This window comes from Oryx dammah, unplaced genomic scaffold, assembly GCF_014754425.2.
Source record: "Oryx dammah isolate SB20612 unplaced genomic scaffold, SCBI_Odam_1.1 HiC_scaffold_19, whole genome shotgun sequence".
Lineage (NCBI taxonomy): Eukaryota > Metazoa > Chordata > Mammalia > Artiodactyla > Bovidae > Oryx > Oryx dammah.
Window position 1 is genome coordinate 41965408 of NW_024070203.1, and position 214493 is coordinate 42179900.

At 40.5% G+C, this 214493-nt stretch overlaps 3 protein-coding genes, 1 long non-coding RNA gene and 2 pseudogenes across 8 annotated transcripts in view; 2 read left to right on the top strand and 4 right to left on the bottom strand.

Annotated features, from left to right (window-relative positions):
• ARMC1 (armadillo repeat containing 1) overlaps positions 1–8729 on the bottom strand; it is a 23568-nt gene extending 14839 nt beyond the window's left edge. The window contains exons 1-3 of one of the 3 annotated variants that reach the window (XM_040261300.1): positions 8536–8729; positions 3581–3802; positions 1112–1203 (exon numbers count right to left, since the gene is read on the bottom strand). In XM_040261300.1, coding sequence (XP_040117234.1) covers positions 1112–1203; positions 3581–3763 — 275 coding nt within the window. In that variant the 5' untranslated portion in view covers positions 3764–3802; positions 8536–8729. Of the gene's footprint in view, positions 1–1111; positions 1204–3580; positions 3803–8224; positions 8244–8535 lie in introns of those variants that run through there. The other 2 variants (XM_040261301.1, XM_040261303.1) reach the window with 2 other exon arrangements.
• An 11745-nt stretch (positions 8730–20474) lies between these two features.
• On the top strand, positions 20475–81488 carry MTFR1 (mitochondrial fission regulator 1). 2 transcript variants are annotated; one of them, XR_005724595.1, is made up of 9 exons: positions 20475–20565; positions 34559–34698; positions 40488–40567; positions 41406–41504; positions 51247–51362; positions 75846–76081; positions 78068–78326; positions 78959–79127; positions 79900–81482. XR_005724595.1 is itself a non-coding variant. In XM_040261306.1 (8 exons), the coding sequence occupies exons 2-8, from the start codon at positions 34636–34638 to the stop codon at positions 79966–79968; spliced, it is 1011 nt and encodes a 336-aa protein (XP_040117240.1). In that variant the 5' UTR covers positions 20481–20565; positions 34559–34635; the 3' UTR covers positions 79969–81488. The 2 variants fall into 2 exon arrangements, 1 of the variants encoding a protein (XP_040117240.1); XM_040261306.1 differs by lacking the exon at positions 40488–40567 and having other exon boundaries at positions 20481–20565; positions 79900–81488.
• Positions 48717–48824, bottom strand: LOC120879137 (annotated as a pseudogene).
• LOC120878629 lies at positions 80278–86422 on the bottom strand. The gene is made up of 3 exons (XR_005724596.1): positions 82754–86422; positions 82160–82334; positions 80278–81880 (listed from the first exon to the last, which is right to left on the bottom strand). It is a non-coding gene; the product is annotated as an uncharacterized LOC120878629 (long non-coding RNA).
• A 1042-nt stretch (positions 86423–87464) lies between these two features.
• Positions 87465–193970, bottom strand: PDE7A (phosphodiesterase 7A). Of its 2 annotated transcripts, none has more exons than XM_040261304.1 (13): positions 193303–193970; positions 134564–134624; positions 130229–130312; positions 109588–109739; positions 107779–107842; positions 101707–101802; positions 99698–99798; positions 97561–97692; positions 97272–97363; positions 94828–94972; positions 93817–93913; positions 93031–93111; positions 87465–89308 (listed from the first exon to the last, which is right to left on the bottom strand). In XM_040261304.1, the coding sequence occupies exons 1-13, from the start codon at positions 193438–193440 to the stop codon at positions 89100–89102; spliced, it is 1452 nt and encodes a 483-aa protein (XP_040117238.1). In that variant the 5' UTR covers positions 193441–193970; the 3' UTR covers positions 87465–89099. The 2 variants fall into 2 exon arrangements, with proteins under 2 accessions (XP_040117238.1, XP_040117239.1); XM_040261305.1 differs by lacking the exon at positions 193303–193970 and adding an exon at positions 145260–145476.
• LOC120879103 lies at positions 150257–150433 on the top strand (annotated as a pseudogene).
• Positions 193971–214493: the final 20523 nt, after the last annotated feature.

Consider the following 214493-nt stretch of genomic DNA (forward strand, 5'->3'; position numbering starts at 1 on the left):
ATTACAGATATTTTGTGAGCATTACAGATATTTTGTGAGCATTACAGAGATTTCGTGAACACTCAAGCCAAAGAAATTGCAAATTTTAAAAGCCAGTAAATTAAATGGTTACCTATTATAGTCTTAAAGACAATCATGTCTTAGGTAAGATCAAGATACAAAGTAAACCAAGATAAAGCCTCAAAAAACATAGTTTTTTGCTTTCAGACACAATAGAAGTATCAAAACACTTCAATTTCTATCCTTTTACAAGGAAATCAGTGAGGCCTGAGAACTGGACATCCCCAGAGGCAACACAGCTGAAGGACTACAGATAAAAAACGACCTCTCTGTAATTTTCTTACCCATAAAATTTATCTAACACACTTCAAATAGCAAAATAAGATGATAAATATGAAAATCTTTGTAAGATGAAAGGTATACTTAAAAAACAGCCATTTGCTAAAATTCAAATTAAATGGCTCTGAGAATTCTCTGGAGGTCCAGTGGCTAAGACTCCACACCCCAATGCAGGGGGCCGGGGTTCAATCCCTAGTCAGGAAACTAGATCTCATATGCCGCAAATAAGAGCGTTCACATCACCACAACTAAAGAGTCTACATGCCACAATTAAGAACTGGTGCAGCCAAATCAGTTAAAAAAATTTTTTAATGGTTCTCAATCTCTGAGAGACCTCTCAATGATGCTAAAGAAAATCTCCGCCCCTTCAGTCACGATACAGATCAAGGTTCTTTTGAGTAAGACTTAAATGGAGTAACAAAAGAATTATGTACTGTAACACTGCATATTTTCAAATATCACTGTGTTGCCCTACTAGCAAATCAATAAATACTTCACAAAACCTCATACAAGGTAGGATTTTCTCTTCTTAGAAGAAATATTCATAAGCACAATGTGTTATCAACATTTTAAATGAAATCTGAGCATTTTCGTAAGGACTACTGTTAATATTAATGTTTAAGAATAATCAGAACACTGCCCATCAAAACAGTTTTGGACATATAACCCACATAACCTACAAAGCTATGCCTTCATTTTAGAATACCAATTTCAGTAAAATAACACGATCCACTTCTTTACTCCACTAGGAGACACTACCTACTGTACTTACTTCTGTATAACATTTTGCAAGCTTAACATCATTCCCAGCTCTCCTTTCATCTTTTCTCGGTTGGCACGGCACTCTGCCAAGTATCGAAGAGCCTACAGCAAAAACAGGAACAGGTTAATTCACATGTCCAGACAATTCAAAGTGAAACCTTCTGCTTACTGACTGCAAAAGGAAAGAAAGTGAAAAATGGGTTTTTGTTTTAGAATCAATTGGTTTTGAAGCATTTGGAAACTCTTCTTTATATGTGATCATCAGAGCAGTCCTCTAGGGGAAAAAAAATAATTCTGAGCTGATGCAGCTGAATCTGCTCTTAGAAACAAAGGTTCCCAACTTATCTGCAAGGTCAAAATCAGGATGTTCTGGTTTTATTTTCACTTCATCCTAACAAAGATACAAGGAACTAAATTCCATTAATTAATTTCAGAAAGCAGTCCCAGTAGCCATCATTTCCCTAGGTGCTTTTTACATATTAATTAAAAGCAACTACCAAGAGGGACAAAACATACAACCCCCTTTATGGAATGGGTGGTTTCTAGCTTTATAATTCACTTTTTAAATGTCTTTTTTTTTTCCTGCTTTTAACTGAAAAGCCAAACATGAACTCACTCTCACAGATTTCTATTTTGTGAATTTCACTTTTCTAGGATGCGTCTCTCTTAAGATTTGAAGTACATTTTTGCACGTTTCCTTCAAGTGCTGATTCTTGGGGGACTGGTTCTACAGATCTCCTCCTCTCTCATCATGTGCTGCAGAGTTCAGTACTTGAGTCACCGGGGAATACCTCTGTGGACTACACCATCCAAAAGGGCCCTGTCACCCCACTGACCTTCACATTTCCTACCGGTCCTCTCCACATCTCCAAAGTGCCTGGTCATCACCAGGAATGGTACCATCCGTGAAATCACAAGCCCAGCAACCTGGCTCTGACTGCAATCTCTATCTTTCCTATAACTCCTTTGACCTGGATTTTTACTTGCACTAGGAGAGGGGAGCCCAGTGAAGGCTGGTGGTCTTGCCCAGTTAGGCAGGCAGAGAGCAGAGTTGGGGAGGTTAGGATGAAACAATATAATTTTAAAATATACATTTGGTCTTCATCTAGTTCCTGGCACAGAGCTCCTAAAAGCCTTGGAATTTTCTGACAGGAGTTTGAGAAGGTCCTTTAGACCACACTTGGTTGAGTTTATGTGGAAGAAGTAAGGGAAGCTGGGGCCCCTTGATGGCCTCAAGCTGGGACTAGTCACGAGAAAGACCAAATGACTAGAGTGTGGCAACTTTTAGCCCCACCCACCAACCTGGGCTTCCCAGGTGGCACTAGTGGTAAAGAACCTGCCTGCCAATGCAGGAGACATAAGAGACACGGGTTTGATCCCTGGATCAGGAAGATCTCCTGGAGAAGGGCACGGCAACCCACTCCAGTATTCTTGCCTGGAGAATCCCATGGACAGAGGAGCCCGGTGGACTATAGTCTATGGGGCTGCAAAAAGTCAGACACAACTAAGGTGACTTAGCACACACACACTCATCTGGGAGGTAGGGGGAGGATGGAAATTGAGCTCTATAAAAAGTCCTGAAAAAGGAGATTCAGAGTTTCTGATTTGGTAAATACATCCACCCGGCAAGGTGGTGTGCCCCAACTCCACAGGGACAGCAGTTCTGACACTCCCCTCCAGATGTTGCTACTAGAGAGGAGCCCCCACCTGCTGCAACTAGAGAAAGTCCATGCACCGCAAAGAAAGACCAGTGCAGCCAAAAACTGATTTTAAAAAATGGAAAAACTTAAAAAAAAAATGAAGTATTGACACATAGTACAATGTGGATGAACCCTAAAAACATTATGCTCAGTGAAAGAAGCAAGTCACAAAGACCACATATTATATGATTCTATTTATATAGAAAATATATATGCACTTTTGCCAGAGACATTTGCAAATAGAAAACAATAGAAAGTCGTGGCTGTTCAGGGAAAGGGTGTGGGGGCTGAGGAGCAATAGAGAAAGAGTAGAGCTTCTTTTCGACAAGATAAAAACAATCTAAAATTAATTGTGGTGATGGCTGCAACTACGAATATATTAAAAGCCACCACACTGTACACTCTAAGTAGGTAAACTGCAAGGTCTGTGATTTAATCTTAAAGTTGTTACAAAACAAAAAAAAAACATAAGTGCCTTTTTGAGTATCTTTCTGTATTGATATAATCCTTAAGATTTCTTCCTCTTCCTTGAAAAAAGGAAGTTGCAGAACATTCCATGCAGGTACTATGCTACCTTTTGTGCCAAGAGTAAACACAATATTGTATCCTATTTGTATAAGAGGACTATATACATTCATATGTTTGCACATACAGAAATATAGTCACACTAGTATCCGCTCTACACTTTTAACTTCTTACCATGTCATCTTCTATTTTTCCAAATTTTCTTTAACTACAAAATTATAACACTGAGACTAAAATTACTGTAGGCAACTTACGAGCAAAGCTGAGTGGACGACAGGGGGGTTGGGATGGTCCATAAATAAAATAAGGCCGGGCAGACATCCCTGATCCTGGACAATGGCTCGTCGGTTTAAAGGATCTGCGGCTAGGTCTCGGAGCTGGTTAACTACAGAGAGAGCATCAGGTTCCTCATTCATGGTGGAGGACGACGAATTCATCTTCTATGCCATACACGTGGACAAAAATCTTCTTAAGTTCTGTAGAAATGGTTGGCAAAATTGTTTCTAGGCTACTGAGCTGTTTTACAGCATTTATTAAACCATCAGAATCACAACACCTTCCGAAAGAAATAGATGTATCTAAACCATACAAAAAACTTAACAACTAGAAATTCCACAGTTTGGGAACACAGTCAAATGAACATAAGAAAGGCTAACTTAAAAAAAGTTATTTATGTGTGCACAATGTTTAAAGAACATATATCATCTTCATGACTCCAATAAATTATTTTTTAGCAATACATATTTTAACACCAAAGTCACAATAAATAAGATCTTTACAGTTCAAGTTTATAACCCTTGCTACACTTCTCAAGGAGCACCGAAGAACTGATGCTTTCAAACTCTGGTGCTGGAGAAGACTCTTGAGAGTCCCTTGGACTGCTTGGAGATCAAACCAGTCAACCCTAAAGGAAATCAACCTGAACATTCACTGGAAGGACAGTTGCTGATGCTGAAGCTCCAATACTTTGGCCACCTGATGTGAAGAGCCAATTCATTGAAAAAGACCCTGATGCTGGCAAAGACTGAGAACAAGAGGAGAAGGGGACGGCAGAGGATGACTCGGTTGGATGGCATCGCCAGCTCAATGGACATGAATTTCAGCAAACTCAGGGAGATGGTTGCAGACATAGGAGCCTGGCATGCTGCAGTCCATGGGGTCACAAAGAGTCAGACAAAACAGCAACTGAAAACACTTCGCAAAGTTTAACACTGCCAGTGTTTTCTTCCTCTAGGATACTACTAGAGCCTAAGTGTCTCAGGGAAAAGCTGCTAGCTGACAGCTTGTTTTCTAATTCATCTGTGAACAAAACCAAGCTTACTGAGATTACAGCAGATAAAATCCTCTCAGGAAAGAAGAGAGTCAAAGAAGGTCATAAACACGGAAAGAAGGGTACCTTGCCCTATGCCTCAGAACAGTGGTGTTTGGGAGATCAGAGTGAAAGTGAAAGTCGCTCAGTCGTGTCCAGCTCTTTTCGACCCCATAGACTATAGCCTGCCAGGCTCCCCCGTCCATGTGATTCTCCAGCCAAGAATACTGGAGTGGGTTGCTATTTCCTTCTCCAGGGGATCTTCCCAGCCCAGGGATTGAACCCTGGTCTCCTGCCTTGCAGGCAGATTCTTTACCAGCTGAGCCCCAAGGGAAGCCCTGGGAAATCAGGGTGAATCTGAACCAAATCCAAGCTCATCAGTCCATCCCTGGGTGGACCATACTCAGAAGAATGAAGCAGAATCTGAGGTGAGCAGAATCTATTCATTTGATAGATAAGGAAACAGTCTCCGAGAATTTAAATAATTTGCCCCAGGGGACAAAAGCTACTTAGTATAGAACTGAGCTAAGATCTTATCTCGGCTTGATGAAAACTGAGCTGGAATCACGACTGCCTGGAGAAATATCAATAACCTCAGATAAGCAGATGGTACCATATTAATGGGAGAGAGCAAAGAGGAACTAAAAGAGCCTCTTGATGAAGGTGAAAGAGGAGTGAAAAAGCTGCCTTAAAACTTTCAAAAACTAAGATCATGCCATCCGGTCCTAACATTTCACGGCAAACAGATAGGGAAACAGTGGAAACAGAGACACATTTTATTTTGGGGGCTCCAAATTCACAGTGGATGGTGATTGCAGCCATGAAATTAAGACGCTTGCTCCTTGGGAGAAAAGCTATAACACACCAAGACAGCATATTAAAAAACAGAGACATCACTTTGTCAACAAAAGTACATCTAGTCAAAGCTATCGTTTTTCCAGTAGTCATGTATGGATGTGAGAACTGAACCATAAAGTAGGCTAAGCGCCAAAGAATTGATGCTTTCGAACTATGGCGCTGGAGAAGACTCTTGAGAGTCCCTTGGACAACACGGAGGTCAAACCAGTCGATCCTAAAAAAATCAATCCTGAATGTTCAATGGAAGGACTGATGCTGAAGCCAAAATTCCTATACTTTGGCCACCAAGAGCCAAATCACTACAAAAGTCCCTGATGCTGGGAAAGACTGAAGGCAGGAGGAGAAGGGGGTGACAGAGAATGAGATGATTGAATGGTATCACTGACTCAAAGGACATGAGTTTGAGCAAACTCTGGGAGACAGTGAAGGACAGGCAAGCCTGCAGTCCATGGGGTCAAAGTCGGACATAATTGAGCAACTTTACAATAACTATCTCCTAAACTGGTCAGGTCTTTCCACTTTCCATACCTTACTTTGAAACACAGCATACCTTTTTCTCCCACAAAAGTAAATAGATAATGTAACATGATAATGTAACATGATAAACATACAAGCCAAAATACAATGTATCAAGGAATAATCTTCACAGATCCAGAAAGTTAAAAATAGGAACTTCCATTAACCAAATTACACAGTGTATGTCTTATTAGGAGGAATATAAAGGTGTAAATACTTACCACAAATTAATGAGTTAGTTTAATGCTAATTCCAAAAACAAAGCCAAGTGGGGGAGGTGGGCTGGGAACAAAATTATTCTGTAACTCCAGAAAGCCTACTAAAGTTACTTGGGGACTGGCAGGGGTGGGTAGAGGGAAGGTAATAAACAGCAATAGCCTTCCAAAGTATTGAAATACACAAAGATATAAAGTTTACTTTATATCCACAGCAGGGGCTGGAGGGGCGGTGGTCAAGAGATACTGCTCCCAAGAAAGCTGTTTATACCCCCAGTCACAGGTTCTATGTGAGTTAATACCCAGGCTCTACCCATTGTTAAATGTGATTTTAGGCAGATAACTTGAACTCTTTGTCTCAGTTTCTTCATATGTAAAATGAAATTAGTCACAACAGCTCTTAAATGCTATATTGTCCAAATGAAATAATACACACTAAAAGGCTTAGAGTACTAAGCACACTCTAAATGCTCAACAAAAATAATGGTTTTAAGTTTCAATGAGTCAAAAATCAATCTTAAAAAATACAGTTATTCAAAAAATGGTACTGGCATAACTTCTAAGCAACTTTAAACCAGTGCTAAGGATCTTTAACTCTTAATAGATTTTAAAATATCATACCCCAGAAAAAAATTTGAGAAGTTAAATTTCTGAAGTTTCCAAGCAAATGCAAACTATAAGACTCAGAGAAAACAGGCCTTACAGGATAGTACTTGGCAGATAGTTATCTCAAAATGAAAATATAGTTACTTTGGCAATTTTAAAAATAATTTTTTTTAAGCTATAAACTGAATGCACATAAGATTAAAGAGTTTGCCTCTTAGGTGCTTCTATCATCAACAATACAAATCAGCTTACGAATGAGCTTTATGTGCTGTCGCCAGCACAAACCATATCCAAAAACCAAAACTGCAGAACCAACCATTGGACCAAAGGTCCAGGAACCACATTTAAGAACCAAATATGCTGGGTGATGGCCTTTGGTGTACAACACTAGCCTTGGAACCTGAACCCTCCGTTCTCATCTAAAGAGTACTTAGAGACCCACTCAGTGGGAATGATTCAGTTTCAGTGAGCCTCACCTGCTCCTTTGAGATGAACAAAAAAATCAGAAGAGTTAAGACTTTCAACTGTATCAGTCCACTGATAAAGAGATGGCACAAATTAGGATCTGCCCAGGAAAAGGTAGGAAACAACACAAGGCATACATTTTCCTTTCTCTCATTTAGTTCAATTCGGACAAACAAATCATCATAAGACAATGAATGCACCCCAAACTTGAACAAGTACTCTGATCCCCATGTTTAAAAAAGCCAATTCAGTAGGTGGGGTGAAGCCTGAGATATGTATTTCTCCCAGGTGAGTTCTATCCTGCTAGTCAGGGAACCACAAAAAACAGGAATTAGGTGATAAACGTGAAGCATCTGTAGCTAAGCAGCTGCCTGAAAGACTGTCTTTTCTTTCAGCCAAGATGTACCACTCAACTTGAAGATGTATTTAACTCTTATATGCAAAGTTAAATACAAATACACAGAACTGTGGAAGAAACACACCCACACCCTAAACCCACAATCAGCTAAGTTTGTTGTTGTTTTTAATAACCTCAGGCATTGACATCAGATCTGGCTTTCCCTCTACTACCACCTAACTGTAACTATTAGAGGGGCTGGGTTACTACCTTTGAGCCTCAGCTTCCTCTCATAATAATCCTGAGTGGTTGTCAGGTTCAAAGAAAATAAGAACTGGGCATGGTGATGAGTCCCAGCAATTACCAAACAAGAATAATATTTGATTCTGTGGGATTCTATACGGTCAAGTGTTAGGGTACACACACGAAAGGAGCTGCTTGTATGCACAAGTGCCCCCAAGAACAGCTTTTAAAATAAAGAGAAGTGAACGCTGGGCTCGCCTGAATGAAGCTGAACACAACCACCTCCTTCTTTCTGCCCCTAATAGACAAGTGTGGGCACAAAACTAACAGAAAGTTGCCAAAGAATTACCTGGAGAGATGAAGTGACGACAACATCCATTAATGCTGCTAGGGTCAAAATAGTCATAATAACTAAACTAGGGCTTGTAAAAACTGGCGTGCAGAGGACGGAGAGGAAGTGAACAAAGCTATCATTTTCACAGGACACGTGGGAACAGGACACTTTACAGAGCCTGAAGGGACGCAGTGCTGGGTCCTGACTGACCTGAAGGTGGGCAGAGAACCCCCGCCCAGGAAGATTTGCCGCCTGGGTGCAGGGGCCCGCATTCTGCGGCCTTCTCGGCCCCACCGCTTTGTCTGCCTTCCCCAGACACTACATACCACTCCAGCGCTCTAGGAATCCACGGCCTGCCGCACCATTAGAGCCACATCGGCGATGAGGTAGAGGAACCCAGAGGCGCGTGATAGGGTCAGCGACGACAAACGACCAAGCTGACTTCTGAAGCCTAGAAGCGAGGACGCTGGCGGGGAAAGGCTCTACGGACTCTCCCTCATGACCCAACCACCTCCGCCGGTTCTGCCCTCCCATTGGCTGAGACCATTCCAAAGCGAGGATAAGATATCCAATCAGAAACTGTCTTCTTAGACTAAAGTGTTCATTGGTGACCAAGGAACATACCCAAAGTGTTAAACCGGAGGATCCAATGAGAACCCGGAAAGAGTGATTTGGCCCAAACGACTCTCCGTCTATTAAGCGCTAAGCCCAGAAACATTACCCAGGAGATACCCTCGCAGTTTCCCGACTACAATTCCCAGAGTTCCGACTCTTGAGGAATTTCTCCGCCCCTTCCTTCAGCATTTCAAATTGAGCTTTACTTCTCAAATTACTGGTTCAGTTCCAATAAAGCAGTTTTGTAATACTTCATTCGCTTCTGTGGGTCTTAATTCAGAATCTTTTCAAATTTTTTTGTTTTTGCCTAAGAACATTTGCACTATCTTCTTAGCAGCGCGAGGGTTGCAAAGGACAGGGTTTTTTTGTTTTAAATGGAAGCTTCTTTTTGGAACGATTTTTGCCCGGAGGGTAGGGGTGTGGGGGGGCGGTAAGGAAAAAGAGACAAATGATGAGATAATTTTCTCCAATTCTTGAGGAAGTATTTTTTAAACATTTTTTTCCATTTAATCAAAGTAAGGATTTAAATACTTGTTTAATTCATGGCAATCACTGACATTTTTGTCTAGGTATAGATTTTATATTTTTAAATATTTCTCTAAGCATAATTTAAATCCCACAGGCCAGTCTGAGTATAATGATTGCATTGCATTCAATAACCTCATTGAATAATCCTTAATTCTCTTTCACAGTTTCATTCTGCCAAGTACTAAATATATTAAAGTTCAAAGGAATTTGACAGGCCGCTAATAGAGAAAGTATGAGTGAAAATAAATATCCCAAGCTGTAGTCTCTGCTAACGCCTCCAAAATTTGATTCGTCTAGACGTAAATTTAAAAGCAAAATAGATACTTCTGCTCAAATATTTTTGCCTTCTCTTATCTGGTTAGGGCCTCCCAGATGGCACTAGTGGTAAAGAACCTACCTGCCAATGCAGGAGACATAAGAGATGCAAGTTCAATCCCTGGGTGGGAAAGATATCCTGGAGGAGTGCATGGCAATCCACCCCAGTAGTCCTGCCTGGAGAATCCAATAGACAGAGGAGCCGGGTGGGCTACAGTCCATAGGATTCCAGAGAGCCAGATACAACTGAAGCGACTTAACATGCATGCACGCATCCTTGGTTATTCTTCTCTTCCTCCTAATTAATTTGAGCAAAAGGAGCAAGGTTGAATAGAAAAGGTCTCTTTCACACCATTTTACCTATATCAAAAATACAAAAACATGTTTGGCTGGTTTCTGCTTCCCAAAGTCACAAGAGGGAGTGGTGATGGTAAGCAAATGTTGTGTTGTTGTGCTCAGTGGTGTCTGACTCTTTGCGGCCCCATGGACTGTACCCTGCCAGGCATCTCTACCCACAGAATTTTCCAGGCGAGAATATTGGAATGGGTTGCCATTTCCTACTCCAGGGGATCTTCCCAACCAGGGATTGAACCCAAGTCTCTCATGTCTCCTGCACTGGCAGCAGGCTCTTTACCACTAGCACCACCTGGGAAGCCCCAGTAAGTGAATACTGAATCTAAAATTAAAAAGAAACAGAAAATGATGTATAATGTCCGGTTGTAGAAGCACCTGGCAACCCACTCCAGTGCTCTTGCCTGGAAAATCCCATGGACAGAGAAGCCTGGTAGGCGGCAGTCCATGGGGTCGCGCAGAGTCGGACACGACTGAAGCGACTTAGCAGCAGCAGCAGCAGAAGCACCAGCCTTATTTGTAACAATCAGCCAGACCAATCAACAGCTAGAATGGAAAAAGAAAGAAACAGGGGGGAAATGGAATTGTAAATGTTGAAAGATGTGAGAAACATATGTCCAAACAGCAGTCAGATTAAACAGTCCATTGATTGAATAGATGAAATTTCATTCAGTATTGTTATTAAAAACAATAACCCAGGAAAATAAACTTGCTATTTTTGCTAGATTAATTTGCATATTTGAAAGGGAAAAGACATCTGGGGTATTCCCAACTAGTAATTGATAACATAGGTTTTTAGCACCATCCAGAATAAAATGTTTAATAGAGTCTTTAACTTAATTTAAATCATACTTCTGATTTCATAGTATTGAAAAGACCAATTCTTCCTAGCAAACTGCCATTATGGAGAGTAGGTGACTGACGTTAAAAGGCAGGGAATATATTCACAAAAAAAATTACTGATTTCATAAGCACCTATAATCCTATAAGCCACAGAAATGTCTTTTGAGATTTTAAGAATTTATGTTCCCATGCTAAAAATGAACTAAACACCAGTGAAGTTATAATATCTGCCATTGTGAGTCATAGCTTGTGTTTAACTTCAGATGTCTTGCCACAGGACACAGCTGGAATGTCAGGTTTCTCAATGGCTGTGTTGCTTAAGAAATGAATCACACAATGGCAGTTTTATTCATTCGATTCATTAACAACCATTTTGGAACACATACAACGTGCCAGAGACAATCTGAGCAATGGATTAAAAAATGAGGACAATCACTCCTCTCAAAGAGCTCAAGGTCGAATGCAGTGGTTTCTAAAACGTTTTGATCAAGCACTATTTTTTTGAGCACATAGCTCTGATATATGTATATGATTTAATCATAAATTCTATACACACATTATCAAACTACTATGTAAGACTTAAAAACATGTCAAAGTAGAAAAGTTTAAAGGATGAGAAATAAATAGAAGCACTGAAATATAAAATTGTATGAACATAAAAGAGTTAGCCATACATCATTTACCAAAGAATTAAATTCCAGATGGATTAAAAACTCAAATGTAGAAAATGAAATATTAAAAATCCTTTAGGAAAATCTTGGAGACTACAGTGAACAAGTAGGGGGAGACCTTAAACAAGAATGGAAATCAAGAAGTTCACAAGAAGAATAAAAAATGGACATATTTGACTTGTTTTTAAAAACTTTTTTGTATGGAAAAAAGATACATAAGCAAGGTCAATAGGTAAGAGATTTGGGAGGAACTTGGTGAGCAAATAGAGAGTAACATTCAAAAATTGATTACCAATTGTCAAGAAAGGCATTAACAACCCTATTGAAATTGGGTGTCAGGGAGGGATAAATTGGAAGATTGGGATTGACACATAAACACTACTATATATAAAATAGATAACTAATAATGTATAGCACAGGAAACTACTCAATACTTTGTAATGACCTACCTGGGCAAAGAATCTAAAAAAGAAGGGATATATGTATAACCGATTTGTTCTGCTGTACACCTAAAACTAACACATTGTAAATCAACTATCCTCCAATAAAAAAAATTTTTTTAAGAAATTGGGTAAAGAATGTAAATTGGTATTTAATCAGAAAATCTATGGCCAATAAACATAAAAAGACATTGAAATCCACTTTTAATAAGGGAAAGGAAATTAATTTAACAATGATAATAATCACTTGATGCTGATCAGACTAGCAAAAATCAAAATGACACAAAGTTGCTGATGGAGATAATGGATAAGAAGAGGACTCTCAGATATTGCTGTGAAAATGTAAGTTATCACAGCCTTTTAGAACTCAATCTAGAAAAATCTGTTATAAAAAATAATACATATTTTCAGAATTCCCTGGCAGTCCAGTGGTAAGGACTCTGCGTTTACACTGCAGCAGGGCCTGGGTTTGATCCCTGGTCAGGAAATTTGCATCCCACAAACCGCATGGTACAGCCAAAAATAATAATATAGTAACTTTACTGGGGGCAGGTGTTAAGTATAGTTTTATATATAATGTGACAAATTTGCAGTAAGTAAAATCATATTGTAATAAAGTGGAGGAGAAGGGAGCAACAGAGCATGGGATGGTTGAACGGCATCACCAACTCAATGGACGTGAGTTTGAGCAAACCTCAGGAGATGGTGAAGGACCCGGAAGCCTGGCATGCTGCAGTCCTTGGGGTCATAAAGAGTCGGACACGACTGAGCAACTGAACAACCACAAAGAAAAGTCTATGTGTTGGACTGTACACGTGAACATAACACAACATTGTAAATCAACTATACTCCAATAAAAGTTTTTGAAACATAAAAATCAGTTTAAGTTCCTGGAAAAAAAAAAATCTATGTGTTAGGTTAAAAGGCAGAGGGGTATTTAGCAGTTCCAGGGAACTACTTTTTTAAGTATGAGAGTGACAAACTGGAGGTCACCGAACTCTCTGAGGACATACAAGAGGCCGGAGGCTGGTGGGGCAACCAATGAGCCCCACTGAGTGGCTCGGTGTCTGTACAACCTCACTCAAAAAAGCTACAGGATGCCAAGTGGTTCAGACAAATCTGAGTTTGACCACGTGCTGGCTGTATGATTTTGTACTCCTCACCTTGCTGCTGAGAGCCTCAGTCTCTTCTAAAAAACAGAGGTCATGGCAGCTGCCTTCCAAGATTGCCATGGAAATCAGATAAAATAGTATAAGTGAATGAATCAGTGCATATAGACCAGTATCTAGAAGACATTCCATAAATGTACATTTAGTCCCATGTCTCTCTTAAAATATATACTACCTAGAAAAGATCTGATAAAAGCTAATTTATGGTCAAAAAATTCAGGGGTGCTTGTTTTGAGGGGGAGGTTGGTTTCTTGTTTTTGTTTTGTTTTGGCTATGGCCTGTGGCATGCAGGTTCCCCATTGGATCAGGAATCAAATCCATGTCCCCAGCCCTGGAAGCACAGAGTAAGCCACTGTACCACCAGAGAAGTCCCAGGAGTACTTGAATACTGGGGAGAACAAACAAAAAGAAACATCATCAGTCACTTTTGGAGAATTTGAAGAAACCAAATCATTTTTCTGAAAACTACATTATATAGAGAATTAAAACAAGCATTAAATCAAGCCAAGCATTAAACCTGCCTTTCTGAAACGTGCTACATTTCAGGGTAACAAAATAGCTGATGTGAGATAATTAGTCTGAAAACTGGTAGATATTAAGAAACAAGCATCAATCTGCCTTTCTTTAGAAATATGCCTCAAGGTAACCAATTAGTTAATAAATGAAACGGGATGACAACACATCATCATTGTTGTTTAGCCACTAAGTTGTGTCCAACTCTTTTGCAGCCCCATAGACTGTCACCTGTCAGGTTCTTCTGTCCACCAGATTTCCCAAGCAAGAATACTGCAATGAGGTGACATTTTCTTCTCCAGGTGATCTTCACGACCCGGGAATCAAACCCATGGTTCCTAGGCTCCTAGGCTCCTATGTTACAGGTGGATTCTTTACCACTGAGCCATGTGGGAAGCAGTCATCACTCTTTTGCAAACTATAATGAGATCATGGATCTAGGCAGTGATAATCAATAGCTGTTAATGTTTCAAAAAAGAAGCACATGAACATTACGTAGCTTCTGATGCAAGTGTACATGGCCACAGATGAAGTATTCTGGCCAAAAAAATGAACCTGAATCAGATCAAGCCTTTGTATCTAATCAGCAGTTTACAGAAAATAAAAGGAGATAGATGTGTGTGTTAGTTGCTTAGTCATGTCCAATTCTTTTTGACTCCATGGACTGTAGCCCTCCAGGCTCCTCTGCTCACAGGGTTTTCCAGGCAAGAATACTAGAGTGGGTTGCCATTTCCTTCTCTAGGGCTTCTTCCTGATCCAGTCATTGAACCAGTGTCTTCTCCATTGCAGGCAGACTCTTTACCATTGAGCCACTTGGGAAGCCTCAATAATAGTATAGATATGTTTTTAAAAAGACACTTCCCCAGTGCTTTCAATGCCAGGGGCCTGGCTCTATCCCTTTTCAGGGAACTAAGATTCCATAAGCCACATGGTGTGACCAAAAATATAAACAAATGACAAAAATAAATAAAAATAAAATAAAGACTCCTTATCTTTTTGTGATATTCACAGAAATATTTATGGTTGAAATGACATGGCTGAGATTAGCTTCAAAAGAATCAAAGAGTTTGCTTGTATCAGGCCTTGTGATTCATTCTCTGGCATCACCTCCAAAAAAAAATCAAAGAGGCCAGGAAAGAGTATAAATGAAACCAATAGGAGTGGGAAGCTGTGTGGTAAATATTTGAGGATTCATTGTACTATGCTTTTTACTTTTGTACACGTTCAACATTTTCCATAATTACAACTTTTAAAACAAAGCATGATTTAAATACATAAAAAAAAAGAGCTCTGTGGGTCAGTGTCTATCCCAAATCTGGTTTAGAGAAAGAAATATCACAATCACAGTCTCTGGAAGGCAGTGACTTTTTGATCTATTTGGATATACATCTTTTAGGACATACCATACATCAGACGGGTTTGTACACTGATCTGAGAAAAATAAAATAGTTTCAAGGCTCAGAACAACCAAATATATCCAAAAATATATGATTAAATCAGAATAGCTTAGTAATTCTTCCTTGGGCACCATGGTAAAATGCATTCATTTGTACTGAGATTTACATGATGGAAGCTGTTGTAAACATTATTCTCTATTAACAATATCTGCCTTTCATAGTGACCAGAGCCTTGAAGCTAAGAGTACTGAACCATCTGGCATTAACCTGCAGCTTTCAACTCTTCCCTCTTGTGAGATGATGCTATCTCATCAATTATCCTTAAGCAGCTGTCCTGTAGCTGCACCTCTCGTAAACACATCCAGCTGCGCTTTATCTTTTAAGTGTCCCTATCATGGGTACTTCACTGCCTTACCCAGTGGTCTTTTACCAGCTAGATTTTCTTCGATTCTAAAGTCAGGAACTCTTGAGGCCCAATTCAGTGTGATATATTTCTTTATAGACAGGCAATCAGAGCTGTCAAAAAAGCAAAACTAGAGAAAGGGTCTTGTTTATTTATTTCTGTATTTTTGGCTGCACAGGGTATTCGTTGCTGCATGAAGCCTTTTTCTAATTGCAGTAAGTGAAGGCTACTCTCTAGCTGCAGCACGTGGGCTTCTCATGTCGGTGGCTTAGTTGGTCGCAGAGTGAGGGCTCCAGGCATGCAGGCTCTGTAGTTGTGACACATGGGTTTAGTTGCTCCACAGCAAGTGAGATCTTCCCAGATCAGGGATCCAACCAGTGTTCCTGGCATTGCAAGGTGGATTCTTCATCCCTAGACCACCAGAGAAGCCCTGCCCTTAGTATTGTACAAACATTACACAATTAGTCCTCAGGACTACCCTTTGAAGGTGACTCTTTTCCCCACTGTCAAGAAATTGAGACCCACTGAGGCTGGCTGGCTTGCCCAACACTGCATAGCTGGTAGTGGCAGGAGCATATTTCAATATAGGTCTGTCTGACTTAGAAGCCCATAGTCTTTCTATCAATACAACAGAATTCTGCCTTACCATCAACTAATATGAATACATAGGAACCTAACTTCTTGTTAAATCTCTACATGGAAACTGGCCCACAACTGGCCTTGGTCATCTTTTTATTCCCTAATATACACTTAATAAGGATAAATCTCCTTGCCTTAATAATGGCATTATAATCCTTTAATTTCCTGTTAAGAATCTGGAGGCATGTAAAGGTCAAGGTATTTTTTCAAGGCTGCATACTGAGTAAGAATGAACCCTTTTCTTTTTTTCTCCTCTATTCAATAAATACTTCATCTAGCAGATGAAATTTCAGTTATTCTGGATTCTGCCAAGAAAGCAAAGCCATTTGTTTGGGTCAAGAAATCTAGGATCAGATATACTAAAAAGAGAAGTCTATTTTCTTCTAAAATCCCCAAATGGATTGCCCTGTAACCTTCTACAGTTTTAAACTTAGCTCTACAGAGCAATCACATAAGAATCTGGAAAGGAGCTTGGGTATATGTATTTTTAAACAAATTCCTGGGAATTCCCTGGCAGTCCGGTATTACTAACTGTCCAAACTTCCACTGAGGGTGGCATGGGTTTGATGTCTGGTCTGAGAACTAAAATCCCATTTGCCAAAAAAAAAAAAAAAATTCCACAGTGAAATTTAAGAACCACTTGATCTTACAGAAGAGTCAGAAATTGTATTAGTTATCTATTGCTTTCTAACAAATTACTCAAAACATAGCAACTTAACACAATAATCATTTATCTCATAGTTTCTATGCATGAAGAATCCATGTGTGGCTGAGCTGGATGTTTCTGGCTCAGGGTTTCTCATGAAGCTGCAATCAAGGTGTCAGTGGGGCTGCAGTCATATCAAGGCTCAAGGTGGAGAGGATCTTTTTCCACGTTCTCTCACATGGCTGTTAGAGGATTCAGTTTCTTACAGGCTGATGTACAGGTGGTCAGAGGCCTCCCTCAGTTTCTTGCCACATGGACCTCTTCATAGAGCAGCTCACATTATGGCAGCTAGTTTCTCAGTGATCAAGAGAGAGCAAGCAAGTCACAGTCCTTTTGTAACCTAATCTTGGAAGGAACATCACATCACTCTTGCTGTAGTCTATTCATTAGAAGGAAGTCATTAGGTCCAACCCCACCCTAAAGGAGAGGAAATGACACAACAGCATAAATACCAGGCAGGGATCTTTGGGGGCCAACTTAGAGGTTGCCTATCACAGAGAGCTAAACAAAGAATTAAGAAACAAGGCAGTAATATATGTCCACTAAGAGAGGCTAGTATCAGTGATACCTCGGGGCAGCAAGTATACCCAGTATCTAGATTTTGGTTCCTAAATACCATTCCAGGACTCCTTGAAGAAAGGGAGAAATGGCGACTCTAATCCTGGGGCAGGAAAAATACAAGATCAGCCTGGAGCTTCTTGTAGTTCAAGAAAAAAGATGATAATCAAAAAACAAAAAGGACGCATGAGCCAACCTCAAAGGTTCAATAGTCAAGATGAAAAAATTTGAACAACAAAATTAAAATAATAAAGTATAAACTGAAGTATAAAATAAATATATATATGCATATTTATAATAAATGATTGGATATAAATAAGTGGGGGGAGGAGGAAGAGATGAATCTTTACAGAAAAATTCCTGATAATATGCATAAATATTCTACTCCAGGAGGTGAAGCTTAATCTCCCACTCTCCTTCAGTGTGGGCTGGATTTTGTGACTTACTTCCAGACAATATGGAAAGAGGGGGAAAATGCTATTTTACAGTGTTGACAGTAGCAAATACTACCATGGTCTAGGTGGTCAGGGTTAATTTAACATCAGCATAATTAAGTCCTCATATGATATGATGTGAAGAGCATCTAATCCATATAATATTTTCCCCGAAGCCTATAATCCCAGTCTAATCACGAGGTAAAAAAAAAAAAAGAAACAATCAACAAATTCAAATAGAGGAACATTTTTTAAAATATCTGACCAGATTCTTCAAAACTGTCATGGTCATAGCAAGGTTTGCGGCTGACTCGCGGGGATGACCCAGAGAGATGTTGTGGGGAGGGGGGTGGGAGGGGGGTTCATGTTTGGGAACGCATGTACACCTGTGGTGGATTCATGTCAATCTATGCCAAAACCAATACAGAATTGTAAAGTAAAAATTAAAAATAAATTAATTAATTAAAAAAAAATAATAAAAAAATAATAAAATTAACTTGGCAAACAAAAAAAAAAAAAAAAAGAAAAACAAGGAAAGATTGAGAAACAGACCAGGGAGCCTAAAAAGACATGATGACTAAATGCAATGTGGCACCTTGGATTGAATTCTGAGACAGAAAAAGAGTTAGTAAAATCTGAAATAATTCTGGAATTTGTACCAGTGCTGGCTCCTCAGTTTTATAAATATTTTATGATAATGTAAGATGTTAGCCTTAGGAAAAACTCAGTGAGGAGCACACAGAAACTTTTTGTACTATCTGTGTAACCTTTTCTGTAAATCTAAAGTTATTCCAAAATAAAGTTGATTCAAAACAGAAAATAAAGCACTCTGCTTATAATTTTGGAAACGTGATGACTGCAGAATTTCCCCCTAGAATTAGCTTCTGGCTGAGCACACTTCAAACCCTCTTTGTCTTCCATCAGTTACATACTTCTAATGGCAGTTCCCACAGGACACATCCATTTATGAGACAGATAAAGAATGGTTAGGAGCTTTCCTGGAAGCCATTCCAACACTGGGAGAGTCAGCAATAACTTATCAGGGAAGTGACTCAAATTCATCTTTTCCCCTCACCCAGATTCCCTAAATGCCCAGAGCCACTGCAGTGCAGCTAGGATGAAGCCAAGTGTGAATGAAAAGAACTTGGAATTGATAAAAATCTTAACCAATCCCCGTTGAGGTCTTTAAGACATCTTCCTTTTAAAGAGTTGAAAGTACATATGATCATGTGAACTCAGTGCTAGATGCCCTCCTTGGGCCTTGGAAAGAGCCAGTACAAGTAACGGGGTTTTGGCAGAAGCTTCATTTGTCATTGTTGTTTAGTCGCTAAGTCACGTCCAACTCTTTCACAACCCTGTGGACTGTATGTAGCCTGTAAGGCTCCTCTGTCCTTAGGATTTTCCAGGCAAGAATACTGGAGTGGGTTGCCATTCCTGTCTACAGGGGAACTTCCCTACTCAGGAATCGAACCGAATCTCCTGCATTGGCAGGTGGATGCTTTACAACTGGGCCACCAGGGAAACCCTCAAAATTTATTAGCTTAGCACTAAATTCACCCTGGAAAGATCTCAGAGGAAACAGGTGAACGCTGTCAGAAATGGTGCAAAGCTTGCCCCCTGCCCCTTTAGCTCAGGAGCTCCTGCTCTTTCATCAGGTCAGGTCCCAGCTCAAGCATTCAGTCCTCTCTGTTGGGCTCTCTGAGAACCCAGGGCAGGTTTAGGAAGGTCTTCCAGGCCCCCTCCATGCCTCCATTATAACATTTGGTTACATAAGTTAAATGTGTAGTTAGCCTATAGGCTCACTGAGGGTGTGGTTCAAAGCTTTTAAAAATATTTGTACTGTCACAGTGGGCCCCCAACAACCCCTTGTTGAGTAAGTGAATTGATGCTCTTGTTGAAGGAGGGAAGCCCTCGCCAGCGAGACTCGGGCACCCGTGATAAGAACATCAAAGCTCTGATGACTGACCTCTGGGGTCAATTACAATGGAAGGGTAAGAAAAACAGCTAATCACCAACAGCCTCTTGAAAGTTCATACAGAAATAGACAGCTTTCTCATTCTACAAATGAATCTTTTACCAGTCCTACACAGGTTATCAAGCTTAATATATTGTTAGCTATCAATATAATGTTATTTTCATGACAATGATTTGAAATCCAGTGTTCTAGGATACTCAACTATTGAAAAAAACACCTGTTCCAATGAATCAAGACTAAGATGCTGGAACTGAAGACAATAAAATCCTCATCCATCAGGCACTTTGTATAACCCCACACCCTCACTTCCCCTAAAGACAAACACACTCGAGATATGAAGGCACAACATAGGCTGGGTGAGGACATGTCCCTGCAGCCCAATAAGAGCGAGCTCAACATCTGTTAGCTTAATAAGGGCTTAAGATTCACAGCTTCTTTCAAGGTCATCCATATTTGTGGCCACAATCAAAATGTGGGTCTTCCTACACACCTAAAGCTTGAAGTTTACAAACCACTTCGCAGCGCAAGAAGTGAAGACAAAAAGCCAGGTTCACGAGAAAGCGCACACGCGGGTCGAGCCCCGCGCATGCGCACTCTGCGAAAGGCCGCCCCAGGCGCGTCCCGCCGTCACCTCGCCTTCCGCTGCCGGCTCTCAGTGCCCGCCTTCGGGTTAGGCGCTGATTGGTCAGGCTGGCCGGTGCTCGGGGCGGAGACTGGGGTGATCGTCAGCAACGCCAGGGGACAGCCTAGCTTCAAGCCTGAGTTGCCGGAGCAGGCTCCTGCCTGCCGCGCGGCCGAGGTAAAGTGGGGCTAGCGGCTCTGGAGAGCGGTTGGCTTGGGGATCGAGGAGGTGCCCCCGGGTCTGATGGTGGTGGGGAGCCCTGGTGACTGTCAGCGTGGGAGCTGAAGGAGCGCGGTTCGGAGTTGCCGGGAGGAGGGCTGGTTCCACCGGCCGGTTGGGTGCCTGCGCCGCGGCTGATGGGAGAGGTTCTGGGGCCGCCGGGTGGCTGAGGGCTTGGGTGGGGCTGGAGCTTCGGCGGAGCGGAGGGACTTCGGCCGATTAGCCCCGAGGGCTGGGGCTCGCCCCCCCTCAACCCGCCCAGTCACCCCACGGCTGCCCCCTGCCTTCCTCCGTCTTCGGTCCGGTGTCCGGAAGGCCCTTGGCGGCGGTTCCCGTGGATGTTGCGCGTCCCCCGGGATCGGCGGGCGCACCTCCCCACCAGGCCTCGGGCGTCCGGAGAGGGCAGCACACCTCCCGAGCGGCCCGGGGGCTTAACCAACTCAGCTGGCCGGCTTTTTATTGTTTCCACTTTTCGCCTCCTTGGACTTTCCCCACTGTGTGTTCTTGACCAGGACCTGCATTAGTCCCAAAGATGGGGGTGGAAGGGAAAGAATCGACCTTTTAACATTTAAAAACACGTTATATTATGGAAACCTGGTCGAGAGACTAGCATAAAGAACTCAGTACCCATCACCCAGTTTCAACAAGTATCAATAAATGGCTAGGCTTGTTCCTCTCCTCCAGATTATTTTGACGTGTATCTGAGACATATCATTGTATCTCTCTTACTTATTTCTTAGGATCAATAGTCATCCTTTTCCAAGCATTTGCTTCCCAGAGAGATTGAGCAAAATAAGGCACGCTTTAAGGCGTAGACGGCGCTAATGCATTTTGCATTAGGAGATTGTGGGCAATTTTCCAACGGTGCCGTCTCATTACCTGGTGCTCAGGCTTTCGAAATCACTGAAAACAAAGGTGCCAAATAATCTCCTTTTGTCTGTAGCTTTACTGCATTTGAGTGGTAATAATATTTTATTTTTATTTAATACATTTTGTTTTAGTATTGATAATTTTATATTTACCGAGTCCTTGATGTGTATGAAGCATTGTGAAAGTGTTTTCACCTGTTAGTTCATTTAACTTTTACAACAGCTGTATGAATTATTGATGGGTATTATCCCATTTTACAGGTGAGTGGGAAAAGAGATTTAGAGAGGTTAAGCAGTTTGCCTGAGGTCAGGCTGATGTAAGGGGCTTGTTGTTGTTGTTTAGTCCCTAAGTTGTGTCCAACTCTTTCTCGACCCCATGGACTGTATGTAGCCAGCCAGACTCTTCTATGAGTTTTCACAGGTAAGGATACTGGAGTGGGTTGCTATTTCCTTCTCCTGGGATGGAACCCAGGAGGATTCTTTACTGCTGAGCCACCTGGGAAGCTCTATGTAAGAAGCAGGGCTCTGTAATTAGCTTGCTGATCCAGGTCACTGCAAAATTCTTGCTCTTTTAACCATAATTGAATGTCCTAAGAATTGTGGAGTAAACTTAACTGCTGTGGAGATTTCTGTTGGGCTACAAATCCATAATGGGAAAAAAAAACCATACCTGGATATTTTGAATACAATAGTAAGATAGGTATTTTTGTCCCTTTGAAACAATAAAAGGTTAACACAGTTGGTTTTGAGAGTCCCTTGGACTGCAGGGAGATCCAACCAGTCCATTCTAAAGGAGATCTGTCCTGGGTGTTCATTGGAGGGACTGATGCTAAAGCTGAAACTCCAATGCTTTGGCTACCTCATGAGAAGAGTTGACTCATTGGAAAAGACCCTGATGCTGGGAGGGATTGAGGGCAGGAGGAGAAGGGGACAACAGAGGATGAGATGGCTGGATGGCATCACCGACTCGATGGACGTGAGTCTGAGTGAACTCCGGGAGTTGGTGATGGACAGGGAGGCCTAGCGTGCTGCGATTCATGGGGTTGCAGAGTCTCACACGATTGAGCGACTGAACTAAACAGTTGGTTTTAAAGTTATGAGCAAAGTATGTAAGTGTAGTTCAATAAATAAAATTAAAATTTTTTTCTATAGATATGGCCAGTTAAAGGGGAAATGAAAAGGAAAAAAATCAAGGAATAGTCTCTACCTCTTTTGGCAGTTAGCATATACTGGCTATACTGTATACTGGATACTTTAGTATGTGTCCCTCATCTTCTCAATTTTACACTATTTCTTATCCTCATCCAAGTATTGAGTTGGCTGAAAACTTTGTTCTGGGTTTTTCTGTAACAGCCTTTGGAATAGCCCAAACGAACTTTTTGGCCAACCCAATAGTTTTAGAGTAAGGACTAGAGAGAGAGAGAGAGAGAGAGAGAGACAGCTGGGCTTACTCAGAGGACAGTAGAGAAGACTTGCTGAGTTGGAGTTTAGGATTCCTACTGTAGAGGAGTAGTTCAAAAGTCTAAAAGTAGGGTTAAATTCACACATGAAGGGACTTGAGTGCCAAATTTAAGAAATGTGAATTTTGAGCAAAGAATTGACATGATCACAGTCTCCTAGGAATATAATGAGCTGGCTCTGTCAAAAATGGCTTCATCTAAGACATGGAAGCAATTAGTGATTTGACCTGATGAATATAAAAGAAATGGGCTTTCCAGGTCTCTCTAGTGGCAAAGAATCCGCCTGGCAATGAAAGAGACGTGGGTTCGATGTCTGGGTTGGGAGGATCCCCTAGAGTAGGAAGTGGTAACCCACTTCAGTATTCTTGCCTGGAAAACTGAAGGACAAAGAAGTTTGGTGGGCTACAGATCCTGGGGTTGCAAAGAGTTGGACAAGTCTTAAAGGAACTCAACAACAACAAATATCCATGAGCCCTGTTCAATTTCAGGAAGAAGGAACTCAAGGCAATACAAAATGGCACAGGGAAGGCTGATATACATTCTGTCTAGTGCTGTGCAGGGTAGGGGAGGTCATGCTCTAAGTGAGTCTGGCAATGAAGCAAGACTCACAGTGTATTAATTTTCCCAGGCTGCCGTGATATGTTGAGTGACTAAGCACACACATATAAAGGAAATAGATTTTGGTTTAACTGGTGAATTTATGGACATAAGGAAAGAACTGGAGGAAAAAAATAGTCTGTAAAAGAGTAAGAGACAGTGTGGTGCAGTGGTGCAGTAGGTTCTAAAGTCCAGGTAAACTTCAGTTTCTACTCCTTTGTTTTCTTGGATAATCTTGGTGATGAGTTATTATTAGTGTATAGCTGCTTTTTGAATCGTTGACAACTCAACTGTTCATCTGTTCTTTTATATGTTTATTATATACTGTTGATACAAATTGCACCACTTAGTTTAAGCAACGAAATGGGGCACTATAATCTCACTATGTCATGATACAAAAGAAAGGTGGAGAATTCCATCACCTCGCCTCAGACACAGGCCATGTTAAGCTTTGGTATCTTTTCAGATCTTTTCTTCTGTGTATGCATATGCATAAAATATTTATTTCACCACCATTTTTATGCTTTATTTTTTAAAACAGAATCACATATATGTTAGTCATTTAGATGTTTATCAGATATCCTTTCTTTCTGTTTTAATGGCCATAAACTTAGAATGGGTATGTTGAATTTAACTATTTCCTTATTGATGGACATTTAGTTTGCTTCTAGAGTTTCTCTTCTACAACGAATACCTCAGTAACTAGGCTTCCCTTATGGTGCAGTGGTAAAGAATCTGCCTGCAAGGCAGGAGACTTGGGTTTAATCCCTGGAGAAGGGAATGGCAACCCACTCCAGTATTCTTGCCTAGAGAATTCCATAGACAGAGGAGCCTGGCGAGCTACAGTCTATGGGGTCGCAACTACCCTTACTAGCTTTTAAAACCCAACATTTTTTTTTTAAACTGACACAACATTGTAAATGAACTATATTTCAATAAAAAGTTTAAAAGTATTGTTAATTTGAAAAGAAAAAAACTAAACACCTTTAAAAAGTATGATTTATTGACTTTTACCATAAGGTAATTTTATATATACATAATATGTAGAGGACAGTAATTGTTACACAGCTTATCAATTTGCTTGGCCCAAGGAAGCAGTTTTAATTAGTGAAAAATATTATTGACTTCCAAGTAATGTGTGTGTTTCTACTGGTGTCCAGGACCACTTAAGATACTTGAGCAGTCTTTTCAAAAGATTGTTTTAAAACTGATGCCAGAATACTTAATTCATTTGCATGGGAATGCTTAAAATAACACTTCAAGGAAATTCCTGTGTCATTCACAATAGGGTTATATCTCAGAGTTAAATGAAAATGACACATCTTTAATTCAAATGGAAACATACAATTACCTCTAACCTCTTTTATAACATAAGGAGAGAAAGTCCTCCTCTAAAAATGTTAGTGAAAATGTCCCTCAAAAGTTTAGTTTCATATCTAAAGCTCTTTTAATTTGAAAGGACTTTGATCAAGTTTTAATTAGGTAATGTTCTTAGGCTTCTCATCTAAATAGTTTGTTGTTGAGAGATGCAGTACAGGTCATGAGATTTATTCATTTGTGGACTGAAAAAAGTTAAACTTATATGTCAGATTCTGTGTTGCGTACTGAGAATGTAGCAGTATATTTAATTTTGTATGACTAGTATAGAATATTAGTTCTAAAATACTGCCAGTAAATTCCATACCCATAGGTCGAATACTATGTCATTACTTAATAGTGTGGTAAAGTGTTCTGATTTAAAGTCTCAGCCCAGACTCATGTGGAATCTATAGCTGTGGTCACTAGACTTGAATTTCAAGTTTAATTTCTAAAAAGTAGGGTAGGGTGTTGACAGATGGTAGACAGCTTTTTATTACGGTAAATAAACATTTGGGGGGACGTTGGGGGGGGCTTCCCAGGTGGCTCTAGTGGTAAAGAACCCTCCTGTAAATGCAGGAGACAAGAGATACAGGTTTGATCCCGGAGTTGGGAATATCCCCTGGAGGAGGGCGTGGCAACCCACTCCAGTGTTCTTGCCTGGAGAATTCCATGGACAGAGGAGCCTGGAAGGCTGCAGTCCATAGGATTGCAGAGAGTCAGACATGACTGAAGTGAATTAACATGCACACGTAAGCATTTTATATTATATATTTTTTAATTTAAAAATATTTAGTTGTTTAACTTTGGCTGTGCTGGGTCTTCATTGCTGGACATGCTTTTCTCTCATTGCAGCAAGCAGAAGAGGGCTGCTCTTCATTGTGGCGCTCGGGCTTCTCATTGCGGTGGCTTCTCTTGCTGCAGAGCGCAGGCTCTAGGGTACATAGGCTTCAGTGGCTGTGGCTCCTGGGCGCTCAAGTGCTGGCTTAGTAGTTGTGGTGCACAGGCTTAGTTGCTCTGCAGTATTGTGGGATCTTCCCAAACCAGAGATCGAACCTTTGTCTCCTGCACTGGCAGGTGATTCTTTACCTCTGAGCCGCCAGGGAAGCTCAATAAACATTAAAAAAAAAAATAAATGAATAACATTCACCTACTGTCCCCATATCCTAAAAGAAACAGCATTTTCACACTAGAAACGTAAGAAGGGTATGTTCTCAAAGGACAGTAACTTTTGGGGGCACGGGGTGGTGCCCTGCATAACTTGCGGGATCCTAGTTCCCCAACCAGGGATTGAACCCAGGGCACGACAGTGAAAACAGAGTTCTAACCTTTGGACTGCCAAGGAATTCCCATCAAAATAAAGAACAGTAATTTTAAATTGATTAAGTTTTTGTTTTTTACTTCATGGCCCTTGTTTTTCTTTTGCATCATTGTTTGCACCCAGAATGTAGATTGTCCTTTGGGGCGCACAGATTTAGTTTACCTGACTTCTTAGTTTTCTGAAAACAGGAAACATTATTCCAGTAATTTAGCCAATAGAATAACTAAGAATGTTCTGTTAATCTTTTTAGACTCGCAGTATAAAGTGGTCACACTCTTCTGTTACATTGTAAAGATAATTAAGTGGCCATTTCTGTGAATAGTTTACAAAGATCTTATAAAAGTAAGCTCCATGTACTATTGTAGCTTTTAAAGTTTGTAGCATTTTAAATTTACTGACAACTTTGTTATCCCTGCTAGCAGGTTTCTTGTGAAGCTATTGCTAATAACTTTTTAAAAGTCACAACTATCTCAAAAACATACACTGCATTAGTTGAAACAATTTGATTTGATTGTGGGCTTCCCTAATAGCTCAGTTGGTAAAGAATCTCCCTGCAATGGCAGGAGACCGTGGTTCCATTCCTGAGTCGGGAAGATTCGCTAGGGATCTAGAGAAGGGATAGTTTACCCACCTGGGCTTCCCTTGTGGCTCAGCTGGTAAAGAATCCACCTGCAGTGTGGGAGACCTGGGTTTGATCCCTGGGTTGGGAAGATCCCCTGGATAAGGGAAAAGCTACCCACTCCAGTATTCTGGCCTGGAGAATTCCATCACTTCATGGGAAATAGGTGGGGAAACAGTGGCTGACTTTATTTTTCTGGACTCCAGAATCACTGCACATGGTGATTGCAGCCATGAAATTAAAAGACACTTACTCCTTGGAAGGAAAGTTATGATCAACCTAGACAGCATATTAAAAAGAAGAGATATTACTTTGACAACAAAGGTCCGTCTAGTCAAGCCTATGGTTTTTCCAGTCAAGCCTATGGTTTTTCCAGTTGTCATGTATGGATGTGAGAGTTGGACTATAAAGAAAGCTGAGCACCAAAGAATTGATGTTTTTGAACTGTGGTGTTGGAGAAGACTCTTGAGAGTCCCTTTGACTGCAAGGAGATCCAACCAGTCCATCCTAAAGGAGATCAGTCCTGGGTGTTCATTGGAAGGACTGATGTTGAAGCTGAAACTCCAATACTTTGGCCACCTTATGCGAAGAGCTGACTCATTGGAAAATACCCTGATGCTGGGAAGGATTGAGGGCAGGAGGAGAAGGGGACGACAGAGGATGAGATGGTTGGATGGCATCACTGACTCAATGGACATGGGTTTGGGTAAACTCCAGGAGTTGATGATGGACAGGGAGGTCTGGCGTGCTTCGGTTCATGGGGTTGCAGAGAGTCGGACAAGACTGAGCGATTTTCATTTTCACTTCACTTTTAATTGATCTACCTGTGTGCTATTATATGTTTTTGTAGTATTTGTGGAGGGAAAAGAAAGTCTGTTTTCAGTGTTTATCTAATTTTCATTCAGTTTTGATTTTCTCTCCTACCAGCTCTCATCCTCCCCCCAACCCTGCTATAGTACTGCATTGTATTTCTATGTCTAGTCTAGCCAGATTAGATTATAAGACTATGCTATCATCATATAATTCTAGAAGTCAAATTTTATACACGCAGAACCAAACAATCAAAACAAAGTGCAGCCTGATTCTTAGCCATCTTTTTTAAACCTTTTTTTATTGTGAAGTGTAACACCCAGTGTAACACAGGAAGATGGATAAACATAAATAATACAGCTCAATATATGATCACAAAGCAAACACCCATGCAGTGACCACCCAGATTAAGAACTAGAAAGTTGCCCGCCCTCTGGAAAACTCCTTTTGCTGCCTTGCACCTGTTACCCATCCCATGCAAAGGTAACCATCATGGTTAACACCTTACACTATGGGTTTGTTTTGCCTTTTATGATTTTCTGCATGCCTTTAAGAGCTATAGTGATGTCCCCTTTTTCATTCCTGTTACTGGTAATGTGTGCCTTTTCTCTCCTCAGTAAATCTCATTTAGAGGTCAATTCTTTTTACTACTCTTATCAAAGCACCAACTGTTGGCTTGGTGATATTTCTCTGCCATGATAGTTCTCCAATGCTTTCAAATAGTTAATTTTAAAAAAAAATTTTTTTTTTTTGGTTCCACTAGTTTACTTGTTCTCAGCAGCAGGGGAGTTTGTCTGAAATTAACCTAGTTCACATATAAATAGAAGTAAAATTCCTCTTAAGATATCTGTTTACAATTGAGAGAGTATAGAAAAGACACTGGCTTGGGGCTTAGATGCCTTTTGTTTAACCTTCGAGTATTAACTGAGCAACTGTTGTATTCTATATAGTTTGCTGAGCGCTGGGGTCTTCAGATGAGTAAGCTAGGTGATGAAAGTGCTGTGGAAGAGAGAGGCAGTTTAGATGCGTTGTTTTAATGTGCTATGTAGGAGAATATTCACAGGAGGGCCCTAATACTGGTTGGTCAGGAGGTGAAAGCTAAACTGAAACAAAAGATTGGTAGAAGCTAACATAGTGCTTCAGCAGACTAGAGGTAGTACACTTGTAGCAACTTCAAGATGTGAGATTTAGTCATTTTCCTACAGCCCAATTTTCGTAAGTGAAGGCTGGTGTACTTAGCAAGTTCTGGCTTGTTGAAGAAACAAAACAGTAGAAAAGGGGACTGAAAATACTAGAAAGCAGTGGTTCAGATGTGGGGCTGCATGAGGCAGAAGAAAGTGAAGGTGGGAAGGGATTGACTAGAAAGTTCAAGGGAGGGAGACTGAAGGTTTCCATATGGTGCAAGGAGTGTCTAAGTGAAAGCTGTGATATTTGGATTTTGTAACTTCTAGATTTTGTTTTAAAATGAAAAGTAAAACATGCTTTGTAGCATTGTTCTAAGCAGCACAAACCATACAAACAAAAAATTACTTCTCCCTGCTCTGGCCAATTTTAATAGTCTGATGTAAAGCTGGTTGGGTGGTGCTGAATTCTCTTTACTTTTGCCTGTGTGTGAACCTTTTGATTTCTTCATCAAATCGGAATGAGTCTTGCTGGATAGAGTATTCTTGGTTGTAGTTTCTTCCCTTTCATCATTTTAAATATACTGTGCCATTCCCTTCTGGCTTGTAGAGTTTTTGCTGACAAATCAGCTGATAACCTTGGGGGAGTTCCTTTGTATTAATATGTTGTCATTTTTTCCTTGTTCCTTCTAATATTCTATCTTTGTCTTTAGTTTTTGTCAGTTTAATTACTATGTGTCTTGGTATGTTTCTCCTTGGTGATTATCCTGCCTGGGACTCTCAGTAAAACTTGAATCCAATTGTCTGCTGAAGGGCGGGGCTGCACTCCCTCCCTGTTAGTTTGGCCTGAAGCAACCCAGCCCCAGAGTCTATAGGCTCTGTGATAGGGCTAATGGCGACCACAAGAGGGCTCATGCCAGTGGGCATGTCCCAGAACTGCTCCTGCCAGTGCCTCTGTCCCTGCTGTGGGCCGCTGCCACCTCACATTTCTGCAGGAGACCCTTCAGCACTAGCAGGTGGGTCTGGTTCGGTCTCCTGTGGGTCACTGCTCCTTTCCCCTGGGTCCTGGTACATACAAGATTTTGTGTGTGCCCTCCAAGAGTGGAGTCTCTGTTTCCCCCAGTCGTGTAGAAGTCCCACAGTCAAATCCTGCTGGCCTTCAAGGTCAGATACCCCGGGGATATCCAATCCCTTTGTCAGATCTCCTGGCTAGGAAGCCTGATGTGAGGCTCAGAATCTTCACATCAGGGGGAGAACTTCTTTGGTATTATGGTTCCCTACTTTTGTGAGTTACCCACCTGGTGGGTATGGGATTTGATTTTATCATGATTGTGCCCCTCCTCCTGCCTTGTTGCACCTTTTCCTTTGTCTTTGTGGGGGATCCTTTCTTCGGTTGGTTCCAGCTCCTCTGTCGATAGTTGTTCAACAGCAATATCTGTGCTTTTGTAGGAGATGAGTGCACGTCCTTCTACTCTGCCATCTTGAACCAATCTCTCTCAATTGATGTTTATCTTTCTATAAATGAAAAGGTTGAAGATTTTTGTCTTTTACAGAATGAAATCATAGTATATTACTCTCCTGTATCATACTATCAAGTCATTACATAGACTGTAACTCACTTTTAATAGATGCCTAAAGCTTTGTAATATGCATATACTGTAATTAACAGGTGTTTATTGATGAACATTTAAAATTGATCCTAGTTTTGTGACTAGAAGAAGCACTGCAGAAAATATCTTTATATATGTTCTCTATGTGTAATGCTTTTATTTCTGCAAAAAATTCCTGAAAGTTACATAATTTAATCAAAAGCTATATGTGTTTTTAAAACTTATTTGAGGAAATGGCAACCCACTTCAGTATTCTTGCCTGGAAAATCCCATGGATGGAGCCTGGTAGGCTACAGTCCATGGGGTCGCAGAGTCGGACACGACTGAGCAACTTCACTTCACTTCACTTCACTGAGGCATAACTTACGTTATGAAAAGTATGTAAGTGTGCAGCATCTTGATAAGCATTCCCAGAGTAAACACATCCAACTGTCTGTCTGTCAAGAAATACAACTTGGCCAGCATCCACTGAAATCCCTCAGTCAGGCCTACTATCAGTCACTACCTCTGTCTCCACAACAGTTAGGAAAAAAACTTTGAAAAAGAATTCATAATGTGTGATTAGCTTGCTTTTAGTTTTACCTGTCTTAGATCTTTATGTAAATAGACTCAAACAGTGCTGTATTGGACGCATTATTGTAAACATTATAACTACTCAGCACAGCAAGAATATGTGTTTATGATGTACTAGTGCTGATGAGTCCAGAGTGCACAATTCCATTTAGGGAAGGACTTGGAGAAAAGTTGAATGATGGGGAATGCTCAAGCGCTCTTAAGTCAGTCCTCATGAGGAACAGAGGGTGGCCAAGCAGTGCTTCCTAAGGAGAGCTGCTTTTGCTTGTTTCTTAAATGAAGGTACAGTTTGCACACAGCAAAATTCACTCCTTTTGGTAGATTTCTTTGAACACAGTCATGTAACCACCACCACAATCAAAATATAGACTATGTCCATTTTTCCAAAACTTGCCTTGTGCTCTGTTATAGTTGTTACTGTCAGTTGTTCCTCCACTGACAGTCCGTGGTGACCCCTGATCTGTTCTGTTGTCTCTTTAGTTTTGCCTTTGAGGGAGAGTTTTGAAAAGAACTTAACAGCAGTAATTCGGAGATGGTTGGATAGCATCACCGACTCAATGGACATGAGTTTGAACAAACTCTGGGAGATGGTGAAGGACAGGGAAACCTGGCGTGCTGCAGTCCTTGGGGGTCGCAAAGAGTTAGACATGACTGAGCAACTAAACCACTACCACCACCACCACCACCACCACAAAGAGCAGTGATTGATTGGAAACAGCCTGGATATAAAGTGAGCGAGAATAAGCAAGCACTAGACACTTTGACACAGCATGCTACAGGGAGAGCCAAGTTTCAGTTCGGTGAGGGAGGAAACACTTACCTCCATTCAGACAGGCTTCCAGAGAGCACAGTGGAGGGGTCTGGAGTAAAGGGTAGCTGTAGGAGGCCCCCAGCTATGTGACCTCTCTTCCCTGTTTTCTGTTTAACATCCTTGATGAACATTCCCCTTATTGAAAACTCCTTTAATTTTTTTGGTGACAATATCTCTCACATTTTTGTTACCTCTTTTGAATATTTTTTCCCACTGACCTTTGCTTGATCTTCAGTTATTTCCTGAGATTTCTATCCTGGCTTCATTTCTTACTCTCTATAAGTTAGCCCATTCACTCTTATGTTGCATTTTCTAAGCCATGCTTCCTAATCTTTTTCTCTAGTGCAGACTCTTTTCCTCACAAGAATAATTTAAAATACTTTAAAAATAATTTAAAAAACTTTTCACTTAAAAAATGAGCAAAAAAACTTCTTAATGGAAGGTATCAAAATATGCCCCCCAAACCTGTGAAGAACCCCCTACTAAAATTAAAAAGACTGACAGTACCAAGTATTGACCATTGACAATACCAGGAATTATTGAACAGCTAGAGCTCTTTTATTTATCTGCTTTTGAGAGTGTAATTGGTAACCTCAGAAAAGTTAGTTTCTATTAAAGATTTAGCTATGTATCTGTATATGTGATGATCTAACAGTCTTACTCCTGGGTATAAACTCAAGAGGAATTAGTTCTTATGTGTACCTTGCTATGTTATGTGCATGAATTGTTTCAGCAACTTTATTTGTAACAGCTAAAAATGGAAACAACCCAAATATTCACAAACAGTAAATCGTGTAACAGAACATTGTAAGTTAACTATATACTTCAACAAAATGAAACAAGAAACAAAAACCCCTAGTAAATTGGGTAAGTAAATTGTGGTAGAGTATCATAGCAAAATACTGCACATCAGTGAAAAAGAACTGTGATTCCCAAATCATGGAAATAAATCTCGCAGGCAGTGTTGAGTGAAAGAAGTCAAACCCAAAAGAGTACATACAGCCTGCCAATGTGATAGACTGCAAAAATTAGAGCACTGTTTAGATGGGTGAAGCGTGGATATTGACTGGGTGGAGGCTCACAGGAGCTCTTGGCATTCTTTTAAGTGTTTTATATTTTGGTTTGGATGGAGGTTCTACAGGTTTGTACCTGGATACACTTAAAATTTTTGCACTTTTCTGTATAGGTTATACCTCAGTTTCTAAAAAAGCGGTAAGGGGAATTCCCTGGGCATCCAGTGGTTAGGACTTGGCACTTCACTGTTGAGGACTCAAGTTCAGTGCCTGATTAGGGAACTAAGATCCCACAAGCCTCGAGGCATGGCCAAAAAAAACCCCCCCAAAAACAGAAAATGGTGATAGGTTTTCAAATCCTACATAAAACTCTGATCAGCTTTTTTTTTTTTTTTGGCCAGCCATCTTCAGCTTATTTTGGCCCTCTGTACTTTTCATTCCCATTACCTCTCAGAGTATTCATTCTTATAAGTAATTATAGATGCTGGTAATATTAAAATATATTAATATCTCACCACTGTTATAGTTGTGACTGTTTCTTAGTTACCAGAAAATTATATGTTCCTGTTAGTGCTTTCTCTTTCATTACATACTTTGATCTGTCATTAGAGCTGGTCTCTTTCTAGTTCATGTTTCACCCAGTGTCTGCCATCTTTATTCTACCCCACCCCTCTCCATTCTTTGTGATTGTTCATCAAGTTCTTCTCAAAGTGTAGTCCACAAACTTTATTTCTGGTCCACAAGAGGATAAACTATCAGAATGTGAATCAAATATATCACAAAGTACATTTTTTTTAAAGGCTTCCTTGAGAAGAAAGCAGCACATTGCTTTATAGTCTGGTGTACAGTCCTTGTCACTTTGGAGACCAGCTCTTCCAGTCAGTTGGTTTATGCCATGTGAGTTCATAATTGTGTCAGATATACAGTATATTGATGGGGAAAGGAGGATGAGTGGCAGGGTCATAGAGCCAGTGAGTGTGGAAGAATTTTGTCTTTTTTTTTTTTGACCTTCTGGCATCTGAAGTCCTGCCTTATCTTTATGGAATTCCTTTATGATTTTGGTGGAAGGTAGAAGCTGCTTCTCACTATAGCCAGGTGCGTGCTCAGGCTCTCAGTCATGTCCGACTCTGTGACCTCATGGATTGTAGCCTGCCAGGCTCCTCTGTCCATGGAATTTCCCAGGCAAGATAGAATACTAGAGTGGGTTGCCATTTCCTACTCCAGGGGATCTTCCTGACCCAGGGATCGAACCCACGTCTCCTGCCAGGCAGATTCTTTACCACTGTACCACCTGGGAAACCCTGTAGCCAGGTAGATTTGACCAAACAAATGCCACGAGTAGGACAGCAACTCAGGAGCCAGTGAGACAGAGAAGTGGGACCTAGTAGATTCTGTTCCATCAGTAGTCACAGTAGCAACTGCAGACATGTCTCCCAAGACAGTTTTGCTGTAATTTTGGATGTCTTTCCTGGTTGTGTAGCCTCTAAGTTTCTTCTAAGATTGTTATCTACTGGGTGTCTTTCCATAAATATATTTTCTGCTTAAGTCAGCCACAGTAGGTTTTCATCACTTTCAACATAGAACCCTGACTGGAAAAGTTAAAAAATAGTTAGAAAAACAATTGTAATACTAGTTTATATAAAGCTGATCTCAAGCAAAAAATTTTTCTAATTTACACACACAAAGATTTAAGATGTTGTAGACTAGACTGACTTTGTGAAACGTGTTGTAGACAGTAAAGATTCTAAATAATAATAATTTCACTTTAGTATTTGCATTTTCAAATTCCAGTGTGCTTTATGGACCATGTGCTGCTATGTATGCCTGAAGTACTTGAAATGCAAATTTGGAGAGACTTTGCCATCTAAATGCTTGGCTGGATTAAACGCCTAATTAGGATGATTTTTCAACAGGTTGGAAGCATGCAATCGGTGAGTGCTCAAAATTCATTTTTAAAATCCAGACGTTGATAATTTTTTTCTGGGAAAAGTGAATCTATGTATAGCCAACATATGTACTGTTTAATTTGCTTGCTATTTAAATCATGGAAGTGAATCTTTATCCAGCATCCTAAGGGATGGGTTACATCGAAAATTTACCCAATCCAATATTCATGTGACTGTTAAAAGCAATGAAATTTGTTATTAGTGAGGAAAAGGCTTAAACATATATATATAAACCACTGAATAAAATATGTTTGACTAATGCTTGACAACTCAGTGTTGTAGAACTGTTAATATTGAGATATTGAATGCTTTTATAATGTGGTTTATCACACAACTGTTTACAATAAAAGTCATGTGTGCTAAAATACAACTACCAGATACAAAGAAAAAAATTAGTGTAATATGGTTATTCTATGCCAAAGATGCTCTAATCTTAACATTTAAAAAATATATTCTACTGACACATAATTTTTTTTTCAGACCCATTGTAAAGTTATTAGAACAATAGGTACCAAGCATATTTTGTGGGACATATATTATTTTCAAATTTGGTGTTATTGGTGACATGGAATTAAGCTATTTTCTTAAAAGATATAGGCAAGTTACATAATTTAAGTATACTTTTAATTGCACTGCTTTTATGTTTTGGTTTTATTTTGTGTCTCTTCATGTTAGAAGGTTGAACTTTTATTTCCCCCAAGCTCTCAAAGTTAACATCAATTTTCTTTGGAGATAAAAAGCTAAGAACCAAATAAAATTACCCTTTTTTATAGTTGCATAATTTTGAGATTATCATCTTGAGGATAAGCAATGGGAAAATGGTTTGTAAAGTGAATACTGTCGTCTTTCACTTGCATCTTCTCACGTTTCCAGCTTCACATAGTGCGTCTATACCACCTTTTTTGTCTGCCGCTTACCACTATTTGGGTACCTGGGGCAGATGAATTCAGTACTGACAGCAAGAGAATTTCTTTTCCATTCGGAAAGTCAGGAAGCTTTTGTTGCTAATGAGTCCCCCAAAGTGAAGCTTTACAGTTTGTGATTCCTTTTCATTTGCAGTTTTAGTAAGAAGTGTAGTTTAGTGGAAAGATGATATATAGGTCTTGGATGCACACACACCTCGATCTGAAATTTATTGTTGCCAGTTACTTTCTTCATCTGCAGAGTACAGATGGGAAGAACTGCTGCTGCACAGTGAGCCTGTGGATTAAATGGCAGGGTTTGTACAGTGCCTATCAGTGGCTTGTATGTAGCGTAGGTATAGTCAGTGATGGGGAACTTCCTACGATTTTGCTCTGTCATTCTCCTGCCCCCTCCCGAAATCAGGCAATGTGACCAGGGCTGATTGAGGCCAAAGTGCAGAATTTTGTTTCAGAAACAGATAACACGCTTTACTTAGTTTAATTTGCTTATTTAGCTTTATTCATTTTGAACTCTAAAGCAGGTGCCTTTCATCAAAGAATGGACCAGGTAAGAGAGCATTCATTTGCTCCCAATATTGTGATAAAAACTGACAGCCCTTTTTACTAATGGCAGGTGGAAATACCTTTTTTTTTTAATGTAACATATGATCATCACCTTTAACCAGTTAACTGAGTCTATATAAAAATAAATTTTCTCCTAACATGAAGCAGTATGACCCTTTGGAGTTATTTTCTATCTTTGTTTCCTGGATCTCTCAGCCTGCTACCTAGGAGTAATCTGAAAATTAAAAAAACAAAACAACAACCACTTTTTAGTTCCATTTTTCAATGATAAAATACATATTTCTCACTGTTTTGATATACAAATGAACTCAGTACTGTGTGTGAATGTATTCAAGAACAAAAACTGCTTTCATCCTTTACGTATTTTTATCTGCCTAAAAAAAAGTGCAAGTCTGAGATCAGAATTTTGTTTTTGGTGATGATAACCTATTTGTATTTTATCACACATCAGCGCCATCATAATAAATATCATTCATTGGCTTAGTATACCCAGTTCTTCTAGGCATATTATCTGTGTTCACTAGGACAATGATTTGTTTTTAAAGATGAGGAACCTGAAGTTCAAGAGTGTTTACCTGAGTTGTCTAAAGTTACCTGACTAATAAGTGGCTGAGCTATAATATGAATCCAATTCCGATTCCAAAAACCTCTTTTTTTAGTGTACTTTGTTACCTCTTATAATAGGGGAAGATGACAGTATTTATTAAATAATACATACTTAAAGCTTTTAATTCATTTAATGCTCATAGGCATGAGGTCCCCATTTTGTAGATGAGGAAAGGGAAATATAAAGGGATCAATGACTTGCCAGCTTTATACAGACAATAAGTGGTAGTGCCTACTTTTATTTTTTTATTTATTTTAATCTTGGCTTTTAAAGCCAGTCCTACATGCTGCTGAGGCCTCTCTGTTTTCTCTTCATTGCCTTCCATTTGGCCTCAACATTTGTTTGACTTTAAAACTATATACAGCTGACCCTTGAACAGTGTGGATTTGAACTGCTCACATCCACTGATATACAGATGGTTTTCAGTGGTAAATACTACAGTACTCCAGGATCCATGGTTGGTTGAATCCAGGGATGTGAAACTGCGGATATGGGGGCAACTGTAAAGTTACTTGTGGATTTTGTTGGGAAAGTGGGGCAGTGCTTGGTGCCCCCAACCTCAGTGTTGTTCAGGGGTCTGCTGTACTCACATTTGTCCAGACTTTCTCCTCAGTGTATTACTACTATATTTTCGCCCTTAAGTAAAAATGTTTTTAAACTAGAGAAAGCAAGCTATGAATCTAATGTGATTCTGGTTAATCTCAGTATTTTACGTTGAAAAGTTATAGCAAATATCTAATTTGAGTTAGTAATATATTTCCAGTAATACTTAAGAATTGTACCCTTGTTTTCCTCTTATGCTTTGGAGGAAGCGTGTGAATGTGGCTAGGAGTTTAGATAAGGAGGAAGAGAACTGAGGCAACGGTTATCTTCAGTTGGGGAGTTCAAAATTGTTACCGAATTTCATCTTCATATCTTTACTCCTTTCTCCCTAATACACACTCTGATTCCCTTGGAATTAAGAATTTATACCTTGTTGGGTCCTAGACTCCCTAAAAATTTGATTAATAGTATGGCCCTTCTTCCCAGAAAAATGTTGTGTATGCACACAATTTTGCATATAATTTCAGGGATATGTGACCTCAGAATAAGAACCTTGGGTTAGTATTACATAGTTTTTCTAGAGAAAAAAAAAATTTTATTTAGAATTAAGTTTATACTTTCTCTTGCTAAGTGGTGACTCTTAAATAGAAATACAGATTAAACTAGTCTATAACAAACGAATTAACATATAAAGCTTGAGAGCAGCCGTCACAATGAGACAGATGACAGCTTCGGATTCCAGCCTCACACTTCAGCACTGTGACAATAGCATGGCACATTGTGAAAAAAGAACAAGTAGCTTTCCTGTTGTCATCCTCCTGCCTTGCTGTCATCACTTTCAGACTCTGTTGCTAAATGTTATGGACTGTCATTACTAGACTCAGATGGACAAACACCCCCACTCCCGATTCATTATTACATTATTTATCAGTAATTCTTAGGAATAAAGCAAAACAGTTTTTTTTAATTTAATAATTACATTCATTTAATTATTCCTTAATGGAATTGAATTCTTGTTTCTTAATGAAATGGAATTGTCTAGTAATGACAGTTTTCTTCCTGACCTCTCTCTAACATCTGAAAATATTAATGACAGCTTATCTTTAGAAGAAGCCTTTCCTTCTCCAAACAAGTATCCTGACAAGCCAGTTCAGCCACCAGTAAGGACAGGAGATGCGCTTGGGCCGTGCAGCCTCCCATCGTGCGCAGATGGTGACTTTCCATACCATCTGTTCATTATTTCTTCACAGCCATTTACGACTTCGCCCCCTCCATGAGGACTGAATAGAAAAAAATAGAGTCAGACCTAGTTTTAGAGTTCCTGGAAGTTAGCTGCTCCTTCCTCTAACTTTTTCTTCAATCCAGTGAAGTTTACGGCTCCTCTTTCTGAATATCCCAGTCACTAGCTCATTTAGACCCTTGCTTCATATCTTTTGGTGCTAAATGCTGTGCAGTTCACAAGTAACAGAAGAACCACATTATGTTAGCCCACTATGTATACTTAAAAAAATAATCATGTAAAGCAATCTGTTCTTTTACGTTCCTTAACTTTGTACAAAAATCCTAAATGGTCTACTTATTCCTTGCAAGTAAAAACTGTCTCTGGCCACCTTCTTTTGTGGAAGGCACCTGCCAGGTCTTTCCTTCTGATATTAAGCAGATGGGAGGATAGTAGTTGAAACTTAGTCCTGAAGCATGCATAGCAAGGAAAGCTACAAGCTGGCAGAAATCTTAGTTCCTGACCTTGGCAAGTCCTTTCTGAACTTTTCTTTGTGAGCTTTTTTGTCCTCTCCATCTGCAGTTAAGATCTTTGCTTATTGGAGGGACGAAAGGTTTCCCATTAGGCTGTGTAACTGTCACATTATGACGCATAAATAGTGTTCTACTTGTACATCATAGAAGAGTTTTCACTTGTGGCTAAATAGACACCAGAAATGGTTGACTGGTGTAGTTACTATTGCCCTATGGATTTTTTTTTTTTTTCTTTAAAGATCCATGTCTACTAACATGTATAAGGTAAAGAGTTTGCTTGAATACTGTCCTTAGTTTGTCCTTAGTTTGCTTAGAATCACTTGTCCTTATTTTCTCTTGGCCTCTTAGGTTGAGTTTGTCAGTCTGTGATTCTTCCCTTTGTCCTCTGGTCAGGTGATTTTCTTGCTCTTAGTTCTCGTGTGTTATTAATACTGTTCATGTGGTGATCCTTGTATGATCACTGGTGTGGATAATTTCCTTTCCTCAACTCCACGTAATTCTCTTCTAAGCTTCATGTAGCTTCCTCTCTTGTATCCTTTGTTTAATGTTCTTATTTCAGTATTGATGTCTTTCCACTGACCAATTTTCCAATCTGTATCATCCTTTTCTATTTCTTAAAAAATATTTGTGTCTCTAAAGCAGAAGTTAATATAATTTTTGTTGGTTGAAATGTTAGGCTATTAGTACTTTCTGGAACTCTTCCAGGTAAAATCATCAGTGAAATGTTGAACATTGTTTTTAATGCATTAAAAAAAACAATGAGGTATAGTTAATCTGCAGTGTTGTGTGAGCTTTACATGTACAGCAGGGTGATTCAGTTAAACATATATAGGAAAATATCTGTTCTTTTTCAGGTTCTTTTTCATTATAGGTTATTGCAAGATGTTGAATATAATTCCCTGTGCTGCACACAGGGTCCTTGTTATTTTTCTGAAACTTTGAACATATTGATGATGACAATTACATGAGCTGGGGCAGATGCCAGAGGTATATATACCCCATGATGCTCACATTGACTCATACTGTTAACCTTAAATCGGATTTGATTGCTAAAATATAAGAGATCAGACTGCTTCTCTGTTCATTTTACAAGTTATGCATGCTTTTAGAATGGTCTAGAGGTCTGGTTAGGATTATGTGTGGAAGCCGTGGCTCTTTATACGAACACTGCTTGGTCAAACTGTAATTCCATTCTTCAGATTAGAATGGGCATGGAGTAACTTTAAAAAGGGGTCAGTGTCCATGGCTCAGAATACTTATTTATGTTAGGATATAACTGAATATTTAAGTTGAATGAATTAAGTAAATAGTCACATCATTCTCCCTTTTGTCTTTTAAAATTGCTTTTTAATAGCATACTACCTCTCTCTACCTCTTCTGTCCAGGCTTTCAGGTATAGCACTGAAAACAGATGGATAGTTTTTCTCTTTAAGGAAAGAGCATTTACTTGGGGCGAAGTTTCAAGGTACATGTCGTAATGATTTAACATTTAACATGCATTTTTTGTTTGCTTTTTGCTTTGGAGGTTTATGTTTGTTTTTGCTTTAAGCATAGCATAATGTCCTCTGTATTATGATTTCATCTGAAAAGTTCTGCTCATTAGGGTTATCACTAGCCTATTTAGTACCTTTGTATAAATTAGGAAAAGGTCCTTTCCCCCTAGACAGGGCCTCATGAGAAAATGTAGTACAACTGGATTTTGGCCCCCACTCACCCTTGGCCAGGCCTTCTTGTATAAGCAAACAAAATGAAGCATCATGCATGGTACAAATTCAGATTCTGAACTTTGTACTGATTTGCATTTGTTTTGAAAGCCTATTGTAACAAAAGTAGCTTGTAGTTTCGAGAGACTTATACATATATAGAATTCTAAAAATAAAGCAGAGGAGATAAAATAGCTTCCTTTGCAGAATAGTATGGAAGCCTAATGAAAATAGATGAGAGTTTTTATTCCAAATATAATATTACTTTACAATTACTCGTAGTTCTTTTTTTGGGGTGGGGGTACGCCAGCTTGTGGGATCAGATCCCTGACCAGGGGTTGAACCTCTAAGCAACTCGCACTAATTGTTCTTTACATTTTTATATGATGCCTTACATTAAGCTTTACTGCATTAATAACAGCGTACTGTATATATTATTACATTTTTAATTGAAAAGTATTAGCTCATTTCCTGTAACATAGAGTATTCTGATTCCATACTTAATGTGTCAGCTTGTCATGCAATTAATTGTCCAATGCTTTTGTATGAACAGTTCTGTAAGTCTTGTCATTGAACTTTTGGTCTTTCCTACTTCCTCAGGTTCTTTGGTCTGGGAAGCCATATGGGTCATCTCGGAGTATTGTAAGGAAAATTGGTACCAATTTATCTCTGATCCAGTGTCCAAGAGTTCAGTTTCAGGTACTGTATTTTATATACTTCAGATTTTATATTAATTCGTTCATTGGTGATGTAAATAGGCAAGGTAGCTTTAAAAGTACTTTTTGAACCTCTCCTCCCATTGATGCCACTATCAATAAAATAAGAGGATAAAAACCACAGTAAAGTCTTTCTAATTTTAGTTCCTCTGTGATTATTTAAGCTCTTTAAGACATTTATCCTTAAGAATACATATTTGAAGACTTAGAAGAATATAGTAAGCCAAGCAGTTAATTCCCAGGTGACCTTGAAAATTGTTTTCTAGCACCAAATCAGGAACCACTCACCTCTTTGCTTGGATATAAAGGTTGTATTTTTTTGATCTGGGCTTTTGTTCCTTACTGTTGTTTTAGTGTTAGACATGTATCACATAACTTTGTTCTTGTTTTTCAGTAATTCTCTACAACAGTAATAAGACAAAACCTTTCAGTTCAACATTTAAGTATAATATAAAGTTCAGCAGATATTTATGCCAATTTTAAATAATAGATTAGCATGTGAAATGTGGAAGATATATATTTAATTCATAATTCAGAAGTGCTCTTACTATCTAGTGAGCTACTAGATATTATGTCTTACTTAAAAATTACTTCTTGTAGAGACAGTTAACAGTCTGTTCCTCAATAAGTAGTAGAAATTAGCATTTGTTCAGATTGACTAACAAGGTTGATCATTGTTGTGCCCACTAGCAGATTGACTGGCAAAACCCTTCTGCATCAATCTAGACATTGATAAATTGGAACTTTCCAGAAGTAATTTTTATCAAATGATACAAAATGATAAATTTTATCAAATTAAAAAAAATTAAAATGGAGAAACCTATGGTAGTAATTCTGTCAAGCACAATATCTGAGAATTCAGTTCAGTTAGACACCAATTGCTGATTGCTTTATTTGCCAATTTCCTTCAAATAACTATTGTGTTAACCAAGACTTACTTACTTCTGATTTCACTGTTCCATTTAAATTCTATTTATCAATCTGCTTAACCTAGTTGCAGGAGAACTTGCTTCAGCATTTGTGTTCACTTAGCTAGATGTGAATGAAAGCAGTGAAGATAATCTAGCATTTTCTGGTAGCAGCCCAAATCTGCCTTGACAGTCAGTGGACTGAGGTACTAGGGCCAAGTTCATTTCTTGGAAGGAGCTTCTTTCTCAATGTTATTAGTACTTAGAAGGGTCTGAGCAGAAAAAGAATTTTAGGTTTAGTACAGGAGCTAGATATGAAAAGAGATTAACATAAGGAGAGAGGAATAAGGTATGAGAAATACTGGTGACCTACTTGAGAGTGTAGTAGAAAACAAGACATTTGTTTAAAGTGAGATTTTTACTTCTAGGCAGCCTTGTAGCATGCTGTTTCTTTTCAGATTCAAAATCAATCTTAAAGTGTTTTATCTGCTAGTTAGATAATTTGTCTGGTATTTTTCCTCTGTATCCTCTGGTATTTTTGTTTTGTTTTTACTGAGTCTATCAGAAATTTTAAAAATGGAGAACCTTTGAAAACTACAAGGGATGCAGTTTAGAGTAATAAAATTGACAATCGTTTTTGCTATTTTTCTGGCTCATTGGGGGTTTGATTGATATGGAATAGGTTTGGACTGTCGAGGGCTCCAGCACGACTATAAGAAGTCTGAAACTGGGAAGCCACTGTTAGACCCAAGGAGAGCAGACCCCATTATGGGGCCCTATTTGGGAGACAAAAGTTGAAATAGATTAAGCATGAGAATGAAGCATTCATGGGTCAATTCAGAAGGAGTAGTCAAAGCCAGTTCTTTGTTGTCCTGGGTGATTTCAGCGTCTTTGGAAACACGGTTTCGTATTTTCTTTACTTCCTCTACTCTTGTTGGCTTTCACTTCTATTCCTTCCCTTGTACCCACACACTCAGGCAACACCTCAACTGTCTCACCCTCACAACAGTTTTCACCGCTGAGCTCTTAGGCCTCAGCATGTTCCTTCTAGACCACACCATCTCTTCACTGTTATCAGCTGACCCATTATCTAGACAAGTAAGACTCTCACATAAACGAGGGGCAAGACAGGAATGTTACTTTGTGATGTGAGGGTTAGGATACCTAACTCTGAGTATCATAACTGGTACATAATTAGTGCACAATAAAAGTATGCCAGTGGTGGGATTTTATTGTTATTGCCACCTTACAGCAGAATAGCAAATTAAACTTATTTGACTCACTAAATGAACTCTGATTTTACAGATTTGATTTCTGTATATTTATAGGGTCACAGATCAGAACATAGATCAACATGTTTATTTACACCCGAATCCAGTTAACGGTCACAGGGAATATTGTGCTGGGAATAAAAATGAGATAATGTAAAAAAGCATGTAAAAGCACTCAATATATTTTTGCTATATTTTTTGTTGGAATGGGGTTCAGAGGTTTTGATTTACAGTGGTTCTCAATACTAGGTGCATATTTAAATCACCAGGAACATTAAAAAATAAAACATACATGCTTGGGCTCTACCCTCAAGGCTCCACCCCCCCCCTCACAAAAACACTTAACAAGGCTTATAAAGAATATAGATGTCATTCAAAGCTTACTAAATCTGAATTTCATATATTTGACTTTCTTTCATACATTTGTTTTTTAAAACCTTTAGGAGCTTTTGCAGCTGGGGTTGAGGACTTCATTTACAGGTTGTGTTTTCATATTTTGCTGAAGAAAGTTTAAAGCAGTAACATGCCTGTCTGTTGGCAAATATGAAAGTAGTCACTAAAGCACCTTTAGGGTCATTTTTATAAATTTAAAATTTTATGAGTTTAACACATGGAATTTAAGTGTGGCTTATTGGGAGTAATAAATACTACACTTAAAAAACATAAGGCAACAAAAAAGTGATCTTGCATGCTATCAGATAAAGGGATGGGTGGGGACTTGGCCCTGTGCTATAGGAGTTTGAATCCCTGCTCTGCAACCCGCAGACCTCTGGGTAATTTTACCTGGACTACCTTTTTTTTTTTTTTCCTGTGGAAACCCTGCCCCAGGCTGGTTTCTGGGATGGCTAAGAGTGATTGTTGGAATTGGTGGAGAAGGGAATGTTCTGTAACTAAACAAGTAATGATAAGAGTCTCACTACAATTCTCACACTGTCACTAAGTCTGGAAGGAAAACCACCACCTGCCACATGGCATTTAGCAAATAAACATGAGATCCATGTATTATGTTAGGTATTGTTGGTCAGTGATGAACCAAACAGTCATGATCTTCACCCTTACTGGGATATAGTTCAGAGGAGAGATATTAAACAAGGAAATAAGCTAATAAATGTACAATTACCATTTATACTGAGTGCCCTGAAGGAAAAATTAGTGTAGCATGGGAAGACTAACAGGTAGTCCAGGAGGAATAACTAAAGATTAGAAAGAGCCAGCCCTGCAGATAGCTGAGGAGAGGGATGAAGGTGGGATCGGTGTTGGCTGAGAACAGTAAGTGCATAGGTCCTGAGGCAAGACTGAAGTTACTGTGTGAGGGACGGCGACCAGGCGCCTCTGTCAGGAACAGGTGAGGTGAGAGACATAGTGTATATCATGGTCTTTGATGTCTGAGCCTTCTGAGGATAAGTACCTGGATTCATACTAAGAATCCTTGGTAATCTTAACATTTTCCCCAGTTTGTTGTTGCTGGTGTTGTTCAGTCACTAAGTCATGTTCGACTCTTTGTGACCCCATGGACTGCAGCATGCCAGGCTTCTCTGTCCTTCACTATCTCCCGGAGTTTGCTCAAACTCATGCCCATTGAGTTGGTGATGCCATCCAACCATCTCACCTCTGTCACTCTCTTCTCCTGCCTTCAATCTTTCCCAGCCTCAGGGTCTTTTCCAATCAGTCAGCTCTTCCCAGCAGGTGGCCAAAGTATTGGAGTTTCAGCTTCAGCAACAATCCTTCCAGTGAATATTCAGGGTTGATTTCCTTTAGGATGGACTGATTTGATCTCCTTGCTGTCCAGGGGACTCTCAAGAGTCTTCTCCAGCACCACAGTTTGCAAGCATCAGTTCTTTGGTACTCAGTCTATTTTATAGCGCAACTCTCACTTCCGTACATGACTACTGGAAAAACCATAGCTTTGACTATATAGACCTTTGTCAGCAAAGCAATGTCTCTGCTTTTTAATACACTGTCTAGGTTTGTCATAGCTTTTCTTCCAAGGAGCAAGCATCTTTTAATTTTGTGGCTGCAGTGACCGTCTGCAGTAATTTTGGAGCCCAAGAAAGTGAAATCTGTCACTATTTCCACTTTTCCCCCCCCATCTATTTGCCATGAAGTGATGAGACCAGATGCCATGAATTTTGTTTTTTGAATGTTGACTTTTAAGCCAGCTTTTTCACTCTCTTTCACCTTCATCAAGAGGCTCTTTAGTTCCTCTTTGCTGTCTGCTGTTACAGTGGTGAAAGTGAAAGTTGCTCAGTCGTGTCTGACTCTTTGTGACCCTATGGATTGTCCATGGAATTCTCTAGGCCAGAATACTGGAGTGGGTAGCCTTTCCCTTCTCCAGGGGATCTTCCCAACCCAGGGATTGAATCCAGGTCTCCCGCATTGTGGGTGGATTCTTTACCAGCTGAGCCACAAGGGAAGCCCCGTTAATGTGGTACCATCTGCATATCTGAGGTTGTTGATACTTCTCCCGGCTATCATGATTCCAGCTTGGTCTTCATCCAGCCCTGCATTTCACATGAAATACTCTGCATTTAAGTTAAATAAGCAGTGTGACAATATGCAGTCTTGACATCTTCCTTTCCCAGTTTGGAACCAGTCTGTTGTTCCATGTCTGGTTCTAACTGTTGCTTCTTGACCTGTATACAGGTTTCTCAGGAGGCAGGAAAGGTGGTGTGGTATTCTCATCTGTTTAAGAATTTTCCACAGTTTGTTGTGATCCACATAGTCAAAGGCTTTAGTGTAGTCAGTGAAGCAGAAGTAGATGTTTTTTTGGAATTCTCTTGCTTTTTCAATGATCCAGTGGATGTTGGCAATTTGATCTCTGGTTACTGTGCTTTTTCTAAATCCAGCTTATACATCTGGTAGTTCTAGGTTCACACACTGTTGAAGCCTGACCTGGAGGATTTTGAGCATTACTTTGCTAGCATGTGAAATGAGCACAATTGTGCAGTAGTTTGAACCTTCTTTGATGTTGCCTTTTTTGGGGATTGGAATAAAAACTGACCTTTTCTAGTCCTGTGGTCACTGCTGAGTCTTCCAAATTTAGATTTACCAGATCTAGTCCCTTGAATTTATTCATCACTTCCACTGGATAATCATAAGGGATTTGGTTTAGGTCATGCCTGAATGGCCAGTGGTTTTCCCTACTTTGTTCAATTTGAGCTTGAATTTTGCAATAAAGAGCTGATGATCTGACCCACAGTCAGCTCCAGGTCTTGTGTTTGCTGACTGTATAGTGCTTCTCCACGTTCAGCTACAAGGAATATAATCAATCTGATTTCAGTATTGACTATCTGGTGATGTCCATGTATAGAGTCATTTCCTGTGTTGTTGGAAGATGGTGTTCATTATGACCATTGTATTCTCTTGGCAAAACTCTGTTAGCCTATGCCCTGCTTCATTTTGTATCCAAGGCCAAACTTTCCTGTTACTCCAGGTATCTCTTGATTTCCTACTTTTGCATTCCAATCTCCTGTGATGAAAAGGACATCTTTTTTTGGTGTTTGTTCTAGGAAGCTTTGTAGATCTTCATAGAATCATTCAACTTCAACTTCTTCGTCTTTATTGGTTGGGGCATAGACTTGGATTATTGTGATGTTGAATAGTTTGCCTTGGGAAATGAACCAAGATCATTCTGTCATTTTCAGATTGCACCCAAGTACTGCATTTCGGACTCTCTTGTTGACTTTGAGGGCTACTCCATTGCTTCTAAGGGATTCTTGCCCACAGTAGTACATATAATGGTCATCTGTATTAAATTTGCCCATTCCTGTCCATTTTACCTTGATTCATGAACCTAACAGTCCAGGTTCCTATGCAGGATTGGACTTTACTTTCACCACCAGACACATCCACAACTGGGCATCATCCTGCTTTGGCTCAGCCTCTTCCTTCTTTCTTCCCCAGTAGCATATTGGACACCTGCCGACCTGGGGGGCTCATCTTTCAGTGTCCTATCTTTTTGCCTTTTCATACTGTTTATGGGGTTCTCAAGGCAAGAATACTGAAGTGGTTTGCCATTCCCTCCTCCAGTGGACCACGTTTTATCAGGCCATGACTAGCAGGGACCTGCCTGTCGGCATTACCCATTACTTTCTGATAATCTGCGGTATGCTAGCATGAAATGTCACACTGTGTGCGATATCTATTTCTTGATATTAATATTTTTGCTATAAGATGGCCGTTAAGGATAACCGAATCAAGATTACAAGTGTTATGTTGTATAAATTTGGTAGCCTGGCTTAGTAATTTGAAGCCCAGCTCTGTAAATAATGTTTATGATATTTTATTCTTTCTCAGTAATTGACTTCTTAGAGACTTGTTTCTCCATTGGGATACTGTTACTTACCTTCCTGGGTTATTTTGAGAGATAAACACGTATCTCTCCCTCTCGACTCTCAGGTTTTTTTCCTTCTCCCTATTTTCCCTCACCTTCTTCCCTCCCCCATTCTAGGTGTATCATGAATAGAAAGTGTTAATAAATGCTCAATTTTTTTTTTTTAAAGTGACCACATCACTCATCAGTGTTAGTGCCTGCATTTCAGCTGGAGTATTTGGTGTTCTTTACACAGGCATGCCCTGTGACCTATTGGTGTCACTATATTAAAATGTAGAAATTCTGCTTTTAATATTTTAACTATGACAGGAATTGGTAGAAAAAGAGAAATAATTAAATTTATAAATAAAAAAGCTAGATGTTATATTTTACAGTATTGCTTTGAAGAATACATGTTTTGTATTTAGCTATAGACAACTGGTGGTAAAATAGACTGAGTATATTTACTGTTACACCATTTTGGGCAAGAAGCAAGAATCCTGGTTCTTGGGACCAGTGTGTTAATTTTATGAAAAGTCCCATGAGGACATGCTGAGTTCTTCTAATATTTTAAGTATTTCAATACTTTATACTTTTCTTTTATGTATTTTATTTAATAAATCAGTTTCTTTAGTATAGTTTTACATTATCAGAATGTTTTAAATAACCTAAAGTTACTTTGGTAAAATTCTTGAAATATAATTAAATCTTGGATAATTTAAATTGTATCAAATGTTGATTTGAATTTCTTTAGATCAGTAAAAAATACAGTGCTACTACACTTGATCTTAGCCAAAAGGCCGAGAAGCGATAATACAGTGCTACTAAATCTTGCTCTGAATGAAATGCTTTCATACTTTCTGAAAAGACTTTGGATACTGATAAACACTAATTTAAAATTTTATAATCCCCTTGATTTTGAAAAAGAAAATTTTTCTATCCCTTCACTATTGCTGTTTTGTTTCTTCCCCTACTAACAATAGCTGTGCTAGGACAGGACCTTGCGGGAACCTTCAGTAAGTTGACCTTTACTTTTGCAAACTTCCCATCAGCCATCCATGCATGTCAGTAGTGGCGTCTACATCATACTTGCTAGAACTCCGTGCCCTCAGAGCCCATGCCTATGCTGACCTCACCTGCACCAGCACTTTGCTGAGTGAATTGTCCTCGTCATTTCATGCTTATGCTACTGAATGCACATTTCAGCAACAGCGGAAGAGGCCTTTTAAAAAAAGATTAGTATTACTGTTTTTTCAGTTTTATTTTCTAGTATTGAGTTTGGTTTCCCCAGGGACTTTGTTAGGCTTTTTTGGTGGCATAAATCACTGTTATAACCTAGATATGTAACTTAAATATTTAAACTGCTTTATTTTGTGGGGCAGGATGTCAACTAGAGATGATACAGATATTATTAATTCTGGAGTTGGTGCTTGAGAGTGTCATTAACATTTTCATTTCATTGAGTACATGTTGTAGACATGATATTATTTCAGTGATTACATTTAATCAATGTTTAGTAAGGTTACAAACTAAGTCCATGGAATAATCTTTTTTTAAAAAGTTTGTGCAAAAAGCATCATTTCATGTTTAATATATGAAGTATTACAGATGTAAAATTGAGAAGTATTGTATGATCTTTACTTTATAAAATACTCTGACAAGCTGTCACAAAACTTATATTTTTGAGTATTCTTAGAAAAGTATCATTTTGCTTCCTTTTATGAACAAAATTATCTGAGACGAAAACAGCAATTTTTGTAACCTTTATTGGGAGGAAAGAAGTCTTCAGGTCAAAACTCGATTTATCATAAATATACCTTTCTTCCTACCAACTAGTAACTGTATTAGAACAAAATTTATTCTCTAAACAAAGAATTATGTAACCAAACTGATCTTCATGAACTAGCACCTAAAGGTATTTAAAATTTTTAACCATATTAGTATTATGTGTTTGTATGGTTTATTTTATAGTTGAGGAAGAAGTATTAATTCACTGTAGCTTCCAAAAGCTTCATCTTCAATGATAGTAAGAAGGTTCAAACTAAGAATGGGTTACAGTAGAAACTTTCTGATAAACACATAAATATGTGAATCTCTCTCTTTGGCCTTTTAAGCTTTTTTCTTCAATTAAGTCCACATATTCTTTTTTATTTAAACCCTATAAGAAGTATCATATTAATCTGATAACTATTTTTAAGTTAATATTCATTGGCCTTTTGGCTTTGAAGCATTATTCTGTAATAAAAATTAAATTTAATTCTTTTTCCAGTTTTTTCAAGGTAAATTAAAAAGTCTGCATTTTCTTTATTTAAACCCTATAGGAAATACTATGTTAACCTGATAACTATTCTAAAATTATTATTCATTGGCCTTCTCACTTTGAGGCTATTCATGTTACAAAACTTTAAGTTCTTTTTCCATGTTTTGAAGGTAAATTTCAGAACTTGCATGCTTTTTCTTTGTTATATTTATTTCAGAATATTCTGTTCCTTCATCTCTGTGTTTGAGGTGCAGTAGGGAAGTGAAGTGAAGTCGCTCAGTCATGTCTGTGTCCGACTCTTTGCGACCCCATGGGGTGTAGCCTACCAGGCTCCTCCCTCCATGGGATTCTCCAGGCAAGAGTACTGGAGTGGGTTGCCATTTCCTTCTCCAGGGGATCTTCTCAACCCAGGGATTGAACCCTGGTCTCCCACATTCCAGGCAGACGCTTTAACCTCTGAACTACCAGGAAAGTCTACTGCTATTTGTATTTTCAGATCTTTAATATAGTTAATACTTTTATTTAAAAATCAAGAGATTTAATGATATTTAAAAATGTGTTTTCATTGTTATAACAGCAATATCCATTAAAAAATATTGCCAGATTTAGCACAAAGCAAAGTCGCTTGTTTATTCCTGTTCCTATACTTTTTACTACATCTCTTCAGAAAAGAATTGATTCTAAAAATTTTCTTAATGTTTGAGGATGAACAGAGGTTTATTTTTTTTTTTAGTCTCGTTTTACCTGTAAAATAAAAATTGAATAAGTTAAATTATAATTCAGAGATTGCATACATTATTAAACAACAGTATGACATAAATAAAGGTCCCTTTTGTGGAGACCTTCAGTGGAAATGTGAGAAACTGCCTGTGTGTTTGTAATGCTAGAGCTGAAGCTTTTCCTTTAGGTAATTAAATGTTTCATGCTACCATTTTGGTGCCAGATGAAGAATTTTCCCTATTTGTAACTTACAGCTGACCAGCCCTACGACAGAATGGAGCTGCAGCCCCCTGGGAGAGGATGCAGTGGTGTCTTTTGCTGATGTGGGATGGGTAGCTGAAGAAGAAGGGGAGTGTTCAACAAGACAAAGGTGAGTTTGGGTGGATATCAGGCCTGAGATGCAGTATTTGTTATTTTAAGATGATACGTTTGCAGTATTTCCTTATTTTTAAACTTAAAATTTGTTTTAGTTGCAGCACACGGATCTTTTATTTGTGGTATTTGAACACTTATTTGCGGCCTGTCGAGTCTATTCATAGTTGCCTGTTGTTGTTTTTCAGTCCCTAACTTGTGTCCAACTCTTTGTGATAGAGCACACCAGGCTCCTCTGTCCTTCACTGTCTCCCAGGGTTTGCTCAGATTCATGTCCACTGACTCGGTGATGCTATCTAACCATCTCATTCTCTTCTGCCCCCTTCTCCTTTTGCCTTTAATCTTTCTCAACATCAGAGTCTTTTCCAGTGAGTCCGCTCTTTGCATCAGCGCAAAGTATTGGAGCTTCAACCTCAGCACCAGTCTTTCCAGTGAATATTCAGGGTTGATTTCCTTTAGTATTGACTGGTTTAATCTCCTTGCTCTCCAAGGGACTCTCATGAGTCTTCTCTAGCACCACAGTTTGAAAGTATCAGTTCTTCAGTGCTCAGCCATCTTTCTGGTCCAATTCTCGCATCCATACATGACTACTGGAAAACCATAGCTTTGACTAAGACAGACCATTGTCCGCAAAGTGATGTCTCTGCTGTTTAGTATGCTCTCTAGGTTTGTCATAACTTTCCTTCCAAGGAGCAAAAGTCTTCTAATTTCATGGCTGCAGTCACCATCCATAATGATTTTGGAGCCCAAGAAGATAAAATCTATGACTTACACTTTTTCCCCTTTTATTTGCAATGAAGTGATGGAATGGATCTCATGATCTTAGTTTTTTTAATGTTGAGTTTCAAGCTAGCTTTTTCACTCTCCTCTTTCACCCTCAAGAGGTTCTTTAGTTCCTCTTTACTTTCTGCCATTAAGAGTGGTATTATCTGCATTCCTTGCCCAGCGATCAAACCCAGGTCCCCTACAGTGGGAGCAGAGAGTCCCAGCCACTGGACCACCAGGAAGTCCCTGCAGTATTTCCTTTTATTAGCCTAATATGATCTCTAGTAATTCAGTTCTCTTTTTTGTCCTTTTAAGGACTCAGCTAGTATTTGTAAAGTTCTTAGAGACATATAACTGTTTAGGTCCTTAAGGATTACAGAATTCCTTGCCCTTCAGAAGTTTACATTCTAAAATGAAACCAGAAAGACCTTATCATAAATGTGTTTAGATAAGTAGAGTAAGTATAATGGTCTTATTAGAGCAAAGGCATCACTGTGGATCATATTAGAAGATTTGTGTGTATCATCAAGATGAGTTTTGATTCAAAGGAGACAATGTAAGAGAGAATTGCTTTCACTGATTTAATAGAGCCTGAATCAATTATTGACTTCTGTTCAATCTGATAAACACTTATTCAACTTTTCATTCTTATTAGGTATCAAGGATACAGAGATAAAGTAAGACACAGTCGTGGCTTTCCAGAAATACTTGGAAATATTTGCTAGAGGAGATTACAAAAGGAAATCAATAATAGCAATACTGGAAAGACTACTAAATAAATACAGTAGTCCACTGGGGATGGGAGGTTCAGCGGGGCTTCTCCCGCTGAGTGCTGCCAGAGCTGAGTGCTGAGGTGCAATAGGAGCCAGTCACCTGGGAAGGCAAAGTGAACATGACTAAAAGCACTCATCGGGAGCCCACATGGCATGTTCAGGAAACTCCAAAGGGCTCTGTGAGGCTAGAGGGTAGCAGAGAAGGATAAGCTGTAGGAGATGGATATGGAAAGTAGGTTGAGGTTTAAAGGTCATACATATTAGGGTAAGAAATTTATACTTTTTCTTGAAAGCAGTGTGGAGCCTTGGAAGAAGTTGAAGCACCGTTGTAATATTACCATATTTGTATCTTAGTTAAAATTTCCTGTAAACAGTGTAAACAGTGGAGGGGAGCCAGGCAAGGAAATAGGCTAAATAAAAGATGATAAGTTTGACTAAACTAAGAAACTGACAGAACACATGAGAAAAAGGACAAAAATCAAAGGATACTCAGAAGATTTTAAAAGACTTAGAAACTTTTTAGGTATTGGGGTTGAGAAGGGAAGAGTCTAGGAAAAGTCCTAGGTTTTTGAATAGGATATTATGAGATTGGGGTAACAGTTAATAAGAATATAAGAAAACAGATTTCTTCTTGGTGGACAGGAGTAGGAGGTAGTCCAGCGTGGACTACATTGTGCTTGAGTGTCCTGTGGGACACTTGCTCTGGAGCTTGTTGATGTAGTTAGATATTGATAAGGACATGTGGATGGAATGGCTGATAGCCAGAATACTCAAGGAGCATATAGAAGACAAGAATTGCTAGTTGGATAAAGCTAGCATTTGGGAGTAAAAAAGGGAAAAATAAAGAAGAGACTTCCCTACCCCCAGAGACAGCTCAAGAGGCAGGAGGAAAACCAACAGAGTGTTGTCATGGAAGGAGAGGCAGGAGAGCTTCAGGGAAGTGGAATAAGCTGCCATCAGTGTCAAATACTTAGAGGCGAGTAAACCAAAACACTAGCAGGTTTCCATTTTGTTTTGTAGTTGAAAGATGACTTTAGCAAGAGTAATTTTATTTGAATGGTATTTGCTGAATAAAATAAGGACCAAATAATCCAGTAGCAAAGAAGGAATTTGATTTGAATGATAGGTAGGAGAGGGGCCATAGCATTAGATGAACAGACCAGGTTATTGCAGGATTAGCAGGTAAAGTCTTTCTTTTTTAAGATGTTTATTTTTTGACTAAACTTTTACTTTTTAGATAATCATAGATTCTTCTAGAGAAGGAAATGGCAACTCACTCCAGTATTCTTGCCTAGAGAATCCCATGGAGAGAGGGGTCTGGTGGGCTGCTGTCCATAGAGTCACACAGAGTCAGACATGACGGAAGCGACTTAGCATGCATGCATGCATTGGAGAAGGAAATGGCAACCCACTCCAGTGTTCTTGCCTGGAGAATCCCAGGGATGGGGGAGCCTGGTGGGCTGCCGTGTATGGGGTCGCACAGAGTCAGGCACGACTGAAGCGACTTAGTGGCAGCAGCAGCATAGGTTCTTCACATGCAGTTATAAGAAGAAGCACAGACTTTATAAGGGTACAGAAGCATTTTCCATGCCTTTTAATCTCCAGTGGTAACGTCCTACAAAACATGGTACATTATCATAGCCAGGATACTGACACTGCTATAGTCAAGATGCAGAATATTTCTGCATTTTAAGAATCCCTCGTGTTGGCCCCGCGTTAGAGCCTCAGTCACTTCCCTCACATCTACAACCCCTCCTTAATTAATGGCAATCATGTACCTGTTTTCCGTTTCCACAGTTTTGTCATTTCAAGATGGTTGTATAAATCAAGTCATACAATATAGAGTCTTTTAGGACTGGCTTTTCTCACTAAGCATAATCTCTAGTGATGCATCCAGACTGCTATGTGTAACAGCGTTGTTTTTTTTTTTTTTTTTAGTGTTTAATAGTGTTCCTTGGTATGGAGGGACCACAGTTTGTTTAACCATGTACTGGCTGATGGACATCTGGATTGATTCCAATTCTTGGCTTCTCTAAGTAAAGTTAATATAAATGTGTACAGGATTTTGAACCAGCATGATTTTTCCTTTTTCTGGGATAAATGCCCGTGGAGTTGTTGCTTCATGTGAGTCACAAAGTGGTTGCGTGTTTATTTTTTTAAGAAACTGGCTGAATCATTACATTCTCACCAGCCAGTTTCTGTACTTTCTCACCATTTGATGTTTTCACTCTTTGTTCCTTTTTTATTTTTTGCCATTCTAATAGGTGTATATTGTGCATCTCAGGATTTTAATTTGTATTTCCGTAATGGCTAATGATCAACATTTTTCATGTGTTTGCTCTCTTATATGCTTTTGAATAGAATGTCTCTTCATGTCTTTTTCCCACTTTCTAATTGGGTTTTCTTTGAGAGTTCTTTGTATATGCTAGATATGAGTCATTTTTCAGATACGTGGTTTATAAACATTTTCTCCCAAGTGTAGGGCAAGTAGCACAAGTAAAGTAGGACAAGTTAAAGCTTGTCTTTTCCTCTGTTAACGGTCTTTCACAGAGCAAAACTTTAAAATTTTAATTTGTTCCTTTTTCCTTTTATGGATCATACTTTTGGTGTCAGTATAAGAAATCTGTACAAAGTGTTAAGATCCTTCAGATTTTCTCCTGTTTTTTGTTTTTTCAAGCTTATAGTTTTATGTTTTACAGTTAAGTCTCTGATCCTTTGGTTTTGGTATCAGGATAATAACAAGCTTCAAAAAATGAAGCTTATCTATTTTCTGAAGAGATTGTGTAGAACTGGCATTAATTCTTTAAACATTTAGAAGAGTCATCCTGTGAGCCATCTGGATCTGGAGATTTCTTTTTGGTGACATTGATTGATTGATTTTTTTTTTCATGGAAAGGCATTTTATTTTAAACATAGCAGTGTGTACTTGTCAATCCCAAATTCCCAGTCTGTCCTTCCCTTCCACTCTTCCTCGCTGGTAACCATAAGTTCATTCTCTAAATCTGAGAGTCTGTTTCTGTTTTTGTAAGTAAATTTCATTTATATCATTTTAGATTCTGCATATAAGCGATATCTGTGATATATGTCTTTCTCTGACTTACTTAGTCAGATCATCTCCAGGTCCATCTGTGTTGCTGCAGATGGCATTATTTCATTCTTTCTGAGAAATATTCCATTTTATATATTTACCATATCTTCTTTATCCATTCATCTATGGTTGGACATTTAGATTTTCCATGTCTTGGCTTATTGTAAACAGTGGTGCAGTGAACACTGGGTGGATGTATCCTTTCAAACCATGTTTCTCTTCAGATTTATGCCCAAAAGGGGGACTGCTGGATCGTATGGTAGTTCTAGTTTTAGGTTTTAAGGAACCTCCGTACTGTTCTCTGTAGTGACTGTGCCAGTTTACATTCCCACCAACAGTGTAGGAGGGATCCCTTTTCTCCACACCTTCTCCAGCATTTATGTTTTGCGTATTTTTTGATGAGAACCATTTTGACTGGTGTGAGGTTATATTTTATTGTAGTTTGATTTGCATTTCTCTAATAATTAGTTGTTGGAGAAGACTCTTGAGAGTCCCTTGGACTGCAAGGAGATCCAGCCAGTCCATTCTAAAGATCAGTCCTGGGATTTCTTTGGAAGGAATGATGCTAAAGCTGAAACTCCAGTACTTTGGCCACCTCATGAGAAGAGTTGACTCATTGGAAAAGACTCTGATGCTGGGAGGGATTGGGGGCAGGAGGAGAAGGGGACGACAGAGGATGAGATGGCTGGATGGCATCACCGACTCGATGGACGTGAGTCTTAGTGAACTCCGGGAGTTGGTGACAGACAGGGAGGCCTGGCGTGCTGCGATTCATGGGGTCGCAAAGAGTCGGACACGACTGAGCGACTGAACTCAACTGACTAAACTGAATAATTAATGGTGTTGATCATCTTCCATGTGCTCCTTGGCTATCTGTATGTCTTCTTTGGAGAAATGTCCTTTTAGGTCTTCTGTGCATTTTTTTATTTTTTAATGTTGAGCTGTATGAGTTGTATGTAAATTTTGGTGACTAATCCCCATGTTGGTTGCATCATTTGCAAATATTTTATACCATTCTGTGGTTTGTGTTTCTCATTTTGTTTATGGTGTACTTTGTTGTGCAAATGCTTTTGAGTTTAATTTGTTTAGGTCCCATTTGTTTATTTTTGTTTTTATTTCCATTACTCTGGGAGACAAATTGAAAAAGATACTGCTGTGATTTATGTCAAAGGGTCTTCTGCCTATCTGGTCTTAAAGTTAGGTCTTTAATCCATTTTCAGTTTATTTCTGTGTGTATGATGTTCAAGAATGTTTAATTTCATTCTTCTACATGTGGCTGTCCAGTTTCCCAGCAGCATTTACCGAAGAGACTTGTCTTTCCTCCATTTTATAGTCTGGCCTCTTTTGACATAGATTAATTGGCCATAGGTGTAGTTGAGTTTTGGTGAGTTTTAAAATTATGAGTTCAAGTTCCTTAATAAAGTTATGTGACTATTTTATGAATTTCATATTGGAAGAGATGTAATAGGTAGTATTTTTACCTCTGAAGTCTCTAGAAATTTGTCCCCTGTTTCATTACTGATATTAGTAATTTATATCTTCTCTTTTAAAAATATTTGTCCACGTATTAATCTTTTCAAAGAACAAGACTTTTATTGATTTTTCTTTTTTTTTTTCAATTCTATTGATTTCTGCTCCTATCCATTATTTTCTTCCTTCTGCTTGCTTTGAGTTTATTTTGTTTTTTTTTTTTCCCTAGGTTTTTTAGGTGAGAGTTGATATTACTGAAACTTTTTTTTTCTAATGTAAGCATTTAGTGCAGTAAACTTCTCAACACTGCTTTTATCTGCATTCCACAAGTTTTGGTAGTTGTAATTATATTGTAATCCAGTTCATTGTATTTTTTCATTTCCCTTGAGACAACCTCTTTTAACTGTTGAAGTTAGAAGTTTGTTGTTCAGTTTCCAAATGTTGGAAATTTTGCTATTTTTCAGTTACTAAGTTCTGGTTTGATTCTGCTATGATCAGAGGACACAACTGTATCCAGTTGTCCCTTGAATAACACCAGTTTGGACTGTGGGGGGCTATTTGTATACAGACTTTTTCCGTTGTAAGTAGTATAGTCCTGTACAATCCAAGGGTGGTTGTCTACAGAATCTGAGGCACTGTGGATGCAGAGGAACTACAGATATGGAGGGCAGACTCTAATTTATATGAGATTTTGGACTTTGGTGAGGATTGGAGCCCCTAAATCATGTGTTGTTCAAGGGTCAGTTGTATTTTCATCCCTTTAAAATTTTTTGAGAATTTCTTTTAATGGTCCAAGATATAGGTCATTTTGGTTCATGTTGCATGAGTACTAGAAACGAATGTGTACTGTTGTTAATGGAATGTCCTATAAATGTCAAATAGATCCTGTTGGTTGCTGGTATTGCTAAATTCTTCTGTATCCTTCTTGATTTTCTGTTTATTCTAACAGTTACTGTGGAGGAGGTATTGAAGTCTCCAATAGTATTTGTGGATTTCTCCTTTCTGTTCTATCAGCTTTTGGTTTTCATATTTTGGAATTTTATTGTTTGGTACATACATGTTTAGGATTGCTGTGTCTTCTTATCTTCTTACTCTTATATAATGTTACTCTCTGCCCCTGGTAATTTTCTTTGCTCTTAAGTCCATTTAATGAAATATAGTCACAACTGGTTTTTTTTGGTTGATGTTTGCATAATATGTCTCTTTCTTTTGACTTTGATCCTACCTATATAATTACCTTTGAAGTGAGTTTCTTATAGACTATTGTTGGGTCATATTTTTTAATTTATTCTGCCTGTCTTTTAATTTTTGTATATAAACTATTTACATTTATGTAATTATTTTGGCACAGTGGTAAAGAATCTACCTGCAATGCAGGAAACTCAAACACAGGCTCAATCCCTGGGTCAGGAAGATACCATAGAGTGGGAAATGGCAACCCACTCCAGAATTCTTGCCTGGAAAACTCCATGGACAAAGAAGCCTGGAGGGCTGCAGTTCATGGGGTAGCATGACAGAGAGAATGAGCACACGTAAAATTATTAAGTGAGGTCTTATCATTTCTTAAAAAACTTCCCTGCAGACACTTTGAATGACATAGGACAATATAATATTTGAATTTAATAGTTTATTTTCTCAAGAGGAGAATTTAAATTATCATTGTGTTTTTCTTTCTGTCTGATGCAGAGTTCTTTTTTTATTGCTTTGTTTCTGTTTAGAGAATTTCTTTGAGCCGTTCTTTTTGGGTAGGTTCTACTTGCAATAAATTCTTTTAGTTTTTATTAATTTGAGAATTATTGATTTTCCCAGTCTTGAAGTATATGCTTTTGCTGGATATAAGGTTAGAATTTCATAGAATTTTCCTTTAGTACTTGAAAAATGTGCCAGTTTCTTCAAGTCTCAATGGTTTCAGTTGAGAAAACCTCTGTCCTTCAAATAGGACCTCTTTCCTATTTAGGGAAAAACTTTCTCTAGTTGCTTTAAAATTTTCTTTTATTTATGTTGGTTTAAAAAATTAACACAAATTTAAATTTAAAAAAATTTTGTCTCACACTTCTGAAAATACTTTCTGACAAAGGCCTTAAACAATGTCTGAGGGCATGTTCATGAAATAACCTCCTCTAAAATAAAATGGACAGTTTTATTTAACTGATAAACTGATTTTTTTCAAGAGCTCCTAATAGCATTTAGGGAGCTGGCAAACCAAACTGTATCCTAATTTAAATAAGGCATGTAAGTTATCAAGACTGAGAAATAGTTCTAATTTATCTGTTTAGTGGTGGGGAAATACTATGTAAAGATATCCTTATTCTTTTTACTAAAGTTGCACAATTCAAATTCAGACTCTGCTCACTCTGTATAAAATAGTGAGATGTGCCTCACTATAAGAGCATCTCACCTCTCTTCCCCTTCCCCAGAAAAGGAATATTAAGTCATTAACAATTCTTTTGCCATTATTACTTTTAATGGGGCTTCCCTGGTAGCTCAGCTGGTAAAGAATCCGCCTGCAACGCAGGAGACCTTGGTTCCATTCCTGGGTCAGGAAAATCCACTGGAGAAGGGATAGGCTACCCACTCCAGTATTCTTGGGCTTCCCTGGTGGTTCAGTTAGTAAAGAATGCCCCTGCAGTGTGGGAGACCTGGGTTCAATCCCTGGGTTGGGAAGATCCCTTGAAGAAGGGAACAGTTACCCATTATAGTATTCTGGCTTGGAGAATTCCACGGACTCTACAGTCCATGGGGTCACAGAGAGTCAGACACAACTGAGCAACTTTCACTTTCAGTATTTACTTGCTGTGCTGTGTGTTCACTGCTTTGTGTGGTCGTTCTCTAGTTGTGGCAGGTAGGGGCTGCTCTTCATTGAGGTGCATGGGCTTCTCTCATCGCGGTGGTTTCTCTTGTTTCGGCTCTAGAGCGCAGGCTCTGTAGCTGTAGTGTGTGGGCTGTCGAACATGCAGGCGCCAGCAGTTGCAGCGTACAGGCTCGGCAGTTGCGGCTCACAGGCTCTGGAGTGGGCTCAGTGGTTGTGGTGCACAGGCTTGGTTGCCCTGCAGCATGTGGAGTCTTCCCAGACCCGGGATCAACGCTGTGTTCCCCTGCACTGGCAGGCAGATTCTTCCCACTGCACCACCAGGGAAGTCCTGCCATTAGTTTTTTGAGTACTTTTTCAGCCTTGCCTTTTTACTCCTCTCCTCTTAGGACCCCGATGACACAAATGTTAGATCTTCTGTTTTTGCAGGTCACTGAGACTCTGCTCCATGTTTTTTTCCCTAGTCGGTTCACTTTTTGTTTTCCTGATTAGATAATTTCTATTGTTGTGTCTCTAAATTCACTGTTAATTCCCTCTGTCGTCTTCATTCTGCTTTTGATCCCATCCATTGTGGTTTTTACCTCTAAAATTTTTATTTGGCTCCCTCCCCCCCTTTTTTTTTTTTGCTGGACTTTTTTTTCATTTGTTTCAAGAGTGCTGGTGAATGCTCACTGAAGCATTTTTATTGTAGCTGCTGTAAAATCGGTCAGATATTTCTCACATCTCTTGTCATCTCAGAGGTGGCATCTGTCATTTGTCTTTTTTCATTCAGTTTGTATTCTTTCTGGTTATTGTCAGGAGAAGTGATTTTATTGAAATCCAGATATTTTGAGTATCTGAGACCTTGGATCTTTTAAACTTTTCCTTTTACTAATAGCTTTCACTAATAGCAAGGGAAGCGAGGGTGCCACTTTGTTACTCCCAAGTGGGAGCAGAAGTCCAGGTTTCCCACTCAGCCTCCATTCGCCCTGAGGGCAGTGGTCCTTATTTTCACCGGGCAGCGGTGGGTGCTCCAGCTCTTCAGGAAGCCACCTGGAACACAGTCCTAGCAGATGGGAGGATGCCTCATTACTGCTGGATGAGGTGTAATTCTGGGCTCCCCAAATTTTCTCCACTACCCTACAGGGCCTCCCAAGTGGCGCTCGCTGCCTGCCAGTGTAGGAGACTTAAGAGGCACAGGTTCAATCCCTAGGTCAGGAAGATCCTCTGGAGAAGGGCATGGCACCCACTCCAGTGTCCTTGCCTGGAGAATCCCATAGACAGAGAAGCCTGGAAGGTTACATAGGGCTGCACAGAGTTGGACATGACTGAAGCAACTTAACATATACCCACACACATTGCTTGTTCACCCTTGGAGGTAAACAGAAATGGCCCTCTGGATGATGTGCACACAGAAGGATTGTCTGATAGAGGAAATGCCTTTCACTGTACAAAAAGGCTTCCCAGGTGGCACTAGTGGTAAAGAACCTGCCTGCCAGTGCAGAAGACATAAGAGACAAGGGTTCGATCCCTGGTCGGGAAGATCCCCTGGAGAAGGGCATGGCAGTCCACTCCAGTGTTCTTGCCTGGAGAATCCCACGGACAGAGGAGCCTGGCCGGCTATAGTCCATGGGGTTGCAAAGAGACTGAAGCGACTTAGTACACATGCACCCCACAGGGAGGTGGGGTAAGTCCTGGCTTTCTCCGACACTACCTTGTAGGGATTCAGGCACCTCATTGCAGCCGCTCCCCCGTCCCTGGGATTCTCCAGGCAAGAACACTGGAGTGGGTTGCCATTTCCTTCTCCAATCCATGAAAGTGAAAAGTGAAAGTGAAGTCGCTCAGTCGTGTCCGACTCTTCCTGACCCCATGGACTGCAGCCCACCAGGCTCCTCTGCCCATGGGATTTTCCAGGCAAGAGTACTGGAGTGGGGTGCTATTGCCTTCTCTGGAAAAGGGGGGAAGTTAAGTCTTTGTGGCATGGTGGAGGTAGGGCTACAGTGTTTCCTGTGATGTTTGGCTGGAGCAGAGCCACTGTTTTATTTATAAGTTATCTATCGTGGGAGGCTGCCCCTTTTTTGGTGCTTTGGCTAAAGAGCAGGCTTTTGTTGGGGCTTTTTTTTCTTCCCTGCATCTCTTGGCATTTCTGGGTTACTCGAGCACCGAGTCTACCATATATAAGGCAAAAGGAAAACTCAGGGAACTCACTCCTATGATTTTTTTTTTTCCCTTGATTTCAGGTCCCACCCAGTCTGCCTTCTCTCCACCTGAGGGTCATCTTACATTTGTTTTATCTATGATATCCAGAGATTTTAGTTGTAGTGAGGATGAAGAATAGTGAAAGGTTCATTTGCTCCATCTTCCTCAAGATAAGTCTCTAAAAGGCTTTTAACACAAATGTCATGTTTGTACTTGATGTGACAGTATAGGGTAACTATTAAGGGGATTGTGGTTATAGAGTAATTGAGTTGGTATAGTGGATCTGGATAATGAATTTTGTCTATGATGTTGAAAGTAACTGGCTAAAGGATCTTTGAAACGGTGCCCGGAAGTATTCTAGGCAAAGATCATCTGATTGTGAACAAAGTGAGAAGGAAACAGAGAAGATCCAGTTGGATCTGCCTGGAGGAGGAAGTAGACACACAGGTGGGAAGTGGTCTCAGACTTCCCAGGTTAGTGACATGGCCCACAGGAAAAGTGGGTGGGCTTTCTTGTGCAGTGTGGTGCCGTATCACTTTTTGCATCAGTTGTGATTAACTATCGTCATTACTGTTGTTCAGTCTCTCAGTTGTGTCTGACTTTTTGCAACCCCGTGGACTGCAGCACGCCAGGTTTCCCTGTCCTTCACCATCTCCCAGTGCTTGTTCAAACTCATGTCCGTTGAGTTGGTGATGCCACCCAACCATCTCATCCTCTGTCATCCTCTTCTCCTGCCTTCAATCTTTCCCAGCATCAGGGTCTTTTCTAGAATCAGCTTTTTGTATCAGGTGGCCAAAGTATTGGCACTTCTTGTGTATAAATCTGTATGTCTGGGGGAAGGTACTGTTATTTTCCTGTGGCTGAAGAGAAACTCACTCAGTTGTGTCCAGATCTTTGCAACCCCATGGACTATACAGTCCATGGAATTCTCCGGGCCAGAATACTGGAGTGGGTAGCTTATCCCGTCTCCAGGGGCTCTTCCTGACCCAGGAATCAAACCAGGGTTTCCTGCATTGCAGGTGGATTCTTTACCAACTGAGCTGTCAGGAAGCTGATATCCTAATAAATAGGCTGACAAAGTCTCAACCATCTTCTCACAGAAGGGAGCTTTGAGGAAGCTCTATTTGGTCAGTTTCATATACCAGATCAAGTGTTTTTTACAGATCCATGAAATAGCAAATTTACCATAGAATGTATTTTAAGCAGTAGGACAAAATAGAAGGATGAGAGCTGATGGAATTTTACTTTGCCTTGACAATTACTTAATGCTCATCCTTTTACCAGGCCATTTGAGTCTTTTTTCATCTGTCACTTTAATATTAACTGCATTTCTATGGGAGCTTTATAGCTTAAACTTATAACTTAACTTAAAAACATTTAATAGAGTACCTCTAAGATTCATATATAGCCATTTGAGTGTTTCTCTGCCTCTCACATTTATATGAAAGTCAAAGCTGTTCAATATATAATTATTTCTCCCTTGAAATTTATGTTGATGGCATTTCTTTAACAGTTGGTTACAGTGTTATGGTATTCTCTCTCTGGGAAAAACTTTGAACTTGAGTTTTTCACCTCTAAATTGAAAGTGCTAATTCCTACATTGAGAGAATTTTGAAAGACAACATGAGAAAACTTATAGCACAGTGACACATACTGTGCAAGTCTTTTTTCTCTCTACACATTTTCATTTCCCATTGAATTAAAAGAATAGCCTCAGAATTGAAACTAAATCTTCGTTTTTATAAGCAGCATTGAGATTCTTAGAAAGAGTCAATATAACTGATAGTCTTTCTCAGATAATTAAGTTGTTATTCTCTTTCATAGTAATAGTTTCTGGAGACTGTGGCCTTTGGACATAGACACACAGCATAACATTTGTTCTCTGTGTGATGAAAAATTAAAGACTATAATCTCTGTGGCTTCTTGCAGACATCATAGGCATTGTTATCAAGTTTCTGATTGCTTTTAGAGTAGAGCAGTTGTAAATTTTATTTTTTAATTGTTGTTCATTCACTGAGTCACGTTCAACTCTGTAATTCCATTGACTGCAGCATGCCAGGCTTCCCTGTGGTGCTCCAACTAAGTCCATTGAGTTGGTGATGCTGTCTAAACATCTCATCCTCTGCCACCCTCTTCTCCTTTTGCCTTCAGTCTTTCCCATCATCAGGGTCTTTTCCAGTGAATAGGCTCTTTCCATCAGGTGGCCAAAGTATTGGAGTTTGAACTTCAGCAGTCAGTCCTTCCAATGAATATTCAGGGTTGATTTCCTTTAGGATTGACTGGTTTGATATCTTTGCTGTCCAGCTTCTGCTGTACAGTGAAGTGATTCAGTTTTACATACATTGTTTTTTATATTCTTTTTCATTATGGTTAGTACCAGGATATTGAATACAGTTCCCTGCAGTATACAGTAGGACCTTGTTGTTTATTCATCCTAGGTGTGAAGTGAAGTCACTCAGTCGTATCTGACTCTTTGTGACCCCATGGACTGTAGCCTACCAGGCTCCTCTATCCATGGGATTTTTCCAGGCAAGAGTACTTTTCCATTTCCTTCTCCAGGGGAACTTCCCGACCCAGGGATCCAACCCAGGTCTCCCACATTGTAGGCAGACGCTTTTACCGTCTGAGCCACCAGGGAAGTCATCCTGTATATGTATAATGGTTGCCATCTGCTAACTCCAAATTCTCACTCCATTCCTTCCTTAATCCCTCTCCCACCTGGTCCCAACAGGTCTGCTCTGTTTCTGTTTCACAGATAAGTTCATTTGTGTCATCTTTCAGATTCAGTGTTTAAGTGGTGTCATATATTTGTCTTTCTCTTTCTGACTTACTTCACTTAGTATGATAATCTCCAGGTCCATTCATGTTGCTGCAAATGGCATTATATCATTTCTTTTAATGCTGAGTAGGATTCCATAGTATATATGTACCACATCTTCTTTATCCATTTGTCTGTTGGCATTTACATTGTTTTCATATAGCTATTGTAAATAGTGCTGCTATGAACATTGAGGTGCATGTATCTTTTTGGATTATAGTTTTATCTGGATATATGCCCATGAGTAGGATTGCTGGATTATATAGTAACTATTTTTAGTTTTTTAAGGAACCTTCCATATCGTTTTCCATAGTAGCTGCACCAATTTACATTTCCACTAACAGTGCAGGAGGGTTCCCTTTTCTCCACACCCTTTCCAGCATTTGTTAATTGTCCTTTTTTTTAATGATAGCCATTTTGACCCAAGTGAGATGGTATCTCATTGTAGTTTTGGTTTACATTTCTCTAATGATAAGCAATAAGCAATGTTGAACACTTTCCATGTGCCTGTCGGCCGTCTGTCTGTCCTCTCTGAAGAAATGTCTACGTAAATCTTCTCCCCCCACACCCCCCCAGCCCCGGCTTTTTTTAAATTTTATATAACAGCCAGGGATTAGTTGCAGCATGTGGGATTTAGTTCCTTGACCAGGGATTGAACCCAGGTCCCCTGAGTTGGGAGCATGGGCTCTTAGCCAGGGACCACCAGGAAAGTCCCTTCTGCCTATTTTTTAATTGCCTTGTGTTTTTGTTTTTGAGTTGTATGAGCTGTTTGTACATTTTGGAAATTAAGCCCTTGTTGGTCCCATCATTTGCATGTTTTCTCCCTGGAGTAGAATGTTATGTAAGGAATATCTACATGTTTCAAGGTTAATTTCAGTTTGTTCATTCTTTATTAATATGTTAATTTCCAGTTGTATCTGATTGCCCACATTTGTATCAAACTAAGTATGTATTAAATAAAAAATTATAAATTCACAGGATTTGAAAGTATTGAGGTAGCTCTTAATACATGACCAGAATGTTTGTAATCCAATGACTAAGAGGAACTTATTTACAAAAACCTGACATAAAAATAGTGAATAAAGTGAGAGTGAAGACTTTGACTAATGATATCAAGTATAAAATGGAATGTGCTGTTCTTTTTAAAGCAGTACTGGGGCAGAATCCTGACCTCAGAGAATGATATTGGGTAACAAGACTCCAAAGGCAGGCAAGCAGGCTGGCTTGCTGAAGCTCCATAGTGAGAATGTAGGCCAGGAGCATAATGGTTCAGAGCATCTTAATTATTTGGTTGTTCAGTTGCTAAGCATGTCCAACTCTTTGTGACCCCATGAACTGAGGCAGTGCCAGTCTTCCCTGTCCTTCAGTATTTCCCAGCGTTTGTCAAACTCAGGTTCATTGAGTTGGTGATGCCATCCAACCATCTTATCCTCTGTCATCCCCTTCTCCTCCTGCCTTCAATCTTTCCCAGCATTAGGGTCTTTTCTAATGAGTTGGCTCTTTGCATCAGGTGACCAGAGTATTGGAGCTTCAGCATCAGTCTTTCCAGTGAATATTCAGGGTTTATTTTCTTTAGGATTGACTGGTTTGATCTCCTTGCTGTTCAGTAGACTCTCTAGAGTTGCAGCACCATGATTTGAAAGCATCAGTTCTTTGGTGCTCCGCCTTTATGGTCCAACTCTCACATCCATACATGACTACTGGAAAAACCACAGCTTTGACTAGATGGACCTTTGTTGGCAAAGTGATATCTCTGCTTTTTTAATATGCTGTCTAGGTTTGTCATAGCTTTTCTTTGAAGGAGCAAGCATCTTTTAATTTTGTGGCTGCAGTCACCATCTGCAGTGATTTTGGAGCCCAAGAAAATAGTCTGTTACTGTTACCATCTTTTCCCCATCTATTTGCCATGAAGTGATGAGATTGGATGCCATGGTCTTCATTTTTTGAATGTTGAGTTTTAAGCCAACTTTTTCACTCTCCTCTTTCAACTTCATCAAGAAGCTCCTAGTTCCTCTTCACTGAAGCTCTTAGTTTCTCTTCACTTTCTCCCATTAGAGTGGTGTCATCTGCATATCTGAGGTTGTTATATTTCTCCCGGCAATCTCAATTCCAGCTTGTGCTTCATCCAGCACCACATTTCACATGATGTACTCTGTATATAAGTTAAATAAGCAGGGTGACAGTATACAGCCTTGATATATTCCTCTCCCAATTTTGAACCAGTCCGTTGTTTCCTGTTGGGTTCTAACTGTTGCTTCTCGACATGCATACTGGTTTCTCAGGAGGCAGGAAAGGTGGTCTCGTATTCTCATCTCTTTAAGAATTTTCCTGTTTGTTGTGGTCTACACAGTCAAAGACGTCAGCGTAGTCAATGAAACAGTAGTAGGTCTTTTTTTGGAATTCTGTTGATCTTTCTATGATACAATGGATGTTGGCAATTTGATCTCTGGTTCCTCTGCCTTTTCTAAAACCAGCTTACACATCTGGAAGTTCTTGGTTCACATACTGTTGGAGCCTGACCAGGAAGATTTTGAGCATTACTTTGCTAGCATGTGAAATGAGTACAATTGTGTAGTAGTTTGAACATTTGTTGGCATTGCCTTTCTTTGGGATTGGAATGAAAACTGACCTTTTCCAGTCCTGTGGCCACTGCTGAATTTCCCAAATTTACTGTCATATTGAGTGCAGCACTTCAACAGCATCATCTGATAGAATTTTAAATAGCTCAGCTGAAATTCCATCACCTCTACTGGCTTTGTTTGTAGTAATGCTTCCTAAGGCCCACTTGACTTCACATTCCAGGATGTTTGGCTCTAGGTGAGTGACCACAGCATTGTGGTTATCTGGGTTATTAAGATATTCATTGTATAGTTCTTCTTTGTATTCTTGCCACCTCTTCTTGATATCTTCTGCTTCTGTTAGGTCCATACCATTTCTGTCCTTTATTGTGCCCATCTTTGCATGAAATGTTCCCTTGGTATCTCTAATTTTCTTGAAGAGATTGCTAGTCTTTCCCATTCTATTGATTTCCTCTGTTTCTTTGCATTGTTCACTTAAGAAGGCTTTCTTATCTCCCCTTGCTATTCTCTGGAATTCTGCATTCAGTTGGGTATATCTTTCCCTTTCTCCTTTGGGTTTTGCTTCTTTTCTCAGCTGTTTTTAAGGCCTCCTCAGACAACCACTTTGCCTTTGTGCATTTCTTTTTCTTGGGGATGGTTTTGGTCACCACCTCCTATACAGTGTTACAAACATCCGTCCATAGTTCTTCAGGCACTCTATGAGATCTAATCCCTTGAATCTGTTCATCACCTCCATTGTATAATAATAAGGGATTTGATTTAGGTCACACCTGAATAGCCTCATAGTTTTACTTACTTACTTCAATATAAGCCTGAATTTTTCAATAAGGAGCTGATGATCTGAGCCATAGTCAGCTCCACATCTTGTTTTTGCTAACTGGATAGTGCTTCTCCATCTTCCACTGCAAAAAATATGATCAGATTTTGGTGCTGACTATCCAGTGATGTCCATATGTAGAATCATCTCGTGTTGTTGGGAAAAAGGGTGTTTGCTATGACCAGTGCATATCTCTTAGCAAAAGTGTTAGCCTTTGCCCTGCTTAATTTTGTACTTTAAGACCAAACTTGCCTGTACTCCAGGTATTCCTTGACTGACTTCTTTTGCATTCCAATCCCCTATGATGAAAAGGAAATCTTTTTTGAGTTAGTTCTAGAAGGTCCTGTACCAGGGCTTCCCTGGTGGCTCAGATGGTAAAGGATCTCTGTGCACTGTGGGAGAGCCAGGTTTCCCTGGGTCAAGAAGATCCACTGAAGAAGGGAATGGCAACCCACTCCACTATACTTGGCTCAAGAATCCCATGGACGGGAGCCCGGCGGGCTACAGTCATTGGGTCACAAAGAGTTGAACATGACTGAGTGACCAACACTTCCATTTTTCTAGAAGGTCTTGTAGATCTTCATAGATCTACATACTTCAACTTCTTCAACATTAGTGGTTGGGGCATAGACTTGGATTACTGTGATGTTAGATGGTTTCTCTTGGAAACGAACCAAGATCATTCTATTGTTTTTGAGATTGTGCCTAAGCACTGCATTTCAGATTCTCTTGTTGACTATGAGAGCTACTGTGTTTCTTCTAAGGGATTCTTGCCCCACAATAGTAGATACAATGGTCATCTGAATTAAATTAGCTCATTCCTGTCCATTTTCGTTCACTGATTCCTAAAAGGTCGATGTTCACTCTTGCTATCTCCTGCTTGACCATGTCCAATTTACCTTGATTCATGGACCTAACATTCCAGGTTGCTATGCAGTATTATTCTTTATAGCATAGGACTTGACTTTTATACCACCAGACACATCCACAGGTGAGTGTTGTTTCTGCTTTGGGCTTGCCACTTCCTTCTTTCTGGAGCTGTTTCTCTGCTCTTTCCCAGTAGAATATTGGACATCTACCTACCTGGAGGGTTCATCTTCTAGTGTCATCTTTTTACCTTTTCATACTGTTCATGAACAATATGAAATTAGTTGGTACTAGTCATTAACTATTAATTAATGTATATCAATAAAGTACTGTGGTCAAGGGTAATTTGTGCTAAATATCACTTATAGGAAGATCTAGCTTTTAAAATACAAAACAAGATTTTGTTGAACAGAATCAAGAATAGGTGATAAATCCCACTAGTCATCTGTCTAGTGAAAAAAAGTCATCTGTCCAGTAAGAACAGAAGCAAAAAGCAAAAGAGAAAAGGAAAGATATAAGCATCTGAATGCAGAGTTCCAAAGAATAGCAAGGAGAGATAAGAAAGCCTTCCTCAGCAATCAGTGCAAAGAAATAGAGGAAAACAACAGAATGGGAAAGACTAGCAGTCTCTTCAAGAAAATTAGAGATAACAAGGGAACTTTTCATGCAAAGATGGGCTCAATAAAGGACAGAAATGGTATGGACCTAACAGAAGCAGAAGATATCAAGAAGAGGTGGCAAGAATACATAGAAGAACTGTACAAGAAAGATCTTCACGACGCAGATAATCACTCACCTAGAGCCAGATATCCTGGAATGTGAAGTCAAGTTGGCCTTAGGAAGCATCACTATGAACAAAGCTAGCGGAGGTGATGGAATTCCAGTTGAGCTATTTTAGATCCTAAAATATGATGCTGTGAAAGTGCTGCACTCAGTATGTCAACAAATTTGGAATACTCAGCAGTGGCCACAGGACCAGAAAAGGTCAGTTTTCATTCCACTCCCAAAAAAGGCAATGCCAAAGAATGCTCAAACTACTGCACAATTGCACGCATATCACATGCTAGTAAAGTAATGCTCAAAATTCTCCAAGCCAGGCTTCAGCAATATGTGAACTGTGAACTTCCAGATGTTCAAGCTGGTTTTAGAAAAGGGAGAGGAACCAGAGATCAAACTGCCATAAAAGCAAGAGAGTTCCAGAAAAAACATCTATTTCTGCTTTATTGACTATGTCAAAGCTTTTGACTGTGTGGATCACCACAAACTGTGGAAAATTCTGAATAAGATGGGAATACCAGACCACCTCACCTGCCTCTTGAGAAACCTATATGCAGGTCAGGAAGCAAGTTAGAACTGGACATGGAACAACAGACTGGTTCCAAATAGGAAAAGGAGTACGTCGGGGCTGTATCTTGTCACCCTGCTTATTTAACTTCTATGCAGAGTACATCATGAGAAACGCTGGGCTAGAAGAAACACAAGCTGGAATCAAGATTGCTGGGAGAAATATCAGTAACCTCAGATACTCAGATGATACCACCCTTAATGGCAGAAAGTGAAGAACTAAAGAGCCTCTTGATCAAAGTGAAAGAGGAGAGTGAAAAAGTTGGCTTAAAGCTCAACATTCAGAAAACGAAGATCATGGCCTCTGGTCCCATCACTTCATGGCAAATAGATGGGGAAACAGTGGTTGACTTTATTTTTCAGGGCTCCAAAATCACTGCAGATGGTGATTGCAGCCATGAAATTAAAAGATGCTTACTCCTTGGAAGGAAAGTTATGACCAACCTAGACAACATATTAAAAAGCAGAGACATTACTTTGCCAACAAAGGTCCGTCTAGTCAAGGCTATGGTTTTTCCAGTTGTCATGTATGGATGTGAGAGCTGGACTATAAAGCAAGCTAGTGCTGAAGAATTGATGCTTTTGAACTGTGGTGTTGGAGAAGACTCTTGAGAGTCCCTTGGACTGCAAGGAGATCCAACCAGTCCATCCTAAAGGAGATCAGTCCTGGGTGTTCATTGGAAGGACTGATGTTGAAGCTGAAACTCCAATACTTTGGCCACCTGATGCGAAGAGCTGACTGATTGGAAAAGACCCTGATGCTGGGCAAGATTGAGGGCAGGAGGAGAAGGGGACGATAGAGGATGAGATGGTTGGATGGCATCACCAACTCAATGGACATGGGTTTGGGTGAATTCCGGGAGTTGGTGTTGGACAGGGAGGGGAGGCCTGGCGTGCTGTGGTTCACGGTGTTGCAAAGTCAGACACGACTGAGTGATTGAACTAAACTGAGTCATCTGTCTGTAGCCCCACAGTAGTCATGCCTGTCCTTCACTATAAATCCTTTCATGGATTACTTCCTTTGAAATAATTTCCCTGGTCCAGTTGCCCCCCCTCTTTTTTTTTTTTTTTAAGATAGGTCCAGTTGTCTTCCAACTATATGCTCACTTGGAAAATATTTTCTTTCTACCCATCTGTGTGTTTTCAGTGAACTAAAGTGTCAGCTCCCCCTCCCTACCCCCTGTATCCTGTTGACAGAAGAGTATGTTTTTTTTACTTTTCTATACTGTTCTCTCAAAATAGTGAGGGAGGCTCAGTAAGTCACCTGGGGAATACCACTGGGTTATTTTGAAAAAATCTCAGATTCTGAGCTTTCACTGCTAGATAAGGGGAAAGGATCCTAGAGGTACATTATATTTAATCGAGAATTTTCTTTGATTAGTAGAGCTTAAAAAGCCCTTAGTTTCTTAGTTTGAATTACTTTTTCCTTGGTATTTCTTAATAGCCTTCTCTTCTGAAGGATGGCAAAACAGATTGGTTCTGAGAATGAGTTATTTGTCAACTGTGTTATAAAACATGTCTGTAGGAAAAAGGTGTGTGTGTTTATAATTTTAAAGTCCTGGACTTGTCAGAATTTTCATAAAACCTAAGGTTTTTCATAAACAAGAATATTACAGAGTAACTTTTTCTTTTTTATGGCTTTGGTTTTCAGGCTTCTCTGTATGTTGAATCTTCTTATGTCTTCAAGAGGATATGATCATTTCAGGATTATTTACTTTTTTTAGCTTCTAAAAATCCACACTTAAACTTCCACATTTCCTAGAATTATTTTGTCTGAACCTATAGCTATCGAAAGAATTTCACAATATAAATGTAGAGAGTATACCAAAGTTATAAAAATAGTATAGACACATAAAATATAGGTGATCTGACACTGTTACTTAAATATTCTTCCTAAAGGTCCTAAACTTTTTTTCTTTCAGCCTGGCACACTGGTTTTCAAGATTAATAAGTGCTTACCCTTAGTTCTAGTAGATGGAGAAACAGAAGGATTAAATTCATCTGTAGAAATTTTACTGGGAGAGGTAGATGCTTAATTGTTTTTCTTAAACACTGTCATTTGCTGTTCAGTATTTAATTTTCTCTGACTGTATTTTGCCCGGAAAATATCTTAAAGGAAACTGTTTTGCCTTGTAGTTGCTCTCTTAATCCAAACTATCATGTTACCTGGTTCCAGTTCTGGGTATTGAAATGTTCATGGGATTTGATGATTGGCTTACTTGAATGGTAACATTTTCAAACAAACTGAAAAGCATGTAATACTTTTGGGTCCTGTGATCCAGGAGGGTATATTCACTACTAAAGTGACTACTAGTTCCTGAAAAAAGCTATTACAACTTCTTTTTGCTTAGTATAGTACTCAAGATTCTCGCATTTGAAATTTATCTCTATTTGCTATTATGATACAGACTTTATGAAATCTCTGCACTCACAAATAATGTGAAAACAAACCATCATCCTCACTTCCACTCCCAATAAAATGTTCATTCATTTAGGTAAGTTTTAATAAACAAAGCAGAATATCACTTTCATGGGAGATGGTCAGGGTAGACTTGAGTCTTCCCCTGCAGGTGCTCTCTCTCCCTTCTGTTCTACTTTTGTCAACTTGTAGCCCTTCGGGTACGCTGCCTGCGGTGCCTGTGGCAGGGGTGTCTATCCTCTGTTCTGAGAATACTCTGCTTCTGATTTCCTGCTTTAAACGCACAGTCTCTATTCCTACTAGTCTTCCTTATTTCTTCACTGTTGTTTTGAACAAGTATGATACTTTAATTGCATATTTGATATTTCTATATTTTACTCACATCTGTTCTCAAGACTAAAATTATCTCTGCCAATAGCCTACCTATCAATGGTTTCCTTATTTTAAGAAGTAGTATTTTTTTAATAGTATTTTTAAAGTTTTAAAATGTTTTATTAAAAACATTAATGAGTTGTCAAGAATATAGTTGAGGAAGCGTATTAGAGTATTTGACATTGTACTCATTAAATGAAATTACTCTAAGTATCCTCCCCCTAAAAAACTTCATTCAGTAGACAGAATAATTTGTATCTTCTTGTAATTTACTGTATAGAGCTGGTTAACAAAATCAGACCTTCTTTATGAAAGGTAGGTAGAAATCAGAATTTTCCCGTCAACAAAAAGCCACAGTGATTTTTTTTAATGTCAAAATTATTTTCTTTATTGCAGGTTGATTAGAATGCTTGCATTTAAAGAACCTATTAATGTATTTAACCAGAGCATTGGTATTGTTTCTTTTAAATATTTTGTTTTTTTTTAATCACCATTACTTTTAAAAATATTTTATCACCTGTTTCTTCCCAGTGTAGAGCTTAGAAAGAAAATGGTAATTAAAGCTTTTTGCAAGCCAAATATATTTCCCTACCCCAAAAATATGCCAAATGAAAGTGAACAAGGTTAGTATTATTAAAGTTGATTACTAGGTAAGGTAAAGTAGGGCTAGGTAGTAACTAGGACATTTATTCTCCAAATATTTTTAACAATATTGTAAAAAATTCTATAAAAAACAATTTGCAACCATCTTGTATATGTGGTATTTTAACGGGATATAATCAAGATTAGGTATGAAGAAAACCACCTGAATTTAGTGCAAAATACCAAATGATAAAGGTCCAAGAATTTACTCATTCAAACACAAGGAAGAATGAATTGTTTCATTTCTCAAGCAAAAAATTGCAATATTCAGTTAAAGGAACTATTTTAAAATAGGATATACTGTTGGTGAATGTTACAAGAGGATCAAGTTTGACTACACGAAACAGAGAAGTCCAAGATAATGGTGATGGAAGTTTATTTTCTCAAGTCAGAAACCCCCCCGAGTGGACAGTCTGAAGCTGCCAGTGGCTCCACTGTGTGCCCAGGAACCACTCGCCAGGCTCTTGGGCATTCTCAGCTGTGGCTTTCCGGTCAGCATTAGCTTCTGGGCTTGGTGACTCACGGCTCTCAGGAAAGGAGGAATAATGGGTGGGGCCAGAGATGAAAGGCCTTCTTTTCTTGTGGAACCAAGTCATTGCCCTCCAAGCAGCTTCCCAGGTGGCTCACAACCCGGTTAGCCAAAACTCACAGTCACATGGCCACATGAGACTGTGAGGGAACTGGGATGTGCTTAACTTGGGTGTGGCGATTATTCCAGAGTGTATACACATGGTCAGATTATCATGCTGTACAGCATTTATATACATACAGTACTTGCCAGTGATTCCTCAGTAAAGCCAGAGGAAGAAAAAAGAGAAAAGGGCTTAGAGGCCAGAAAAACCTAATTGTAGAAAATAGGAGGAAATGGATAAATATACAAATCGACAGTTGAAATCTAAATGTTGTTCTCAACCCCAGAAGACTTCCACATGGAGCTACAGTGCAGTGCATATTAGAATACCTTGAAGTGAAAATGAGACCATCTATATAATTACTGCATAAGTTCAATTATAGTTACCCCCCCCTTTTAGTGTCTAATGCTGTAGTTTGGCTCATTTTGTTACAGTATGTCTTACAGTTTGGTATATTTTATCTCATATGGAAAACACTGACATGGAAATGTGGAAACAAAGACCTTGAGGAAGAGTTAATGGACTACTGCTTTGGTTGTCATTTATAACCAATAATTAGTTCACCATTTTTAAGAGCATTAAAAGTTGTATCATCTTAGTTCAGGCCACCAAAACATGAATTGGCAAAGACACTGCTGAAACCTGTGATGCCTCCTGATAGTATGGGCTTGAATATAGAGAGATAGAAATTAAGAATGATGGCAATAAGAAAGCTGGCCTGGTGTGGATCTACATCAGGTTGACAAGTGCTTTGTTGTCTTGAAACTTACAGTGGGGGTTTTATGTAAGGTCAGCCTGAAAATGGCTCTCAGATGTTCTCTTCTGCTATGTTCTGATTAACTTTGAAGTGACAATTTTTCATAGCCCCTCTCAAAGCCTATGACAGCCAACTTCTGTCCTCTTTGCAGGATAGAGGTCCGGTCAAGGCTAACCCTTCAGGATGATCTTCCTTTCTTTGAGAAGCCCCACGGCAGGCAGCCGTCCTTACCCACCCTGTCTCCAGAAGAGCCTCCGCTGCAGACCTCGACGCTGGCCAATGAGGAAGCGCTGCAGAAGATCTGTGCCCTTGAAAGTGAGCTTGCTGCCCTCAGAGCTCAGATTGCCAAGATCGTGACCCTCCAGGAACAGCAGAACCTCAGTGCAGGTCTGTGAGTCCTCCAGGTGTCAGTCAGCAAAAGAGGGTGGGGAGCGGGGGGAATACCACTCCCTTGGGGAAAAAATTATATAGATATAAAATATATATGTTGTGGGCTCTGCTTCTTCAGTCACGTCTGACTCTTTGCAACCCCATGGACTATAGCCCTCTAGGTTCCTCTCTGTCCATGGCATTCTCCAGGCAGGAATACTGGAGTGGGTTAGCATGTCCTCTTCCAGGGGATCTTCTCAACCCAGGAATCGAACCTGTGTCTCCGGCCCTGCAGGCAGATTCTTTACCTGCTGAGCCACCTGCGAAGCCCCCAGTATGCATACATATATGTAACTGAATCAGTATGCTATACACAGAAACTAACACATTATAAATTATATTACAATTAAAATTTAAAAGAAGTTAATTAATAACAGCTGTTGGGCTTGCTAGAAAACTAGGGGCCTGTCCCCTGCATGGTCCAGTACAGGACCCAGGCAAGTTTAAGTGGTTTTCATTTGTTTTGAACAATCTTAATGCTGTCAGAGGATGATGAGTGTATTTTGGAAACAAAATATACATCCACTGATAAAGGTGAACACTGCTCATGCCTCTGCTGTGGGAACTTCACTGTCTGTGCTAATGGCACCATTCACGTCAGACTGGAGGAGGTAACTACAAAACAGCCCTGACAGGGTTGAGTGTGTTTAGTTACCTACCTGTCCTGAGGCAAGCATAAAGCTCTATAACTGGGATAGTGGTTACTTATGTTGTGGAGTTACTATGGGAGTAAATGTGGAAACTATATATAGTATCTTTAGTGCAAAGTAGCTGTTTAATATTCATTTGTCTCCCTCTTGCCTAGAGTGGAAACTGAATTCAGGGCCTCTGACTCTGGTCTAATAGTGTTGCTTTTATTTTTGTGGCGTTGTCACTTTGGAGAAGAAACCATAGCCTTGAAATCCTAGCTTATTAATCTGCTGGCAAGCAGTGGTTGTTTTCCTAGTGTTCCTGAGTCTTGATGAGATTCAGTATAAGCCAGCTCTGAAGGGTAAAGGATAGTTATTCCACCTCTGAGTCACTTAGCTTGTGGTCCTATAGTTAATGTAACCTACACGGAAACCTCCTCAAACCTAGGTCAGGCCACCATGGGCAGGGCGAATGTACTCCAGGCACCTGGTGTTATTTCAGTGAAATCTACAGATGACTTTTGAAAACCCAAAGTCCTGCCCTTTTCTGTTTAACCTTTAAGTTACTGATACATTTCTCTTTGGCTTTACCTCCCTCTTCTGGCAGACTAGGAAAACTGCTGTAAATTGTGAGGTCATCTGGGGATTTCTGTTAGATGTTCTATTTACAACCCAACTCCCTTGAATAAACTAATCAATATAGTTCACGCCCAAACAACTCTTTAATCTCCAGTTATGCAGAAAGATGAATTTTTAGGTCCTTATTTTAGAACCGCTTTAACTCTTAGTTACTTATTCTTTTGGGGAATTAACTATAATTTTTTTTTCTCTCCATTTTTTTCAATAAATCTGAAACTTTTACACTCATTCTGGTTAATTTACGTTCTCTAGTTCATGCGTACTTTCTATGTAAATATACTTAAAATGAACCACAGAGGTATCCGATAGTTATTTACTCTAGTACTCAACTGTCAGACTACCTACTGGAGGCAGTTCTGTGTGCAATCCAGATGCTGTTTCATCTAGAAGTAGCTGCACACTGTGAAGCAGTCAGACCTGAACATTTGATATCACAAAAGTACCCTGTTAAGTTAAATGGAACATTTCCATCTGGAGACTGGGATTAAATGATACCGTGACTGAAATTCAGGCATTTAGATTCCAAGCAAGTAACTGAAACTTCCTTTTTACTTGTGACAGATTCTTTTTAAGGTTACTGCTTTCAGATATAAAGTCCTTAACATAACTGTACTTTTAAAATATTTTATTTGCCTCTTACCACCAGGGTTAAACTGATTTCCCCTCATTCCTGCAGGTGACTTAGAATTCACCAGGCCCGCTGCCGCAGCAGCACCCCCCCCAGTCCAGCCAGTGCCCCCTCCGCCGCCCCCGCCCCTCCCCCCACCGGGGCTCCAGCAGAGCACTTCTGCCATTGATCTCATAAAAGAGCGGAGAGAGAGAAACGCCTCCGCTGGGAAGACCCCGGTCAGGAACAGTCCAAAGAAAACAGACCTGCCCAACATGCTGGAGATCCTGAAAGACATGAACAGCGTGAAACTGCGATCAGTAAAAAGGTGAGGAGACATCTGCCTTCTTGCCCACTTCCCTTGGTTTCCTATGCCTTTTATAAGCAACTTACTAAGCTTCTTTGGAGGAGGAAGTGGCAACCCACTCCAGTATTCTTGCCTGGAGAATCCCATGGACGGAGGAACCTGGCGGGCTACAGACCATAGGGTCACAGAGTCGGACATGAGTGAGCACACACATACACCAAGCTTCTTGAGAACTTTGTTTTATAGCATGACTACTGGAATAGCTCTTAAGTTTTTAATTTAAAAAAGATAAGCCCCCAGGAGCTCTTGTACGCAGTTAACTGAGAGCAGGACAAACACTGGCAGGCGACTCCCATTTCTCCCCCATGGCCTCTGAAGCCTTGTTACTGTGCAGTCATTCTTCCCTCAGGCCGAGTTGTGTGCCTGCTAGGGAAGGGACCAGGCTTGTGGAGGAGGGAACCCTGACTGCCTTGAAGGAGCCTGCAGTCTCTGCTCCTTAGAGGAACTATTCCTGGGTACCTTTGTGCTATTTTGTCAAGCCGTAAATCTAGGGCTCCCCACCTCACTGCACCAGTGTCTGTCGGGGGTCTCTGCTGCTAGAGCCGTGCTGTCAGCGCCACAATGCCCCCTTTTTTTCTCGTCACTTCTCTAAGGTCAGAACAAGACACAAAGCCCAAGCCGGCAGATGCTGCGGACCCTGCTGCCCTCATAGCAGAGGCGCTGAAAAAGAAGTTTGCTTATCGGTATCGAAGCGATAGTCAAGGTGAAGCTGAGAAAGGAATCCCAAAGTCTGAATCAGAGGCCACCTCCGAGAGAGTGTTGGTGAGTACTGGGCAGACCTCTCTCCTTAGTGCAGCCTGTGGGCCAGTCCACTGCTGCGCAAGACGCAGGAGGTGCTGTAGGATTTAGTCCTTACTGCCAGCTAGACTGCTTCCCTCTTGATGCTCTTCTGTAAGTAAAAGCTAACCCTGGGTATCTCCCATGTTAAATTTTCCATGGTGTTTGTTTATATTTAAGCACAATGAAGTGAAATTCATTACAGTAAAATTTACATCTAAGGACAGTGTAAATGTTGTGATGTAGAAAAGAAAGGTCATTCTCTTAGGGCACCTGTGAAATTCTTATGAAGGGGAAAGAGATCTGACCAGGGCCTTACAGGCTGTGGGCCCTGCAGTGGTGGAGACTGAGCAGACTTCATGGAAGCTCTTAAGTATTCATTTAGACCTTCCCTTTCCTCAGGTTACTGTCATTAGGGAGATGTGTTTATCTATGCCAGAGAGGTAGATATCCTAGAAATTCTAGCATCTTTGAAACTCTACACATTGAAGAGGAAACTGTATCTTCCTTCTTTTATTAAAAGAAGTAAAATTGGACCAAGCTAGGGTCTTGCAATGATTACAGTTTGATAGGGAGTAATTTTGCTATCTTTCTCATTGTTGATATGAATTGACAGGTTGTTATAAACATAATATAACGGTTTTAATACTGTCGAGCTGCTTGGTTTTTTCATGAACATACCTTATGGTCCATGGTTGGGAAGGGGCTATCATTGCTGTTACATGAACCTGTATCTTTTTTTTTGTTTCTTTTCTAGTTTGGTCCACACATGTTGAAGTCTACTGGAAAAATGAAGGCTTTAATTGAAAATGCTTCAACTTCCTAATAGACAAAGAGCTGACAAAGACTATCTCAAGTTCAGCTGTTGGTTTATTAGGGCTGTTCAGCTAGTAGATATCAACACTGTTTGTTTGGTAAATACCTGAATTTAGTACTTAGTGGTCTCCTTTTAGGTCTCATTAGAGGATGATGCTATAACAAAAAGCACTCTAGATTTGTTTGCTTTTAAGAGAAGGTCAGTTCTGAAGTTTTCCATAGCATATGTACATTCCAGCATGTTTTTAATGTGTAGCCAAGAAGTTTAGGTTTCCAGTCTAGAAAACAAGTACATAGATTTCAGAACAAAGGAAGGACATTTTATAGACGTGAGTTTTTAATTAACACTAATTTATCTGTACACATATTTTATGTGCATGTATTTGGATATACAACAGGACATAAGATTTAGTGATGGCAGTGACAAGGCTGCTGGTAATCATTCCTACCCAGTGATGGAGCAGCTGGTATATCCAAATTGTTGGAGTAAAATGTTCGAGTTTGGAATTTCTTCTTGCCTTGAATAGAATTTTTAGATTCTCTCTCACGTTTTCTTGGAGATGGGGTTTGAGTAGGAACCAGATAATGTTTGCTGCTGAAATTCCGTAACACTTTCCTTTACGGGAAGTCAAGGATCATGAAAACTCTTTCCACCTCAGTGCCGCCCAGTTCTGAGGAAGAAAATGTCGTTTTCAATAGTGAGCAATCAAACTATTGAATTAAATCTCTTTTAAAGTGAAAACTAGCATATACCATCTTTTTCTTTCAGTTTAATAAAATGGCATATCATAAAGATGACCTGTTGCTAAGTTAACACTTCTGGAAATGTCAGCATAATGGAGTTAAAAAAAATTTTAATACTAGTCAAAATAGTAGCTTTATAATGGAACACTGAATAGGCACCAATTTCCTGTACGTTGCTTATCATCGGTCAGACTGCTGTTCTACTGAGTTCCATCCACCACGTAGCAGCATAACCTGTAGGTACTGTCAGGAAGTGGAGAACCGCCTTTCTCATCTAGGACTTCTAAGGAAGTCATCATTTCTAAATGCTTCATGTATCGTCATGATTTTCTATATTTCTGCTAAACTCAGCTCTAGTTATCCAGAATCTCCTACCATGAGTAAATAGTTACTTATTATTTAAATCTAGTGGGGAAAAAGTTCCACTTCCTAGGGCGATTAGGAGATATGAAGAAGATACATTCACTTTTAAGTTATTGAAACTATGTGCAATGTTCTAAACGATAGCAGCTAATACTAGTTGAGGTAATTTTCATGGTTTGGCTGTTTAGCTTAAATTTGAACTGTGGCTTAATTTTACACATGTTGTTGACATACATTGTTTCTAATTGTTTTCTATGGTTTAAAAATTCTGCCTTTAAATTCAGGAAATTCACCTGATATTCTTATTTTGACCTCCTTAGAAATATTTATATTTGTATCAGTAATTGAATTTTTAGCCAGTGCTCCAAAATAAGGAAGTTACTGTTTTGAAATAAAGCAACTTTTCTTTTCCTTGGACCATCATGCCTATATAAATGCTTTTTTTTCCTTCCATAGTAGGCAACATTCCTCTGTGTTATACATGCAACTTTAGAATAATTTGCTCTCTGCATTTTCCAAGTGGAAATATACTGCTTAAAAGATGTCACCTTTTCCATTCATCTTCAGCATTAAAAGAGAAAGGCGTCTGAGTTTCTTCAGGGTTCTCGAGCCTAGAACCCACCTTTGGGACACTCTTTCCACCTCCCCTAGACCATACTGCTAGCGCTGCCTCAATAGCAAAAGAACTGACAACTCACCCAAGCGTGGGTAGGAACCTGGAACAGCTGGGAAAGAATCAAGGCTCAAACCTTTGGTTTCTGATTCCACATTTTGTGCCCTCTGGTCAAACTCAAGCTTCTCTCTGTACTTAAAATCTGTAAAATGTAAATACAGGTACTGTATTTATACTGAAAGAATTCCACGTATATGTGGACCCACGCAGTTCAAATCCGTGTTCGGGGTCAACTGTATACATAATGTGAGTCAAAGAGCCCTGGACTTGGGGGTTAAAACACGATATGTATATGTGATCCTGGCCCAGGTACATCTCTGTTTTTAAAATGGGAATAATGCTCAGTTCAGGAAATTATGAGGATTAAAAGAGGCATTCTGAACACATTCTATGAATAGCAGAGTACTAAGTAAGTTCTTACATTATTTTACACAAGGTTCCCAGCAGACAGTTTTCTCCTAGGAGACAAGGTCCCTGTGTGCGGGCCAGGGCGGAGGGGTAGGTCTCAGTCTTCCGTCCTGGTTGTCTGCCCAGTCGCAGGCCCTTCTGCAGAAGCATCCTATCCTCTTGCTGTATGAATTCCTGTGAGTCGGCATCTTGGTGGGGAAGGAAGAAAACACGAGCTAACAACTACTGGAAACACACAGCTAGAAAAACCATCCTCTAGTAACTTCTCTGAAAACAGAAGTTCTCTCTGTGGACTAGATCCGGCAGATAAAAGTTTAAACTTTTAGGTGTGATCCTAGTAGCAACAGCTCTGGGATAGCCAGGCAGGAGGAGGTTTTAGCCAGTATCACTGTTACTGCCTGTTACTGTCAGTCTTCCTTCCCCATGACCTTCAGCCTCTCCTGAGTCCTGTCTCCTCTTCTCATCCTGGAGTCAGTATTCTGTGCTACTCCATTGAGCCTGTTTCTTAACATTCGTTTTAGTTTTTCCTTATCAATTCTTGTAAGCAGGCTAGTTCTTCATTGATACCAGAGCAATCACTTGAGGATAAGAAATAAAAACAGCATACCTAAGGAAGGATCCAGAAATCTTAGATATTTCCCTCTGAGACTGCTGTCCTTAGTCTGCTTTGTAAGGACTGCACACCTTAACTGTTCCTCTGGCTGGAGCTTCTCAGACTTCTTTTCCCTGGGAGGTTCTCCAGCCTCTTTGAAAGGTCAGAGAGCTCCTTCCGCAAAGCTGAGAGAGTAACATGGGTGGAATTTAGATGTGATCAAGAAGGTAATTAAGTTGATCCATATAGTGCCTCCCATTCCATCCCAAACACCTGTGGCTGCTACAGGGCAGTCCCGTCCCTCCCACTGCTCTCTTCCAAGCTGGCAAAAGCCTTAATCTGGGGGAGAAAGACACTCTTCACAACAGTGATTTTACCAGAGGTATGAACAGCTTTCCGCTCACACAGCTTAGGAGCCGTCCCTCTTCACTGGCCAGCCATGCCTGCTATCAGAAGACGAGAGACAGTGAGAAGCAGGTGCAGCAGCAAGTTGCTGTGTAACCTGGTGTTCAGTGAGGGTGGAGAGCATGCGAGACCGTCGCATCTCTAACCTTGACCTAGAGCAGACGGCCCTCTGCAAGGGGAGCACCTGCTAAGGCAGAGGCTGATCGGGGGCCCAGGATCAGCCTTCCTGAGTTGGTCCAGGCTGTCCCTCGGGAATTTGAACAAGAAACCTGGAGAGAGGGTGCATTCGGTACTCAGAGCTCAAGTAAGCAGGTCACAAGGAACAGCTGTACCCATTAGCAGTTTATACAAAATACGATGAGGAAATGAACAAGGACAATGACTCGGCTTGAACTATGTGTCAGTACATTTTTTTTAAGAGACACACATTTTACAAGTTAGAAAGCCACTCAAAAGATGAGGTGACAAGACTAAACCTAGTCTGTTTAGCCATAAAGACAATGCTTTAAAAATGTTTACTGCCTTTCCAAGCAGACACTCCAAGGTAGAGAAGAGGCTGGAAGAGAAGCAGGAGTGGCAAGAAGCAGGTGCAGCAAAAAGCTACACTTAAGTGATTAGTCTGTCTCATGAACATGAATCCTCAATATAAAGCTCCAGTTAACCTGCAGTGACCTGAGACCATTCCCTACAGTGGAAAAAGTTGACCCCTGTCCTGTGAGGATTCTTAGATGGAAATTTTAAAATTCTGCAAATGTTAAGCTATTTTATCACATTCCTTTATGATACTTTCTTCAAAAGATAAAAAGCACCTTGGGATATCATGCACCCTCCTGACTCTTTACAGTAGAGGTCTCCCCAACCTCCGGGGTCTAATACCTGATGATCCGAGGTGGAGCTGATGTAGAAACAATAAAGTGCATGGTAAATGTTATGCACTTGAATCATCCTGAAACCCAACCACCACCAACCCCGGTCCGTGGAAAAACCGTCTTCCATGAAACTGGTCCCTGGTGCCAAAAAGGTTGGGGACCACTGCTTTATGACTCAACAATAAAGAAACACTTCAAATTTATCCTCAAAAATCTCAAATAATGCACAGCTTAAACAAATTTAATACAAGATGCACTTTCTTCACAAGACCATTGATGGGACTGGTAAAACTTGCAATAGACTAGTAAGTTTGCTGTGTTTCAGTTTTAAATTAGAGCTAAAAAAGAATCTAATATTAAAAACGGGTGTTTCTCTTTCCCATACAACCTACCAGGCTTTAAAATAGGTTTAGGACAATTTAACGCAGCTATGAAAGTAAAAAAAGATATTGTGATAAAAGCTAGAATTCTACTGAAAGTATCATACTGAACATCTAAGGCATATCTTAGAATCAAATTTGAAAACTAATTTTACCAGTCAGGGATGTTAATAACATTCAGTAATTACTAGAAATGGTATCATTTTCATTATTACCCAATGAAACCATTGATTTTGTACAAGACAGAAACCCACCATGTCATACAACATGCTTTCCACACACTGCCACCCAAACATTCTGAGTACAGGGACCATGCTCTGTCACTTTGAATGCTCTGCCACATCCAGTGCAGCGCCCAGCACACAGAGGGAGCTCGGGTGCTGGGCGCACAGGCTGCAGCATAGACTAGCATCAGCGCAACTGCGCAAGAAAACAATACCAAGTTATTCATAATAATTTGTTCAGCATTCATTGATGGCAGTTTATGCCAGTCTGTCCTATGCTGAACACATGACTGACTCATCAGAAAAGGCTGATGCTGGGAAAGACTGAGGGCAGGAGGAGAAGGGGACGACAGAGGATGAGATGGTTGGATGGCATCACCGATGGACAGGAGTTTGAGGAAGGTCCAGGAGTTGGTGAAGGACAGGGAAGCCTGGACTGCTGCAGTCCCTGGGGTTGCAGAGTCAGACACAACTGCCCCTGCACTAAGGCTGAGCACGAGAGACAAGGTGGAGGAGACAGCTGTGTGCACCTGCGTCCACTCCCAGTGGTGGCCACCCCCCGCTGGAGACCAGGGACCACCGGGGGCCTTCCAGAAGACACAGGTTGCCTGCAAATCCTTAGCCAACAAGGAACGGCTCAGGCCAAGTCCTGCACGCATCTGGACAACTATGTGTTTCAAATGTATGCTGACAGCATGGTGATTAATATCACATTTATTTAAAAACATTACTGAATGTGTATTAGCCATTGGTCACTGGCCCAAGAAGGAGATATTAACTGGGAAAATATTTAAACAAAATATTTACACATTAAAAAACAGTACACATGAAAACACTGAACCTCTGACGTGAAAATTAAAAAAAAATTGAAACCCTTAAGAGTCAAGAACACTTTTTGGAAAGAGAGGCCGTTACAGGAATCTTCAGAGTTACTAGCACCTCTGACCTGTACCTAAAGTACAAATATATTCCCCAGGCAACGTATGGCAAAACCCACTACAGTACTGTAATTAGCCTCCAATTAAATAAATTTTAAAACAAATTTTTTACTTTTATATTAAGATCATTATAAAGCACCACATTGACAGAGTACAAGAACTGACCAGGAACCAGCTTGTTTGGTTTTGTTAAGCTAAGGCTTACCAAAATGTTCTGAGGACCTTGAGCCTATAGCAGATGTGCTGCCCCCAGCACTAAAGGTTGCCCCAGGGCCCTGGCAAGCTGCTACAATGCTCGACAATTCTTTGAAGTCTCCCATTTTATCTTAAAAATTCATATGAACTTTGCATTCTCTTCCATAATACTTACTTATTTTAAAATGTGGTCTAAATTCCTGTTTCCTCAAGTTTTCTAAATTATTGTACTGTTTCCTCAGATTTTTCTAGAAAAATCAATGTTCAAAGAATACACAGATGCTATGAAGCAGGGCTGTCAACGCTCATCCCACATATATGTAACAACACGTATCTTTGCCATGGGTTTACATACCCATAGGCAGGAAACCAGAGCACGCTCAGGTGTCTCCCCCTCGAGAATGGAAGGAAGATATTCCTCTGAATATCAAACACAAGTCAGAGAAGCAGCAGCAAGCATAGCCTGGCAGGCGGAGCCCAGGCAGCCTGCGGCTGAGGGTCTGACGTACCTACTAGACGTGGCAGTCAAGCGGGTGCGAGACGCAGCTCCTGGCATTCAGTCTCTAGCCTCGTCCAGGGGACCACGGTCCACCAAAGCGCGAGCATCAGTGGGCACCTCCTTGTAGGGTGTGTGAGGGACCTTGCTTCCCTGGCTCGGAATCCATGCTCAAGTAACCGGCTGATTGATTGTAATTTAACTTCCCAAGGAGATCTGCCTAAAATGAGAGAATGATACTTACCTTTCTCATTGTAAATTAAACTACTAATGGGAAAAAAAGTTTCTGTGAGTTTGGTTACAGTGAGTTTGCCATGAGACGGTTCTGCTCTCCACCTCTGACATATTAAGTCTGTGAGTCGCATGTTTCCTCATCACACGGGGTGTGTCAGATTCGTCTCCATCAGACTTCAGCACCCAGTGGTCTGGTGTGGTGGCCACGAGCCACACGTGGAGACTGGGCACCTGAGACTCGGCTGGCCCAAAGTGAGATGTGCTGCAAGCATCAAGGACACGCCAGATTTCAAAGACTTGGTAACAGAGAAAAGAATGTAAAACGTGTCAATAGTCGCTTTTTAATAATGGCTTTTTTCCTCTTGTTTTGTGGCTACATATCTAAATGATAGAATATTCTGGACATGCTGGAATAAATTTCATCTTTGTTTAAAAACATGTGATTACTCCAGAACTGACAATCACCTACTCGGCTCATGCCGTATTTCTACCTGTCCTCACTCTTCTATGCAAATGGTGACAGTATGTTTGCATTCAGAGTTGACACTTATCCCTTCTAATGAAACGGACTTGGGGAGCCCGAGGAGAGGCCCAGTGGTGCCTTTCTTACACTGAAACCAGTCAAGCAGAATCAAGCGGCCATTTCCTATTACCTGACTTTAAAAAGGCCAACACAAGTAGTATTCTGGTACCTGCACGAGGGCTTGAGGTTTCCACCATGGGAACCAAGGGCTGTGGAGACCAGAGGCTGGGCTCAGAGCCGACTTCTCCTGGCTGTTAGGACTCAGCCATCTATGCCCCAGGCCTCAGCATCTCACCTGTGAGGTGCAGGTGACAGGTGAGCCCACAGGATGATGTCTGCACCCAGCGACACCTAAAAAAGTGTCCTGTGAGCCTGTGCGAGAATCGAGAAGTGGACGCTTAGTTTTCCTGGTAACTGCCTTATCCTTTCCCACAGACTGACTTATAAGGTAAATATCAAAGATAAAAATGTGAAAAGATAGGTTTTATTCATCAAAAGTGAACAGCAACAGGCACATATTAAAATGAGTCTGGCAAAGCCTTTTACAAATGGCTTTACACTCAAGCTTTCTCCCAAGAAAATGGCTGTTGCGACAAACTGTAAACATAATTAATAAACAGTCTTTTACAGTAACAAGGGAAATACAATTGAACTAAAAGAAAGCACCGGTTTCTCTTAAAACTAGATTACAGTTGTGCTTACTATACATGAAACAATTTAAAACAAATTACAAAAGTGGAATGTTTGTTAAATTTAAAATTAGTCCTTAGATTTTTTTTTTTTTGTCCTAGAAAACATCTGTTCACATCAAAAGGCCCGTCGAAGGGGAACGTTTCGTCAAAGGGAGGGACGAGAAAACAATGCACTTTTTTTCAAATCAAAACAAGAAGTTTGGTCACTTAGCTTGGTGCATAGTTAAGGCATCTGGCGTCTGGAGCCATCATCTCTCACGACCGACCTCCCTTCCCCTCCCACATGTGGCTGCTCACTACGTCACATTCTACAATAATAAATAAAAGCCGACGTCTCCGATCCTTGCCACGTGGATAAATAGAACACATGCACAGTCACACATGCACGAGCGTGCCCCAAACACACATCCACACACACACGATATACCTCTCACTCCCTGCAGCGAGAGGACTTTAGTACCCTTGCTCTGAAGGACACACTGGCCCATCCCACTTTATTTCAGATTGGCAATACCCTGAGCTGATTATGGTGTTTTAAACATTCCACCTTTTGTTTGTTTTCTTGCATGTGCAGGTCAAGTGTACAGTAGTGAAGACAACATGCAATGTCTTCACCGTGGAATCATCATACAGCTAGGACACTGGGGTTCTGCCCCGCCCGCCCCAAATTAAAAACCAAAGTTAAAAAAAAAAATTGCATTGCCAAACAGCACTGGAGTGAAAGCTCGGCGGCACTCTATGATAAATGCTCAGTTTCCAGTGCACGAAATAAAACCAGAGCAAATGGGAGGCTTTGGTGGCATCCGAAGAAAAAGAAAGGCCAACTGGGGGACGGGGAGAAAGAGCTGCAGTTCTAGGTTTGATCTTCAGAATTCTTAGTGGTTCCTTCACAATCATGCTCCAAGGCAAATTGAGAACCAATATTTCAAGAGTTGGTTTGTAAACATCGAGTCCTGCCAGAGGTGCAGACACTGGGCACTTCACATTTCCATTTTCTCCGAGAGAATCAGTGGAAGGTACAGAAACACACTGTTTGCATCATGCTGGTTAAATTCCGAAGATTTCTGCTGAAGGCTTCAGTTCAAGCTTCACGATGATGCTTCGAAGAGCACACAGGCCACTGCAATTCTTCCTGCAAAAACTTCCTCGCTTATTCCCTCCATTTCGCTCCTGCCAGGCGCTGCCTCTTCAAGGTCTCCCACGAAAAGCCAAACGCATATTGCTGTAGGTTTGGGTCTTGTCGTTAACAAGTGGGTTCAAATGATCCAACAGAGGAAATCTTGGAAATAAATAATGCTGGCATCATTCATTTCCCTTGGCAGTCAAGAGTAAGTTCTCTCACCTCAAGACCCCATTTCACATTTCTAACAACCTCTAGGAGGCGTCTGCCCACTGGTTCTGGGGGTTAGGGTAACCGGTTTTCCTGAGGTAATAACTGTGAGCTCAACTCCTCGAACGCAGCATCAGTGTCCTCGCTGCTGGGCTGCTCTCTCTGCAGTCCCTTCCAGCTGGCTTTGTTCAGCCCCACGTGTCCGAGCATCGTCTGGGACAGCCTGGTGTTGGAGAACCGGGCCCATTCCGTGAACAGAGGCTCCACGAGATAGGTCATAAAACCTGAGAAAACAAGGAGAAAAGGCCTCTGTGTGTGTTCTGAAACTTTCAAATGTTAATAGTTTACCCTCTTAAGTCCTACTCCAGTACCATCTAGCTCTTCTTTTTCTAGACGTGTGTGAAAATTTACATACCTTCTCGAAGAATCTAAGTAAGCAACGTAATGAAACTTGGAGTGGAGGTGAGCTGACAAACGCAGCACATCTCTTCTGATGATCCCTCTCAGCTGCACAGAACCACATCCTTCTATTAATGCTTCAGCAAAATGCAGTGGCCCCGGAGCAGGGCTCAGCAGGTCCGAGGGCTGGTTCTTGCAAGACCACTAGAGCTAAGGGGGTCTCCTGGGCTGCGGGTGCCGAGACCAGAGCCGAGGCACAGCAGCTCTGCCATCAGTAGGGGGTGATCATCACCCCTGGTCACGAGCACAGGGTGGCTTCTATGTCTTGATACCTCAGAATTTATAAAGCCAAAACTCACGACACCATGGCTTCCCTGGCGGCCTGGTGATAAACAATCTGCCTGCCAATGCAGGAGACCTGGGTTGGGAAGATCTCCTGCAGGAAGAAATGGCAACCCGCTCCAGTATCCTTGCCTGGGAAATCCCATAGAGAGGAGCCTGGCATGTTACAGCCTGTGGGGTCACCAAGAGTCAGACACAACTTAGCAACTAAACAACACCATGACACCAAGTACGAGTCTAAGAAGAACAAAGATTAATATAAAACATTAAAGTGAATACTAGAAGTATACTAGGGCCTATTTCATGGACAGCTCATACAACCGATCTCCCTTAATTCAGAGTCAGAAAAGGAAAGGCGATTTCAGGACAGTCTGCATCTCTGGGTTACACAGTACTCGAGCCCACACTGTATCTGACTTAATAATACTACCCAGTATCTTAAGTGAAGTCGCTCAGTCGTGTCCGACTCTTTGCGATGACCCCATGGACTGTAGCCTACCAGGCTCCTCTGTCCATGGGATTTTCCAGGCAATAGTACTGGAGTGGATTGCCATTTCCTTCTCCAGGGGATCTTCCCGACCCAGGGATCGAACCCGGGTCTCTCGCATTGTAGACAGACGCTTTACCGTCTGAGTCACCAGGGAAGTATCTTACACAGGGTGAAAGAAGCCTCCTAGTCACCAGGGAAGTATCTTACACAGGGTGAAAGAAGCCTCCTAGGAAACACCTTAACAAAAGCAAATATAACATCATCTTCCTAAACTTTTGATCGAGGACGTGAAAATACACATTCAAATTCTATCACTGTTAACAGTTTTAAAATTTTTTTCATCTCTAAAACTTTCCTATCAGGGAAAGACTCTATGGACCACAGACTACACATGGTCCACTTAGCCAACAAGAAAACCTCACTGGTGGGACTTCCCTGCTGGTCTGTGCTCCCAATGCAGAAGGCCTGGCTTCAAGCCCTGGTCAGGGCAGTAGATCCCACATGCCACAATCAAGAGTTTGCATGGTGCAAGTCAAGAGCCCACATGTTGTGATGAAGACTGAAGATCCTACAATTAAGACCTGGTACAGCCAAATAATATATATATTTTTAATGTCATGGAAATAAAGCAGTTAGCACCCACTACTTTTAATCAGAAAGTCATGGTCTGATGGTTGAATTTTAAGTGTACCAATTGTGATCTCTGAAGTAGCAGTGACGATACTGGAAACATGGCTTTCTTCCGTGTCTCCCATCTCCTCCACACGTGTTAACTGAGAACCTACTCTATGCCAGGCACTGCTTTGGGCTGGCCAGGGCTCAGCAGTGAATAGTCGAGATGTGCCTGCCACCAGGAATGTTCTGGTGAGGAGAGACAGGACACGAGAAAAACATCACCATTATGGTGAGAGAGCATTTCAGCCTCTGGCAGCAGCCACCCTCATAACCCGGGGTCTGGTTGAACCTGCGCCCGGAGCCCCATCTTTTTCTAGGTGCCACAGTCAGGTCATGAGCAGCTGGGGTCTTGTACCCAAATATAGGACCTTATTACCACCGGTTTCACAGGATCCATTTTCTTTTTTTAAAATGCAACAGCATTCAGCCTCAAAAAAAAAAAAAAAAAAAAAAATTCGTGGCTGTGCTGGGTCATTGCTGTGCAGGCTTTTCTTTAGTTGTGGTGTGCGGGCTTCTCATTGCAGTGGCTTCTGCTGCATTGGCAGGCAAATTCTTAACCACTGGAAGGCCTGGATCCCTGTTCTTTGATTCTCCCACCATTCCAACCGGCCGAGAGCATCTGCATCCCGTTTCTCCCATCCAACAGACTAGCTGTCTCTCCAGGCTCTCTGTTCCCTGGGGTTCTTTGAGGTCTTAAGCACCCAGTAACAGTACCCAGGCCGGGGCCATAGACACAGCCGGGAGGCACCCTGGACTCACGAGCAGTCCCACCACTTGTTGAAGCCACTTAATTGTCCCTGTCCACGTGCCCCTCTCTCTTCTCGTCCCAGACACCACAGGGCGCCGGGTCACGTGCCTCACTCTCACCCAGTACACGACAGACCCAGGGCTCCTATCAAAGAAGAAAACCTATCGACTCAGCATGACTTCTGCTTACTGACCACACGCTGGCTCCGGGTAACTGCTGCTTAGCACTAAGTTTATTCTAACAGTTCCCTGACTTACCCTAGAAGGAGATTCTTTCCAAGCCCCACTTTCCCTTAGGATTTGAGGTCGCAAAGACCACCACCTGCTAACTGTATAAACTGGGCAAACTGGAAGAAGAGGAGCCCAGCAGCACTTGTCTTGGGTGGCTCTGAGTCAGGAGCTGCCCAACCACTTGTGAGTCCACTTAACTGTCCCAGGACAGCCCACGTGCCTGGGACTCCTGCCTTCACATGGTTGTGGCTGTGCGGAGCCACAGCTCTCATTTACCAAGTTGCTGAAGGTAAATGAGAGGACGGGTGCTGGGGAGACGACTTGAGGCAAGGTTCCAGTGGCCTGTGCGCAGTGCTGCGGAGTCAGCTTCAACCAGCAGGTGGCGCCGAAAAGCCTGAGGTCGCGAGGGTTCGCTGGCATTCGGGTCTAGTAGTTTCTTTCTTTTTTGGGGAGTAGGGACTGGGGAGGGGGGTGCTGCACTGGATCTTCATTGCTATGCATGGGCTTTTCTCTAGTTGCAGAGAGCAGGTGCACAGCATGTGGGATCTTCCTGGACCAGAGATCAAACCTGTGTCCCCTACACTGGCAGGGAGATTCTTAACCACTGGACCACCAGGGAGGTTCCTATTCTTTCCATTTTAGAACAGAAAGTTACTGCAACCTGCTCTGCTTCTTTTTTAACTATTTAATTTCTGGCTGTGCTGGGTCTCCTTTGCTGCACACGGGCTTTCTCTAGTTGTGCGCAGGCTCCTCGTTGCAGAGACTGACTTCTGTTGTTGCAGAGCAGGGGCCCTAGGCACACGGGCTCAGTGGCTGTGGCACACAGGCCTGGCCACCCCAGGGCATGGGATCTTTCCCAACCAGGGATCAGATCTGTGTCCCCCGCAGTGGAAAGCAGATTCTTAAACACTGGACCATCCGGGAAGCCCTGGCTCTGCTTTTTACCAACTAAAATCAAATGAGAGTAAATTACAAGGGTCAAAAAAAAAAAAAAAAAATCCAGGAATAAGATTTCTTAAATTATTTAAAAATTAGAAAATATTTATATTTCAGATGTACCACTCTTCCTGACAAAGTGAATGGCATTTTAAAAACCAGTTATATCTGAGTATGTATAGTTACCAATCTGGATGTTGGCAATTGATTCAGTCTGACGATCGCAGAGTGGACTCACACCCAAATGATACTTTTTTTCTATATCTCCTAGAAATTTAAAAAAGAGAAAGAGAATTCTTTATGTGGAATATACCTTATTGATTAAAAATATAATTAAAGTCTTCATCTTACCTGTAAATTCCTTAGGAAAAATGTAACATACTTAATCCTCATGAGAGGACTCCTTCTAAATTAGTTCTTTTTTAAATTTTAAGTTATTCACACATAGAAAAGGTTGCCAAGCTGATAACCTATTTCAAATGGAGAGGGTGGAAAACTTAACTAGATGTTATCCCAGGATTGTAATTCTGTCACAGCATTTTAGTTTAAAACTTAAGATTTCTAAAAGGAAGATGCATGGAATGAAGATCTTTATCTTTCTGGCCTTAATTCACAAAATAAGTCCTATGGCCATACCCTTCACACGGGACAAGACTGGAGCAAGGGCGGGACAATCTTTCTGTACAGCAAAACTTTCAAACTTGCTCTATGTCTATTCATAAATGCACACACACCAGATCATTTCAAAAGATAACTGCTGATGTTTTCAAAACAGGTCCTCAATTTGTGCATTACTGGTTCTACGTCCATCTATTGTGAACTATCACTAAAAGTATCAGGCACCTACTGCTAGACTCTACAGCTGTCTAGCAGTTATTCTAAGTTATTTTAATTGCCTAAGTTATCTTATCCATATGATGCTAAAAAATGAAATGGACAAGTGATCACTCAATATTCAACACTGTAACTTGCCTTGATGGAAGAATTCCTCTGTTACTTTTTCACTCCACTGCTTGCTTAATTCCCAGGTCCGACACGGGTTACAAATGTCGGCACACTTCAAAGCCATCTAGCAAGCAAAATATTGAAACTGTCTTAAAAAAAAGAGTAAGATTTCAAATGTACTAAGTTTAAATATACTCTAATAGCGGGGAAAAGGACACCTTAAAAAAGAAAAAGAAAATGTTCCAATAGGACATCTATTATCCTTTACACTGAGTTTGGGGCTTTCCTGGTGGCTCAGATGGTAAAGAATCTGCCTCCAATGCAGCAGACGCCGGTCTGCAGCAGACTCGATCCTTGGGTCAAGAAGATCCCTTGGAGGAGGAAATGGCAACCCACTCCAGTGTTCTTGCCTGGAGAATCCCATGGACAGAAGAAGCCTGATGGTGTCCATGGGGATGAAAAGAGTTGGGGTACAACTGAGCGACTTTCATTTTCACACTGAGTTTATGATACTGTTAGTTATACCAATCATTTTATAGAGGTGCTGAAAGCCTTCTAACCAAACTGAACATGCTTGATAATTCCAGAGAGCTAACACAGAACTGTATTAATCAGAAAGCTACAAACCAATCAGTCATTTCTCATTTTTCATATGTGAGAACTTGTTAAAATAAAATGCTGTTGGGGCTTCTCTGGCCATCCAGTGTTTAAGACTCTGTGCATCCAATGCAGGGGCACAGGTTCAATTCCTGTTCAGGGAACTAAGATCCTGTGTGCTATGCGGCACAGCCAAAAAATGTAACAACAAAAAAAAGGTGCTACTGTTGACTGGTACTGCATCTTGTAAACACTGTTTTTGTCAGAAATCTCAAGTGTGAAAAAGACAAAACTGATGGACCTTTCCTGCACAGCCTTGTGCGACGCTTTGCAGACCACAGCTTGCTCTCAAGATTTAACCACTCAGAACTACATGAGAATATTTCATTTTTATTCTAACGATCTGCCCTAGAAATAGAATTTTTCCAGGCCACATTTTACCTGTAAGACCAAGTGCCTATGCCTGGCATCTTCCAGATGTAGATCGCCCTTATCCAGATGGGCCCGAAACAGGGACAAGTATTCATTCTGGCGGCTGATGTCTGTGGCCAGTATCAGAGCGCCTATCTGAGCCTCCATCTGTTGTCTGGAAGTAGAGAAACAGACAGAGAAACACAAGGCTTTCAGTTGAATAGCTACTTTTTAATTATTTTTCCCTTAATCTTAATATTCAGAAATCTTTACTGAGCTCTAAGATATTCTGCCACTCAACTTTTATCCTACCGCAAAACATGGGTTTTAAGGAACACATTTTAAAAACCTACTAAAATGGTCAAACAAAGACCAAGAGAGCTGATAGGAAAATACCACTTGGCAAACACTCCGAAAGGAAAGCCTTAAGGTGGAATTATATGCCTTAAAAAAAAAGTCCATGTACAATTGACATGTTGCTTGAGCAAATTTTTTGCTGTGATGTAGGGAACAACTTTGGATTCTTTGTTGGTGCTTGAGATGCAGGAGGAGGGTCAGATGGAGGAAGAACGGACTATTCGACTACTGACTTCTGCAGACATGAGAAAATATGTCTGAGTAAACCCTAATGAAGCTCCACCTAGCAATGTAATAAAGTTTAGATTCAATTATATTTTCAGAGCCAAATTCAAGAATCAATTATCTGTAAGACTATTCAAATTTTCTGGAAGGGAAAATGTAACATGTTAATACAGATAACAAATATACCATCTAAAAAGCTTTCTCAAGTCAAATAGGAAGAATGTTTAAAAATTCCTTTTGTTTCAGTGGGCCATCACCAATGTTTTCTTTGTATAATGATCAGTAAAGAGCTGATCATTATAGATTAAAAAGCTCACAATATCGAATATTAAATAAAACCCTAAAGAAGACATAAAAGGATGCGACTGTGTAGTATTCCTGATTTTCAGTTTTTATTTGAAATAAATATGAGAATTCAACAGGGTTAACATCAAATGCAAAACATGATAAAAAGGAAATAATAAAGCGAGTAATTTAATCAATTTTATTCAAGAAAAAGAGCATTTATATATACTAACACCAGTTAGTATATGGTGGTAAATAGTTTTTATATATTTGTACGACAACAAGAAACAATTTTACTTACCAGAAGTACTGTCAAACTCCAAATGGTAGCCATGAATACAGACTTAAAAATTTTTTTTAAGTCCACCTTTTTTCTTATGATCATTACCAAAAAGCATTGTTTTATAGTTTTTTTAAATTGAGAAAGGGAAAGAAAAAGGAAAGAGCAGTGACAGTAACTTAAACCTTGACATCCTAACACATTTTTATGTTCCCCTTTCTCTAGAATTAGGCAGTTGATATCCACTGACATCGTTTCCCCAGGTCACCTTCTCGGGATGAGACACCATTAAAAGCTTCTGTTGGTGGACCAATGACAAGATTCTGTTGACAATACCACCATAGTTAGTGCTTTTTGTTAGCTTTTCAAATGGGGTGTGTGTGTGTGCGCGTGTGTGTGTGTACACGTGCTCAGTTGTTCAGTCATCCAGTCGTGTCCGACTCTTTGAGAGCCTATGGACTACAGCCCTGGAGGCTCCTCTGTCTGTGGAATTCTTCAGGCAGGAATACTAGAGTGGGTTGCCATTTCCTCCTACAGGGGACCTTCCTGACCCAGGGATCAAACCTGTGTCTCCTGCATTGGCAGGTGGGTTCTGTACCACTGAGCCACCTGGGAAGCCCCGCTCAAATGGTCTGCTTGACATCAAATGACACTGATGTCTAAAAAAAATATATTAGGTTTTCCATTCTTTCTCTTCATTACTTTTCCTAACACAGATTTTAATGAATCTATTTCTTATACAGAATGTTTACTTTCTATCCAATTTACCTTTACACTAAGATTTTATTCAAGAGTGTAAAATGGAAATACGTAACTCTATTTACATAAATAGGAGGTAAACATGCCTGAGCCACTGTGTATCTGGAGTGCATTTTGTAGTATCTGTGGATTGATCCTTCATAAAAATTCACTGAAAAAAAAAATGCTACTGACTATATTTCAGAATAGGTGTAAATTACTAAAATTTTGATGCAAATTTGTAAAATAAGATAATTAACCCCCAAATTAGGGCTTCCCTGGTGGCTCAGATAGTAAAGAATCCACCTGCAATGTGGGAGACCTAGGTTCGATCCCTGGGTCAGGAAGATCCTCTGGAGAAGGGAATGGCTACCCACTCCAGTATTCTTGCCTGGAGAATCCCATGGACAGAAGAGCCTGGTAGGCTACAGTCCTTGGGGTTGCAAAGAGATACAGCTAAGCGACTTTCATTTTCACCCCCAAATTGTGGAATACCTGAATATAACAACATAATCTTAAAAACTTTAAATAATTGTTTTTCCAACTTAATATCCACAGTTCATAACTAATTAATTTTATCTTAACCTACCTGCTCTCTAATGGCATATGTGAGAATAAACCGGATTCTCTCAATAACCCCACTGCAGATCTCCAGTGGTGATTTTCCAGAACTGAGGTATTCTACCAAAAAAAAAAATTTAAAAAGGGCAGATCTGAATTAGCAAAGGGTAAGTCTTTCTGAACATAAAGCAATATTTCTAAGTAATATCAAGCTGGTTAAAATTCTAGCATTCATTGAGAACCGATTTACTCCTTTAAAACATGACCCATTTTCTAGAATACAAGAATATTAAACTTGGAGGAAGGCTTGCACTCACCTTGTATAAAGTTGCCAGGTAATGGTTAGTTTTAATGAGGAAAGGTTGATTAACACCTGGATGATCCAGATCATGAGTGGCAGCTGCAATTAAGCTCAGCAAGACGTCCCAAGGAGTTACAGAGTTGGCAAGCTAGACGGTGGCGAGGAATAACTGATTACAGACGTATCTGCCACGAACTGTACCATGACAACAGCTGTTCTAAATCGACCTCCTCCCCTCATGTCTCTCTGACTGTCCGTCCAGGCCAAGGCGTGCCTGCCACGTGCTGTCCACTCTCGCCCCTGGCGGGAGGCGTGGTATGATACAGTCCCTCGCCCATGGGGAGGTCACGGACCCGGCTCACCCTTACACGGCTTCATCTGAAACAAGCGTAACTAAGATGACAGCTAAAGTATAAACCATCTTGTCAAGTATATTCATGGTGAAAAGTGTTTGAAATAAGGATGATCAGGGCTACACCGGCAAAAAGCGTTTCACGTCACCACCGCCAGACGTGCACGGGTTCAGCCAGCCTCTGCATCCGTGCTCGCCCGCACGCTCTCCCCTCTGGTGCCTGGCACCACTGCCCTCCGCTCCGCAGCCCTGGCTTCTGGCTGGGCATGGCCAGTGGGAGGCTGAGGCCCCCACAGCCCGGGGACCAGGTTTACCCCACACCTGCTCGGGTCCCCTGGAATGTAACACTTAGTTCCACTGGTCCACTCCCTGGCTGTGTGGTGGTGAAGTACCAATTTCTCCCACAAGACGGTCAAAGAGAAACTTTAGGCTTGGCCTAGAGGTTTTTTTTTTTTTCCCTCCAGAGTATTTTTTTACAGTTTAATTTAAAAATTGGGGCAGCTGGGTGTACATGCATAAAACATATCCATTTTATCACTGTATATGAATGATGCCACAATAAAATCGGCGTTTTTTTAATTGGGGTATTTTCACATATTCCACGATCTCTTGAAAAACCAGAAGAGTGGCACCCACGTGGCTGTATGCTCAGAGTTGGCATCAACTGGCACAAACTGGCCCTGTCAGCCTGCTTCCCTCCCAACATCTAGCTGGAACAAAGACCCTAGGGGAGAGGAGTCTAGAAGCAGGCCTAAGGGTGGGCGGATGTAATTTCACCAGCTCTAGAACAGGAAACGTCCATGAGCAAACACGGTTTGCATTACATCTATGGCTGATGACCCCCAACTCTGACTTCTTTGTTTTACTGCAGACTCCCATCCACCTCTTCACTAGATCCCTCCACTTGGATATGGCAGGGACACGCATAACCGCACACATCCACAATGGAGCTCACCATCTCCCCGGCCCTCTCCCCTCTTCTACCTTCTCTCCCTCACAGCTGCTCAGGGCGGTGTCCACCACCCCCCCACCACCCCCCGCCTCCTACTTCACGCCCCGAGGCATCCAGACACCACATCCTCCTCATTCTGATTTCCAAAGACCACACCAACCGCCCACCTCTCTCCTGCCCCACAGCTACAGAAACAGCCCCTCATGGGCAGCGGCTGCGTTGCTGGTCTTGTCTGCTTTGTTCTCCCCCCACAGCCAGGACAGTTCTGTAAAGTCTCCCACTTCAGTCCCACAGCTCCCTATTCATCACTGGACACGACACCAATGCCATCCCTGCCCTCACGGAGCTCAGTGGAATCGCCAGATGACTCACATGGAGAACCCGGATGGCTTGGCCCTCGCTTGGGCTTTTGCAGCCTTGCTCTCGACAATCACCTCGATTCTCTAGCTTAAAGTGTGATTAAAAATACAGCCACATTTGCAAACTTGATCCTGCTACATCTCATTCCTGAGAAGGAAGCTTCTGAGTCTGATTAAATCTCCAACTGAGGGCTTCCCAGGTGGCTCAGTGGTTAAAAGAAAAATCCGCCTGCCAATGCAGGAGAGGTGGGTTCAATCCCTGGGTCAGGAAGATGCCCTGGAGGAGGAAATGGCAACCCACTCCAGTATTCCTGCCTGGAGAATTCCACGGACAGAGGAGCCTGGCGGGCTACAGTCCATGGGGTCACAAAGAGGCGGACATGACTGAGTGACTAAACAACAACAAAATCACTAACTTAAGGAAGCGCTTGAAATTAAATCAAGAGAATTCGCTCAGGGCTCTGGCTGACTGTAAATGCCAGCACCTTACCTTAGGTTCTTTTAGGTAACAGTGCATGGCCTGAGTAACATCGGCAGCGTGGACTGCATTGTGGTAAGGGTTCTGACTGTGGTAATCTTCTTGAATCATCACTGCATCGAAGGAAAAAAGACCCCAAATTTAATTGCAAACAGGAGGCACTTACAAGTGCAAAAATTGCAACAATTATGTATTTCCCACTTACCCTACTCACATGGCTATCAGCTACCTGTTCAATTCAGAGAGATGATAACCACTTCAGAACTCACATGACCACCACTGTGACTAACTCGTTTGAAACTTTTAAAATGAGAAGGTATTCATGTCAAATTTATAAAATTATTTTTTTCTTCTCTTTTAAAATGTCAATCTCACTGTGCCAAACTCCTTTGACTGTCGTTTACTTTAAAAAGAATTCCTTAGTTAACTAAAAGGAGTACAATTCATTCAACAAATACGTATTGTGCTAGGTGCTGTTCTAGGAACTAAGAATTCATTAGAGAGCAAAAATCTTTGATGCAATACTGGTACAGATGTTGGGGAATGTGTGTGGATTCCAGGATGCTTTATCAGTGACGTGAGTTTTGGATCTGGAATCAGTTTTTTAGGAGTGCGGGAAGAATGACCTGTTAATCTGCCTCCTCTGCTCAGCGTCAGTTATGCTAACCATGAAAAAGCAGACGAGGATGAGGGGTCCAGCCAAACCCGCCACCATCAAAACTGCACCATGGCCCCAGCAGCCCTGCACTCAGTCCAGTGGTGCCCGGAACCGTGAGCCAACCCCAGTGGTGAGGGGCGAAGAGCACTGGAACTTTCTACTGACTCTAATTCCATCCTTTAAAATAGCTTTTTAAATACTCTCGTTAATATCTACGTTTGTATGTGCTTTTATAATTTATGTGTTAGTACATATTACAGACATACAATTTATAAATAAATATGCATTAGAAGTCTTTCAAAAAGTCCTAGATATCTTCTCTTAGTGACTTAAGAGGAAAGAAAATATTCTCTTCTTCCTTAAAAAGATAAGAAAGAATCCTTATGCTAATTTTCTTCTAACACATTTATCTGGTGAAAGACCCCAATTTATTTCCTGGCAGAGTGCTCTTAAATATCACTCTGCACATTAAAACAAAGTCAAAATAATCCTTGGAGGTTGCTGTCAAGAGATTTCAGGGATCAGGAAAAGAGAAGATCCAAGTGCCACATACCTTATCACTTAAGGTTTTAATCTTCAAGAAGTGAGGAAAGGACAGAAGTCGTGTTGTCTTTGTGAGAAAGTTATGGCTGACATGGGAGACTGTGGGCAAAGGGGCTCCAGCTCACCAGGCCCCTGGTGCCCCCACCCATGGCACTGGACCCTCACAGCTCCCCACCCAGGGATGCAGTCCCCTCTGTGACCAGCTCCAGCAATAGAGTTATTTGTGGTGGACAGGAAGGTGCCAGCATCCAGCCCAAGCTCTGGGCGCACCAGCGGTCTCCTGAAAACTGGCCACTGCACTTTGAACAAGCTCGGCTCGTTGTAAAATAATAATTTTTCAAAAAAATTATTCTATATATCTCGCTGCATTGGATCTTAGCTGCAGCATGCGGGATCCCGTTCCCTGACCAGGGATCGAACCCAGGCCTCCTGCATTGGGCGCACTGAGTCTTAGCCACTGGACACCAGAGAAGCTCCTGTTTTTTGTTTTTAATGTGACTCTGTTACGGTGCCAAACTCCTCTGCCTCCCTTTAATTTAACAGCAGACCACATAGAGCTGAGCTGGGTCAGGCCCAGCGCCCCTGGGGAGGGCCAGCCGAGGCCCATGAAGTTGCCATGCAGCTCATTCAGTGTCCTGGGCAGGGACATGAACAAGCTCAGCCAGACTAGCAGCAGCCCACAGACTCAGGGCTCCATACACGTGTGTTGATTCAAAACACTAACTTTGGGGTGGTTAGTTTTAAAGCCATAGCTGATATAACCGAGAGAAAAGGTAACAAGTTCCCGTATATTACTCTTAAATGGGTTAGAATCACTTACCTAAAAATCTACGAAGTTTCATCATATCTAAATGGAAGTACTCAATTAATCCATGGAGACTAAATAAATGAAAGGTTAAACTTACTAGGCTATTTCCTAAAAAGAAAGGAGAGGAGACATTAGTAGGAATACAAGATATTAATAACACAATACACTGTGCTTCCAAATAAGGGTTTAAATATACAACATAAAGAGTACTAAGTCCTACCTGTTGTCCATCTAAAATTTACATATCTTACCAGTTTTGAATTTTAAATATCACATCTTTTTTCCATTCTAAGAAAAAACTTTTTTTTTTTGGTTTTTTCAAAAACCAAACAAATGGATGATAAATAATTAGAATTGATAGAAAACTGTGAAAATTATCCACACTGAGTAAGTTTAATTCAATTTCCCAAAGCACCTAAAACCTCCTTGCAACCATCCCCCTAACTGAGCAGGTATGTCCCAGAGCAAAGCGTCTTGACTACAAACGCTGTATTATTTAACAATTAAATAGACTCTATATTTAAAGGTGTGTAAGCTCATATATTACTGCCAGCATTCAGACAATAGCATAACACATGATTCTGTATTCTCAAAAGAAATCTATGATTCTTACAAACATATATATAAATAAGACCCAACTAGTTCCACAGTGAAAATTTGTAGTAATAATATTTACAAAGAATGATAAAGGACTACTGGGCTAACCTAATCCAAAACGGCCTGAATAACTGTTAAGAAGCCCATGGCTGAGGGAAAAAAGCAAATTAACTGGAACAATGTTTACATGAGCAACACGGGAAAGGATGTGGCTGCCAAGAGAGCCCTCTTAAATATCACCTCACTTACCATTTTCAAACAGAAAGAAAAAAACTCATTTCAAATCTTCTACCTTTAAGAAGTGAAAAGTTAAAAAATGTATTCAAATTTTGGTAACGCTCTACTGGTGCAAATATGAGCCCATGTGGTCTAGAAACAGGTGAAGAAGCGGGCTATGGTCCTATTTTTACTGCTGTAACAACCAATTTTTCTTGGGACAGATACATAGATGTTTCAGAATGTATAATCAAAATAAAAATCTGATTTTTAAAAAACGAGCAAAGGATCTGAATCAATGGTTTTCCAAATAAGACATACAAGTGGCCAGTAGGTATACGAAAAGCTGTTCACTGATCACCAGGGAAATGCAAATTAAAACCACAACAAGGGATTACCTCACACTTGTCAGAATGGCTATTATCAAAAAGATAAGAGATAACAAGTGCTGGCGAGGGTGTGAAGAAAAGGGAACCCCTTGGTGAACTGTTGGTGGGATTCTTAAGCTGGTATAGTCACTACGGAAAACAATGGAGGTTCCTTAAAAAATTTTAAATAGAACTACCATATGATTGAGCAATTCTACTTTGGGGTACATATCTGAAGGAAATGGAATTATGATCTCAAAAAGATACCTGTACCCCCGTCTTCACTGAAGCGTTATTTACAATAGCCAAGACATGGCACCAACCTAAGGGCCCACAGATGGATGACTGGATAAAGAAACCATGATATGTATGCAATGGGATATTACTCAGGCATAAGAAGCAGGAAATCTTGCCTCATGTGACAAACGGAGGGAGTTTGAGGAACTGTGCCCAGTGAAAGAGAAAGACAAATGCTGTATGATCTCACCTCTACATGGAACCTAAACCCAAACAACAAAGTCCTGAGCTCACAGATACAGAAAACAGATCGGTGGGTGCCAGACGTGAGGGTGTGGGGAGGTGGACAAAGTGTACTGCATACCTGAATGCTGCTAAGGTAACAGATCTTAAAAATTCTCATCATAATAAAAAGATGTAACTTTTATGCATGGTGACTAGACCCATGTGGTGATTATTTTGCAGTATATACAAACAGTAAATCACTACGTTGTATACTTCAAGCTAATATGTCAATTACACTTCAATTAAAAAAAAAAGGATGTATATTCATTCTCTATATTTAGGCAATCATCGGTTCTCCCCAAAGTTGTTTCCCAAACCTAATGAAATAAATGACTGATCTCTAGGGTCTAGAATAAGTTTTAAGGAAGCTGCAATCCAATGGTAAAATACCCTCATCTGGAGTTCAGGCAAATGGCAGTAAGAAAGGCATGCTGTCTTCCCTCCAAGAACCTCAGAGGAATCTGACAAGAACCAATCTGTCAAAGTGCACCACCCATACTAGAATGAAAAGCTGCATACTACTACTACTACTACTACTACTACTAAGTCACTTCAGTTGTGTCCGACTGTGTGACCCCATAGATGGCAGCCCACCAGGCTCCCCCGTCCCTGGGATTCTCCAGGTAAGAACACTGGAGTGGGTTGCCATTCCCTTCTCCAATGCATGAAAGTGAAAAGTGAAAGTGAAGTCTCTCAGTCGTGTTCAACCCTCAGCAACCCCATGGACTGCAGCCTTCCAGGCTCCTCTGTCCATGGGATTTTCCAGGCAAAAGTCCTGGAGTGGGGTGCCATTGCCTTCTCCAGAAAAGCTGCATGCAACATTTTTTATTTTCAGTTCACAAGATACCAACTGACTTGATACCAGTCAGTAAGAATACAAGTCAATGGAATTTATTATTTCAAAGCAAGTGATGCTTAGTTGATATGTTACAACAAGAAACGGGCACTGAAGAAATTCTTTAATATGAAAATGGAAACAAACGCTTTCTTGGAAAAGAAAATTTATAACTTAGAGAAAAGTTACCTTATATAAAGACACACCAAAAGACAGCCTGCCTACGGTGTTACGGCTCTCAACAGGTTTCCGGGTGGGACTCTACATGTAAGGACTGGGCTACGGCGACAACACGGGCCTAGCAACAAGGGCCCTCGTGTGCCAGATGACCTTCAGGGGTTACAAGCCCTATCTTGGTATCTCATGTACTTAATTCATTCCTGCAAAAGCAACATCTAATATATTCTCTGTGTGTGTGTATGTTAGTCACTCAGTCATGTCGGACTCTCTGCGACCCCATGGACTGTAGCTCGCCAGGCTCCTGTGTCGGTGGGACTCTGCAGGCAAGAATAATAGAGTGAGTTGGCATTCCTTTCTCCAGCGGATCTTACTGACACAGGGATCCAACCTGGGTCTCCTTTGCTGGCAGATTCTTTATCGTCTGAGCCACCAGGGAAGCCCAAATATATCCTACCAGAATATAACTACTTTCTACCTTTCAGTGGACAAGCCAGGAGTAATCTGTCTTAGTGGGAATTAGAGCTTCTTCCCTGTCCTCTTCATAGTATCACTTGAAAAATCACCACAAGAAGAAACACAGGGCACACTGGCCCAATGAGCAAGAAGCAAAAACTACACACTTAGATACCAAGTACATGCATCATCCAGGATTCATTCCAGGCTAAGCAGCTTTGAAAGGAAAGCAGATCCAATTAAATAATGCAAGTTAAAAAGGAACTTTCTTCTGCCCACTTGTTTCCCAATAATATCTCTTCCTATATAAAATTCCTTAACTTCTGGGTGACTACAGTGAACTGAACATGTATTAATAGGTCGCCATCTGTACAACAGCAAGTGGGTAGCTAACCACGGATAGCTTCTACTAACCCCTAACAACTCTAAGAAGAAATCATTTGGCCACCTTTTCCACAACAAAAGGGGTGAGATGTAATTAAAGAAGAGCTGGTGTTAGTTGCTCAGTTGTGTCTGACTCTTTGCGATCCCATCAACTGGAACCCACCGGGCTCCTTTGTCCATGGGATTCTCCAGGGAAGAATACTGGAGTGGGTAGCCATTCCCTTCTCCAGGGGATCTTCCCAACCCAGGGAGCAAACCTGGGTCTTCTGCACTGCAGGTAAATTCTTTACCATCTGAGCCACCAGGGAAGCCTACAGGCAAGCCAAGTGCTACCTAAGTTAACTCACATGGACCAGTGGCTAGAACTTCTGCCCATCTTACACTGCCACCCTCATTCCACTTCCACCGCCACACCCCCTGGCTGGTAGGATACATTCTTTTTAAAAATAAAATCTAGAGAAAAACAATCAACTATTTCTGTGAGTGACAAAGTGTCCAGGGGACTAAGAATAGGCTATGAGCTGTAAAGTGTTATGTGAGGTTAGACCTTGAAGGTGTTAAGGGCGGCACTGTATTATCTATATTTATCCTGAGATAAGGACTAAAGCAATATTTCTGTTGTATTAGGAAAGGGGAGTTTCCCAGATCTGGAAGAAGCTGAGGCACCTAGACTTTCAAAGAGGGAAGGTTGCATGGAGGGACAGCTGTGCAAATGCGATTAGAGTCCTTTCTAGGAGGACAGACTAGCGTGGGGGCCTGGGAGGGGAAGGGCCACTGGTCACCAGAGGGCAGAGAGAGAGAGAACAGGAAGAGGGAAGGAGAAAAACAGAAGGTGGGGAAGTGGGAGGGAGGCTCTGCCGCTGAGGTGAGCTTTACTATCCCCACACTTGTGCCTGGCATGGTCTAGTTTATCTTCTGTCGACAGACACAGACAACTAGAACGTGATCACAACGTTGTCCTCACTATGCCTGGCCCACACAGCTCAGAGGGAACGATGATGTGATACTAACTTCGTTATTGTTCAGTCACTCAATTGTGTCTGACTCTTTGCAACCCCGTGGACTGCAGCACACCAGGCTTCCCTGTCCTTCACCATCTCCCGGAGTTTCCTCAAACTCATATCCATTGAGTTGGAACCATGGTAGTCTCAAGAAGACTACAGCCTGGTTTCCATATTTGGCTTCCTTGTAAAAAGGAACTTCATTCCAAAGTAAAACCGGGGGGGGGGGGGGGAGGTAGTTTCAAAGTGTAGCAGGGAGCCACATACTTATTTCATTCTCAACAGTGAACTTCCCACTCTGCTTCATTTATTTAAAAGGCAAAAGGGACAAAGTCTAGTTGGACTATACAGGTATCACCAATTTTTCACGTCAAAGATCTTATAGTAAATGAAAAATGACTCCCAAAGGGAATTTTGTTCCTGCGCCTGAAGATAACAAAGAAAAATGAACCTTGGCTCAGCTGGTAAAGAATCTGCCTGCAATGCAGGAGACCTGGGTTCAATCCCTGGGTTGGGAAGATTCCCTGGAGGAGAGCATAGCTACCCACCATAGTATTCTGGCCTGGAGAATCCCTTGGACAGAGGAGCCTGGTGGGCTACAGTCCATGGGGTCGCAAAGAGTCGGACATGACTGAGCAGCTAACACTTTTTTCACTTTCAGCCAAAGCAAAACAAAACTCAGAAAGAGGTAAACAAATCAGAATCACTTTTTTTTTTCCCCAACTTACTCACACTTTCCATAGATAGTGATTAGCTCCAAGCTCTCCCCCACCCGACCCCACCAGAGAGAAGCAGTGTCAAAAGGGGCCGCTCTGCTGATCATAACACACCATCTCTCTAAAGTGTGCAGAGAAAGAGAGCCTGAGAACCAGAGTGAGAAGAAAAGCCATCTCTCAAAAGGCCGTCAGTCTACCACACATCTCGGGCTATCAAAACTGGAATATAAGATTGGAGGATGTCACTGTACATGGCTACAGAACCAAAAAAACCAAAAAGGAAACATCAAGAACCATGAGATAGTAATGTGCACATTGGGTTGTTAATAGCAAGAGAAAAGAAGAACAGAAGTGCGTGCTCAGTCGTGTCTGACTCTGTAGCCCTGTGGACTGTGGCCCGCCAGGCTCTTCTGTCCATGGGATTCTCCAGGCAAGAATACTGGAGTAATTACCATGCCCTCCTCCAGAGGAATCTTCCCGACTGAGGGATCGAAACCTCGTCTCTTGCATCGGCAAGCGAATTCTTTACCAACTGAACCAGCTGAGAAGCCTCTTATTAACAGAAGTAGGTTTAATTAGAGATACCCAAGTGACGATGACAGTGATTACTTTTGATTACTACTAAGAGTGATAATCAAAAAGTAAAATTTTAGGTGGATGCTCTAAGCTTACAGATCAGTCACTGGAGAAGGAACAAAATGATGCTCCCTCGGCAGCAGAGGGCGCCTACACTCAATAAATGAAAGCAGCGGCAATCCCATCAAAGCAGCAATCCTGAGAATACATTAGAGTAAGTCAAAGTCTTCACTTACCATTTGTTAGTCTATCAAATAGAAAGATATCAAAATTCCAATTTCCAACTTTTTCCAGCATACACTGAAATGAAAACCAAACATTCCTACTGTAATTTAATCTCAGTAACTTTCTCTGTCTTTTGTAGATAGTCCATAAGGAAGCTAACAAAAACAGAAAGTGGTCGACTTAAGAAATGCTAATTATCATTCTCCTTAATCATGACCTTTCCAAACAACTCCAAATTATGTCCAAAGGGATAAACTCTATTTGAAAAACAATTAATGTTTTCTCAATTGATAAATGTATAGGTAAGGCTGGTGTTCCTTTTGACTTATTCTTATGTTCTCATGAACTGTCAAGAATTCCAATACCCATCACAGAAGGGTAGTTCACACACTGCATGGACTAGAAACTGGATTTTAAAAAATCTAATAAAAGTTGTCATAGCTGAATACTTGCTACATTCCAGGTACTATTAAAAATGCTTTACTTTTGACACCCTCTTACTATTCACACCAACACTATCATGTAGGCATTGTTTTCAACCCTCATTTACAGATGGGGAAAGAGGGAAAAAGTCATTAACTTGCTCAGCGAGAGTCACAGAGCTGGGTCTTAAGTCAGGCGATCAGACTCTGGAATCCAGCTACCAGACACCTGTAGTATATATACTACACTTAAATTATTTGTCTTTTTAAAACACATTCCCAGTTTATTTATTAATATTCCTTAAATATCCTAATAAAATAGTCCATAGCATTCACTATATAATTTTTAGGTTGATGGTTATTTCAGCCAAGCAAATAAGCCCCACAACAACGCTAAAAATCAAACAGACATTTTTACACCATGTCTTTGTAACCTGAAAATTTTGTGGACTTTATTTTCAAGAAAAAAATTTGTATTTTGTACCCAAAAGTTCACTGTCATATATACATATATGGCTAAATCAGCATAAGCAATACTAGGTATTACCAGTAGAAATGATAATAGTCCTGACAACCAATGACACACAGACCAATATTCTCATTTGAAAAAGCAGAACTTGAGAACTTTTTTAAATTTAAAGAAAGTATGAGTGCTTTTCCATCTATTTGTTTCATCAAACAGGGAAGCAAATGTTTTCACTTTAATGTAATCGTAGACTGGGCACCCTGGCCCCATCTACACAAACCTACATCTAACCCGTGAGTGTTAAGTCAAAGAATACTTTTACCAATGTTAGAAATGTGAGATTATTTAAAAAATCCTTATTTAGTAAAAAAACAACCTCAGCTAATTTCCACCTTCATTAAGACATTTCTTTTAAACTGTATAAAAAAACAACAATGCTCACAATCACCGAATTTTAAAAAACATTTAAATCTTCCAAATATCTCACTCATACAAGAGATCATGAAAAGTGTGACTGAAAGTCATGAGACTTCCTGCGCTGAGTTTACTTTTAAACAATTGGAAGAGAGCAACCGAGTCCCTTCTTAACTACAGTACAGAGAAATTACATCAGACAATCCATAATATTCTTTCCAGCATTAGGATCCTTGTGACCTTATAGTTTAATGTTCCATTGATCTACTTCCTATTACAATAAATGTTGTAATGCTATAATACACAAAAACATTTTCATTATTTTAGTTCCTTGCTCTGTAATAACCTAATCATAAGACAAACAGCTGCTCTAATGGAAAAATCTATAATAAAAATTGAGTTCAACTGATTTCACATACCAAAAACAGGCTATATAAAATCAGTACCATATGGGAGAAACAAGTGTTTCATTAAACTTATGTAAGAATCAATGTTTTCTTGAAGAAAGCTATACACACCTTGGCTTGTCCATTATAATCATCATCTAAAATGTTCAGAGAATTTGAAACAGTAGTACCACGAAAAAAGCGTGAAGATCTAAGATACCGCTGGAAACTTAGTAACCGTCTGATATTCCTTGCAGACACAGAAACTTCAATTTCAGATTGAGCTGAAATGAAAGGAGTAAAAAGGTGAGTAGAGTAAGTCAAAACTGCACATAACCTATTAAGAGCCCCTTCTAGTTACATGCAAGTATTTCTTAAAATTGATCAACTGTCATGCCACATTTCTAGGAAAGAAGAGGTACTTTATTTGATTTTCAATTAAACAGCTAAGAATGAAGGGGTAAATAATCAATTTTATCAGCATTTAGAAACATAATCAGGAGTGTGGTTGGATTAATCATCAGTTTTTTTCCTTTTTTAAACTTCCAAGAATGATCACCTCTCCCTCTATTGCTTCAATATACTATACAAACACTACAGAGCAGGAAGACAAAACCTAGTTTCAAATTATCCTTCACATTGAGAAAGCAGGTCCCCAGTTACATATGAGACTTAGAACTCAAGCATCTCAAATCCTAACGAGGTATCATCTCAAATTTCTTTATGATAACTTTATTTAGAGGAAAAGGAGACAGAATGGAGAAGAATGTAGTTTGGATACTGACACATCTTCTTTCCATGAGTCTAACCGTCATGTTTCCCTGCGGTGTGAGATGGAACCAAAGTTTCTGGGGCACCAGACGAAATAACAGACTTTGGTTAAAAGCTATCTTGTAGGGGATGAAGTCTTCAAAGTCTAGAAACTAACTAAATTCAGCAAAATGTTCACAATATAAAACATGAAAATGAAGGCTAAGGATCAACAAGTCAGCATCTCTCATCTTAACTTCCATTAACTGTCGAGTGACAGGCAATCAAACACATTCTCGTGTGTCCTATCACTAACTCTTCTATCAACCTCTATTACCCAGTGTTATCTATAAAATAATGGCAATGATATCTAATTCAAACAGTGTTGGATTAAATGAGATAATATATACACAGGTCAGATATATAATAGGTTTCAAAGAAACGGTGCCAGTGAAGATGGTGATAAAATTGATGTTGATGCCGCTGCTTAAGAGGTAGGTGTGCCTCTTGGTCAGAGAAGGCAATGGCACCCCACTCCAGTACTCTTGCCTGGAAAATCCCATGGACAGAGGAGCCTGGTGGGCTGCAGTCCATGGGGCACAACTGAGTGACTTCACTTTCACTTTTCACTTTGATGCATTGGAGAAGGAAATGGAAACCCACTCCAGTGTTCTTGCCTGGAGAACCTCAGGGACTGGAGAGCCTGGTGGGCTGCCATCTATGGGGTCACACAGAATCGGACACAACTGAAGTGACTTAGCAGCAGCATGCCTCTCGGTATTTATTCCAAGTTCCAAACCTGTTCATGCTGCTCTAAATAAAAGTATCCATTGGTCTATCAGCATTTCAAAGTAAACTCCATCTCCTTATCCTCGATGAAAAGGCCTCATTTTCCAGGTGCTGGCACTCTCCAGACCCGGCTCCGGTGACACCTTCCCTGGGAGCACACCTGGACACCGACATGCACATCCCCCGTCTAGGAGAGATGAGGGCACCTCCTCTGGTTCTCAGAGCTACCTGGGCAGACACCAGTCAGACTACTTCTGATATTGTACAAAATTACTTATTTGTCTACTTCAACAAATGATGACCTCCAATACAGGCACAAACTACTTTTTCATCTTCGTATTTCAAAGCCTAATAATAGTGCCATGTAGGTATGCATAACATAATGAATGAATAACCGCATGTGTGTGCATTTGCTAAGTTGCCTCAATCATGTCCAGCTCTTTGTGACCCTATGGACTGTAGCCCACCAAGCTCCTCTGTCCATGGGGTTCTCCAGGCAACAACACTGGAGTGGGCTGCTATGCCCTCCTTGAATAAGTGCATACTGTTTGTGAAATAACTGATGAGTTCTGAGGTTCCCATATACTCATATAAGCCAGAAACAAAACACAGTTATGTGGTTTTTTTATTTTTCATCTCAGTGAATCTAAAATAAAGAGTATCTATAAATAAAGAGTATTTGGAACAATTGTCGGAGAAGGCAATGGCACCCTGCTCCAGTACTCTTGCCTGGAAACTCCCATGGACAGAGGAGTTGTAGGCTGCAGTCCATGGGGTCACCAGGGGTCAGACATGACTGAGCGACTTCACTTTCACTTTTCACTTTCATGCACTGGAGAAGGAAATGGCAACCCACTCCAGTGTTCTTGCCTGGAGAATCCCGGGGATGGGGAAGCCTGGTGGGCTGCCGTCTATGGGGTCGCACAGAGTCGGACACGACTGAAGCGACTTAGCAGCAGCAGAACAATTGTGGAGTTACCTTTTGATCTTTGGCAACATGACTTACATAAAAAGGATTGAAACCAAAGTGGAAACACTATTAAATATCAAGTGATTATGTTTGAACTAGAATTAGTGTGTTTGAGGAATGAGGTTAGTTTAAGTTCAGAAAATGTTCCATGTGCTTAAAAAAAAAGTATCTCATTTAGCCCTCTACAGTGTCAAAAAATGACTATTATTATCTTCCACTTTATACATGAAAACACTGAATCTACACGAGATTATATATAAGGTCACACAGCCAATACAGGGTGACAACTAGATTTTAAAACACAGATCTGCTTACAAATCCTGTATCCACAGTATTACTCACAAATTTCTTTCTTCAAATCTACCATATGATTTATTTTTTTACCATATGGTTTATTGACGGTTTATGATAAAATTCAGCATACACCATCATTCAAAATTGTCCTTATTTCGATGGAAGTATGTACAAAAATAAAGACATAGGGGAAAAAGCTAACATACAGTATTTAATGTGACCCTTCTAATGTTATTCCCAGAAAAGACTGGACCTGGAAGGGACAGAGTGGAATGACACGAACACATGGGGACCAGATGAGATCTAATTAATACTAGCATTGCCAACTCTGTATTTACAAGGCACTTTACAGTTTTACAAGAGTACGTTCACATCCGTGATCCCGTTTAGTAACTACAACCATTCTGTGAAGATGGCAAAGATTATCATCCCCATTTTACAAATATAACCCCAGAAACCAACGTAGAAATGCTATATAATTAACGCATTAGAGCAAATACATTTAAGAAAGCTTATAAAAATTGCTGCAGAAAACACATATTCTAAAAAGTAATCCAAAAGAGTTCAAGGTCATAAGCAAGACTTTATGAGCATTCCCTTCTATTCAGTATCTTAAATCACAGAGAAGGTAACAGTTTTATCACTGGCAATCACTTTGCATCCAGATACTGATAGAAGGATCACTGCTCCCAAATTACACATCCTTGAAGTAAACCTGAGAGTCTTTTTGGGAGGATAATTACATAAGGTCCAAAAATTGAATGAGCCTCCTTTGAAGGGTCCAATCCACACTGTGCTAAATGCGTGCAACAACACGCTAGGATTTGCACCATCAATGTAAAGACAGCTGGCACCGTCCAGGAGTCAGGGCTCTGAGACCATGGCTGGACCTCTCTCTGCCTTTATTCCTATTTTCTAGGTAACTTCTCACAAGTCACAGCTTCTTGATGTCTCACTTCCCTTAACTGGAAAAAGAAAACACCAAAAAATACCCCAGAAAGCTAACCATGATTCATGTCCTTTTTTTCCTACAGAGCCCTGAAGTTGGGACTCATTATCAAGAATTCTGTTTTGACCATATTGAGCATGAATATTAGATATTAGCTCAAGGGGAAAAGCTCACTCATCATAGGAGCCCAATGCCTTCCAGCAAGACTAGGCCCACAAGTAACATTTACAACAGGGTAAGAAACAAGACCTTCACTTAATGACAGAACCAGCTCTAACAATTACTGATTATTTCACATACAATCTAAGAAAGGCCGGAGTAGCTGTCCAAACGAGATGGCAAATCATCCAGTGAAAAGAATTTTCTCCACCTAGTGGGCAAGGAGCCTATACCTAAGATTACATTCTAGAAAGAAGAGAAAATTGCATGAGACTTTGCAGAGATGGCAGTGCCAACTACCTCAAAGCTTTGCCTGAGACTTAATATAGGACCAGACTGGGAGAAGGAGTGGTACTTTTTTTTTATTACGTTTTTTCAAATGTACTGCACTCACGTTTTAAAAATAAAAAGGAGGGAAAGAGGGAGGGAGAAAAGAACACAGCGATAAAACCTTACCCCTACTCCGTTCCCGATCCAATCAACTGCCAGACTCTCCCCTAAAATGATCATTTTTTCACCTGAAAAGTTTTGTGGGTATGCTTCCTGAGTTTTTGGATCAAACATATGGAAACACTGTTATATACCATGTTTCTACTTCTTTTACATAAATGGTAGCATATCATACTTCTGTTTTGTACCTTGTCTTTAAATTTTTCTTAAAGCTCTTTCCCTATCAGTACACAGAGACCGTCTTCATTTTGAGGCTGTAAAGTATTCCACCATATGGATGGACCATAATCTATCTATCCAATCCTCTACTGAAGGACATTGCTACAACTCCACCAATTAAAAAATACCTCTGTCTTACTAAGTATACTTACGCTTCTATGACTTGTTTTGTCTACTACCTTAATGTCACCTTTTAATGTTGTACTGTTACACTCTATATCCCCTCTTCTTTCCCTTTTCCTCTTCCAATGTCTGTTAGTTGTCAGAGTGCTTTCCCCCCCCTTTTCATTCCAACCCCCATTTTCATTTTAGTCCAGCTCTGCAATTAAATATTCAGGTCCTTTTACCGTGGCTTCCCCAGGTATCTTTGTCTTTGGGTTCCAACAATTTGGCTTTTTGTTTTGTTTTCTGATTTTTATCAGATTATAGTTGCTTTACAATGTTATGTTTAGTTTCTGCTGTACAGCAAAGTGAATCAATTATTTATACACATATATCCCTTCTTTTTAAGATTTCCTTCCCATTTAGGTCACCACAGAATATTGAATAGAGTTCCCTGACCTATACAATAGGTTTTCATTAGTTACCTATTTTATACACAGTGTGTTAAGTCACTCAGTTCTGTCCGACTCTTGGCGACCTCATGGACTGCAGCCCACCAGGCTCCTCTGTCCATGGAATTCTCCAGGCACGAATACCAGAATGGGGTGTCATTCCCTTCTCCAAGCATTCTTCCCAACCCAGGAAATAAATCCAGGTCTCCAACATTGCAGGCAGATTGTTTAGCGAGCCACCAGGGAAGCCCTTTATACATAGTATCAATAGTTTGTGTGTGTATATATATATATCAATCCCAAACTCCCAATTCATCCCCTCACTTCCACCCTTCCATCCATAACTTTGTTCTCTACATCTGTCTCTATTTCTGCCTTGCAAATAAACTCATCTGTACCATTTTTCTAGATTCCACATTTAAGTGATATTATACGATATTTGTTTTTCTCTTTCTGACTTAATTTCATTCCATACGACAGTCTCTAGGTCTATCCATGTATCTGCAAATGGCACTGTTTTGATCTTTTTTATGGCTGAGTAACACTCCACTGTTCATGTGTACCACATGTTCACCCTCCTTTGAGTTCACTGAGCTTCCTGGATGTGTATATCCACGTCTCCATCAAGAAGTTTTCCACCATTCAAACAGTTTTTTCTGCCCTCTCTCTTCTTTCTCCTGCTGGGCCTCCTATGAGTCACATGTGGTACACATGGGGATTCCTCAACGGGTTTCTTGTGGAAGGAATTTTTCTTCATTCCTTTTCCTTTCTGCTTCTCATTCTGGATTATTTCAATGTTCTTATCTTCAAGTTTGCTGATTTATTCTTCTGCTCACTCAAATCTGCTGCTGAATCCCTCTAGTGAATTTCTCATTTCAGTTATCATACTTATCAGCTCCAGAACTTGTTGGGTTCCTTTTTATAATTCCCATTTATTGAGATTAGGGTTTGGTTCACACAGCGCCTTCCTGATTTCCTCTCATTCTCGCCCTTGGTTTGCTTTAGCTCATTGAGCATTAAAGACGGTTGAGTTAACCTCTTTGATTAGCAGTTCCCACGTGTGGGCTTCCTCAGGGTGGCTGTTGTGATGTTCTTTTGTCATATGTATGGGTCACAGTTTCCAACTTCTTTTTATGTTCTATAGTTTTTCACTGAGAACTGGACACTGTGCGAATTATACTTGGGGAACTGGAAATCTAATCTCTCACCCTTCCAGGACTGTTTATTTTCACTTGTGGGCTGAAGCCAACTGTTTTGTTATTTTTCCAAACTGGCCTTGGCATATCTATTTGACTTTGTTTACTCCTTGCTGTGTGTGGTCACTGAAGCCCCTATTACAGTATCGCTGAAATCAGCTGGTGACCCGACACAGATTTCCTCAAATGTCTGGTTCCAAAGGCCAGGGGGTGGGAGCAGTACCTATGCCTTAACTCTTCTGGTAGATGCTGCTGGCTGAAGCCTCTGCAGCTGAAAAGGGGTGAAACCCAGGCAAACATCAGTGCCCATGCCTCGGAATCTGCCAGACTGACTTAAAGACCCAACTCCAAATTTCTGGAGGACTAGATCCCCACTGCCCACCCTGGCTTCACCAAGCCATGACTGGAACAGCGCTCCCACAGGCGGAGGTGAGTGACGATCACGGGTCTGTGCCCAACACACCGCCCAACCGCCGAAGGGCAGCAGCCCCTCCCTCAGCAAGCAGTCTTCATCAGTGTCCAGCCAGCGCCTGGAGTCCTGAAATAGTGAATTCTGCCCATCCCCCCCTTTAAAGTGGTTGTTTTGATGGAGAGATCAACCCCTGGAGCTTCCTACCCTGTTATTTTGAGGTACACTGTCACTTTCTTTTAAAAGGTATGTTTTTCCTGGTCCTTTCTGGGAGGAGCTGCCCTAAGCCTTCTCCTCTCCTCAACCTGGTTTAGAGAATGGGGACAAGCTGCACGGGAAGGCTTAGCAGCCCAGAAACAACAGCTATCAATAGTCTGGCCCTCAACGTAGTTTTCAATAAACTCTTTCCTATATACACGTATACATAAAGTTTCTCTTTCATCCCACATAGTTCACAGTTTTTTAACTTACAAATTCATGACTATCTATTCAAGTCAGTGAATGGAATTCACATGTGCCATTTTTACTAGCCAAATATGAAGTATGGAAATCATCATCATTTACTAATCTTCTTGCTGTTCCTAACTTTCACATCTCTTACCAGCAATTCTGTAATAACCATTCTTGTGACTAAATCTTGGCACCCACCCTGATTCCCTTAGAACAAACCCTCAGAAGTAGAACAAGCACACAGGAGCACAGTTCAATGGAGAACAGGTTTTCTAAAAGAAAATCACAGAGACATTTCCAGAACTGTCCTAGGATAGCTTCCAAAGGATGATGGAAGAAAAGGGAATCAGTAACTGTAAATCAAGGATGAAGCATGATGAGATCATTTTAAGGTGGAAAAGTTTAGTTTCTTCAGGTTTGCTTCGCCCACCCTATCCTTCCTCCACACACAGATACACACTGATTCCCTATAATAAGTAAGAATAAAGTTTCTATATTAAAACAGGCAAGTAGAGGCCACTATGGAGAAGATATCAAGTTGAATGAGCAGCATCATTTAGGAATGGAAAAAAAGAGGACACATGGGGAACTGCAGACAAGAAAGAGTGACCAGGGATTTCCCTGGTGGTCCAGTGACTAAGACTGCACGCTCCCAATGCAGGGGTCACGGGTTCAATCCCTGGCCAGGGAACTAAGATCCTGCATGCCACATGTGTGGCGTGGGCAAAAACAAATGCAGAAGAAAAACCATATATACATTATTATATATATTACATGTATACATATATATTTTTTAAAGAAGGGTGATCATGAGAACTTAACTAGTACTTCCATTCAACTACTAAAAAAGCTCACCCCACACCACATTACATAAAATCTGACCCTATTGCCAATATTCTCATGAACTTATTTTGTGACATGAGACATGCAATTATTTATTTCACAGCATAACAGACAACAGATTAAAGGTGCCTCTGTTAAAGCCCAACTTCCACCAGGCTAGGACTATTTAAGTCCTAGGCTTGTTCTAGTTTACACGGTTACCTACATTCCCGTCCAGCTTAGAAAGCCGACAGGGCTCAGTGACTTAATCAAGTTACTATTAAGAACTGTTGGCGCTGCTGGTTCTCTTTCAAAATATCACATTACCTCACTGTGTGACCACAAACAAACGAATCAACCTTCACCCAAACTAAATGAGCCTTGTTACTTAATGATCGTGGGAGTTACTTCCAGTCACCCACCCTTGGCTTCTCGGAGCCAGCAATGAAACATGGGATAGCAGTAAATTTAGAAGCCGTGTTTTCCTCTTGCTTTTCTCCTTCAGACTAGAAAGCGGACTGAAAAAAGAAATCTAGGCAACAGGTTAGCGAAACAGACGGGCTGGAAATCGACATACCTTGAGCAGTATCATGCCCAGGACTCCCACAGACCCTCTTCTCTGTCAAACAAACGGCACGGCAGAGCCATCACCGGCAGTTAGTTATTAGACGAAAGAGATTTTTCACAGAAAAAGCTTTTGGATTTTGAGACTTGAGCACTACCTGCTTTAATCGTCCACAAGAGGGCGCCCTGCGGTCACTATTATCTGCTACCTTAACACCATGACAATCATTTAGATGCATGTTAGCATGAGTTCCCCTTGGAGATTGTTTGGGAAAAAAAAATTTCTTTTTTTTAAATTCAGTGCTGCAAGGTTTTAACTCTAGACTAAAGCAAGGTCATACTGAATGATAAATGAGTAAAAAAAAATAAGACATTCTATGTTCTAATCTCTCTTTTCCTTAAAAAAGAATAGGAGCCATATCAGGAAGCCTACTGTTAAATACTGAATAAATACATTTAGTTACATCTAAATTCAAGTTTCTTGAAGAATTTTTACATGCAGCATGCATGGATAAAGGGAAAAGCAGAGGTGCTGAGAGCGATGGTCTTTAAGGAGTAGCCTGTACTGCTACTGAGCGGCAGTGCAGCAAGGCAAATAAACACATGAGCTCTGGAGTCATACACCTGGGTTTGAATCCCAGGGCTGCCACTTCTACTAGTTTCGTGACATCAGGAATGTCATTTAAGTTACCAAACTGAACCTCAGTTTAATTACAAATGATGGAAGAGCCATCTTTGCAAGTCGAACAAATACTGGTTAAAAGAAGAGAAACTATATTTGTAATTTCAAATTTCAAATGTAATTTCAAATTTCCTATTTCCTTGTAAATAGGAAAGTAACGACCAGACAGTACAGTATGAAAGAGTAAGACAAACAATATAGCAACAACAAAGTCCTTGTTTAGTCATTAAGTCGTGTCTGACTCTTTGGAACTCCATGGACTGCAGCAAAGCCAGGCTTCCTTGGCATAGCTGAGGGAAACACCATGCAACAACTTCCATTCTTAAAGGGAAGAAGCGGTAACAAGGGTATGAGTTTGCGTGGGAGTTACTGTATACTAAAGACTTAGATAATCCAAGACAATAAAATCAGTATGACATAAGCTTTTAAGCTCAAAATAAACACAGAAACAGATGTTCTTTCTGTTCATATCACTAAGCATCAAAAAAGTACCCAAGTCTAACAGGGCCCTGTTAGGAAGATAAAAAACCACCCAAATGCATGTGAGGCTCTAAGGCAAAATTTAAGGAGAGTTTTGTCTGTTGTCACTGTAGGTCATCACGAGAAAGACAACATGCGACATCTGATTCGACGGAAGGGCACTGGCCTGCCTGAATTCGGTTTACGGCTAACACAGATCATACTTCAGATCAAACATTCAGATCAAACGGGACCTTATAAAGTCTAACTGGGAGAAGATATCCAGTTTAGTCAACTTGATGCAACAAGAATATATTCAATCTTTATAATGAAGCATAAAGAAGACTGAGCACCAAAGAACTGATGCTTTCAAACTGTCGTGCTGGAGAAGACTCTTGAGAGTCCCTTGGACTGCAAGGACATCAAACCAGTCCATCCTAAAGGAAATCAACCTCAATGTTCACTGGAAGGACTGACGCTGAAGCTGGAGCTCTAATACTTTGGCCACCTGATGCAAAGAGCTGACTCATTGGGAAAGACCCTGATGCTGGGAAAGACTGAGGGCAGAAGGAGAAGGGGATGACAGAGGATGAGATGGCTGGATGGCATCGTTGACTCAGTGGACATGAGTTTGAGCAAGTTCCGTGAGAAAAACGAAGGGAAGCCTGGTATGTTGCGGTCCGTGAGGTCGCAGAGTTGGACACGACTGAACGACCAAAATGAGCCATAGGCTGCCAAAAACCAGAAACAAAAAGATGAGTAAGGCTTAAAGCCTTTGAGGTTACGATGTAGATACCTTGAAAGGTTCCCTTGGTATGGGGTGGAATAAAGTGCAAAGTGAACATAAAGGCTCAAGATAATGGGCAAAACACATTTACATAGAATGGAACATTACCATGTGTCAGGAGTTAAAAGAAAACGGAAAACTGCATTCCTGTGGACGTGAAAGAAACAGACTGCTTATATTACATCTTGCCCAATGTTGGCAGAGACACCAGGGCTTCCAGTCTGGATGACGTCAATGAGCTTTGGTGAATTCCATGAAAAGAGGGAACTGTCAAGCTGATAGCCTCAGTTACTATTTAATAATCATGTCAGAATCTTTCAAAGGAAGATCTTAGATTTTCTAAGTGCACATGTGGAGCAGAATTATAGTAATTCTTTTATGTTTAAAGAGATTAGAATTTGTTACTACAGAAGCTAAAGAGAATGTGTAACTAAAAGAATAATTTATTAAATGTAGGGACATTAAATTTAGAACAAACATGAATTTTGAAAAGACTCCATATGGAACCCATTAAGTCAAACAGTTAGAACTGGACATGGAACAACAGACTGGTTCCAAATAGGAAAAGGAGTACGTCAAGGCTGTATATTGTCACCCTGCTTATTTAACTTATACGCAGAGTACATCATGAGAAACGCTGGGCTGGAAGAAGCACAAGCTGGAATCAAGATTGCCAGGAGAAATATCAATAACCTCAGATATGCAGATAACACCACCCTTATGGCAGAAAGTGAAGACGAACTAAAAAGCCTCTTGATGAAAGTGAAAGAGGAGAGTGAGAAAGTTGGCTTAAAGCTCAACATTCAGAAAACAAAGATTATGGCATCTGGTCCCATCACTTCATGGGAAGTAGATGGGGAAACAGTGGAAACAGTGTCAGACTTTATTTTTTTGGGCTCCAAAATCACTGCAGATGGTGACTGGAGCCATGAAATTAAAAGATGCTTACTCCTTGGAAGGAAAGTTATGACCAACCTAGATAGCATGTTGAAAAGCAGAGATATTACTTTGCCAACAAAGGTCTGTCTAGTCAAGGCTATGGTTTTTCCAGTGGTCATGTATGGATGTGAGAGTTGGACTGTGGAGAAAGCTGAGTGCCGAAGAATTAATGCTTCTGTGCTGTGGTGTTGGAGACAACTCTTGAGAGTCCTTTGGACTGCAAGGAGGTCCAACCAGTCCATCCTGAAACTCCAATACTTTGGCCACCTCATGCAGAGAGTTGACTCATTGGAAAAGACCCTGATGCTGGGAGGGATTGGGGGCAGGAGGAGAAGGGGATGACAGAGGATGAGATGGCTGGATGGCATCACTGACTCGATGGACATGAGTCTGAGTGAACTCCGGGAGCTGGTGATGGACAGGGAGGCCTGGCGTGCTGCGATGCATGGGGTCGCAAAGAGTTGGACACGACTGAGTGACTGAACTGAAGTCCAACTAATTTAAGAGTCCAAAATATTATAATTCAAGAGACCAGGTGCATGGTCAATTGGACACAGAAAAATATTTGTGAGAATATTTGGGGCTCTTAATCCAGCCTACAGAAAGCTGGTCACTAAAGCCAACTTACTCAAAAGAAGGAAGCTGACAGGAGGGAGGCTCCTTGAAAGCCTGGTGAGGCGATGTGATGCTCAGAAGCAAAGAAGCTGCATTAGGGAGACCCAGCTTGGGGGCCCTTTTCAGTTCACACCACTCAGCCACCAGCCTAACAACTTTGCCACTCTCTTGCTCTTTCTAATCAATCAATTTCTCTCTCCTCTGCCTTATTCTCTCCCCCCATTACTTTTTCCTCCCAATTTTTCTTATTGTACATATTGCTCATTATTATCAGGTGCTTCAAAACCGTCAGTCTTCATAACATAAGGTAAGGAGACTACACAGCTGAAAAATTAGTTGCACGAGGGACGTCAAGAATCAGTTTATAAAAGCCAGAGGACCTGAAATCTGGACCTAAGTGGAAGTAATTCCTAGACAGAGCAGGTCTGAAGGTTGGGGATCTTGTAAGAATGGGATGAATGTTGAAGTTTTTCAGTAACTGTCAAAGAAGTGTCAATGCTAACACTCAAGTTGAAATATTTGCCAGAAACTAATCAATTGTCTATTGAGAAAGTGCACCAAGCCTTTAAAAAAAAAGGTGTATATTATAAAATGATCACACGATAAGAAGAGTCAACTGCTTTATCTGCTAATAATCCTACAGATTTCAACATCATTACACGATTCCATGTATAGCTTTGGGGGACAGACAAGGGACAAAGAGGTTAAGTAAGAAGCACCAATGTTAGCTCTTTGCTATCTAAACAAGTAATTAGTGATTAGCATACTGTGAATACTCATGGGTTGTTATGACACTTTTAAATAGCATCACCAGAAACTGCTCTCAATCAGTAAGCAATCTTACATCTCTTTTTGGGCTAAATAAAAATTTCTGACTAATGTGAGCATCTGAAAATTTCAGCAGTATCTTTAATAAGTTAAGATCTTCCAAATTTCTTAATAAACACAACCCATCATATAATTCCCACTGATATGTAACTTCTGTCTAAACTGCAAAAATGGAGGGCTTTCCTTATAGCTCAGTTGGTAAAGAATCTGCCTGTAATGCAGGAGGCCTGGGTTTGATTCCTGGGTCAGGAAGATCCCCTAGAAAAGGAGATGGTAACCCACTCTAGTATTCTTGCCATGGACGGAGGAGCCTGGCGGGCTACAGTCCATAGGGTCTCAAGAGTCAGACATGACTTGGCGACTAAATCACCAACACCCAGAGAAGAAAATATTAGTACACAACAGTACCCCAAGGAATGTTTCTGAGCATCCCAAAATAATATCAACAATGACTTCCTTACATGAAAAATCCCATTCTCAAACTATGCAAATATGTATGATATACATTATCTTTTGCACTATAAAGTAAGTATTAAGAACACAAACAGAGGTAAAAGAAGGCTTCATAAAATTTCTTTAGTGAGTGATGATACCTGGGAAAATTTTTTATTTTCTTGTCCCATAGAACCAAGATAATAACACCTGATAAGTTCACAAAGAAGCTAGCATGAACTGTCTACTTAAAGTATTAGAGACCAAGACACAAACAACCAAACAAAACCCCCCAAACAACAACAAAATCTAGTTAAGAATGAAAGCCTCTGTAGGATACATCCATTAGTTGAGGGAAGATTTAACTTTTAAAGCAGAATCTGCAACAGACTAACCCTGACTGCATGTTTACAACACACCAGGTGTTTGGGAAAACGCTTCTAGCAAAGAGGATTCCTGGTCATAAAGATCCCTCCACCCTCTGTAATCACGAATAGAAGGCAGTTTCAAAATGTCCTCCCAAAGTCTGAACTCTCTCCCTTCTTTATAAACAACCACAGATATGATCTCATATTGGCTAATAAATTTGTACTCTGAGTATAAACCCCTGATTCTTAATAAATGCATAATTTAATTACCATCCTTTTAAAGCTTTTTGTTTGGAGATCACAAAAAGTTACAAAGCCAAACAGTGCAAGGAATACTCTTTATCACATACCTCTTTACTCAGATTTGCCACTGTTAACATTTTATTTCACCTGCTTTACCATTTGGTACTGTGTGTGTGTGTGTGTGTGTGTGTGTGCACGCGCGCGCGCACATGCATTGTGTGGTATGTGACCTGATTCTATTTTGAACATCTGAGGGTAGGTTTTAAACATTTTGGTGTTTACCCTCAAATACTTCAGCGAGTAACACCACAACTTAATTAATACATGCTCCTATTATCAATAAGACCAACATGAATGTCTTCCCACCTACATTCACATTCGTATAAGATTATTCCCTTTGCATGCATTTCTAGTGTTGAAATCAAAGAGGAAAAAACATGTTTAAAATTCCTGATGCATAGTTTGTAATGTGAGCTTCTATCACTAGCACCTCAGTGGCTCATTTGCTTAACTTGATACATCTGATAGGAATTTGTCTTAAGAGTGAGGCTGCTTCTGTATTTAATGTATTTCCATGTTCAGCTAAGTTTCTCCTTTTGCTTCCTTTTAGAAAGATTCAAAGTCAGAACTCACTGCATGATAATCCACATGGCAAATCCTATTGTGAAAATCCATTTACAGGCCTCACGAAAACAAAAATAATGATTTATGACAAAGGATAATCCAAACCACAGAAACTCAAGGCAGATTATGTGATATCTATGTAATGAAATTATTATTGAGGTTCCACTTGTTAACTTGGAGCCTGTAATTGTTCCCTGAACGGCTAAATAGCTAGAGGAGAATGCACCCTGATATGGTAAAGCCAAACACTGTTTCTTATGGACTAAGAAATCTTTTTAAGATCACACTTCACAAAATATGCCAGATTAAAATTTTTTCTTTTCAGAATTCTGAGTGGTGTGATAAATAGAGCCTACTATACCAGCAGGAAAGAATGACTCACTTCTCTCCATCTTAAAAACCCCTCCAAATTAAATGATCATCTTGGCTTAGAGTGACACTCCTGTTTGGCAATAACTACAGGATCAGTTTCACAGTGACAATTTTCAACTGTGGCCCAGAGTCTAGGACATTTGTCACGATGGGGTCGGGAAGAGAATCCGCAATCCTCGGAAGCTGTGTGGACTCCTCTGAGATGCCAGATCACAGAGGCGCCACATCAGGAGGTCAGCATGCAGGTCCAGTCCCCAAACCTGAGGAACCTCCTCAAGTCTGGGACTGCCTCACATTGCCTCTGACCACTTCTTGCCACTAGGTTTCATGGTTCACCCAATCTGGGCACCTTTACCTCTGAGGAGTATTTACTTCATCCATTTACCTTTACTTCCATCACTGGTATCTTTGAGCATATTTTTGTCTTTATATTTTATATTCTTTGCTCCTGGTTTCATAGTGACTTAGAAGATAAACATCCGATTTTAATTCCATGAAAGATTACATCCAACAATGTGACCATTTCTAACTCCTCTCCCACCAAAAAACCCCATTAGGTGTATTCAAGATTTCCAACATCTTTTAACAATTATAATATTCAAATCCTCTATTTCACTTCAGTTCAGTTGCATCCAACTCTTTGCGACCCCATGAGTCGCAGCACGCCAGGCCTCCCTGTCCATCACCAACTCCCAGAATTCACCCAAACTCATGTCCATTGAGTCAGTGATGCCATCCAGCCATCTCATCCTCTGTCATCCCCTTCTCCTCCTGCCCCCAATCCCTCCCAGCATCAGAGTCTTTTCCAATGAGTCAACTCTTTGCATGAGGTGGCCAAAGTACTGGAGTTTCAGCTTTAGCATCATTTCTTCCAAAGAAATCTCAGGGCTGATCTTCAGAATGGACTGGTTGGATTTCCTTGCAGTCCAAGGGACTCTCAAGAGTTGTCTCCAACACCACAGTTCAAAAGCATCAATTCTTCGGCACTCAGCTTTCTCCACAGTCCAACTCTCACATCCATACATGACCACTGGAAAAACCATAGCCTTGACTAGACGGACCTTTGTTGGCAAAGTATTGTCTCTGCTTTCGAATATGCTATTTAGGATAACTTTTCTTCCAAAGAGTAAGCGTCTTTTAATTTCATGGCTGCAATCACCATCTGCAGTGATTTTGGAGTCCCCAGAAATAAAGTCTGACACTGTTTCCACTGTTTGCCCATCTATTTCCCATGAAGTGATGGGACTGGATGCCATGATCTTAGTTTTCTGAATGTTGAGCTTTAAGCCAACTTTTTCACTCTCCTCTTTCACTTTCATCAAGAGGCTTTTGAGTTCCTCTTCACTTTCTGCCATAACGGTAGTGTCATCTGCATATCTGAGGTTATTGATATTTCTCCTGGCAATCTTGATTCCAGCTTGTGCTTCTTCCAGTCCAGCGTTTCTCACAATGTACTCTACATATAAGTTAAATAAGCAGGGTGACAATATACAACCTCGATATACTCCTTTTCCTATTTGGAAGCAGTCTGTTGTTCCATGTCCAGTTGTAACTGTTGCTTCCTGACCTGTATACAAATTTCTCAAGAGGCAGGTCAGGTGGTCTGATATTCCCATCTCTTTCAGAATTTTCCAAAGTTTGTTGTGGTGCACACAGTCAAAGGCTTTGGCATAGTCAATAAAGCATAAGTAGATGTTTTTCTGGAACTCTCTAGCTTTTTCGATGATCCAGCGGATGTTGGCAATTTGATCTCTGGTTCCTCTGCCTTTTCTAAAACCAGCTTGAACATTAGGAAGTTCACAGGTCACATACTGTTGAAGCCTGGCTTGGAGAATTTTGAGCATTACTCTACTAGTGTGTGAGATGAGTGCAATTGTTTGGTAGTTGGAGCATTCTTTGGCATTGCCTTTCTTTGGGATTGGAATGAAAACTGACCTTTTCCAGTCCTGTGGCCACTGATGAGTTTTCCAAATTTGCTGGCATATTGAGTGCAGCACTTTCACAGCATCATCTTTCAGGATTTGAAATAGCTCAACTGGAATTCCATCACCTCCACTAGCTTTGTTCGTACTGATGCTTTCCCACTTGACTTCACATTCCAGGATGTCTGGCTTTAAGTGAATGATCACACCATTGTGATTATCTGAACCATGAAGATCTTTTTTGTACAGTTCTTCTGTGTATTCTTGCCATCTCTTCTTAATATCTTCTGCTTCCATTAGGTCCATACCATTTCTGTCCTTTATTGAGCCCATCTTTGCATGAAATGTTCCCTTGGTATCTCTAATTTTCTTGAAGAGATCTCTAGTCTTTCCCATTCTGTTCCTTTCCTCTATTTCTTTGCATTGATCGCTGAGGAAGGCTTTCTTATCTCTTCTTGCTATTCTTTGGAACTCTGCATTCAGATGCTTATATCTTTCCTTTTCTCCTTTGCTTTTCACTTCTCTTCTTTTCACAGCTATTTGTAAGGCCTCCCCAGACAGCCATTTTGCTTTTTTGCATTTCTTTTCCATGGGGATGGTCTTGATCCCTGTCTCCTGTACAATGTCACGAACCTCATTCCATAGTTCATCAGGCACTCTATCTATCAGATCTAGGCCCTTCAATCTATTTCTCACTTCCACTGTATAATCATAAGGGATTTGATTTAGGTCATACCTGAATGGTCTAGTGGTTTTCCCTACTTTCTTCTATTTCAGTCTGAATTTGGCAATAAGGAGTTCATGATCTCAGCCACAGTCAGCTCCTGGTCTTGTTTTTGTTGACTGTATAGAGCTTCTCCATCTTTGGCTACAAAGAATATAATCAATCTGATTTCGGTGTTGACCATCTGGTGATGTCCATGTGTAGAGTCTTCTCTTGTGTTGTTGGAAGAGGCTGTTTACTATGACCAGTGCATTTTCTTGGCAAAACTCTATTAGTCTTTGCCCTGCTCCATTCTACATTCCAAGGCCAAATTTGGCTGTTACTCCAGGTGTTTCTTGACTTCCTACTTTTGCATTCCAGTCCCCTATAATGAAAAGGACATCTTTTTTGGGTGTTAGTTCTAAAAGGTCTTGTAGGTCTTCATAGAACCGTTCAACTTCAGCTTCTTCGCGTTACTGGTTGGGGCATAGACTTGGATTACTGTGATATTGAATGGTTTGCCTTGGAAATGAACAGAGATCATTCTGTCATTTTTGAGATTGCATCCAAGTACTGCAATTTGGACTCTCTTTTCACTAAATTCAGTTAAAGCCTAGGAACTCACAATGCAACTGCATTTTTCTTTAGGTCAATATGTATGTAGACTTCACCATTTTACTGATATTCTTACTCAGAGCCAATTTTTGTAATATTACAATATTTACAAAGAATTTTATCTAAATGTTTCAATGGGTATATGTTCACATGAACCAAAATTCGAAAGGGTGTACAACAAAAATTTCCTTTCTCATGTCCTTAAGCTATCCTGGTTTCCCTCCTGGAGGCAACCAATGTTACCAAGTTCTAATGTATTGTTACAAAGAAAAAGTACTCTTCCTTTCCCAAAAAAACCATCTAAGCTTGGAGTATTCTTTTATGCTATTCATATTTTTTTTACTAATATTTGTTTCCAAAGATTTTTTATAGATATTTACACAGAGTATTATATGTGCTTCTTGAATACTGTATTTGCTCTACACAGAAATAACTCTGAATGATTCCTTTTTTAATCTGAAAGAATTTAAAGAGCTGTGAGACTAACTGTTGTTTAGTCCCTAAGTTGTGTCCAACTCTTTGTGACCACATGGACTGTAGCTGACCAGGCTCCTCTGTCCATGTAATTCTCCAGGCAAGAATACTAGAGTGGGTTGTCAGCTCCTTCTCCAGGGGGATCTTCCTGACCCAGGGATCGAACCTGTGTCTCCTGCATTGGCAGGCAGATTCTTTACCATCTGCACCACCAGGGAAGCCAATAATCAGCCTTTAAAAGATCCTGAACAATTTGCTATGAAACCTCAGGACGTCACGCTTTTAGAGAGGTAACTGCAACGTTCTCCATGTTGATCCCAGAACTCTTTTACATTCTTAAAATTATTAATTGCCCCAAAGAGCTTTAGTTTATGAGAATTATATCCAGTGATATTTTCCATGATAGGAACTAGAACAGAAATTCAAAATACTTACTGTATCGTTTCACTTAAAAATAACATAGGATTTCTGGTTTCTAGAACTGCACAGAAGGAGCTGAGAAGCTGCCATTCTGTCCTAACAACACACAAGAAGCTGAATAGACTGAAAAGTCAACAACTCTTCCAGGATCTGCTGAAGAGGTGGGGACACCAGGTGACTCATTGCCCCAAGGTTGGAGAGACGGGCGAACAGAGATAACTTACTGGCGCAGAGGCTCACAAACAGAAACCTCCTTGAGAGCCATTACTGAGGCAGAGGAACCTGAAAACAGTTGGTGAGCTTCTGGAGGGTTCCTTGAGAGTTAAAAACTTCAGGGAAATCTAGGCATGAGTTGAGTACAGGAAGAAGCTTGTGAGATTTACCTCCAGGAGCCTGACCAGGTTAATCCCACAGTAGATGTCTGGCAAAATTCACAGAGGAAGAATTGGCCAATCTGAAAAGGCTTATATCTATTAATACTAAAGAATCTAAATCATTAAATCAGTAACCTTCCAAAACAGAAAACACAAGGCCTAGATGGGTTTCACTGGTGAATTATTTAAGGAAAAATTATACCAATTCTTTACAATTCCTTTTAGAGGCTAAAAGCAGAGGCAACACTTCCTAACTCACTCTAAAGAGACATTATAGATAAAAAAGAAAATTACAGACCATTATCTCTCATGCACATAAATGCAAAAATTCTCAATAAAATATTCCCAAGCCAAATCAAGAGTCTACTTCCTCCAAAGAGGTTTAATATTGACTTCTGGCAGGTGACTTAGAGGCCCTAAAAAATCACAGATAATCTAATCATTGACTGAGATACTTTAAAGCTGGGATTTATTTCTAACACACAGCTCTTGGAATTTCTAACTTAAGCATAGAGAGTTTACCAGACAATCCCCCAGCCCCAGTGAGCGATAAACATCTGTTTTTGTTGTTCTAGCTTCGGGTGTCCAACAAAAAGCTCCGCTCAGCTTCTCACTCACTTTCTCAGCATCAGCAGATGCCACTAAGGGGAAAAGTCAGCTAAAATGCCAGGCTCATCCCTGCCTCGATGGTACTCTCACACACTCAAATACATAGTCTTTTATATTTAGTCCAGTTTTCTTAATGTTTTTCAGTGTTACTATGAATGATCTATCCAATGTTACCAAAAGTAGAACTCCTCCAAAAACAGATTTAATATGTAATATTCAAGGGTCTTAGAAGTTCTGTCTTTTCCTTTTTCTTCATCATGCGCTGGAACCAAACAATGTTTGTTTTCAAAAACATCTTTCAAGGTTATATGTATTTTTAAAAATAAATTCAAAGGATACACCTTCTTGTGATGAAATACCTTTATAAAATATCATTTGCACAGAAACACTTATCTACCATAGTGAAGACAAAACATTTAGAATGAAACTGTTTTGAAAATGCAGCTTTTAAAAAGAAAAGAATGTACCAAAGTAATTTCACATTTAAATTAGAAAGAAGAAAAACTATTATTAGCTTTCATATTTTTATAATTTCCAACTCTACTTGCCTCTAAACATTTACAAACATTATTTAGGAATAAAGTGTCATTTATCATGACCTAATGTTTTGAAAACATTTTGAACATGTTTTTTCTTGTATTCCTTTCTCCCCTCTTGGAAAATTACATCATTTTATGGAAACCCGAAGTTTACTGGAAGTCTGAGAGAAATAGTATATCTGCCAACACTTACCGTGAAAAACACGAAAATCAATATATGGATGAGAACCTCGTCTTTCTGATTCAAATCCTGCTCGACTCCTTACACGTACATCTCCTAAACAGAATCAGGGATAAAACGAAAGTTGAGACGGCTGTTATTCAGGAAGAAGCTCCCACATGCAGTAGAGGTCTCAGTGGTATCATACTCATAAGGAATGGCCTACTAATGATACAAATGGAATAGGTAGTTAAGAGCTGATTTATTTGAAGGGGTTTACAAATTTTCAGCACTGAGTTGTCAGGCTAGATGAACAGTTTTCTTTTCTTTTTTTTTAAACCTCCCCTACAGTAATTATAATCTCTATTTTAGAGTCACCTTCTGAAAGATGACTCAAGTATATGATAATCCAAACTCATATCTTATTACTCCCATGGAGTTAAAAAAATCCTGAGCAGGAAACTTTAAAAAGCCACAGTGAGAAGCAAATATTTACCAAGTGTCTACTCTGCCTAGCACTATACTATAGGCTATACGGGATATAAAGAAATAGAAAATATATTACCTATTCTCGAGCAGCTTACATTTTTTGAAAGGTATAGAAAATTAAAATGTTAGATATTTTGCCTGAGACATTTAATTTGATCAATCTCTTTTCTCAGTGAAAGTGGGTATAGTCAAGGTCTTTGGTTGTAAACTTTGTTGCTGATAAGCTCAGTATGTGCCTCTTGTATCCGTGTGACTCTTGGACCTACAGCAACATAACCACTGCAGTCTCGTGCCAGGTATTCTTTCTGCGCTTTGAAGACATCCTTTTATTTAATTCTCTAACCAACTCTGAGAGATAGGAATCTTTTTCTTTTTAATATTTATCTGTTTGGCTGCAACAGGTCTCAGCTGCAGCATGTGGGATCTATTAATAGTTCCCTGACCAGGGATCAAACCCCTTACAATGGGGGTACAGAGTCTTAGCCACTGGACCAGCAGGGAAGTCCCAAGAGACAGGAATCTTAACCTGCATTTTCAGATCCAGTAACTGAGATTTCTAGATGTTAAAGAGCACGTACAGGCCACAAAGCTGGTATAAAGCAGAGTCAAGATTTAAACCTAACTCTGTGGGCTCCAAAGGCAGGAACTTTCCCATTACACTTTCACAGCCTCCAAGTTCATAACCTTTAAGTCTTCAGGGCCTACACCTGCTTACAATTCCACTTGCCTGGAACGCCTTCCTGCTTATGCTTCATTTCAAGGGGCCTGTCAGCCACTGTGAGTCTATCCTATAATGATTAATCACTTCTCTCATGTGGCAATGCCTTCACTCTGGATCAAATGTTTACTGAGCACTTGCTGCACGTCAGGAAATACAGCAGTGAGCAAAATACACAAAGTCCCTGTCTTCATGAAGTGCATCCTTTCATGCAGTGAGACCAATAATAAAGCAAATAAATAATGTCACTCTATGGAAGACGGTAATAGTAAAATGGAGAAAGGAAAGCAGAGAAAAATGAAAAGGGAGGGAGGTGAGGGTGGCCAGGTTGGGAAGCTGGTCATGATGTGGTCAGAGACCTCAGTGAAAAGAGAGTATCTGAGCAGGGACCTAAAGGCAGGGAAGCAGCGAGCCTCATGGCCACCTGGGCAGAGAGGGTTCCAGACGTAAGGAAGAGCAAGCACGAATATCCTGCGATGGGAGCTTGCTTGGCATGTTCAAAATCAAGCAGAGAGGCCAGCATGGCTGGAGTGAGATGAGTGAAGGTAACTGATAGAAGGTGGGGTCAGAGAAATAGGCTAGATCATGTTGGACCTTCATGGGCCATTATAATAGCTTTGGCTGTTACTCTAAGGTAGAAAACTACTGGAAGATTCAGAACAGAGGAGCAAGATGGATTTAACTTAGGTCTGAAAACGTTTACTGGTTGTATAGATTAGAGAGTCAAGTAGAGAGACACAGGTAGATGCGGGGAGGCCAGTAAAGGAGTGAGTGCATTCATCCAGGCAACAGCTATGCCCTGGGAGGAAGTGATTACGGGCAGATGCTGGTCAAGGATAATGAAGTTTCAATTACGCACGGTAAGTTCTCGAGATCTTATGCACAACAATGTGTCGCCAGCTAACAATAAAAAACTGAGGAACTGCGGTTTCGGCTGGGATGGTAACAGCACTGGCATGGTGAAATTCTGGATGTACTTTGAAAGTATCAGTCAAGAGGATCTGCTGATGAAGTGGACATAGACTAAGTGAGAAACAAGTCAAGAATGATGCTGATGAACCTAAAATCTGTCATATAGAGTGAACCATGTCAGAAAGAAAAAAACAAATATTGATTGTTAACTCATATATATGAAATCTAGAAAAATGGTACTGAATAACCTAGTCAAAGGGCAGGAATAGAGATGCAGACGCAGAGAATGGACTTGCGGACACGGTGGGGAGAGGGTGAAACGCACAGAGAGGAGCTCTGACATATGGACACTGCTGTGGGAAGCAGCCAGCCGGGGGGAGGCTGCCACACAGCACAGGGAGCGCGGCCCAGGCTCGGTGGCGACCTAGAGCACTGGGGTGGGGCTGGGAGGAGGCGCGAGAGGGAGGGGTTATATGTACACTTATGGCTGAATCACGAGTTGTACAGCAGAATCCAACACAACACCGTAAAGCAATTATTCTCCAATTAAAAATAACTTTAAAATGAAAAAAAGAATGATGCCAAGGTTCCTGATCTGATAATAGAAGATTCAAGTTCCTTTTTCTGAGACGGTGAAAGAATATCAAATGTACAGACTTGGGGAACACAAATATTTTAACAGATCTGTTAAATGTGAGGTGCCCATGGCACATCCACGTGGAGATGTTCTACAGAGTGAAGAAGACAGGAGTCTAAGCTTTGTTTTAAGAAGAGCAGAATGCGGACATCTCTGCAGAGAGATGGAGACGGTAAGGAAGAAAAGGCTCCACATTACTGGGGGAATTATGTGCTCGAGTAGAATGGAACTAGGCAGATATGATACACAAAGTAAATTAAGGAGGGAAAAAAGGGAAGATGACACAAACGGGGCATTGGAGAACATGTGGGCTTACGAGGAGAAGGAGGAGTTAGTGAAATGGGGGGAAAAAAAACCACCCCAGAAGCAGGTGAAGAATAAGGATGACTCAGTATTGTAGAAACTGAGCAAGGAATTCTGAGCATGAGGAGAACAGTCAAGCCAGAGAAGACAGTAAGAAAAGATGAGTAAAGGTGCCCACTGGAATCTTTTAAAAATAGATTATTAATTTACTGAAAAAATTTTGGCCACTCCACGTAGCATCTTAGCTCCTGGACCAGGGAATGAACTTACATCCCCACTGCATGGGCAACACGGAATCTTAACCACTAGACTGCCAGGGAAGTCCTTGGACTCTCAATAGTACATTTTTAATACTATGAAGTACAACGTACCAAGGAGTGTGTGGATGAAGGGAAAAAATCTGGCAAAGAGAGGGAGCGAGAAAGAAAATTATACACTCACACACATCAAATTAATTTACCCTCTGGACTTGAGTAATACATTAAAGATTTAAGAACCGAGACTCGGAGAAGACGCATGGCCTTCTCACCAGCCAACTGAGAACAAACACATCCAGGGACAGGACCATGAGGTCAGGTATTTTTCGTGGTCTCATCTTTTTTCACATTACCGTGGACATCCGTTTGGTACTCAGCAACTCTGCAAATCTAAGACTTTTCATGAAGAATCATCAGGACGCATCTTAAAATTGTGTACTGGTAAGAGTCTCAGTTATAAAGCTAGAGATTTCTTAACTACCTATAACTCTTAAGATGCCCCTCTTTTCCACAACACGTTAATTTTGGTTTCTAGATTCCACTTCAAAGTAACAGACATTTACGCTGCAACAGTGATGAAAAGCTTCCTAATGAAAGATATCTCAGTCCTGAATAACAGTAGATAACAAAATTAACTTATACTAGTGCAAACTTGATTATTTTATTTGCGGTGCTACAGAAGACTCTTGAGAGTCCTTTGGACAGAAAGGACATCAAGTGTCAATCCTAAAGGAAATCAATTCTGAATGAATGTTCACTGGAAGGACTGATGCTGAAGCTGAAGCTCCAATACTCTGGCCACCTGATGCAAAGAGCCAACTCACTGGAAAAGACCCTGATGCTGAGAAACACTGAAGGCAGAAGGAGAAGAAGTAGGTGGGCGACAGAGGATGAGATGGTTAGATAGCATCACTGACTCAATGCACATGAATTTGAGAAACTCCAGGAGACAGTGAAGGACAGGGAAGCCTGGCATGCTGCAGTTCATTGGGTCACAGAGTTGGGCACAACTTAGCCACTTGATAACAAAATGCAAAATAAAGAATTCTTACCTAGCATACGAATGTACAGTGCAGTCTGATCCGAGCTGTCATAGGAGATAGCTCCACGCCTCTAGAAGAAAAAACACACACATTTTAATGCACACGATTTAGTATGTGATATCGAGTTCAATTCAACATATATGTATTTGTTATTTTCTGCGATGCACTGTGCAAGAGAAGTTGGGATACACAAAATGAAATTAAATATGGCATTTGCCAGTCTGGCTGACACCTTTGTCTCAGACTTCCAGCGTCCAGAACTTATCAATAAATTCTGACCTTGCCTCCCCACCCTTGAGTTTCTGTTGTTTAAGCCATCCCCTCAGTGGCATATGTTAGAGTAGTTCAAGCAGACCAACAAATGTAGGTAAATCCGGGTAGGTAGTTTTAATCCTCTGTGTTCAGGCCAAAAGTGGAGGAACAGTTTCACTTTTCAGGGTATATATTTTCTTTCTGGTACGTTCCCAATTTTGGCCCACTGTTTACAGCGTCTATTACATATCTATTCATTGGATTTCATTTTCATGTTAGTAAGACATGAAAGTCGCTCAGTTGTGTCTGACTTTTTGCCACTCCATGGACTATACAGTCCATGGAATTTTCCAGGCCAGAATACTGGAGTGGGTAGCCTTTCCCTTCTCCAGGGGATCTTCCCAACGCAGGGATGGAACCCAGGTCTCCTGCATTGCAGGCAGATTCTTTTCCAGCTGAGCCAAAAGGGACACCCAAGAATACTGGGGTGGTTAGCCTATCCCTCTCACTAGCAGATCTTCCCAACCCAGGAATCAAACCGGGGTCTCCTACACTGCCAAGTGAGCTATCAGGGAAGCCCGTTAGTAAGATATACTCACAAATAATATGTTTCAAAAATCTCTCAGTGAAGTATTCGCTTATCTTAAGGCTTATTTTGTGTAACTGTATATCTGACTTGCATTTGTTGGGTACCAAATACATGTTCTTGGAATGCGAAGTCAAGTGGGCCTTAGGAAGCATCACTATGAACAAAGCTAACGGAGGTGATGAAATTCCAGCTGAGCTATTTCAAATCCTGGAAGATGATGCTATGAAAGTGCTGCACTCAATATGCCAGCAAATTTGGAAAACTCAGCAGTGGCCACAGGACTGGAAAAAGTCCATTTTCATTCCAATCCCAAAGAAAGGCAATGCCAAAGAATGCTCCAACTACCAAACAATTGCACTCATCTCACACACTAGTAGAGTAATGCTCAAAATTCTCCAAGCCAGGCTTCAACGGTACGTGAACTGTGAACTTCCAGATGTTCAAGCTGGATTTAGAAAAGGCAGAGGAACCAGAGATCAATTTGCCAACATCTGCTGGATCATCGAAAAAGCAAGAGAGTTCCAGAAAAACATCTACTTCTGCTTTATTGACTATGCCAAAGCCTTTGACTGTGTGGACCATAGCAAACTTTGGAAAATTCTGAAAGAGATGGGAATACCAGACCACCTGACCTGTCTCCTGACAAATCTGTATGCAGGTCAGGAAGCAACAGTTAGAACTGGACATGGAACAACAGACTGGTTCTGAATAGGGAAAGGAGTATATCAAGGCTGTATATTGTCACCCTGCTTATTTAACTTATATGCAGAGTACATCATGAGAAATGCTGGGCTGGATGAAGCACAAGCTGGAATCAAGACTGCCGGGAGAAATATCAATAACCTCAGACATGCAGATGACACCACCCTTATGGCAGAAAGCAAAGAACCACCAAAGAGCCTCTTGATGAAAGTGAAAGAGGAGAGTGAAAAAGTTGGCTTAAAACTCACCATTCAGAAAACTAAGATCATGACATCTGGTACCATCCCTTCTTGGCAAATAGATGGGGAGACAGTGGAAACAGTGGCTTACTTTATTTTTTAGGGCTCCAAAATCACTGCAGATGGTGACTGCAGCCATGAAATTAAAAGACGCTTGCTCCTTGGAAGAAAAGTTATGATCAACCTAGACAGCATATTAAAAAGCAGAGACATTACTTTGCCAACAAAGGTCCATCTAGTCAAAGCTATGGTTTTTCCAGTAGTCATGTATGGGTGTCAGAGTTGGACTATAAGGAAAGCTGAGCACTGAAGAATTGATGCTTTTGAACTGTGGTGTTGGAGACGTCTCTGAGGGTCCCTTGGACTGCAAGGAGATCCAACCAGTCCATTCTAAAGGAAATCAGTCCTAAATATTCACTGGAAGGACTGATGCTGAAGCTTAAACTCCAATACTCTGGCCACCTGATGCAAAGAACTGACTCATTTGAAAAGACCCTGATGCTGGGAAAGATTGAAGGTGGGAGGAAAAGGGAATAGCAGAGGATGAGATGGCTGGATGGCATCAATGACACAATGGACATGAGTTTGGGTAAACTCCAGGTGTTGGCGATGGACAGGGAGGCCTGGTGAGCTGCAGTCCATGGGGTGGAAAAGAGTCAGACAGGACTGAGCGACTGAACTGATGAAATACATGTTCTACTTTATTTTCCATTAAAAAAAAAATACAGCATTTGCTCTTGAAATCTACAGTTGTGACGCAGACAAATTATAATACAATGTGATTAAGGATGACCATCAAAGTGGATAGGCAGATGAAAATTTAATGTCAAGAGATCATACAAGCCCACCTGAGGACAGAGCTTCTGCAGAGGTAGCCAGAACTGACAGAGAGACACAGTTCCATGACCTCACTATTCTCTTCAATTAAATACAAATGAATAAGAAAATGAGAATCATCAGACGTGAACAAACCCTTTAGCTAGAAATCAATGAAACAATATGAAAAACCAAATGGCCCAGAAGCTAGCAAGACATAAGAGAATTAAAAACGTTAATGAGTGTACTCAAAGAAATGCGAGAAGATGCTCCATCTATTACACCAAAAAAATGGAGTGCCATTGATTGAGCACAGATTTAAAAATACATTTTGAGCTTAAAAATAAACTGATATAAAAAGCAACATTATTTCTAACAGCCCCCAAGTGGAAACAATCCAAATATCCACCAACTAACGAAGGTATAAACAAACTGTGGTACAGCCATACAGTATATCATTTGGTGTTACTCAGTTGCAGAAATGACTGAAGTACTGATGCATGCTACATCATGGTTGAACCTTGAAAACAATGTCGAGTGAAAGGCGCTAGTTATGCGGGACCACAGAGCCTATGGTTCTATTTATGTGAACTATCCCAAATAGGCAAATCCACAGAATTAGAAATAGACTGGTGGCTGCCAAGAGTTGGGAGCGCTGGTGGGAAATGGAAGTGAATGCTAATGGGTACAGAGCTTCAATCTGCAATGATGAGAACGTTCTCAAAGTAACCATGGTAATGACTAAACAAGTCTGTGAAAACACTGAAAATCATGGAATTGGGAATTATATACTTTAAGTGGGTGAATTGGATGGTATGTGAATTATACATCAATAAAGTTATAAAAATAGCCAGTATTGCAAATATTTTAAATATAATTACCAAAAGGAAAAAAAAAAAAAAAAACCTTTGTAAGAGCTGAAACACCCTCAGCAAGTTCTGCCAGCTCCACTTCCACAGTCGTCTCCCTTCCTCAATCTCCTTTCTTTGTTCTGTCTCAGACAACAGCATTTCTCACCTGGGCTCCTTGATGGGCTGCTGCCTGGCTTTCCTGCTACATCCCTTGACCCCCAGACCCTTCACACACAAGAAGCAAGAGGGAACTTGCTTCCAGCTACTGCTCAAAGTCCTCTAATGGGCCCCGAATACTTGGAATGGAGTCCACAGACCAAGCTCTCCATGACCTGCCTACCCCTCAGTTCTACCGCAACTCTCTCTTTACCAGAGAGACCCAGCCACCCTGGCCTGCTTGCATCCCCCCAACCACACCAAACACACAGCTGTGCTACGTGCTATTCTGTCCAGGACCACGGCAGCACCGCTTCCTTCCTCTCTCTCAGGTTCCAGATGAAACGTCATCTCTTCAGAGAGCCATCCCCAGGCTACCAAACCTAAGGTCACCTGAGAGACCCCTCACTACTCCTGAAGGTAGAGGTCCTCCTAACCTTCACCCGCCGTGCAGCACTTGGCCGACCTATTCTCGTTTACTTGTTCCCAAACAAAAGCTCCACGAGAGCTAGAACCCTGTCTGACTTATTCACCGCTGTCTCCTTGGCCTCTAAAACTGCTATTATTTAGTAGATGCTAAATAAAATACCTGGTAAATCGATGATTGAGGGCATTTATTGTAAATAAGTTAGTGAATAATTTTTTACAGATTAAGTTGATGAATAAATTTGATGAGCAAACTGATGAATAACAACTGAGATGAAGACAAATTAAACATCTAGAAGATAAAATTAACCAAGCCTCCTACTAGAATCTAATCTCTGCGGGGGCAGGGACTTCATTTAACACTGTATCCCCAGATATAGAATAAATCCCAACATTTAGAATAGCGCCTAGCACACTGAAAGAAATCAATAATATTAGCTGAATAAATGGGCAAGCAAATTCTTATAGAGAATCTAGAATCAAATCCAATAATATCCAGTAATTTTATGTATGCTAAAGGATTTAAAAATCTGTGGGGGAAAATATTATCTAATTCACTATTTGGAAAAGTATAAAGCTGTACTAGTTACCTTTCTATCTACTCCAAAATAAATTACACATGGAACAAAAATTTTAATGTAAAAAAAAAAAAAAGCATGAAAGTATTAGAGGAAAACATGACTGTATTTTTTAAAAATTTAAATAACAACAAGGACCTATAATGAATCACTTTGTTGTACATCTGAAATAAACACAACACTGTAAATCAGTTATACGTCAATAAATTTTTTTAAAATTTAAATAGTGACACTAAAAAAATCTTAAATAGGAAGGACCTAATTGTTCTATAAAATCCAGAAGTCATGAAAAATAAATCAACTTGGCCACAAGAAGTTAAATTATGCAAGGCAAACTATAACATAAATAGGCAAAAGACAAACCCCAAATCACAAAAATTAAGTTGAAGAGTTATGACAAAGGGCTAATTTTCCCCTGCTAATCTAAAAATAAAAGGAAAAAAAAAGCCTCACAAATCAGTTAGCAAATAATGAATAACAGTGCATAAAAACAGGTAGAACATAAATATACTACTCAAGGAAGAGAAATAATAAATGAATAAACACAAGAAAAGATGCTTGACTTCATTAATGAAAGAAATACATGTTAAGGAAATGAGATGGTATTTTTACATATTAGATTAATGATATTCTGTCCTCACTAAATTCTGGCATGAAATTTACAGCTCTTTAACATACACCTAAAAATCTCAAGGAAAAATAACCATGCTTTTTACTATTATTATAAAGAAATTTTATTGCATTTAAAACCCTCATTTGGATTTAGCATGCAAAGTATTAGTTGCTCAGCAGTGTCCAACTTCTTGCAACCCCATAGACACACCGGGCTCCTCTGACCATGGGATTCTCCAGGCAAGAATAGTGGAGTGAGATTGTCATCCCTACTCCAGGGGATCTTCTCGACCCAGGTATCGAACCCAGGTCTCCTGCATTGCAGGCAGATTCTTTTATCATCTGATCCACCAAGGACACAGCTCTCCAAATCACTGTTTTTATCCCCTTAATTCATGCGTGCTCAGTCACTTAAGCTGTGTCCGACTTTTCTCCACCCCATGGACTGTAGCCTGCCAGGTTCCTCTGTCCACAGAATTCTCCAGGCAATACTGGAGTGGGTTGCCATGCCCTTCTCCAGGGGATGTTCCCAACCCAGGGCTCAAACCAGCATCTCTTATGACTCCTGCACTGGCAGGTAGGTTCTTCACCACTAGCGCCACCTGGGAAGCCCTACTATTTAAGAGAAAAACATCAATTAAAGTCATGTATGATTTAATGAAGATGTAAACAAACAAGCAAAAACCTCCAACAGTTCATGAAATATAAAAGGAACACAAGTTACAAGCAAAAATAAAATTCTAATTTTTGACACTGGCTGCCTCCAAGGAGGCTGAAGCACACAAAGGTAGGAAGAGAAATTACCAATGAGTATCTTTTGAATTTTGTAGCATGCGGGCTTCTCAGGTGACTCAGTGGTAAAGAATTCACTCGCCAGTGCAGGAGATCCGGGTTTGATCCCTGGTTGGGAAGACCTCCGACCTCCTAGAGGAGGGAATGGCAACCCAACTCCAGCATTCTTGCCTGGGAAATCCCCTGGACAAAGGAGCCTGGCGGGCTACAGTTCACGGGGTCTCAAAGAGTCGGATACGACTGAGCATGTTTGCACATAATTATCATATATTCACAGAATAAATCAAATAAAAAATACAGTAAGAATCTACTACAAAGAAACCTACAAAGATGTGGATGAGCTCAAATTCTAAGGGACTAAATCACACGGAACACATCCCTGGCAGTACCATGCTTAATAAAGCTAAAGTGTCTTCCACCAACAGAAGACCCTAAGCCTCCTGCAGTGTCTCCACCATAAACTACTTATTCGGGAGCAAACAGTCACTGTAATCACTTGGCATTAAAAGGTACAACTCACACCTGCTGTTCACATCCCCACCCCAAGATATTTAGCTTATTAGATTTCAAGCCTCCCCTTAATACCACCATAAGAGAGGAAAATCTACTAGTATGAAGGGCACAAAGGTGGAAATAAGTATTCCTACCGGCCAGATCCGATTCATGAAACCACAGGTATGATTGTGTAATAGCCCGTCATGGTCAGTACCTATCAATCCACTTGTATCCAATAAAACTTGAGTAAACAGCTTGTTAAAACAAATTGTAACCTGTTATCTCTAACAGTCCTCTTCAGGAAACCCGGAGCCTTTTTTTTTTTTTTTTAAGTGTAGGGAAGGATATTTACTAAAAGAGCCACTAATTAGAGAGGTAAAATCTCATCACTCTAAGGATTGAGAAAGACTAATACCAGCTGTTAAAACAGTATAAGTGAAAAACTGACTTGTTTAGTGGCTAAGTTGAGTCCAACTCTTTTGTGTCCCCATCGACTGTAGGCCACCAGGCTCCTCTGTCTAGGGGATTTCCCAGGCAAGCATACTGGAATGGGTTGCTATTTCCTTCAGAAAAACTGGGTAATGAACATAATCTAGATTATAACTATGACATACTAAACTTATTTTAAGGTATTCACTTTAGACTTATTTATAGAAGCATCAGTTTAGATATTAAAATGGTAGAGTCTTAATCATTTTTAAAACTTGGCAAAAAGGGTAGAACTTAATTTTAAATATATTTTAACAAATTACTTAAGGATGTACAAAGTATTCATTTAATTTGATTTACTACTAATTTAAGTAAGTCTGCTCCGTAAATACCTAAAATTCTACCCTAAACCACAAGACATAACTCTTATGAAATAAATCTAAATGAGAAAAAAGGAAATTTTTTTAAGAATGGACTTAAAAATGTGAACCATCAATGAATACATTCTGAGTGATAATTTACTCATTTACTTGCCTCACAGATGAAGCTTAAAATGAATATCAAATTTGTTTCACTAAGCAATCTAGAAACTCCTTTTGGAAAAATGCACTATAAATTATTAATTATAAAAATGTGATTTCCATATTAAATGTTATTTTAAAAAATAATTATAGGGACCTCCCTGGCCATCCAGTGGTTAAGACTCCCAGCTTTCACTGCAGGGGACATTGCTTTGATCTCTGGTCGGGGGAGAACTAAGATCCCACCCCACATGCCACGCAGCACGGTCAAAATAAATAATTTTAAAAAGACCTACATTTACTGAAGGCCCAATTAAAAAAATAATAATTATATGGGCTTTTTACACCAAGACTGCAGCTCAGGCTTAACATATACCTTCTTAAAAGATTATCATTTTACAAGCCATACAGTTGTAAAATTCTATTTTTAATAAAGATAGTAAAACAAACTGAACCAAAATCCCAAGTCACGCTGTCAGTCATAAAACACTGCGAGCTATCATCCACGTTCCCGCTCACCTCACCAGTGAATGGAAATAACTGAGACGCTCCTACTCGTGACTTTCTAATTTAGCCGTCCTGGGAACAGCTTGTAAAGCAAACTAGTATAGGTCAAAACACGGGCGCGGCTGAGCTAATCAGAAACGGACCGCAGCAGCACAAACAAGTTAAACAGTAAGGTTCCAAAGAACCTACAGCCACGAAAGCAGGAGTTCTGAGTGCCCGACTAAGACACTCGCCTTGAATCAGGGTGAACTGCTCCTCCATAAAAGATCTGACTTAGAAGGTAGATGACAAAAGGCGTAAAAGTCGTTCCAAATATTAGTTAGGATGTAACTTTTAAAGACAGACATGTTGTGTTGTGTGCTTTTTGCGGAGGGAAGGGGGAATGCTGTGAGCCTTGTGGGACTTTAGCTCCCTGACCAGGGATTGAACCCAGGGCCCCAGCAGTGACAGTGAGAAGTCCTAACCACTGAACTTCCAGCGAATTCCCAAGGATGATGTGTTTTAAAGGGACTTTCCAGGTGGCTCAGTGGTAGAGAATTGGCCTGCCAATGCAGGAGACATGTGTTCGATCCCTGAATTGGGAAGATCCCCTGGAGAAAGGAATGACAACCCACTCCAGTATTCTTGCCTGGAGAATCCCATGGACAGAAGAGCCTGGTAGGCTACAGTTCATGCTGTTGCAAAGAGTTAGACACAACTGAGGGGCTGAGCACAAGCAAGAAAGATCTCTATTGTGCAAAAGTCTGTGTATTTCCCTTACGTGGTAAAGTACTGATACACTAACTCTTTGCTGCACTCCTACTCTGTGCCAGTAAACGCTCCAGGTGCTTTCAGACAAAATCTCTCTTTACTGAACAAGACCTCTAGAGGTAGGTTTTATACGCTCCATCATTAGACGCTCTGTCACAGGGCCGAAACACAGTAGCACTGAATACATTTCTGGGTCACACTACAAAAAATGGTTAACACAGTACAAAAGATGAAGAAGCCCAAAGTTCGGAAAGCTTTCTCTGATGCAGTGAAGTGAGCTTTTTCAGAGTGTTTTCATCTTACGCCTGGATGGGAAGAGCCGACTCATTAGAAAAGACCCTGATGACGGGAAAGACTGAGGACAGGAGAAGTGCGTGACAGACGATGAGATGAGATGGTTGGATGGTATCACTGACTCAGTGGACATGAATCTGAGCAAACTCCGGGGGCTGTGGAAGGCCAGGGAAGCCTGGCGTGCTGAAGTCCACAGGGTTGCAAAGAGCTGGACACAACTTAGCGACCAAACAACAACGATTCATCTTACATAAGCCAGAAAAGTGTTCCTATATGAGTGCCTATCCAAGACACGCATCCATCCATTGATCACTAGCCTCCAGTTCTTCTTCACTATATAAATGTACTTTTAAAAGTCACACACTAAAAATAACAGCAGTCTGTTCCTTAAAAACTTAAAACTTTGACTGTTATAACGAAGTAAAAAGTATCTTAAAAAAATCTACTATTCAACTAATCCATTATTAACTTGACCTTCATTAACTTGGCAAGCTAATCCTCTAAAAATAATGAGTAAAATGATGTCTGTGTGACAAAATTAATTAATTTACAAAAGACAAAGATTTTAAAAAATCAAGCCTATTGTTTTTCTTTAAAAGACTTCTTCAATCATGTTCAGTAAGAAAACAGGACTGCTTCAAGAAAGACACAACTATGCCTAAAACAGTATGCTTAAACATGAAAACACTACCTTATCAGGGATTAAAACCTCGCTTGAAAAAGATGTTTAACTTTATAGAAGTTTTTGTGTTGCTTACTAGCAAATGGTATTGGTCTTAAACATTTTAAGTTTATGTTCATACTTTTCAGTTTTCTTAATAAAGGAAGAAAAAAGCTGCATGGTGGGTTAAAGATATATTCATTTTTACACAAGTACAGACAAAATAATTTTAAATAGTATAATCTTAAGTATTTCCTACTTTAGACTCTCAATCAGATACCAAATGACTAGCATTCTATCAAGCATTTCTTAAGCCTGGTCTTTGGAATCCAAATTTAAGATCAACAGATACATAATACAATAATCTTACTTTTTTCACTATAACTAAGGCATATATTTCAGTAGCAACAAGACCTTAAGTGAGAACAGGCTAGAAAGTGGTATTTAGTTTTTTTAAAAAGTTTACAATTGCTTAGAAATCCCCAGTAATTATACTTTGAATTTATAAGTAACATAAATTTGGTATCTCCAGAAGAGAATGTTTAAAATATATACAACAAAAGCCCAAACTATTCAGTAATTTCATAACCTTAGAAGCTGAACTTCTTTAAGCATAAAAACTTGATTTTTAATGGCAATGAAGACTTCAGTTTGTCAGCCCAGTGGTACTCTAGTTTTTGGATAACTTCATCTTGATCACCCTGGCACAGTAAATAGACATGACATTAACTAGTTTAAAAAAAAAAAAAAAAAAAGACTTCCTTAAAGGCATGATCCTGAGCAAAGTTACTTCGGTACCAAGAAATGATCCATAAAAAGCCCTTCAGGAGGAACAGGTGGGAGAAAAATGAAAATGACGCACAGTAGCATGACACTAACATGAAAATGACAGCTGACAGGTAAAACCGCAGTGCTCTTATAATCAGGGAGGCCAAAGCTGAGGCCAAAGGAGAAGGAGCTCCACTAACCAGTCCATTCCTACCAATGTATAAACTAAAGACTCATGTCACCATCCTAAAAATAAAGATGGCCTACCTTAGAGGCGATCCACTTGATGAGAACCAAGGCCAGACACCAGATCAGTGTAATTCCCATTGGGTCTAGGGAAAGTCCTGCCGCATAACCTCCCTCCTCGCCCAGCGAGCAAAGAGCAAGGGAGACTCGTCAGACCTGACAATAACCAGCTGTCCCGGAGCAGAAGAGAGGGGAATGCCCGCCCTGAACCTCACACAGCTGCCTTCAAACAAGGGTCACATGACTCCGAGAACGCGCTGCCAGCCGGCCTTCCTACCGGCGCGTGGTTACTGCCACAGCCCAGGGCTGGGGTGGGAGAGTCAGTGACCGGGGGAAGAGGAGGGGAAAAACCTTCGTGACAGCCGACCTAACAGTCCCACACAGTGTAGGCAAACGAGGTCTCTGGCTGGCCCCAAGCTCGTCCACAACCTTAACATTCAGAACTGCTTTCAAATAACCTTCCCCCAAATGTTTGGCAGCACTAAAAAAAGTGCTCATTTCTTCCGTAAAGACCAGCTCCACAGGTAGAACTGTCCTGGCGTTTAAAAGTATTAACGCATTTTATTCTACCTTTTCAACTTTTAGTACTGAATGTGTTCAACCTTTTCTTTCCTTGAGCTAGGATTACTTTACGAATGTTAGGGGCTTTCATAGACACTGTTGTGCTATATAACACTATAATTCACGCATTCTGGATTTATTGACAAAGGCCAGCCTATCTGCGTGTTTTCAAGCAATTATAAGTACATTACTTCCAAGCCCTGAGATCCAGCGTCTGTGATAACACCTGTGCTCCATGTCTCACTCTTCTCTCAGCTATGAGGTGGGGGGCTCGGTGTCAGCAAACTGGGCCTCTGTCCATCTCTGTGATCTCTCACAGCAGCCAGCATGAAAGGAAAAGCCTTTCACGGAACTTTCATGCAAGTATTTCTCAAGCAGCAATTAGGGACCAGGCCCTTGGTGAGATGCCAGGGGTATTCAACTGGAAACAGAAACCGGCTCCTGCCCTCCTGAAGCTTTCAGTTTAATCAGAATTTACACGAATCAAAGACTGTAAATAAGCACAACGCTGCAACTGAAACAAGTGCGATGGGGCTGAGGCAGGAATCGCCAACGATGCTTGGGCCTGACCTGGTTAGGAAGTGAGAAGCTTCTTCCCAGGGGCCCTGAAATATCCCTGAGCTGAACTGAAGGGGCAAGAACGTGAAGAGGATGGGAAGATGATCTGTGTGGACGTGACAACGCATGACAAAACCAAGCAGAAGATTCAGGAAGAAAAGTAGAGGAGGCTGGAACGCAGGTTATGGGATGGCCAGAAGGGAGATTCTTTTGTCTTCATCCTAAAAGCTAATCCCAACCTGCTGGACACTTCGGAGGTTTTGGTCAAGTGCAACTCGGTGGGATAAGGCTGGGTGGGCACTCAGGAGACCACAGCAGAGGGGATCACAGCTCACAGGGGGCGGGGAAGGGGAGAGAGGTAGGCAGGCTGGGAAACACTCAAGACAGGACTGCGTCAGGGACCGCAGTTCACAGTGAGACAAAGTCATCTGCCTGGTGATGGGACCCACATGATGGTTCTAAAATATCTGAAAATAGCCCCAACAGTTCAAATACCAGTGCTGTTTTCATTATCCAATCCTCAGTACAAAGAGGGCATTAAAAAAAAAAGTTAATTCTCGACCTGTTAAAACAAGGGATAAATTCAAATTACAGGTCCAAATCAAAATTTTTCTAAATTTAAGCTATACAGGAAACATGGCCATGTATTTCTCACTACACCTTATATATATCTCTTCTTTCCTCTGAACAAGCTGTGATGCTAATCCTTGCACACACGGAGACAACTTTTTTAGTCTGTCAGGAAACTAGGTGTGACATGAGACTGTCAGGGTCTCAGATTACTCTTTGGGCAGTAAGGTTCCAGCCAGCAAATTCAAAGGATGCCCAGGACAAGGACAGAGCAGCTGAGTGGAGTCAGCCACGTTCCCAGGAGAACTGCTGGTGGTCATCACTCATTACCTGCTGGGCTGGCCTGGGCAGCATACACCGAATGAGCCTGCTGCCTCCATGCACAGCCCAGAAACACTTCTTATCCACACAGTGCCGTGCCAATCAGCTGCTCAAAAAGCTGAGTTCTAAGAAGCAAACACGATACTGCTATTTTTGACACAGTACTTAAACATTTTGATGTATGTCTTATAGGTCAATGGTGAGGTCAACAATCTGCACTTGCGTCTTGGCTAAAAGGGAAGGTTGGAACAACGGAAGAGGAAGAAGATCGGAATTGAGACACAGAGGGGAGAAAAAGAATGGCAGTTCTGAAACTTCTCTCATTGAAAGGAACTTCCGTTGAGATTATTCCATGATCTCCAAACTCTACTGGGTCTGGAGTCAAGAGCCTGGGTTTGCTTCCCAGTTGTGCTGCCAAGAGTTGAGTGAACCTGGGCGAGTCACCACCTTACTTGCCTCCCTTCACAGGAGTTAAGCGACATCTGTGCAAGAAGACCTTGCTCAGAGCAGACTCTCAGAAACACTTCAGTCCAGTCTAGTCCAGTTGCTCAGTCGTGTCCATGAATCGCAGCACACCAGGCCTCCCGGTCCATCACCAACTCCTGGAGTTCACCCAAACTCATGTCCATCGAGTCAGTGATGCCATCCAGCCATCTCATCCTCTGTTGTCCCCTTCTCCTCCTGCCCCCAATCCCTGCCAGCATCAGAGTCTTTTCCAATGAGTCAACTCTTCACATGAGGTGGTCAAAGTACTGGAGTTTCAGCTTTAGCATCAGTCCTTCCAATGAACACCCAGGACTGATCTCCTTTAGGATGGACTGGTTGGATCTCCCTGCAGTCCAAGGGACCCGCAAGAGTCTTCTGCAGCACCACAGTTCAAAAGCATCAATTTTTCGGCACTCAGCTTTCTTCACAGTCCAATTCTCACATCCATACCTGACCACTGGAAAAACCATAGCCTTGACTAGACAGACCTTTGTTGGCAAAGTAATGTCGCTGCTTTTGAATATGCTATCTAGGTTGGTCATAACTTTCCTTCCAAGGAGTAAGCGTCTTTTAATTTCATGGCTGCAATCACCATCTACAGTGGTTTTGGAGCCCCCCAAAATAAAGTCTGACACTGTTTCCACTGTTTCCCCATCTATTTCCCATGAAGTGTCAAGTCCAAATTAAATCAGTAAGGCCTAACCTTACTGATGGTAATGACCTGACCTCTCCAGCTACACTCCAATTCTGGGCTTAATAGAAACCACGTGGTCCAGGACGGGAACCCGTGCGGTGCCTGCCCAGCACCCAGAGACGTTTTTCTGAGTCCTGGGAGGGCCAGGGTAATTTTTCACACCAGTCAACAGACTGGCTCCCTACAATGGTTCCCCAGCATCCCCTTCTTCAATTTCCACTACATATCTGACATTGAAATACAGAGATAATCAAGACACAATCCTCCCAGGTCAGGAAATCTCCTATTTGAATAGAAACAGCAGGGACTTCCCCGGTGGTCCAGTGGGTAAGGTTCTGTGCCTCCCGTGTAGGGGGTGCAGGTTCGATCCCTGGTCAGGAAACTAGCACCTCACATGTCTTGCCACATAGTCAAAAAAATTTTCAATAGAAATAGCTACTGTGCTTATGCCTAAAATCATAGCTCCTTTGTTGCTGATGACACATGTACATCATTCAAATCTCACAAAAACCTCAGTCAATACAGTTTTTTCTTAGTATACTTACCTTTCTTTGATGGCATGAATCTACTGGCTTTAAAACTTTTTCTTGAGATATGAAATACTTACTACTAATGTATCTTGACAAATTATAAAGCTTCTCTTAATAATAAAGAAATTTCAATAAGATGAAATAGAAACAAAAGCTGTTATCAAATTGTATTAATACTCATCTATATTATATTACTTATTAGAAAACTATCTTAAAAATTAATCTCTCCAAATATAATTATTCCCTAAATAAATAGTTGCCTCTTTTACAATAATAACAAATGTATTCTTTTATATTAACACTTTTCACCTGTCTCAAAGCCTGAGTGAAACATGACAGGGTAACAAAAAGGGGTCACTTGACTATAGTAGAGAAACTCATGCACAGGACACAGTTAAGCTTTGAAAGCAGAATTTGATACCATAAGGGAAAAAAAGGTATAAAATCCTTTACCTTTCTGGGGCTTATAAAATATCTGAATAATCAGGGTATTAAAAGAAAATCTCACTATTTTAGGAGCACAGTCAATGGAAGGAAAAGGTACAACTTTGGTCACTGTGTCTTAGAGAAGTAATCCAAGTACACATTTTACCCCTGGGGCTCTTTGCCACTCACAGGACACCTGTCAATCTTGGCAAGAGCCTTTAGCTATCCATACAGAGACTCAGCATGTCCTTCTCTTGACCAAATTAGGTTAACCTCATCTGCATTGACATCAGTGTCTATAATTTTGGAATCATGTTGACAGGAATAGTCTATCCCAGAGTTCTTTATACGAATGTAGTGTCTGTTGAAACCATAACCAAATTTATAGTAGAAAAAGTGTGAATGCAATAGTCACAATTTCCAACTGTGCCCTTGTCATTTTGAATTCCAGCCAATTTTAATACCAAATAATAAATCAGGGTGAGCTTTTTTTTTTTTTACTGATATTTCTACTAAAAACCTCATATCAGAGTTGATCATTTTTCAAACGTTACGAATTTCAAGATCTATGAAACTGATGAAAAATTAAGTCGTGATAAGTAACAAAAATTATTTTAAAACTATGGTGAAATGGGACTTTTATCAGTTAAGACCTTTGTTAGTACTCTGAATTAAGCTTTCTATTATATATTTCTGTCATCTCAGTATCTGATGGCAACGAATACATGATTAGTCCTAGTATGACGGAAGTAATAAAAACACCCTGACAGTTTACAAAAAATTCAAGTCTTCTGGTCCAGGAAACTACATCTTACGATATGAAAAGAACTGAGATTTGCTTATTGAACCAGTGTTCGAAATATTTTTAAATTATGGGAATCCTGCTCCTCACCACATTTTCTCACAAGATTTTCAGGGTCAACTGATTCCTCGCCAAAAGACAAAAGCAGAATAGTCCTATTTCCCAATGGATTCGAACGAAAACTGGTACTACAATCAGGTACAACTCCAAGAGAAGACGCTGCCAGGGAACCAAGTTGGGTCTATAGGAAGCCTCGTACAACAGGTGGCACATGTATGGAATCTGAGTCAAGGTCAACTGCATCTTACATTGAGAACATTGCTACTATTGTAACAGCTGGATGTGTTTTATTGGGAAAATGTTTTTTCTCTTTGGGTCAGTGTTTCTGCACTAATGCTTTGGCTCACTAATAAATGTGAGAACTTTTGTTGAAAAAAAAATTATGGAAAAGTAGAAATGGCCACAATTACCAGAAGGGAAAAAAAAAAAAACCAATGGTGTGGCTCCTACAACTGTACAGTTTGGACTTAAGTTGCTAGTGTAAAAGACCAGGAGCATGTCACAGACATCGGCCACCGTAATTTCCACAAGGTTGCACAGTCTCTGGATGCATCCTTAAGAAGAAAGCAGAGCACTGTTAGGCTGACTCCTAGCTGAGCAAACTTAACCAGAGTTCAAGTTCTGGATTTGAAACTAGTGGAAGAATTCCAGAGGTACCTAACAGAACTCTACATCCGACTCAGCCTTTTTTTTTTTTTTAAGGGCATGGTTTTTCCATACACGCTGTGAGCACGTCACTCTCTCTTTCTTAAATTTCATTTATCTATATATTCATCTGGCTACACTGGGTCTTAGCTGCAGCACAAGGGATCTGCAGTCTTCACTGCAGCATGCGGGATCCAGCTCCCTGAACAGGGATCGAACCGGGGCACCATGCATTGGGATCTTCAGGTCTCAGCCACTGAACCCTCAGGGAAGTCCCCTGACTTTGTTATTTATTAGGAATGAGATGGACTAATGTATATCAAATCTGCATATAAAACAAAAAGTCAACCACATTTAATTACAAAATAACCTGAAGAGAATGGAGTGTGTATTTTTATGTAAGATAAACTGCATGCATATAGAACAGTGGAAACAGAGTTTAAAACAGTTTCCCTTGGGAAAAAAAAACAGTCAGAATATTTAAACTCTAATAGGAGGCAGTAAGTAAAGGCAAGCTTAGGAAGCACCGAGGGTCAGATGTTATGTTCAGTAGCTTTAGTTGTGTCTGACTCTTTGTGACCCTATGGACTATAGCCCGCCAGGCTCCTCCATCCATGGGATTCTCCATGCAAGAATACTGGAGTGGTATGCCATGCCCTCCTCTAAGAGTCAGATATTAATAGTATCCAAATCAAGGATGCTCCTCTCGTCTCAATACACGCCATATTTATAAGACTGAATTCAGTTCTGAGTATTACACTGGAAGATGCATTCCTACATAACATTTTTAAAAGCACACACGGATATGACAAACAGTGCATTAAGAAGCAGAGACATCACTTTGCCAAGAAAGGTTCGTATAGTAAAAGCTATGGTTTTTCCAGTAGTCATGTACAGATTTGAGAGTTGGACTATAAAGAAACCTGAGTGCTGAAGAATTGACGCTTTCAAACTGTGGTGCTGGAGAAGACTCTGGAGAGTCCCTTGGACAGCAAGGACATCAAACCAGTCAATCCTAAAGGCAATCAACCCTGAATATTCACTGGAAGGACTGATGCTGAAGCTCTAATTCTTTGGCCACTTGATGCAAAGAGCCAATTCACTAGGATAATATATAAGGAAGAGTTGCATTAACTGAGATGCTTTAGGCAAAGAAATAAACACAGGGTGTAAACTACTATGAGATAAAATAAGCTAAAGAATTTAGCTTCAGTCTATGAAATCATAAAAGGTGGAAGCAGGCCCAATGCACAGAAGTTTGTGGAAACATTTATTCAATATTACTTTCTAAGAACTTTCTACAGGCTCTAAGAACTTTCCGCAATCAGAATAATGGAAATTGAAAGAAGCTACCTCAAACTAGCCTCTGTCAAGGAGACTGTGGGCAAAAAGAACGAATGACCTTCAAGATCTCTGCCAGATTCCACAATACTATGTGTGCTCAGCCGCTTCAGTTGTATACAACTCTTTGCGACCCTGTGGACTGTAGCCCGCCAGGCTTATCTTCCATGAGGATTCTCCAGGGAAAGACACTGGAGTGAGTTGCCATGCCCTTCTCCAGGGGATCTCTGCAACCAAGGGATCAAACCCTCATCTCTTATGTCTCCTGCATTGGCAGGTGGGCTCTTTACCAGTAGTGCCTCCTGACTCAATTTCATTTTCAAAGAAGCCTTTCTAAGAAAGCTACTGTAATTAAAGGCTCTTCAATGGGAACTGCATCCCTTACCACACCCCACAGACCTAGCCATACTGACTGCCCCAAAGCTACGAGAACAATTAAGTGGTTACTGGTATTGATCGCGAAAGATAAATTTAAAATGAGAGCTATTTGCAGGTACGGAAAAAAAGAAACTTCACCTCTAAAAATAATATTATGAGTCGAGCACTATTTGTGGGTAAGTGTATATCAAAATATTTGCAACATAAATACTAAAGAAGAGGACTTCCTTGGTGGCTCAGTGGTAAAGAATCTGCCCATCAATGTAGGAGACACGGGTTCGATCCCTGGTCTGGGAAGATCCCACATGCCGCGGAACAACTAAGCCTGTGTGTCACAACTACTGAGCCTGTGCTCCAGAGCCTGCGAGCCGGCAACTACTGAATCTTGTGTGCCCCAGAGCCCATGCTCCACAGCAAAAGGAGCCTCTGCAAAGGGACATCTGAGCACTACAACTAGAGAATACGCCCTGCTCTCCATAACTAGAGAAAAGCCCCTGCAGAAATGAAGATGCAACACAGCCAAATATAAATAAGACAAACAAAAAAACTGTTCAAAATACTAAAAAGGAAAACTACTGATCTCTACAGAGATTGGTCAGACATTTTAAAAGGAAACTTCAGAATAAGGATGGGAGCCGTCAATAATTGTTCCCCTCTCCAAACCAATCAAAGTAGAGGCATAAAACATTTCTAAAGCATACCCGAGGCACACTGAGTAGTACCACTTCATCTCCACATATTGCAGTGCAAAGGAGAGAACAGACACAGAAGAGATCCTGAGACTCCCACAGTGCTGGCCATGAAGGATACAACATAACTAGACACAGTCCTTGCCTTCAAGTGGATCAGAGTTTTGTGGGGACTACAAATGACCACAATAACAAATAACTACAATTACAAGCAAATGTAAGATGAGTATGGGCACCAAAAGGAGTACTTAAGCTATGAGTACCAAATATGACATTTAATTCAGGATTTGGTAGTGGCTAGGAAGACCACTGGGGGAAAGTGACATGTAACCTGACCCCTTAATGATTTTTGAGTGTCATACAAGCAGCAGGAGAAAGAGTTCCAAGCATAGAGAAAGCAGGAGGTACAAATACCACACGCAAGCAAACTCACAGCCAACTAAGAATATTAATCATGGTTCAATAAATGACAGGACAACTGACAGTGGACTAGCACTCCCATCAGGAACAACTAGAGAGCTGTGTTTTCTGTATGAAACACTGCTTTCAGATGTTGGAGAGCAAGAAGTACAGGACTTTGATCCCTGAGACAAGGGGGTAAAAACAAGATGAATCCTATAATTGCCCAGCTTTCTTGAAAGCAGTTACCAAACCCCAAAGCAGAGCAGGGTAACCAGGCAGAGCAAGAAGTCTCACAAAGTTGAGGACACAGAGACTGGAGTTCAGGGAGGGTCCAACACTTGGCTTTTGCAGAGCTGAGTATCAGACAGGAAGAGCTGTGAAGATAACAGGCTCCAGAAGTCTGAAAGGGGGTCTCCTTGAGTCTGTGGCCGAATACCAAGCTATGCATATGTAGGACGAGCTTCCATGGGGCTTAGAAAAGAACAGTTACCATGGAAAGAACAACTCAGAGGAGCTGGGAGACATTTTGGTCCCAACCAACCACGGTGAAGAGCTTTCACAGGACATCTGGCGTGTCCCATAGAGACCCCCAAAAATGGCCTCGCATAGGAGAAGGGCAAATGAAGGTCATCAACGCAAAAAGTTCTACTGGACAGCACTGTTCTGGAACCACACTAACAATGCTTAAAATATGCCGAAAAGGAGCAGGCTGATCCACAAATAACTAGACTGCTTACCAGATCAAAACCCAACACTCTTTTAAAGATAATAAGTGAGATATTATAAATTAGGGGAATAAACAAGAAAATGTGATTCCAAACAGGGTAGGGGGCACCAATAAAAACAAACTCAGAAATGAAGATGATGGAATTAGTAGATAAGGACTTTAAAAACGTTACTGTGAATATATCCAATTATTTAAAAGAAAACATGTACATTATGAAAAAAGAAATGGAAACTTAAAAAAAAAATGGATCACCTATAGCTGAAAAATACAACACCTAAATTAAAAATTCAGTTGGGCTTAACAGCAGAAAAAATGCTATAGAAGAGGTCAACAAAAAAATACTTCTAAAACATTTTCCACATTTGATGACAACTATTAACCCAGATGTCAAAGAAGCTCAATGAATCCCAAATAGGAGAAACACAAGAAAACCACACCGAGACACATCACAATAAAATTACTAAGAAAAAACAACTGATGCCCAAACCAGACAAAGACATTACAAAAGGAAATCATGGACCAAATAGCTCATAAACAAAGATACAAAGATCTGTAAGAAAATAATTGTAAATCAAATCCAATAATATATAGAAAGGAAATGCATTATGATTAAATGGATATTACTTCAGGACTCAAATTGGTTTATTGTTAAAAAAACAATAAATGTAATTCAACATATTAGAATAAAAAAATCATATAATATTTCAATTGGTAACAAAATTCAACACTCATTTATGCTAAACACTCTTTACTATACTAGGAATAGGAGGACACTCTCTCATCTGACAAAGGACATCTATAAAAAACCTACAGCCACCTCATATTTAAAAATAAAAAAACTGAATGCTTTTGCCCTAAGATCATAAACAAGGCAAGGATGTCTGCTCTATATCTTTAATAGGGTATTTAAAGTCAGAGCCCATGCATTAAGGCAAGAAAAAGAACTATGTGGCATACAAACTGGAAAGGAAGAAGAAAAACTGTCTTTTATTTGCAGACAACATAATTATCTATATAGAATATCCTAAAGACTCTACAAAAGAACTATTGAAATTCATAAAATATAGCAACATTACAGGACACAGATTTGATATGCAAAAGTCAACTGCATTTCTATATATTAGTAAAAAATGATTGAAAAATGGAATTTTAAAAATAGCATTTCCAATAGCACCCACAAACATGAAATGCCTGAAGACAGACTTTACAGAATATGAGCAAGATCTGTACAATGAAAATTACAAAACCTTTTTGAGAGAAATTAAAGACCTAAATAAATGGAGAAATGCATCATGTTGTTATAAGACTACAACTGTGTTTTCCCCAAGAGATCTGCCAAGGTCATAACCTGGTACCCGTAAGTGTGACTTTACTTGGCTCCTTGCATATGTAATCAAGTTAAAATAACGGTATGCTGGGTTAGAACAGGCTCTATAGCCAATATAACTCACGTTAAGAGAGAAATGTGGACGGAGATACAAAAGAAGATCAAGTGCACAGGGAGGCAGAGATTACAGAGTACTGGACCTACAAGCCAAGAACTGCCGAGGCTGGCCGGCCACCACCCGAAGCTAGAGGAGACAAGGAAAGATTCCTCTCCCAGAGCCTTCAGAGAGAGCATGCCCCTGCTGACACCTTGATTTCTGACTACGAGAATAAATTTCTGTTACTTTGTCATACAGTTTATAATACTTTGTCTTGGCAGTCCTAGGAAAGTAATACATATGTTTATGGAAGGCTTGACATCATTCCCAATTTTTCTCAAGTTAATCAATCTATAAATCCAACACAACTGCAATTAAAATTCCAGCATGCTTGCTTTAAAAAAGAAATTCTAAAATCTATATGGAAACACAAAAGATCAAGGATAGCCAAAATATCTTTGAAAAGAATAAAGAAGATTGGAGGACTTATACTACCTGATTTCAAGACTTATTTTAAAACTATAGTAAACCAGACAATGTGGCTTTTACATAAAGGCAGACCTAGAGCATCAGAAATGAATAGAGAATTCAGAAACAGACTCACACTGTGTGATTAATCAATACTCAACAAAGGTGCCAAAGTAATTCAAGGGCAAGTATAATCTTTTCAACAGATGGCACTGGAAAAACTAAACTTAAGGAAAAAATCCCAACATGCAATCTCTTGCTATACAAAAAATTAACACAGATCTTTATATCTAAACATAAAGGCTAAAACAAAATTTCTAAGAAAAAGTATGAGAATATTTTCAAGATTTGGGGTTAACTAAAGATTCCCAGATATAAAAATACTAGTTACAAAAATTTTAGTTATGCTTAATTACAATTAAAAACTTCCCTTCAAAGGTAGTGTCAAGATATGAAAAAGCAAACCATTGACTCAAATATTTGCAATAAAAAAATCTGACCAAGGATTTGATCCATATTATATTATACTAAAAACTCAAATTAATGAAAAATAATTCAATTTAAAACACAGGCTAATGACTTGAACAGACAAGTTCACATTGGGAAGATAAATATCTTCACAATGGGAAGATATATAAATAGCTGATACACACATGAAAAGATGTTCAACATGTTTAATCACTGGAGAAATGAAAATCAAAATCATAAGATACCATTAAACACCCAACAAAAATGCCTAAAATTAAAAAGGTTGACAATATCTAGTGCTGGGATATGAAGCAATCAGAACTCTCTGTAAATGAAACATATGCCCCCAAAATGATCTGAACATGAATGTTCATAGCTTTATTCATAATTATAAGCATCCCAAGGAGACAGTACATGTTCAGTTATAGATCACGGCAATAAAGCAGATGCCACAATAAAGCAAGTCAACCCAAAGTCTTTTGTTTCCCAGTATATCAAAAAGTTATGTTTATTTACTGTGGTCTATTAAGTGTGTGATGGGCTTCCCTGGTGGCTCAGTGGTAAAGAATCCACCTGTCAAAGCAGGAGACTCAGGTTCAATCCCTGGGTCAGGAAGACCCCCCCGGAGTAGGAAATGGCAACCCACTCTATCATTTTTGCCTGGAAAAAATGGGGATGTTCCCAATCCAGAGATCAAACCCATGTCTCTTATGTCTCCTGCACTGGCAGGCAAGTTCTTTACCACTAGCACCACCTGGGAAGCACTATTTAAGAGTATGTGTGTGCTTTAGGAGAGTGAGGCATCAACTATATTTTGAAAAAAAAAAAAACAACTTTGGTGCCAGGGAATGGAACTGACTAATACAGTGGAAGACTAGTCTTCAGGAGCTCTGCAAGAAGGCTGCGGCCTTAATCCAGAATAAGATGATGGCCAAGATTAGGGATGATCCATGGGAACAGAAAAAGGAGACAGGATTCAGGGAACTAATTTGCTGTGTTTCAGGAGAAGGCTCAGTGCCCCAGGGACAACTGAGTGGAAGTGTCCATCTAGGAATCTGGCTTGTGTTGAGCCAGAGAAGGGATCTGGGAGTAATCACTCAAGACCATGTGGTGAGTCAGACAGAGAACAAATTTATGGCTGCCAGGAGTAAGGATAAGGGGAAGGAACAGTCAGGGAGTTGGGGACAGACACGTACACACTGCTATTATTTAAAATGGATAAATAACAAGGACCTACGACATAGCACATGGAACGCTGCTCGATGTTTTGTGGCAGACTGGATGGGAGGGGAGCCTGGGGGAGAATGGATACAGGTATATGTATGGCTGAATCCCTTCGCTGTTCACCAGAAACTATCACAACATTAACTGGCTATACTCCAACGGAAAAAAAAAAGTCAGAAAAATAATAACAGATATGATTGCATACCCCCAAAAGAAGACCATGTGGTGAGTAAGATTCAAAGTGAAAGGCTCTCAGTCGTGTCCGACTCTTTGCAACTCCATGGACTATATACAGTCCATGGAATTCTCCAGGCCAGAATACTGGAGTGGGTAGCCATTCCCTTCTCCAGGGGTCTTCCCAACCCAAGTCTCCCACATTGCAAGCGGATTCTTTACCATCTGAGCCACAGTGAACCACCAGATTACTCAAGGTGAAAAGACAAGACAGTTAACACCAAAATCTTTAGACTTACAAACAGGAAAGGCCTGTGAGGGCAAAAGACCAAAACTCGCAAATGGTTAACTATTCATACTAACCAGCTACACCCCATGTAGTTTTTTTTGTTTTTTTCCTTTCACACATGAATACCAATCACATTCCCTCTTAAACCTGTCATATTAAAGCCAGTAAGAAACAGCTTTAAGTGTAATACAAAAAGCAAGGGACAAGAAGGCCATCACTCAACAAATTTCTAACTGCATCCCTGGCAGGGCTTATAGCTTTTTCCTAGGCTAGCGAAGGAACTTTTGGTTCAGACTCTTCCTCCAATCCAGGCTCTCTTAGTTTCTTTATAAAATGAAAGCGAGATACAGTAGATAATATTAAAAATTCTTTCATCCAGTCCTGTAACAGACACTTATTTGGAACAAGGAGCCAAGAATAAATAAAAGTGAATTAAGACAAAACCTGTGTTCCAATTTCTATTATTATTTACTCAGTGGCAGTAATGAATCGGTTTAAGCCTCTGAGACCACTTCCACCTTCAACAACGGACTGCTTTAGAGAATAGATCCTATCACTGGACACGATGGAAAATGCTGGAAAATATCTACAGAAATAAATTCATGAGCTAGTAATAAAGAATATCTGGGAAAACACTAAGTAAAGGCAGGAAGGCACAAAGAGAGGCAGAGTACTGAAGCTGGCTCTAGTATTCAGGCCAAAGTCAAGTGTGTGAGCCTGAACTTTGGGTTTCTCACAACCTCCTGAGCACATGGAACAAGCATTTCGGTCAAAGTAAAGTGGGTGAACCTGAACTCTGGGTTTCTCACAACCTCCTGAGTACATGGAACAACAACAACAAAAAGCGTAAAGTCCATGGTCTGCCCAGAGTAGAGAGCGCACCTCTGAGTAACCAATGCTAATGAATACAATGGGCAGGAGGAAATACATCCTATGTATACCTATGGCTGATTCAGGTTGAGGTTTGACAGAACACAAGAAAATTCTGTAAAGCAACTATCCTTCAATAAAAAAAAAAAAAACCTAATTAATTAAAAATATAAAACAAAAAAAACAGCCTGAGTCAAATCACATCAAATCATGGTGTGATTTGACCAGCATCAGCTTGGAGAACACAATTCAGACTTACACAGGCTAGTGAAAAGACTGTCATCTTTTGCATTTGCTACCATTTTGATGAACTTAATTGCAAAGGCAGTTAAGACTAAATGATGCTACCTTAAGTAGCTGGAACTGCGACAATGTATTTTAAAAAAGCAATTTGGTAATAAGGTTCAGAAAAAAGAACTATTTTCTCTTACATTAACACCATTTGTTTACATTTAATAAAATGAAAAGAACACAAAGGCTTCTGTACTTAGCATATGTAATTACAATGTTTTGGCTAAAAACAATAGACAAAGAATTAAAAAGGCAAAAATAACTTTTAATTTATGGCAAAGTATGTTGTACTTCTTGAAGAAATATATTCATTATCAACAATCTATAAAGAAACAGAAAAGTTAATTTATACTAACATCAACAAAACTGTCTCACTAAAAAGGAATTTTATCCATAGAGACAAAAAGGAGAAGAGAGGTTCCTAGCAGCAAAGAGGGGATCAGCAATCACTGTTTAACGGGTACCCAGCTCTGTGTGGCCAACGAGAAAGCTGGGCAAATGGGGAGAGAGGTGATGTTTGCCCCACACTGGTGAATATACTCAACGTCACTGAATTGTACATCTAAAAGTGGTTAAAATAATAAGTTTTATCTTAGGTGTATTTTAGCACAATATCAAAAATACATGGGCCAAAAAAAAATTTTTCATCTCATTTCCCTCAAAGTTTGGATTCTCTTAAGTTTGAAATTCATGCCAATGTATATCTTGTTAAAGCTGAACCAGGAGAGCAGAGACTTTGGATCATGTGATCATGGGTTCAAACCTTACTGTCCAGTTTTGCTACAAGTCACATTCTAAAAACCTCTGTTTCTATTCTTCCATTTGGTGATGCACTGTATCACACTGATTGATTTGAGGATACTGAAAAATCCTTGCGTCCCTGGGATAAATCCCATTTGACCACAGTATGTGATCCTTTTAATGTATTGCTGGATTCAGTTTGCTAGTATTAATATATTGAGGATTTTTGCGTCTATGTTTACTGATGTAGCCTGCAATTTTCTTTTTTTGTGATATCTTTGTTTGGCTTTGGTTATCAGGGTGATGGTGGCCCCACAGAATGAGCATGGGTGTATTCCTTCCTCTGCAACTTCTGGGATGAGTTTCAGAAAGGTAGGCATTAACTCTTCTCTAAAGGCTTGACAGAATTCACTTGTGAAGCCATCTGGTCCTGGACTTTTGTTTGTTGGAAGATTTTTAATCATGATTTCAATCACTACTTGTGATTGTGATTGGTCTATTCATATTTTCTATCTGTTCCTGGTTCAGTCTTGGAAGGCTGTACCTAAGAATTTGCCCATTTCTTCTAGACTGTCCATTTTATTGTCAGAGTTACCTGTAGTCATTTCTTATGACCCTTTGTCTTTCTGTGTTGTTTGCTGTAATTTCTTTTTCATTTCTAATTTTACTGATTCGAGTCCTGTCCTGTTTTTTCTTGATGAGTCTGGCTAAGGGTTTATCAGTTTGTCTTCTCAAAGAACCAGCTTTTAGTTTCATTATCTTTGCTATTATTTTGTCTCTCTCTTTTCTAAAGCCATGCCATGCAGCATATAGGACATCAGATTCCTGACCAGGGATCAAACTCACACCCTCTGCATAGAAAACACAGACTCTTAGCTACTAGACTGCCAGGAAAATACCTGTGCTCTCATCTTTACCATTTCTTTCCTTCTTCTAACTGTGGCTAAAAGCACATGGAAAGATACTCAACATCACACTATTACAGAAATGTGAATCAAAGCTATAGTAAGGTATCACCTCACACCACTGAGAATGGCTATCACCAAAAAATCTGCAAACAATAAATGCTGGAGAGGGTGCAGAGAAAAGGAACTCCTACACTGCTGGTGGGCATGTAAAATGGTACAGCCACTAAGAAGAACAGTATGGAGGTTATTGAAAAAACTAAAAATAGGGCTACCATATATATGGTCCAGCAATCCCCACCTGGGCATATACCTGAAGAAAACAATAATCCAAAAAGACATATGCACCCCAATGTTCACTGCAGCTATGTTTAAATGAATTTAATCACAGGTGTATCTACTTATATTGGAAAAACAATTTAATAGCTACGTCATGACACTTTTGTGACCCCATGGACTGTGTAGCCCACTCCTCTGTGGAGTGGGTTGCCATTTCCTCCTTCAGGGGATCTTCCTGATCCAGAAATGGGACACATGTCTCCTGCAGGTGGATTCTTTACCACTGACCCACTGGGGAAGCCCATATCCCTCTCTAGTATTCTTGCCTGGGAAATCCCATGAACAGAGTCAGACATGACTTAGAGAGTAAACAAAAACAACAAATATATGAGTTTTTAAATTTACTATTTCAAATACATTGGGGTTCAAGCACCCCTTGCCAAAATCCCACATTCTCCTGGGATCTGCCACAATCAATTGGGAACTATTTGTCAGAGGACCATGAGGTCAGGTGTGTATGTATGCATGCCCCACCTCCCCCTACCCCAAAGACACCCACTTCTAAAAGAAGCATGTCCCATTCAATATACCACATCACTTTAAAAAAAAAAAAAAGCTGATAAAACTGAGGAGGTAAAGGTGATATGAGAAAAACTGATAAGAAAAACACAAAGGATCAAGGTTAAAAGGGGGACACTCCAACGAGCACCAAGTATTTAACCCTCTCATCAAGCTGCATATACAGTACCTTATCATCCATCCTTTCCTACCCTGTAGGAGGATATTTTTTATTACCAAGAAGACATAGAAAACCAGTTAATATTTGTCTTTTATGGCACAAATTTAACCTCATTATCTCATTTTCACCCCTATCCTTGCTCCAAATAATCTGCTCATGTTTTCCTGATCAGAGCCTGGACATGGCCACGGCCACGGCCACACCTGTACCCAACTCACTTCCTCCATCTAGAATACATTCCCTCCCACTTGGGAAAGTCACATCAGGTTTAACACCTCCAATGTGTGGTTGTGTAAAGAGAAAAATAAAAGTCAGAAATTTTTGTCAGCCAAATTTCAAGATTTACTGAGGAAGCTTAAAAAAATTAAAAAAGAAATAGCTAAATTAATACAACTTAAAGATTTATTGTATGAACAATTAAGAGCCGGTTGTATAAAGTTCAGGCAATCTGCAACTGATTAATAAGATGCATTTAGAGAATTTCTTGTTTTGAACTCAGAATAGTAGATTGTACTATATAGTTGCATTGCTAATTTAAGACAATGTTTCAAGTACAACTGATATAAAAAAGACTCCTGTTCACTGAAGTTTCTAAAGTGTTGAGCAGAAAATGATTTTCAAAATTTGACAAGTAAACGCTTAACTGAAAGGCATTAGTACACTTCACAACTTAAGTGATTCTTACATTACTTTCTGAGTGTAAATTAATACACACTTTCTGGAGGGTAGTTTGGCAATGTTTATTAGAAGGCTTTAAACCACACCTAACATTTTAACGAGTCATACCACTTCTAGGAAATAATCTTTAAGGAAGCTACCATAATAGACTGATTGGTTAACTATTAAAGTGAAATATGGAATAGCCACAGTCATTTACAGTGAGTGGTATACAACGTAAGTGTTCTATTTTCAAAAAGATTTAATTCCTGGATACTTTTAACTACTTGAAATTTGTAGTAAAAACAATGCACATATTCCATATGTAAATACACACAGACAGAAAGTAGATGACTAGTTGCAGGGGCTGGGGAGGGAAGTAAGGAGAGACTCTGGTTTTTTTTTAGGTGATAAAAAGTGTTCAGAAATTAGTAGTGAAGGTGTGCAATATTCCACAACTTTGTGGATACATGAAAAAGCTTGCTGCATATTTCAAAAGAGTGAATTTCACGGTATGTGAGTCATTTCTCAAAAAATACACATATTCAAACATTTAATATTTTTAACTCTTTGAGCACTCCCACCTCTGGCATCTCTATGCATCTGACTGTTTCATATATGTACTATTGATTAGCAAAGTCTGAATTAACCTTTTTTCTCATTTGCTCCTGTGTGTGGTTTCTCATGTAAAAGTGTGCTAGATCTACCAAAGCAACTAAGCTCCAGAAACAAATGCAAGGCAAAGTTCAGATGCATCTGCTCAGCATATACTGTCATTAAAATGAAGCAGTTTTATACTAACAGATGAGCATGCAAGAACACACCAGGGTTGTGTATTATAATTTTTAATGCTTGGTGTGACTGCGGCGTACTTTACTGACTTTATGACCAACAAGATGGACGGGACTTTAGATATCATGACTGACATCTACACTGATGCAAACATTTCTGAATATTTTTCATTCAAAATTCCAGATTATTAACTTTAAAATATTCTGAAACTGCAAGGGAAGCTTTAAATAAAATACTGTTAACATTTATTTAACAGCTTTCTTGAGCTACAGCTCACAAATCATGTAATTCCCCCATCTGAATATACAATGCAATGGTTTTTACAGTAGTATAGTGACAAATTCATGCACCCATCACCAGTGTTAATAGTATTTTTATCACCCCAAAGCAATTCCCGGATCTCTAAGAAGTTAGTCCCCATTCTCCCTCCCCTAGCTGACTGCAACCACCTATCTTTTTATCCTGATTGAAATACATTTCCTGAATATTTTTTATAAATGGAATCATGCCCAATGTGTCTGGCTTATTTTCTGTCTCAGCATGTTTTCAAGACTCACTCAAGATGCACCACATAGTAGAAATTTATCTTTTTTATCATTGAATAATATTTGTCCATTACGGAAATCAGTCCTGAATATTCATTAGAAGGACTGATGCTGAAGCTGAAACTCCAATACTTTGGCCACCTGATGCGAAGAACTGACTCATGGAACAGATCCCGATGCTGGGAAAGATTGAAGGTGGGAGGAGAAGGGAACCGCAGAGGGATGAGATGGTTGGATGGCATCACCAACTCAATGGACATGAGTTTGAGTAAGCTCCAGGAGTTGGTGATGAACAGCCTGGCATGCTGCAGTCCATGGGGTCGCAGAGTTGGACACGACTGAGCGACTAGACGGAACTGATTATAACACTTTAGTCTATCAGCTAATGAACATTTGGGCTATTATGGCTACCAACTTTAATAATGCTGTTATAAACATTCATGTACAGATTTTTGTGTGGCCCTGTTTTCCCTTCTCTTAGGTATATACTTAGAAGTGAAACTGCGAGGTTATAGCATAACTCTACACTTCGGTTTGAGGAACTGCCAAACTGCTTTCCGAAGTGACTGTACCATTTCACATTCCCACCAGTATTGTATGAGGGTTCTGATTTCTTGTGGTCTTGACTTCTATTCCCTGATGGAAAAGATGTTGGACTATCTTCCATGTCCTTACTGGCCATTTGTAAATCTTCTTGGGAGAAATGACTATTCAGACGTTCAGTCCATTTTTTAATTGCCTTGTCTTTCTTTTTATTATTGAGTTTTATGAGCTCAACATTCAGAAAACGAAGATCATGGCATCTGATCCCATCATTTCATGGCAAATATATGGGGAAACAGTGGAAACAGTGTCAGACTTTATTTTTTGGGGCTCCAAAATCATTGCAGATGGTGACTGTAGCCATGAAATTAAAAGACGCTTACATCCTTGGAAGGAAAGTTATGACCAACCTAGAGAGCATCTTGAAAAGCAGAGACATTACATTGCCAAAAAAGGTCTGTCTAGTCAAGGCTATGGTTTTTCCAGTGGTCATGTATGGATGTGAGAGCTGGACTGTGAAGAAAGCTGAGTGCCGAAGAACTGATGCTTTTGAACTGTGGTGTTGGAGAAGACTCTTGAGAGTCCCTTGGACGGCAAGGAGATCCAACCAGTCCATCCTAAAGGAGATCAGCCCTGGGTGTTCATTGGAAAGAATGATGCTAAAGCTGAAACTCCAGTACTCTGGCCACCTCATGTGAAGAGTTGACTCATTGGAAAAGACTCTGATGCTGGGAGGGACTGGGGGCAGGAGGAAAGGGGAACGACAGAGGATGAGATGGCTGGATGGCATCATCGACTTGATGGATGTGAGTTTGAGTGAACTCCGGGAGCTGGTGATGGACAGGGAGGCCTGGCGTGCCGCGATTCATGGGGTTGCAAAGAGTTGGACACGACTGAGTGACTGAACTGAACTGATGAGGTCCTTTTATATCCTAGATATGACTTCCTTATTAGGTATGTAATTTGCAATTATTTTCTTCCATTATGTGGGCAGTCTTCACTTTCCTGAGAGTGTACTTTGAAACATAAAAGTTCTCAACTTTGATGAAATCCAATCTATCTATTTTTTTCTTTTCTTGCTCATGTTTTTCACACCAAAGAATCCTCTTCGAATCCAAGGTCATAAAGAGTCACCCTGTTTTCTTTTAATTTTGAAAGTTTCAGTTTCTAAGATTAGCTCTCTGATTCTAAGTTATTAGGATCAACTATCTTTGTGGGGTTCTGATATCAGGGTAATATTGGCCTCATAGAATGAGCCAAGAAGAATACTATTAATATTCACAATTTTTCTCAATGAATGAAAACTTTTACTACACAATCAAAATAAAATAGAAAAATACACACTGAAGCTGATAATGTGATTGGAAGTCTCCACAACCCTGTGTAGACAACACAGCTGGCTGTATATTCAATACCCACCCCTCCTCCTTTCCTTCCTAAAGCAACATTTTGTTCAGGTGTGTAGACAGCCATGAGCATGAGAGGAGTGTGGGCAGCCTCAGACCTGGAGAGTGGGCTCTGACTGGTCCACACCAAATCAGGATGGGCCCATCTCTCTTGCCAGGGATCGAGTTAGCAATGGCCATATGAAGCTGTCAGGTGTGATGCCAAGTTTGTGGTGGGAAGCTTCACGCGATGGGCTTCTTTGCACTTAACATGATACAAAACGGAAGACAGCCCCTTTCTTCCTCTGGGAAGTTGTCCTGTCTGGATACAGAGAACTGTGCAGCCACAGCAGGGATACAGCATCATACCAAAGAGAGTAAAACCGAAAGACAGAAAAGCACCTGGGTCAGTAATGGCGATACTGAGCTGATCAGTCAACTAAACCTGGAGCCACTCTTGAGTCTTCTTGCTAAGGCTTTTGTTTGCAGAAACTGGAATTAGTTTTTGGCTACCTGCAACTAAGAACTAGCTGTATAATGAGAGGTGAGAGGGAGCCTGTGCACATCAGCTCCAGGCACCAAATTGTGCACTTGTCCCAACAATTAGTTCATTGACCTTATGTCAACAGGATCATATCAGCCATGGTAAGGGTAAGTACACTGGCAGAAACTGGCAAACGACACAACTCAGGGTTACTTTTTCCTCAGGGATCTAGTCATCTTAACCCCTTCCCAACACACCTCTGGATACAACTCGATTTAAAATTTTTCGGTTTGTTAAATCAACCTTTTTATTCCCATGATAAAGCTATAAATGAGTATTTGCCAAGTTTACCAATAGAATATTGTACATATTTGGGTTTCTAATAAGACTATTCAAAAAAAATCTCAAGTATCTGAAATACTATCATAAAATATTCCAAATGAAAAATTACTGAAATATAAATTCTAAAAGATTATAAAACACTATGCACAGTAAAAGCCAGAAAGAAAGAATATATTTGGATAGATAATAGGATTGTTGAGTGAAGCAAAAGTCCCTCAGTTGTATCTGATTCTTTGCAATCCCATGGACTATAGTCCATGGAATTCTCTAGGCCAGAATACTGGAGTGGGTAGCCGTTCCCTTCTCCAGGGGATCTTCCCAACCCAGGGATCGAACCCAGGTCTCCCACATTGCAGGCAGATTCTTTATCAGCTGGGCCACAAGCGAAGCCCAAGAATCCTGGAGTGGGTAGCCTATCCCTTCTCCAGCAGATCTTCCCGACCCAGGAATCAGACCGGGGTCTCCTGCATTGCAGGTATATTCTTTACCAACTGAGCTATCAGGAAAGCTCAGCTCAACACCAATATGTTCATGCTGTCATCTCTGGGTGGTAAAATTACAGATCATTCTTTTATTTTTGCCTGATTATTTTTCCCCTAAAATTTCCATCACAAACATGTATTACCTTAGTAATGATGAAAAATACAACTGATCCTTTTAAAAGGAAGAAATTTAGTGTTTTTTGTTCATGAACACAAGAAGACACTATTTTTTATTTCATTTGTATCCAGGTAGAACCTATATAATCCTCTGCAGGCAGGAAGAGAGTTCCAGTTTTTAAACTGGGTGATTCTGTGCTACTATCTATAGCACAAAGTCATAACCCTGTTCTATGATACTACCTCAAGATGTTGCAGGCAGAAACTGAATTATAATATGCATTATAAGAAACGTGGCTGAATTTACATAATCCTTTGAAAATGAAATCTGAACCAAAATCTCTATTTTGAAATATGCATGTGATATGATCCATGAAATTGCATTAATTCTATTCTTAAAGATAAAGAAGTAAAGAAGCACAGGTCGAGTGTCAAAAGATTTGGTTGCTAGAGGTCAACCTTATTGTCCCTAGGATCTCTGGCAACCAGCAAAACTCTCTGAACCTAAACCTTTGTATTTGTCAAGTGGGGCTAATACCTCCCCATCTCTCTTCACAGGTTGAGACAAAGGAGAAAGATGGTATTATATGTCACCACTTCATTACAGACACATTTTAAGTCTTTTAACAACTGTATTATGTTCCACTCTGATACAAAGGACAGCAGTTATAACTAACAATGTATGAGGCTAGTTTCCCTGGTTACAAGTTAACTTCCTCACTGCTTTAAAAAGCTTTGTATTAAAAAAAATCTCTTTTCTTTGCTGCCTTGCTGTGTTTGACTTGCCTCAAAAAATGTAAGAATGCTATCAATAGTGTACTGTTACCACAACACAATATTGGATGGGAGAGAAAGCTATAGACCATTTCCTGTATAGTGCTGCAAAAGTCCTAAACAAAATACTAACAAGTAGGACCATTAGAGGAATAATATACCTTAACCAAGTAAGAATCATTCTCGGAATGTAACAGCTAATTTTAGAACACTTACTAGGATAATTTACCAAATTAGTGGTTCAAAGGTGAAAACCCGTAAGCATCTCAAACAGATGTCCCAAAATGCTTACAAATAAAAGAAACAACTGTTCCCAAATAAATACTCCCAATGAAGTAAAGATAAAAGGGCAAAATTATCATTATTTGCAAATACTGCATTACTTGCAGGTGATTATGAAATAAACAAGGTACTGAAAAACCATTAGAAAAAGTAAGAAAATTCAGTATGCAGCTGATGACAAAATTAATACAAAAATCAATAGTTTGTCTACTCAGACAGCGAGATCAAACCAGTCAATCCCAAAGGAAATCAACTCTGAATATTCACTGGATGGACTGGTGCTGAAGCTTCAATGCTTTGGCCACCTGATGCGAAGAGCCAACTAACTGGAAAAGTCCCTGATGGTGGGAAAGATTGAGGGCAGGAAGAGAAGCAGGTGACAGAGGATAAGATGGTTGGATGACATCACCAACTCAATGGACATGAGTTTGAACAACTCTGGGAGATGAAGGACAGGGAAGCCTGGCGTGCTACACTCCATGGCGTCACAAAGAGTCGGACACAACTAAGCGACTGAACAACTTACAAACAAAACATAACGAGAGAAAAGATTCCAATGACAACTGCAACTGAACAGAAGTAAACCTGGGTATAAACAACAAAAATGATAAAGGACTCTACAAAGAAAAATTTCATCTCTATTTAGGCATCTCAAAAAAGACTGGAATAGAAAGACTCAGTATTGGAATGAGAGCAGTTTCATCAGTCAGACTCCAGGCAGGAAACTGATGATACACTTCAAGGAGTAACTGAGAAGAAATTCAGGAAAGAAATATTTACTAAGGTCTGGGCATGGTGAAGCTCTCAGAAGATAGCAGTAGCAGGAAGCTGTTACTTCTAGATCCTAGTGAGGACTCTCACCATAGATGAGGAAACACCAGGTAGAATGTGAACATTCAGGAGACGAACAGCGCTAAGAGGGTGAGAGGCTGGGAAATACACCCTGAACCTCTCCTTCCTCCTACTGCCCATCTGCTGCTAACCCTCCCACGTCCAACAAGAAGCCAGGGGCAAGAGACAGCTGAAAGCCACAAAGGTCAGCCTCCTGAATTGGTGCAAAAGAAGACCCAGCAGCTTGTCTCCTCTGACTCCTTACTCTATGATAGGCACTGCTCTAACCATGTTGTTTGGATGAATTCTAAGAATGGCAGTTTGCCCACACAACAAATTCAAACAATCCCAGTAAAACATACCAATAGGATATTTTATGGGTATGAGAGGGGAGTTTTTGACTAATGATAAATACTTCTAGGATAATAAGCATGCATGCCCAACCAGGTAGGGGAAAAAAGAGGGGACAACAGTCCTCTATTTTACAGTATTATTAAGCTACAATAAACACAACACTTTAATCCTGGCACATCAACAGACTGCTCACTCAAAGAGAGTAGGGTACAGCAATAAGCCAAATAGATACCAGAATTTCACTCATGATAAAGGTGGCATTTCAAATACATGGGGGAAAAGTTGTCTAACAAATGGTTTAGGGGAAACTGGGTAGGAAGTAAAGGAAAAAAGCTAGATTTGTGCCTTATTTCTTACACCACAATAAATTTTAGAAGGAGCGAAGATCAAAACATGAAAACAAACTGTGGAAATAGAATTATCAATGTGAAAGACTGGAAGACTACAAGAAAGCTCTGTTATCTTGAGGCACAGCAGCTAAGACTCTAAGTATGACAGAAGCCGTAAAAAGGGGTGAAATGATACACTTCACTAAGTTACCACACACAAAGAATTACCATAAAAAGTCAAGAGAGATTAAATACTAGTAACATTATAATAAGAATTATTTCCCTAATGTTGGGACACTACTTTTATGATACAACAAGACCTTTTACATGTTATTTAAAAATATAAATGCCATTAAAATAAAAATGTGCACAGTATCACTTACAACTAGAGAAGCAAAACATACCTAAGTAGATACCTTTTTAACCCAGCACACTGTCGAGGACTAAAAACATTGATAACAACACCTCAGTGCCAGTGAGGGTGTGGTGATGACAGAAGAAAGAAATAGCAGGTATTCCGCGTTATTCAAACTCTCATCATTTAACTCAGGAACCAGCGCCCAATCAGTTTTCAAATGGCCCCCTCACTGTACAGACTGTCCCTACTCTGGCCATCCAAATCTTAGCAACTAAACAGATTTCAGTAACACCACATCTCTCACTATTTGAACTCACTGCACAAACTCTCACTGTGTTAATTTAAGAAAAGATATGAACAACAAGGAACACACTGTGAAGTATACAGACAGTTTTGCAGTAAGAATGTTAATTGATGCAACCCTTTTGGAGCTAATGGAACTGTAAATGCATGTAGCTTTTGACCCTAGTTCTTCCCCTTCTGGAAATGTACACCATGGATATACTTACGTGAAAACACGTGCATAGGATATTCACTGCAGCACTGTTTATAAAAAGACACACAAACAAAAGTACTCTTAGCCTAAATGTCTTTTTTTTTTTTTTTTGGCCACACCATGTGGCTTGCAGGATCTTAGTTCCCCAATCAGGGATTGAACCCAGGCCCTGGCAGTGATACCATTGGCCTGCCAGGGAATCGTACATATGTAAATACTCAGTTGTGTCAACTCTGTCGCTGTGGACTGTAGCTCTCCAGACTCCACTGTCTCTGGGATTTCCCAAGCAAGAATACTGGAGCTGGTTGCCATTTTCCACTCCAGGGGACCTTTCTGACCCAGGAAATTTCCTAACCTAAATATCTTAATCAACAGGGACATAAAAGTTAAAGAATATTCGTGCAATGAACTCATGAGTTCCCAGTTTTCCAGAGATGACTGATCCTGGGGAAAAGACCACTTAGTGAAACTAAGAACCAAAATATCATTGTAAATATAAAAAATGATAATTGATTTCTAAGATTTTGACTTGCAAAATAAAAAATATAAAAACAAGTTATATTTAACAAAATTTAGGTTATAATTCTAACTATGCACAAATTCTAAGAATAAAAAAAAGAATCAAATATTGACTATTGTTGAGTTCAACCTTTTCAACAAAAATGTGTAATATATCCTTCATGTTTTCCTCAATGATGATCATCTTTTCCAAAAATACTGAATGGCTTTATCCATTTTTCCTAAGATTCCCTCTTCAGTTATTTGCATCAAAAGTCACTGTAATTGGGTTTCCTTAAAAACATCTATAATAGTATGTTATCATCTTTCACCTTCAGTTGACCATCAATAGTTTTGAATTCTTTAATGTCACACACATGAATTTCAATGAAAACCTGCATACTTTTTGCAAGATATGCAATTTCAGTTTGCAACTGATTTTATTGTATTTGACCAATAAAAATATTAATAATGGACCAGGAGCAATATTTAAGTGGGAATAAATTTTTAAAGTGGTAAATTTTTTTTCCCAATAATCAATCTAGTAACAGATACTTGATATCTATGTATAGAAAACAGGGATCAAATTGCCAACATCTGTTGGATCATAGAAAAAGCAAGAGAATTCAAGAAAAATATCTGCTCTATTGACTACGCCAAGCCTTTGACAATGTGGACCACAAAAATCTGGGGAAAATTCTTCAAGAGATGGGAATACCAGACCACCTTATCTGCCTCCTGAGAAATTTGTATGCAGGTCAAGAAGTAACAGTTAGAACTGGACATGAAACAACAGGCTGGTTCCAAGTTGGGAAAGGAGTAATGTCAAGGCTGTATATTGTCACCCTGTTTATTTAACTTATATGCAGAGTACATCACGTGAAATGCTGGGATGGATGAAGCACAAGCTAGAATCAAGACTGCCAGGAGAAATATCAATAACCTCAGATACGCAGATGACAACACCCTTACAGTAGACAGTGAAGAAAAACTAAAGAGCGTCTTGATGAAAGTTAAAAGAGGAGAGTGAAAAAGTTGGCTCAACATCTAAAACACTAAGATCATGGCATCCAATCCCATCACATCATGGCAAATAGATGGGGAAACAATGGAAACTGTAACAGACTTTATTTTGGGGGGCTCCAAAATCACTGCAGATGGTGACTGCAGCCATGAAATTAAAAGATGCTTGCTCCTTGGAAGAAAAGTTATGACCAACCTAGACAGCATATTAAGAAGCAGAGACACTTTACTGACAAAGGTCATCTAGTCAAAGGTACAGTTTTCCCAGTAGTCACGTATGGATGTGAGAGTTGGACCATAAAGCTGAGCACCGAAGAACTGATGTTTTTGAACTGTGGTGTTGGAGAAGACTCTCGAGAATCCCTTGGACTGCAAGGAAATCAAACCACTGAATCCTAAAGGAAATCAGTCCTGAATATTCACTGGAAAGACTGACGCTGAAGCTGAAACTCCAATACTTTGGCCACCAGATGCGAATAACTGATTCACTGGAAAAGACCTTGATGCTGGGAAAGACTGAAGGCAGGAGAAGGGGACAACGAGGATGAGATGATTGGACGGCATCACTGACTCGATGGACATGAGTTTGAGTAAGCTCGGGAGTTGGTGATGGACAGGGAAGCCTGGCGTGCTGCAGTCCATGGGGTCACAAAGAGTCGAACACGACTGAGCAACTGAACTGAACATAGACACTAAGGAATCATTGAGAATGACATACCTACTATATTCATACAAAGATGCTCAAGATTTATGTATTTATAGAATAATGCTTATTATGATTTCATGTGCTTAAAAAAGATTTTCATATATATACCTATTAAATGTACTCAGATGTGTATGTGAACAAAGTTACAATAAAAAAAACCTTTAAGAAACTACGAACACTACTTATCTCTGGGGAACTGGGAAGGAGAGGTTTCCTTAACTACATTCAATATCCTTCTGAATTTTTAAATTTCACCACAAAGAAGTATTACTTTTACAATAGTGACAGTGATGAGGATGCTATGGGCATGCTGTGTGTGGGTGCTGAGTAGCTCAGTTGTGTTCGACTCTTTGCGAACCCACTGACTGTAGCCTGCCAGGCTCCTCTGTCCATGGGATTCTCCAGGCAAGAATACAGGAGTGGGTTGCCATGCCTCCCTCCAGGGGATCTTTCTGACCCTGGGATCAAACCCAAGTCTCTCACATCTCCTACACTGCCAAGAGGGTTCTTTACCACTAGCGCCACATGGATGATGCTGTGACTAAGCTATAAATTAAGTACCTAGTAATGATACAGAAAAATCTGTGATTCCAGCTTCCAGGAGTTTAAACTAAGTCCTAACTTACTGAAGCCATTAAATTTAGAAATCTCAAAAGCTAGTTAATGAAAAGCCTTTCAAAAGATATTCTTACACAATACTTCATTACCCTAATAGTTTTTTTTCCCCAAATATATTATTTCAGACAGCAAACTTTTTATTCCATTATCCTTTAAACAGGAACAATGAGCTTTTAAGTTTAACAATAAATCAAAAATTTCACCAATACGTTTTAGATTCTACATTGCAACTAACTTCTCAGAAACTACCATTTCTTGAGTTCTGGCATCACATCAAAGAAAAATATCCACCATTATAAGGACAGGCGACAATAATACATGTCTTTTCCAACTAGCGGGGCCGGATTTTCTTCATATACTTCAGCCAAAGCAACACACTGAAACAAGTTCCAAGCAGACTGTCTTCCATTAAGTCAAAACCAATGAGATCTGAAAAGTGTAAGTCAATGACACTCGTTAATTTTTGTGCTTTGGAAGACAGAATTTTTTTTTCATTAAAAAACACTTTGTTAACACACAATTGGTATTACTGTTATTTTTAAATGAAGAGTATTTGAATTTTTCTACTTTGTAATGCAAAAAATATCAATAGATAAAATCCATATTAGCATCTTCACCAATTTTGTTAGCATGGTCCTGAAGCCAAAAATTTTGAGACCAGTTCAGTTCAGTTGCTCAGTCATCTCTGACTCTTTACAACTCCAGGAACTATATATAGTCCGTGGAATTCTCCAGGCCAGAATACTGGAATGGGTAGCCTTTACCTCCTCCAGGGGATCTTCCCACCCCAGGGATCGAACACAGGTCTCCCACACTGCAGGTGGATTCTTTACCAGCTGAGCCACAAAGGAAGCCCAAGAACACTGGAGTGGGTAGCCTATCCCTTCCCCAGCGGATCTTCCTGACCCAGGAATAGAACTGGGATCTCCTGCATTGCAGGCAGATTCTTTACCAACTGAGCTATGAGGGAAGCCCCCCCACCAAAAAAAAAAAATTATGTTAACACACAATTAGTATTACTGTTATTGTTAAATGAATAATATTTGAATTTTTCTACTTTGTAATACAAAAAAAATCAAGAGATAAAACCCATAGTTTAAAAAAAAAAAAAAAACCTCTTTAGCATCTTTACCAATTTTGTCCTGAAACAAAAATTTGAGATCAGTCCAGTTCAGTCGCTCAGTCATTGTCCGACTCTTTGTGACTCCATGGACTATACAGCATGTCAGGCTTCCCTGTCCAACACCAACTCCTGGAGCTGGCTCAAACTCATATCCATCGAGTCAGTGATGCTATCCAACCATCTTATCCTCTGTTGTCCCCTTCTCTTCCTGCCTTCAATCTTTCCCAGGATCAGGGTCTTTTTCCAGTGAGTCAGTTCTTCACATCAGGTGGCCAAAGAAATGGAGTTTCAGCTTCAGCATCAGTCCTTCCAATGCATATTCAGGACTGACTTCCTTTAGGATGGACTGGTTGGATCTCCTTGCAGTCCAAGGGACTCTCAAGAGTCTTCTCCAACACCACAGTTCAAAAGCATCAATGCTTGGGTGCTCAGCTTTCTTTATAGTCCAACTCTTACACCCATACATGACTACTGGAAAAACCATAGCTTTGACCAGATGGACCTTTGTGAGCAAAGTTGAGATGTAAAGACCAAAAAGCAAACAGCTTGGAACAATTTGTGTATAGCTGGAATCAAGATTGCCGGGAGAAATATCAATAACCTCAGATATGCATATGACACCACCCTTATGGCAGAAAGTGAAGAGGAACTAAAAAGCCTCTTGATGAAAGTGAAAGGAGAGAGTGAAAAAGGCTTAAAGCTCAACATTCAGAAAACTGAATCTGGCATCTGGTCCCATCACTTCATGGGAAATAGATGGGGAAACAGTGGAAACAGTGTCAGACTTTATTTTTTGGGGCTCCAAAATCACTGCAGTTGGTGATTGCAGCCATGAAATTAAAAGACGCTTACTCCTTGGAAGGGAAGTTATGACCGACCTAGACAGCATATTAAAAAGTAGACTCATTATTTTGTCAACAAAGGTCCATCTAGTCAAAGCCATAGTTTTTCCAGTAGTCATGTATGGATGTTAAGAGTTAGACTATAAAGAAAGCTGAGCACCCAAGAATTGATGCTTTTGAACTGTGGTGTTGGAGAAGACTCTTGAGGGTCCCTTGGACTGCAAGGAGATCCAACCAGTCCATCCTAAAGGAAGTCAGTCCTGAATACGCATTGGAAGGACTGATGCTAAAGCTGAAACTCCAATACTTTGGCCACCTGATGCGAAGAACTGACTCATTTGAAAAGACCCTGATGCTGGGAAAGATTGAAGGCGGGAGGAGAAGGGGAACAGCAGAGGGATGAGATGGTTTGATGGCATCACCGACTCAATGGACATGAGTTTGAGTAAACTCCGGGAGTTGGTAATGGACACGGAGGCCTGCTGTGCTGCAGTCCATGGGGTCGCAGAGTCAGACATGACTGAGCAACTGAACTGAGGATGAATTAATTATAACGTGGTGGAGCTGGGGTTGGGGGATGAAATGTTACAGATACTAAGCTTGTTTTTAGATCTAATCTAATGCCTTCTTTAAAAGGTAAGAAATGGGGAAAATGTATTTAAAGTTTTTATATTAACCTTCATATTTAGATTTCCAGTGTCTTCATCTTATCCTGTGGATCTGATTTACCATCTGGTGTCACTTCCTGACAACCTTAAGAACTTCTCATATTTCTTTTAAGGCCAGTCTGCTTGCTACAAATTTCTCTCAGTCTTTGCATAGGAACATATTTATTTCACCCTCATTTCTGAATGATAGCTTTGCTAAATGTAGAATTGTTCACAGGCAGATTTTCTTCTTCCAGCCCTTCAGGCATGTCACCCCACTGCCTCCAGAGTTTCTGAGGAGAAGGCAGCCACTGATGGTAACTGAATTCTTTTTGTCTTCCTGCTCTCACGGTTTCCTTGTTGTCTTTCAACAGACTGTCTATGCTGCATCTAGGCACAGGTTTCTTTGTATTTATCTTACCAAGATTCACTGAGCTCCTGGATGTGTAAAGCTCATCAAATTTGGGGAGTTTCCCAAAATGCTGTTTTCTTTCTGCACCTTTCTCTCTCCTTCTGAGATTACCATTACACATATGTTTTATGCTTTAGTCTGAGGCTCTGTACATTTTTCTCTTTTTCAGACTGAATCCTATCTGTTAGTCTGTCTTCAAATTCATTGACTCTTTTTACTAGCATCCCAAAACTGCTGCTGAGCCCCTCTGGTGAATTTTTCATTTCGGGTATTGTAGTCTTCAAGTCTAGAATTTCCATTTCAACGTTTCACTTTGGAATACACCTAGATTTATTCGCAAAGAAGTTGCAAAGACAGTAGACAGAGTTCCTGTATATGCTTCACCTAGCTTCTCCTAAAGCAACTATCTTACATAATCATGATACTTATCAAAATAAAGTAACATGGATTCAAAACTGTAGACTTTACTCAGATTTCACCAGTTTTCCCTCAACTGTCTTTTTTCTTACAGGATCTAATGCAGAACACCATACTGCATTTAGCCATTACGTCTCCTTAGTCTCCTCCAATCTGTAATAACTTTTGTTTCTCATGACCTTGACAGTTTTCAAGAGTACCAGTTGGGTGCTCATGTACCATGATCCCAACTTTCAGTCTGTTTTCTCATGATTGGACTCAGGTTATAGGTCTTGACATCATATCAAGGAGAGGCTTCTTTTGGGTTTTTGTTTTTAAAATAATTTTTACACTCCATTTGTTGGAGAATCTCCATTTACTATTGTCATATTTTTCTTTAATTATTTAAATACAGTTTCCTTTGGTTCTTTTAACATAGTTACAATAGTTGAAGTCTACTAAATCTAACATTTGGGAACATTCAGACACAATTTTGGGGGCTGCTATTTTTTTTCCCCCTTATGCACTAGTTACACTTTGTTTTCTTCCATGGCTTGTAATTTTGCTATTGCTAAGCCTTGGGATTTTATATAATGTAGCAACTCTGGACTCTGATTCTTTTCACCTTACAGGTATTGTTGCTGTTTTTTACTTTTCTGTCTGGTATCATGCCTGGCCTAAATATGTGAACTCGGCCTCCCTCAGGTATGGCATCACTGATGTCTCTGCTCAGTCTTGTTTTAAATAGATCTTTTTATTTTCAAGCCTGACTTCCCAGGGCTTGCAGCTTTGTATAACTTCGTGGTCAGCCTGTGACAGGACCAAGGTTATGCTCAACTCCTCAAACTAGTGAGGGTCCCTCCTCTGCTGATGGGTACATGCATGGGTAGGGGAGCGTATGTGATGTTCAGTCTGTGTTCCAGTTTTCCCCAGGTTTCCTTTCCTCAGGACCCTTTCACATCTCCCAGGCGCATGCATGTAACTTCAGGATCTTCTCAGGTCTTTCCCAGGTTTATGCTCCGCCTTATCTAGAAACATGTTTACCCCAAACGGCACTGCAGTTCCAGGTTCTTTGAGCTCACCACTGGCCCTCCCCTACACTTCTGAAAATCCACATCCACAGAAGACGTCACTGCACATCACCCATCACTCCAAAGAGCTGCCCCTCTTCAAGCTGAAGTCTGTATGTCCTGCTTCCTGCTGGCAGAACCTTGCTTGTCCAAGCAAGCCAGGACACAGTGGGGTGAAATGGGAGGAGCTCCAATCAAGAATGCCACAGATTTTCATTTTTCTCACTCCAAGTTTAACGGCATTACACCTTCCAAAGCTTCATGCAATTGGCCTTTGGTCAGTCTCCAGAGTACTGAAATGGTTGCTTTAGAAAAGCAATGTAGAAATAAAAATTGTATTCAAGTGTTTACACTCTTTGAACCAGTAATCCCAGTTCTAGAAAAACCAACCTAAGGAAACCCAAATGTGGAGAAAGCTGTGTATAGCACATTCTTTTATTTCTGCACAGAAAAACACGGGATAAAAATGTCTAAAATGTTAACAGCAGTTACCTCTGGATGGTAGACTATGGACAATGCTTATTTTCTTTATAACAAGTGTGTATTAACCTTGGTCCAAAAAAAATTCAAGTGACTTTTTGGAATTCCTCCTAACAAGTATCACCCAACTCTCTCTTATAATGTGTTTGCTATTCCCAGTCCAAATGGACAGGGCTCCTATTTTAATTCTGGGTTTTTCCTTCCCACTCACCGAAAAAAACTCAGAAGCACAATCAGAAAGGCACTCTCAGAAAGAGATCTAAATCCAAATCCTAGAAACACTGTTTACAGCTTTGCAACTCTGGGTAATTTTTCTAAATCTCAACGCATCCTTTAAAAAGATTACGTAATCTTAGAGATTAAGATAGCTCCAATACCACAGAGGGCAGCTCAGAAAGGCTATAAAAATGAAGTCTGAACTTTGGTGGGCGGGGGAGGGAAAAGTCTCGGACTATAAAATGAAATTGTCAATATAAGAATATGGTTTGGGATTCATCCCAGAGAGTTGTGGTGACGCACGATATGACATGATGAGCATGACTCTGACAGAGGAAGTCTGTCTCCCTTCTTCTGTAGTGAACACTTCCTATGTGTTGTATAGGAAGGACACAGCAGGAAAGTGTGAACAAGGTTCGTGCTTTCTGACCACACCTTCTGTGGTGGCAGGGATGGAGAGTAAAGGTGGGGTGGAAGCCAGACAGAAATAGACAAATCCAATTAGTGGGTCTGTGCCATAAATAAAACAAGGTAATAAGACAGATGGGGGAGGGGTGCTTTTAAAATAGGGTGGTCAGGGACGGCTCCTCTGCAAAGGGTGAGCTGAGACTTGAAGGATGAAGAGGCACAAAAGACCTTGGGTCTGGGGGCAGAGCAGGTGCAAGGTCAAAGATGGGAAGAAACCTGACAATGTTCACAGACAGCAAGAACACCACTGCATAAGGAAACAAGACAGGTTAGGAGGGATTCGATCCCATGGGGCTGTATGATGAAAAAGAGTTTGGATTTTATTTTCATTGTGACAAGAACCATGAAAAAGGTATTTTTCAGCAGAGTAGCATGATCTGGTTGCATTTTAAAAATTACTTTGAGACGTCCCCTAGTGGTCTAGTGGTCAGGATTCGACGCTTTCACTGTGGAGACCTGGATTTAATCCCTGGTCAGGGAACAGAGATCCTGCAAGCTGTGTGGAGCAGCCAAAAAAAATTTTTTTGACAGATCTAGCCAGAGAGAATTCTAGCAACAGGATACTACGTACCTTGAACTAGCAGGAGTGACAGCACTCGCAGCGGCAGAATCGAGCAGAATTCCCACACAGGCGGAGTCTCAGCTCTTTCTTTCTAAGCAAGCATAAAGGTCTCTTGTCAAACCTTCCTGGGTTCTCCCAGCTTCACTGTGCCACCACTGAACTTCACACACAATCCTAATCAAGTACTGCAATCATGTCCTTACACAGCTGTCTTTCCTGATAGACAAACTCTAAGAATGGAGGCAGGAAGCATGTCTTATTTATCTTTGATAAACCAAGCCAAGTGCCTGGCAGAGTAAAAGTGCTCCATAAACTCCTGACAATTTCAAGAAGGAACAAACACATTTTAAAACATTCAAAGCTGTGTGTATTAGTTTTCTAGGGCTGCTGTAACAAAGGACCACCAACATGGTGGCTTACAACAACAGATATTTACTCTCAGTCTGCAGGCTAGCAATCCTAAATCAAGGTGTGGGCAGGGCTGTGCTCCTCTGAATAAACGAAGGCTTGAGGGAGGAATCCTCCCAGCACTGCAGTGGTTTCCCATGTGGCCCGGCCAGCTCTGGAGTTCCTGGCCCAGAGCTGCCATGAGCCCAGTCTCTGCTCGCTCTTCATGGCTTGCTTTCTTGTGTGTCAGAGGCTCTCTGGATCCTTGCCTCTTCTTAGACTCTACAGTCTGCCCGCACCTGTATGACCTCATCTTGCCTGCATTTACAAAGATCCTCATTCCAAATAAGGTCACGTTCTGAGTTTTCACATAGACATGAATTTCTGGTGGACTCTATTCAACCCATCACACTTTTCAACACTGCAATGGACTGCCTTAAAAAGCAGTAGTCTTCTCATTCCAACTGTGTGCAAGCAAAAATGGAGCAGCCAAACACAGGGTGTTCAGCTGAAGAGACTTCACACTGCCCAGCATGTCCTGAACCCCCTTGGTTCCAGTTTCTCAGCTCGATGCCGGGGGGCTGACTCGCCCAGACTCCTCTCACTTTGATGTTCTATGATTCCAGGTCATAAATATTATGGCAGAAAGCTTACCTTCTCAGCTCGGAAACAGGCAACATGTTTTTTGCAGACTATCTGCCTCCAAACTCACTTCATTTTTCCATTAACAATGTACTGCATTCTTCCATACATCAAACCAGCACTATAATTCCATTTTAATAAACCATTTTGAATACCTACTATATGCCAGTAACTTGTTTCTGACTAACCTATCGATATAATAAATTATTAGCCTGTGTATTCCTATGGAGAACAGTAAAATACGGCAACAAGGTAATGTGGTAAAATACAGTAAACAGTCGCTAACACACTGGGTCATGCACACACATCCTGAGGAGCACCTAGGCATGGAGAGTTTCAAGGGAATCGACTTCTAGGTTCTCAGCTTCCAAATGTGCAACATTCTAGAACCATCCTACTGACACTCTTCATTCACCTCCTCTCCCATTTAATCTCTCCTCTTCTACCAGAGGTAACTTCACTCCTAAAACTTCCTGTGTAGCTGGGGCCTGACAACAGCTGAGGAGCCCAAAGGAGAGTTTAAAGCATTCATGTGGAAAAAGTTAATTGCTTCCGGACTGTGTATCAATTTTTTTTCAAGTCAAGGGGTCACCAGCTCCTACTATCATGAAAATGGAAAGAGGATCAAGTCCATTTGCTAAGTCTATAAATGAGATTTCTCAATACTTCCACTATTAAAGTAAGAAAGAAGAAAATCAATGGGGAACCTCATCTTTTCTAATAATATTTATAAATAGATAAAATCTATTAATAAAATGATTAAAATAAAATGCATTTCCCATTAAATTTTTACTATTTAATACTTACAAATTTCATAACTCACATGTTATTTTGAATGTCTACTGGCTGTCATTGTATCAACAACTCAAGCCGAAATAAATTTGACATAGCCTTACAGACACAGAAAATTTCAAATGTTTTAAATTATAATTGTTTTTGCATAGAACTCAGAAAAAATGGTGACACTGCTAAAATATTTTCTATTTCCATCTGTTAAATTAATGAATGGATTTGCTTTTGCTATAGAAAAGTACACGGTGACTGATAATTATTCTTTCATACTTGAAAGCATTTTAAGGATAAGTAGAAACAATCAAATAGAAATGAGGTTAAAGAGAAAAATAAGGAAAATAAAAATTCTGACTTGAAATTAAGAGCTTGCTCATACCGCGGTTTAAATAATACACCAAAATTTACATCATTTACAAATACTGACACTTAGAAGAAAAGTTCTAGATGAGTAAAAAGGGCGCCGGTCTTTTGTATTTTTCAAGTTTTTCAAAGAGATGTGAGCAAAAAAATGTTTGAAAACCCTTGTGGCAAAAGTCAAAATATGTTGTTAGTCTTAACCTTCATCCTAAGATACTGCCTGTTGGACATCCTCACCTGGATGGCTCCCCAAACACTGGAACTCGACATATTTAATGTGAACATAAAATGCACTCTACCACCCTTGCCCAGGCCTCCATACACATACACAAAAGAGGAAAATAAGAAAAACAAAATCTGCCTCTTCTTTTGTATTTTTGTGACTAGCCTCATGATCTAACTACTTGGTCTCCCAAATTTAAAAGGCGCAAAGTTTTTGTTTGTTTTTAACCTCTCAGATCAAATCAGTTCCTAGGATCTAACTCCTCCTAACTTTCTATTCCCTCCACCACTGCTGCTGCTGCTGCTGCTGCTAAGTTGCTTCAGTCGTGTCTGACTCTATGCGACCGCATAGACAGCAGCCCACCAGGCTCCACCGTCCCTGGGATTCTCCAGGCAAGAACACTGGAGTGGGTTGCCATTTCCTTCTCTCAAAATCTCTTCACAGGCTGTCATCAAATAGCTCTTCTTTAAAACAATAACTATACTTAAATGTACTTCCCAACACCTCCCAACACCTCCCGTGGAGAGTGAAACCACTTTATCATTACTAGAGAGCTATACACCTGTCAATCACACAACTGAGTTACCAAAGAATCACAGAATTATGAAGTCGGCGGGAACCAGAAGAGTCAAACCCCAAACAAGAACTTCGTCCAAGTATCTTTTGGGAATTTATAATCTCAGGAGGCAGTGTTCATGAAGTGTTCTTCTCTGGACATCTCGATCATAGATCCAGCCCAAACACAACTTATTTAACTTCTTCTAGGATTACTGTAGTTAAAAAGGAGATATTTATGATGCAGGGACTTCAAACCTGTGCTCTGTGATGACCTAGATGGGGGAGGACCGGGTAGGAGGTGGAAGGGAGGTTCAAGAGGGAGGGGACATAAGCACACCCATGGCTGCGGCTCAGAGGTTAAAGCATCTGCCTCTAATGCAGGAGACCTGGGTTCGATCCCTCAGTCGGGAAGATCCCCTGGAGAAGGAAATGGCAACCCACTCCAGTATTCTTGCCTGGAGAATCCCATGGACGGAGGAGCCTGGTGGGCTACAGTCCACGGGGTCGCAGAGTCGGACACGACTGAGTGAAAAGTTAAAATTAAATGGCTGATACATGTTGATGTATGGCAGAAACCAACACAGCATTGTAAAGCAACTATCCTTCAATTAAAAATAAATTTTAAAAAAGGAGATGCATGCTAAAAGAACATGTAAAATTACATAAACTTCTAAACAAAAAGTTAAGTTACTTATAATTTCACCATCCAAAGATAGCTTCAATTAGCATTTTGGGATATATACTGGCTCCACACCCCCCGCCCCCAGCCCTCTTTTGCAAGCATGCAATGTGTGTGAATGTTTATGTTTTGTGATTTATTTTTAAACAAAAAAATTTTTTTAAATGCTGAGTGAGGTTTTGTTTGCTAGCTTAATGTTGCTATAAGCAATTTTTCATGCAATTAAATACTCTTCAAATTCTTCCAAGTATTTAAGTAGGTACATAATACAGAAATAACCGGAAATACTAAAATTTACGTAGCCATTTGTAAACTATACTGTATATACTTTAAATTCAATGCACTTTAGTAGTCACACAAGGTAAAAAATATCGTATACTCAGAAGAAGAAATACTATAACAAATTCTAAATTAGGTTTTTAATTTTTCAGTGATAAATACATGATGAATATCCCTGAAGATCATTAATCTTTACCTAAATTTCTAGTTATTTGCTCACTACAGATTCCCAAAAGGAAATTATCAGGCAAAAGTATTAATTTTATTCAATTGTCAAATTACTTTTCAGAAAACTTAAAATGATTTAGACTCCTACTAGCAGCTTGCATGAGTACAATCTTCAAGCTATACACTTACTTTTTAAAAAGTTGTCAATATGAAAACAAAAATCAGTATCATTCTTTTAACAAGCATTTCTTTTATTACTGCTGCTGCTGCTGCTAAGTCGCTTCAGTCGTGTCCGACTCTGTGCAACCCCATAGATGGCAGCCCACCAGGCTCCCCCGTCCCTGGGATTCTCCAGGCAAGAACACTGGAGTGGGTTGCCATTTCCTTCTCCAATGCATGAAAGTGAAAAGTGAAAGCCAGGTCGTTCAGTCATCTCTGACTCTTCTCGATCCCATGGACTGCAGCCTTCCAGGCTCCTCCATCCATGGGATTTTCCAGGCAAGAGTACTGGAGTGAGGTGCCATCGCCTTCTCCGTCTTTTATTACTAGTATGGTTAAATATAAGAGCTCCCTTTCTATTTCTATTGTTTCTATCTATTGGTCCTTATCTACCCTCTGAGGTAACATGCATGGGCTTTAAGGGTCAGAATGACCCAGAGGTGAATTTATTTTCAATACCTGGCTGTGTTGCCTTGGACAAGAGACAACTTTAAGCTTGGGTCTCCTCCTGTATATTAGCAACTGACCTCACAAAGTAAGAAAAAGGCATTGCAAATGAGAACATACAACCAAAGCAAAACCTAAATTAATCCTTTTCTTCTCATTCACATGGCAATCATTCAAATACTAGAAGACAGCAATACTCCATCACATCTCAACAGCCACTACCCACCTCCATTCCCACCCCTTCCTGAGTCTTTTCTTCTCCAGACTAAATGTCTTCCATTTCCTCCGTCACATATCAAACAATACAGCTTCAAATCACCTCACCACCCTAGTCACTGTCTTCATAGTATGACTTGGCTAAATCTTGTCCCCCTAGAACATGGCATCTAGGACAAAATATTCCAGATATGAGTTGAGAAGACCATAGTGAAGGTTATCATTTCAAATAATTGTCTCAAATCATTAAATGTTTTCTTTATCCAGATCTGTGAGTCAACAAAATCTGTAACCCATAAACCTAGAAGTCTAACTATATTCCACTCGCCTTCACCAATGAGGCAGACCAGTTTGAAAGTAAGACTCTGGAACGTGAAAGGCTCTTCTCCAACATCTTGCCTGATGCTTCAGGCAAGGCAAGTCCAAGTACTAAACTCAGTTTATGTACTCCTTGGTAAAGATGGGATTTAACATCTCTAAGCTCAGTTTTTACACACTCCTCAGTAAAAACGGGAGTACTGCCGATTATCTCATAAAGTAATCTTTTATAAAGATTAAAAACGTCAATTATAGTATCTGGCACATAGGAGGTACTCAGTAAGTGAAAACAAATAATTATAATTAATATTAAAGAGAGATTACTGCCTCTTTATTAAGTGCTGTTTGCTGAGTACTTTACACGGTCTTGAGCCAGTCTGGTCTACTCAAAACTCCGAGAAATACAGTAGGTTTGGCCAAAATTTAGTCATCTGGTTAACAATTTTTCTTTCCCAAACTATGCCCTCCCTGCCTTTGTCCTTGCCTTCTCCCTCTAGTCATCTTCTGAAAACAAAGCGCCAATCCCTACCAGCAGGTGGAGGCATGGAGCAAGAATCCTAAACTCCCATTCAAAACCAGAAGCAGGAGAGATTCGCGTCCATCACAAGACCAGTGGCACTGGTCCCTTCAGAAGGCTTCCTGCCTGCATGCTTAGAAGGCTCATCTACAAACATAATTTTTATTCCTTTCCTCATATCCTGGTCACATGAACATTTATACCCGAATGCAACCATATAAAAGTATCATTGATTTATGAATAATCTTTTGAAAGGTGTATTTGTCAACGACGTAAAAATTTACCTTAATTTCAGGCAAGAACAGACCATTTAAATGTGGAAGAGAATAAACATTCAGTTTCCTCTCAATTCAAATGATCAAATATGAACAATGTGTAGCCATAATAAAATAGGTTTTGAGGTTTTTTTTTTTTTAATTAGAAGAATAAAAATTAATGTTGAAGTTTTCTGGATTGGTCAAAGGGAATGTAAGAAGGTCCAGAAAACTTTGACTAAAGATACTGAGTGAAAAAAAGATAATGAGTCAAGAGATTTCTAAAAAAATTAGAAAGATTTTACAGAAACACAGCAAATGTGATACACAGTCTATAGTACAGACAAAAAAAAATTAAATTCATTAAGAGTATCTGCATGCAGTGAGGGTTCTTTATCATCTAAAATTTCCTAGGGTCTCTATAACTATTAATGATCCCAGACAAAAATTGAGTCAAGCTAAACTTTGTCTACTTCCCTTTCTTCAGGTCTCCTCTTCCGAGCTTGTCTCTGTATCCATCCTCAGAAAAGAATTCAATTCTCTAAAACTGCTCTAACCCTTTTTTGAAAAGAATGAAGGGAAGGAGGGAGGGAGGAGGGAAGGAAGTGTTAGCACAAGTCTTATCAAACTGCTTCAAAAAGAATGGATGGCACACACCCCTCCCTGTTTCCACCTAAAGTGAGCCCCCTAATCTTCCTAACTACTGTAAAGGGCTTAATATTTTACCTCTGGCAGGGCTTCCGCGTTTAAAAAGGAACTTTTGAGCATCCAGTATATACAACTGACAACTCTAGGCAATGCAACAAAGCCACAAAATCTGGACAAAGGTCTAAAACCTCTCAACCTCTCACATTCCACAGACAACACATGCTCCTGATGACAACGTATAAACCAGCCATTTCAACATCCTAATCCTCAATCAAAACTACAGTCCAAATACACTATAAATTTACATTAATATTATGTATGAGCAGGTATTTGTAGTATAAATATATATATATACACACACACGTTTATTTTGCAGTAAAAGCCCAAACATGGGAGCACTGAATTTAAATCAAATTATGAACCCTTTCTGCAAACAGAACAATGAAACCAAGGTTCCTACCAAAGGAGTGCCTAGTGGGCAGGAAGAAAGTCTCAGAATCAGAATCACTCCCTGGTTCACCACTGACTACACGACCCGACCCTCCCCCTCCACCATCCTCCCCAATGGCTTCTGAACTCAGGCTTGTGAAGAGCCTTGCAGCTATGCTAACATTTGACACAGTGCACCTTTACCATCTATTAGGTAGATAACAGCAGCCATAAATAAGCACAGGATATGCAAAGGAGGGACTTTATTTTTTGGGGCTCCAAAATCACTGCAGATGGTGACTGCAGCCATGAAATTAAAAGACGCTTACTCCTTGGAAGAAAAGTTATGACCAACCTAGATAGTATATTCAAAAGCAGAGACATTACTTTGCCGACTAAGGTCCGTCTAGTCAAGGCTATGGTTTTTCCTGTGGTCATGTATGGATGTGACAGTTGGACTGTGAAGAAGGCTGAGCACTGAAGAATTGATGCTTTTGAACTGTGGTGTTGGAGAAGACTCTTGGGAGTCCCTTGGACTGCAAGGAGATCCAACCAGTCCATCCTAAAGGAGATCAGTCCTGGGTGTTCATTGAAGAACTGATGTTGAAGCTGAAACTCCAATACTTTGGCCACCTGATATGAAGAGCTGACTTATCTGAAAAGACCCTGAGGCTGGGAAAGATTGAAGGTGGGAGGAGAAGGGGACAACAAAGGATGAGATGGTTGGATGGCATCACCAACTCAAAGGACATGAGTTTGAGCAAGCTCCAGGAGCTGATGATGGACAGGGAAGCCTGGTGTGCTGCAGTCTATGGGGTCACAAAGAGTTGGACACTACTGAGTGACTGAACTGAAGCAAAGGAAATGTCACAAAAGAGGAAATGAAAATATACAAAAACATATCAGAAAGTGTACTCTTGCTTACTGCAAGTGAAAACAAACTTAAGTGTACCACAGCACATCTACGGAAGCAATAAAACATTTACATAAATGTTTATAAAATATTTAAAATGTTTATCTAACATATAGTATCACAACTGCATACTACACAATTGGAAAGAGATGTGCTCATTCATCTTTGAACCATAAAAGTGAAGATTCGAACAAGTCAAAAAGCTTTCCTACCTCCTGACCCAATCAAGTGATTTCACTCTAAAGACTTGATCAAACTTGCATGAAGGTATTAAATGAAGTTTTGCAGATAACAGCAACAGCCGGAAAGGAGCTCTTACATTCAGCATCCAGAGAATGAGTTACTGACAGATCAACATCACATCACCACTAACCACCATTAACTACAACTACACACCACATCTGCCAATACCTGAGCCACTAGCCACATGCAGCTATTTAAACAAAACTCAACTGAAAATTCAATCCCACAGTCAAAACTAGCCACATTTCGAGTGCTCATCTAGCTATATACATGGCTGTGTGCGTGTGCTCAGTTGCTCAGTCATTTCCAACTCTTTGTGATCCCATGGACTGTAGTCCACCAGGCTACTCTGTCCATGGCATTTTCCAGACAAGAATACTGGAGTGGGTTGCCATTTCCTTCTCCAGGGGATCTTCCCGACACAGAGATCAAACGCACATCTCCCGCATTGGCAGGTGATTCTTTACCATTAGCACCAGCTGGGAAGCCCTGATACATGACTGGTGACTATTAGATACTACAGAGAACATTTCCATCATCACAAAAACTTCTTCTGATAGTCTATTAATCTACTTAGCTGACTGTGTCATGTCTCTCCTCCTCCCTTACATGCACCCATTTACCTAGAAACATCTTCTTAACCTTAGCCTAAGGCGTAAACTAGCAAGTGAAGCTTACCTTCTTGTAGTTTCATGACACCTTGATAATGCCACTAAACAAGTATATCACATATAACCATACCATCTTCCTCACCAAAATCCTGTAAGCTTCTTCAAGGAGGAATCAACTGTTTTCCAAGGGGCTCTGAACTGTTCTGGCACACACAGGACTCTGATCATCTTTCCTATACTAAGAACATTGCTAAGGATGACAGATGTACACTGACTACAAGTTAAAAATGTTTATGAATAAGGACGGCAAGGCTTCAAAAAGAAAAACCTGGTTAGGCTGGCAGGCTCACAGATGATTTTTTTTTTTTAACTAATTCTTTGCATTTTCTCAGTACCTAACACATTTACAGAAGGTGTTCAGTAAATATTTGTGGAATAGTTTCTGGATTTTAAAAAAAAAAAGATACCAATAATGAACCCTATGGCAAAGGATGCACCTCTGGGTGAAAATGCTGCACAGAGGTAGGTTCAGCAGTTGTTACAAATGTTATCACTGTAACAAATGTTAAAATATCTCACAGGTAGGAGATGTTGATAATAGGGGAGGAGTACATCTCTCCATATTCTACTCAATTGTGCCATGAACAAAGAATTGCTCTAAAAAAATTAAGTCTATAAAAAAGATACAGATGCTAAATTAGAAATCAAATTTAGCTTATTACAGTACTAAAAACATGTTTGCACATTAGATTCCCGAATTTTGTTCAATAATAATACATACCATAGATTTATGATCATTTCAAAAAAACTAAACCTCAGATTTCTCACCCAAATAAGATTCATTTCCAGTGCATAGAAAATCTGATTGAAATAATCCCACGTGTGGTGTTCTGGTATGCTACCAATATACTAACTCAACTTCCACACTTAATAAGCACCTACCTACGAAAAGCACTGTGGCCACAGTGGTGAACAAGATAATTTCTGGTCTCACATTTTTGTTTTCCAAATAACAACGGTATTCTGCGAGAGAAATGTTTAAATTCAGCTAACAAAAATTCCCAAAATGGCAAAAAAAAAAAAAAGCATCTATTATCCTTATTTTTCAAATAATTTTAAAATCTCATTATTAACCATTTGAAAAAGTAGTACACGACCTGTTTTAAAACAAAAAATTAATGCCTCATTTACTTGGCATCCTTGGGAGAGCTGGTGCTCCACATAAATGAACTTTCCAGATAACTCATGCTTGCCCATTTAAGCACCAACACAAACTGGAGGTTTTGTTTGTTTTAAACAGTATCAATCTTTCGCTACCGAACTGAAATGAATCTTTAAACTTTTAAAAACAGATTCTGTTAAACACTATTTTGACTAATGTCAAAAACATGATTGTGCTGTAGACACTCAAGATGCCAAACTTTTTAAGCTGCTGGTTTTGAAGAGTGTTTCTTGCAGTCTTGAGCTTCTGGTGCATCAGTTGTCAACCTTTGCTGCTCTCAGCGTAAACCTGACTCCAGAAGCCTCCAAGCCCCCTGCAAATGTGCCCTTACTTGGAAAAGGAGTTTGTCAGAACTCAGAGGATCTCCAAATCTCCTTTGGCTGCTCAGAGTCTTCTGATTTCCTGAATCTGTTCAAAAGTCTACAGTTACCAACTCCAAACAAGTTTTGGATAAATGAGTTACTGCTAGACCTGGATGAAAGTCTTTATGTTGACTATTTTCAACTGAGGCTCAGTCAGTGATAACGTCATTAGCCATTCACTCATTCAGCCAGTATTTACTAAGTCTCTACTATGAACTGAGCTCCAATATTAGAGTAAAAATTGAAAAATGAAAATATCGCTAGTTGTGAACGTATTTTAAAATAGAAGTACTCTAAAATAAATGACTTCTACTTAGTACCTAAGGAGGAAAAAAACAAAATCAGGTTTCCTGAAGTCTTTTCAATGAAACTACAAAACCACCTAAACTTTTTATAATTCCTGTAGCTCCAGACTTAGAAACTCAAGATTCAAGGGTAAACGAAGCTTTTGATTTAACCAAATATTTACTTTAGGAGCTCTGAATAAGGTTCCAAGATTTGTCTCTTTTTCAATCTATTACAAATTCTCATTGGCCCAAAACAAATCACTATGATGTATGTTTTAGTATTAAATAATTATTAAAAAGTTTGAAAATGATAAACATACCCACTCAGCACCATGGCAAGTTTAATGTCATTTTAATGTTGGGCATCGCTAAGCTGAAAATTCAGAACCACAAGTTTCTATACACGTCACTTTGGGGTACAAACAATTTTTTTTTTTTTAAGTTTTAAGAGTAAGTATAGTCATCTTCCCGAATGATTCAGAAGATAAAACAATCTGCGTGCAATGCAAGAGACGCAGGTTGGATCCTGGGTTGGGAAGATCCCCTGGAGAAGGAAAATGGCAACCCACTCCAGTATTGTTGCCTGGAGAATCCTATGAACAGAGGAGCCTGGCAGACTATAGTCCAAAGGATGCCACAGAGTCAGAGACAACTAAGCAACTAAGCATGGCATGGCATTACAGTGTGACTATCCAATATTCGCTTCATCTGCCACAATCAATTTTAAAATTCCATTACCCTTTATATCTAAAGCTAGGGAATGAGCTAAGAAGGAATGGGGCTTAAAATTGGTCTCTGAGGATTAATTAAGGCATCAGGTAAAACCCCTGGCATCAGCCTTACTTGTATTAATTCCCTTGGAATCTCCGATATCATTCATTTTCTCCTTGGGGAGCACAACTAACCTTACTCACCTTTTATAATTTTACAAGTGATAACTGATTGCCTTCATTATAACATTTAGTCTGAACCGGAAATGAGTATTAGTCATGCGTTGCTGATATGAGAAAGGAAAACAAGTTACTACCATTAAAAACCTTTTTAATCCATTAGTATCTTTTCAAGTTTTTTAAAATTTGGAACCTGAAAATGCTTTGAGCAGTACTGTAAGGGCAGATCATGGACCTAACTTTCAAAATAATTACATAACATTATTTTAAAATGTCACTTACAGTAATCTACAAGTTGACTCTGACCTCATTAGCATACCACTTTGTCCTGTGAAAGAAGTCTGATTTTAAATAAAAACAATTCAGAGAAACCCAGATATAGGCTTCTGCTCTCTCTCTCCAAACTATTTAGGCAAAGAAGCAAATGACATTTACTGGACACATCTACTCTAAGAAATCTCTATCGGGTGCTACCCACTGTACCAGTAAAAAACAAAAAGAAATACAGGCCGGGCTCAAGTTATTTACAATATATCGGGGGGTGGGGGAGAGATATGCTCCCATAAAAGAAGCTAATGCTAGTCAACAGGAAAAATAAACATATGTGACTTAAAATGTGATCATGAAGATGTAACGTTCTGGCAGCAGAAATGGAGGGCAATCAGTTCAAATGTAAACAAAATTCTTTTGTCCTCCCTATTTTAAATCTGGCGACCAAAATCAGCCAGAAATAAGAGGCTGGGCCAACAGCATCACTAGGGGGAAAAAAAAAACAAACACCGAAATTCTCAGGAGCAACTGGTACTGGACCATTCAAAACAAAGTCTTCCTGTGAGTGCTCCATCAGTAGTTTTTCTCTTAAAAATCTTCTTATCAAATTAAAAATAAAACTGATTCCTGGCTATCAACTTTCCGGAAACCGAAGCTTTGAGGAGGCACTCTGAATACTTGTTTCTCTGACCTCACTTAGGGTCCATTCACAGACTCGAATAAGTAAGGAGACGAGCAACCGAGAATCGGCCTATTGTTCGGAGCACTGCAGGACTATCCCAGCACCGCGGGGCGCGCGGGAGGCGCAAACCCAGCACAGGTGTGTAGGGGTGAGGGGTGGCCAGGTGTGCCAGGACCACAAGTAAGGAAGAAAGAGGCCCAACTTCCAGACTGAGACGTCGAGAAAAGGAAGACGACTTAAGTCATTCCAGACCCTTAAGCCGCTGAACACAGAGGGGGGCGCGCCTGGGGAGGGTACGAAGGGGTTCCCAGAGCCCACCCGGGTCCAGCCTCGAGCAGGCCGGGGTCGGGGGTGGGGTGAGGTTTGAGTCCCGAGGATCAGAGAAAAGCCTCTCGAATCTAGGGGGGTTAGCCTAGACATCCCCAAACAACGGGTAGTACTGGTCGGGGGGTAAACGGCGAGGACTGGGGAGTAGGGGTCGCAGAGGTGAAGCCAGGTGGAAGGAGGTAAACAAAAGAGCAGCCCCCAAGTGTGGGGCCCCCGGCGGCGGCGTTTACCTGGGAGAGCTGCCGGGGATTAGGGCAGCCGAAGAGCGCGGAGCTGGAGCTGAAGCTGATGGCTCCTCGGCGGCTGAGGACGTGCTGGGGGACCGGCCTGTCCAGAGGCAGCACCGGCAGCTGGTAACATACTTCCATTGAATACGCCCGCCCTGCCCCCGCGCGGCGCCCGCCCTGCCGCGGCCGCCGGCCCCTGCGCTTGGAAGGGGCCGCGGCTCGGGGGCGCCGGGCCGAGGCGGGGGCAGGGCGGGCGGGCGCCGACCCCGGGCCGGGAAGCCGCACTCACGCCTCCCCCACCCCAACACTCCGCCGGGGCCGCCGGCGGGAAGGCGCTGCGGCGGCCGCGGCGACAGTTAACGAAGACCAGCGCGCGCCCGGCTCCCGGGGTGCAAGCGACGGCAGCACCCGCCAAATCGGAGGGGAAACCCCGGCGTCCCCAGGCTGTTCGGCCCAGAGGAGAGGGTCCGGGGCGGGGGGTGGGAGGGCAGCGGAGCAGGAGCGGAGCAAAAACAGAGCAAAGCGGTGCAACAACACACAGCTGGAGCCAGCAGCGAGATCCAGCACGCGCGGGGCTCGGATGCAGGCACCAGCTCCGGCCGCGGTCCTGCCCCCTCCCCTCCCCTCCCCCGGAGCCTGACTTCACTCCGCCGCCGGCGCGAGCCCGGCGTAATTCACACTTTGCAGCCGCGGACCCTGCGCCAACCACGGCCGCCGCCACCGTGACGTCACGACGCCGCGCCGCAGGCCCCGCGCCGCCGCAGCGCCTAGGGAGCCGGGCTAGCGGTGGTGGGGTTGAGCCGCCTCCCCCGGGGCCGCACCTCGGGGCTCACTCACCATCCCCTCCCGCTGCCCTCCTCCCCGACCCATCCTCGTCCTGCAGCACTCCACCACCCCGGCCAAGGCGCGTGCGCACGAGGCTCCACCGTGTGGGGATATTCCCCCCTATCGCTAAACTCTGGCGTTGGGGCGCGCTGAAGGTGTGGGGTGGGCTCCGCCTACGCGAGAGGCGCGATTCCGGCCTCTTCGCTTCGGAAACCCCAAGCACGCGGCCCAGTCGCAGCGCTCAACCCTGACCGCGGGGTCATCGCCGTGTTTCCCTCCTTGAATTCCCATCCTTGGGGCTCGTTGGGGACCGCTGCGGCAGTGACGTCGGCGGGCCGCGCGGCACCGAACTCCCCTCTACGTCACTGCCAGCACCCCAGGAGGGTCGGGGTCGAGCGCTCCCCTGGCAGGTGCGGGCCCCGGGGCCGTCCCGGGTGGGGGGGCGGAGAGCAGAGCCCAGTAAAGCGGGCGTGAGGAGGGGGCGATGGGTTGGAGGGAAAACACCCGAGACTGAGAAAGAAGAAGTGAGAGTATGCACTGGAAAAAATGAGAAGAATGAAAATGAGAAGACAAAGCGGGAAAAGAGACTGCACGCCCTTTTACCAAACGTTTTTGTTTCTTGGCTTCGATTTTTAGAAGGCAGGAGGAAAAAATCTCTTGACCGGAGTTGTAGACTGCAGGTTTATTTTGTCACGTTTCTCCCCAAACCATGAAAGCTTTTCAGCTGCAACTCTTTGTTTCAAGTGCATTCCAGCCTCTGGGACATCAGCCTAAACCAGCTCTCCCCGGTTGGCAAAATTGCTTGGGCTCTGCTCTCAGGGGACCCACCCTTCCACTTACGTGCTATGACCAGCCACTGGCAAGGTGGCAGGTCTTTGAACGTACTGCATAGCCCGTTCAGATGAGATCAGATATCATACGCTCATGATTCCATAAATCAACAGAAGTCTGCAAAACCTTTTATCGTCTTTCCACGGCATCTGTTTCTTGTGTATCACTTAAAACTTTCTATGTCTTTGCGGGTATTTTTCAACTTGTCCGCTTTCTACTATTAAAAAGACATCACTTCCACTGTGGTTTCATGGATTTCTTTTTTTTGTCTTCACGAAGTGGAAGCTTCCCTTTAGCGCAACTTTTACCAACCGATGTCCTTGGACTCATGGATAGGAGCCAGATGGAAAGTTAAAGTAAGGCTTTATTGGGCCTCATGCTACTGCAGGAGGGAGTGAAAACTAGCAACAGATCCCCTTGCTAGCTCCCTGGGTGAGAGGGGGGAGGGGCATGAGCCTGTCCCTTAAATGGAGTGAGGGTAGGGGTCCTGAGGTCATGCTGGAGAGGTGGCCTACGTAGTCTACCCACCCCTTTGATGATGCTGTGTGCAGAAATAATGCACAGTACCCTGCTTTTGCTCCCCACATCTCAGAAGTGGCAGTCCGGTTTTTGGTCTTTTTGTAGCTTATTGTTCATAATTTGCCCCAGCTGTGCATGCATGCGTGTATTATTTCTAGCTCCTTATTGTTTCTTTGTATTTATTGCTGGAGGAGCCCTCTGTTCAGGTGTAAGCACTGCAGCAAAGGGTCCCAGGTCCCAGCTTGTTTCACAACGACTAACCGAAGTAATCTTTGAAACCCTAATTACTCCCACAACATCTCACACATGTATTGAGCACCCTCTGTATGCGTGTGATTAAGCTGAGTACTCTCTTGCTTACTTCTGATGAAAACCCCATGAGGCAATAGTTTCTAAATTGAAACGAGGCTGAGGTAAACATAACTTGCCTAAGATCTTCCACAGATAAATGGCAAAACTTACCTCCAATAACATCTGAATTCTGTGTTCATCTAAACACCCAGAAGGCAGTATTGGCATGATATCAGACAGTATATGCCAAAATAACTGTCATATTTAGTAACATTTAAGAGACTCAAGTTTGATTAAGTTATTTGAGGAGACTCAGATCTCCCTTCAGAGAGGGGAGCTGACATTTACTATGCACCCACTTCGAACCATGATGGATAGTCTACATACAATGTTTTGACTTAACCCTATGCAACAGCCACATAAGTAAAAACTTGATCCCAATTCTATAGATGGGGAATCAGGTTTGAGACCATAAATCATTTGTGCCACTTAACTCCATTCTGTTCGATTTCAGAGCCATGCATTGCCACCACACCATGTGCTTTTTGGAGACCAGAACTTCAGCTGTTTTCAGTGTTCTTGACTATTGGAGAGTGTATTCTTCAGAAAAGCAGAACCAATAGGGAAGGGAGAGAGAGAGTGATTGACTGGCCACACCTGTGATCCAGGAGGCAGAGAAGCCGGAGGAGCTGCAGGCTCTGCTGTCAAGGAGAAGAGTTAGCAGGTCATGTGCCAAATCACAGTGGTGTCTGGGACCCTGCACAGATCTTTTAAGGGTAATGGCTGCTGCTTCACTTCCACTTTGTAATTTTCTCGCAAATTTCTACTGTGGCCAACTATAACCAAAACTATAAAAGGAAGAGAATTCTGGGAAATCCAGTTCCAGCTTAGCTAATTCCTGAGTACAAAACCACTCCACTCCAAATACTCACCAACTTGACATCCATACACACTTTTAATCATATTTAATTTTCAAATAAAAATGATAGCAAAATCATGCCTCTGTCCATATAATGTAACTTTCATATAACCCCAAACAACTCCCTGCTTCCCTCAAAGAGGAGAACCTTAGAGTGATGTTAATTACTCTTCTTGAAAAGTTACAGTATACCTTGGCTATTCTGTAACTTATATACTAAGATACAAGTTTACCTACTATTAACACATTGTAAGGCACTCATCTCACACACTAGTAAAGTAATGCTCAAAATTCTCCAACCCAGGCTTAAGCAATACAGGAACCATGAACTTCAAGATGTTCAAATTGGTTTTAAAAAAGGCAGAGCAACCAAACATCAAATTGCCAACATCCACTGGATCATGGAAAAAGCAAGAGAGTTCCAGAAAAACATCTATTTCTGCTTTGTTGACTATATCAAAGCCTTTGACTGTGTGGATTACAATAAACTGTGGAAAATTCTGAAAGAGACGGGAATACCAGGCCACCTGACTTGCCTCTTGGGAAATCTGTATGCAGGTCAGGAAGCAACAATTAGAACTGTACGTGGAACAACAGACTGGTTCCAAATAGGAAAAGGAGTACTTCAAGGCTGTATATGGTCACCCTGCTTATTTAACTTATTTGCAGAGTACATCATGAGAAATGCTGGGCTGGATGAAGCACAAGCTGGAACCAAGACTGCCGGGAGAAATATCAATAACCTCAGATATGCAGATGATACCACCCTTATGGCAGAAAGCAAAGAACTAAAGAGCCTCTTGATGAAAGTGAAAGATGTGAGTGAGAAAGTTGACTTAAAGCTCAACATTCAGAAAACTAAGATCATGGCATCCAGTCCATCACTTCATGGCAAATAGATGTGGAAACAGTGCCTCATTTTATTTTGGAGGGCTCCAAAATCACTGCAGATGGTGACTGCAGCCATGAAATTAAAAGATGCTTACTCCTTGGAAGAAAAGTTATGACCAACCTAGACAGCATATTAAAAAGCAGAGACATTACCAACAAAAGTCCGTCTAGTCAAGGCTATGGTTTCTCCAGTGGTCATGTATGGATGTGAGAGTTGGACTATAAAGAAAGCTGAGCATAGAAGAATTGATGCTTTTGAACTGTGGTGTTGGAGAAGACTCTTGAGAGTCCCTAGGACTGCAAGAAGATCCAACCAGTCCATCCTAAGGGAAATCAGTCCTGAGTGTTCCTTGGAAGGACTGATGTTGAAGCTGAAACTCCAATATTTTGGCCACCTGATGCAAAGAGCTGACTCATTTGAAAAGACCCTGATGCTGGGAAAGATTGAAGGCAGGAGGAGAAGGGGACGACAGAGGATGAGATGGTTGGATGGCATCACTGACTCAATGGATATTAGTTTGGGTAAACTCCGGGAGTTGGTGATGGACAAGGAGGCCTGGCATGCTGTGGTCCATGGGGTCGCAAAGCGTCGGACATGACTGAGCAACTGAACTGAACTGAAGGGAATGAGAGAAGAGTAAAAGAAAATAATTGGTTAATAAATACACAAATTCATATCAAAATTAGGAAAAAACTCAGAACTTTTAAAGTCCTTGTATCTGTAACTGACAACATGATCATAATTACTATGTATAACTATTTTCTCCCATTAACCTGTCTCATGTCCCCTTTGCCTTCAGCAAGAATCTCAGCTAGAAATGATTCCTGGCCTTGTTTGGGGTGACCCAAACCTTCATTCCTAAAGGATCTGGCCAGTAGAGGTTCTAATTCTATCTAAAAGTATTCTTGGGTTGTAGTTTTCTATTGCCATAACACAGAGCATTGGAGTACTAAATACTAAGAGACACCCCAGAAAGTCTCGTGCATTCCAGCCATGTTCCTCCTTTCTCCCATTGTGTAGCAACAACTCAAAATCTGCTTAGTAGTCAGGGTCAGTCACCCCGGACAATAGTATGAGGTTTCTTCGCTTGTTGGTTAACTGGTACCAGGATCCCCAAATAGCCAAGAGGCAGTCTCAACTTCCAGTTTAATTGAACTCTTGCTGTGTACCCTGCTGCACACGCTCTTCCTTGAGAATGAAGACCTCTGGACCAGGAGAGCCCAAAGTTGTGGGAATGGAAAGCAAAATTTTGCTCTGGGGTAAAAGTAACTTCTTAAAAGTAACTTCCCACTCCCAGTCCCATTCCTTGATTCCTGGACCATAGATATACATTTTGATTTAGAACATATGCCAAGACCTGGAGAATATTATCCTAGCCACAGGAAGTGCTGCCACCCAGTCGGAACCATTATTGAGTCTTCAAAAGGCCATTCCAATTAACCTTAAAACACGCTAAATGAAGGAAGCCAGATACAAACTGCTAAATATTGTACGACTTCATTTATATGAGATATCCAGAACAGGCAAACCATGGAGACTGAAAGCTAATTAGTACTTGCCAGGGGCTGGAGAGAGGGAGGAATGGGGAGACTGACTAATGGGTATAGGGTTTCCTTTTGGGGTAATGAAAAAGTTCTGGAGCTAGATAGTGGTGACAGTTGCACAGCATTGTAACTGTACTTAATGCCACTGCACTGTACATTTTAAAATGGTTCAAATTGTAAATTTTTATCACAATAAAGAGAAAGGCCATTTGATCATCCTATTAAGTCAGCTACTTCAGGGTAATAGGCAACATATTAAGACCAGTAAATTCTATGAGCATGAACCCATTGCTTTATTTGCTGTAAAATTAGTTTTCTTGGTTAGAAGTAATACTGTCTGGAATAGGATAATTGTGTTAAGTCCATATGTGGTAGTTTTGATAGAAGCATTGCCATCAGAGGAGGAAATTCATTTCCAGAATAAGTATCTATTCAGGGAGGAAAAAAAAAAAAAGACCGCTTCATCCATAATGGAAGTGGCTCAGTGCAATGCACTTGATGGCTAAGTGATACCTCCAGGAAATGAAAGCTGAGTCTTACACTCTGCTGTTGGCAAGTGGAGCACTTAGCAGTTGCTGTAGCCAGACTGGCTTTGTCGAGTAGGAATCGATCCTGCTAAACCCCCATCGAACCCTCATCCTGCCACCATGGTCACGTTGTTCATGCATCTGTTGGGCAGGAACAGGGTTGGATGAAGCAAAAGACTGACTGACATACACAGAATGTACCATCTCATCCACCTGATTATTACGCTTATCCTCTGATAAGATTCCTCTTTGGAAGCCCATGAAACACAAATATATTCACACTCTGCTCATCCAGTCCATCCACATATGTATATCCCCTTTCCTAGGCCTCCTTGTAATCAACTGTCTAATTATATTCCTAAATTTCAGACCATACAGCCTATTGGCCAGACACTGCCCATCAGCATGATCTGTATATCTAGCTCTCTCTCTTCAGGGGGGAAAAAAAAAGAACAACCAGGTACACTGCTCCAAGTTCTCCCACTGGGAGTATTTCTCTTCACCACCTTCAGGACCACCCCCAAAGAGTGATCATAGTGCTGTAGCTATCCACGTTTCTGCACCATAGAATACAGGACTACTTGTAAGTCAATCCCAAGTAAAATATTTTTCTTCTATCACTCAGTAGGAGATGGGGGCTCCCCATGATGCCTTATATGAAAGTTGAGAAACAGGAGGCAAAGTATTAATAGTAGTAACAGGACTGATGGCCATCAGCCCACAAGCTTATATTTATGTGTGCCTTCCTTCTTTTATGTCCCTGGATATGTTCCAGTGTCTCCTAGTTTACAGTCTGTGGGAACTTGAATAGAATATATATCCTACTGTTGTGTGAAAATTGTATAAATCTTATGTAGAATTGGTTCACAGTGCTTTTCAAGTATACTATATCCTTCTGTTTCTCTGTATATTCATTCTATTAACTTTTGAGAGCTTGATATTGAGACTCCAACTAAAAATCTTAATTTATCTACTTAAAAAATAATTTCAATATATACTGGAACTATATGCAACCTTGTTCTGTATTTTGCAAGTCTCCTGTAAATGTGTTATCATACTTTTATAATTTAAAAAAATAAAAATAAAGTCACATGTCAAGGGGCAACTAAGCCCACACACTGCAACTCCTGAAGCCTGTGAGCCCTAGAGCCCATGCTCTGCAACAAGAGAAGCCACTGCAATTAAAAGCCCATGCACTGCAACTGGAGAGTAGCCCTCACTAGCTGTAGCTAGAGAAAGCCCATGTGCAGCCAATAAATAAGCAAAAATAAAATCTATGATCCAAATTTTTCTTTAAAAATCCTACAGGAAGTGGAAAGTGTAGTTATAAATCATCAGCATGATCTGTATATCATGATCTGTATACAATAATAATAACAGCCAACTATCTCAGCCTTTGTAGATAAATTGAACCAAACAGTCTCTGGACTTGGGTTCATAGGCAGAGCTGAGAGTGGGGTTAGAGTGACATATGAAAGGTGGTGGGATAAATGAGACTGCCTACTTGTGGACAGCTAAGTTTATATCCTTGAGGTAAGGGGTTGAGAGATTCCTCTTTTAGAAAATTGGACCTATCTGGGACTTCCCTGGTGGTCTAGTGATTCAGAATATATGTTCCAATGCGGGGGGGTGCTGGGTTTGAATCCTGGTCAGGGAACTAGATCCCACAGGCTGCAACTAAGAGTTTGCATGCCACAGCTAAAGATCCCAAGTGCTGAAACTAAGATCCACGCAGCCAAAATAAATAAATAAACAAACAATTTTTTTTTTTTTTAAGAAAAAGAAAAGTGAACCTATCGAAGGCAAAAGTTTTACAGGTTCTATCAGTTTGGAGTCTTCCAGTCAAATAAGTAGGTCAGCACATAAATCTTAAGTCCTTCCTGTGTACGTAGAGTTAGAAATAGCAGATCAGTGTCTCATTCTTAAACATGAAAGAACAATCAAGCACAATCAGAATTTAAATCAATCCCATAAAATGAGAGACAATGAAATGAACAATGAAAAAACAAACAAGAGGAAACAGAAACAATAGAGAGACTCCTTTTTCCAAAAAACACCCCAATATCACTGGAGAGAGGATTTATAATACACAAAAATATGATATAAAAGAAAAACTGGAATAATTTTTAAAATTAAAAACTATGGTAGGAAAAATTAAATATTTAATGGATGTTTTAGAAACTAAAGTTGAAACTAAAGTTGAAATGGATCTTCCCAAAAGTAGCTTCCCTGGTGGCTCAGACGGTAAAGCGTCTGCCTGTAAAGCAGGAGACCTGGATTTGATCCCTGGGTCGGGAAGATCCCCTGGAGAAGGAAATGGCAACCCACTCCAGTACTCTTTCCCGGAAAACTCCATGGATGGAAGAGCTTAGTAGGCTACAGTCTATGGGGTCGCAAAAAGTCAGACATGACTGAGCAACTTCACAGGTTCACTGGTTCCCAAAAGTAAAACAAAAAATTAAAGATTCAGATAATGGGGGCTTCCCTGGTGGTCCAGTGGTTAAGAATCTGCCTTGCAATGCAAGGGACACTGATTTGATCCCTGGTTCAGGAGGATCCCACGTGCCACAAGGCAACTGAGCCTGTGTGCCACAGCTAATGAACCCAGGTTCTAGAGCCCACAAGCCCAAACTACTAAAGCCCCTGTGCCCCTGGAGCCTATGCTCCACAACAAGAGACGCCACAGCAATGATAAGCCCTCAGCAGCACAACTGGAGGGAGTAACCCCCACTCACCACAACTAGAGAAAGCCCGAGTGCAGCAACAAAGGCCCAGCACAGCCCCAAACAAATACCATTTTTAAAAAAGACATAGACCATGTAAGAAAAGATATTAATATGGAAGTCCCAGTCCAGAATATTTAGCATCCCAAATAAAAATGGTCAGGAAGAATTGATTGAGAAAATTACAGGGAAGAAATAATTCAGGCAAATCTACCTGAACTGAATTTCCAGATGGAAGCAGCCAAATTTGTGCCTAGAAGAATGGACAAAGACCTATACCAAGGTATATCGTGACATTTCATATAATGGGGACAAAAATAAAATTTTAAAATCTTCCAGAGAATGAAAATAAAAGCAGGTCACATACAAAGGACCATCTCAACAAAGAGAAAGTGTTGAAAGTGAAGTGTTAATAGCTCAGTCGTGTCTGACTCTTTGTGACCCCATGGACTGTAGCCTGCCAGGCTCCTCTGTCCATGGGATTCTCCAGGCAAGAATATTGGAGTGGGTAGTCAAGCCCTTCTGCATGGTATCTGCCTGACCCAGGGATCAAACCTGGGTCTCCTCACATTGCAGGCAGATTCTTTGCCATCTGAGCCACCAGGGAAACCCAAAGAGAAAGCCGAGAGAGAAACCAGGCCATGTAGGAGCGGGAGTATGGGGGCTCTGAGATAAAAGTGAAACTAAGAGATGACCTGAAGAGGCTGAACACGATGAGAGAAGCTCTGGCAGAGTTCTGGAATAAATTTATTAATACTACATAGAACACTAAGCAAAAGAAAAATACAATTATTAATACCAAGGGGAAAAATGTATGAGAATATAGATTTAATCATCATATAGTATATGGCTCCTCTATAAATAATAGTTACATATTCACAATAATATAGGCCCTGAATACTGACTTAACAAAAATATGGTGTTATAACTATACTGATGGATAGGAGGGGATGAATTGTGTTTATTTGGGTGGTATTAGAAAGATAAGTTTTCATCTTTCATAGTAGAATATTAATAGACAACTGAGATGTTGTCAGCCTTGACGTACTTCTTTTCCGATTTGGAACCAGTCTGTTGTTCTATCGGAGAAGGCAATGGCACCCCACTCCAGTACTCTTGCCTGGAAAATCCCATGGACAGAGGAGCCTGGCGGGCTACAGTCCATCGGGGGACAGCCCACCAGGCCCTTCTGTCCATGGGATTCTCCAGGCAAGAATGACGTAAAATTGAGATGTGAGCTAATAGCAGGGAGCTAAATACTGTAAGTGCCTGTCAGTCGCTCAGTCATGTCTGACTCTTTGTGACCCCATGGATTATAGCCTGCCAGGTTTCTCTGTCCATCGGATTCTCCAGTCAAGAATATTAGAGTGCGTAATCATTTCCTTCTCCAGGGGATCTTCCTGACCCAGAGATGGAACACGGGTCTCCTACATTGCAGGCGGATTCTTTATAGTCTGAGCCACCAGGGAAGCCTGTAAGGAGCAATTTAAAATATTAAAATATTTCCTTTTTTTATAATATTTTAATATTTAAGGAGCAATTTAAAACAGTAAACATTCTTGCCTCAGCAGAACAGGAACTCGTAGAATACTGAGATGGAACAATATGCTCCTAGGTTTATTATAATATAGTAGAACTACTGAACTCTAAAAACTATGTGTTATTTTTCTCAGTAAAAATTAAAATAATTATAGTGAGTTCAACTATGTTCCCCTAAAGAGATGTTGAAGCCCTAACTCCTGGTACTTATGACCTTCTTGGGGCTACCCAGGTGGCGCTAGTGGTAAAGAACCCACCGGCCAATGCGGGACATGTAAGAGACACAGGTTTGATCCCTGGGTCGGGAAGATCCCCTGGAGAAGGAAATGGAAGCCCACTCTATATTCTTCCCTGAGAAAGCTTGTGGACAGAGGAGCCTGGCAGGCTACAGTCCATGGGGTAGCAAAGTGTTAGACACAACTGAATTAACTTACTGAATACCAGACCACCTGATCTACCCCTTGAGAAATCTGTGTGCAGGTCAAGAAGCAACAGTTAGAACTGGACATAGAACAACAGCTACTGCTGCTGCTAAGTCGCTTCAGTTGTGTCCGACTCTTTGTGACCCCATAGATGGCCGCCTACAAGGCTCCACTGTCCCTGGGATTCTCTAGGCAAGAACACTGGAGTGGGTTGCCATTTCCTTCTCCAATGCATGAAAGTGAAAGTGAAAGTGAAGTTGCTGAGTCTTGTCTGACTCTTCGAGACCCCATGGACTGCAGTCCACCAGGCCCCCTCCAGGCAAGAGTACTAGAGTGGGGTGCCATTGCCTTCTCCGATAGAACAACAGACTGGTTCCAAATCGAAAAAGGAGTACGTCAAGGCTGTATATTGTCATCCTGCTTGTTTAACTTATATGCAGAATACTTCATGAAAAATGCTGGGCTGGATGAAGCACAAGCTGGAATCAAGATTGCCAGGAGAAATATCAATAACCTCAGATATGCAGATGACAACACCCTTATGGCAGAAAGCAAAGAAGAACTAAAGAGCTTCTTGATGAAAGTGAAAGAGAAGAGTGAAAAAGTTGACATAAAACTCAACATTCAGAAAACTAAGCCATGGCATCCGGTACCATCACTTCATGGCAAATAGATGGGGAAACAATGGAAACAGTGACAAACTTTATTTTGGGGGGCTCCAAAATCACTGCAGATGGTGACTGCAGCCATGAAATTAAAAAGATGCTTGTTCCTTGGACAAAAAGTTATGACCAACCTAGACAGCATATTGAAAAGCCTAGACATTACTTTGCCAACAAAGGTCTGTTTAGTCAAAGCTGTGGTTTTTTCCAGTAGTCCTGTATGGATGTGAGTTGGACTATAAAGAAAGCTGTGTGCTGAAGAATTGCTTTTGAACTGTGGTGTTGGAGAAGATTCTTGAGAGTCCCTTGGACTGCAAGGAGATACACCAGTCCATCCTAAAGGAAATCAGTCCTGAATATTCACTGTAAGGACTGATGCAGAAGCTGAAACTCTAATACTTTGGCCACCTGATGCAAAGAAGTGACTCATTGGAAAAGACCCTGATGCTGGGAAAGATTGAAGGTGGGAGGAGAAGGGGACGACAGAGGATGAGATGGTTGAATGGCATCACCGACTCAATGGACACGAGTTTGAATTGGTGACGGACAGGGAAGCCGGGCGTGCTGCAGTCCATGGGGTCGCAAAGAGTCAGACATGACTGAGCAACTGAACTGAACTGAACTGAAGCAACTTAGCATGCATGACCTTATTTGGAAATAGAGTCTTTGCATATGTAATCAAGTTAAGATAAGGTCATACAGGATTAGGGTGGGCCTGATTCCTGACACTAGTCATTACTAGTTTAGACTGATTACTAGTAAAGTAATGCTCAAAATTCTCCAAGCCAGGCTTCAGCAATACGTGAACTGTGAACTTCCTGATGTTCAAGCTGGTTTTAGAAAAGGCAGAGGAACCAGAGATCAAATTGCCAACATCCACTGGATCATCGAAAAAGCAAGAGAGTTCCAGAAAAACATCTATTTCTGCTTTATTGACTATGCCAAGGCCTTTGACTGTGTGGATCACAACAAACTGTGGAAAATTTTGAGAGAGATGGGAATACCAGACCACCTGACCTGCCTCTTGAGAAATCTGTATGCAGGTCAGGAAGCAACAGTTAGAACTGGACATGGAACAATAGACTGGTTCCAAATAGGAAAAGGAGTACGTCAAGGCTGTATATTGTCACCCTGCTTATTTAACTTCTATGCAGAGTACATCATGAGAAATGCTGGGCTGGAAGAAGCACAAGCTGGAATCAAGACTGCCAGGAGAAATATCAATAACCTCAGATATGCAGATGACACCACTCTTATGGCAGAAAGTGAAGAGGAACGAAAAAGCCTCTTGATGAAAGTGAAAGTAGAAAGTGAAAAAGTTGGCTTAAAGCTCAACATTCAGAAAACGAAGATCATGGCATCTGGTCCCATCACTTCATGGCAAATAGATGGGGAAACAGTGGAAACAGTGTCAGACTTTATTTTGGGGGGCTCCAAAATCACTGCAGATGGTGACTGGAGCCATGAAATTAAAAGATGCTTGCTCTTTGGAAGAAAAGTTATGACCAACCTAGATAGCATATTCAAAAGCAGAGAGATTACTTTGCCGACTAAGGTCCGTATAGTCAAGGCTATGGTTTTTCCAGTAATTATGTATGGATGTGAGAGTTGGACTGTGAAGAAGGCTGAGCGCCGAAGAATTGATGCTTTTGAACTGTGGTGTTGGAGAAGACTCTTGAGAGTGCCTTGGACTGCAAGGAGATCCAACCAGTCCATTCTGAAAGAGATCAGCCCTGGGATTTCTTTGGAAAGAATGATGCTAAAGCTGAAACTCCAGTACTTTGCCATCTCATGCGAAGAGTTGACTCTTTGGAAAAGACTCTGATGCTGGGAGAGATTGGGGGCAGGAGGAGAAGGGGACGACAGAGGATGAGGTGGCTGGATGGCATCACAGACTCGATGGGCATGAGTCTGAGTGAACTCCGGGAGTTGGTGATGGATAGGGAGGCCTGGCGTGCTGCGATTCATGGGGTCGCAGAGTTGGACATGACTGAGCGACTGAACTGAACTGAACTGAACTGATTCCTGACAACTGGTGTCCTTATAAGAAGAGGAGGATTTGGAGGCTCACGTAAACACAGGGAAGAAAGACATGTGAAGACAGAGATGGAAATTGGAGTGTTAAGTCTACAAGCCAAGAAACATCGAAGACGCCAACGACCACCAAAAGCTAAGAGAAAGGAATTAGACAAATTCTCTTCCAGAGACTTCAGAGGGAGCACGGCTTTGCCAACATCCTGATTTTGAACTTCAAGCTCCCAAAACTATGAAAGAATATGTTTCTGTTTTTCTAAGTCACCCAGTTTATGGTAATTTGTCACACAGTTTATCGCAACCTAAGGAAACTAATACAATTGTGTTCTTCAACTTCTGTGTACTTGAATTGGAGGAGGAGATGTTTCACAGAAGGCCTATTCTTCTAAGTTCATGTCCACACTTGAGATTTAAAAAAAAAAAAAAACTAATAAAGTTAGCTGGGGGTTTTTGTATTTTTTTTTTTTAAGGGCGCAGTATAAAGCCCATCTGTTCAATTAAGGGACGTGGGAGCACTGGTAAACGTGAAGCACAAATTTTGGTCTCTAGTTACAATATACATATTTAAGCGTATGCCTCCCTGAGATTAACTTTCTGTTTTTTCAAATATTACCATTCTCTCTTGCTATCTCTGAAGGAGAATAGTTATAAAGAATAGGACCCTTTCCTTCACACCCCATACAATAATAACGTAAAATGTTGAATGGAGTGACTGTTATTCCGAACAGCAAACTCTTTGGGGAGCTTCCCAGGTGACTCAACTGGTAAAGAATCCGCTTGCCAGTGGAGGAGACACAGGAGACACAGGTTCAATCCCTGGGTTGGGAAGATCTCCTGGAATAGGAAGTGGCAACCCCCTCCTGTATTCTTGCCTGGAGAATCCCAGCAAGCCTCCTCCTGCAGGCTGGCAGGCTGCAGTCCATGGGGTCACAAAAGAGGTGGACACGACTGAGTGACTGGGCACACAAACTTTTAAAGTGGAATTGAAAATTAATTACTAAATGTTTCTCCAACTAAAATGTTTCTCCAGCTCCTCCCTTCTCCTTGCCCCCCTCCCTCAAAAAATACATTGAATCGTAACCTCCAATAACTCAAAAATGTGATCTTATTGGGAAATGAGGTCAATACATGCTCAGTTGTGTCCAACTCTGTGTGACCCCAGGGACTGTAGCCCACCAGGCTTCTCTGTCCATGAGATGTTCCAGGCAAGAATACTGGAATGGCTTGCCATTTCCTCCTCCAAGGGATCTTCCCGACCCTCGGATCAAGCCTGTGTTTCGGGTGTCTCTCTCCTGCACTGGCAGACAGATTTTTACCACCGTACCACCCAGGAAGCCCCAAGGTCATTACAGATACTGTTAAGTTTAAATTAAAATGAGGTCATAATGAATTAGGATGGGCCCTTAATCGATTACTACTGGTGTTTTTATAAGAAAACAGCCATGTGCTGGGACTTCCCTGGTGGCCCAGTGGCTCAAACTCTGCACTCCTAATGCAGGGGCCAGGATTCCATCTCTGGTTGGGAAGCTGCATCCCACATGCCACAAACTGAAGAGCTCATATACTGGCTCTAAGACCTGGTGCAGACAAATATATAAATATTAAAAAAAAGAAGAAGACAGTCATGTAAAGGCACAGGTACAGGGAGAAGGCTGTGTGAAGATGGAGGCAGAGGCTGGACAGATGCCTCTACAAGTCAAGGAATGCCAAGGATTACTGGCTGTCACCAGGAGTTCCTAGGTAGATGACATGGAACATCCTAGGACACAGACCTGAAACAGATTCTTCCTCAGAGCATGAGAAGGAACCAGCTCTGCAGACACCTTGATTCTGGACTTCTGGTCTCCAGAACTGTGAGAGAATAAATTTCTCCTGTTTTAAGCCACCTGGTGTATACAGCATAACATAAAATTTACCATTAGCCACCCAGTCTGTGAGACTTTAAGTGGCAGTCTTAGGAAACAAATATTCAGGGCTTTTATCAAAATTATAATACTTGGGGTGGGGTAAAGGGCCCTTGAAAATGTTTTCAGTTCTAGTTTTTTCATTCATCTGTTTATTCACTAAATGGTGGTTGGGTGACTACTTTGTGTTAAGCCCTCCTCTGGTCAATAGAGATAAAATAAGATAGAGAAAGGTCCTGTCTGAATGAAGTGAAAACTCTAATGGAGAAGAGTGATAAGTAAATACATAACACAACATAACAAGCTAGTTTTCGGTGTGTGAAGAAAAAACAGGGAATGTATTAGAAAGTGGTATAAAGAGACTTATGAAAGGCATCTTCGAAAAGATGACATCTGAACTCAGTCTTGAATGAAGTCAGGAAGTAAGCTAGGCAAGGATTAGTGAGTACAGAGAGCTTTCTTGAAGGAAGGAACCAGGGTAAACACCTAGCACATGAATAAGGCCAATCAATGTAGAAGGAACACAGTGATTGGGAAGCAGGGAAGGGAGATGAGACCAAATCAATGCAGGTCTGGTTAAGGATTTGGATATTATTCTAAGTGTAATGGGAAGCCATTGGAATGTTCTATTGTTTAATCAGAGAGGTGATATTCTCTGATTTGTATGTTTTAAAGATCTCTCTGGCTGCTCTGTAGATGATAGTTTCTAAATGAAAAGTGGAAGCAAGGAGATGGATTAAACAGCTTTTTTAAAAGCCCAAAAGAAAGATGGTGGTGACTTTGAGCATCTTTGGAGGTGTTGCTCTGCAAATTTATGTAGAGCGAGTTTATAGATAACCATCTAAGCCTTAAAAATGCCATCCCTGTTTAAACTTAAATATCATACAATCATGGGGTTCTTTCACGTCCCCTGAACTTGTGGGGTCTTAGTTCCTTGGCCAGGGATTGAACCTGGGCCCATGGCAGCAAACTTCTAACATCTGGACCACCAGGGAATCCCTCCTCCCCGAACTTCTTTAGAGCAGATACAGCCAGGGTTTCTGAATCAACTAGTTAACATCCATTTAGAACATCTTATTCATAGCTCAAATCCTAAAATAGCTCTAAAGTTGAGTAATGAAATTGCTATTGAAAAGTCTCAGGATTAATGTTTTTAGGTAAGCAACTTATATACTTAAGTTTTTATAAGGTATAGCAAAATGTTATGTATGCTAGCAGTATCCATTTTTAAAATGCAACAAAAATAATTATTCTACTTATAGTGTTTAGAAATCTCATATTATCTAAGAATTAGTAAAACTTCACAATTCTTAGAGTAAAAGGAGTCAGTATTTAAAATTCAGCTAATTTTAAAGAGACATCTGTTCATTTGGGAATAAGTGAATATAATTAGAAATAATGGTCACTGACTCTAGAAAATGAAATGTATTTGCCAGCAGGCAAAACACTATAATTGCAATGTCCCTACTGGGCTTCCCTGGTAGCTCAATGGTAAAGAATCCACCTACAATACAGGAGATGTGGGCTCAATCCCTGGGTTGGGAAGATCCTCTGGAGAAGGAAATGGCAACCCACTCCAGTATCCTTGCCTGGGAAATCCTTTGGACAGAAGGAGCCTGGCGGGCTATAGTCCCTGCAGTTGCAAAAGAGTTGGACGCTGAACGACAACAACAAAATGTCCCTACTGGCAATTATGATAAAACATACAGTCCACAAGTTAGCACAAGTAGACTGCAGTATGCATACACATGGGAAGACAAAGGACCAATTATCTGTAAAGCCAAACAAAATATTAATAAAAGTTTTAAACCAAAGGAGCACGTTACAAAAAAAAAAAAAAACTACTCCCCAAACAAAAACAAAAGTAAAAACAACCAAAGGTCAGAAAAAAAAAAAAAAAAAAAACAACCCTGGAGCAAAGCCACAAGAAACAGGTTGCTCTTAAGTTAGACAAAGTTCAGTCTCATGAAAGTCTTCCTCATGAAGAAAGACTTCCTCTGAGAAATTCTTCCTCAGTTGAAAGGAATGTTTTCCTTAATCTGTGGAGAGTTTCACTTGCCAAATAAACCTAAGATGCCCCTCTTCATCCATCACATTTAAATGAAATCACATTCTTCAGGCTTATAATAAATGCAGCAATGATGAAAATTCTCAAAAAGTAGAAATTAAAAAATGTTTTGCATAGGCATCAATAAAAGCTATCAGAGAAAAAAATGTCAATTGTTCTGGAAAATAAGGGACTAGAAACGACAGTGAGAGGAGAGAATGCTCCAGCTTCTGCAGAACTCACAGGACACAGGACTTTGGAGTGACTGGTACCCTCAGAGCCCTCATTCTAGCATTCTAAACTGTTCTTCCCACAAGCACCTTGCCCTTTCTTCTCCACGTCTTTGCTCACAATATTCCCTCTGAACTGAGCACCCCTTCCTTCCCACCCAGTGTCTGGAAGTTTGAAGGCTCCCCAAGTTCAAATCCTACATATCAGATGATACAGTTTACACGTCCATCTTCAACGAAGACTTTCCTGAACTTCTCAGCTGGAAGCAATCTCTCTCTTACAAGGTCCTGTATGACCATCCGTGCTTCTCTTAAGGCACTCCCATTTGTGCAGGATGCGATGTTTATTTATGTACATAAGTGATCTATCTCTCTGGATTACTAAACACAGAGGTTCTGCAAAGATCTCTGCTGGACCCTTTTTTCTTGTCAGTCTATAGGGTATCCTCACACACTCAGACAACATGTATCCCTCCACCATGGCCATTTCTCCACTGCTTTGCTGTCTCTTACCTCTATGAACATGGCTCCAAAATCTCTACTCCCATCTTCCGTCCTACGGGTCTCTCAAGTTTCAGCCCCTCCTTTCTGACTGCCTCCGAGATTTCTGCAGCAAGTTGCCCCTTTGAACCTTAAATTCACTAAATCTACAGTGGAAATGGTCATCTTCCCCACCCAACGTTCTTCCTCTGTTCTCCTTATGCTAAAGACACCACTGTCTTCCTGGTCATCAGGGTGCTAAACCCTTCGCTATCCTCACTGTCTAGATCCAGTTGGTAACAAAGCCTTGCCAATTTCATTTCTGTAATATGATTGTCGTTTCAACCCTTTTTTCTCACCCCCTTTCCCTTTCCCTAACCAACTATTAATAATGTCTCATGTCGTCCACTACTCATATCCACATTATCTCGAATGGTGTCTTACCTAAAGTGGAAAATCAGCAAATACACACCGAAAGATTAAATGAGTGAATTTCCCAACCCAACATCTTTGTCATGCAATTCTCTTCTCTTGAAGTGTCCTTGTATCCCACAGTCAGTATCTTCACTATACAAGGCAATTGCTATATCAGAGGGCAAAGGTCAGATTTCAGACTTCTGAATCAGTCATGATTCTTTTCAAACAAATTTGACTATTTTAAACAGGACAACAAAAACAATTTTTCAAATGATGTGATGGAGACTTACAAAATGGAGGGGAGCCTGGAAATGGGCAGGGTAATCTACAGGCTAGACAGAAGCATTTGGCATGGATGCCACCACCTTTATTATCACTATACTCCACTGCCGCTGAACTAACAAGCCAATACAACCTCTTCATCTTAAGTTACTTGCTCAAGGTCTAAAGTCTCAGGTAGGCATGTACATTTGGCTATTCCCAGATTATATGCAGGGTTCAAGGTCATGGGGTACTTGTTCCTTGACTTTCATAGGAGGTGGCAAGATTGCCTCTCCAAAAGACTCATAAAATGAAAGAGTACCTATATTTATAAGAGGATTCAGATGCTGGGCAACAAACATCTACTACCCTGTGCGGTGGCCATGCCCAGTGGCCATGTTTCTTTAAGGAAAACAACAGACAGTGTTTGTTGTCAATGATAAATTTCAAACTTTCAAGTGAGTATTAGAATTTTGAAAAATTTTGTCCATCATCATGAGCTAATCCTGAAAGATTTTCTTTTTTTTTTCTTTTTCTTTTTGGCCACATTGCACAACTTGTGGGATCTCGGTTCCTTGACCAGGGAGTGAACCCAGGGCCTCGGCAGTGAGAGTACCAAGTCCTAACCATTGAGTTGTCAGGGAATTCCTCTGTAAAAATTTTTAAAATGAGATCCATGGTGATATTAATGGATGTATTTTTATTTTTCAGCAATAAAGTATATATATTAAAATGTAGTTGATGTACAATATTATATAAGTTGGGGTTTCCCTAGTGGCTCATAGTAAAGCATCTGCCTGCAGTGCAGGAGATGTGAGTTTGACCTCTGGGCAGGAAGATCCCCTGGAGAAAGAAATGGCAACCTACTCCAGTATTCTTGCCTAGGAAATCCCAGGGACAGAGAAGCCTGGCTGGCTACAGTCCGTGAGGTCGCAAAACAGCTGAACATGACTGAGTGACTAAACAACACCAACAATTATACATTACAGGTGAGCAATATTTAAAGGTGCAATTTTTAAAAGTTATAGTTGTTATAAAATATTGGCTATATTCTCTGCATTATACAATATATCCTTGAGCAATAAAGTGTTTCTAATTAAGGTATGTACTTTGTTTTTTTAGACATAATGCTATTGCACACTTCATACACTACATTACAGTTTAAACATAACTTTTATGTGTGCTGGGAAGCCAAAAATTTGTGTGACTTGCTTTGCTGTGATATTCACTTTATTTCGGTGGTCTGAAACCCTAACCCACAATATCTCTGACGTATGTCTATATTTGGGCTTCCCAGGTGACACAGTGGTAAAGAATCTGCCTGCCAATGGAGGAGATGCCAAAGACTTGCTTGGGTTCATCCCCGAATGGGGAAGATCCCCTGAAGTAGGATATGGCCACAGAGGAGCCTGGTGGGCTCCATGGAGTTGCAAAGAGTGGGACACAACTGAGCACACACACATGCCTATATGTACATGTATATTTGTCATAAGCTGTTTATTTTTATTTAAGATGCTCATGTTTCCACATAGCAGTAAAACCTCTACATTTCCTAACTCAAGCTTTTAAAATTTCTCAATACCATATAAACTAATCCTGTTCTGTAGTGTAAATCAAGGGTGATTGTCAGCTTGTTTCATTATGAGACATGAAAGAAAATAATATTTAATCCTAAAGAGATCCACAAAAGCATAATGGATGTATGTTTTAAATATTACATAATGAAATGTTCCACCATTTGGAAAATTTGTTCTTTTTTTTCCCCCTTCAATAGTTAAAAAAATTGAGATATAATTGATATGTTACATCATATTAGTTTCACATGTACAACATCCCTTTATCTGTCCCTCACATCTGGTGATCTTGGACTCCAACCAGGTCACATCTCTGAGTAGCATTTATTTCCTAAGGTGAAGCAGGGGTCATGTCCAGCCATGTTTGATCTCCAACCTTGTATACACAAGCCCACACCACCTACCCACCGTAACTTTGGGCATAGTCTCAAGGTATTCAACTTGTTCACAGAATTTGAGTTCATTGCAAAACGATCACCACAATTAGTCAAGTTAACTTGAGTAACAATACTTAAGATTTTTTAAGAGTGTAGAAAGGGGTCCTGAGGTCACA

Coding starts and splice junctions, on each gene's coding strand:
- PDE7A (XM_040261304.1), bottom strand. CDS start 193,440: ATGGAAGTATGTTACCAGCTGCCGGTGCTGCCTCTGGACAGGCCGGTC. Junction 134,625..193,302: donor ATCCCCGGCAGCTCTCCCAG/GTAAACGCCGCC, acceptor TTTTTCTTCTAG/AGGCGTGGAGCTATCTCCTA. Junction 101,803..107,778: donor ATTTGATAGACTAACAAATG/GTAAGTGAAGAC, acceptor CTTTCTTTTTAG/GAAATAGCCTAGTAAGTTTA.
- MTFR1 (XM_040261306.1), top strand. CDS start 34,636: ATGCTTGGCTGGATTAAACGCCTAATTAGGATGATTTTTCAACAGGTT. Junction 34,699..41,405: donor AGGTTGGAAGCATGCAATCG/GTGAGTGCTCAA, acceptor CTACTTCCTCAG/GTTCTTTGGTCTGGGAAGCC. Junction 78,327..78,958: donor AAACTGCGATCAGTAAAAAG/GTGAGGAGACAT, acceptor CACTTCTCTAAG/GTCAGAACAAGACACAAAGC.